At 36.6% G+C, this 288,358-nt stretch overlaps 2 protein-coding genes and 2 pseudogenes across 4 annotated transcripts; 1 reads left to right on the top strand and 3 right to left on the bottom strand.

Moving 5' to 3' along the window:
- Nucleotides 1–8,738: 8,738 nt before the first annotated feature.
- LOC311601246 (protein Wiz-like) lies at nucleotides 8,739–11,308 on the bottom strand (the record flags this gene model as incomplete). The annotated part of the gene is given in 6 exon segments (XM_084788639.1): nucleotides 8,739–9,126; nucleotides 9,128–9,461; nucleotides 9,464–9,865; nucleotides 9,868–10,707; nucleotides 10,710–10,840; nucleotides 10,842–11,308. Coding segments are annotated over 6 exon segments (2,562 nt in total), but the record flags the coding sequence as incomplete, so codon positions are not given.
- A 1,207-nt stretch (nucleotides 11,309–12,515) lies between these two features.
- Nucleotides 12,516–16,680, bottom strand: LOC311601245 (protein Wiz-like). The gene has a single exon (XM_084788638.1). It carries the CDS (start codon nucleotides 16,651–16,653, stop codon nucleotides 12,964–12,966), a length of 3,690 nt encoding a protein of 1,229 aa, XP_084644764.1. The 5' UTR covers nucleotides 16,654–16,680; the 3' UTR covers nucleotides 12,516–12,963.
- A 40,606-nt stretch (nucleotides 16,681–57,286) lies between these two features.
- LOC311602024 (lysosome-associated membrane glycoprotein 1-like) lies at nucleotides 57,287–58,318 on the bottom strand (annotated as a pseudogene). The gene has a single exon. The product of its transcript is annotated as a lysosome-associated membrane glycoprotein 1-like (transcript).
- A 207-nt stretch (nucleotides 58,319–58,525) lies between these two features.
- Nucleotides 58,526–221,884, top strand: LOC311602023 (ras-related protein Rab-43-like; annotated as a pseudogene). The gene is made up of 2 exons: nucleotides 58,526–58,709; nucleotides 221,323–221,884. The product of its transcript is annotated as a ras-related protein Rab-43-like (transcript).
- Nucleotides 221,885–288,358: the final 66,474 nt, after the last annotated feature.

Here is a 288,358-nt window from a genome sequence, read left to right as displayed (position 1 = left end):
CTAATACCAATAGTCCTCGAACTATTATACAAAATTGAAATGAAATAACACTGCCAAACTCATTATATGAAGGTACAGTCACCTCGTTATCTAAGCCACAAAAAGTTCAACCAAGGAAAAACAATTGTTTTGATCAAAGTTTTCACTGTCAAACTTCTATCAATATGCCAACCCATAATTACGTTCCAATAGAAACATTATTTTGGATGTTTCTTCCTTGAGGTTATCTATATGCAATTGCTATTATCTCTAATTTGAGATATTCTTGTGCTTTGAATATAGACCAGGCCCATCTTGTATTCAAACACAGCCTAAATATATATATACATATTCCTTTATAAATATCAAGGTTTGTTAAATACTTTGTCTTCAGCATATCATGCTTAGTAAATTCTTAGGGAACTCCTTCTAGAACATGAACTATCAAATTTTTCTTGTGCTAGCTTGCCAAAACGACAATACTAGGTGCTATTTGAGTCATTTATTTTTTAAGAACAGAATAAAAAAAAAATCAAGCCAATTTTGACATTACTTACTGACCAATACAATCTTACTATTCTCTTCAACCTATCACAATTTTAAGCAGATTTTGTTCTCTGGACCTCTTACCTTCTTTTAGAATGTATATTTTAGGGAACTTTTTCCTCCCAAAATGTACTAAGCTTTCTCCTAAACTCTTGTCGGTTTCACAGCCCAGTAAATTTCTTCCTCAATATCCTGGTAACCATGTATTTAATATAAACACCAAAATGTGGTAAAGTACCTCAATAACTGTCCTATGGAGGAAAAAGATGTCTAACATAGGTGAGCACCAATAGGCAAACACAACGTCTTAATCTTAATAAAAAATTAAAACAGAAATAAATATGGGAAACTCAAAAGTAACTGTTTCCTCCGCAATATCCACACTCATCAATTGCTTACCTGCCATATTCCTACATTTCTCCAGTATCTCACACCATGGTTAAAATCTTTCTCACTATTGTTTTATGGGACTTACTTTAGTTGAGTCTTTATTTTGTACTGAAGTAGTCCATGTAAAATCTTTGTATGTGTGTGATTTTGTCTATTATAGATTTGTCTAAACATTACACAATAATGAAGATACTGAGTTGGGTAAAAATTGCCAGTCCCTTTATATTTCTCAGTAGGAATTTACTGAGAGAAGATCTGTATAATTTAGCCTCACTGAATGACTGAAAATGTGCTGTTTATATCATTCAATATATTATTATAAATTAGAGTGGGGAATTTCTCTGCCGTAGTCTGGACTAAACGCTTTCTTAAGGTGTGGAGCATTCAAGTTAAATTCAGGGACTATCTCAGGCAAACTGGGATATATGTTCAGCTAACGCCAAATGTGATGTTTAATTATGACAACTTAATCTGGGAAGTTTAAAAACACTATATATCCTGATAATACAGTCAGGTTTCCTAGTTCAACTTTATTCTTTCAAACCCTAGTTCCAGCTTTGTAAATTAAAAATGTTTTAAACAACGACATAAGAACTCCAAAGAAATGATTAACCTATACTCTTCTCAAGTAATTTACACTCTGGAATGAGAAATATAATATGATATTACATCATGCAGGATTAAATTACTATACAACTTCCTTATGGAATAAAATTGAAACAAACAATAAGCGAAAGAAATAACTTTAAACAGAGCATTGAAATAAGGTCTTTTACATAAAGCATTGAAAATAAACCTTTTAACAGTAGTCCTTCAGAAAATTTCAAGGCATATCTTTCAGCAATACCAAGATGAGTATAGAAACAAGTGAAATTTGAGTAAGCAGAGGATATTTATTCAGTGACTGTTAAAGTGAGTGAATCAGCCACTATCACTTGACCTGAAAGAGAAGATTTAAAGCAATTGGAAAGTTTTGTAGCTTGCAGAAAGAAAAGTTCCATGCAGACTTGAGAGTTTTATAAGGGAAAGTCAGAGGTGGGTGACTTGGAAGAGAACATTTTTAAGCTAACTTGATCGGCCCAAGTTGTAAGAAAGTAGAAATATGTGAGGAATTAACCATGTTCTGACCACTCTGGACTGAGTACCACAGAAGCTGTGCTTTACGTTCTTAAAAAGGCTAAGATAACTTTTTTTTGGTCAGGTTTCTACTGCCATAAATGCCTGGCTCTTGACCGTATTTATTTATTTATTTATTTGTTGGCTTGTTTGTTTGTATATATTTAAAGACATGTCCTTTATTCTTAAGTTAATAATGACAGGAATGTATGCATATGAGCATATCATATTTTATAAATAGCACAATTACCCCGCAAAAACTAAATCCATAGATAGTAGAAAAGGAGTAGAGCTACTTCAGGTAATAATATAAAGCAACAGAAATTTGAAAAGTTTACAAAATCTTAATGATCTTATTTCAGAACAGTTTTTTGAATTTTAAACCCCTTAGGAACACAGAAAAATGGGCTGATTATAAGACATTTCCTGACATAGGCAATATTTTAACAATATTTTTGTAGCACTTGATTCTACTATTGTATCTTATGTATAATAAGTGCTTAATACATTTCTCTGATAATAGTTAACTGCAAAAATATATTAACCCTGTTCATTCTTATGTTGTGTACAGGAAATATGATAATATAAGTGAGCACATTCATATTCAGTGGCTTTCTTGCAGCAACTTGAATATATAGTAAAATACATTGTTGCATATTTTAAAGGCATAACTAAATGTTTCAATTCAGAATAAAATATCCATGGTGAATAAGCACAACAGTGTGGCAAGTACAAAACTCTCAATATATATATAATTTTATTTGTATTTCCAAAATCAAGAGAAGAAATTAACTAAAAAGACAATATAATCCAAAACACATATGCAGCAAAATCTCATGCATGTAATTTCATAGAAAGCTTACTAATGGATATAAAGAAATAGATACACATAAAATATTCATAGTGGCAAACCTCTACTTTCTACAATAGACAGCTTATCAGCTAGTGTAGATATGATGGAATATGAACACTTATTCCCTATATTGAGTAAAATGATATTTAGCCACTATAGAAATTAATGTGAACATAAATCTAGAAATTGAACAACCATATGACTCCACCATCCCACGTCTTGGCATACACCCAAAGGTCTACATCCTACTATAGAGATGTTTCCTCATCCATTTTCACTGTGGCTCTATTCACGAGATCAAGGAAATTGAAACAGCACTGACTGATGTCCATTAAATGGTGACTGGATAATGAAAATGTAGTACATATATGTGGGGAGCTGCCCTTAGTGGCGCTTGGCTTAAAACATTGGGAAATTCCACTTTGCTGGTAGACTCCATTTTCTACACCTCTGCCTGGCATGAGGCAGGCTGAGGTTAGCCCACACCACTCCACCCTGCCCTGGGAGACTGCTTGCTTATCCAGTTTCCGTAGCTGTGTTCCCTCAGAGCTTACTCCCTTATCTTGGAGTTTTTGCTACCAAGGATGGATAGCAGAACATCTGCCATTAGGTTTCCGTAGCAACCCTGCTTACCCCAAATGCTCTTGCCCCCGAGACTGCCTATATAAACTCTGTTTTAAAAATTTACAATGAACGGGGCTTAATGAGAAATCCTGTCTTGCCCTCATTTCTTCCTGTCTCCTGTACTTTTTCACTCCTGCACCCCCTCCTAGGGTCTCCATTTGAAAATCCTGAGGGCCGGGGCACATATACACAATCTACTTTTATTTAGCTGACATATATATATACCCACACACATACACATAATTTCATGGAAATGGATGGAGCTGGAAATATTAAGAGTGTAGTAACGATATCATTCACCATGACCAGGTAGGCTTCATTCCAGGCATGCAGGGATGGTTTAACATATGGAAATCTATCAATGTAATCCACCATATAAACAAACTGAAAATAACAAAACACATGATCATCTCCTTAGATGCAGAGAAAGCACTTGATAAAATCCAACACCCATTCATGTTTAAAGTTTTGGAGAGATCAGGGATACAAGACACATACCTGAACATAATTAAGGCTATATACAGCAAGCCAATGGCCAAAATCAAATTAAATGGTGAGATACTCAAGGAAATTCCTCTAAAATCTGGAACAAGGCAAGGCTGCCCACTCTCTCCATATCTCTTCAATAAAGTACTGGAAGTTCTGGCCAGAGCAATAAGACAACAAAAAGAGATTAAGGGGATCCAAGTGGGAAAGGAGGAAGTCAAATTATCCCTATTTGCAGATGATATGATAGTGTACATAAGTTGCTAGGAACTGTAAGGCTTGGGCCCCTGGGGCCATCCCCTGGCCGATATGAAATTGTTATTCTGTCCTGGCAGCTTCCTGTTGTGAACATTGTGCCTCACTAAGCTGACCACAAGTTCCTGTTTTGCACCATGGTTACCTTGGTTACAAGGTCCCTCTTGTCCTGGGGACTTCCCATCTACATCGGCTTGTATTTTTCCACCTGTCTCTGTACTGTATAAAAGACCTTGGCCCCTCTTCATTAAATGGCATTCTCATAGAACACAGGACCCGCTGTATCGAGTCTTCTTCAACTTGCTGCCCCTCGCTCAATATATCAGGGTAATTGCAGTGTGGGTACTGCAATAAGGGACCACCAAAATTCCACCAGAGAACTACTACAGCTGATAAACACCTTCAGCAAATTGGCTGGATACAAAATTAACTCAAAAAAGTCAGTAGCCTTCCTATACACAAATGACAAACATGCAGAGGAAGAAATTAGGAAAACTACACTCTTTACATTGGCCACAAGCAAAACAAAATAATTAGGAGTTACCCTAACCAAGTAAGTGAAGTACTTGTTTGAAAAAACTCAAAACGCTGAAAAAAGAGATTGAAGATGACATGAGAAGATGGAATGGTCCTCCTTGCTCATGGATTGGGAGAATTAACATAGTAAAAATGGCCATCTTACTAAAAGCAATATACAGATTCAATGCAACCCCTATCAAAATACCTACACAATTTTTAAAGATATTGAAAGTTCAATTCTGAACTTCATATAGAAAAACAAAAAACCCCGAATAGCTAAAATAATCTTATACAATAAAAGATCCTCCAGAGGAATCTCCATACCTGATCTCAAACTGTACTATGAAGAAGCAGTAATTAAAACAGCATGGTACTGGCCCAGCAATAGGCTGATTGATCAGTGGAATCAAATCAAAGACCCAGATATGAATTCACACACATATGGTCACTTGATTTTTGACAAAGAAGTCAAATCTATTCAATGCAAAAGGTATAGCATCTTCAAAAATGGTGCTGGTCTAACTGGATGTCTATGTGTAAAAAAATGCAACTGGACCCATATTTGTCACCATGCACAAAACTCAAATCCAAGTGGGTCAAAGACCTTAACATAAAACCAGAGACATTAAATCAGTTAGAAGAAAAAGTGGGGAACAGCCTGGAACACATTGGCACAGGAGACAACTTCCTGAACAGAACACCAACAGCCCATGCCTTAAGGTCAACAATTAATATAAATGGGACCTCATGAGGCTGAGAAGCTTCTGTAAGGCAGGAGACACGGTCAACGGAACAAAGCTACAGCCTACAGAATGGGAAGAAATCTTCACCAACCCTACATCTGACAAAGGTCTAATATTCAAAATATATAAAGAACTCAAAAAATTAAACACCACCAAACCAAATAACCCAATTGAGAAATGGGGCTCAGAACTAAATAGAGAATTCTCAGCAGAGGAATATCAAAAGGCTGAGAAACGCTTAAAGAAATGCTCAACCTCCTTAGTCATCAGGGAAATGCAAACCAAAACAACTCTGAGATTCCATCTTACACCTATCAGAATGGCTAAGATCAAAAATCCAAGTGACATCACATGCTGGTGAGGATGTGGAGAGAGAGTACCACTCCTTCATTGCTGATGGGAATGCAAACTAGTACAGCAACTTTGGAAATCTATCTGGCGCTATCTCAGAAAACTGGGAATAAGGCTTCCTCTAGACCCAGCTATTCCACTCCTCGGAATATACCCAAAAGATGCTCCAGCATACAACAAGAAAATTTGCTCATCCATGTTCATAGCAGCCTTATTCATAATAGCCAGAAGCTGGAAACAGCCTAAGTGTCCCTCAGTAGAAGAATGGATAAAGAAACTGTGGTACATTTACAGTATGGAATACTACTCAGCTATTAAAAACAAGGAATTCCCAAAATTTGTCGACAAATGGATTGAACTAGAAAGGATTATGAGTGAGTTAACTCAGAAGCAGAAAGTATCAAATGGTATATACTCACTTATATCTGGACACTAGCCCAAGAGTCCTGTCCCATAAAGTCTTCCCTTACCAGGAAAGTGGTTCAGAGGGGAGGACATCCTATTAGGACTCTAGGTGAGAGAAGCATGGGAGAATGCGGAAATAGAAGAATGCAGAGGGTCCTAGAAACTTACAAAAAGAACATTACAATGGGCAGATCTGGGCCCAGGGGTCCGGCCCAAACTATGGCACCAGCCAAGACAAATACATGCAGTAAACTTTGAAACCCTACCCAGATCTAGCCAATGGACAGGACATTCTCCACAGTTGAGTGGAGAGTGGGTACAGACTTTCACACGAATTCTGGTTGCCCATATATGACCACGTCCCCTGGAGGGGGATACCTGGCGGCACTCAGAGGAAGGATAGCAGGCTACCAAGAAGAGACTTGATACCCTTTGAGCATATAGAGGAGGAGGAGGTCCCCCTCAGTCACAGACATAGGGTAGGGGAGTAAGGGGAAAATAGGAAGGAGGTAGGGAAGAATGGGAGCATACAAGGGATGGGATAACAATTGAGATGTAATATGAATAAATTAAAAAAATATATTTTTATCCCATTGGGACTCTAGATGAGAGAAGCATGGGAGGATAGTAAAGTAAAAGGATCCAGAAGGTCCTAGAAACCTACAAGAAGAACATTACGATAGGCAGATTTAGGCCCAGGGGTCGCGCTCAAACTATGGCACCAGCCAAGGACAATACAGGCCGTAAACTTCAAACCCCTACCCAGATCTAGCCAATGGACAGGACATTCTCCACAGTTGAGTGGAGAGTGGGGTCTGACTTTCACACGTACTCTGGTGCCCCATATTTGACCATGTTCCCTGGAGGGGGAGACCTGGTGGCACTCATAGGAAGGATAGCAGGCTTGAAGAAGAAGAGACTTGATACCCTATGAGCATATAAAGGGGGAGGTAATCCCCCTCAGGAACAGTCATAGGGGAGGGGAATAAGGGGAAAAGAGGAGGGAGGGAAGAATGGGAGGATACAAGGGATGGGATAACCATTGAGATGAAACAAGAACAAATTAATAAAAATAAAATATATATTATATATACATATATTTTAAAATGGGTGTAGTAACCCAGGACAAGAGAAAAATGCTCTAGGCTTTATCTAATTATCTTATATATGGATGCTAGCTTTCTATATTTGGATATGTGTGTTTAAATTAGTATACTTGTAGAAGTAAAGAAATTAATAAGGACCATAACAGGGACTTGCATGTGAAAGATTAATTTTAGCTTCTGAGCACTCTACACACTACTCTAGAGTTGATAAACCAGTTTTCAATCAGCCAATGAAGGCCCCATTTTCCCTCCCTCATCTCCAGAATTTTTTTGGGTCTTCTGTTTACTAGTGCTACCATAACTGGAATAAGATGAAATCTCAAACGTATTTGCCTTCCATTTCCTTAAATGTTAGTGATGAAAATTTTTAGCCATACTTATTTCTTCTCTTGTAAAGTCTGTTCAGATCCATAGCCCACTAGTATATGTGTTGTTTTTTAATATCTTGTGGATATTTCTTTTTTGGAGGGAAGAGGCATTTCCAAAAGGTAGCCACTGAAAAAGGTTAAAAGGTCAGTTAGATCCAGGTATCTAGATGGACCAGAATTGCAAAAATAAAAAGATTCATGTTCCTTATCCTCTACAAAAAAACGCATTTTTTTTTTTTACAAAAAAGTGAAATATCTAGGGAGCTATACATAGATAGAAACAGTGAAGGGGGGAAGGGTGGCAGGGGTGGGAGAGGAGAGTCCTACAGCTCACTCTACCCTCCAGGTCCTGGAGCAGGAGGCAGCTGTCAGCTTGGAATTCTTCCAACTAGAAAGGGGAGGTGGGAAGCCAACAAGAATTTATCTGGCATTCTGAGCTCAGTGGGGGCTCCCAAGCCCTAGTGGCTTAGAAGAAGGAGCATGGATTAACCTGGGCAAGCACCATGGAGTGATGCAGTCATTTGACTTGGGAACTGAGGGGGCTAGGGCAGATCCCAGGTCTCACGAGGTGCATGTGTGTATGTTTGCCTGTGTTTGAGTGAGAATAGATATTCGTGGGGGCAAAAGGAACAGGGGTCTTTGGGATTTTTGCAAATGGTCACAGATAGCAGACATGTTGCTGCCTGGTTGGTAGACACCGGGAAATGCCTTTCTTCACTGCAACCAGATTGGCCACCACCAAGGGTCTGGCTACTGCCCCTGCTGGACCAACCAGGTGGCCTCCAGGAGGATACACCTGTGGCCCCAGAGTCCTCAGGCTGCAGGTAGGGTGGCTAGCTGGCTTCTGGTGCCCAGGTTGTCATGTGCGGGCTCCCACGGGGCTCCGGTTTGAGGTTTTGGCCTCCCCTTTGGAAACTGAAAAGAAAGGGGGGAGGGAATACAGAGGAGAAATGGGAAGAGACAGGTGGCACAAATGGGGATCAGAAATGCTTGTATGTTAGGGTGCCTCTACAGCTGCTGTCTGTGCCTCTAGGACCTGGGGCTCCTTAGGGAGAGGGTCTGCTTTGGAGAAGTTCTTCCACAGAATGTGCTGCTGTAAATGCAGCACCCACTCTTCATGGATGGAGAATGAGCCACGGAATATCATTTCACAGAACCTGCACTTGAGGATGCAGATCTTGCCCACAATCTTGACCAGTGGTGACTGGTAGGAGGGACGCACCCGATAGGGCCCTAGCCTGAACCGGCATCTGCGTCTGCATCGCGGTCTCCGAACCTCTTCTAGCTTCTGTTGGAGGTCATTGGCCTCCTCACCACCCAGAGCTGCTGAAGCATCCGGGGGGTGGGCTTGTTGGTGTTCAATTTTGTTGATATTCTGCATTTCATTTTACAGTCCCAGGTGGGCTGGTTGCCAGAGGCCGTTCACCACTGTCAGCTGCCCTGCCAGCTTCAAGCCCTGGTTCACTCTTAGAACTTCGGCCAACCACGGACAGGGCCCCGAACTGCCACAGGTGCGCCCTTGCATGGCTGGCTAGGGCTTTGCGGATTTCAAAGTGATGGCCACAGAGCTCATAGCAGGCCTCAGTGGAGGTCTTCTCATGGAGAGTCTTTGCCTTGAAGGGCAGTTCAGTCTGGATGTAGGTCTTGGCCTTGACTTCTGCTGGAAGGAAGCAGTCTTCCTGGAGGGGCCGCTTGGTCGCGACTCGGCCTAGGTAGCTAAAGACTTAGCCCCTGTGATGGGCGACAACAGGCTGAGCTCCAGGGGAACCTGGGTTGGTCCAGCTCCTGGTGTTTCTAGATGGCTAGCCAAGGGTGACAGAGGCAGTGAGGAAGGAGTGGCCCCAGCAGCTACTGTGGGGGAGCCATCTTCAGTGACAGAGAGAGCTAGGTCTCCAGCTGAAGGCTCCTTCTCAATGAGGCCCAGCTTGGACATCTTTAGGATCTTCCGAAGTGTGTCAATGGGCGAGCAATTGACAGACCACTGGGTCACACCCATCTGGCGCAGGTGGGAGCGCGCATGGTTAGACAGGCCTGTGTGGTTCTGGAAGAATTGACCACAGAACTCACATCGGATGTCAGGCACTGGCTCTGCCCGGGATGACAGGTTCAATGGGACCATATCTTATCGAGGTGCACCCAGGGACCCTCAGATGGGTGAGGCTCCCCATGAAGGGCACCTGGCAGCATCTCCCGCTTGACCTTCTCTCTCATTTGTTCAGGCTTCAGTTTTTTGGGCAGGGAGGGCATAGCAAGGCCTGAGAACATTTTCTGGGCCGTGAGAGGAGGAGACGCAATCGGTGAGTGGCCTAGCAGACTGCTTGGTGGTGGTGACAACTTCTTGGCCAAGGGTGCAATGTGAAGATCTGAAGGACTATGGGCTTCTAGTGAGCTGCCAGGACCTTCACTGCCCACTACCTTGGCCAGGGCTTTTATGTCAGGCCCTGGTGGGTGGAGGTGTCCACCAGGCCTGGATTGGGTCCCTCTCTTCAGGATCTCCTGCAGTGTGTCAATGGGTGAGCCGTTCACATACCACTCAGTCACATCCATCAGGTGCAGGTGGGAGCGAGCATGGCTGGCCAGGCCCTTTAGGTTCTCACAAAACTCACCACAGAATTCGCAGCGGATATCTCTTATTGATTCTGTGCCTGAAGAGAGATTGAGAGGAGCTGTCTCCCCCTCAGAGGCCCAGAAAGTGCCAGCTGCCCAGAGGTCCTGCTTCCCGCAGGGGCTGGCCATACCTGAGCCCTTCAGCTTGACCTTCTTGGCCGGTGGTGATGTAGGGAGCAAGGAGAGAGCTGTGGAGGCAGAAGGAGTCCACCCTAGCTGGCCCAGGGCTCCCTGCCCAGGTCGGAGACTGGTCTGGACTCGCCCCCCCACCCCGAAAAGGCCATGGTGCACGTCTATATGGGACCTTTTGGCATCCAGTTCGCTGATGCCCAGGTGGTGCAGGTGGGCACGTGAATGAACAGGCCCTTCCTGGTCTCAAACCAGGCACCACACAGCTGGCAGTACAGCTTTCTGCTCCCGTCACTATGGAAAGTGTGATACTGAGGCCCCTTGTCCTCAGACTGGGGCTTTTTTGCCTGTGGGGATGTAGGCAGGGGACTGGGGGCTCTTGTTCTCAGGATTCTTGTTTGTAGGGGATCCTGACCGAGTCAGTGGGGCCTTCTTGAGGAGGGGAGAGCTGTATGGATGGGCCAGATCCTTGGCTGAGGAGCCACAAGTTGACTTGAGTGCTTTTTTGACAGGAGGGACATCCATGGGTTTGGCCTGGGTGATTAGAGCAGGCCTGGCAGTCCCAGCAACCAACTCCTTTGGTGAGTTGGAGTTGTTGGTCAGGCTAGGGGGCAGCCCAAGCGGAGCATCAGGCAGACCCTTCTGCCTCACCAGCTCATGGAGGAGGTCGATGGGATCACCACTGCTTTCAGACTCTGCCACCCCCAGCTGTGGCAGATGTAAACATGTGTGATTGGACAGGCCCTTTTCTGTCTCAAAGCAGGCACTGCAAACCTCACAGGTGGTCAGGCTCTGGGCCTTGAGGTCTGGCAGTTCCTGTTTGCTGCCATGAGTAGTTTATCAGCTAGTGTAGATATGAAGGAATATGAACACTTATTCCTTATATTGAGTAAAATTATATGCAGCCACTATAGAAATTAATGTGAACATAAATCTAGAAATTGAACAACCATATGACTCCACCATCCCATGTCTTGGCATATACCCAAAGGTCTACGTCCTACTATAGAACATACATACGTACATACATACTTTCATGTAAATGAATGGAGCTAGAAATTTTAAGAGTGTAGTAACCAGGGACCAGAGAAAAATGCTTCAGGCTTTATCTTCTTATCTTATATGTGGATGCCAGCTTTCTATCCTTAGATATGTTTGCTTAAATTAGTGTACTTGTAGAAGTAAAAAAACTAATAAGAACCATCACAAGGATTTGCATATGGACGATTTATTTTTAGCTTCTGAGCAGCTCTACACACTGCTCTAGAGTTGCTAAGCCAGTTTGCAATCAATAGGCTCCATTTCCCCTCCCTCATCTCCAGAATTTTTGTTAGGTCTTCTGTGTCCTAGTGCTACTGTAACTGGAATAAGATGAAACCTTAAACTTATTTTCTTTCCATTTCCTTAAATGTTAGTGTTGAAAATGTTCATCCGTATTTATTTCTTCTCTTGAAAATTCTGTTCAGACCCAAAGGCCAGTAGTTTATTTCTTGTTTTTTAATACCTTGGAGATATTTCTTTTTTTGGAGGGGACTGGGCGTTTCCAGAGAGAAATTTAATCTAATTTACATATTTCTAGATACCTTGATAATCCAAAGGTGGAGACAGAAAAAGGTTGAAAGGTCTATTAGATCCAGGTATCTAGCTGGACCAGGATTGCAAAATAAAAGGATTTACGTTCTTTATTCTCTTCATAAAATGCATTTTTTTCTTTTTAAAAAAAGTGAAAGATCTAGGGAGCTATACATAGATAGAAACAGTGAAGGGGGGAAGGGTGGCAGGGGTGGGAGAGGAGAGTCCTACAGCTCACTCTACCCTCCAGGTCCTGGAGCAGGAGGCAGCTGTCAGCTTTGAGCTCTTCCAAGCTAGAAAGGCCCCTTTTGGGGAGGTGGGAAGCCAACAAGAATTTATCTGGCATTCTGAGCTCAGTGGAGGCTCCCAGGCCCTAGAGGCTTAGCAGAGGGAGCATGGATCCCCCTGAGCAAGCACCATGGCCTGATGCAGTCATTTGATTTGAGAACTGAGGGGGCCAGGGCAGATCCCAGGTCTCATGAGGTGCATGTGTGTGTGTTTGCCTGTGTTTGAGTGAGAATAGATATTCGTGGGGGCAAAAGGAACAGGGGTCTTTGGTATTTCTGCAAAGGGTAACAGATAGCAGACATAGCCCTGTCTGGTTGCTAGACACAGGGAAGTGTTGTTCTTTGCTGCGAGCAGATTGGCCACCAATAAGGCCCTGGCTAATGCCCCTGCTGGACCAACCAGGTGGCCTCCTAGAGTCCACCCTTATGGCCCCAGCGTCCTCAGGTTGTGGGTAAGGTGGCTAGCTGGCTTCCGGTGCCCAGGTTGTAGTGTGCCTAGCCCCCAAGGGGCACCGGTTTGAGGTTTTGGCTTCCTCCTTTGGAAACTGAAAAGAAAGGGGGGAGGGGATACAGAGGAAAAGTGGGAGGGGACAGGTGGCATAAAAGGGGATCAGAAATGTTTGTATGTTAGGGTGCCTCTACAGCTGCTGTCTGTGCCTCTGGGGCCTGGGGCTCCTTAGGCAGAGGGTCTGCTTTGGAGGAGTTCTCCAGAATGTGCTGCTGTAAATGCAGCACCCACTCTTCTTGGATGGAGAATGGGCCACGGAATATCATTTCACAGAACCTGCACTTGAGGATGCAGATCTTGCCCACAATCTTGACCAGTGGTGACTGGTAGGAGGGACGCACCCGGGTGGGCCCTAGCCTGAACCGGCGTCGGCGTCGGCGTCGCGGTCTCCGAACCTCTTCCAGCTTCTGTTGCAGGTCATTGGCCTCCTCACCACCCAGAGATGCTGAAGGATCAGGGAGGTGGGCTTGTTGGTGTTCAATTTTGTTGATATTCGTTGCTTCATGTTCTTCAGGTGTTACAGTCCCAGGTGGGCTGGTTGCCAGAGGCTGTTCACCACTCTCAGCTGCTCTGCCAGCTTCAAGCCCTGGTTCATCTCCAGAACTTCGACCAACCAGGGACAGGGCCCCAGGTGCCAGCCCCAAGGGAGGTCCCTTGTCACTGTCATGGCTACGGTTAGCGCTTCGGACCTTCTTGGTAAAGGGGCAGACGCCCTGGATGTAGCTTCGGTAGGTGTCCACTTTCTGGGGACACTGTTTGATCCACTCACTCAGCGTCTCGGTGGGAGAGCCTTTGACACTCCACTCTGTCACACCGAACTGCCGCAGGTGCGCCCTTGCGTGGCTTGCGAGGGCTTTCCGGTTTTCAAAATGACGGCCACAGAGCTCACAGCAGGCCTTGGTGGAGGTCTTCTCATGGAGAGTCTTTGCCTTGAAGGGCAGTTCAGTCTTGGCCTCGACCTCTACTGGGAGGAAGCAGTCTTCCTGGAAGGGCCGCTTGGTCGCCACTGGGCCCAGGTAGCTGGTAGCTGAAGGCTTAGCCCCTGTGATGGGCGACAACAGGCTGAGCTCCAGGGGAACCTGGGTTGGTCCAGCTCCTGGTGTTCCTGGATGGCTAGCCAGGGGTGACAGAGGCAGTGTGGAATGCGTGGCCCCAGCAACTGCTGTGGGGGAGCCATCTTCAGTGACAGAAGGAGCTAGGTCTCCAGCTAGAGGCTCCTTCTCGATGAGGCCCAGCTTGGACATCTTTAGGATCTCCCGAAGTGTGTCAATGGGCGAGCCATTGACAGACCACTGGGTCACACCCATCTGGCGCAGGTGGGAGCGCGCATGGTTAGACAGGCCTATGTGGTTCTTGAAGGACTGACCACAGAATTCACATCGGATGTCAGGCACTGGCTCTGCCCGAGATGACAGGTTCAACGGGTCCATATCTTCTTGAGGTGCACCCTCAGATGGGTGAGGCTCCCCATGAAGGGCCCCTGGTAGTGTTTCCTGCTTGATCTTCTCTCTCGTTTGTTCAGGCTTCAGTTTTTTGGGCAGGGAGGGCATAGCAAGGCCTGAGAACATTTTCTGGGCCATGAGAGGAGGAGACACGGTCGGTGACTGGCCCAGGGGACTGCCTGGTGGTGGTGACAACTTCTTGGCCAAGGGTGCAAAGTGAAGATCCGAGGGACTGTGGGCTTCTAGTGAGCTGCCAGGACCTTCACTGTCCACTACCTCGGCCAGGGCTTTTATGTCAGGCCCTGGTGTGTGGAGGTGTCCACCAGGCCTGGATTGGGTCCCTCTCTTCAGGATCTCCTGCAGTGTGTCAATGGGTGAGCCATTCACATACCACTCAGTCACACCCATCAGGTGCAGGTGGGAGCGAGCATGGCTGGCCAGGCCCTTTAGGTTCTCACAAAACTCACCACAGAATTCGCAGCGGATATCTTTGGTTAACTCTGTGCCTGAAGAGAGATTGAGAGGAGCTGTCTCCCCCTCAGAGGCCCAGTAAGTGCCAGCGGCCGAGAGGTCCTGCTTCTCGCAGGGGCTGGCCATACCTGAGTCCTTCAGCTTAGCCTTCTTGGCCGGTGGTGATGTAGGGAGCAAGGAGAGAGCTGTGGAGGCAGAAGGAGTCCACCCCAGCTGGCCCAGGACTCCCTGCCCAGGTTGGAGGCTGCTCTGAATGCCCTCCCTCCCCAAAGGCCCTTGGAGCATGTCTATTGGTGATTCCTTTGTATCTGGGTCGCTGACTCCCAGGTGGTGCAGGTGGGCATGGGTGTGACTCAACAGGCCCTTCCTGGTCTCAAACCAGGCACCACACAGCTGGCAGTACAGCTCTCTGCCCCCGTCACTATCGGAAGTGTGATACTGAGTCCCCTTGTCCTCAGTCTGGGGCCTTTTTGCCTGTGGGGATGTAGGCAGGGGACTCAGGGACAACTGGGGGCTCTTCTCCTCAGGATTCTTGGGTGTAGGTGATCCTGCCCGATTCAGTGGGGCCTTCTTGAGGAGGGGAGAGCTGTACGGCTGAGCCAGGTCTTTGGATGCGGATCCATAAGTTGGCTTGAATGATTTTTTGACAGGAGGGGCATCAATAGTTTTGGCCAGGATGAGTAGAGCAGGCCTGGCAGTCCCAGCAACCAACTCCTTTGGTGAGCTGCAGATCTTGGTCGGGATAGGGGGCAGCCCAAGGAGAGCATCAGGCAGACCTATCTGCCTCACAAGCTCGTAGAGGTGGTAGATGGGATCACCACTGCTTTCAGACTCACACACTCCCAGCTGCTCTGGATGTGAACATGAGTGGCTGGACAGACCCTTTCGGTTTTCAAAAAACTCACCACAGAATTCGCAGAGGATATCTCTTTCTCTCTCTGGGCCTGTAGAGAGGTCGACGGTAGATGGCTCGACATCAGAGGCCGGGAAAATTCCAGCGGCCAAGAGGTCCTGCTTTTCCCAGGGGCTGGCCATACCCAAGGACTTCAGCTTGACGCTCTTCATCGGCGGAGAGGTAGGGAGCCTCGACAGGTCTGTGGAGGGAGAAGGAGGACACCCCAGCTGGCCCAGTGCTCCCTGCCCAGGTCGGTGGCAGATCTGGAGGCCCTCCCTCCTTATAAGGCTATCGAGCATGTCTATGTGGGATCCCTTGGTGTCCATGTTGCTGACGCCCAGCAGGCGCAGGTGGGCACGGGCGTGAAAGGACAGGCCATTGCGGGTCTCAAAGCAGGACCCACACAGCTGGCAGTACAGCTCTCTGCCCCTGTCACTATCTAACGTGAGCTCCTGAGGCCCCTTGTCCTCAGACTGGGGCCATTGTGCCTGTGGTGTAGTCTGCAGGGGACTCAGGGACAGCTGGGGGCTCTTCTCCTCAGGATTCTCGGTTGGAGGGGATCCTGCCAGAGTCAGTGGGGTCTTCTTGAGGAGAGGAGAGGTGGAAGGGTGGGCCAGGCCCTCGGCTGAGGAGCTACAAGTTGACTTGAGCGCTCTTTTGACAGGAGGGCCATCCATAGGTTCGTCCAGGGTAAGTAGGCCAGGGCTGGCAGCCCCAGCAACCAACTCCTTTGGTGAGTTGGAGTTGTTGGTCGGGCTAGGGGGTAGCCCAAGCGGAGCATCCGGCGGGCCCTTGTGCCTCTCCAGCTCACAGAGCAGGTCGACGAGATCACCACCGCTTTTTGACTCTGCCACCCCCAGCTGCTGCTGCTGTGAACATTCGTGGCTGGCCAGGCCTTTTTCTTTCTCAAAGCTGGCACTGCAGACCTCACAAGTGGTCAGGCTCTGTGCCTTGAGGTCTGGCAGTTCCTGTTCGCTGCTTTGAGGAACTTGTGTGGCCATTTTGCTGCTGCTCAGCTGACTTGCCACCTGCTCCGGGGCCCCAGAGACAGGTAGTGTCTTCTTTGGGAGTAAGGGAGACGCCAAGTCCATGGCCACTGTTGTGTTTTCCTCAGAACACAGGCCGGTTCTGTGTTCCGGTTCTGTGTTCTGTGTTCTTTGTGCGGGCACAGTGGGCCGTGGAGGCGGCCATCTTTGCTCTGACGCCATCGGGGCTGCTGCCTCCTCTTTTTAAAGTTTTTTTTTTTTTTTTTTTTTTTAATAACCTAATACATCCAGTTGGCACTGCTGTTGTGTAGCAGTTCTCCCAAGATTAAATAAAACATTCCATCCAGCAGGAGAGCTCCTTAAACAGGAAAGAAAGTTTAACAAAACAAAACAAAACAAAAACAAACCACCTCAAATTAGCGCCAGGAAGTCCTTGAAACAGACCAGATTCAGTAAGTTCATTCCTCCAAAGAGTAAAGAATACACTTCTGAGTGTCACTCTCAGAAAAGCTTAGTGCAAAAAAGACTAGACCAGCTCCCTGCATGAAGCAGTAACCAGATGAGCTTCCCGGGAGAGGTTTAGACCAACTGAGTCACTGGGAAATGACGTGGAAATTACCTGTTGAGCTGCTTACTCCAGTTCTCATCTTCTGTGATTCCCACCTCAGGCTGGGACAAGCTTTGAATATGCAGCTCTGGTTGATCATTTCTGTATGAGAAACCTTCTGAAGGGTTATAATAGGCCAAAGCATGGCAAACATGGGTCCAAAAATGGCAAATGGGTTGCCCAACAGTTTTGTCCTTTACCCTTCTCCTTTATTTCCTCTACCCCGCTAAACCATTAGATTGCATGCCTAATGTTAGCCACCATGGTCCATTCCCTTATTTGGCCACTTCCTTCTCCTAAGACTAACTACCAAGGTCAAGCTATTGAAGTATTGACATCCAACAATCAACCTCCCCTTTTAGCTACCATAATCACATGTCCACTCAAACGTAACCAATTCATCCTAACATAGAGTTTCCCCCTTTTTGCTTTACAAACTGCCATTTGTGTACAGGCCACTACTGTCCCCTCTCTCTCCACAGGCAGTCCTCTGAATCTCTGCAGCAAATATCCCTTCTCCAACTCCCTTCTTTCTTTTTCCTTCTCCTTCATCCTTTGTCTCCAATCTCTGTCTCTTATTCCCTGCCCTTTTTCCTTCTGGGGCAAATAAATATTCTTTGTGCTGAGAGTTTGCCTTGGAGTGTCTTGGGATGACTTCAAGGTCCTTTCACTGACCAGTGGTTACATACAAAAAGAAAAGAAAAAAAAAAGGATAGGATTCTTCCTCCACTAACAAGTATCCAATGACAAAAGCTCCTCAGTAAGGATGAGGCCTGGAGAATTTTGGTTGGCTTGCATATCATTTAAATTTCATTTACTTTTTTCCAACCTTAACCTTAAAAGTGTCATAACTACAACCACCCTTATAATCTTAAAAATCTTATTAAGTCATAAAGCCAAAATGTCATTAATCATTTTAGACGATCTTTGTATTAAAATAAACAATGCAAGCTTGAAATATTTGTTCAATACATAGATGTTTAATTTAGTGTGGATCCTTACAAACTCAACTATACTTTCTATGGTGGCTAAATAATATAAATTTGATGAAAATATGTTATGACACAGTTTGTTGACAGTATATTCTTTTTTGAATCTTTGCTTTCATTTCTAGCAAATCATGGACAAATGTCTTTCAAACATCCCTATTGGTTGAGTGGAGTAAAATGTATTAGAATTATAAGATCTTCTTGATATTATCTGTATAATTCATCAAACTCCCTGAGTTTGTCTCTGATAAGTACTTTTGCCCAGCTACATTTCTTCTCCACTTCATGTCATGATGCTGGATTTGATGTGGTGTTGCTCTATTAGAAAGGAGTTATACTTGTCTTCATTGATCTTGCATGAAAATATTTAATTTACCTATGTGTTTCACTGTGCCAAGAAAGTATATGATTCATATATCAGAAGTTCAAGTTGTCTGAGTTAATCGATCACAACTTCCGTTTGCCTATAGAAAACAAAAACTTCTATAACAAACACTTTAAGGAAACCAGAAGAATTAATACTCTTGTTTGTTTTTAGTGTTGAAACAAGGGCTTGTCATACAGTCAGCTCTCAACTTATAATTCTAAGTCTTTACTCTCTTCTTTGCAGGTATTATAGGCCTTTACCACTATGGCAATATGTTAATGCATCTCGTTTGCTAATTCATTCTCTAATAATTTACTGCATATCTAAGTGATTTTCATAAATTATTCCATGTTTTGTGAAAGTTCAGTCAACGAGCAGATATAAGTAAAACTACTTGAAAGTAATTATACAGCACTCCCAGATAAAAACCACAGTTTGTTATAAATTTTATAATAGATTTAAAGTTCAAAAAATAGAATCTCTATTTTTCATTCCTTGTTGTTGTGTTGTTTGGGTCACCATCTATCAGCTTTTTTAGCTGGGAGAATAGATAATAATGTATACAATATACGGGTACATATATGTAGGCACATATGTACATAGCCATGGGTACAAAATGTTTCAATATTTAAGGACTCTGTTTGGTGAACTTACTTCTGTACCTTGGTGTTTATCTCTTTCCTTTAAGATTAGATCTCAGCTGGGCACAATGTTGTTTGCCTGTAATCCCAGCACTCGGGGAGGCAGAAGCAGGTGGATCTATGTAAGATTGGGGCCCATTCTACAAAGCAAATCCAGGAAAGATAAGGCTACAAAGAGGAACTCTGTCTTGAGAAAACAAAATTTAAAAATTTAACTTTTGGCTGCTTTTCTTCATGTAGCTATCAACCATAAAGTTCTAATGATTAGTGTACAAATTCTCATTTGAAGTCAATAGTCTTTTCTTCTAAACACCTCTGATAGTATGACTCAAGCATTGTTCTCTCTTGTATTTGGTATTCACTTTTTGGAGCTTTGGGTGAATTCACTATAGTGAAGAAGTCCCTACTGGATGTATGTTCTTAATCCATAACACTTACATACCCCCATTCGGATTCAGGGTGCAATCTCAGTTCTGCTAAGAAGTCACTCACTGATTTTGTGAAACCAACTTCAGACCAATTGCCTCTCATGCAGTGGCCTGATCATATGCATACTGAAATTAGCTTGCAGTTGAACTTCATAGCCAATCTCTTGCATGTTTGATACATAAAACATCTGTCCCTGGAGCTATCTGTGAAATTAATCTCCAGCTCTAAATTGGTAACCACATCACAAGACAAATATCAGAGAATCAAGGGAAAAATAGAAGACCAGGATGCAATTTTATTAACTTCATCTTCAATAAGAAAATATGAGAGAGAGAGAGAGAGAGAGAGAGAGAGAGAGAGAGAGAGAGAGAGAGAGAGAGAGACTCAAGTCTATCTTTCTATCCTTCTTTCATGCTTGGCCATTCTAGACTAGATCAAAATTATCCATTAACCAAAAATAATCTCAAGCAAAGGCAGTAATGAAGTAACTGAGGAACTGTAAAAGTAGGATAGAAAATCATAATACAAAATAACAAGTCTTTCATTGTCAATAATAACTATATACAAGTAAGAGAAACATTCCAGTCAAAAATATAACTATCTAAAGAACTGGTGGGATTTTTGAATCACCTATTAGAAGCTGCCTACTGGAAAAACATTTTAAATTTAATGTTATTAGTAGGTTGAATGTGACAAATATGTTCCATGAAATTAGTGGACAAAATCAATTAAGGTAACTATAAAAATTATGACTCAAACTAAGAATTAGATCCAATCCATCAAGAGAATTCAATAATCCTAAGCACATACATCACTTAAAACATAACTGCAAAATATATGAAGCAAAAGCTGACAGAAGTGAAGAAGAAATAGGAAACTTTCTTAGTCCTATGGAAATTCATATAGGGACAACTTTTTTCCAACAGAGAATTTTGAAAGAGGGCATCTGGCCAAGGGCTTGAGATAATGATAGAGTTTTTTGCTCTGACTGTGAGCACCCAAGCAGAAACTGTATGAAAGAAAGTTAAGACCTTGACATAACAGTAGCTGGCTAGATACTGTTACCTGTAGAAACATTTCCTTAGAATCCTCTTTGAGAGCAATAGAAGCTTGGAAAATCATGCTCTACAGATATTTTACAATAGAGGACCTCTTGGCAGTTAGCCTAGGCTTGGATAGCACACTTGTTGGTCTGGGACTTGATGTAGGTCAATTTTTTTTTCTTTGTTAGAGAACATTTAGCTTAAGCTATATTGCTATGACAGTCTTGTAAACACAATGGCTTTAGCCAGGGGAAATTTATGATTAAACTTTCCCGAGTATTGATTAAAAAAAATAATTAGGTTATGTGCTGGAGCACCTTCTGGGTATATTCCAAGGAGTGGAATAGCTGGGTCTTGAGGAAGCCTTATTCTCAGTTTTTTGAGATAGCACCAGATAGATTTCCAAAGTGGCTGTACTAGTTTGCATTCCCACCAGCAATGAAGGAGTGTTCCTCTCTCTCCACATCCTTGTCAGCATGTGTTGTTGCTTGAATTTTTGATCTTAGCCATTCTGATGGGTGTAAGATGGAATCTCAGAGTTGTTTTGGTTTGCATTTCCTGAATTCTAAGGAGGTTGAGCATTTCTTTAAGTGTTTCTCAGCCATTCAATATTCCTCTGTTGAGAATTCTCTGTTTTGTTCTGAGCCCCATTTCTCAAGCACACAAGGACATTTGCTCAACTATGTTCATAGCAGCCTTATTCATAATAGCCAGACCATGAAAACGGCCTAAGTGTCCCTAAGTAGAAGAATGGATAAAGAAACTGTGGTACATTTACACTATGGTATACTACTCAGCTATTAGAAACAAAGAATTCCAGAAATTTGTGGACAAATGGATGGAACTAGAAATGATCATAATGAGTGAGTTAACCCAGAAGTAGAAAGAGTCAAATGGTATATACTCACTTATATCTGGACACAAGCCCAAGGGGCATGTCCCATGAAAGACTTCAGTTACCAGGAAAGTGGGACAGAGGGGAGGACATCCTATTGGGACTCTAGGTGAGAGAAGCGATGGAGAATGGGGAAATAGAAAGATCCAGAGGGTCCTAGAAACCTACAAGAAGAACATTATGATGGTCGGATCTGGGCACAGGGGTCCTGCTCAAACTATGGCACCAGCCAAGGACAATACGTACAGTAAACTTTGCACCCCTACTCAGATCTAGCCAATGGACAGGACATTCTTCACAGTTGAGTGGAGAGTGGGGTCTGATTTTCACACGAACTCTGGTGTCCCATGTTTGACCATGTCCCCTGGATGGGGAGGCCTGGTGGCACTGAGAGGAAGGATAGCAGGCTACTAAGAAGAGACTTGATACCACATGAGCATATAGAGGGGGAGGAGGTCCCCCGCTGTCACAGTCATAGTGAAGGGGAGCAAAGGGAAAATGGGAGGGAGGGAGGAATGGGAAGATACAAGGGGTGGGATAATAACTGAGATGTAATATGAATAAATTAATAAAATATATTAAAAAATAATCAGTTTATATTGACCAATGCTTAGAAATTGATTTTTGCTGTTTGCTTTATTGTAGGTTATACAGAACTCTTTGTATTTCCTTGTTAGACTGTTCCCTAGCTTTGTTGATTTTGAATGCCTTTTTGATTGTAAGAGATGAGAAAAATATGATGTGATCTGTAATGAAAATATTGAACTTCACTTTAAATAAAATACTGGGTTTGGCCCAAGGAGAACAGCAGGCAAGTAACAAACATGAGAGAGTAAGCTAGAGTGAGACAGGGAACAGCAAGAATAGAGTGAGAAAGATGGGTGGGTACCAGCAAGCAAGAAGTCAGACAGCAAGCAAGACAGAGGCAGAGACAGATAGACAGAGAGACAGAAAATAAAGTTTTCCTGGGCTTTAGAACCTTTAGCTTGGCAAATATGTCTGTCAGATATATTGGGCCAGAAGGCCGAAGATTACGCTCCCACATTATAGAGATTTTGGGTGATTCATCAGGCAACAAATGTCTCTGTCATCTTCTCATTTGGAAAGCTACTAACCTGCACTCCCGGCATACTCGGGTAATCAAGTTTATTCCTTCTCAAGTCTCTGATAGAGTTGAAAACCAAATTGCTTAGTTTTGCAATGAAGGTTAATTGTTTAGAGGTTAAGATGTTTTTAGGTGTAGATAGGTGTTTTTGACAAGATGTGATGGAGATTAATTTACACTCAGAATTTTAGATGCACCAAGATAGGAAAGATGTTTTCTTCAAGGCTGTCAAATACAAATAGCCAAAACACTATGAATGTAACATTTATATAATTCCTGATTGTTTTGTGTTCCTTCTTCCCATAGGTAGTTTATTGTATATATGTGTAATAATATAAATGTATATGTAAATTTTTTAAAAAACTATTATCTGTCATCACATTGTTGCCCCAACCTTTAGGGTCCAGTGTTGTAGTGGGCATTGGAAAGAAAGATGTTTGAGGCATAGTAAAACTTTGGAGGCCATATTTGATATTTGGCATGAGATTTGCTCTTATTTTAAAATAAAACTTTTAAAAATTCTTCTCTTATATATTACATCCCTTCCTCAGTTTCCCCTTGCTCCTCTCCTTCCAGTTCTTCCCTGTCACCTCCCCTCTCCCTCGTATATATTCTTCCTCCATTTTCCTTCAGAAAATGGCAGGTCTCCCTGGGCTATTAAAAATGTTGGACCTCTATAAATGGTGTTTTGAAAAGGAAAGTAAAAGAAGGAATGAGAGGATACAAGTGATGGGATAACAATTGAGATGTAATCTGAATAAATTAATAAAATAAAATTTAAAAAAGAAAAGAAAAACGGAAAAGAAAAGGAAAGTAAAAAATTTCATTTTCTTTACCTTGGAAAACTACCAAACATTACATAATTTTTTAAAAAGGTTTTCCTTATTCTAACTGTACATATTCCTCATTACACAGTTAAATGAGTGATATAAGCCTTTGGGAGATTTCATTCAATTATCATAGGTATTTAATGATATTTTCTACATTTTTCTGTATTCATAAGAATGATGTATTACTGTGTAGGTATTGCCATTTTCTGGCTTTCCTTCATATTAGCTACCTCTGTCCAAAAAATCTTCAGTTACTTACAAATCATTGGTTTTCTCAAATAAATATTAAATGATGCTTTATGGTGCATTTCTCCTACATATTATATTACCTTCATATATACAATAGGCTTCATCTGATGAATAAGTGTTCTTTGTAATGTGTAGATTTATTCTATTGTTTGTATATTAGAACAGGTTTGTATATTAGAACAGAGAAGGTGTGTTATTCCAATCAGTTTTATTTTTAAGAAACATTTTTAATTGTGAGTAACAATTAGGGCCTTGAGATGAGGAGTAGATTCAATAATCTAACTTTTATTCTATCGTCCCTCTATATTTCTATATCCCCCTCTCCTTCTTTTCAGCTCCTATCTCCTTACCTAGAAAAGAAAGATAAAGGAAAATAGATATGTCCCTGAGTCAAACCTAGTTTCTTCTCTATTAAAAAAACAATAATACTTATAACCAACTCCCAGTGAAAATAAGAATCTGTAGACCAAGAGAATAAAGAGAAACCGATTCAACCCCTCTTAGAGGAAATGGGTCGTCATTCTCTTAAGGTTTCTTCAGGTTTATTTAGGGCAAATAATTCCTTTGAAGGCCCCCCTAAACTGGGGAAAATGGTTAAGTAGGCCAGGGATAGCATTTGTCGTCCATTTTTAATAAGTTGTGAAATTCCAGGGTTAATAGGAGTCCTGTGTGGGACAGTCTGAACTGCCAGGCCAATTGGGATCAGAAACTTTCTACAATGCTGTCCTGTAAGCTGTCTTGTTCTGATGGGTAACAGCAATTGAGGTGCCTGGGCCTGGAGCATTGTGGGTGCAGGATGTCAGCATCCAGCATGCTGAGAGGAATAAATCCTGTCAGGTCTAATCCAGCATAGGTGTCTAGTTCTTTTGTTCTGAAAAACGTAACTTCTCACAAGCATTATACAGCTCTAGCATTGTGATGGTATGAGATGTGCAGGATGTACAGAGCAATTAAGGCTATTTTATATGTTGATGCAAATCATGTTCATGTCAAAAATTAGTCTAATTTTATCACAAGAATATATACTCTAGGTCTAATAGATAGATATGATTCCATAGATATATGAGGTAAAATAGTTAAATAGGGTCATCAAAAATCTCAGAGACCTACAGAATATGGCATTTAAAGATGTTTTTGTTATTCTAAAGATTATTTGACAACAAGACAAGTTAACTCCTGGCAACACCCAGCCTGCCTCAAAGAAGAAGACTAGCATCAAAGAACCTCCTTACAGAGTTGGCTTCGAATTTGGCAAACCAGCCACAGGGCAGAACGTCTTCATTTCTTCCACAGACAGAATTTTGTCTAAAAATGGGCAAGTTTAGATGCAGACAGAGTCAATGGCCAATCTCTGCGAAGACTGGGAAAGCAAGCCCTCAATAGTTCCTGCCTCACAAATATGTCTGTCAGAAGGCTGAAGATGATGCTCCAATATTATAGAGAGTGTTGGGTGACTGTTCAAGCAGTAAACTGTCTCGGTCATTTTTTTTGTTTTGGAAGCTGCTAACCTGCACTCCGGGTTCACTCAAGTATTTAAGTTTTATCCTTTCTCAAGTCTGATGGGTTTGAAGAGCAGATAGTTTAGTCTTTCAATTAAGCTCAGTAGGTTAGGAGTTAAGATATTTTTAGATCGAGATAGATGTTTTAAGTTAATAGAGATGAGATATGATAGATATTAATCTCCATTCAGAAATTTAGACCCAACAAGATAGGAAAGATATTTACTTTAAGTTTGCCAAACACAAATGGCCAAATCACTATGAATTTCTATAATTCCTGATTGTCTCATGGTTCTTCCTGCTATGTAGTTTATTTTACTCATGTGTAATAATATAAATGTATATGTTTAAAAAGAAACATAATAAAAATTTTTCAAAAAGGAAACATTTTTAAACTATCTGATTTAGAGAAGAAAATACAGAGATATCCTCTATCCCTCAGGCAAGTCTCCTATTTAAAATACAATATATTTATCATAACTGTTAGATAATTATGGATAATTTTTAAGAATTAAAGTTTGTACTATATTTTATTACTTTTGTTTTAGTACCGTATTCTATTCTAGAATCAATATGAACTATTATATTACAGTTAGTTTGTATGTCTTCTTAGTCTCCTGAGTTCTGTAACATGTTTAAAATTTTTAAAAATTTAGTCTTTAGTTAGCCCTGAAATCATAACCTAAACAGTCTCAACAGGTTGTATTTATATATTTATATCAATAAATAGGAAATAGGGATGGCATGTGGAAGTTTGGAGAGTGGGGAAGGAAGGGGAAGTGATGTAATTATATTTTAATTACAATTTTAAGAAAAATAAATAATAAAATTTAAAAAGATATATTTGAAGATTTTATTTGTGTAGATAATGGAATATGAAAAATAGATAAAGAAATATTAAAATACATGCTAGACAACATTTCTCAGCAATTAATTTGAAACCAGTGGTTTTAATAAAAATGAAGTATCCAGAGAATAGGACTTTTCCACCCAATGAAACACTTGAAAATATTTAGTTAGTATTTTTGTATTAATTTAGACATGACAACAGCAAAGAATTCAGAAATATTTTTCATTTCCTCTGTAATTTGATAAATGTACTATTAGATTTTAGCCATCCCAGCACACACATGCACTCACATGCGTACACACACACACACACACACACACACACACACACACACACACACACACGCACATATAAACACACATCCTTTAATTAGAATTAGGATTTCATTAGGAGTGCTTTTCATCATTGTTATGTGTTTATTGGAACAAGATTAATTAGAATGTATAGACATCTGCCAAAAGAAAAGCTCAGAACATTTAGATCATAAGATTTGACTTTGAGAGTCAAATGGGTTCCAAGTGGCCTGGAAGAACTGTATTTTCAGAAGTGCTTAACTTTCACCTTTTACTTTCCAAAACACCATTCTCTTCATGAGTAGGATTTAAGGCACTATGGTTTCATTCTACTTGGTGAAAAATAATGTAAAAACTGTTCATTTACTTCTAGTTGTAAGATGATGAGAAGAAACACTTGTTAAAGCTTATTTAATTTAAGCTAAATTAAATCATATAGGTATTTTCTGCTAATTTTGACTTGCAAGTATTGAAAATCCATGTTCATTACTTAATTTTTCATGTGCTTTAGCCTTTTTCTCATTAATTTTATTTTGTCAACTTGACACAAGCTAAGGTCATCGAGAATGAGGGAATCTCAACTGAGAAAATACCACCATCAGATTTATTGACTAATGAGTGACAAGGGAGGGCCCAACCAACTATGGGCAGTGCAATGCTACTTCATATATATATATGAAGCTGAGCAAGCCATGGAGAGCTAGCCAGTAAGTTGAGTTCTTCCAGTCTCTGCTTCAGTTCCTGCCTTTAACACCTGACATTAATTCATTCAATGATAGAATATGACATTAATGTTTTAACATGAAATAAGCCCTTTCTTCTCCAAGTTATTTTTGGTCAGTGTGTTTTATCACAGAGGTAGAAAGCAAACTAGGACAGGCCCCAAATGTATTCTCAGTGCAGTGGCATGAAAGTATGCTACCTTTGTGAAGAGGTAATATAGAAAGCCTTTGTTATATGTAGACAAAAAGTATAAGTCTTAGATTTGAATCATGGGTGTCAGTCCCATTATTTTTTATTTTTATTTATATTTTTATTACATTTTTATTAATTTATTCATATTACATCTCGATTGTTAGCCCTTCCCCTATTTCCTCCCATTCTTCCCTCCCTCCCACTTCCCCCCTTCTCCCCTCCCCTATGTCTGTGACTGAGGGGAACCTCCTCCCCCTGTATATGCTCTTAGAATATCGAGTCTCTTCTTGGCAACTTGCTATCCTTCCTCTGAGTGCCGCCAGGCCTCCCCATCCAGGGGACGTTATTACAAAGCAAAAAAATAGAAAGTAATAAACTATTCAAGTTTCTTTTAAAAATAGGGCTATGCAATACAAACATTAAACTGCTTTTTACATATTATTGACTATATCACTTAATTGTTGACACAGCCAGTCATTTCCTCAGGTTAGCCTGAAAACTTAGTTTAAGTGTTAAAAATTAGTTAAAGGTTTATCAAATGTGTTTCTATATTCATTTATTTATTTTTATATTTATTTATTTGTGTATGTGTATGTTTGTAGAGTTTTATGTTCCCCAGCATAGTTCACCTCAGATGACAAATACTATCAACCAGTTTTCTTCTTCCATCAGTAGTCTCCTTCCTCCTAGTGTTCAAATTCATGTCATCAAATTTGGCAGCAGATGGCTTTACCCACTTAGTAATCTCACTTAGATGTATATTCAAGATCACTAACTGCAACATAAAGATTTCCTAAAAGGCTGTGAGTTAAAAAAAAAAACAGACGTGAACACATTAGAATTGATTGTTCAAGTGAGTGAGATCTTGTAGAGAGAAACGTGTAGTGAGAAATTTGTAGTCAAACTACAGGGCATACATATATAAGCGATAAAAGACTATTTTTAATATAGTTTTCAAAGAAAACATGGCACTGTAAATAGCATTTGATTCAACTTGAGTAATGTTATGATTTGAATTGATTATACTGGAAGTCAAGAAAAGAATATGCATTCCTAAAGGAAATGCTGTAGAAGAATAGTAGGGGAGCAAACAAGAATCCCCGCAGCATCTCACAATTCTGAAACCCCAGTTCCAGGAGATCCCGGCATGCTCCTCTGGCCTCCAAAGCCACTACACACATGTGGTGAAGATAGGATGCATATGCAGGATAAACATCTATACACTAAAAATTTTAATTTGAAAAGATAGCTATGACAAGAGCAATAATCCAGGAAGGTTAGACAGCAATCTTTAAGAAAGTATTTTTTTCCAAGAAAGACAAATTATAATAAATTTTAAAGTTGATATGCTGATAAGGTCATTTAAGGATGTGCATTACAACAGTTTGCAGTAATTCACAAAATTACAGAGAAGGACAAATTATAATAAAATTAAAAGGTAATGCACTGATAGATAATTTAAACATGTGTATTACACCATTTGAAGTAATTCACAAAAGTACAGTGGCTAATTACAGGGACTAAACAATCAAGACAAGCAGAGCCAGATTTAAAGTAGAGTCAGTATTTAAGAAGGAATCAATAAAAATTACTAAATTGATGGCTACTTGATTCATTTTTGAATACTAATGTAAAATAATTTTTAGTTTATTTTCTAGTATATAGAAAAAACCTGTTTTCTGCATTGCTATTTTTTTCTTAATAGTCACTTCACATAGTTTCAGTTTCAGTAGACCCTTTTCAGAAAAAAAATTACTTTTCCAAGAAAATTGTACTGAAACTATAGTATAATCAAGTAGCTCTTCCTTGTTTGACTATTGAGCTTCCCTACTATCAGCATTTCTGTGTCATTCATTTTTCAGTCACACAACAACATTGTTACATCAATATCAAACATTGTAACTTAAACTAGAGTTTTACTCTTTATGTACATCATTCAAGTCTGGTCTCCTGGCACTTGCCTTTACTTCTAACAGAAGCTGGTGAGTAGCTATGAGTTCAAGACCAACATGGTCTTCATAGTGAGAACTTGTCTCAAAAAGTGAAAAAAAAAAAGAAGTCTGTATCTTCCATTATAGTACTACATAGAGCAGTCTTCCTTTCACAAATGCTCACTGGAATACTCAGTTTTTTCATGTTGCCTTGCTTATCACCAATCCCTGGGAAAGTGCTATTTTTTTTTAAACTATAACTGTAGTTTTGGCTTTTCTAGAATGACATCTAACAGAAAGTATACTGGTATATTCAGAATTTCTTATTTACTCGGCAGGATACTGTTTTAATGCCTTATCATAGTTTGTGATCAGAATTTCTTTTGTTGATTAATAATGTTCCAGTATCTGAATTATCAGTTTATTTACATATTATTAATAATTTTATTATACAACAATATACTACATGTATAAAAAAGAGATATTAATAAGTGTTTATTGCTTCCAAGTACTGGAGGTGACAAATTATCTTTTCTAATGGAGGTTGTTTTGTAAGGAAGTAAACTTTCAATCCATTTGGGTAAATTGTAGTGAGTATTAAGGGAAAGTTTAGTTGTGTACAACCTTCCATCCCTATCAGCAATGAATCTCTGTTGTTCCACAGAATTGCCAACATTTGAAATTGTCAATTTTTTGTGTTGTAAACATTCCACCAGAGAGTGAAGAAGCCTAACAGTTGAAATTGTGTAGGTATGTTTGTTGTGGTAGTTTCACACTGCCTCATCACTCCCAGGTAAAGTGTGAAAAACTTCACCCTAGTGGAAGAAACATAAAGTCAAGGCTTGCCTGGAATGAAATTTCCAGTTCTTAGGAACACTCCCCACTTGATATATTAAACTGTCTGTATATTGTTTTCATGGTAGAAACAATTCTCTATTTTACTATTTATTTAAATATGCCATTTATCCTAGAATGTGAGACATTTTCATATAATGAGTGTGGAAACTGAGAATTCTTTGTGAAGTTAAAAATTAAAGTTGCTTTTTCATGCTAGAGAAAATTCATGGCTTGGTTTGTACCCATTCTGTTCTATTTGTCTTTAGCTGAGCACTGGACAGAAAAAATAAAAACACCTCTAAAGAGATAGCACAAAGTCTATTCAGCCCAGACTCTTTCTTTGTATTATTTCTTCTGCATAGATCAGTTACTCCAAACCAATAAATTAACATAAAAATCAGTCCAGGGACTGTGATTTCTCATAGAATTACTAGTAAAAGTCAAACACAAAGTAATAGGAAAGAGATAAGCTTGTAACCTAGGATATACAAAGTGGAATAGGGAAACCTCAAAAAAGCATAACACAAAAAAAGCTAGGAATTATGTTAGAAAGCATATCAAAAGAAAATTCTCGGAATAATTCACCCTGAGAAAACAAATGAAGGTTACGAAATGTATCCTACACTGTGAGTGAAACCATTCTGAATGATGTGGATGTCTCAACCATGTCCGGATTTGCTTCGAACACCAAATGGCAAACAGATAGACCTTATTGAACCTGTAGTTGTGAGACTTAATCATTAACACTGATCAAGAGCTCTTTGCAAGGCCTGGAAACAGCGTCAGATGATTTTGTAAGAGTAATTGTGTTGCATTTCTTAGAAATGTGGTTGAGGGTAAACACATTGGGTTTAATCCTCAGACTTTTTTGTCCCATGCAAAGTCTTGAGCACATTATTGTGGACGGAGGCCCTAAAAAGCATGAAGCTCAGGACCAGTATCCTACACAATTTTTTCTTAGAGGTGTCTCACATTCCATTTCTCTGTAAGCAAATTTGAGAACAAATAGGTTGTCTAAGAGATGCCACCTGGAGAGGATATGAGGGTTAAAATCAATTTATATAATACATCAATTTTCAGATTGGCACTGTGAACAGCTCAGTCTCACTGGAGACCACTGTAACTTGCATTTTTAAAGGAATGGAACATGGGAGAATATGTATAACATATACTATATTTCAGAACGTGAAAGGACATATAGAAAACATGTCCCTAAAAGATAATGATGGCAAGGTGTCAATGTGGCGAGTAAGATTTCCAACCTTCTAAGCATCAAGCAGCTTCTGCCTCTGATAATTCACCTCTGGGTTAATATGGATTCTGGTAGATAAATATTTTCACTGAGAAACAGCTTGCATATAATATATGATAATATGCCTATATTCTTGACATTAATCACTTAATTTTGATATTTAAAACTAGAAACAGTATGAATGCATATTCTTTGTTCACAAAGCCCTCTGCGTTGATAGATTTCTTTCTGGAATAGTAAGGGTCACAGGATATTACGGTGTTTCTTAGGATCATTGCTCATGAATATTTCAGGAGTTGGAAAATTTATGCTTCACCAAGTATCTGTGAATTTTACTTTTAGAGTCTGTCATCATCAGGAATTGAACATTTTTAAGAAAACATTTAATGGGCTGGAGAAATGGCTCAGTGGTTAAGGGCACAGCCTGTTCTTCTAGAAGTCCTAAGTTCAATTCCAAGCAACCACATGGTGGCTCACAACCATCTATATTGTTATCTGATGTCCTCTTCTGTGATAAAGCACAATATACAGTAAATAAATGTTTAAAAAATAAAATAAAGAAAACATTTAACAAGCCTTTTTATAGCAGGATTTTACTTGAACTCATGTGTGTACATGATTGTTTACAATTAAGTAGCTACTGACTCATTATCTTTAATGATACTAATAATTAGCATTGAATTGTTTAAATTTCTTATTCTAAACATTGGATTTCATTTTCCCATCCTAGTTTTTACTATAAAGGTTCTATTTTAATCTCTTCTCACAAGAGAACATTCACTTAAAAATATCTTTGGGCTGTTGTTAATAACAACATTTAAAAATATTTTATTAATTTATTCATATTACATCTAAATTGTTACCCCACTCCTTGTATCCTCCCATTCCTCCCTCCTTCTTATTTTCCCCTTACTCCTCTCCCCTATGACTGTGACAGAGGGGGACCTCCTCCCCCTGTATATGCTCATGGGGTATCAAGTCTCTTCTTGGTAGCCTGCTATCCTTCCTCTGAGTGCCACCAGGCCACCCCATCCAGGGGAGATGGTCAAATATGGGGCACCAGAGTACGTGTGAAAGTCAGACCCCACTCTCCAAAGTCAGACCCCACTCTCCACTCAACTGTGAAGAATGTCCTGTCCATTGGCTAGATCTGAGTAGGGGTGTGAAGTTTACTGTACGTATTGTCCTTGGCTGGTGCCATAGTTTGAGCAAGACCCCTGTGCCCAGATCCGACCATCATAATGTTCTTCTTGTAGGTTTCTAGGACCCTCTGGATCCTTCTACTTTGCTATTCTCCCATGCTCCTCTCATCTAGAGTCCCAATAGGATGTCCTCCCCTCTGTCCCACTTTCCTGGGTAAGTGAAGACTTTCGTGGGACATGCTCCTTGGGCTAGTGTCCAGAAATAAGTGAGTATATACCATTTGACTCTTTCTGCTTCTGCTTATGATCATTTCTAGTTCAATCCATTTGTCCACAAATTTCTGGAATTCCTTGTTTTTAATAGCTGAGTAGTATTCCATACTGTAAATGTTCCACAGTTTCTTTATCCATTCTTATACTGAGGGACACTTAGGCTGTTTCCAGCTTCTGGCTATTATGAATAAGGCTGCTATAAACATGGTTGAACAAATTTTCTTGTTGTGTGCTGGAGCATCTTCTGGGTATATTCCAAGGAGTGGAATAGCTGGGTCTTGAGGAAGCCTTATTCTCAGTTTTCTGAGATAGCACCAGATAGATTTTCAAAGTGGCTGTACTAGTTTGCATTCCCACCAGCAATGAAGGAGTGTTCCGCTCTCTCTACATCCTCGCCAGCATGTGGTGTTGCTTGAATTTTTGATCTTAGCCATTCTGATGGGTGTAAGGTGGAATCTCAGAGTTGTTATTTGCATTTCCCTGATGACTAAGGAGGTTGAGCATTTCTTTAAGTGTTTCTCAGCCTTTTGATATTCCTCTGTTGAGAATTCTCTGTTTAGTTCCGAGCCCCATTTCTCAATTGAGTTATTTGGTTTGGTGGTGTTTAATTTCTTGAGTTCATTATATATTTTGTCAGATGGAGGCCTGGTGAAGATCTTTTCTCAGTCTGTAGGCTGTCGCTTTGGTATGTTGACAGTGTCTCCTGCCTTACAGAAGCTTCTCAGCCTCATGAGGTCCTATTTATTAACTGTTGACCTTAAGGCCTGGGCTGTTGGTGTTCTGTTCAGGAAGTTGTCTCCTGTGCCAATGTGTTCCAGGCTCTTCCCCACTTTTTCTTCTAAATGACTTAGTGTCTCTGGTTTTATGTTGAGGTCTTTGATCCACTTGGATTTGAGTTTTGTGCATGGTGACAAATGTGGGTCCAGTGGCATTTTTCTACATGTAGACATCCACTTAGACCAGCACAATTTGTTGGACATGCTATCCTTTTTCCATTGAACAGATTTGGCTTCTTTGTCAAAAATCAAGTGACCATATATGTGTGGATTCATATCTGGGTCTTTGATTTTATTCCACTGATCAACCAGCCTATTGCTGGGCCGGTACCATGCTGTTTTAATTACTGCTGCTTTATAGTACAGTTTGAGATAGGCTATGGCGATTCCTCCAGAGGATCATTTATTGTATAAGATTGTTTTAGCTTCTCTGGGTTTTTTGTTTTTCCGTATGAAGTTTAGAATTGAACTTTCAACATTTTAAAAAAATTGTGTAGGTATTTTGATAGGGATTGCATTGAATCTGTAAATTGCTTTTGGTAAGACAGCCATTTTTACTATGTTAATTCTCCTGATCCACGAGCAAGGAAGACCATTCCATCTTCTCGTATCATCTTCAATTTCTTTCTTCAGAGTTTTGAAAATTTTTTCAAACAAGTCCTTCACGTACTTGGTTAGAGTAACTCCTAAATATTTTATATTGCTTATGGCAAACATGACGGGTGTGGTTTTCCTAATTTCATCCTCTGCAAGCTTGTCATTTGTGTATAGGAAGGCTACTGACTTTTTTGAGGTAATTTTGTATCCAGACAATTTGCTGAAGGTGTTTATCAGCTGTAGTAGTTCTCTGGTGGAATTTGGGGGGGTCACTCATGTACACTATCATATCATCTGCAAATAGGCATAATTTGATTTCTTCTGTTCCCATTTCAATCCCCTTAATCTCCTTTTGTTGTCTTATTGCTCTCGCTAGAACTTCAAGAATTATATAGAAGAGATATGGAGAAAGTGGGCAGTCTTGTCTCGTCCTCGATTTTAGAGGCATTTCCTTGAGTATCTCACCATTTAATTTGGTATTGGCTATTGGCTTGTTGTATATAGCCTGTTTAGGTATGTGCCTTGTATTACCAATCTCTCCAACACTTTAAACATGAATGAGTGTTGGATTTTATCAAATGCTTTCTCTGCATCTAAGGAGATGATCATATGTTTTTTTTTCCAGTTTGTTTATATGGTGGATTACATTGATAGATTTTCATATACTAAATCATCCCTGCATGCCTGGAATGAAGCTTATCTGGTCATGATGAATGATATCTTTGATGTGTTCTTGTATTCGTTTTGCAAGTATTTTATTTAGTATTTTTGCATCAATGTTCATAAGAGAAATTGGTCTGAAATTCTCTTTCTTTGTTGGGTCTTTGTGAAGTTTAGGTATCAATGTGACAATGGCCTCATAGACTGAATTTGGTAATGTTCCATCCATTTTTATCTTTTGGAGTAGCTTGAAGAGTATCGGTATTAGCACACCCTTGAAGGACTGGTTGAATTCTGCATTGAAACCATCTGGCCCTGTCCTTTTTTTTTGCTTGGGAAACTATCAATGATTGCTTCTATTTCTATAGAGGAAATGGGACTATTTAGCTTGTTTATCTGATCTTCACTCAATTTTGGCAAGTGGAATTGATCAAGAAAGTCACCATTTCCTTTAGATTTTCAAATTTTGTGGAATATATGCCTTCGAAGTAGGATCTTACGATTCTTTGTATTTCTTCAGTGTCTGTTGTTATGTCTCCCTTTTCATTTCTGATTTTGTTGACTTGGATAATGCCTCTTTGCCTTTTAGTTAGTTTGGCTAATGGATTGTCTATCTTGTTGATTTTCTCAAAGAACCAGCTCTTGGTTTTGTTGATTCTTTGGACTGTTTTCTTTGTTTTTAATTTATTAATTTCAGCCCTGAGTTTGATTATTTCCAGACATCTACTCCTTTTGGGTGTTTCTGCTTCTTTTTTTTTTTTTTTTTTTTTTAGGGCTTCCAGCTGTGTTGTTAAGTTGCTTATGTGCGATGTTTCCAATTTCTTTTTAAAGGCACTTAGTGCTATGAACTTTCCTCTTAGCACTGCTTTCAATGTGTCCCACAAATTTGGGTACGTTGTTCCTTCATATTCCTTGAATTTCAGCAAGTCCTCAATTTCTTTCTTTATTTCTTCCCTGACACAGGTGTCATTAAGTCGAGAGTTGTTTAGTTTCCATGTATGGGTAGGCTTTTTGTTATTTCTGTTGTTGTTGAAGTGCAGCCTAAGACCATGGTGATCTGATATGATACAAGGTATTAATAACAACACATTTTAATGAAGCAATTATTTATTATGATTTTCTCTAATGAGGTTCCCTCATCTGAACTACCTTACTCAGAAATCAGTCAGGGAAAATTATTAAGTATGCCTGGAGTTCTTTATGGAAGGAAACATTAGATTCTAAAATTTGATTTGTACTGCAATAAAATGAAATAAAAATAGCACCATTCTGAAACCTTTTCAGGGTAATCATTTCCTCCATTTTTCAATTAAGAATGCTCAATCTTTCTGGGCAGTTGTGGCATGCACCTTTAACCTCAGCATTCAGGAGACAAAAGCGGGTGGATTCCTGAGTTTGAGGCCAACCTAGTCTAAAGACTGCATTTGAGGACAACTAGGGCTATACAGAAAAACCCTTCTTGAAAAGAAACAAAAAGTAAACAAACAAAAACAAAAAAGAATATTGGATTTTTGGTTAGGCACATTATTATGGATTATGTTGATTTCATTAATATGTAATATAAAATTATAATATAGTTGCACATAAAAGTTTATAAAGTATCTTATCCTATATACTATATATGTCAACTACATAATAATATAGTTATTTATACTATGCAATATTATGCACACATATAACAAATACATAACCTCTCACTTTGTTGTAAAACAATTTAAAGTATTGAATACTCCTCCAAAATAACTTTTCTTCACATATAATATTCAGTGTTTTGAAATCAAGTTTTATCTTTAATATTTGCATGGTTAAATATTTCTTATGGTAGTGAAGTGAACTCATAGCAATTGTCATTGATGTGATGCTTTTCTGATTGATATGTCTACTTTGTTTTGATTATTTTGAGAACTTCCCATTGGGAATTAGGCCATAGAATACATTTATCATTTGTTGTTTATTGATTACTAACATATATTGGCAACAGTGAATTTTTCTATCATTATTTTTATTGTATTTTATCTTATGGGTGAGGAGATGTTTATAACATCCCTGATGTAATGAAAAAAATTTTAAATGATAATCTGCAGAGAATGAGTGATGTTTATCAAAAATAAAATGTCAGAATAAATACAAAGAACAAAGGAAAGATAGCCTGTCAGGCCTTGAAGCAATAGTAAAGCTTTGTGTGACAAACCAACAGGCTATCAAGAACATCTTCAGTTGAACAAGGTTGCTTTTTAAAGCATCTGTTTTCAAATAGCATCTCTCTACTATTTTTTGCAACATATTCTGTACACTGTGATAATTCCCAGAAGCGCACGGAACGTGCTATAGCAAGGAGCAAATATTTTATTATCTCTTTATAAACGATTAAACATATTTCAGTTTAGAACTTGCATAACCAGACCAAAAAATGCATGTTTCTGAATTCTTCATGGCAGTGAATAATATTTACTTAAATGGAGAAAGTTTATTGTTTCATACCATAAAATCTTTGACAGTAACTTTATTTACTGAGAATTATGTAAAAGAAAATATAGAAAACTGACATTGGGAACATAACATTACTTAATAGCTTCTCTTTCTATAATTTTGATGTTAATTATTCATTAGGTTAGATACATTTCCAGAAAGCACTACATGTGGTTTCCTCTGCAGAGAATGAATATCCCATAAGTGGTCTACAATTAGAATTGATGACAGTTTTTCCTTAATAAAATTAATTATACTTTTTAGTTGCAGAAAATCATTAAGCTGCTCTTATATCTAGTGTGCAGTTGTATTTAGCCAGTAGCTTAAATTATTTATATGCTATCATCAGAAATGTAATTTATATAGAAATATCAGTGATATTAAGACTCTTGATAGAGAAATGTAGTACCACAAGTTATTAAAGCTAAACTGAAATAAGACAATGCAGTGAGGAACTCAATACAGGAATCATTATAAATATTAGAAATATTTTATATTAAAAATTTCTAAATATCCTATGGAACTGTAATTTGTTTATTAGACTACATAACCAAGATCAGACCTGAGCCACAAAGCTCTGAATATAAAAAGTTATACATTTATTCATTTACTCATTCTGTTATTTTTTAGTCATTCCACTAATGTTTGTAAACATTTTATGTACCAGAATCTATCATTGATATGAGGCATTAAAAATGAGCAAAAACATTTAGTTGGAGGCAGCATAAAAGATGGATATGGAATAAAATCTTTTTAAAAAAATTCTGCATAGATAGGTAACAGATATATTTAGACATATTTTCCTTTGGGCATTTTAAAGAAAAGAAAAAATTAATATTGACAGCTAAAGCTAAGCAAAACAATGATAATGCATATTGAAGATAAATTATATATAATGTTCAGTGCTTCTATTATTTAATCTGTTCAGACAAGTGTGAATGCTGGAAACTATACTAAAAATACATTAAGGAATTTTATATAAAAGTATGTAAGATTAATTACATGTAAAAATAGCATACTTAACATCTCTGGTAAGTTTAACATTTTTTTTTTGACAAAAACAGTGATTTTCAAATTGGTAGGTTATTAATCGTCACCTTATGATAAATCTAAATAATTAAAATCTAAAGTTAGACCTAATCTGTAAACTTTAGAAAGTTGAACTATACATATTGCAGCTGTTCTCATTGGATGCTTATAGAAAGTGGGTAATATAGTAAGAACATAAACAAAGAAAATGTTAACTTCCTAAAAATAATAGGAGGAAGTTTCCCTTTGTTTGGCATAATTTCAAACCCGATAACTAACACCAATGAGTCAATTGAAACAAGACAAGTTATTTAACTAACATCTCTAGGACTAGGTCTCATCATTTGAGACAGTATTTTTAATATTTATTTATTTATTATGTTTTTTGAGCCAGGGATTCTTGATTTGACTTGCTTTGGCTTGCCTTGACTTGCTTTGTAGACCAGGCTGGCCTCGAACTTACATTGAACCAGATGCCTCTGCTCCCATGAGTGCTGGGATTAAAGGTGTATGCAACCACGTCCAGTGAGACAGGAATTTTTAATTAAAGATCATGCATATTGGTTGGGTTTTTCTCAGTTTGACACAACCAAGTAAATGCCTTCATTAGACTGGCCTGTAGAGAAGTTTATGGGACATTTATTGATTGATTTAAGTGGCAGAGCCTAGCTACAGTGCGTAGTGCCACTCTTGGGCTAGCAGTTCTAGATGCAATGAGAAAGCAAGCTGAACAAACCAGCGGAAGCAAGGCGGTAAAAAGCAGTCCTATGGCCTTTTCTTCTGTTCTTGCTTCCAGGTTCTTGTGCTGGTTGAGATCTTATCCTGACTTTCCTCAGTGATGGACTGTGACCTGAAGGTATATGTTGAAATAAACGATTTCCTCCCCAATTGCTTTTAGTCATAATGTTTATCAGAAAAAAAAATTAGTATGTCATGTGATAATATATTTAATGACTTGAAGACCATAAACATAGGGAGTAATACAAGGACCTGGAAAATGAAAAATGTCAGTTACTGCATTACTGCTAACTTGTTATAGTGTTGTAGCCATGATTGTAATTAATTTATCTGATTAAAAATAAACTCCTGGGCTGGGGAGATAGCTCAGAGGTTAAGAGCACTGTCCACTCTTCCAAAGGTCCTGAATTCAATTCCTGCAACCACATGTTGGCTCAGAACCATCTAGAATGTGATGTAATGCCCTTTTCCGTTATGTAGGTGTACATGCAGGCAGAGCAATGTATAAATAAATAAATCTTTAAAAAGTAAGCAACTATACATACAAGAAATAATGTTGTGCTCTCTTTTGTATACCACATAAATTGGTGATACTAACTCTGATGAGTTATTTTTATTCAATTTGTCCTGTGTCATAAAGTTCATATTGCCTTATTTTCAGTGATCAAAATATGGAAATTTAGAGATAAGAAAGAGTAAGCTTTCTAAACTATGACCAAATGGCAGTTTATAGGTGAGAGCATAAACACTGATGAAGTGTTAAGGTTTTAACACTGCAGCAACCATTGGACCTCCTAATGCACAAAAAATTGTGCTCAACTAGAAAAACCTTTGAAACAGTTTAGCTTTCTCTCATCCATATATCTTCTTAGAGGCAGTGCTGTGCAGCAGTTAGGAGGAAGGCACACAATTCCCAATCTTGTGGGATGAAATAAGAGTTCAATTTATTATTTATGACATTCTGGTTTATCTGAACCCTGTTCCAAGGAGTGTTTTTTGTTTCATATAATGTAGAACACTGAGTTAACCAGAAAGAAAACATATTTTAAGTGTAAGATTAGAAGTAGCTGATGACAGTGCTGAGCTTCAAGATTCCTTACTACTGTATGGGAATGCAGTCTGTAAGAACCGGAGGATAAAAAATTTCAGGCAGAGGAATATAATAGAAATCTATAATGGAGAGGAAAAGTTAGAGGTGTGTGCCATGACAACTTGAGTAAACCATCTGATAGACTCTATGAAAAGATTCGAGACCCTTCCCAGTAGAAGGATAAATGAATGGATTCATCCTACTAGAGCTGAATAAACATTGCCTATAAAGCCTGGGACAAGTGCATGCTTTTCAAACACCAAATTTTCAACAAATCATCCAAGGTGTATAAAAGAGGAGAGAAAAGTGGTGTATTTAAAAACACAATATAGATTACCAAAATTAAATTGTAGGCCAGTGACTTAATGGACAGAAATGAGAAAATACCTTTCTAATACGTGTACAGAGATGTAAATAAAATAGAAATGTTTTAAAATAGAAATTCAAGATTAAAAACGATAGTAGAAACTAAGTATGTGCTGGAAGGATTCCAAAGCAGATTCAAATAGAGAAAATCGACAATCAGCAAACTGAATGACAGATTATTTGAAATCACTTAATCTAGTTAGCATATATTAAATATGATTATGAAAACTGAATGCATCCTGAGGGATATGGGGCACCTTAGGAAAGATAAATTTGCATCTTTTGGGTTTCTGAGACAGAGAAAGCATAGGGCTTCTTTGAAAAAATATAGCTTAAAATGTAATAAACTAATATCTATACAAAAAGATAAAAAATTCTAACTAAGGTATTCTCAGACAGACATATTAAGATACACTACCAACTGTTGAATATCAAAAGCAAAATACTAGGAAAAACACACTTTTAGGAAATTCAGTGATAATGTCACTGAATTTCATAGCAGGGTTTCTGCCAGAAACCCTGATATAAAGTTCTGAGAGGAAGAAAAGTTAATCAAAGATAGTATCCATAAAAAAATTTTTCATAAAAAATGATTGCAACCAACAGCAGAAGTAAGACAGGAAATATGTGCATATGAGAAAAGTAGACAGCATCTTTTTAGACAAATAAAATCTAAGTGAAGAGACCCTTGTATTGCAGGTTGCTTTGCTTTGGACACTGAATTAGAAACAGACAACATCCAAATACCAACTCCCAAACACAAAGGAATCCTTTATTAAAGGAGGTTCTTTGTTAAATCTGAATCAGGCAGGAAGAGCAGCAAATAGCTTTGCAAGTGTTAATTTTAAGAGGGAAAAATGGAAGGTGCTAGCTTTAGGAATGTAAAGGTTTAGCAATGGAGAAAGAAAAGGAAAGGGCAAGGCCTGGTAGCACCAGGTCTGGTGCCTGCTAGAGCTGTAAAGTAAGGAAAATAGACAGAAATATGTAAGCTGTAGTAAAAGGAACACTAGACAAAAGGTATAGTTGTAAAGCCTCAAATTAAAATAGAAAAAAAATTAAGCAAATAACTTCACTTTAAAGAAATGCAAGCAAAATACAAAACAGCCTAAAGAAAGAAAGGCAATATTAAAGATTCAGACAGTTGTAGCAAAGTGAAGAATAGAAAGACAACAGAAAAAATTAATGTAGTTAAGTACTGATTCTTCAAATAGATCAACATTAAGACACACAACACCTTCCAAAATCAGAATCATTAGGAGATACAAATAGCTAAAAAGACATAACTATTATGCAGATTTAATTGATAACCCAAACTTTATTAGTTAAAAAAAAGATGGATGACATAGTTTCACCAGTGAATACTACCAAATGTTTAAAGAGTTTACAAAAATCCTCATTAAAAAAAACTTCAAAATATGAAAAGTATTGGAACAAATTAAAGCTCATTGTATTCAAATAACATTGCCCTTATACTAAACTTCAAACACTGTTAAAGTGCCAATTAGAAATTGATATCTCAGACAAATATAGATGGACCTATCCTCATAAAATAATAGCAAATTGAATTTCATAATATATATTTTAAAACATACACAAGCATGCACCTGTATGCACCTGCATGCATAAGTACACACACACACACACACACACACACACAGAGAGTGGGGTGGGGGAGAGGGAGAGGGAGAGACAGAGACAGAGACAGAGACAGAGACAGACAGAGACAGAGAGACAGAGATCAACAGAAATAGAGACAGACAGAGACTTGTCACTACAAAATGATTCAACACTAAAATGCAATGACAAAATGATGTTTCAACAAAAATCATGCATACTGATCTCGATGAATGCTGAGAAAGTGACAAATTCAGACCTCTTAATGATAGAAATTACTTAACAGATAGAAACACATTAAAGTCAGTGTGGGCTGGAGAGATGGCTCAGCGGTTCAGAGTACTGACTCCTCTTCCAAAAGACCCAGGTTCAATTCCCAGCACCCACATGGCATCTCACAAGTGTCTGTAATGCCAAAATTGGGCATCCTAATGCATACATACAAGCAAAACACCAATGTACATTTTAAAAAAGTCAGTATGTGAGTTGGCCACAGTTAGCATCAAATTCTAGGACAGACAACTGAACACTTTTCTTCTAGGATTAGAGGCAAATAAGGCTCTTTTTTTCCTGTTTCTATTTAACATAGAAAATATGAGAAATACATCCTCACTTTTTACAATTATCTGTTTTGGTCTATGGTACAAGATAGCCTTACACAGTGTCCAAATGATGGATTGTATCATCAAACTATCAGATAATAAAAACCCAATCTTATGTTGTTTTCATCAGGTATTTTGATGTAGGGTTTGATTTTTTCAAACCTACTTTATTTGGGGCTCCTTAACTCTTAAATCTCCCTTCCAACCTGTCTACCCTAAGATAAGGAGAGATAAGAGGTAATAGGATCAGGAGACGTAGCCCTTTTTAGACTCAGTTCCTTGGAGCAATTCCATTCTCCTTGGTCAGGATTTCAGCAGACCCATTAAACAGCAAACCATCAATTCAGCAAAGGTGACTGCAACAGTAGTAGCTGGAATCTGGAGCAGCAGCTGGGACCCAGAACCTCGAAGTGTTCATAGAAGCATTTCTTTCTAGGAGCGCCTTGAAGCAGAGCAATGAACAATCAAATGATAGGAAGCAATGGCAAAACCAAAAATCAAGCCTGTGGTTTGGTGTATATATATATATACACACACACACACAGACACATATATACATATATATATGTGTGTGTCTGTGTGTATGTGTGTATGTATGTATGTACTAGGATGTTTATCATTTGGCAAAGACCATGCCCCCTCAATAAGCAGTTCCTCTTCTAGTGGACAAATACTGCATGTCCTCTCACAAATCTGTTTCCAGCAGACAAACACCACACACCCTCACACAAGTCTGTTTCATATCCTACACTTGGGATCAAGACAAAAACCTGCGTATATACACTACATTTTGTCACAACAATGAGAAAGGTAATGTAGACCCCTGTTACAGATTGTTGTGGTTTTTGTATGGGTTATTGTTTGTATTTTATAAGTTATTTTATACTTTCCTTTACAATATGCACTATTTCTTTTTTGGCACCTCTGAAGACTCTTGTCCACTGTAATAGTGTTGCTCAATTTTCTGATAGTTTCTAGAAATGCTTTGAAACATGAAAGGAAAAAGAAAGAAAAATAATATTCTCTTAATCTTTGGAGATGGGCTTACTTCATGTTGAATGTGTCTTCAATAGTCTGCAGCTCTACCTTATCCTTTACTTCTATTTCAGAGGAGATTGAATTTCTCCTCTGGAATCGAAAGTTTAGGGTTTTCAGGTCTATTTTTAGCCCTGAGCCTGGATACAGTCTTTTTGATCTCTCAGTATAAGCAGAAATTTTTAATAGACTATTTCCCATATATTGTCTTTCTTCAGCTATTTTGTTCCAGAATATTTAGTATATCTATTATCTGACTTGAATCTTACTCCTTTTATAAAAGCTACTTAGATCATGGAATTGTCCACATCTGGTGATAAAAGAGGAAGCTCTTGTATCAGTCCCCTAGGAAGACCCCAGCTAAGTCAAAGCACACAATCTTTTTTTTTTTAATTTTTTTCTTTTTCTACATCTCGATTGTTAGCCCTTCCCCTGTTTCCTCCCATTCTTCCCTCCCTCCCACTTCCCCCCTTCTCCCCTCCCCTATGTCTGTGATTGAAGGAGACCTCCTCCCCCTATATATGCTCTAAGAATATCGAGTCTCTTCTTGGTAACTTGCTATCCCTCCTTGTGTGCCGCCAGGCCTCCCCATCCAGGAGACATGGTCAGAAAAGGGGCACCAGAGTTCGTGTGAGAGTCAGATCTCACTCTCCACTCAACGGTGGAGAATATCATGTTCGTCGGCTAGGTCTTGGTAGGGGTTCGAAGTTTACTGCCTATTTCTCCTTGGCTGGTGCCTTAGTTTGAGGAGGACCCCAGGACCCAGATCTGCCTGTCATAAAGTTCTTCTTGTAGGTTTCCAGGACCCTGTGGGTCCTACTATTTCACCATTGTTCCATAAAGCACACAATCTTAACTCTTGGACGATAAAATCCATGTCCTTCTGGCAGTAGCAACTTACATAAGGAATGTGAACTGCCAAGTTAATACTCTCATCTATTGGATACAGAGATAAGACATAGCTGATTTTTTTCCTAAACAAATGAAATCAGTATGTTAAAAGACATTAGACTCTCATCACAGCATTATCACAATAGATAAGAAATGAAATAAGTCTAATTGTTCAAAGTATGGCAATATTTTCATAATAAAATACTACTCACTGACAATAGAGAGAAAAATCATGTGAGTTCCAAAAAAAAATCTAGAATTCAGAAATCATGTGTGCTGAAAAAGTTGATCTCATACAAATTGAGAGTAGATTGATGTTTAGGGAAAGCTAGGGGGAAAACAGGGCAGAACACATAAGGGAAGTTTCCACAATGCATACAATTTATGATTAAGAAACCGATCAGTTTTGATTTGCTGTTTTATAGTAAGATGAATATAGGTAATGATAATATGTTGCATATTTCAAACGCTAAACAAAGGATATCAAGTGTTTTCCCTACAAAGAAATGATAAGCATTTGAGAAGATAATTGTATTTATCATGTTTTGAATGCTAAAACTTTCATACATGTGAAACATCACACAATATTCCATAGATGCAAATAAATTGTGCCAAGAAAAAATTAAAAGTAAACAAAATGCCTTAAGACATTCTCACTGTAGTGCATTATTTTTTCCTGATTCTTCTGAAAATATTATGTGATTTCAAACTTCTAAATGCGATGATAGAGATAGGTTTTTCAACTTTTTAAAATATATGGTTTTCAATGCTAACTTACTTAATTTTGTGATGAGAAGTTCATTATTCTTCCTTTTTCAGTGATTCTGCACTTCTTATTAAAAGTTATTTTACTAAATAGAGACTTATAGTTAAATAACATGTTTACTTACTAGAGGACCTTAAATATATAATTCCATAGAGACCTTAGGTCTCTATGACTTTTCTTTCAAATCAAAAACATTTATAGTTTTTTAGCTATGCATACTACTGTGATCTTTTTTCACAGCATGCTTCTGAGATTTTGTATTTATTTATAGATATCATTTGTATATAAAATTATATTTATCATGCTTGTAATCTTCTGTACATTTTGATTTTATCACCTTACTCCTTTTTATAAAATTTAAGGATATTTTTGTGAATCACTTTTGTATTTTCAGTTTGGCTATTATTAACACTTATGTTCATAATTATTTTTAAAACCCTTGACATAATTTTTTTTAAAAACCACACACATACCATTTTTCTTTTTCTTTCTTTCTTTTTTTTCTTTTTTTGGTTTTTCGAGACAGGGCCTCTCTGTGTAGCCTTGGCTGTCCTGGACTCACTTTGTAGACAAGGCTGGCCTCGAACTCACAGTAATCCACCTGCCTCTGCCTCCCAAGTGCTGGGACTAAAGGCATGCGCCACCACACCCGGCTTACACATACCATTTTTCCATCCAGAAATTTTACCTTTGTTCTTTTGGTATTTATTATTTGTCTTCTGAATGTTCCTAAAATTTTAAGAATTAAGATTATATTTTCTTTTATGTCTTTAGGCAATACATAGTACTTTTAAAAAGTGTGTATGTATACCAAAGGGATGATGGATTATTGTTTTTTAAGGATTTAGAAATTTTACTTCACTGATGTTAAAAACCATGTAAAAATGGGAACTGTGGTATAGATATTTGTAGTAATGTTCTATAGACGTTTGCAGTACTTATAGAGGGTGGGCCTCTAAGTATTTGCACTCTTGTTGTTAATATATAGTCTCATGATTCTTTCTCTGATCCATAATAGAATGTTATTGGTCCCTGTCTATGAATTCAAGGGTATATCAGCCATGTGTTTCATAGCACTCCTCTATTCTTTTTACACTATCCCTTAATAGCTTTTACATTATCCCTTAATGTTTTTTTAACTTTGGAGGGGGTGTATAAATATCTTTTGAAGCTGAACATTCAATAACTACTCAATCTCACTTTGATCAATGATGAATCTCAGCATTACACAACTCCCATTGCAAACAGAAGCTTCATGGTCATGACAACCAATTTCAAAAAGTCTTTACTAGATATGGGGAATAATGACAATTGCACATATAGCCTAATATTACAGATAAAATATTACTTATTGAATTGATTTTGTATTAGCATAGCTTCACAATCACAAAATCTTATCATATCTTAGAGAAAAAGCAAAAGATAGGTGTTGAGGCAAAAACTGAAGAAGAATAATTAGCAGGACTTACATGTCAGGCCAATGAATAAATTGGCCCATCTATGAAGACTTATTAAACAATTATTCAAACCATTCTACTTTGTTTTAATTTAATTTAAGCAGTTCAAAATGTACAATCTCTATTAAAAATTTATAAATAAGGAGATTGATAAGTAATTCAGCAAAATTTCTACAGTTTCTCAGAGGTCAACAGATACTGAACTCTATCAGGTCTAGTCTGAGAAAATGGTTATAAGAGACCATAGCTCTTTCTGACTCTGAAACCAACTGTTCCAGTCTAACTTTGTGTGTGAGCATGTGCTTTGTATTATTTTTTTAGAGTAAATATGACTACCACCAAACACAGAAAATGAAAGTATATGCTCAATTGAATGAGAGAAGATAAAGAATTTAGGAGAAGACATGAAGATCTCTCTTGAATCTTCCACATAAAGTCATCATGCTATTGATTTAAAATATTGCTGGGGGAGTGCAAACTGGTACAATCACTTTGGAAATAAATCTAGTGCTTTGTCAGAATACTGGGAATAGAGCTACCTCAAGACCCAGCTATTTCACTCCTTGTAATATACCCAGAAAATGCTCCTGTACACAAGGACATATGCTCAACCATGTTCATAGCAGCCTTATTCATAATAGCCAGAACCTAGAAAACAACCTAAATGTCCCTCAGTCAAAGAATGGATAAAGAAACTGTGGTACATTTACACTATGGAATACTACTCAGCTATTAAAAACAAGGAAATCTTGAAATTTGCAGGCATATGGATGGAACTAGAAATGATCATCCTGAGTGAGATAACCCAGACCCAGAAAGACACACATGGTATATATACTCACTTGTAAGTGGATATTAGCCCAACATGGATGTCCTCTGAGAGTCTCCACTCAGCAGGGTATCAGCACAGATGCTGGGACTCACTATGGGACTCCAGGTGACAGAGATATGGAAGGATGGGGAGACAGAAGGACCCAGAGGGTCCAGAAACCCTACAAGAAGACCATCAAGGCTGGTGGATATGGACCCAGCAGGGGCTGCACAAACTGCTGTACCAACCAAGGACAATGCATGCAGTAAACCTAGACATCCACTTCAGATCTAGCCAATGGACAGTGCATTTTCCACAGTTGTGTAGAGAGCAGGGACTGACTCTCACATGAACTCTGGTGCCCCTTCTTTGACCACTACCCCTTGGTGGGGAGTCCTCGTCTCACTCAGAGGAAGCAGAAGCAGGCTACCAGGATGAGACCTGATAGGCTATGATCATATGGTGGGGGAAGAGGTCCCCTTATGTCACAGGGGAGTAGGGTAAAAGAGGGAGGGATAGAGGAATGGGAAGATACAAGGGAGGGGATAACAATTGGCATGTAATCTGAATAAATTATTAAAAATATAAAACTCAACAGGGCATAAACTTGGAGGCTGGAGCTGATGCAGAAATCATAAATTGGTGCTGCTTCCTGGCTGGGTCTCTAGGTTGTGCTCAGTCTACTTTCTTATAGAATCCAGGACCAGCAACTCAGGGGTAGAACTACCCACAATGGTCTGAGTCTTCCCCATGAATCACTAATTAAGAAAATATAGCCGGTGGTGGTGGAGACTGTGGGAGTGCACGCCTTTAATTCTAGCACTTGCCAGGCAGATGCAAGCAGATCTCTTTGACTTCCAGGCCAGCCTGGTCTACAAAGAGAGTCCAGGACAGTCAGGGCTAAAACAGAGAAGCCCTGTCTCAAACAAACAAACAAACAAAAAAAAGAAAGAAAGAAAGAAAAAGGGAAGGAAATGTGCTACAGACTTAGCTACAGCCTAATCTTATGAGAACTTTTTCTCAGTTGAGGCTTCCTCCTCTCAAATGACTTTAGCTTGTGTCAGGTTGACATAACATTAGCTGGCACAAAAATCATTTACTCTTCAGTTTCTAGTGCTTGACCTTAAATGTCATGCTAACAGATTTTTTCAAGTCTTCTTATTGCTTTTGAAATGTTTGCTTTAAAAACTTGCTAGATTTTGAGCTATAGTAATTGTATTCTAAATATTCAGTGAATTATACCTTTTGCCATTTTCATGTATAATCTGGAAGATGCAAATTGATTTAAATGAGTTTTTAAATTTTTTATGATAATATATGTGCTAAAACAGTGCTGTACTAGCTCAAGGGGCATGTCCCATGAAAGTCTTCACTTACTGGGAAAGTAGGACAGAGGGGAGGACATCCTATTGGGACTCTAGGTGAGAGAAGCATGGGAGAATGGGGAAACAGAAGGATCCAGAGGGTCCTAGAAACCTACAAGAAGAACATTATGATAGGCAGATTTGGGCCCAGGGGTCCTGGTCAAACTATGACACCAGCCAAGGACAATACATGCAGTAAACTTCGAACTCCTACCCAAATCTAGCCAATGGACAGGACATTCTCCACAGTTGAGTGGAGAGTGGGGTCTGACTTTCATACGAACTCTGGTGCCCCATATTTGACCATGTCCCCTGGATGGGGAGGCTTGGTGGCACTCAGAGGAAGGATAGCAGTCTACCAAGAAGAGACTTGATACCCTATGAGAATATTCAGGGGGAGGAAGTCCCCCTCAGGCACAGTCATAGGGGAGGGGAGTAAAGGGAAAATGGGAGGGAGGGAGGAATGGGAAGATACAAGGGATGAGATAACCATTGAGATGTAATATGAATAAATTATTAAAAAATATTTAAAAACAGTGCTGCAAAATATCTATTCTTTTTGTAAAAGACATGGGTTTCTCAGAATTTTATGCTTACTTTTAGATAAAAAAAATGAATCTAAATGTACTATTATAAGTAAGACAGAAAATATTGTTTATAAAAATGATCATAGGAATCTTAAACTCTAGAGCATTGTTGAATTACCAATGTTTATGACAAATAAAAAGACTAAAACTTATTGAGATGAACAGAAGAATTTGGATATTAGGTTACACATATTTTCATTTCATAGCCGTTTTGTATTTTTCTCAACAAATGTAATCTCATATATTTCAAGGCATATTTATAGTAAGCACAAATAAACCTTTGTACAATATTTTAAATGGATACACTGCAAACTGTGAGTAGATTAGAATGTTATCAACTATATAAGATGCTGTCAAGTTTCATTATTTTGAAAAATATTTGCACAGCATGATCATGATAGCTTTGAACAGAATTGTCTCTAGGGTTGAATTAATGTTATCATTATGCTTTTGAAAAAAAATGAGCTTGTTAAGGAAAAGCAGTTCCATTTACACAAATGTTACTATTGAAAGACAATATTTTTAAATACTGTAAGTTTAGTAGAACTGCTAAGAAATCTAAAATAGGACAACTACAAAAATTTTGCCTTATAAGCCGGGCATGATGGCGCATGCCTTTAATCCCAGCAATCGGGAGGCAGAGGCAGGCGGATCACTGTGAGTTCGAGGCCAGCCTGGTCTACAAAGTGAGTCCAGGACAGCCAAGGCTAACACAGAGAGACCCTGTCTCGAAAAACCAAAAAAAAAAATTTGCCTTATAACATATTTCCTATCCATACTGATAAAAGGTGTATTATCAATATTTATACATGTGTGTATATGTTGTATGATTGTTTGAAAAAAATGTTCATTTTAAATTGTGTACTTGTATATGAAACACTTATTCATAAGCATAGTATTTATAAATAAGGCTAGCATGAAAGCAATTTTCTCAGTATCTTAGTAGCATCTGATGGGTTAAAATATCTTTTTATCAGGTGGTCTCAGGACCTAGATCCATTGTTCATTTTGATTAAGAGCTCTGATTTTTGTTCAATATGTTTAATATTTTCACTTGATACAAAGATAGATGTGAGACTGTTACTGTATTTATTTCTGTTTATGGAATTATGTGTTTAGAAATCATCTCAATAATAGACAAATACACTGATATGTTGAAAGTATAAACACCATGTTGATGTGCACAGGGCAGCATAATAAATTCCAAAAAGGTCTGAGAGGGCTTCCTAGGAAATACTGGAATTTATTAAAGTTTTGAAATATGACCTGAGGTTTATTAGTCAGTATGAGTAGGGGGATAGTTTGATAGAGAAAATAACCATTGAAGACAGAAAATCAGGCTGAAGCTTATTAGTATTCTAGAATCTGACTCCCATGTGTAATCTATCAACTTTTCTCTTCACCACAAAAATTAAAGAAGGGACAAGGAAGAAGAGAAGGGCAAGGAGGAAAAGGATGACAATGAGGAGGAAGAGAAAGAGCAGACAGAGGGTGGAGGAGAATGGGGAAGAGAAAGGAAGAAGGAAAGCAGAAAGGAAGGGGGGAGAGAGAGAAGAATTGAGGGGGAGAAAAGAAGGAAGAAAAAGGGAAGCAAGCTAGTTTTGTGTGATTGTGCATATCTGTAATCCATGCGTATAAGAGGCAGAAGTGGAAAGATAACTGACTGTGACTTTAAGGCTACCCTTAGCTACATAATGAGTTCAAGGTTATTGCAACACTTTCTTGATACAAACCATGAAAATATTTGTAATGAACATTGCAAGCGGGCAAATTGTATGGAAGAGTGATAGCTAATTAAAAAGAATTATAAACAGATTACTTTTAAAACTTGGAGACTGTCATTGTGGACATTCTAAGAAATTTTACCATATACCACATAATTACCACAATTTGAGGTGAGGAGCTTAAATATGGTTCATACTATCTCCTGCGCCTTATTAATTGGGGAAATACTTGTTATCTATTTTCTCCTGGGTATTACTGGTATAAGCAAGCTAAGTACCCACATAAGACATGGAATTCTTCTGGCAAGGATGCAGAAAGACAACAGTTTGTGCCTGCACAAACTTTGAATGGTATGAAGACTGGGAACAATATATGCTTAGTGCTGTCCTGGATTTTGAGTGGGTAGAGAAAATTAAGCATCAAGATGCGTTGAAATGTCAACTTTAAGAAATCTATAATAAAATCCATGTTTATATTTAAGAAATATGTTCATTTTTAAAGCTTACTAAGCATGGAATAAAAGAAAAGAATTGCTACTTAAAATGAAAGTTTATGGTAGGCGGAGCCAAGCAAGGGAGAAGTTGGAAGACAATTCCAAGAGCAATAACAACTAAAGTCAATCAAATACCCAAATGAATCAATTTTAAAGATGGAGTTTAACATGCAAGTTGTATAATTGGAACTGTTGTTGTTGTTATCTAAAAGCCTAGGCCAAGGGAGACAAGATGAAAGAAACACCTGGAGAGGACAATGCTTAACAGTAAAGCACTCACAATGAAGACCTCAGTGGATTATCCTGAATCACAGCATTGTTGAGTATTCAGTATGACTGTGAGGTGGGGCAAATATGTCTTGCCTTTACCACTGTGTTAATCACCCACTGCAACTTGATAAGCTTTAGAAATAGAGATGGTTTTAAGAGAGGCAATATTCTTTTTGGGGGGAGGGGGAGGGGAAGGAGGCAATATTCTTTAGTTGAGGAATTCCATTGAAAGGGCTGAGAGCCAAATGCTGCTATCTTTCAATAGCACCCTTGCAGCTTGGAGACTAATTACATCACAGGTATATTTGGTGATGAGGAAATGGGGAGGGAATGGTAGTAATACTGATAAACCCTAGGAAAAGAAATACTGTTAAGAGACCTTAACACTGTGGCAAAAATTGAGATAAATGTGAGCATTTTTTGCCAGTGTATTTCAGGAAGAATACTAAAGAAGTAAGTTTGGCAGGAATATATAGACTCTAACTTCACAAATATAGCATTCTATTAATGAGAAAAATGAAGGAAATAAAACAAGAAAGGATACTACTTATGAAATTTAATTTTTCTAGGGCCAAGGCCGAAATTGTGTGCTAATTTTGACATGCTTTAAGACATGATAAAGTAAATATTATTTCTTTAATAACAATAAAATGACCTCTCTTGCCTGGGAAAGATTTACAATTTGAGAAGACAAATTTACAGGATTGGCATGGTACAAACTGCAGAAATTAAATACCACTTGAAGTAGGGAATTATGTGAATTCATTTCCATATTTTCAGGAAGGCATTTGCTTTGCCAAAAGAAAATATTTTAGGTGAAAATGATTAGGACTGGAGATTAACTTGTACTTTAGTAATCTTTGCTGCTGTTTTGGTGGTAATGTGATTCATAGCACAATTTAAATAATTTAAATCTGGCTGCAAAGCCTACATGTTCCCAATATTGCAACAACCTAAATAAAGCAGAAAGAAGAAAATGTAGTTGAAAACATAAGAAGTACAAAGTGGCAGAGCCTGCAGATTATATTCCTATGTAGTTCTAGTTAGGCTTTCACAAACTCTATATATAACCAATATGTCTAAAGATTGAATCTCTAAAATGGTACTCCTAAGGTCCATATGAAGATGCCCCTGTAGTCACCCTGATACCCTCTATTTTGTAAGTATGAGGGCATAATATATCTTCAAAAGGAAACTTGAATAACAATAAACAGATAACACCTAAATTTGTGGAGTTTGCGTTTCTTTGTTCTCAGTTATTTCCATCAAGACCAGTTGGACATCATAATTTTAAAGCTATTTTCTGCTGCATGGATACTCACAGTATACAAATAATCATGCTATATATCTAAAATGTATGTGTTATACAAGGAAATATATAAGATGAAATTATCATAGTAAAAATGAAATGTATTTAAGATATAAAAATGCATGCATTCTTTAACAAGTTTATCAACACAATCTAGAGAAATGTGCCACAATTTCTATAATTTTGACGTAGTATATATAAATGACATCTCAACGTAGGTGACACTAGTACTTCATTAGTTAAAATTTACTGGTAACATAGTCATAATAGATACATATCACTCTCTTGAGTTTGACTATCTGCACACATAGTTGTAGGAAAACAAAACACGTGAGTGTGTGTGTGTGTATGTATGTATGTATGTATGTATGTATGTATGTATGTATGTATGTATGCATATATTCATTCTTACTGAATACCCATGCTTAGAAACCCAAAATGATGCTGTTCTACTGCCCCCTCCTGGAGCCACATCCGTATGGTGTTTAGTCATGTGAAGTGTATGTAGTGATACAGAACAACTGGCACTTTGATGAAATAGTTTCCTTGAGGTCAAAATGTGAAGGAATATAAATGCCAAAATAAGAAACTTGTTAATCCATAGATTATTTTCAGGCTTTGATGAAGCTCCTTTAGTAGCAATGCTATTATAATGCAGCGTTTTATTATTTTCAGTGGTGGATGAGAATCATTTAAGCAGCTATAGGAGAAGTACGAATTGAGTTGCAATATTACTGTTGTTATTCTGTATTGAGAATGAAGTACAATGTATTGACAGTAAATGAATTATCAGGACTTTATGAATGTGGACTTTGGATAACATAGTGTCAAAGTTCTCTATTGTTTTTAAACCAAAACAGTATCAGGGTTGTTGCAAAACAAACTGTTAGAGAGCAAAAACTGTACTTACAGAGGAAACATTATTTTATTTGAAATATTCTCTGCTTATTATACTTGTTCTAGTTTGCTTTCTATTTCTGTGAAAAAAACACTAATGAAAACAACTTGAGGAGGAAAGTGTTTATTTCTACTTCCATATTACAGTACACCATCCATTGAGTGAAGCCATGGCAGTAACTCAAGGCACGAACTTAGAGGCAGGAATAATGCTTCCTGGCTCGCTCCTCATGGCTTGCTCAACTTGCTTTTTTTGTGATAACCAGAACATTTGCCCATGAGTAGAACCATCCACAGTGGGTTGTAACCTTCAGTGCTATTCATTAATCATGAAAATGCCACTACAGTCTTATATACAGGGAAATATGATGGAGGCATATCTTCAATTGAGGTTTCTTTTTCCCAGATATGCCTAGCTTGTGTCAACATGGCAAAAAAAATAACCAGCATAGTCAGTTATAGACTTTTGTGTTGTCTTTGGTGAAATTATTCTATTAATTTTTTAGCTTTCTTTGCTTTTCAATTATAATTCTATTCTTTATTCTTAAATTCTGTTAATGACACTTAAATTATTTTTAATTTGCCTAATTTAAAATATTTACTAAATTTATTTGGCTCCATTCAATTCTGGTAATTTTTCATTCATTTATTGTTATTTAAATAACTTACTTTGCAGGATCTCTGTCCAGGCCCTTCTGGCATTTATGGTCTCTGCTGAGAAGTCGGGTGTAATCCTGATAGGTTTGCCATTAAATGTTATTTGGCCCTTTTCTCTTGCAGCTTTTAATATTTTTTCTTTGTTCTGTGTATTTTGTGTTTTGATTATTATGTGACGGGAAGTTTTTCCTCTTCTCCACAGTTGAATGGGGAGTGGGGTATGACTTTCACATGTACTCTGCTGCCCCATATTTGACCACGTCCCCTGGATGGGGAAGCCTGGTGGCACTCAGAGGAAGGATAGCAGGCTACCAAGAAGAGACTTGATACCCTATGAACATATACAGGGGGAGGAGGTCCCCCTCAGTCACAGTCATAGGGGAGGGGAATAAGGGGAAAATGGGAGGGAGGGAAGAATAGGAGGATACAAGGGATGGGATAACCATTGAGATGTAATATGAATAAATTATTAAATATTCATTATTTATGTGTGTGTGTGTGTGTGTGCAAGCGTGTGTGTGTGTGAGTGAGTGTGTACCCAAGCATGTGCTAATATCCATGGAGACCAAAAGAGGACATGGATCCTGAGTAGCTAGAGTTTTAGGCACTTATGAGCTACTGATATGGATGCTGAGAACTAAATTAAGGTCCTCTTAAAGAGCAGCAAGTACCTTTTAACCGCTAAGCCATCTTTTCAGTCCTTTTTGGTCACTTTTTGAAGCATTAATTTTATTAGTATATCTTCAACTTTTTTTCATATTTTATTTGCTGATTAACTAGATTTGCGTTCATTAGTCTTTGTCAACTTGAACCAAATTAGAGCCATCTGGGAAGCAGGAATCTCAACTAAGGAGTTGCTTACATTAAATTGGCCCATAGGCATACCTGTAGGGCAATTTTCTTGATTCTAAATTGAAGTAGAAGGCCCATCAGTATAGGCACTGCCATCCCTGGGCAAGTGGGCCTGGGCTGTATAAGAAAGGTGTCTAAACAAACCAGAGGGAACAATGTAGTAAACAGTGTTCCTCTATGGTCCGCTTCAGTTCTTGCCTCCAGTGATGAAATGTGATAAGGACATGTAACCTAAATAAACCATTTCCTCCCCAAATTGCTTTAGGCCATGGCATTTAGAACAAATTTGCTAGCCAACATTCTCACAGGTATTTTCTTCTTGGGAGCATTTGTATTTATATCTAGCAGATATATGAGTACTACTTTCAACTAAGCATACAAGGTAGACCTTTTGAGGTCTTAGATATAATGAGAAATTTGACCTCATATCCACTTAAGCATGGGTGTGTCTTCTTAATTTTGTCCTGACTAGGAAATGCCCAAAATTCCATCAAGGCCAGTACTAACTAGCAGACATATTAGAGTGTTTCATATTTAATAAAGCCTAATTCTTGTAGATCAACACTTTTATCATTTGCCACATTCAAAAAATGTTACGTTTTGGAGATAGGGATAGGTTGTGATTTAAACTTTAAGGTATATATTACTCAGAATATATTCTTTAAGCATCTTTTTTCTAAAATACTTCCAGAAGGAAATGACACTAACTACTTTTGACCAAAATTTATCTAATTGTAAATTTCTGCTATACACTTACTTAATTATATGACTTTATTTTTTTTTGAAGGAGACTTTTTATTAGCATCGTACAGGCAATGCATTACATGAGCTGATCTTCAGTGTGCAGCCCACCTATGCCACAGGACAGGTCAGCAGTGTGAATCTATTATTGTACACAGTGCAGAAACAGGGTCACCCTGAATGCCTACAAAATACTGGAAAACACTTTACAAAAAGTAAATAAAAATAATGCCATTTTCTATTTAGAAAAGTGCTAGCTCATTGATGGCAGAGCACAGAAACATGGGTGGCTGTGCCCTAGCGAGATTCCGGCCCCCTAGGCCAACAGCCCAAGCCACATGTGCGGAGGCTGACCCTGTGCAAGGCTGTGTGGCAGGACCCCTGCTCCCCTGCTCTAGTCTCTGAAGTGTGCAGACTAGGGATCAGCCACCCTTAACAGGCCCAAGTGTTCGGACCACAGATTCCTTTTGTAAGGCTTAACTCTGGGCAGAAGAATGAAGAAACCCAATACCAGGTCTTAAAAAGTCAAGTGAGGCGTCCCGTGCCAATTCTGAAAAGCCTCCTTGTGCTCCTTAGAGCTCTGCTTTGGTAACATTAACATTTAAGCAGTTAGTAAAACATTTAACCCAGTTAGCAAAATTAACATCGTCATTTCAATAGTGATTCTTTTGTGCATAGTGTATGTTGCACTACACATATTTTGATAAAGCAGATTTGAAAACAGTTTGCCAGAAAGTGTGCCACCCTTCCACACCTGTCTAAGCTGGGGGACATGTAAATAGAACTCTGTGCGCCTGTGGCACACCTGCCCACGAGGCTAGATGGTCTGGTAGACTGCTTAACTCCTCTTCCTGCCAATGAGGTAGGCAATGAGAGCGATGAGGACCAGCCCTGCCAAGGCACCGCCCACAGCAATAGGGATCAGCATGTTGTTACCATCATGCATTCACTCTTCCACAGATCCAGATCTGTCACTTTCAACCTTGAAAGCCTGGACCCAACTGAAGATGTTAAGGGAGAACGCCTTGGTGACATAGATGTGCTTCTCAGCGTTGCACTTATAGGAGTTTCCAAGAGCGGCCTAAAGAGCTCTCAGTGAATAGTTGAAGGCTCTCAATGTGGGGTCTTTGGCATCCTGAAGAGTTATCTTCAATTGGACTCCTTGGAGGAAAACCAGGCTAGAACTCTCATTCATCCCAAACTGCAACTCCAGGACACTGTCCTTGTTCTCCACATTCAGGGTCACCATATTGACACCGCATATCCCATTGAATGTGTCACTTGGGTTGATGTTGAACGCTCTGGTCACAGTCATGTTGTCCTTAAAGTTCAGTTGCAGTGCCATAGAGGCCAGAAGGCAGTTGCATTGTCATCAGTTGCATTGTACCTGGACACACTGGAGTTTGTGGGCACAAGTGGTGGCAAAGGCTTAGGTGGCACAGTGGTTGGGGAAGGTCCATCCTGTGTATAGTGTGTCTCTTCCTTGCTGAAGTTACCATTTGACATGTAGGCCTGGATAGTGGCATGATGGAGTGTGATGGTCACATTGCCCATGTAGACCTGGATGGCACTGAGACACTGGTATGTCTTCCTGGTGTCCGCTTTGATGTCAGTCATGAGGTCCACAGTATGGGTGCCGTTGGAACTGGTATTGGGAAAATGTGTGTCTGACAAGTTACAAGCAAAATACATGTGCTGCACATGGTAGTGTGTTGCATTTCTTGTGAAGTAGAGCATCAGTAACTATCCTCTTCCAAAAGCAATTGTGAGGCTGGCTTCAGTAGCATTTTTTCCACCACAAGAACTGCGATTTTCCAGTACTTTTACAGAGGATGGTAGGATAAAGTTTGAGTTCCAGCAGCAAGAGGAGTAGCTGCTCCCTGGGGGCCACCAGGGCCCGACACAGCAGAGGTCCAAGTTAGGCGGTTGCCCAGGCTGCAGGGGATGTTGGGGCCTGCGCTGCAGGCATCCAGTGGACTCTGCAGCCAGCAGTGCCTGTCACGTGAGCAGTGTCGAGCCCACTGGTCACATGAGACGAGGGGTCTTGTGAGAGGGTGCCAGGTTGCTGCTGTCTCCTCACTTCTCCTGGACTCTCCGCTAGGCACGACCGTTCTTAACTTTTATGAAAGTACTTATTTATTCTTCATAACATTGCTTTGTCAACTTTTTTTTTTTAGGACAATGTCTCAAATTGAGAAAACTTTGAAAAAGACTACCTCCTAATTGAATAAATTTCTGTTACTTGTCATGTTAATGGATGCACAGCAGAGAAATGTGTTTTAATATCATTTGTTAAGTAATTATATCTTTGGGTGGATGAGAAGAACTTAAGCTATAAGAATTTAATATACTTATCATATCCTGATAGGTTAAAATATCTCCAAATATCATACAACCGGAATATATTCATATATTTACAGTGAAAAGTCATCATATCTTAGAAACCTTCACAAGGACACAGCTTAACTCAGTTTATTTCACTTTAATGCTTTAAGTCTTGACACCAGAAAACAAAAAAATAGGGTGGAATATGCTCACCTTTATGAATTTAGTCTTTACCTTGAATATTCATTTTATAGCATTTGAAAATTCATTCATCTTCCTTAGTAGTAATGATAATCATTTAAGCTGAGAGTTCCAGAAAATAAGTAACTATGATGAATTTCTATGTAGTCAACACATACTTTGCATTTTCATTAGTATACCTTATGGGTTAAAAAATGACAATAGTCGATTGCTTATAACTGTGAATTATAGCAATTCATCATTTCCAAAAATTTGCAGTTCAGAAATCAGCACTGAAAATGATATTTATTATGACATTGGTAAAAGAAAGCATCATCTAAAACACTGGCAAACAAGAATTTATTCAGTTTTGATAAAGTCTCGACCTCAGAAAGCTTTTGTTTAATGCCTATATAAAATGTTTAATGTGAAAACAATAAAGTTCTTCTTTTTTGGGGCTTACATTAAAGCAAGATAGAAATAGTTTTTATAGCCATCATTCTGCAAGTCTCTGAAACAATACACTTTCAGAAAGATATTTATTGCCACTTGCCATCTTTAAAATGACTAATTCAGTTCAAAGTTTGAGTTCTAAAATCACAAGAAGCACTGCTGGTCCTATTCATTTAAAAAAAGCCAAACAAAAGTAGTATCATTTAACTTTGCCTTCTCATTTAACTTTGGGCAAGAAATTTATGCTATCTGCCACATTATAATGGCAATTGCACATTTCTTATTCCTCCATTTTCTATTTAACTGTTATTATTTCATGAAGGAACAAATTCAGAAATCAAACAATTAGGTTTCCAATTAGTTTTATTGTAGTAACCCCTGGAAAGACTTCAAGGTAAACCTAAGGTTATATATTTCAAGTGATTTTTAGCATTAGCTTTTTTTTCTTCATTTTAGCTGCATGGAGAACATTTTTATAAATACAATGCATTTGCAATAAGGTTCTATTTTTACTCATAAAATAAAAACTGTATATGATTTTATCAAGTATCATACCAAAAAAGTACCATACCAGCTTCATAAAGTTATAATTGATGTATAATTTGAACACAAATACTAACCTGTTATATCTATTTCTATATCTACATTTATATTTATATAGATACAGATATCTGTAAAATGATTGCCAGTGTCAGGCTAATTTACATAACCATTGTATCACCAGTTACTATTTTGAGTGTTTGAAATTTTTTCCTTGTGATATTAATGCTTTGAATTTTTTCTTTGTTCTTGAATAAAAACCAAGTTTCTTTTTATATCCTGGGCAAGCACTCCTTTTATTTTTGCCATTTGAGGTAATATGCAACTATTTCAGAATTTTCAAAAGAAATCATAGTACCTAAAAGTTATTCTTCATAAAATTTTATTTTGGCTTAATTTTTTTGTTATATGGATATGTAATATGCTTTAAATGTTTTTAAAGAACATAGGACATCAAGATACTATTGCTTTTAAAAATATCCATCATGGGTGAGAGAGATAGCTCTGGAGTTAAAAACATATTACTGTTCTTGTAGAAGACCTACATTGAATTCCCAGAACCCACATAATCGGGGACCTCACCATTGCTTGTAACTATAGGTACAGTGGTTCTAATGCTGTCTTCTGGCTTCTGTGAGCACTTGCACTCATGTGTATACACACACACACACACACACACACACACACACACACACACACACACACACACACACTTTTAAAATCTAAAAGAAAATTAAAAGAAAGAAAACTACAAACCATCCATCACATGCAAAAGTCTCCAAATCCACTCACAGTACACAGTATTGGGACCTTTACCATGCCTTTTTGATTATCAATTTCCTCTTTGATGGAATCACAATAGGAATAATTCCTACATCACCACATGTTATATCAAGGTGTGAGGCTGTTCTGAAGGTCTGAATGAAGGATATGCTAGAGATCCTTAGTACTTGTTACCAGTTATTAACTTTATTTTAATTACTTTTTGTATTGGAAAAAGCAATTTCAAACTCAATTATGTAATTTTCTTGTGTGTGACTTTTGGTAATTTATATTTTTACTATGCTTAACATAAATTTTAAATTCTAAATAGATTATTTTCTCATCCTGACCACAGTTTCCCCTTTCTCTACTTTTCCCAGCTTCCCTCCTTCCCCATACCCACTCCCTCTGAGTTTTCTTTCAGAAAAGGGTAAACCTCCAGAATACAACAACTAAATACAACAAAATAAAATACAATAGCTCTCATATTGAGGCTGGACAAGGCTGGAATTGGGGGCAACTTGGGGCTTTGTGTGGAAACCTTGTGCAGTAGAAACTTCCTGTAATTTATGAGGGTGACCTAAGTGAGGATTCCTAGTAATGCAGGATACAGAGTCTGAACTGGCCATCTTTTGTAGTCAGGCAACACCATGCTTGTTAATTCTAAACTGTAAGTAATGCTAACTCTTTCAGGCTGGATATGGATTTTAAAGGAGATGTCATGAAATGGACTCATCTACTTAGGTGGACAATTAATGTTTTCTATATGTTTCAATTTTAGGAATTCCTGTTTTTACTCTATTTATTTCTCTCAAATTTAGGAAAAATGAATCTTGTAGAGCATTAGAAAATGTAGGGGACGGGTTATATGGCCAATGTTTTTCCATCTTGTCAGAGCCTAGGTTCCTATTTCTCCAGCACTCTGCCATTTACCAGAAACCAGCTGACTCTGTCGTGGTTCAGCAGTTAGACACCTGTTGAGGTTTATTGTGGGGAATGGTCATTCTAAGACCCTCGAGCTACTCCTTTCTGGCAAAAACTAGCTTTTCCAGTAAGACTACTGGTAAGATCAGATTAAAGACCAGCTGCCTGCGAGCAGCAGTTCTGGGAACTTTTTCCTGACTAACCAGATTTTCTAACTTCCTTTTCTCTCTGGAATTTCTCTTTTCTGCAATTATAGCAGCTGTAAAGGTAGATACCTGCTGGAGCATTCCAGAATTAGGTATCCATAGCAACCCTGCTTATGCAAATACTCAGGCCTCTGTGACTATAAAAACTCTGTGAAAATTTTCAATAAACGGGGTTTGATCAGAATCCAGACTTGCCCCCTTCTTCGTGTCTTGTGTTCTGTCCCTATACAGGAAAATTCTCCTCCCAAGCGTTAGTAGAACCCCGGCAAGAACCGTTGCTGGGGCAAGAAAATCCATGTTGGGGACACCATTGAATTCATTGTGTTAATTAAAATTTATTTTTAATGTTTTAGTAAAAGTAGAAAATTAATCGTTTCTTCCTTTTCCAATTTTACATTTATGTGTATGCATATAGTGTACATGTGTGAATGCATGTTAGCATTCAATTGAGAATATATGTATGTGGCAGTGTGCCATCATATATATACTCAAGCATGTGGAGACCCAAGATTAATGTTGGAAATCATCCTTAATTTCTCTCCCAACTTGTCTCTCAGTCAAACCCAGAGATTACCAATACGGCTACTCTTGAGAGCCAGATTTCTGTCAGAATGCCCTTTCCCTGCCTTTAGTGGTTGGAGTTAAAGGCATGTCATTATGTCTACTCAATATTTAGAAGACATTTATGTAAGTTCTATGGATCCTAAGTTAGGTCTTCATATTTGCACAGCACAGTTCTTATCTGCTGAGAGAGCTCCCTAGTGCAGATCTAGTCATTTTTAATATTTATTATATATGAGGGTTGTGAGAAGTATAGTTATAATTATACATTTTATTACTTATAATAACAATCTATATATATATAGTATGTGACTGATTTTTATTAGTATCTATTAAACATATATTTATATTTTCTTTAATCTTAAAAATTGTGTTTACTTGACATAGTCCTACTATTACTCTCTATTTTTGACTTTGATGAGATGATCTTTGTCTGACAGATTTGTGTTGACTTCCAGACCAATATTTGGTAAAAGCAGAATGTATCCAATAAGCATTTAATTTAAAAATGCATTTTAAAAGTTATCTGTAAATTATTTGTAAGAAACATATTCAATAGTTCAATACCATGAGTTCAATAACAATATTAAATAAAGATTTAGAAACAAAGTGTAAATTTGTGAGGGGTAAATACTCTATCAGATGAGGAAGGGAAAGACATTGCCACAGTGCTGGTGTTTACCATGAGACCCACTTTAAATTCATATAGTTCTCATTTATAATTCTCTGTCATTAACTAGAAGCATAGTCTTCCTTGGGAATATAAGACAGGTGGAAGATGTTCTATTGGGTACAAGTTCAAGGTACTTAAAGGAAGAACAGTCTAGTAGCTGATAAATCCACCTATGCTACTCAGACTAAAGTCTTTATATTTGAATTTCAAACTATAAGATATGTATTTGTGTGCATATTTAAGTGAAGATGCATATGTATATGCATTGGTTTATGTTCTGCATAATCAATTAAATATAATGCATGTTGTGAGGGACTATTAGCAGTTGAATGTGAGTTCACATAATGAGACATTTACATCAGAATCTCAGATGTATGGTTTTACTATAGGCTACCTTATTCACACACACATACACACACACACACACATACACACACACACGTTTGATTAAGATAATCTGGTAGCATGTTTAAAATGACCACTTATTATATGGTCAATAAAATACAGTGTAGTGCTATGGGTTAAGTTAGAAGATCCTTCTTTGGTTTTGTAAGACGAAAATTTAAATGTTTATATAGTATAATAGTAACCTCCCCTTCACAGTGCAATATATTTAAACAGATGATCACTATTGCATACAATATCAGTGAAACATACTGGAATGAAGCTTGGTAATTCTAAGACAGGAAGCCAATGAAAGAAGGGAGGCATATATGTATACACACACACACACACACACACACACAGTATATATACACACTATATAAAGTACCTCTAAACATGAAAGCTTCACTAATAATTCTTCATTAACTGTCTTTCATACACTCTTGCTAGTGCTGGGAGAAATTTGTGATTGTGGATTCAACTCCCATTGTTGAGTGGTAGTTCTAATTACTGTCATAATCTTGTTCAGCAATGATTCCATAGAAATGGTAGGTATAATCTCTGAAGCATATAGAGATTTATATAATAATTTCTGAGATATGGTATACCTGTCATGAACTATATGCATTTGAAACATAAAATTTCAGAAAATTTGCCATATTCCTATCAAGCAACATACAGTAATTTAATTCAAAACAATTACGATGAATGATTTCCTTATTTCAATTTGTAAGCCTTGCCCTCTCCTTTATGCTAAATCTATTTTTCTATAGGCAACCAGTAGTATGTTTTGAATTACTACAGCAAAACCTTTATTTTTTTAAAAGTATATTTGATAACTGCAAACATGGAGTGTATAACATTTGCTTGTGTTTATTTGAGTAAATATATTTCGCATATCAATTTATATGAAATGTTCATTCTTTTTATTTTTGAGTCTGATTTATGATATAGAAATATGATAAATATGTTGAATTGTTCATGTTCACATTGTTATAAAGGTAAGCTATTGAAATTTTTATGTATTCAGAATATGTGTTTTGGTACATGACTGTAAACCCAACACTTGGGAGCTTCAGGTAGAAAGATAAGGATTCCAAGCCATGTTTGTGTATATAATATATTAGAGATGAGCTTGGACTATGTGAGATCTTGCCTCAAAACACATAAGCAAACACAACATACAAAGAAAGCATTATGAATTGTCACTACTTTGATATTTGCCTCTCCCTCTCCCACCCACAATAAATCATGATTTATACCACATCACTCTAAAACCTTTTGATTTTATTAATCCTCTTTTCTTATAATCTGGTACTCCTTAGGAAAGAGGCCCTGGAGGAACACAAAAGAACGGGGATGCTGGCTTGCTGGCTATCCAGCAGAGACTTGATAGGCTATGATCATATGGTAGTGGAAGATGTCCCCTTCTGTCAGAGGTCTAGGGGAAGGGAATAGGGTGGAAGAGGGAGGGAGGGTGGGAATGGGAAGATGAGAGCAAGGGGATAACAATTGGGATGTAATGTGAATAAGTCACAATAAAAGAAAAAAATCAGAATCATCTGCTATGTTCATATGAAGAATAATGTGTAAAAGGAAGAACCAGAAGAAAGTATAGTCAAAATGAAGAAAGCTCTACAGAGCTGAAATTACTGATACTGAACATGATCCTAAGGGAAAAAAATCATTAAGAAATCAACTATTATACAAATTTTGTTGCATGGTAGTAAGAATATGCCAAACACATAGTTTTGGAACAGTATTGTTTTCAGTGAAATAAAAGGTCTAAAATATTAATAGACATATGTGCTGTATAAAACAGAGCTGGTATAACCACACGTCTAGATTTCTTTCTCTTCTACATCAGTCAAGTTATTCCTGTCTCCCATTACTTTCAAATTCTCTAATGCATGGGGAAATAAAAATGACTTAAAATTGTAAATGAGGTTAAAGTATCGAGAAAAAGGAGTGAATGGAAAAAGGACAATGCTAGGAAAAAGACAATACTATACAAAGGGAGATTAGAAGAGAGTATGAGAACCCTTCTGGATTTCATGTTTAACACAGCTATTGAGATTTTTTGGTATCATGGCATTAAAAAAAGCTTTGTTAATATTGACTTGCAGCATGAAGTATATTTGCCAAAATATTACAAAAATCTAAAACCTTGTAGATACAATGAGCTATAGCTTTAATAAATTTAGAAATGGAAATCTTCACATAGATTTGATTTTCCTCCAGTGTACTACTCCTAAGCATTCAGGTTTGTTGAAATAGGAATGCAGTGCAGAGAGTGGGAAGGACATGAGGTGAGTAAGTGCCTTACCAGACAATACCTTGCCAAAAATACCTTACCAGGTTTTCTTAATGCCAACCAAACTGCCTTTCGGTGGCTTGAAGAGAAGACATAGACTTGTTGAAGTCTCTTGTTCTTTGTAATTAAATTTGATATGTTATTATAAAAGCATATATTTTTAAAAGATTGAGTGTTGGTAGTGAGAAATTGTCAAATTAAAAATTATAAAATGTAAGACGCTTGCTTGCCCTGCCTACCCAGAGGCTTCTACCAGTTCTCGTTACTACTAGTCTCAGAGTTCCACCCTAGTTCCCGGAATAGCTACATGTGAGCTCCCTATATCAGAGGTCCCATACGGTTTCTAGTAACTGCCCTAGGGACCCACACCCAAGTCCCCACAAGAGGTCTCCCATCGCCAATGTCCATATGATCTAAGCTTGATAAGCAACCCCACCTGCTTTGCGGTTTTAGCCTTTAAAAATAGTCTGTAACAGTCACTGAGGGTCCTTCACCTCCCGAGGGCTGAGGGACCCTGGCGCGTCAGCAATAAACCTTTGCTTTTGCATCAGTGCATTGTGCCTCTTGTGGTCTCTCACGGCGACCCCCTTCCGAGTTGGGCGTGAGGGTCCAACAGTAGAAGTTGGATATTATGTTGTTTCTACTAGTCCATGTCAGGAACGTGCATATAACTTTGCCATTTTCTAATTGAAACTTGGATAAATATTTTAATCAGGCTTGTCAGCTTTAAATTGAGTCAAAAGAACATTTATCTCATGTTTTTATTACAAAATATAATGATGACAATGAGTGACAATCATTTTGTGCTGATTTAACACAGAATTAGTTGTGAAAGTTAATATAATATTTTTATAGAAAAATTAATTTATCTTTAAGAATTATAACATCTAAAAATTGAGCATATAATATTGTACAATTTTTTTACTTTATTTTTTTTATCCTTTATTAATTTATTCTTGTTACATCTCAATGGTTATCCCATCCCTTGTATCCTCCCATTCTTCCCTCCCTCCCATTTTCCCCTTATTCCCCTCCCCTATGACTGTTCCTGAGGGGGATTACCTCCCCCTGTATATGTTCATAGGGTATCAAGTCTCTTCTTGGTAACCTGCTATCCTTCCTCTGAGTGCCACCAGGCCTCCCCCTCCAGGGGACATGGTCAAAGGTGAGGCACCAGAGTATGTAAGAAAGTCATATCCCACTCTCCACTCTACTGTGGAGAGTGTTCTGTCCATTGTCTAGATCTGGGTAGGGGTTTAAGGTTTACTGCCTGTATTGTCCTTGGCTGGTGCCTTAGTTTGAGCTGGACCCCTAAGCCCAAATCTGCCTATCATAATGTTCTACTTGTAGGTTTCTAGGACCCTCTGGATCCTTCTACTTTGCCATTCTCCCATGATTCTCTCATCTAGAGTCCCAATAGAATGTCCTCCCCTCTGTCTCAGTTTCCTGGTAAGTGAAGACTTTCGTGGGACATGCCCCTTGGGCTAATATGCAGATATAAGTGAGTATATACCATTTGAGTCTTTCTGCTTCTGGGTTAACTCACTCATTATGATCATTTCTAGCTCAATCCATTTATCCACAAATTTTGGGAATTCCTTGTTTTTAATAGCTGAATAGTATTCCATAGTGTATATGTACCACAGTTTCTTTATCCATTCTTCTACTGATGGACACTTAGGTTGTTTCCATGTTCTGGCTATTATGAATGGAATCTCAGAGTTGTTTTGATTTGCATTTCCCTGATGATTAAGGAGGTTGAGCATTTCTTTAAGTGTTTCTCAGCCATTTGATATTCCTCTGTTGAGAATTCTCTGTTTAGTTCTGAGCCCCATTTCTCAATTGGGTTATTTGGTTTGGTGGTGTTTAATTTCTTGAGTTCTTTATATATTTTGGATATTAGTCCTTTGTCAGATGTAGGGTTGGTGAAGATCTTTTCCCAGTTTGTAGGCTGTCGCTTTGTTCTCTTGACAGTATCTCCTGCCTTACAGAAGCTTCTCAGCCTCATGAGGTCCCATTTATTAATTGTTGACATTAATATCTGGGCTGTTGGTGTTCTGTTCAGGAAGTTTTCTCCTGTGTCAATATGTTCCAGGCTCTTCCCCAGATATTGTACAATATTTAGATAAGAATGTCTGAAAATATTTTAGCCCCTCAATATAGTAGTTCATAAAAATGTATTTTTCTTTTTTTTATTGACTATAGATTTTTTATACAGTACATTCTGATTAGTTTCCTTTACCCCTGGTCTTCCCAGTTTCTCCATCCCTTTCCTCCTATCCAAACTCGCACCCTTTCTGTCTCTCAGAAGACAAACAGGCATCAAAGGAGTAATAATAAAATAAAATAAGTGAAAACACAAAACACAACAAATAAAAATAGAACAAAACAAACAAAAAGGAAAAAGAGCCAAAGGAAAAAACACAAGAAATAAATATAGACACGAAAACACATATGTTTTCACACACAAGCATCTCTTAGAAACAACAACAAAACAATATGGGAAATAGGGACTACTTCTGATTTGGACTCTGGCCCTCCCATATTGGTCAATTCCCCCTATTAAGACTGCCTTGCCAAAGAGGTAGGCCTGGTGGTGCATGACTGTAATCTCAGCAGTCAGGGAGGTAGAGGCAAGAGGATCTCTGTGAATTTGAGGCTAGCTTGGTCTACAGTGTGAGTCTATGACAACTAAGGCTACACCAAGAGACCCTGTCTTGAAAAAAAGTGAAAATGGGAGAAAAGAGAAGAGAAGAGGAGAGAGAGAGAGAGTGAGAGAGATTGAGAGAGAGAGAGAGAGAGAGAGAGAGAGAGAGAGAGAGAGAGAGAGAGAGAGAGAGAGAGAGCGCTCCACACACAACCCTAGAAATCTGTGGGAAGCCCGTGCTAAATTCTAAATTCTGCCACTTCAGAAATCCTGTGCTTAGGTTGCATGCTGTGACCTTCCAGTTGCTGAGCTCTGCAGGAGGAGGTCTTTGTGTTCCAGGCCATCCTTGGACTATTTACCTTTGAAAGAAGTAGGGAAGTTCCTACTGAGAAACACCTGGAGGGTTAAGGAAATCCTTTCAGAGAGCTACTCAGTAATAGGAAGTTCTTACAGGGAGCTATTCAGGGTATTGTGTTCTTGCCTTGGGAGCTAGGGAGAGAGGGATCAGAATAGATCCTATTGACCTTACTATATAAAGTCTTACTTGCCCGCATTAAGAGAATCTTGATCAGAAATTTCCTGACTTGATTCGTTATTTCTCCTATCTTTGTATCCTACTTTCAATCTCCACTCCCTCTTTCAGGTGAACCCTGATTCGATTTTTCCCACAGGCCGGGACATGACAGAAGTCCTAATATATATGAAAAGGACCTAAGGTTTTAAACAAACAAGCAAAAAAGCAATAACCTGACAGTACTATGACAAACAACATTCAAAGATGACATTGAACTTGTTTTCTGGTGGCCACGTATTCCTGCTAATATGGCTATTAATTGGAGGTAGCTTTTGAATTAGAAATGAGTGTGTGTGTCCACTTTTCCTTTTAACTCTAGGGATTCAATTGACACAGACCCCTGCTGGCCCTATTCACTGTGCCTCAGCCCCTTTGAGTTCATGCTGCCTCAGTCAGTCTCTGTGAGTTCATTAGTGCATTGATCTTACTGTATTTTCTTGATGTCTTCCATCCCCTTTGGTTTTTACCTCTTTTTGCCTTCTCTTTTGCAGAGTTTCCTAAAAGCAGAGGGAGAGATTTGGTGGAGACACCTCACTTAGGGCTGAATGTTCCAAGGTCTTTCACTCTGCATATTGTCTGGCTATGGGTCTCTGTATTTGTTCTTATTTGCCGCAGGAAGAAGCTTCTCTGATGATGACTGAGCAACATACTGATCTACGAGTATCTATGAGGGCAGCAGATTGTCAGGAGTCTTTTTTATTTTTTTTACAATTAATGTTTTCTTTGGCATAGGAATCCATTTCTTTATTTCTTCTACCTCGTCTTAAATGACTGCTTCTATTCTCTCTTTCATCACTTGTATTCTGTTGGTGAGGCTGGCTTCCAAAGTTCCCTTGAGTTCCTAAATTTTTCATTTTTAGTTTTCCCTCACGTTGGCTTTTAGATATTGATTCTATTTTCACTTGCAAGTCTTGAACTCTTTCCTTCTTTTCATTCTGCTGTTTGTGTCTTCACATATTTCTTTGATGGATTTATTCATTTCTTTTTAAGGACCTCTAATATAATCATAAAGGCTATTCTGAGTTCTTTGTCTTGTGCTTCAGCTATGTTGTACTTCTCAGGGCCTCCTGTGGTAGGGTTGCTGAGCACTAGTGGAGACATTGTTCTGGCTGTTATTGTGTTTTTGTGCTGGGGTTTATTGTAATTCTATATGCTGCTATCTGGACTTGTCTTTGTTAGGCTGGCATTTTATTCTTTGCTTTCTATTGCCTTCTCTAGTTCTTAAGAGTGTGATAGGTCTGGGTTGCTTGGTAGAGAATTCTGTAATCCTGTCAAGTGTGGGCATTAGGGAAATTGGGAATTGACACAAAGAAATGAAGATGTTCTAAAAGTTGGGGCAGCTGGGAGGTTCCACAGGAGGAGGGAAGCTGGCTGTGCCACTAGGTCTTCTATGTCTCCTGGTAATGGGGGTAGAGAGGACTCAAAGGACTTCTGATACAGAGCTGGGGATGAAACTGAGAGACTGGATTTGGGGAGAGGAGGGACAGTGAAGATCTGAAGATTGCCTATCTGCTTCCACAAAAAGATACGTTATTTTCTTTTATAATTCCTTAGATAATCTTACCCTGTTATAGAAAACAGCTGATTATGACAAACATTCAAAGCTGCAATTTTCAATACAGTAATGAAAAAAGTAAAGCAAATGGGTCTATAGGCATGTTAGCAGTCAAAACTACTTTATATATTAGGGGGAATTAAAATTATGTCAAAGTACCATATTCCTAAATGGGATGTTCAGAATTCATTTATGTTACGTTTTATAGCCATTGTTCAAAATGGATTTTGCCTCCTAGTGGCAGTGCCTGTGAAGCCAGTGTGTCAATCAGTGACAATCAAATTAAATAGACACCTTCTCCACAGTCACACAGTACTGCCTGACTGGAAAACAGGCAATATTGCCATGTTAAAGCCAACATTCCAGGCCAGACAGTGAGGTCCAAGGGTCAATGGGTAATGTTTCTGGCTCTAGTTATAGAAAAGTTTGGTTTAAGAAGTGGTGGTAGACCTAAAATCATCTTATAACCCTAAACAACTAAGTTTCATTGTAAAACTAAGCTACCTGGTCTTCAATTCCATCAGTGGCTTGAGAAGGAACAAACTTGATTACCTGAGTATGCCGGGAGTGCAGGTTAGTAGCTTTCCAAATGAGAAGATGACAGAGACAGTTTGCTACCTGAATAGTCACCCAAACTATTATGTTGAAGCATCTTCTTCAGCCTTCTGGCCCAATATATCTGACAAACATATTTGTGAGGCAGGAACTATTGAGGACTTGCTTACCCTGTCTTGTCAGAGTTTGGCCTTTGACTCTGCTTACATCCAAGCTTGCCTTTTTTAGGCAGAATTCTGTCTGTGGTAGAAATGAGGACATTTTACCCACTGCCTTGTTTGCTACATTTGAAGCCATCTCCATAAGGAGGTTCTTTGATGCTCATCATCTTCTTTGAGGTAGGCTGGGTGTTGCCAGTAGTTAACCTGTCATGTTTTCAAAGAATCTTTAAAATTAAAAAAACATCTTTAAATGCCATATTCTGTATGTCTCTGAGATTTTTGAAGTACATACCTATTTTACCTTATTTATCTATTAGGATTCTATCTATTAAACCTAGTATATATATTCTTGACATAAAAACAGACTAGTAATTGGCATGGCTGTGGTTTGATGAACTAAGAATTAGATTGTATTTCTTAGTTATCCTAAACAGCCTGAAATACCACTTCCAAGGTATTGGAGGTAACCTTGCATATAACTAAGTTGTATGGGTACAATACCTCATATTAGAGTAGAAACATGTACAATGTATGTGAAGAATAATAGTAAATTTGAATTCTCTACCAATGTATCAAAGTTAAACTTTTTTGCATCAATACACAAAATTCTAGAGACGAGATATGATAGTATTGATTTTCATTTAGAATTTTAGACTTACCAAGATAGGAAAGATGTTTTCCTCAAGTTTGCCAAATAGCCAAATCACTATGAATGTACAATTTATATATTCCTGATTGTTTCATGGTTCTTTTTGATGTATGCAGTTTATTTTATTTATGTGTAATAATATAAATGTGTATGTAAAATAAACATAAAATAAAAAAGAAACTCTAAAAAAAAATAATTGTTGGTGGTGATCCCCTGGTGGGCTGCGATGCCAGGCCACAGGGGAAGGGAACTAGCTCAGTCCTGATACAATTGATGAGCTGTGGTGGAGAGGAATGGGGTCTCCCCGTTTTTGAGGAATAAGGGATGGAGCAGGGGGAATAGGAAGGGAAGGAGGGAAGGCAAGAAAGAAGGAGGGTGTTATGATCAAGATGTAAAGTGAATAAATAAATTAATTAATTAAAAAATAAGTGGTTATGGTAATGCCCCTGCCTTGCCACTGACACACAGACAGACAGACAGACAGACAGACTGACAGACAGACAGACAGACACACACACACACACACACACACACACACACACACACACACACACTTTTCTCTATATATAGCATACTTGACTCTCAAATCCATGCTGCTTCCACCCAGGAGATTTCGCACTTATCAGTGGATTCATCATACATTTCCTTTCCTCATTTGCTACAGGGACACTGGAGTCACCTGTGAGACACCATCAAACCACATGGAAGTCTCTATTCCTAGCTGGTCTGATAAACTAGCAGGACTAAATAGAATGATTATATTAGTAAGTGATAAAGAAGAAACTAACACACAACTTGGCTGTTAAATTTGAAAAGTTCGTGATAGGAGCTAAACTTCATAAAGTCAACTATAATCATTAAATTCAATTTTTATTAAATAGCCCAAAATCTTAAGTGAAATTTCCAAAAATCTTCATTGCCAAATATTTTCCACTTGTAAATGTTAGATATTTATGGAATTCTATACAGTTCCCCATTATGTAAATAAACACAAACAAAAAACCTGTAGAATTACAAATTTCCTTTAGAATAGCTTCTCCCTGCCCCCAAAGAAAATATTTGAAGAAGCCACAGGAGGTTCTCATAAAAACAAACAAACAAAAGTATATTTTGTGTATTTTTAAATTATTTTATATCATTCACTAAAATTTGTTCTTCTCATTAAATTTTCACATATACAGAAAAATCTCGTGCCTGTTCCACGTTTGTGTGTTTGGGGAGGTACTCTACATTGAGACACTATCTTCAAAAAAAATTTTTTTTGAATTTCCACATTGTTCCTATGACAAAGACCAACTGCACCTATTTCTTTCCTACTTCTATTTTGTTCCAAATAGTTTAACCTGAGCCTGAGAAACAGCAAATACAGAACAAATTAATAAAATTCATCTTAGTGTAAATAAAAATGAAGGATAATCATCTTTCATACATACCTTTTAATGATCATTCTTTACTTCATTTGATATGATTATTTATTATAGGCAGGTGCTTGATTTACTGTTATTCTTTGAAATAACTCTGATGTTTTCATAGTTCTAATATCAAAAGTAAAAGACCCTTTTAAAACAACAAAAATATTAGAAATAAAATCAAACCAAAAATCAAGAAAGGATTTTTCATTTCAGAAAAAAACCCTCACATATAAATTACTAGTATTGTTTTAAAATGCAACTTTAAAATGTCCTTGCAATTAAGTTGTAAACTGCTAAATATAGTTTTGTTATATTCATATGGGTTTTTGAATAAATGGTTGCACAATTTCTATTTACTAGGGATGTTTAAAATGCAATCTATATTATATGCTTGAAGTGGAAAAAGTGGACTAATTATTTGCTAAGTATATAATAGACAAGAATCAACAAAGAACAGAAAATCTGTGATCTTATTCTTGAGAGTATTTCATAATATTTCAATTACTGATTAGGCTTCCTTATTATTAAGTTCACACATATTGTGAGACATATGTAAAATTTTCAAATATTGATTTTTTTCAAATTGGTTTGTAGTGAGAATAATGAAAATATTTCATGAGACACATAAATTTAGCAGTGTTTTAATAGAGTTTGCCAAAACAGTGAATTCCTTATTAATTTTATATCTCAAGGTAGTAGCTCGAAGTCCCAGTTTACTTATTTTCTTCCCCGAGCTGCATAATCTATTATTAATTGCACCTCTCATTTGCTATGCTTTTCAAATTGTAATGCCTTGAAATCTTTGTGGAATTATATCCAAGTGCTTCTTAAGAAATCCATCATTGGTACAGTTACAGTTGTGGGTGACTAAATTACAATGTTCATTCTATTATTTACTTAGAGATTTTACTACCATTTGTAAATAAACAGCTTGAGAACATCCTTCTAGGTCCTGAATGACAATGAGAAGGAAGAGAATTTATTGCTCATGTCTCTCTCTTTTACCAACTCATTCAGAAATAGATCATTGTTTCATTTTGTTTGGTCTTTGTCCCCCCTGGCCCCCCAATTCTGGAAATCAAACCCAGAATGTACTTGGTTAGACAAGAGCTTGATCAAGTGAGCTCTATCTTCAGTTCACAAATAGGTATATTTTAAATGAAGTTTGTGCCTTAAAAATAATTTCTTCAATTTAGTATTTTATTTATTATTTGTATGTGATGGGGATATGCATTTAGGTATGTGCAGGATACAGCATGCATGGAGAGAGGTCAGAGAACCACTTTAAGACTTGGTTGTTTCCTTCCATTGAGGATCTTTGGAACGAAACTCAGGTAAACAGAGTTATGAGGCAAGTGTTTTAACCACGGATCTATTGGCTGGTCCAATTTCCTCCATATCTTGTTTTAAATGTAGTCTCGTAACTCTAGTTATCCAGTTGTCCATGAAATGTCTTCTTTTTGCCTCAGCAATTGTCTACAAAATACTGAAAAATACATGCACATTCAAGAGACATATATTTATTATGATTAATGTGGTAATGTCAGGTAGCTATACATGTGTTAGCCTGATGGGAAGTCATTGAGGATTGACTTCTCACTCATAATCAGCTTTCAGATCACTTCCCTGGCAAATACCAGTTTTAAGAAGGGATCCAGAGGGTCCTAGAAACCTACAAGAAGAGCATCATGGTGGGCAGATCTGGACCCAGGGGGTTCTGCTCAAAATATTGCACCAACCAAGGACAATGCATGCAGTAAATATTGAATCCTGGACTCAGATCTAGCTAAGAGACAGGATATTATCCGCAATTGTGTGGAGAGATGGGGCTAACTCTGACACAAACTCTGGTGCCCCATATTTGACCCCGTCCCCTTGGTGGGGAGGCCTGGTGGCACTCAGAGAAAGGATAAGCAGGCTACCAAGATGAGACTTGATAGCCTATGACCATATAGTTGTGAAGGAGGTCCCCTTCTGTCACAGACCTAGGGGAGGGGAATAGGGTGTAAGAGGGAGGGAGGGAGGAACAGGAGGAGAAAAGCAAGAGGATAACAATTGAGATGTAATCTGAATAAATTAATAAAAATTTTTAAAAAATCTTATGAAAGAGGAAAATGGCTGTATCAGGGACTTTGAGATGCTTTCGAAGGAAAACATTCTCTTTTCTTGTCAATAGAACAGAATTTGTGTTGTACTTTAGGCTCTGGGTAGAGATACAACAGTTTAAAACTGCCCCAAATATTATATAATTTTGTCTTCTTCCTTAGGAGTTAATCCTCTTGACCTTGATACCTTCCTGCCCAGGAGACCATCCTTCAAATAATCTGAGTAACCCTAAGAAATATGAAAGGAATAGAAAGAATAATTATCCCCTTAGGGAGATTATATGCTTCCACACCCAATGCCCTTCCTTTGTATAGTAGCTCACAGAGTCTCATTGCTAAGCAGACCCACTTTTGAGTTGTAGTTTAAAAAGTAAGATCCCTCCCCTTTTTTATTGTCCTTCCTCAGATAATAGTCAAAATTCTATGTTTGCTTGCTCTGACACTAAATATTTTTTTGCTATTCCTGAAAACACTGGGTTCCCTATACAGGTACGTGCTTATCTGTATTTCTGACTTCCTGTATTCTTGGACCCTTTTTAAGACCACTTTAATATTTCTTTAGTTCTGTAAAGAAAAAGTTTTATTACCATAAAAAAATACCTTGAGAAAAAACAACTTGGGGAGTAAAGGGCACATTTCAATATGAGTTTCATATCACAGTTCATCACTAAAGGAAGTCAGAGCAGGGACTCAAACAGAATAGGAATCTGGAAGCACAAGTTGATTCAGAAGCCATGGAGCAACCCTGCTAAGTGGCTTCCTCTTCATGGCTTACTCAGTTTACCTTCTTATTCCCAGGACCAGGCATGGCACCACCCACTGAGATCTGGGTCCCCCCCACATCAATATCAATCATTTAAAACAATTATTATATTATATATAATAAACATATTTGATATTATTTGTGCATGATTGTAGATATATCACACATGTACAGTCTTAGAGGTAGCCAAGCGAGATCATTGGATCTCCTGGAGCTAGAATGCAGATGGTTGGTAGTCCTTGTTAGCTGGATGTAGATGCTCAGACCTAAACTCCAGTTTTTTTCACAAACAATAAATGGTCTTAATATCTGAGTGAAAGAGGGATGGAGGGGTAACTGGAAGATACAAGTGAGGGGATAACAATCTAGATGTAATCTGAATAAATTATTTAAATAATTTAAAAAGTACTTAAAATATCTGAGCTGTCTATTAAGCCCCTAGATTTCCTATTTTTTAGATTCTTAGAGTTACATTTTTTTTAGTTTCTGCTTTTTATTTTGAGATAAGGTTTTTCTGTGTAGTCCTGGGTGTCTTTGAACTTGCTCTGTAGATCAGGCTAGTTTCTAATTCAGAGATCAATTTCAGCCTCTAGATTACTTCCCAACATTAAAAGTGCGAACCAACATGCACAGTTTTATTCCATTTTTTGGAGATATACTGTAGTGGGGGATTCCAGAGGGAGCAGTAGATGAGCTTTCTGTGATGAACCTAAGGGGAGAGACAACCATGAAGACCTTAGGAGGGGAAGACGGTGTTCTTGTGTTCTTGTTTACTCCGAGTCCTCAAGGAAATGTGATATATTGAAGATCTCTTTTGCATCATCTCAAACTAGGAATCTCTGCTGACTGTAACATTAAAGAAGTAGAAACATTGTCTTTACTACTCAACTGTTCTGTGCTTATTTTTCTTTTTAAAGCTTGAGTTTGTTGCTTATATTGTTTCTGTCCTAAAGATGAAGACACACAATGTTAGGAATGCAAACTCCAATTATGGGAATCGTTGAGATAATTTATCTTTGAGGGAGTAAAATTTCACTCTTATACCCAAGGGAAAAAAGCCAGAACTATTAAGTTACTAGGTTAAGAGAAGAGACTCAATTACATGAATGGTTCTTGCTATCCAGGTCAAAAGTGTAGATAAATGAGTCTTATTTTTCCTCTGGATCTTGTGCTCAAGGGGATATTTCATTACCTGGTGAAATAAATCCATCCCCTTTGGTGTAATACTGTGTGCTATAAATGAACAAGGAGAATTTAAGAGGAGTTGGAGTAAACTGAACCGAACAAAGCACATGGTAGAAAATAAGGGATCAAATCTAAGTAGCATTTCTGAGATGGGAAAGAAGCCACTGCCACAGACTTGTTTCTGTCTCCTTTTTCTTAGCAACAGGCTCAGGCATACAGTATATGAGAAGTGTTCCACTTCGTGTCCCATTTTGCTGAGATGTGCTGCTGATTGTATCCTATTCTTTGAACTTCTGGCTTACTGAGATGTGGTCCCAGACTTCAAATCTCTGTTCCCACCAGAAGTTGATGCTGTAGGTTTAATGTCAGCCTGGAGGTACCAGGTGGGACCAGAACACAAGATCCAATGGGCATTAGGATTCTGCAGGCAATGACTTCTGTAAGATCAGTGATAGGTCTGTGATGAACTAACTTTGCTGCCAGCAGGGAGAAGTTGTTTGTCATCACAGTTCCAGTGTCCAAGTACTGAATCTGTCATCCTGGGAGATCACTTGGAGGGGACTCAAATGAAGGAAGGAAGATAAGGAGAAAGATAATGGAGATGGGGGAGCAGATTCTAATAGTAGAGAGGTGAAGTTATGCTGAAGGTCTTCAGTGTTTTGATATATTAAGGATCTAGAGCAGCCATGCAGACATCCTTATCTTCACTAGCACTTTTGTAGCTACCTTCATATGTGTGCTTGCCCACCTGACCATTATTATCTTTGACAGATGCAGTTGCCTACTCCCTGGGATTGGTAGACAGCTCTGTGTGTACATGGGTCCAATTATTGTCATGGCATAAGTATTTGGAGGAGTCTTATGTCAGCTTTGGGCCCATTTTAGCTTTGGAACACTGTGGCCCTGTATGGACTTCCCAGTTTAAATGTGTGTCCTCCAAGGCAGCTACCTCTGTCTTAACTACAGGATTGGCATATATTGGCCAATGGACACACTCTTTTTTTTTTTTTTTGGACACACTCTTTTATCTTCTCCATTAGATGAAGGCAAAGGTACAGATATACCTTTGACCTCTGTTTGAGAGGTGCTGAAATTCACAAAAGAGAAAGGAAGAAGGCATTAGGTTCAATCTGGTTCCCCCAAGCTGTCACAAAGCTTCTAAAAGGAATCTGCCTTTCATTTTATAGTGCTCCAGGGAGAGGAAAATAGGGCAGAGAAAGAACTAAGACATGGTAATATGACGGTTCTTGTTAAAGAAGAGAAAGAAACTTGTAGCATTTCATGCTCCATTGAATTTAAATTCTTAACAGAATCCAAGCAGGAATATTCTTTGCATTCATTATTGATGTCATGGAAAAGGTTGACAGAAAAAAATGAATCTTTCAGTAAATGAGGAATAATTATAATTAATGTAGCTGATTTCATCAAGAAATAGTGGCAAGGAAAATAAGATTGGGATGTTGTAGTTTACCACTGAAAAACATTTCACTAACAAGATAACAGGTAAAATCAATGAAATACCACAGAAATACATAAATAGTATGGTACCTATTTTCTCTTAATTTTTTTATGTTACTGCCTAAAATGAGTATAAATATTTAATTTCTAATTTTCTTTCTCATTCTATGAATATTGAGAAAAACATGAATACAGCTGTATTCATCCAACATCCATTCATTCATCCAACATATTTGCATATCAGTTATGAAGAAAATTTTAACATATTTGTAAGTTTTATTCATAGAATTTTATGTCTTAAAAACTAAGTAAAAATACACACAGAAATGGCTGTTATATGATATGTTAATTATCTTGCTTGTCTTAGTCATTTTACAATGTATATGTACACAATCATCACTCTAAAATTTTTAAATGTACTCATTTTATTCATTAATTATACCCAAGTAAACCTCTGGAAAACAAATATAAATAACATGATACTTAAATATAGATTTATAACCATTTACAGTTATATAAAAATATAATATTCTATAGTGGGGCTGTGCTGCACTTCTTTGACTTGTTTGTGCACTGTTTGTTACAGTTTTTGAGTTTTGTACCGCACATCTACCTTCAAAACTCACCATGATGTGATGGTATTTTCCATTCTAATGAACTAGATTTCCCAAAGTACTATTGTACCTATACTTTTTAATTTTTTTCTCATACAATACATTCTAACCACAGACTACCCTCCCTCCACTCTTACCAGTTCTCTCCCTTGCTTTCCCTCTCCCCCAGATCTGTTTCTATTCAGAAATGATCAGGTTTCCCAAGGATATCAATTGAACATATCTGAACTGCAACCTCCCCTTCTTCCACTCTTCCTAGTCCTCTCCCCTGCTTCTCCTCGCCCCCAGATTCACTGCTCTCCATTTACATTCCAAAAAGAGCAGCCCTGTCAGTGATACCAAGCAAAGAGCATAACAAGCTGCAATAAGCCTAGGCATCTCCTTGCATATCAAGTCAGGGAAGGCAACCCAGCAGTACAGGGCTCCCAAGAGCAGAAAAAAAGATACAAAGATATCCCCACTTCTACAGTTAGGAATCTTATAAATCTCCAAACTAAACAAGTACAGTTTACATAAAGAAGACTAGAACAAACCCGTGCAGGGTCCATAATTGCCCCTTCAGTCTCTGTGAGCTTCTATGAGGCCTGCGTATTTGATTCTGTGGAATGAATTCTCTTGCTGTCCTGGCTTCCTCTGGCTCTCACAACCCTTCATCCTCCACTTCCATTGAGGCTCTCTGACTCTGCATAATGTTTGGTTACAGGCTTCTGCAGCTGTTCGATTAGCTTCCAGAGGAAGACTCCCTAATTGCGATTGGATTAGGTATCAATCTATGAGTATAGCAGGATATCATTAGGAGTCATTTCATTGACTTTCTTTTTGGTGACTAGTAATATTTGATTCTATCCTAGGTCTCTGGGTGCTGGATCCTGGCCATCCAGGCAGTGTGGCATGGACCTCAAGTTAGATCAGCCATTGGTTGGCCAGTCCTACAAGCTCTGATCCACCACTTTGCATCTTATCTTGAAGGCAGGACGAATCATAGGTTGATGGTTTTGTGGCTGGGTTGATATTCCAGTCCCAAGCCTGGAAACCTTGCATGGTTAAAGAAGATGGCTTGTTCAGATTCCATATCCTCCATTACTAGATATCCTTGCTGGGGACATCATCCAAGGTTCCATGAAGTTTTCATTACACTAGTTTTTCTTATTGCTCCCCAAATGCCTCCCCTGAATTTCAGCCAGTCTCGGCTCATACTCTCTCCTTCTGTCCCTCCTTCTCCTACCTGACCACTCCTGTTCCCATCCTAACTCACCTCCAGTTCACCTGCAAAATCTATTCTATTTCCCCTTCCCAGGGAGATGCATGCAACCATATTAGAGCCTTCCTTGTTACTTAGCTTCTCTCCTTTTGTGGATTGTAATATGATTATTCTTTACTTAACAGTTAATATCCACTTTTATGTGAGAACATTCCATGTTTGTCTTTCTGGGTTTTGGTATTACCTCTTTCAAGAGGATTTTTTTTTATAGTTTCATCCATTTGCCTTCAAATTTCATTTTGTCACCTTTTAAACATCAGAATAATAAGCAGTACCCCCATTGTGTAAATGTACCACATTTTCTTTTTCCATTTTTCTGTTGAGGGACATCTAAGGGTTTTCCCCCCAGTTTCTGACTAGTAAGGATAAAATTGCTATGAACATAGTTGAGCAACTATCCTTGTGTGGTACAACGGAGCATCTTTTGGGTATTAGACCCAAGGGTACATCTACGTCCTGAGGAAGATCAATTCACAATATTCTGAGGAAGTACCATATTGATTTCCATAGTGGCTGCACAAGTTTTCACTCCCACTAGCAACGGAGGAATGATCCCCTTGCTCCACATCCTTACCAGCATGAGCAGTCACCTATGCTTAGCCATTTAGACGTGTTATGATTTTCATTTCCATGATGGTTAAGGATGTTGAAAATTTCTTTAAATGTTTCTCAGCCATTAGAGATTTCTCTGTAGCAACCTCTATCCTACTTTAAAAATTGGATTATTTTGTTTGTTGATGTCTAGTTTCTTAAGTTCTTTGTATATGAGAACTGTTGTTAATGAAACTTCCTCCATTGTGTAGGCTCATGTTTTGTCCTATTGACAGTTTCACTTGCCTTACAGAAGCTTTTTGGTTTCATGAGGTCCCATTTGTTATTTCTTCATCATAATGACTGTGTCTTCTGTGTTCTGTTTACACGTTTGTCTACTGTGCCAATGTGCTCAAGGCTATCCATTACCTTCTTTTCCATCAGGTTCAGAGTGCATGGTTTTATGCTGAGGTCTTTGATCCACTTGGCATTGAATTTGGTTATGCACCATTTATTGAAGATGCTTGCTTTTTTCCAGTGTATAGTTCTGGCTTCTTTATCAAAATTAGGGTGTCCATAGGTTTGTGAATTTATGTCTGCATCTTTGCTTCAATGCCATCTATCAATGTGTCTGCTTTTTTTTTTTTTTTTTTACAAATATTATGCACAATACTGTGTAGGTTTTATTATTACAGTTCTGTAGTACAACTTGAATTCAGCATGGTGATACATCCACAAGTTCTTTTATTGCTCAGCATTTTTAAAGCTACCCTGAATTTTGATCTTTCCATATGAAATGGAGTATTGTCATTTCAAGTCTGTAAAGAACTGTCCTGGAATTTTGATGGTGATTGCATTGAATCTGTATAGCGCTTTTGGCATGCTGGCCATTTTGACTATGTTAATTCTACCAATGCAAGAACATGGGGGAATCTTTCCATCTTCTGATGTCTCCATTAATTTCTAATTTCGATGGCTTAAATCGTTTTGTCATACATGTTTTAAAGTTGCTTGGTTAGAATTATGCCAAAAATTTATATTGTTTGTGGCTATTGTGAAGTGTGTTGTTTCCTTGATTTCCTCCTCAGCCGCCACTATACTGAAGGTGATTATCAGCTGTAGGGGTACCCTAGTAGAATTTTTGGGGTCATTTATGTATACTATCATATCTTTGCAAATAATGATTCTTTGACGTCTTTCTTTCCAATTTGTAACCCGTTGATCTCCTTTAGTTGTCTTATTACATTAGTTAGGACTTCAACTACTATATTGAGTAGATAGGGAGAAAGCGTACAGCCTTGTCTTGTCTCTGAATTTAGTGGAATTGTTGTGAGTTTCTCTTGATTTAATTTGATGTTGGCTATAGACTTGTGAATTGTCTTTAGTTGCAAATTGTCTTTATTATGTTTAGGTATGTTCCCCTGTATTCCTAAACTTTCCAAAACATGTATCATTAAGGGATATTGAATTTTGTCAAAGGCATTTTTGACAACTAGTGAGATGATCGTGTGTGTGTGTCTTTCTCTGTATCTCTCTCTTGTTCTCTTTCTCTTCCTGTCTCTGTCTCTGTCACTCTGTCTCTCTCTCCTCTCTGTCTCTCTCTGTCTCTCTCTCCCTCACTCTCTCATGTTTGTCTGTAGATCTCTGCATCTGTTCTCATCTACTGCAGGAGGAAGTCTCTCTGATGATGACTGAATAAGGCACTGATGTATGAGTATAGCAGAGTATCATTAGGAGTCATTTTTTTAGACCAGTAGTATTTGGTTTAATCCTAGATCTCTGTACTATTTAGTCTCTGGTTCTTGGTCACCCAAGCAGTGTTAAATATGTTTTCCATCTCGTGGAGTGGGCCTTAAGTCAAACCAGACATTGTTTGGCTACTATCAGCAGTTTTGTGCCACCATTTTCCTAGCATATCTTCCAGACAGGACAGACTGTAGATCAAAGGTTTTTGTGGTTAGGTTGGTGTTTGTGTTCTCTTTTTATAGCCTGAAGAGTACCTTGCCACACCAGAGATACTATAATATAGTGGTGAAAGATGGATATAGGCTCCAGCTTGTTCATGTTCAATGAGTTGTGCTTATTTTGTCTCCTTAGAGTCACTGTCTCTTTGTGGGTCCCACAATATGGAGAGTAGGGACTACTTTGGGCATGGATTCTGGCCACTGAATTTTGATCACTTTCCCCTGGCAGAGTGGCCTTGGAGGAAGAGGTTACAGGTAGTACAGATGAGACTTGATAGGCTGAGGTCAGATGTTAGAGGAGGATACCAAGTGCTGGAAATGAGATGGGCAGCTGGTTCTAGAAGAAAGAAAAGGTGAGGTGTGGATTTGCTGACAGCCTACTTTTGGACTGGGGGAAGTGACCTTTGGGTTAGTAGGAATTTCCTGCTATAGTTGGCACTTAGGATAAAGCAACCGGTTAGAGGAGGATCTGCGGGAGCCGCAGGAGATGGGAACTGTGGAGTTGGGGATGAGACTGGGGAATGGGGTCTGGGGGAACAGAAGAAGAAAAGCTTGTTTTGAATTTTGGGGGGGGGTGTTAATTATGCTCATTGTTCTTTGAGCTTCCAATACTTAAGGTTTAATGAAAGTAATGGGACATGATTTCCAGTCATTACTACTTTAAATATCTCTTCTTTTCTTTTCTGTTACTCTCTTCTTATGATATTTCTGTTATTGATATTTTAAACTTTTATAATTATCCCAGAACATTTGAATGTCATGTTCCTTTTATTTTCCAGTTGTGTTTTGTTTGACTTTCTGGTTTGGAAACTCCAACATATGCTCTAATTCTAATGCATTTTTCTTAGCTTGCTCAACCTTTTTAAAAATTTGTTACAGTGTCCAGTGGTTTGAATGAGAAATGGCCCCCATAGACTCAGAGATTTGAACACTGGATCCCTAGTGCTGATGCACGTGGAGGTGTAGGAGGCAAAGCTTTGCTGAAGGACTACATCACTGGGGGCAGGCTTTGAGATTGCATAGCCTTGTCACACTTTGTTCTGAGTCCTACTTGAGGTTAAAGACGTCTTACTTGAGGTTAAAGACGTGATCTCTCAGCTTTCTGATATTGCCAACATACCTTCCATTTCCTCCTATCACCCCCATTTCATGATGAATACATCTTTCTGGAAATGTCAATATGAACCAAAATAAAATCTTCTTGCTTAAGTTGCTGTAGGTAATGGTATTTTATCATAGAACTATAGCAAATTCTAACATTTATTTTAGATTTTTCTTATCGTTTTCAGGTTCTTTTTTCATCTTGCACATCTATGTTATGGATAAAGCTATCTGTTATGGTCTTAATACTTAATGTGATTTTTAAAAATAAACTTTGCTTGATAATTCCAATATCTTTCACTTACTGTATGTGGTTCTGATACATGTTTTATCTTTCTAAGCTGGTTTTTCCTTTCTAATAATTACTTATAGTCAGATATAGTCACATAAACCAGTATTACAGAGGCTGAAACAGAACAGCCATGAATATATTAGATCAGTCTGCCTCAGAAATAATAATGGCTTATACTTTTCTCTTGATATTTAGCCATGGTGTACTAGGAAAAGGTAACTATTCTGTATAGATTTTGAACAATGTATTTGAAAAATATAGGCAGAAAGCAATATATTTTACACTCTTAGCAAGCTGTTTTCTGTGCTCAGAACTTTAGAGGTTCTCCCTATTCCTCTTCTTTGCTAGGATAGAAGAGGATGGCTTGAAAGACTTAAAATTGGATATTTTTTACTTAGGATCTGGTAAGACTCTAATAATGCAAACATTTGGTAACTTTTCTTGATCAATCCTTGTTTAGATTAATTAACTGTAGTGTGCTTATTAAAAGTAATTTCTCCCTTTGGTAAGCGTGATAAACACACACACACACACACACACACACACACACACACACACACACACACACACACACCCTATGTTTACTGTGAATATTTGGATAAGATCCTGGAGTTAAAACTCATAAAAATGTACTCCTTTCCCAACTACATCTCCTTGGATTTTTTTAAGTGTCTAATTGGTTCACACCTAGCCTCTCATAATTCATCACTTTTCGTTTCAGTTTTTATACTCTGACTCTTGGTTTCCCTAGAGGATTCTCCTCTTGTGTTTCTGAACCAAGAGGTCATGATTCTCTGAATTTACTTGTCTATTTTTGACAGTTTTCATGTCAGTGAATTGGCCTATGACCCCGGTTCCCTGATAGGTCCCAGAGGAGTTCTTGATTTTTCAGCCTTTCAGCTTGTTATTTTTTGTTAGGATAGAATATCAATTTTCAAGGTCCTCATGAAAGCCAGAAATTAAAGTTTTTACTAAATTATTCAGGCCCAGTTTTAGGTCAGTTTGTAACTTTTCATTGTTAATTACATTTCTTTCTGACCATTTCTTCCTTTACTCCTTACACTCGCACTGTTTGTCACTGTGATCATGTTTGGCATGAATTACAAATAATGAAATGAGTACTATATCGAGCCATTGCCTTTCAGAAGTAAATTGACAGCTAAATTTCAAGAAGCCAATATGGAATGCAGACATGTATTAATTATGATATGATATTCTTATAACATCATAACATGATTAGTGTTTTTTACACATTTCTGAAAAGAGTGTTGTAGAAAAAAGCAAAGAGAAACTGGGAGTTTGGGTAAAGAATTATTTAAGGATATAATGTTTGAATTTGGCCAAGTGAAAATCTTTCGCCATAAGTCTCATCACTACTTTAAAAAAATGGGAAAATATAAGCCAAGTTAGCCTAGACATAATATATATTTTTTGCTAGGGATGTTTCAGGAAAGAATCCTTATAATGCACATACATGCAAGAGACAAGAATCTCATTTCTTCAGGTTTACTTATGATGCCACATGATAAAATGATGCCTTATTTTGGTGCTTATTGCTCTACCATTACTGGTGCCTTTGTAGTAACAATGAAAGTCTTATCTGTGTTCCTGGAGACTTATCAACTTCCTTGCTCTTTTGGTTTACTAACAACTTAATTATGTTATAAATACACTTACTTTTCTTTACATTATCCTATATTCTTTCAACTTGAATGCATTTTGAAGCCATTTTCTTCATGTATAAAAATGACTAAAGAAAGGGTAATATTTCAAATTCTAATTTAAATAGAAATTATAATAGAATAGAAATTTTCTGTTTCTAACTGGATATCAATATTTTATATGTATGTCTTATTTTGGGATTATAAAAATATTATAGAGTATATAAACTAAATAACTAAAATTTATTTCTCATACTTCTGGAGGCTGGTAAGTTCAAAATAAAGGCCAGTTAGGATGAGAGCACACATTCTAGTTTTTTAGATAGTCATATTCTTAGTGTATCATTTTATAGCAAGGAGAGGGAAAGTGGGAGAAAGACATATGTTTTCTATATTCACATATAAGGGTATTCATCCTATGTGTAACAATTCTGACTTCATGACCTTATCACCTACAGAGGCCACACCCACATTCTGGTACAATCTGCCTGGTTGGTGGTTTAGACTTCAAATTATGACTTCTGATAGACACATTTAACCCATAGAAGACAGTCACCACGGGAGCTATTCCAGTTATACTACAAGTTTCAAACCGTAGGAATTTCTGCTATAAGGGATTAATGTAGAATGTTTATATATTTAACGGTTATTAGGTAAACATTATGTGGTATGACAGGCACAGAAGTACAGTTTATGTATAAATGAAAGCTAATTTAAAGTTCTGTCCTCTCAGCTCTCACAGTCTAGTGTGAAGTAAAACATTACATGTATATATTTTATTATTGCTGTTGTTCCATCATTGATGATTAGACATAAAAAAAATAAGAAAGAAATTATAGAAAAATAAAAGCTTTAAGGGTAATAAAATCACAGCAGCAAAATTATGTCAAATGGAGTTACCTTCAAAGCTCTATTTCAAATATATTTTTTATATAGAGAAAATCGAGGTTTTATGCTTCTGGGCATGTATCTGTCAGATTCCTGTAGTATTCTTGATGCTGCCCAAACTTTCATGTTTTACAACCTTTCTTAGCCCCTGAGAACACAAGGCTTCTCTGTTTCCTGGTGAACCTGCTGTCAGGAAAATTTTTGTTAAAATTTACCTTTTCTTTTACTTTGTGTTACAAACGCAGCACAGGTGTTGTAGAAATATCTTGACATTGACCACACTTACAAATAAATATACAAGAACTCACAGCTGAAAAAAAAAACCCTGAAAAGACTCTTATCTGTTAAGAATCAAGAAGTAAAGTTGTAAGCATTCTGTGGAGACTCTCTGTTACAAATTAAATATAGATTCTTAATATTTTGTCCTATTTTAAATCGCAGTTATATCATAGTTAACTAGAGGTAGGACCCTCAAGTCAGTTTATATTAGTATCTTGCTGTTCCTCATCAGTAACTCTGAGGTAATAATAATGTGAATAGAATATTATAACAAATAACTATCTAATTGGGCAGGAATTCATGCTTGCTATGTAAACCTAGTCAACTACCATAGACCTTAGAGAACCTGTTACTTTCATTTCCTAAATAAATATAATTTTAAATTTTATTATAAATACTTATCTATATAACCACAAATAAGTGCAGCTCTTATCTCTCATCAAAGAAGCTTATTTTTTTTAATAGATGAAAGCTGTTACAGAAATGTACAACTGGTCAAAATGCAGAGAACAGCTGACTGTGGGGTTCCTATTCCTAATGGGACATCTGAAAGTCCTACACATAAAGTTCAGGGAACATTGCAGAAGAGGAAACTGAAAGACAGAAAGATTCAAAGGTCCAGAATGCCTGCTGCTAGATAGTGTAGTCTCAACATTACTGGAATGCTGTACCCATCAAACTGCAACAATAGGTTGCCTGAGCAAGCCCTTCATAATGATATCAACATCAGCTGACATGCCAGTATAGATGGAAGAAATCTCTCTGTCTCTGTCTTTATCTGTCTCTGTTGCAAAACTGAGTAACCATGTACAAAATAATGTATTGGGGCCTTTGTCTTGCTCCATTCACAAAAATTAACCGTAAGATGGATCATAGGCTTAAGAAGAAAAACTGAAACTATAGAAATTCTAAGAGAAAACATAAAGAGAAAGCTGTTTGATGTTGACTTTGGCATTAATTTTGTGGATATGAAACCAGGCACAAAAACAAAAGTAGGCAAGTGGGACTACATCAAAGTGAAAACAGCAACAACAAAAATCTTTCTGTACAGTCAAAGAAAGAATTAGCAAAACAAAAGCCAATCTATGAAGTAGTGGAAATGTTTGCAAATAATATATTGGATAAAAGCTTAATGCAAAATAGGTAAGTAACTTATAAAATTCAATAGCAAAACAGAGAGGAATAAACCAAAACAATTTTCAAATGTCGCTATAGGAATTGGCAAAGGATCTGATAAACATTTTTTTCTGAATAAACATTTATCCAAAGAATATATAAAGCTAAAAAGTATATGTGAAGCTGCTCAACATTACTGATTCTTCTTCAGAGAAACGGAAATAAGATTTCTAATAAGACATCATTGCATACATTTTAGAATAGCTATTAGTGTAATTAAATAATGACTGTCTGAGAGGGTGTGGAGGATAGAAAATCCTTACACAGTATTGGTAGTAATGTCAGTTGTTAAGCAATTACAGAGAACAGGATGGTAGTAAATACTCAAAGGAAATTAAACCCTTATTTCAAAGACATTTGCAGACTCCCATGATTGTTGAAGCATTATTCACAATAGCCCAAAGAGGAAAGCATACTAAATGTCTCTCAAAGGATACATGGAAGTCTAACATGTCTCCTCCTAGCCATGGTGAATTGTTGCCAGAACTCTTCACTCAGATGTTGACATCTACAGATATTCAAGATCTTTTTTTTTTAACATAAAATGTCTTACTTTTTGCATATAACCTACACACATCCTCCTAAATGCTTAAAATGTCTCTGGATTGCTTATAATACCCAGTGTAAGCAGTTCTTGTATTTTACATGGAATAATAGCAAGAAAAAAAAACTGTACTGTTTAGGTCAGATATAATTTATTTTGTGATTATGAGTCTAGCAGACAACATTCTGGATGTAGCAAGGTGATCATGAGCCCTTATCCCTAATAGAGGAAATATTGACAGTGGATTGTTCCTAGATGAGAGACAAATCAGTTATTAAAAAAGGTTTACGTCTGGTAGGTTGCCCACACTCTAGAGGATAGTCTCCCATCCATAGACCTATGGGAAGCACAAATTAGACTGAGTGTATTAGTAAAAGAAATCAATGTAGGATACAGAGTTGGAGGAGGCTGAGGATGTGTGCAGGGGTTCAGAGAAGAGTTAGCAGAAATAGTATGAGGTGAATATATTCAAAATGCATTGTATGAAATTTTACAGGAATTAATACCAATTTTACTTAAAAAAGAATGTAGCCAACAGACTTTAGGAGTACAATGATGCCTTTGCACTGTGCTTAAACTCCTTTTACTGTAGTTAGCACAACAGGCTATCAGCCCTGAGAATCTTATTAGGAGTATCACTTTCTCAAAGATTGCTTTTGTTCATTTCATATACAGAGCGTGAATTATTTTTCTGAAGCTATAGTACACAAAACTGCTAATCAGATATATATATGTTAAATATTGTAAGCAAGTAAATGCTTATAAGTTCTGCATCATTTTTACTATATTATCATACTAGCCAAAATATACATAGTTTGAAGGGACCATGTTCATATACATTATATATAATTATTATATAACATAAATAATATATGTTGGATCAGAAATAATAGGCAACTTACTAAGATGAGGTTAAAAGAAAGAAACCAAACAACAACAAAAATCTATGCGTGTACCACATTCTGACTGAGCTTCTTGAAAACTTACTTAAAATTAATGTCAGGTGCCTTATTTGTGGGCTGTGACTCAGTGAATGCAAAGGCAGCCTTCTGCTTGCTTTAGAGTCACCAGAACCTGCTGAGAGGATCCTTTGTGTTAGGATAATCCTCTGTGTTGCTGCAGAGGCTACACCTGAACTACCTACTGCTGAGAAAAGACAAAAGAATTTGGGCAGAGAGTCTCTCCAGGCTCCGCTCTCTTCCCATCGACTCACCCCCCCCCCACCCCCCCAGAATTTGTAACAAGTTCCTGTGACTGGAGAGTTTAGCGGGAGAATGCTTCCTTTACAGCCTGCCCTGAGGGCAAAGTGGGATGGAGTGTGCAGGCCAGTGTCTGATCTCTATATAAACTTTGCATTGTGCTTTAATAAACAGAGGCCTCACATCTATCCCAATCTCCTGGTAAATGAAGACTTTCATGGGACATGCTTTTTGGGCTAGTGCCCAATTATAAGTGAGTATATACTATGTGAGTCTTTCTGCTTCTGGGTTAACTCACTCAGTATGATCATTTCTAGTCCCATTCGTTTGTCCACACATTTCAGGATTTCCTTGTTTTTAATAGCTGAGTAGTATTCCATGGTGTAAATGTACCACAGTTTCTTTATCCGTTCTTTGACTGAGGGACGTTTAGGCTGTTTCCAGGTTCTGGCTATTATGAATAAGGCTGCTGAGAAAGGATAAGCAGGCTACCAAGATGAGACTTGATAGCCTATGACCATATAGTGGGGGAAGGAGGTCTTAGACCTAGGGAAAGGGAATAGGGTGAAAGAGGGAGGGAGAGAGGAACGGGAGGATACACGTGATGGGATAACAATTGAGATGTGATCTGAACAAATTAATAAAAATTGATTATTCCAAAATAAATAAATAAATAAATAAATAAATAAATAAATAAATAAAATCGGAGATCCTAGACCTAGCCTTCTTGTCTCTGTGTTCTCTGTTCTCCCCCATCTGCACTCCTTATTTCAGGTGAACCTTGGCTTGAAATTGTCCTGTGGGACGGGACAAATTAAAAGACCCCAAATAGCTCGGAATAAGCCCAAAATCCCTTGAAGTTTGTCAGTCAGCACAGCAAATTTTTACCTTCTGACCATTGTCTTACTAACTTCACTCTAATAGCCCCAAGTAAGTTAATCAATTCATTTAATATATTTTTTTAGATTTGTCAAAGGTGGAAAGCTTTTTTGTTTCCATTAATTTGTCATATAACCTTTGTGCTGGCTAGTTTTATATTAATTTGACAGAAGCTAGCATCATTTGAGATGAGGAAAATTCAGTTGATAAAATGCCCTTACCAGTTGGTCTATGGGCAAGCCTGTGGAAGAGTTTCTTGAATGTGGGAGGGCCGAGCTTACTATGGGTACTTCTATTCCTGAAATTGTGATCCTTGGTCCTATAAGAAAGTAGGTGAAGAGAGCAATGAAGTATAAGCCAGTAAGCTTCTGAATCAGTTACTACCAGGTTTCTGCCTTCCTTGAGTACCTTCCCTGGCTTCACTCAGTTATGGACTGTTACCTAGAAATTTAATATGAAATACATCCTTTCCTCCCCAATTTGTTTTTGGTCATGGTATTTATCACAGCAATAGAATCCCTAACTCTGACAACCTTCAAGCTCCATTTAGAAACATTCTCTAGAACAAACTACAGGAATCCATATGAAATCTCCTCAAAGAGCTCCATCAAGGTCAACAGACTGTCCACACTATGAAATACGACTTCCCTATAACTTGAGATTTTATTTTAAACATTGCATATCCTAAAAATACATGTAGCTATTTAGATCATATGAATTTTTAAAAATCTTACCTTAACTCCCAGTCTATCTATTCATTGTACCAAGCAATGCATAGAATACATTAATAATTATAAATGAAATATTATTTGAAACTTACAGCTGAAGTTGGAAGCATATGTCCCTTTTTTGTGTGCTGTCTTTTCTAATAATGGTTTTGTATCTGTACACTTATGTGTTCATGTCTGTGCATCTGTGCTCATGCCAGTTATGAATGGGAATAGAAATGCTCTTACCTTTATGTATTTCCTATTTTCCAAGTCCTGAAGTGTTGAAGGTCTCAGCCCTGTTAAATACTTTGGGGCTTCAAGGAAAAAAATTGTAAATCAATAAATATAAGCCTTTAGAATTCTTGTTACAGAAAAATAAATTGAGTTCTTTAGACCGTAAGAATATAAATGTTTTTAGAAATGGCTTAACTAAGTTCTTTTATGTCAACAAATCTTAACTTGCCAATTCCAGTCTTCTACAAGCTATTAACGCCATTTCTCCAGACTTGGTCTTTCATTTCTCTTTATAGGCTGTTACTTCTAAAGGATTTAAGATGTATGTATGCTGATGAGGGGACATAATTATTCAGAATGTATTTTTTAACTTTATAATAATTTGTTTCTTTTAAATTTTCATACAAATTTTCATTGTTAAACAAATTACCTCCATAATCCTTACCTTCCCTCCCCTTGACTCCATATCAATAATTTCCTTTGGTCTCCTAGAAATATTTTCCTTCCATTTTCACATTATATGTAATATAATATGATATGATATGATATAATATAATATAATATAATGTGTATATTGTATTTATATAAAACCTAAGAACCACAAGTGAAAGGATATATATGACATTTGATTTCTTAAACTGGCTTAATTGGCTTAACATATTATTTGAAGTTTCAGCCACTTTCCTGCAAATTGCTTTATTTTATTCATTGCAGCTGAAAAATTTATGGTGTCTATCTATCTATCTATCTATCTATCTATCTATCTATCTATTTATCCATTACTTTGTTGATGGATGTGGTGTTGATTACGTAACATAGGTAATATTAATAGTGCTGCTATAAACACTGATATGAATGTATCTCTGTGATATGCTGACTTGAAGTCTTAGTAAATAAATATCTGTTGTAGGTAGATTATATGGTATATCTGTTGCTTTGGTAAATGCCCTTTTTAATTTGGAAAAAAGTTTCTATATACTATTGTTTTGATGTAGAATATATTTTAGTTCTACAATGAAACAACCAGTTACAAAATTAAGAGAAATGATTGCCTACTGTTCTGCTAACTTTAGGATTGCCAGTCTCTACAGTAAGAAGTTATTAAACATAAGTTGATTAAGAGTCATGTGGATAGACTGATAAAACTGATTGCAATGAAAGAACTCAGACATTTTGTTCTAGTAAGCTTTGAGTGGGACTTCAGAAGACACGTGACCAACAAGCTTCCAGATGTTGCTGCTATAACTGATTTTCATGCAAATCTTGGATGAATAAGGAAATAAACATTTGGATACTTTATTTCCAACATCCTGGGATTATTGTTGTTGTTGTTATTTTATGAGATGGAGTATCATTATGCAGCTCTGGCTGACCCGAAACGCACTATGTAGACCAGGCGGGGCTCAGACTCTCTCACCTATCCCCATGTGCCAATGCCTCCTGCTTGTTGGGATTAGGATTAAATGTGCATGCCACCATGCCCTGCTATTCTTGGGATTTATATTGAGGTAGTCTATTTGCAGTCGGACAACAGTCTTAAACCTTAAGTGACCTCAAAGTGTATTATTAACTCATAATACATTGCCACACATGATTACAAAACAAACTTTTTTGAAGTGACATATGGTTTTGAAATGTTATGGCATTGTTTTTTTTTCATCCTTAAACCCTGTCCTCTGGAGTATAGTAACATGTTTCTAAATGTAGCATAGAAACAAGGTGATAATATATTACTTGTGGCATTATAGTTAAAAAAGCATCCTAGTTTCTCTCTTGATTACAATTTGGTCTGAGTAATTTTTTTCTCATATAACTAAACTGCCATGCCATGAAGGCCAAGAGATGAGTAAAGTAAGCCGCTATGTTGTGAATCCTATAAAATATTATTCAGACTTAAGAAGAAAAAAATCAGACCAGAGATACGGCTCAGCTGTTCAGAGAGCACACTGCTCTTACAGAACTCTCATGTTGGGCAGACTATTGTTTGTAACTTGAGCTCCAAGGGATTGATACTGACTTCTGGCCTCCACAGACACTCCAATATGTGTTCAAATGTGCATGCATGCGTGTGCACACGCACGCGCACGCACACACACACACACACACACACACACACTAAAAGTAGAAATTAAAGAAATACTTTAAGTGGAGGATATTCCTATCATCAGTGATAATATCCATAAGCTTCAACATTATTTAAATTGAATAAGCCAGGCATAGACAGATAAATACTGCAGGATTGTATATACATGTGAAATATGAAAAATTTCAACACTGGGATTGGAGGAAGTAGGAAGATATTGTTTGAATGAGACAAAACTTCAATCAGATGGGGAAACTCATTCAAAAGGTTTATTGTAGAACATGGGCAATATAGGTAGCACTATACTGAGTATTTGAAAATAGTTGAGAATGGGTTTTACATTCTTATCCCTAAAAGTGGTGTGATATAACACATTCATTAGTTAGCTCAACTTACGCTTTTCATCATGTACACATATTTCAAGCATGCTGGACACACTACACTTTCATCTCTTAAGAAGGAGAGAGAGAGAGAGAGAGAGAGAGAGAGAGAGAGAGAGAGAGAGAGAGAGAGAGAGAGAGAGAGAGTCAGCTGAAGAACTAAAGCCTCTTTAGCCACAGCCAGAAAAATATGGCCTTGGAAACCAATCCTCCACAGCCAGCACAGGTACCTTAAACTGCAGCCATCCTTCTTCTTTCAATATCTACTCTCAAGCTATGAGCCAGAAATACTAAGGTAAGCAATTTTGAGATTGCTGATACATAGAAATTGTGAGATAATAAATACTGGTTGTTTTAGGTGGCTAAGTTTATTGGTAGATTTCTTTCTTTCTTTCTTTCTTTTTTTTTTTACACACAGCAATATATAATATAAACTGTCATGTTCCAGTAAGAAGCTAGATAGCTAATGGCTAGATTATATTGAGTAAATGATTTTCTGCAAGAGCAAAATTATAAATTTTACTGTGTTTTATGAGCATATAATGTGATAAGTCCTTAGGAAAGTCAGTGGTTCTATAGAATGCATATGGATCAGAACAGTATCTACTATACCACTAAATTACATTAGGAGAAGGACTTGAAAGATTTCCCCCAAAGAATAATTTTCTACTAAAATTCTTAATGATAAATTTTAGTCAGTAAAGACATTTATATATCAGTAGTAAGACTCAGACTGTTGCTCAGTAGAAGATCATAAGGCCTTGCATGAAGGAAATAAACAAAAAAAGATGAAACTCACTAGTTAAATCATAGCTATTTTGAAGCTCTTCAGTATTTTAATTATCTCCAGATATACTGAAAACTCCAAACATAAAAATGAATACAAATAAACTTTATTTCCTAAAAAGAAAAAAAGGTACATTTTTTATTTTAATGTGATTTCTTATGATGTGGTCACAATTTAATCAGAATGTTAGATTTAGCAAAATAATAAAGTTGATTAAATATTCATAATATTATTAAAATTAAATAACCATAAATCTGGATTGAGAAATAAAGCATTAAAAATAATTTTGGTGTTATAATACACATATTTAATCTCAGCACTCAGGAAGCAGAAACAGACAAATTTCTGTGAACTCAAAGATAACCTGAACCTGGTCTACATATTAAGTTCCAGACCAGCTAGGGCTAAATGGTGAGGCTGTCTCAAGAAGGAGGAGGAGGAGGAAAAAGAGGAAGCAGAAGGAGGAGGAGGATAATGAGAAGAAGGAGGAAGAGGAGGAGGAGGAAAAGAAGGAGAAGAAGGAGTAGGAGAAGAAGAAGAAAAACAAGAAGAAGAAGAAGAAGAAGAAGAAGAAGAAGAAGAAGAAGAAGAAGAAGAAGAAGAATTTCATTCTGATTATACATGTCCAAAAAATAAGCACCCAATGTTTTGTAATGATGAAGGACAAAATAATTGTCATTAATACTGCAAGTGCTAGTGGATGAGGAAGCCAAGCTCAAAAGGAGCTGTCAGAGATCCACATTCTGCCGAAGACTCCATTTCTCTTGCTATTTTAGGAGAGAGCTTAGTGGTGACTGAAGAGCCACATCTCACAAGTCAAATGTGAATTTCTTGGGTTTGAGCACTCATGTTTAATATTGTGTTGTTGTCATTCTGCTCTTCTAAGTACACGGGCTTCTTATATCTTTTTTTGGAGTTCCATTACCCAAGTCTTCCCCACTGGAGTTGAAATGCTGTCTAGTATCCTGCATGACAATTTCATATTCTCAAATGGCATACATTACCCCAAGAACCAGCTAGAACATTTTCATACCCTGGTTTCCTCACTGGGAAGAAATGAGTGAGACATGACAGCCGGTTTGCTCATTTTATTCAACTTGAACATGAATGGATGTCTACTGGGTAGAAATGGAAATTTTATTTGTGTGACTCTCGGGCTCCCACATGCACATCTAAGCTATTCTCTTTCTCCTTGAAGCACATTGGATGATATCCAAACACAGACCTTGATGCTGGAAAAGCTCATTATTATTATTATTATTATTATTATTATTATTATTATTATTATTATTTATTCACATCTCAATAAACTCTTCTCATCTCATAAAAAAAAGTGGAGAAGAGCCTTCCATGTTCTTCATTTCAATACAACGTTTTACTGTAATTTAGACCCTGTCCCAATAAATAAATAAAAAAGTCATAAATGAAATTATATAAAATTTATATATACTTCAATCCTTAATGCATGACATAAATGAAAGTACAATACATCAGAAACAGAGATGTAATTAAGGCAAATGTTGAGAGGAAATGTTGGCAAATATAAGTAGACAGAATTTTTTAAAGTACCATCTTAAAAATGTAGATTTCATCGACTTATTTCTCTCTTGAAAGGACATTATCAAGAACAGCAAGAGCTGCAAATGTGGCTCATTGGTAGAGTGTTTGCCTCACTATGCACAAAACTTTGGATGCTATCTCATCTTCAGTATCACTCACAAACACACTGACAGAGAGAAAAAAGAGTCAGACTGGTGATAGTTTGAAATAAAATGCTTATGAACACATATATGATTGAGAATTACAACCCAACAGTGATATTATATTTCACTATATTCTGTCTGGTTGCTGTGTCTTAGCGGTCTGACTTTTTCTGAAACAAAAGAGAGAGGGAGTGAATCTGAGAGAGAAAGGAGGTAAGGGGGGGCTGGAAGGAATTTAAGAGAGAGTAAACTGTGATCCAGATATATTATATAAGAAAAGAATCTATTTTCAATAAAAAGAAAAGGAAATAGTAACAAAACAATGTGTACAAGCTTAATTGAAATGACAAGAGGTGAGAACCTAGCTCTATACAAAGAAATGAAGAAAGAAGAACATAAAATTGGATGTAAATGCGAGAGCCTGTTTTCTTAATTTCTTTAAAATATAGAAACTGATGCAAAAATTATTACATTATACTGCAGGAAATGAAAGACAGCTATAATGAGGAAAATAATGGTTTGGCTATATATGAAAATTACAAAAGACTTTTTGGGTTCCTGAAATAATAAAAGTACAAGTGGCTAATAAATACATGAAAATATGACTTAAATGACTACCAAAGAAATGAAAATTTAAATCAGATATTGTTATATTACATTAAAATACCTTAAGTTTAAAAGATACATAATTCAGAGAATTAGTAATTATGCACAACTGAGTTCTTTATTGTCAAGAACCTCAAATGTCTAAGTATTATTTAAAAGGCTGTTTCTCAGTTTCTTTCTGTTTTGAATTTGTGTGTGTGTTTCCTTAGTTCATGTGCATACACGAGGGTGTTGTGTTCTTTGAGGCTACAAGAGGGTTACAGATACCCTGGAATTGTAATTAGAGTTTTGAGCTACCTTGTGGGTTCTGGGAACTCAAGCCCTGTCCTTTGGAAGAGCAGTCAGAGCTCTTAAGCACTGAGCTATTTCTCCTGCTCCACCTTCTTACAAATTGATTAGAGAGGTGGGATTAGAGAGGTGATTTAGTAGTTAAGAGTGCATAGTGCTGTTCCAAAGGACCCAAATTTGGCACCCACATCAGATGACTCAAAACTGCCTCTAATTCCAGGTCCAATGATCCAACATCCTCCTCAGTCCTCTGCAAGAACATATATACATGTAGCATTTACTCACAGCGTGAGTGCTACACATAATATGAATATATATGTAATATTAATAGCATCATGTATGTGAGTGAATAATAAAAAATAAAATAACTTAAAAAACAAAAAGTATTAATAATTAATACTTTTAGCTGTTTTAAAAATGTATACATATGCAAATCTTCTGTATGAAAACTAATAATGTTTCAGAAAAATAATATCCCCAAATAGAACAAGTTTAAATATCTTCCAACAAGTAATTAGTAGTTGTATATTCATATAATACTACTTAGCAAGAACATGAATTAATTACTCATGCACAAAAATGACTATCAAATAACTATATTGACAAAGAGAAACTACACACAGCACTAAATTGTGTGATGTCTTTTATTTGGAATTCTAAGATTAAGCAAACTAATAGAGAGAAATCAAATCAGTAGTTGTCTGTAGGAAGGCAGGAAAATTGTGAAACTATGTGGGAACTTTATAGGATGGTGAGATGTCACAGAAAGATGTCTTTATGTTACTTAACTTTTGTGAATCTGTTAACCACTTCTAAAATGTGTTAATTTAATATGTACTAAATTTACACCACTCAGTAATGTTGATTTAAAAATGACAGGAAATATTCTTTACAACCCTTGTTTCAATCTCTGCGAGTCCCAATGGGCCCATGTAAATTGACTCTGTAGATCTTCTTGTGGAGCCTGTGACCACTCCAAGTCCCTCAGTTATTTCCCCAGCGCAGGACTCCTTGAGCTCTATCTAATGTTTGGCTGTGGGTCTCTGTATCTGGTTCCATTAGCTGCTGGGGTAATCCTCTCAAAAGACAGTTATGCTAGCCTACTCTCTGCAAGCATAGCAGAGTATCATTAATAGTGTCAGGGATTGGTTCTCTCCCATTGGATGGGTCTCAAGTAGAGCCAGTCTTTGGATGGCTGTTCCGTCAATTTTTGCTCCAGCTTTGTCCCACCACATCTTGTAGGCAGGACAAATTTTGGGTAGAAGTTTTTGTAGGTGGTTTGGTCTCCTTATTTTGCTAATGGAAGTCCTGCCTGGTTGCAAGAGGTGGCCACTACAGGCACCATTATACCTCAAGACCCAGTTATGCCACTCCTGGACATATACCCAAAAGATTCTCCTCTATCCCACAAGGACACTTGTTCAGCTATGTTTGTGGTGGCTTTATTAACAGGCAGATACTGGAGCTAACCTCAGCGTCCCTCAACTGAAGAATGGATAAAGAAAATGTGCTGCATTTTCACAATGAAATGCTACTCAGCTATTAAAAACAAGGGCATCATGAAATTTGCAAGAAAATGAATGGAACTAGAAAATATCATCCTGAGTGAGGTAACCCAACCTTCAAAAAGATATGCATGATATGTACATACTTATAAGTGGAAATTAGCCATAAAGTACAGGAAAACAATCCTACATTCCAGAGAACCAAAGAAGCTAAGTGTCAAGGAAAGCCTAAGGGAGGATGCTTGGATCTTACGCAGAAGGGAAAATAAAATAGGCATTGGAGGTAGATGGAGGGAAGGAAATAGATAGGAGAGGGAATGGGGAAGGGAGAAGTTGGGCTTAGGATAGGGAGACTAGGGGAGAGAGGGCCAGAAGAGAGAGTGAAAATCAGATGTGGGGACATCTCTGGGGTGTGTCTGAGACCCAGGATAGGGGAGGCCCCAGAAAGTCTATGTGGGTCCTTCTAGTTGATACTCATAGCAGCACGGGATATGTAATCTGAAGATAAATTTTTTAAAAAGAGAAGAACATTGACATGACATTATGAGACAAGGAACCTCCACAGAGTCCACTGAGATCAGTTTCTGGTAGCCATCTGCTGATAAACATACAGTCTACCCCTAAAAGTAGTCTGTTTCCCCCATGAGAGGAAAGCAGGATTTTATGGACACAACATGGAATTGCACATACAACCTCATGGCAATTGTGACAGAATGCACAAGATCCATGCAAACTCAAGCCAGACAAAATCCCAGAGAGGAGGGATATAGGTAGACATGAAGTTCTACTCATTCCTGAGAGGCTACTCAATTTTGATAGCTTCTGAGAGAGGGAGAGTCAGTTTGTTTTAATAATGTGATATTTGATATATTGACCACAACCCAGGGCAGGCCTGCTATCTAAGAATAGTTGGCTAAAACAAAACGGACTTGGTAGGTTTAGGATGGAGAAAGGTAGCAGGGGGCAGAGAGAAAGAACTTAAGAGCTGAAGGTGGATCTGGGTGGAGTTGGAGTAGGAGGATGAATATGATAAAAATATTACACGAAATTCTCAAAGAATTAACAAAAACATTATAAAATATAAGTAAATAATATGCAGCTCTCCATCGCCTCCAAAAGAAGACAGTAGATTAATTATGACCCTAAAGTGTTTCATTCCTCTGTAAAGCATGAAACTTACAATGTGAATATTGAAATTAGAACAGACATTGATTATCTACAACTTTCTTTTAATTTTCTTCAGTCATCATCCAAGTACTTCTTGTCTTTAATAAGTACATAAATAGGTAACCCTACTTTTAGTTAAAAAGTACGTTAACACACTAAGCTAATTTTTGTATATTTTAGTAATGTTCATACTCTTAGTTATACCTATAGCCAACTCATGAGTTTTGAGACTTCAGACTGTTTACCATGCATTAGATAGATTTCTGTGGAGTGGAAATATTAAAGTAGGGAAATAGTCCCCATATTCCTTTTAAAATTCCACAGATGATTATTTATTCATTAGTGATGAGATTAGGTAGAATTTAATATCAATTCCATTAATTTTCAATGAATTGTGTTAAAGGAAATATGTACATAAATATGTAACAGATATCTTAAAATGAGTAAAATTGTTCAGGGACTCATGTATTTTATCAGTGAGTGATTTAGTAAAATTTGTTGGAAATTAAAACGCTATTTTTTATATATAGCAAAGGAGAAGAAAATGTAATATTTATACTGAAAATTAATTTCCATTATTGTTTAGCAGCTCACAGTCCAATATAAATAAAGCTGAAGTAAAAAGATGGAAATTCAAGAATCTTTTACAATAGAAATGCTTGCACAGTCATGGAAAGGATGTACGTGTACACACATACAAACACTGTGTGTATGTATTTACGTATATAAAACAGTTACTAATTTTTGTTTTTAAAAGTAGTTTGTAAAACTATAGGTTATGTTATTGTATTTCATTCACAGTTTCTTTGTTACTCTCCAGCCCCTTGTGTCCCACTCCTGCTCATCTATCATTTTCTAGCGTAGATCCCACTCTATTTTTATGATACATGTATTCCATTGCCCCCTTTTTGTTAACCATTCCCTACACTTAAAACATTTTTCTTCCTCTTATGATTCCCTATCAATTTCAAGACCTATACATTCATTCAGACATGAGAGAATATGATATACATATATATGGCTATATGGAAAGCAGTTATTTATATACATATATATTTATATATAAATATATAACGCATGTATCAGAGGAACAGATACAATATTGCTTAATATTTACAGTTCTATTTTCCTGCAAATCATAATCTCCATTTTTTTCTTTTTTAAAATAAATTTATTAAAATGTATTCACATTATATCCCAATTGCTATCCTCTTTCTTTTATCCTCCAGGTCCCACCATCCTTCCCTCTTCTGCCTCATTCTCCTATCATAGACCTCTGATGGTTGGGGGACTCCTCCCCCATTGTCTAATCACAGTCCATCAGGTCTCATCAGGAACCCAGGGATCTTCCTCTGTGTGTTCAAAAGGCTGCCCCGCCAAGGGTCAGTGATTAAATCGCAGACACAAGAGTTCATGACAGAGGTAGTCTCCTTTTTCCTCCCTCCCCACACACATGGAGAATGAGCTGTCCATCAACTATACCTGAACATGGGGTCTCGGTATTCTGCATACATTTTCCTTGGTTGGAGTATCAGTTTGGACAGGGCGCACCCAGAGTCCAGATCCACTGCCTTTGATGGTCTCCCTGTGGAGCTCCTGACCCCTCTAACTCCTTCCATTTCTCTCTCCCCTACTCTTCCATACAACTGTCTTCTCTCCCCCCAAGGTCCAGCTGCAAGTCCCATTATCTGTCCCAACCTCCCACTGGGTGGAGTCTCTCAGAGGACAGAGGACATCTATGTTGATCTAATCATTTATAAGTGAATATATACCATGCCTGTCTTTCAGGGTCTGGGTTACTACACTCAGGATGATCTTTTCTAGTTCCATCCATTTGCCTGCAAATGTCAAGATTTCCTTTTTTTTTTAAATAGCTGAGTAATATTCCATTGTGTAAATGTACCAGAGATCCTTTATCCATTTTTTGGTGGAGGGACATCTAGGTTGCTTCCAGATCCTGGCTATTATGAATAAAGCTGCTAAAACATAGTTGAGGAAATGTCCTTGTTGTATGGTGGAGCATCTTTCAGGTAATATACCCAGGAGTGGTATGGCTGGGTCTTGAGGTAGAGAACTATTCCCAGTTGTCTGAGAAAGCACCAGATTGTTTTCCATTCTTTTCCCATAGTTAATTTGTCAAATGAATTAACTAGTTCCACGAACTCATTTCATTTTCTGCTGCCAGAGTGACTCAAACCAAAATACATAATAAGTTCCATCAATAAAACTCTACTGTTAATAAAACTGTGTTATATTTACAATTGTCTTGTGAAGAAATTGGGCTCCTGTGGGGAAAGTTCTCTAGAATTGTCAACTTCATCTTCCCCAAACCACAGAGCTAATAAATTGCAAAGTTTTTGTTGACGTTCAAAACAGGACGTGGCAGCACACACATACAAAAGAATGACTTCCCTCTGAAATGAATCCTGTGTGTTTTAATTTCATGTTCAATCCAATTTAATGTGGCTGGTCTTGATAGCTTAAAACAGCTTAGATAACCTCATTAATTTATGCTTTGTGACAACTTGAAATCTGTGGGAATCAGATTTATTTTCCTTGTAAAAATATTATCTGGGTATATATTTTTAGTGCAACTAAATGTTTTTATCAGTCCCCAACTAGGGTTTTCTATGTACACCATCCTATAATTTTTTATGATATCAGATTAAAGAGAATGAATAATACAAAAATTGAGTGTTAAGATTTTTAAAAATTCTATCAAGTATCAGGGTCTTAAACTCAGCACCACTTCATGCTATACATAGAAAGGGAAATATTCATACACATTTTCCAGTCTTTTATTTTCATTTAGCGTAGAATTCTATGGCACTCAAATCACGTCAATCAGTATTTTAAATGTTTTACATATACTAATGTATTTAAATTTTAAAATGACTTTTTGAGGTAAATGCCACTGTTATCACTTTCTAGCTGAAAAACTGAGGTGTGGTGGATGAAACTGTTTGACTGCTGTCACGTGTCTAATCAAATAAAGGTGACGATCAAGCTCAGGAAACAGCACTACAGTCACAATTTGGTGATCTTATTTGCAAACAGCCCCTTTAAAAACTCAAACTCAATTTTATTTATTTACCACAATGACTCATATGCAGTAACAAATTGCAGTGAGAAAAGTTAAAAGGACAGATGTAAAGTGTATGTAGGCATTTGTGTATATTAAATTATTTGTAATATATGTATATATAATTTTTATGTATGTATTTCACTCATCATCACATTATTGTCTTTTGAATCTTTTGATTCTTTTTTGAGGGATTATTATGATGTAGCTGTGTTGAATAGTTTTAAGTCAACTTGACACAACCTAAAGTCATTTGGGAAAATAGAACCTCAGTTGAGAATATTATCCCACAAGTTGGCCTGTGGGCAAACCTGTGGTCCGTTTTCTAAATTTGTGATTGGTGTTTATTTATTATTTTTATAATTCCATTGTTTGTGATACTAGGGTGTATAAGAAAATAGGCTGAGCATGGCTTGGGGAGCAAGCCTGTAAATAGTGTTATTCCATGTTTTTTTTTTTTCATGTTCCTGCCTTGAGTTCCTGCCCTGATTACTCTGGATTATTGACTATGAGTTGTAAAATGAAATAAACCTTTTTCTTACAAGTTGTTCTTGGTTACAGACTTTCATTATAGCAATAGAAAAGTAACTAAGACAGCAGCTCTGGATAGAATGTAACTCAACATGCCCAGCCACAGCTTTACTTTAAATTTTTTGTACAACAGATCTATTTCTTTGTATTGTGTGCATGTTTATTTCAGTTTTTAAAAATGAAGTGTATAATGTATATTTAAGGTAAGCAACACATTCTTATCGTTATAAATAAATAATGTATCTATGTTGTCAAATGGTTATCCATTTTATCTTCTGATAACAAAACAGCTAAAAAGTGACTTTTTGTAATTTGAACACCATCCTTGTTTAGGGGTTATGAAAATATCTCCATGTGTTTTAAGTCTTAGGACATTTGCTGCTAAACTTCTTGATTTTGAATTGTTGATTAAGACAGGCTCCTCAAACAACAAAACATGAAAACAGTTAGAGAGCTCTGTACTAATGTTTCATCTTATGAAAGATGACTTGTAAACAAATGGAAAGCCAGCTAATTCCAAATTCACAGACAGTCCCACAAGCCAGGTTGTTGGATGGAATATCAGAACTGAAATTCTCTCTTGCTGGATAATTTCTTGTTTTATTAGGTAAACATAAATTAGGCATCACAATTGACCCCTTGCTATCCTGACACACAAGCACATCACTATTATACCATAATCTTTCCCTTCCCGTTTATCCCACAAATGTCACATTAAATTTATAATAAAACAAAAAACGTCAGAATAGTTAAAACAATCCTGTACAATAAAAGATCCTCCAGAGGAATCTCCATAACTGATCTCAAGCTGTACTATAGAGCAACAGTAATTACAACATCATGGTACTGGCATAGCAATAGGATGGTTGATCACTGGAATCATACAAAGACCCAGAAATAAACCCACACACCTATGGACACTTGATTTTTGACAAAGAAACCAAATCTGTACAATGGAAAAAAGATAGCATCTTCAACAAATTGTGCTGGTCTAACTGGATGTCTACATGTAAAAAGATGCAAGTAGACCCATATTTATCACCATGCACAAAATTGAAGTCCAAGTGGATTAAAGAACTCAACATAAAACCAGAGACACTAATCTGTTAGAGGAAAAATTGGGGAAGAGCCTGGAACTCATTGGCACAGGGACAACTTCCTGAAAAGAACACCAACAGCCCAGGCTCTAACAATTAATAATTGGGACCTCATGAGGCTGACAATCTTCTATAAGGCAGAAGACACTATCAACAGAACAAAGCAACAGCCTACAGACTGGGAAAAGATCTTCACCAACCCTACATCTAACAAAGGTCTAATATCTAAAATATAATAAAGAACTCAACAACCAAACCAAATAATCCATTAAAAATGGGGATACAGAGCTAAACAGAAAATTCTCAACAGAGGAATAGCGAATGACCAAGAAACACTTAAAGAAATTCTCACCGCCCTTAGTCATCAGAGAAATGCAAATCAAAACGACTTTGAAATTCCATCTTACACCCATCAGAATGGCTAAGGTCAAAAATTCAAGTGACAAAACATGCTGGAGAGGATGTAGAGAAAGAAGAACACTCCCTCATTGCTTGTTGGAATGCAAACTTGTACAATCATTTTGGAAATCTATCTGGCTCTATCTCAGAAAACTGGGAATAGGGCTTCCTCAAGACCCAGCTATTCCACTCCTTGGAATATACCCAGAAAATGCTCCTGTACAAAACATATGCTCAACCATGTTCATAGCAGCCTTATTCATAATAGCCCGAACCTAGAAACAATCTAAATGTCTTTCAGTCAAAGAATAGAAAAAGAAACTGTGATACATTTACACTTTGGAATACTATTCAGCTATTAAAGACAAGGAAATCTTGAAATTTGCAGGAAAATGGGTGGAACTAGAAAGGATCATCCTGAGTGAGTTAAACCAGACCCAGAAAAAGATACACAAGGTATACACTCACTTATAATTGGATACTAGCCCAACATGGATGCCCTCTGACAGTCTTCACTCAGTCCGGAGTTGGGCTAGGTGCTGGGACTTGCTGTTGGGACTCCAGGTGAGAGAAGTATGGGAGAGTGGGAAAACAGAGGGCCCGTAAAGGAGAGATAAACCTGTTTCCCAAGTGTTGGACGGTGAACGGTTTTGTGAGAGAACAGGTGAGGTTAATCCACTAGAAGACCATCCACCTCGTGCAGGACTTGATTGTTGCCAGCTGAAAAGATCCTGTGACTAGACTCTGGGAGGAGATATATAAATGAGCCCAGATCTGGAGGCGGGGCTTTTTGGGAGACTTTTGATAGTTTTGGCTGTTCATCGATCTACTTCAAGATGCTCCTAGAGAGAACCACTCAAGGGAAGGCTTCAGGGCTCTGGCTCCTGCTGAAGTTCCGGGTTCTGGTTACTCCAGGTTCCAGCAGTAGAAATCCTGCTGATCATGCCAGGAGAATCATTCCTCAGAACTGATATCCTTACGGTTTTCTTATTGTGTTCCTTAATCCTTTTTTCCTATTGTTTTGGTTAGTTGGATTATAAGTGGCTTACACTCGGTTAATAAGTTGTAATAAAATATATTGCTTAAGAAAATTGAGCCCTGAACCCCTACAAGAAGAACATTAAGGCTGGCAGATCTGGACCCAGAGGGGCCTGCACAAACTACTGTACCAACCAAGGACAATGCATGCAGTAAACCTAGATCCTCTGTTCAGATCCAGCCAATGGATAACACATTCTCCACAGTTGTGTGGAGTGTAGAGACTGACTCTGACATGAACTCTGGTGCCCCCTATTTGACCACTTCCCCATGGTAGGCCTGGTGGCACTCAGAGGAAGGGTAAGCAGGCTACCAGGATGAGACCTGATGGGCTGTGATCATATGGTGGGGGAGGAGATCCCCTTCTGTCACAGAGCTAGGGGAGGGGAATAAGGTAAAAGAGGGAGGGATGGGGCAATGGGAAGATATAAGAGAGGGGATAACAATAGGCATGTAATCTGAATACATTTTAAAAATAAAAACATAAAAAAATTAGTGTATAATAAAAGCATAATATCCCATAATCTTTAAAAGTTTCAACACTTTACAATTCCAAATTCTCTTAAAAAATTTAAATTTTTTATTATTAAATATTTTTATTTTTATATATACATTTATATTATTACAGATATATAATAAACTACCTACAGCAAGAAGAACCATAAAATAATCAGGAATTATATAGATGTTACATTCTTAGTGTTTTTGCTCTTTGTATTTGGCAGACTTGAAGAAAACATCTTTGCTATCTTGGTGTGTCTAAAATTCTGCTTGTAAATCAATATTTATTATATCTCATCATTATCAACTTAAAACAACTATCTAGTCCTAAAAACATCTTAACCCCTAAATGACTAAGCTTAATTATAAAACTAAATTTTCTTAACTGTGGGCTCCTATGAAATCAAAACAAAGCCAAAAAAAACTTCATTTTTTTCTGAAAGGAGATAACCAGAGTACAGTAGTAATCATATCAAAATAAAACTGAACTGCAGCAATATAAACAGCTCAGGGCCAATGCCTAGGAATCATTCATTTTCTGAGTTAAAAAGTACTTAAGCTGCCCAATCTCTCCATCTGTGCCATCTATAGCATATGAGATTTGGTAGGCTCAAGCTTGTTCCGCTCAACACCTGTATACTTTGGTTTGGTGGTGTATAATTTCTTAAATTCTTTGTATATTTTGGATATTAGCACTTTATCAGATGTATTTTTGGTGGAGATCTTTTTCCAGTCTGTGGGCTATCTCTTTGTTCTGTTGACAGTGTCCTTTGCCTTACAGAAGCTTTTCAGTTTCATGAGGCCCCATTAATTGATGTTCTGTAAGGAAGTTGCCTCCTGTACCAATGAGTTCTAGGCTCTTCCCCACTTTTTCTTCTAACAGATTTAGTGTGTTTAGTTTTATGTTGAGGCCTTTTATTCATTTGGAGTTTAGTTTTGTGTAGGATGATCAATATGGATATATTTGTGGTTTTCTACATGTAGACATACAGTTAGAGCAGCGCCACTTGTTGAAGATGCTATCTTTTTTTCCATTATGTTTTTTCTTTCTTTGTCAATATATTAAGTGTCCATAGGTGTGTGGGCTTATTTCTGGGTCTTCATTTAGATTGCATTGATCACCCAACATATTTCTATGCTATTACCATGCTGTTTTTATTACTGTTGTTCTATAGTACAGCTTGAGATGTGGGATGGAGATTCCTCCAATAGATCTTTTATTGTACAGGATAGTTGTTTTTTTTTTTTTTTTTTTTTTTTGTACAGGATAGTTTTTATCTATTCTTGATTTTTTTATTTTTCCATGTGAAGCTGAGAATTGATCTTTCAAGATCGGTAAAGAATTTTGTAGGTATTTTATGGAGATTACAATGAATCTGTACATTGCTTTTGGTAAGATGGCCATTTTCACTATTTTGATCCTCCAGATCCACGAGCATGGGAGATCTTTCCATTCTTCAGTTTGTTTGTTCAGAGACTTGAAGGTTTTTTTTTCTTTCATACAAGTCTTTCACTTACTTGGCTATTTACACCAAGATATTTTATATTATTTGTAGCTATTGTGAAGGGTGTAGTTTCCTTAATTTCTTTCTCAGCTCATTTGTCATTTCTATACAAGAGGGCTACTGATATATTTTTTAAAACTAATCTCGTATCCAGCCTCTTTGCTCAAGTTTATCAGTTGTAGGAGTTCTCTGGTGGAATTTTTAGGGTCACTTATTTATACTATCATATCATCTGTGAATATCAGTACTTTCACTTCTTTCTTTCTGATGTGGATCCCCTTGATCTCCTGTTCTTATATTATTGTTCTAGCTAGAGCTTCAAGTGATATATTGAAGAGATATGGAGAGAGTGGGCCATCTTGTCTAGTTTATGATTTTAGTGGAATTTATTTGACTTTCTCTCCATTTCTTTTTTTTTTTTTTACCATTTTTTAAATTAATTTATTCATATTACATCTTGATTGTTAGCCCTTCCCCTGTTTCCTCCCATTCTTCCCTCCCTCCCACTTCCCCCCTTCTCCCCTCCCCTATGTCTGTGATTGAGGGAGACTTCTACCCCCTATATATGCTCTAAGATTATCGAGTCTCTTCTTGCTATCCTTCCTCTGAGTGCCACCAAGCCTCCCCATCCAGGAGACATGGTCAGAAAAGGGGCACCAGAGTTCATGTGAGAATCAGATCTCACTCTCCACTCAACGGTGGAGAATATCGTGTTCGTCGGCTAGGTCTTGGTAGGGGTTCGAAGTTTACTGCCTATTTCTCCTTGGCTGGTGCCTTAGTTTGAGGAGGACCCCAGGACCCAGATCTGCCTGTCATAAAGTTCTTCTTGTAGGTTTCCAGGACACTGTGGGTCCTATTATTTCCCCATTCTTCCATGCTACTCTCGCCTAAAGTCTCAATAGGATGTCCTCTCCTCTGACCCACTTTCTTGGTAAGTAAAGTTTTTCATGGTACGTATCCCTTGGACTAGTGTTTTGATATAAGTGAGTATATACCGTTTGTCTCTTTTTGCTTCTGGGTGAACTCACTCATTATGATAATTTCTACGTCAATCCATTTGTCCACAAATTTCGGGAATTCCTTGTTTTTAATAGCTGAGTAATACTCCATAGTGTAAATGTACCACAGTTTCTTAGTCCATTCTTCTACTGAGGGACACTTAGGCTGTTCCCATGTTCTGACTATTGTGTATAAAGCATCTATGAACATGGTTGAGCATATGTCCCTGTTGTGTGTTAGGGCATTTTCTGGGTATATTCCAAGGAGTGGGATAGCTGGGTCTTGAGGAAGCCCTATTCCCATTTTTCTGAGAAAACGCCAGATAGCTTTCCTAGTTAGCATTCCCACCAGCAATGCAGGAGTGTTCCTCTCTCTCTACATCCTCGCCAACATGTGGTGTCATTTGAGTTTTTGATCTTAGCCATTCTGATGGGTGTAAGGTGGAATCTCAGTGTCGTTTTGATTTGCATTTCTCTGATGCCTAACGCTTTCTCTCCATTTCTTAATGGATGTTCTGTCTTCTCAAGTAACTCTAATTGTGTCAAGATGACAAACTCTGTCGAAACCCCTCCACACACACCAGTGTTAAAATGTGATCCTCTTTTAAAAGAAAAACAATAAAATCTGTTTTGTCTAATTTATTTATCTTTATTGTAGCTGTGTCAGCATACCAAAAAGAACTAACTATAGAAGGAATTATTTATTTTGATTTATGAATTCAAAGGGTTCAATCCATAGCTCTTTAGTCCAATGAGCTTGAATACAACTTGTGATTGTTACATGTATGGTTAATGCTCTTCTCCTAATCTCTGATTAGGAAATACAAGGAAAATAAGGAAAGACCAAAACCAGAATATTCCCAAGGGTATGTCCTCAATGACATATTTTTTATCTTTTTAGGAGTCACATCTTAAGATTTCCAGACTTCTCAAATAGTAAGATCAGGTGAAACCATGTTCTGATGTTATGAAATAATTTCTGGAATGCTTTATATACATCTAAATTGCAACACCATTTAATAAATATCATTTATAGGGGACTATTGCAACATCAGGAAGTTTGTCTCTAATATGGAAATAAATTTTAAATTATACATTCTTTTGTAAAATAAATTGCCAGTCATGGTGAGCCACACCTTTAATCTCAGCACTCAGGAAGCTGAGGCAGGTGGATCTCTGAGTTCAAGGTCAGCCTGGTCTATAGAGCAGGCTCCAGGACAGCCAGGACTACCCAGAGAAAGCCTGATTAGAAAAAAAAAATGATGATAGATATGTAGATAGATAGATAGATAGATAGATAGTATGTTGATAATATGGATATGTATTATAATTATTTATTATTTTGTTCATCTAACAATTTTGTAATCACCATGTAATAAGAGTTGGACACTGGTATGGATGATAAGCATAGAATAGCAAAGCAAAGAGAAGGTACATTATACTAGGTAAGCTATACTTTAGTGCAGGTACAATTATTAAGGACGTAAAAAAAACGCACATGATTACAAAATGAGGCATTTTCAAACATATAGAGGTATAATTACCTTATTTTATACATCCTACATTCACTAAAAGTAATAACACCAATTTGTTCTCTATGAATCCACATAATTATAGTATGTTGACATATAGCTTTTTAATTTAAAGACATTAGGAGCAACTGGCTAAAAATAACACAGAATGAAAATTAGGAGCTTGGGAAGGTTATTTTGAGAAAGTGAAAAGTAAACTGATATCTGAAAAGGGAAAAGTAGTAAAAGTAATGGAATATTACAGACAGAAAATGTAGTAATTTGATAATAAAAGTGACTCAAAAGCATTCTTAATGAAATTCCATTATTGTGCATTAAATCCTCTTTTAAGCAATGGAAGGCAGTTACTTTGCAAATAATTTACAAGGTTTGTTTTGTCAAACATTAACACTAATTTCCTAAAAAATAATTGTAAAATTTTCAATAATGTAATATTTGTTCTGTCTTTTTAAGTCATTATTTGATCAGAAGAAAATTTCTTGAGCATTAAATCTAAAATATTTACAGACTTTTGTAGTGTTAAGTAATAAAAGTGATTAAGAGTACAGACCCATTTGGAGAATCATTTCAATTTTACCTAGTAAATTGGTGAAAAAAATAGTTGTCCTAAAATGTACCATAGTTAACTGTTTCTCGAATAGCATCTTTTATTTTTTTCAAAAAGTTTCCCTTAGATGAAATTTTCTTTAAATTATTATTTTTTATATCAGGGTATAGACATCTACAGTTTGATATAGGGTGGAAGAGGTAACACTTCGGCCTTGCAGAGCACTTTGTTAACCACTTTTCTTCAAATGGCAATTTCTTTTGTTGCTCAATGGCAGATTTGTAGGAGAGTGGCATCCAGAAATCATTACAATTGCAGCAGTATTTCAAGCAATTGTTGAAGAGTTTTCTCTGTTCAAGGATTTCAAAACACTTTTCAATGGTAAATTGCTTTTATAATATTATCTTTTTGAAAACTGTAGAATCCAAAGAATAAGGAGTTAAAGTTTACCAAGGTCAGCTGTTAATTTTTTCATCAATACATTTGTTGTCCATCTAGTAAATGCTGAACATTTTTCTGTGTGCAATGAACTCTTAAAAAAATAATAGGCAAGGTTCCTTGAGTCTGTTGTTTGATTTAATGGGAGGGAAGAACAGAAGGAAATTAGGCATATGAAGAAAACATTTATAGAGCAATTATAGTCATTCCCATTAAGTGCTTTAGTCTTCAGAATAGTTAAAACAAAACAAAAAAGGGCAGTGAATGAAGTTACAATGTATAATTAGGATCATTGACCCTGGAAAAAGTTTTTAATGAATGACTCAGATGATTTGGTACTGCAAAGTGGAGATGACATTCTGGTCAGATTAAATGGCATATTTAGTGAGATAGAGGTCAAAGAGAGCACAATTTATGTGTGGGTTGACCTCCACTTTTGTCAAACACAAGAAAAGGCAGCATAGTCAAATATAATAAGATGCCTTTCAGTAAAAACACGAGTCTCTGTTGAGAAAAACCATATGAACAAAAATGTGGGAAAGAAAAGCAAAATGACAACAAGGTAAAGTTCTTATTATAATATGGCTGAAAAAATCATACAAGAGAAATATAAAGAAATACTAGGATGTAGTCTTTGGTGATTTATGCAGTCCACATTGAACATAGGGAACCAAGTCTTCAGAGAAGACTCTTACAATGACAAGAAACCCTGAAGGTCTTCAGTATAGTGCTATTCTGTATGGAATTATATAGGTGGATGCGACATATCAATTTATCTACTGTTTCATTAATTAGTGACTATTTTTTTATAACTCAAAGACAAAAATAAAATCAAAGTATTAACATATAGGATGCTCTACCATACAATAAGGGAATTTGCTCAACTATGTTCATAGAAGCTTTATTCATAATGGCCAAAATCTGGAAACAACCTAGATGTTCCTCATCCAAAGAATGGATAAAGAAACTGTGGTACATTTGCACAATGGAATACTACTTAGTTATTAAAATCAAAGAAATCATGAAATTTGCAGGCAAATGAATGAGACTAGAAAAGATCATATGGAGCAAGGTAACCCAGACCCAGAAAGACACACATGGTATGTACTCACTTATCAGTGGATTTTATTCATATAGTACAGCCTTATCATACTATAACACACATACTCAAAAAAGATAAATAACAAAGAGGTCCAAAGGAGAATGCTTAATCCTCACTCAGAAGGGGAAATAGAATAGACAGAGGTAGTGGTTGAAGAAAGATAACAAGGTAGGAAAGGAAACACAGAGAGCTATAAGGGTGGAGATCAGACATGGGGAGAGTGGGTACAGGAGGACAAAAGGCCTGTAGAGAAAAGAGATACTGTGGGCAGAGGCATATCTGTGACAAGCTGGAGACCTAAGTCAGGGTAGGCTCCCAGGGGGATATGAAAGGGACTCTAGCAGAGACTTCTAGAGACTAAAGAAGATACTCTCTAACTAGGCAAGTCTCCTAGTAGAGGGAGGGTAACAACAGTCTACCCACAAAAACATCTATTTAAAAGTCAACCTACCTACAAGATGTGCAGGAATAAAGATAGAGCTGATAGAGCAGAGATAGAGGGAATGTCAAACCAATGCCTGGCCCAACCCGAGACACACTCCATGGGAGAGAACCAACGTCTGAAACTATTAATGACACTCTTCTATACGTGCAGACAAAAGCTTAGTAGAGTTGTCCTCTGAGAGGATCCACTGAACAAACCATGCCTCTAAACATGCTGAGACTCACAGCCAAACATTGGGTAATACATAGGGAGCCTTGTGAAGTTGGAGGGAAGGAGAAAAGGACCCTGAAGATAACAGGAGCTTCACAAAAAGACCAACAGAGGCAACTAACCAGGGCCCAGTGGTGCCTGCTGAGACTTAAGTACAAACCAATGATCTTGCATGAACTGGACCTAGGCCTCCTACAAAGATGGGTAATTCAGAATTCATGTGAATCCCCCAATAATGGGATCAGGTGTTCTATCTGACATGGGCTATCTTGCCAGCTTTTCAGTTACTTCCCCCCTGGCAGGACTGCCTTGCTAGGCCATACAGGAATACGACACAGTCAGTTTTGATAAGATTTGATGAAAGTGTATGGGAATGGGAGCTCCCCTCTTCTGAGGAATAAGGGAGACAGATGTGGGAGACGGAAAGAGCATGGGACTGGGAGATGAGGAGAGATGGGATTATGGCTAGGATATAAAGTGAATAAGTAAATAAATTTTAAAAAGAAGATGGTAAAATATTTGAGACTAGTGAAACTATTTTAATTCATATGCATATTCAATTATCTAAATTAATAAAAGACATTTGTATTTGGGATTAATTCAGAGAAATAATTTGATTTACTACGTTGTTTGCTTTGTTTTCTATTTTTAAAGAATAGAAAGCATTAACTTTAGGAATTGCCTTTTTAGCATTCCTATCATATTGTACATTCCTAATTAAACATGCTTTCCTTCCCTCACAATTAAGCCACTATGCTTTTCATCTCAGTCCATTGTTCTATTATCTTTCATTTGTTTTGAATAATAAGGTTATAAATAGCATTAAGAGTATTATTCCTCATAGTATAATTTTTATTTCTTTTAATTATGGAATTATAGTTTTTTCTCTACCTTTAATTAAATCATCTTAATTTTCTGTATTATTATTATATATATTATTAATTATTGTTGTTATTCAGGCTACATAAAGCCATTTGCATGGAACTATAAAATGTATTTTGAGTGTATTCTTCTATGCCAGATTAACTTTCTTCCTCATATAAGATTAAGAAATTTTGTGTTCCCATTGACACAGGAGACATCTTCCTGAACAGAATACCACAAGCACAGGCCTTAAGGTCAACAATTAATAAATGGGACTTCATGAAGCTGAGAAGCTTCTGTAAGGCAGGAGACACTGTCAACAGAACAAAGCGACAGCCTACAGACTGGGAAAAGATCTTCACCAACCTTACATCTGACAAAGGTCTAATATCCAAAATATATAAAGAACTCAAGAAATTAAACACCACCAAACCAAATAACCCAATTGAGAAATGAAGCTCAGAATTAAGCAGAGAATTCTCAACAGATGAATATAAAATGGCTGAGAAACACTTAAAGGTATCCTCAACGTCTTTAGTTATCAAAGAAATGCAAATTAAAACAACTCTGAGATTCCATCTTATACCCATCAGAATGGCTAAGATCAAAAAATTCAAGCGACACCACATGCTGGTGAGGATGTGGGGAGAGAGGAACACTCCTTCATTGCTGGTGGGAATGCAAACTAGTACAGCCACTTTGGAAATCTATCTGGAGCTATCTCAGAAAACTGGGAATAGGGCTTCCTCAAGACCCAGCTATTCCACTCCTTGGAATATATCCAGAAGATGCTCCAGCACACAACAAGAAAATTTGCTCAACCATGTTCATAGCAGCCTTATTCATAATAGCTAGAACATGGAAACAGCCTAAGTGTCCCTCAGTAGAAGAATGGATAAAGAAACTGTGGTACATTTACACTACGGAATACTATTCACCTATTAAAAACAAGGAATTCCTGAAATTTATGGACCAATAAATGGAACTAGAAATGATCATACTGAGTTAAACCAGAAGCAGAAAGAATCACATGGTATATACTCACTTATAACTGGGCACTAGCCCAAAAGTCATGTCCCATGAAAGTCTTCACTTACCAGGAGATTGGGAAAGATGTGAGGACATCCTACTGGGACTCTAGGTAAGACAAATATAGGAGATGGGGAAATAGAAGGATCCAGAGGGTCCTAGAAACCTACTAGAAGAACATCGTGACAGGTGGCTCGGGGCCCAGGGGCGTCTGCTCAAACTGTTACACTAAGCAAGGACAATACAAGTAGTAAACATTGAACCCCTATTCTGTTCTATCCAATGGACAGGACATTGTCCACAGTTACGTGAATAGCAGGGACTGACTCTGACACGAACTCTGGTGCCCCATATTTGACCCCGTCCCCTTGGTGGGGAGGCCTGGTGGCACTCAAAGAAAAAATAAGCAGTCTACAAAGATGAGACTTGATAGCCTATGACCATATAGTGGGGGAGGAGGTCCCCCTCGGTCATAGACCTAGGGGAGGGGAATAGGGTGAAAGAGGGAGGAAGGGAGGAATGGGAGGACACAAGTGATGGAATAACAATTGAATTGTAATCTGAATAAATTTATTTAAAAAAAGAAATTTTATGTTCCATCAAGAACACTAAAGAAACCCAAAAATATTTCTAAATATTAGATGGTATTAATATTTGACAACATTTGCCTGAAATTCTTTATTATATAGTTATTCTCAGCCCTTTTAATTTTCTGTAATATATGTGACACTGTGTAACACATATATTGTCTTCTCTGGACAATTTGTATGCAGTGCATGTGCCTTTATCCTTTTCTTCTTAGTTGATTGCTTCAGTGGTGTGTATGTGGCAAATTTTGAGCCATTGAACATTCCTTCTTGGTAATTTTAGCACTGATTGCTAAGTAAGCAAATATGCTCTTCTTTGACCATGGGTATGAGAATAGACTCAAGGAAATATCTACATTGCTAAGGAAGGTGAGATATTTTTACGAGGAACAAAATTGAGATAAGATTAGAGAAGGATAAAACAGCAAGGGAAAGAAAGGAAAAGGACACCAGTGAATAATGTGTAAGACATGGTCCTGTTAGTCTTTGATTGTTTACTTTCAGCTGTTCTTGAAATATCATCTTGTAACCCCCAGCATAGTTATCCATCTCTTTCTTCTGATTCAGGAGAAATCAAGTTTCCTCTTGTGGTTCATAATTTCATTAATTAAAGAAATGAAAAATACACTCAAATGGAAACTCCAGGACTCTTTTAATAGAGTTTAAAAGAAAAACACCCCAGGGCAGTCAAACTTTAAACCTCTACAGTTGTCCAAAGGGGGACAATGAAGAAGAGAATAAAAATAGGCATTCCATTCAAGCTGGCATGGAGGTCAGCACATGTACAAAAAACAAATAGCTGGAAGGAAGGCTTTAGAAAAAGAATGCAAAGAAAACCCAAACACAGTTTTAAAGACATCATGTTTTAAAAAGAGATAGATGAAAAATAGAAGTTACACTTTCTGAATTAAATTTTAAAAGTGGACAGACTTATAAAGCTGCATGGCTGTAACCTGGTAAGCTAATGGGCTTAAGGGTAGGATTCTAGAGAGGAAAGTATAGTATTTCACTAAAGGACTAGTTATTTGGTCTAGTACTCTGGCAGGGCTTAAGTGGAGCACAGCTTTCTAGAGACAGTCCTTTAGGTAGGTGATTGATTCAGCCCAAATGGACTATTTGATCTTCACCCAGACAGGAGATTTTTGTTCTATTGACCAAAGAATTTTTCCTTTAATAAGACTTTACTGTTATCACTTCTATTAGAATAAATCAAGGTCTCTGCTCTTTGAATTTTCTATGTTCCAGTACATGTAGAGATGTTACATAAATGTCATTAGAATTGCTGAGGTATATCTTGAATTCAAGAGGGAAGTTAAGTGTCAGCAGACAGATGTGTTTGTTTACATTATCATAGCAACTGAAGTACACTTATCAGTTCATCTTTATTATGTGTAATGACTGGCCAGGCAAGTATCTTGCTTTCTTCCTAACTTGTGGTTTATCACAGAATATTAGAATCAATAAATGCACAATAAGTATATAAGTAGAAACATGTTGGCAAAAATGATGAAATTTCTTTCCTTTTCATTCAGGCCATAGCAAATTTCCCAATGTGCACTGCACTGCAAAGCTTTGGCTTCATGTTGACATTTGTGCTGGTGCTTCTTTTTCCTGATGAACCAGCCTGCCTCCATCTTAGCCTTGAAAACCATCTTGCAGCAAAGACAAACTGAATTTATTGATATTCATGTTTAAATCTCAGTTTCTCAAGGATTGGGCTATGCCCCACCTGTGACCTTAACGACAAATGGTTCTACAGGACCTGTTCCAGGAAATGGCAACCATGTCTTTATTTCAAAAAGTTGTTATTGCCATCTTACAACCCCTCTTTTCTTTTAAAAAAAGTTACATAAACACCTGTTGTTATGACTACCTTGTTAGGACCACCTTATTAGGACCACTATGACCATTTTCCTATGTTCTGCTTCTACAACCCTGACTATTTGTTTGCCAAATATGCCATTTTGAAAACCCCTATTCCTGAGCTATGAAAGTCTTTATATTTCCCATGCCCAAGGGAATCATCTCTTGAACCCTGCTTTTAGCAAAAAATAGCCCATGCACAGGGGTAAAAAAGAAGCTTGCTTTAATTAATTGCTTGTATCAATTAAATTTGCCATATGAATTGAGTTGGTGGTCTTACTCCTTGCATCTTTAGGATTAACACTCTTTCTCATTATTTTTTTGCCTTTTTAAATGGGATATTCATATTTAAAATAATGAAAAAAGCCTTTTTAAAACTCACACCTAAATTTATAAATTTTGATAGAAGCAATTATAGCTATTTCAAAATATATAAATATCCATGAATAAAAACAGTTCAGTGATAGAGGAATGTGTTAGAAAAATCAGAGCTTTTCTTTTTAAATCTTTTCTTATATAGGTCTGACATTTAGTTGAAATCAATATCTCTACCACCTGAAGCATCATTATTCTATTACAAGTTCATCATAATGCAAAGTTTTCATTAGAACCATCTCTACATTCCAAGGAAAATTATTTATTTGAACAAAAACAGAAATTGAAGAAATGTTGAGGCAAAAATGACAAAGCAATTCATTGTCAAAAATAGCAGAAGATATAAAAAAATTTCTAACAAATTTGATATTTAAACTATGCTATGCTATTGGTTACGAAATGTGAATAAATTTATAATAACATGCTAATTTGTATTTTTCAGTTTCAAAACATACATATACATATCACAACACACACATACATATCATAAGAACATTAAATCTACAAACATAAATGTTGAGGTCAATAATCAACCAAATGAACATCAAGTCTAAAATTAACTTTACCTCATGTGCATGCTACTGTTTTTCTATTAATTATTTTATAGCACACATTTCCATCAAACTGTTTAGTTTAGACAGGAGACAGCCATTAGAAGTCATTGAGAGGTGACCTTTCCTTTAAAATTGAGATCGTCTAGGGGTCTAATTGGGTTCATTTTCTCTGCCAATTAAAGATTTAAAAGGAAAGAAATATTTGTTTTTGTTGTGGAATATCTTGTTTTCTCCCTCTTTGGTGATAAAAAGTTTTGCTTGATACAGTAATCAGGGCTGATATCTATGGTCTCTCAGTGTCTGTAAGATATCTGCCTAGGCCTTTCTGGCTTTTAAAGTCTCTGGTGAGATGTCAGGTGTAATTCTGATAGGTTTGCCTTTATCTGTGACATGGCCTTTTCCCTTGAAGCTTTTAATATTCTTTCTTTATTCTGTACATTTAATGTTTTGATCATTATGTCAGGAGGATATTCTTTTCTGGTCCAATCTATTTGGTGTTCTGTGAACTTCACTGATGTTTATAAGCATCTATTTCTTTAGGTTGGGGATATTTTCTTAGGGAAAGAGGACATGCTCAGTCCTGATGCAACTTGATGAGCTGGGCTAGATGGGAAAGGGGGGACTTTTTTTGGGGGGAATAGGGAAGGGACCTTAGGGAAAGGGAGGGAGGGAGTGGAACTGGTAGGAAGGGACCAGGATGTAAAGTGAATAAATAAAAAATAAAGTTCTGGTATATCTTAGAATGTAAGAGATAGTATGAAAACCAAGTACACTTAAAGAAAAAGGGGGGAAAATCTTAGCCCTACAGGGCACAGTGGGCAAACCTTGAACATGTCAGACAATAGTAGACAGAGGCATCATGTGAAGAAAGGCATTTATTGGGGTTAAGAAAACATACCTGAGCAGCAGAGACACAAAGAAAAGACCCCTTGCAAAGGTACAGGACCGGAGAAACCGAGAAATCTAGTCCCTTTTCAATTTGTAAAGTCTCCAAAGGGTTTTGTTCTTCTCCCCTAATTTAGGGTTTGTCAGTTTGAAAAAATATAGGATGCCTGATTGCCCCACATTTATTATGTAATGTGTCCTAATCTAGACTTCAACTTGTTGAGACAGTCTACAGGGGCCTGTTGGTGGGAAACAAAAGCCTACAAGACCTTGATTGGGGGGCTTTTGTTTCAGGTCAGGAGGATGAGGAAGAAGTCAGCTAATTTTAAAGTTTGCCACCTTTATTGCTTAACCATGACACCTCTATCTGTCTACCTGGGAGTCTGTCTAAGTCCTAGTCTTTCCTAAATACCTTTGGACCCCAGCTCCCATTTTTTTCTGAGTAATACAGAGTAATAGAGAAGTATCTGAAGCTTGAGTCTTTTGCTATTGTTGTTTATATTTTTTCTGTCTTTTTCAGTCAATCTTCATCCCTTTAGAACTTCTAGACCTGTTTATCGGTACAGAAAGCCTTGGTGACCTTGGTGAAAGAGAATTTCTGCAAAGAATCTATGTCTTCAGCATGGATGACTGATTAGAACTTCAGCATTATGTAGAGTGTAGAATATTGCTGGTCCATGAATTAGTTATCATATCTTGGCCTAGCTTTAACCCCCTGAATAGCCATTCTTTACCTTCTGTGTCTGAACTAATATCTTGAAACTAATGAAAACCTTTTGGAATCTATTAATGTATCAGACTACTACCTTTCACAAACACAACAGTTAAGGATGCTATCCACAGCATCTGTGATCTACAGAAAAGCTTTTTCCTTCAGTTTGCTGTATCTGGATTTCAGTCATACTCATCAATATCTTTAAATTTTGCCCTAAATTTGTAGCTTTATTTACTTTGTAAAGCTATAAACTTCATAAAACTACTACACTGAAACATGGAATTTGAGCCAACAGAAACCTGTATTCCTGGGCCATTTGTGGTCACCTCTAACATGGCTCCAGAATAAAATCTTATTTTCTTTCAGAAGAGAGCTGTAGTTTTTGCATCAACACCTTCAGCACACTGAAATACACTGTTTTGTTCATGGGCCTGTGCTCAAAAATGTTGATAATGTCACCTATCTGCTAGCATGCCTGAAAGAGGGAGGAGGGTGTACCTATATATTCATGTGGCAGTTCTCTAAGCTATTGTACTTTAAAATGTAGTGGAGCTAGTTCAAGTTGATGGCAGTGGTCCTCTGCATCTTCATAGTTACTGAAGAGGTGCACCTTCAATGGATGCATTACCAGTGAAAGGGCATTTGTTCTTTGTGTAGATACCCCTGATGACCTCTTTGGTCGCCTTGAAACCTAGAGTACTATTGTACCACAAAGAGAGCTTCTCCTCGCTGTTTTTTTCCCCAGCAGAATTCTCTTCTTCTTCTTTTTGTTAAGAGTGCTTAGTCTGAATAAACTCACCTGAAAGAAGTGAAGATATTCTAAAGAGACACTTCTATCTCTCAGTCTGACTATCAGGCTATCAAAACAATGGACCCCAAAGAAATAGGAATTTCTACAGGACTCTTATTCTGTGAGATTGAAAATAAACTAGCTCGGGGGTGGGGGCGAGAATCTGTGTCACTGAAATCATCTTTACACAGTTATAACCACTTGTCAGACCACCTTACAGGATAAGACTGAAATCCAATGTTGGGTCAATGATGGGTGGGGTTACACCTTACTAGGACTGATGAGATGCATATATCCTTGGTTATCTATTCAAACTTTGATCAATCACCAGGACTCTAAGACTTTGCAGGGCCCCAAGACTTTGCAGGGAGATAGATCTCCTAGTGTTGCCACATTGAGTAAATCACATTTTTCTGCTTTCCAGGTTTAGTTTGGCTCTTTTAATTGGTTTATTGAGGACAAATGGCTATACCTGACTTGGAACACAGTTTTATGACTCCCAAGTTTGCTTATGTGAAGAGCCACTATCTTCTAGGCAATCTGAGGGTGTAATTTGAATTTCTTCTAGTTCTAGGTGGAGACACGACCATTCTATTTGTTGTAAAGATTCTAACCTTTTAAAATATTGCTTCTTCCTTCCATTTAGTTGTTTATCATATCTTCACTATTGAGCTTGCCTGTCTTTTATAATTCTAGCTTTAAAAATATAACTTGAGAAAGAATTGTTATTGGAAATTGTATACTGACCAAAATCCCAATGCCTGTCCTGACACTTGCCATTTTTATTTTTATTTTTATAGCAGAGCAAGCTAAAATTATAGAAAACAAACAAGCATCAACATCAAAACCAAGTTTAAAAGGAGATGTGACTTATGGAAGCCAGTAGCTTTCCTCATCTAAGTAAAGTAAACAAAACTCTGCCAGGCTTGCTTACTTATTAACTCACCTATCACCATAATTCACTTGCAGAGGAATCTTTCCTCACTCTCAGTATGTTAACTTCCTGGCAACATCTTTTTTACTTATTAGTATGTTAATAGGATGCAGTCATTTGCAAGACCTGAAAAACTCCAGATGAGTCTAGCAAGTCTTTACTCTTCAAGGAATTTCTTCCAGAGATCAATGAATTTATCTAAACATGAGAAATTTTAATCTGCCTCACAAAGCCCTTGAGATCACCTTCTCATTCAAAAATGAGGACTGCCTTTCTCTGAGGCTTGTCTCTATCCAATTTTGCAAAACTAGATTTGAATAAAACTGTCTCTTCTACTGGTTACTGTCTCTAGAGCTGCTTTAGGAGAGGCAGTCGTTAGTAGGGCCTCCCGGCCGTGAAATATGACTGCTTTGTCTTTTTTACAAAGCTAACTATACTATAAGCTGCCATCTGAGTCCAACTTCCAAATTCCCACATCAACAAAATTAAGAACGAGTGAAAGGGACCTAAAACAACATGCTTAGATAATAAAATACAGAATGTTTTGTCTTAGCAACTAGTCCAGACAAAAGTTAGCTCACCTCAACATTGTCAATATATGCACTATTTAAAGGGATCAAGGCAAAAGTATTGTGAAAGCCAAAGTTATATTTTAAGTTTTAATTACTGTGACCAAGAGATCATAAAGCAACAATGCCTCCAACCTGTAAGTCCCTTGCCCAAGGATGGATACATCCTGAGATACTGGCAGCTGTTTTTCAAAAACTTAACAAGCTGTGTGTTTCTACTTCCCTAAACAAGTTTGACACAGCTGTGACAAATGTTCTTGTTCACATGCAGGCAGGAAGCACATAGTCAGGAAGTATATTAGGATAAATGCTTGCCTCTGATCGCACCTTGTTGGAAATGCATAGCCTTATAGGTTTGCCTTTGTAAGCCTCTGCTAAATGAGACTTGTTACCATTTTTGAGGGTCTCTTGAAAGGGAAAGACCAGAGTTCCCCATCCTGGCCAGTATTTTATTAAAGTTTGCTTCAGATTTGTATCAAAAATATAGTGGTGGTCTTACTCTCAATTAGCCATGGGATTAACCCTATCTCCATACCGAGATCCATCATGAAATTAATCTTTTAATTTTACATTTTCAGTTTCCTTAGTAAATGCAGTTCATATAGTTCTGATCACTTAATAAAGATATTTTTGCTATCTTTATGCTATCTCTCCTATCAGATTTCCCAACATATTCCAAAACAGTTTTTCAATATGAACATAGATTTGTACATATAAAACAAAATACCTGACAAGTGAAGGAAAGAATAAATAATGTGAAAGAGAAGTGTAAAGAAGCTGTTGGCAAAGATATTTTTTAATTGCATCAATATGGAGAGGTTGTCATATTGCAGGTCCTGATGCTAATTACCTTATTTCAGGCTAACTTTAGCTCCTGAAAAGACATTCCCTGCCTACTTGTTTGTCAGCACTAATGTCTGGTAACTAATAAATAAAAAATATTTGAAATCTACTAGCAGACAATGTTAGCTTCCACCAACCCCAAAGTCCTCAGATAACATCTGAGGCCCACAGAAAAGTTTCTCTTTATTGCTGCAATTTTGTCAGGGAGCTTGAGACCACCAGAAAGACCAAATTGTATTAAACCAACAGATGACCACAGCCCCTTGGCTGAATTCCGGATTGTGGTCCTGACTGAAACTGGAAGGCTTTTTAGGATTTTAGAGGCAAAAGCTACAATTATTTCATTCCTGCAGACATGTACTTCTGTAGGCCAGAGATTTGCAAGGAGTTGTTAAGCAAGTCCACAGAAGTCAGTTAAGTAGTTAGTTACTCATTTCACACAGTTACACATCTCTGGGACAGGGCATAAAATGGCCCTAGTGGTCAACATTCCTAGAATACTTTAATGGGCTTAAATTCCTGTGACTGTTTTAACAGACTGAGGTTTCTGACAGGGCTGGCCTCAGCTTTCTAAAAATGGTTACTTTGGTCAAAATGTAGTCCTCAGCTGCTACAACCACCTCTAATGTCCTCACCAATGTACTTTAAATCTATCTTGATTTATGACTTTCTTTGTTCTGTAAAATTTTATAATTCTATGAAACTCTTTCAACATTGGCATATGGAATTTGGAATAACCTATATTTGCATTCCTGGCCTATGGTCACTCAAAGTGGTTCCCAAAGAAGTTCTCCTATTCCCTTTACGATATGAGCTGTATTGGCAATACCCACTCACTATCACTCACTGCATTTCGTTCTTTAAGGTATGGCTGCTATGTCAGTGCCTCTGTCTTTATACTTACTAAACACATCTATTAGGTATCTTATATATTAAATATACATGGTTTACATAAGTTATTACCAACATTTGCAGTAAGATATGTGTAGGCACATATGCATGTAAACAAAAGATAGACAAAAAAAAATCTTAGTAAAGCAAAAGAAACTTTTTAGAAATCTAACCCTTCCAGTACATTTTTGTCATTGCTTTTCCTATTTTATCCCTATAGTCTCAAAGTTATGGAACATGCTGCAATATAACAAAATTCACATATAGACTTTTCTGATAGTTTCTGGCTATTTCAGGACTCCTAGGAACCTAGTAATGCTTGGCAATCTCACAGTCCCTCCCATTAGCAATATTTATTTATTTAATTATTTACTTTACATTGTGGTCATAGTCCCATCCCTCCTCTCCTCCTAGTCCTACTCTCCCTCCCTCTACCCCATGCCCCTCCCCTACTCCTCAGAAAAGGTAAATCCACCTTCCCATCCACCCCAGCTCACCAAGTTGCATCAGGACTCATCATGCCCTCCTCCTCTGTAGCCTGGCAAGGTGGTCCCACCATGGGGAAGTGGTCAAAAATCTGTCAACCTATCTTAAATTCACCTACTCTTCATGTCCTATGTGTCAAGTTGGACAGTGTATGACTAGGTGTAATTTCCTCCAAACTATACTACCCTTCTCAAAATACCTTTGTGTATTAACTTATTGGTATTTTCAATTTTAATAAAATTAAAATTCAAGATTTCTATAATTAAATATTTTACTTAAATCAACATTGCTACATACTTTGTACCTTGGAACTAATCCTTTCATAACAAACTAGAGTGTATTATGTGAAAGATTGTATCCTGAAAAATGTTTTTTATAAGGACATATAGAATTGTTTATTGAGTTGATTAAGCTCTTCGTCATCTAGCTAGAACATTTAGTGAATTGCATTTTTTCTGTTATTTGAACCTTTAACCAAGTAATAAAGATAATTGTCTCTCCTGGGTTAAGATTCTTTCTTACCAGAGGAAGGAGAAGCAGGCTATCTGGATGAGACCTGATAGGCTGTGTTCATATGGCTGAGGAGGAGGTCCTATTCTGTTAGAGGTCTACGGGAGGGGAATAGCGTGAAAGAGGGAGGGAGGGTGGGAACAGGAAGATACAAGTGAGGGGATAACAATCAGGATGTAATCTGAATACATTATAATAAATTAAAATGAAATAAAAGATTCTTTTTTTACCAACAACTTTTATTTAAGTTTAAGCACTAAGCTCTGCAATACTCATTAATGATACTTCAGTTGATAAATCCAATATGGGCCATTATATTTCTAAACTATGCATTTCTACTTTCAACAAAATACAAGCCTTCTGATAGGTCCTGAATATCATATTCTTTTTTTCCTCATTTAATCTTTTTATCTATTTTTATTAATTTGTTCATATTACATCTCAATGGTTATCCCATCCCTTGTATCCTCCCATTCCTCCCTCCCTCCCATTTTCCCCTTATTCCCCTCCCCTATGACTGTGACTGAGGGGAACTTCCTTCCCCTGTACATGCTCATAGGGTATCAATTCTCTTCTTGGTAACCTGCTATTCTTCCTCTGAGTGCCACTAGGTCTCCCCCTCCAAGGGACATGGTCAAATATGAGGCACAAGAGTACGTGTGAAAGTCATACTCCACTCTCCACTCAACTGTGGAGAATGTCCTATCCATTGGCTAGATCTGGGTAGGGGTTTGAAGTTTACAGCCTGTATTGTCCTTGGCTGGTGCCATAGTTTGAGCAGGACCCCTGGGCCCAAATCTGCCTATCATAATGTTCTTCTTGTAGGTTTCTAAGATCCTCTGGAACCTTCAACTTTACTATTCTTCCATGTTTCTCTCATCTAGAGTCCCAATAGGATGTCCTCCCCTCTGTCCCAGTTTCCTGGTACTTGAAGGCTTTCATGGGACATGCCCCTTGGGCTAGTATGCAGATATAAGTGAGTATATACCATTTGAGTCTTTCTGCTTCTGGGTTAACTCACTCATTATGATCATTTCTAACTCAATCCATTTGTCCACAAATTTCAGGAATTCCTTGTTTTTAATAGCTGAGTAGTATTCCATAGTGTAAATGTACCACAGTTTCTTTATCCATTCTTCTACTGAGGGACACTTAGGCTGTTTCCATGTTCTGGCTATTATGAATAAGGCTACTATAAATAGGGTTGAGCAAATTTTCATGTGTGCTAGAGCATCTTCTGGGTATATTCCAAGGAGTGAAATAGCTGGGTCTTGAGGAATCCCTATTCACATTTTTCTGAGATAGCTCCAGATAGATTTCCAAAGTGGCTGTACTAGTTTGCATTCCCACCAGCAATGAAGGAGTGTTCCTCTCTCCCCACATCCTCGCCAGCATGTGGTGTCGCTTGAATTTTTGATTTTAGCCATTCTGATGGGTGTAAGATGGAATCTCAGAGTTGTTTTGATTTGCATTTCCCTGATGACTAAGGAAGTGTTTCTCAGCCGTTGGATATCACATTTTTTGTTATCACATTTATCCAATCTCATAAACAATTTGCTCCTGCAAAAAAAAGTATTATTTCCCTAATCAGAATTTGTGAGCAAACCATTTGGAGTATAAATATGACTGTGTGGTTTTTGTTTGTTGAGGATTCATGGGTTACTAGCACTGGCTTTTCTCTATCAATGCCTTGATGTGAAAAAAATAAAGACTAAATGATTTTGCTCTTTTTCCCAACTTGAATTTGTAATTATCTTTCCTGAGGAGCAGCCAATTTGATGGAAAATAATTTAGTGTAATAAGAAGCAGTCTTTAAGTTTATTATTAATGTCAGTGACTTAAGTAGGTAAAATTCCTTTCAGTCACCTTTGTGGATAAGACAAAATTAATATATCATAAAAATTAATATAGTTGACTATCCCTGAAAGGTAAAATCAGGATACTGTCTTCATAGGAACACATATATGGTTCTGGATTTCCAGCTTTGAGTTCCATATTACTTTGTGCTTGATTTTTTAGGTAGGAGAGTCATAGAATAAATATATATTTAATTCATTCAGTATTTATGAAATACAAATACTTATCTGTACACACCTTCTTTTTAAAATACATGTTAGAATTTTAAAAAGAAAAATGTAGAAGAAGGAAAATCATTAATACAAATATGATGTTATTGTTTTTATGTTTATGTCACAGTGTACTGATAAATTTCTTAAGCTTTCCTTTGAATCCCATTATACATTTTTTTGTTTGTTTTTGAGCAGGGTTTTTTTTGTGTAGCCTTCGCTGTCTTTGAACTCACTCCGTAGTCCAGGCTGGCATCCAATTTAGAGATTTGCCTCCCAAATGCTGAGATTAGAGGGCTATGCTACCACTGCCTAGCTCTGACTATACATTTATTTTTATTTTTATTTTTATTTTCTTGACTATACATTTTTAATCCTGTCTTTTTAACTAAAATATTTTTATCTTTTTTTGAAACCACTGTTAAGGGAGCAGTAGAATGTCATGTAGTTTTTATTAATATAACTATATCAATACATTGGTACAAAAGTAACTAGCTTTTTGAAAGAAAAAATTTCTGTTTAATAAATTGAAGTGGATGTTAAGCAAAGAACAGTTTTTAAAAAGATTCTCATTTAAGAAAATAAGAGTTATATAAATATAATTTATTTAGCCTAGCTCCTTTAATGGAATTTTCATAGCAAAATTAATATGAATTAATGAAATTAATAAAGCATTAATATGTTTTACTTGTTCTAAAATGTGTCGTTATTATATAAGCTTTTGCCCAAATTTCTCTCACTATTTCTTATCTCCATGAGAGGTTTAATTACTTTCTTATCTGAAACAGCCAAGTGTTATATTCAGATGTTTATATGTCCATGCAGATACTATAACTATTGTTTATCAGTGCTATCTATGCTGATTGGTAGTGTCAGTATACTGGTAGTTTTCATGGACCAATATTTAAAGGTTGTAAATATTCTGTAGAAATATTCTGTACCCTCTTAAAAGTGGTCTTATTTTTCTTTCCTCAATTTTCATGCAACATTCCTTACATTTACCCGATATTCTGAAAACAACAAAACAACTCTAATGCTGACCATCTCCTCCTTTGTTATAAAAAATACCATAAACACAGTGTTCTGTATAGCCTAGAAGTTTCTTTCCATCTGACTAACATAAAAATCTTGTGATTTCAATCTTGATTCTCAGAACTTCTTAGGAAAAAAAAGGCCCTTTATTTAGAGTTTCTTTTTCTAGTAACACATTTTTTTCTTACTCCTGCTTTATTTTTTATGTACAGTTTCCTTTTTTTTACTATTCATCATTTAGAAGTCAGTTTTCTCAAAGAACCCTGCTAGTTTCCCCCATATTCTCTCCTGAATGCTTTAATGCAAATCTGTACTTCTCCATAATTTTTATCTGCTCTTATTAAGTAATTACAGTATGTCTCCCCTGCTACTAATAACATTTCACTAATATCACGAAATTACTGACCCAGCTGATTTACTGAATTCTGAATATCTATCACAGCACCTTGTATGGGGAAGATGTTCCAAAAGCTTGTCCTGAAGAAACTAAGATGTGAAATCTGAACTATTTAAATGATACTTAATTGTAATTTAGTACAGGACTGTGCCACAGGTACATGACATTTTTATTGCCTATCAGAGTTTAACTGCACATAACTAATGAAGTAGTGAACTGGCAGAAAATAAATGCAAAACACCAAATAGAAGTTAGTTCACAGAAATTTCCAAGTTGCTCTTTTAAAAATGTAGAATTATTTATAAAAAATTAAAGGGGGGTAAATTAGCAGAAAACTGGACTTTTGAACAATGGAAATGGGTTTTGATTTGTCCACACTACTATTTTGTGATTCATAGGTCACACTGTCTGGGAACATAGATCAACTGAAAATTGAAGGGACTATGGGAGACTACAGGGAATGCAAATGTGTTCTTCAGGCAATAGTGAGGGTATCTAATCTAGGGGCCTTCGTCTCCAGAAAAGATGCCTGGTGGAATCCTTGAGATTTATTCCTTGAGGGGAAAAAAGTCCGGGAAATATAAAAATATCTAATTGGCTGCCACTTTGTGATCTGCTTAAGAAATACTTTAGTCACGAAAAGTATTTGTTTTGTTTTTAAGAACTGATGCATCCTCCATAGCTTATAATATGCTAAGATGGCTTTTATGAATATGGGTGACAGTACTTGAGAAAGTTTATCATATTATTTGAAGACAATGCCATGCTTACAAGTCCCATTATTTGGTAAAGTTTCTGTAACTCATCTTAAGACTATCTGGATGCGTTTGACCTTTTTCTTCTGGGATGAAATAGTGGAAGAAGAGAAACCGATAGCTCTTCAGTCCTAGGTTCTATTCCCAAGGCTAATATGGTATCATCTGTTGGTGCAGTGTGGACATGACACTTGCACATTCTGGGTCATGTGTTCTAAGCTGAAAATTGAGAAGACGCAACCAGGTAAAGCTGCATCTGCACACTTTCCTATCCAGATACTAGGTTTAATTGTTTTGTTTCAGTTCATTAAATATCAATCATCTGTAATGCACTAAAACAAGCCACCCATGTCTTTCTCATAAGTGCTCAAAATAAATTGAAAATAGAAATGCAAACCATTAACACTAAACCAAAGAAGAAAGTATCACTGTACCACCATAGTGCAGTGAGAGTATTGAACAGACTGTTTTCTCTTGTTTCCCTCTAAGTATACATCAGCATAAAAAGAAAAAATATAAATGTATTATTTAGTCACATTTCCATGAAACAGAACATAGCCTACATTTGTATTTTCCCGTGCATAGAAACCTATGACTTTGTAGTTTATTTTGTCTACCACATACTTTCAAATAATTATGGCACCAACGTACATACGACTAAAGAATATAGCTTAGCTTTTCATAGCTTTAGTTGATGTAATTTGAAACTCTCCCTCCATGTTATGTTGACAAGATTCATAGACATTAAGTATAGTTGTAGTTTTGATTTTTAGCACATACTAGCAATGAAATTTAAGAATATGAATTGTAGCTTGGTGTGGTAGTGCACTCTTTTAATTCCAGCACTCAGGGAGGCAGAGGCAGGTGGATTGCTGTTGAGTTTGAGGCCTGCATGGTCTACATAGTGAGTCCAGGACTGCCAAGGCTACACAGAGAAACAATGTCTGGAAAACATTGCCCCCCCAAAAAAATATGGAATAAGGATTGAGCTGAGCATGGTGGTACATGCCTTTAATACCAATACTTGCAAGGCAGAGGCAGGTTAGTCTTTGTCAGTTTGAGGCTACAATGGTCTCCATAGCGAATTCCAAGACAACCAAGGATATAGAAAGAGCTCATCTCAACCACCAATACACCTGCTCCCCACATAGCAAATAACAGCTACAAAAAATACAGAATAATTTAATCCCTCATTTTACGACAAGTACCTATTTTTTGTCACTTCTTGTTTGTGCCTATTTTAAGTAATATTATTATGAAGTTTTTTGGTATATGTAGTGTGCCAGATATATGAATGTTTTTCTCCATTTTATTATTCTATTCTTTGTCTCATTTCTTTCCTCTTCTTATCCCCCCACCTCTGTATCTGTCTCTCTGTCTCTCTCTCTGTCTCTGTGTCTTTGTGTCTCTGTCTCTGTCTCTCTCTCTGTCTCTCTTTCTCCCCAGCCCTGGAACTCAGTAAGGCCTTATACATATACATGCTGGGCAAGAACCCTATTACTTAGCCATATTTCCGGCCATGAATGAGGTTGTTTTTTAAACAGTGTATACATAGCAGTTTAAGTAACTAAATTCATCTTGAGTTTAATAAAGAAAATCTTCCATTGTAAATGGCCCCCTACCCACTCACCACAGCTCATCAAGTTGCATCAGGACTGAGTTCATCCACATCCCCTGTGGCCTGGAAAAGCAGTCATGTCAGGGAGAAGTGATTAAAAATCAGGCAACAGAGTCCATGTCAGAGACAGCCCGCTCCCCTTCCTAGTCGATTCACGTGAAATCTGAGCTGCCCATCGGCTACATCAAACAAATATACTAATTTTTCTTTAGATTATAACTTTCATGTAGATATAAAAATTAACTAAGGCCTGGGAGAATGGCTCAGTAGATAAAATGTGTTTGCCACACATGTGTGAAAACTTAAATTCAAACCCCAAGGACTAATATATAATATATAATTGCATTTGTAATCCCAGTATTCCAATAATAAAACGGAAGGTTGAGAAATATAATTACTGAAAGCTTTTAGGCTAGATAACCTGCCATATGCAGCCTTACACAAGAGAAGGGGTGAACCAGACATCTAATTGCTTCTGTACTCACAGCACACCATACCACCGTATACGTAAACATGCATGAATACACACACAAACAAGAGAAAGAGAATGAGATTGAATGAATAAATTTTAAAATAAAATACACATAAAACAAAGATACCATGACATTAGAAGTAATAGTATATATTCAAGACAAGATCTTAATATGTAGCCCTGATTGTTATAAGCATAAGGTTATTGTGTAATTCAAATGCTCATTTTTGTACCCCCAATATCTGGTTGCAGTCCTTGCTCAGAGAATCTTTTGTCTCAATGTTGTTTAAAGACTGCTCCCTATTTGTTCCCTGATATGCCAATGAAGCAGTTTACATTCAATTAGTGAGCAGGGGATAAAAATGGGCTGGACTCCCTGGCCTCCAGGGAAGGAGGATTTAGAGGATAAAGTAAGAGATTCAGCCTGGCAGAGGTCCAGGAGACATCAGGAGAGACTGAGAGAGAGAGAGAGAGCTGAGCACAGAGAACCACTAGCAAGTATCTCTGGGAATTCTGCTGGAAGAAAGTCAAAGTAGTGTAGAGAGTTAAAAATAGAGTAATAACTGCTCAGTTCTTGTACCATGCAGCTTGTCAAACAGATATAATAGTCCATTCTCAATTATTTTAATACTAGCTTGGGTAAGAAATAAACTGAGAAAAAAACACATTTTAAAAATCAGAATATTTTGTTATAGATCTTTTTTAAACATATACATCCATATTATTACACATAAATAAAATAAACTACATACAGCAGAATTAACTATGAAACATTCAGGAATTACATAAATGTTACATTCATAGTGATATATGGCTATTTGTATTTGACAAACTTGAAGAAAACATCTTTCCTACCTTGGTGAGTCTAAAATTCTTAATGAAAATCATATCTATCATATCTCTTCTCTATTAACTTAAAACATTTATCTAGACCTAAAAACATCTTAACCCGTAAAGAACTAAGCTTAATTGTAAGACTAAACTATCTGGTCTTTAACTCCATCAGAGACTTGAGAAGAAATAAAACTTAATTTCCTGAGGGAACCAAAAATGCAGGTTAGCAGCTTCCAAAATGAAACAATGATGGAGACAGTTTGCTGCCTGAACAATCATCCAAAACTCTCTATATGGTTGGAACACCATCTTTAACCTTCTGGTCCAATATATCTGAAAGACATATTTGCAAGGCAGGAACTATTGAGGAGTTGCTTACCTTGTCTTGGCAGTGTTTGCCCACTGACTCTGCCTGCATCCAAGCTTGCCAATTTTTAGGCAGAATTCTGTCTGTGGCAGAAATGAGGATATTTTGCCCAGAGGCTGCTTTGCATTTTTGAAGCCATCTCCATAAGGAGGTTTTTTTTGATGTTCATCATCTTCTTCTACGTAGGCTGGATGTTGCCAGGAGTTAACTTGTCTTGTTGTCAGAGAATCTTTAGAACAATAAAAACATCCTTTTATGCCATATTCTTTAGGTCTCTGAGGCTTTTAAGACCTTAGCTAACTGTTTTACCACACACACACATACACACACACACACATATATATAATCATATCTGTTATACCTAGGATATATATATTCTTGTGATAAAAAAATAGACTAGTAATTGACATGACCATGATTTCATCAACTAAGGATTAGCCTGTATTACTTAAGTGTCCTAAACAACCTGCAATACCACTTTCAAGGTATTGGAAGTAAATCTTGTATTATAGTTGAGTTGGATGGGTACAATAACTCATATTAGAGTAGAAATATATATAATGTGTGTGAAGAATAATATTAAATTTGAATTTTATACCACTGCATCAAAATTGAACGTATTTTGCATCAATATACAAAAGTCTATACCAATGAATTAAAAAGTAACCTAATTTGTGAATAACAATTAAAGCCTTAAGTTGAGGAGTAGATTCAATCATCTACTTTTTGTCCTATCATCCATATATATTTCTATATCTCCCTTTCTTTCTTTTCAACTCCTATTTCCCTACCTATGAAAGGAAGATAAAGGAAAAGACAGACATCCCTGAGTCCAACCTAGTTTTCTCTCTGTATAAAACCAATTATAATTTATAATGAATTTCCAATGATGATAAGCATCTGTAGGCCAAGAAAGCAAAGAGAAACCTACCCAACACCTTTTATGGGAAATGGGGCTTCATTCTCTTAAGGTTTCTTCAGGCTGATTTGGTACAAATAATACCTTTGTATGCATACAAATAAAATTGGGGAAATTGGTTAAGCAAGCCTGAGATAGCATTTGTGGTCCAGTTACTAAATGTTGAGAAATTCTAGGCTTAATTAGAGTCCTGTGTGGGACAGTCTGAAATGCTGGACCAATTGGCATTGGAAGCTTTCTTTATAGCTGTCCTTGAAGTTGTCCTGTTCTGATGGGTAACAACAACTGAAGCTCCTGGGGAAGGAACATGAAGGATGCAGGATGTCAGCATCCAGCATGCTGAGAGGAATGAATCCTATCAGGTCTGATCCAGCATCAGTGTCTAGTTTTTTTGTTCTGAAAACATAATCTCTCAAGTATTATACAGTTCTAAAATTATAAATGTATGAGGTGTGTGAGATGCACAGAACAATTAAGGCGGGTTCTCTGCTCTTTGTATAAGCATAAGTTACACATCTGCAAATCTTCATTCATGCAATACGAAGAATGGCATCTAATAATAAGTCACAAGGATTCTGTGACCAACATGTAGCATTGTCTATGCATAGACATTCGTATCTCAGCCAGTCTCAGAGCTATTCGCATATAGTAGGATTAGCAATGTAAGTTACCTGCTTGTTCTGCAGTTTGAATTCTTTACATCCCAATTGTAGCCCCCTCTGTCATACAAACACAATATTATAAAAGTAATAGGCTGTTCTTAAAGTCGACATGTGTACCAGATTGGCCAAGAATTGGCACCTGCCTTTGCTTCCTTATTCTTAGATATCTGGTCCTCCCCTTCTCTTGTTTAAGGCAGCTTATGCCAGGTTGGCTAGCTGAGGAGCTTCCAGTTATTATCCTTCTCAACCTCCCACTTTATTATTGGAATACTGAGAGTAAAAGCGTGTATCACCACATACAACAGTAACACTATTGGTTTAGTGACCAATGTGATATCAGAGACAACAGGAATATTGAGCAATTTCTTAAGGAGGATACTATGGGTTTTCCTTTTGTTATTTTTCTGTAGAATGTCACAGATTATGATAAACCTTGTTTGCCTGCTGAGACACTCTACAACATTAAGTGATATTGAAAAATCTACAAAAGCATAAATATTATATACATGTGTCACCATCTGATGAAAATAAAACTGTAGGCCAAGTAAGTGAATGGTAAAGTGTCAAAGGAGCGTATCTAGTAATGATTTTTTTTTCTTCAGAGAGTTCAGATCATCACACAATGAGAGAGACAGAGTACAATAGATCTATACAAAATGGCTTGTATAGACATCTCATTCTTAAGGTAGCCAATAGTACATCAGACTCTTAACCCATTAACTATATTATTGAAGTAATAGTTTCATGAGAGCAGAACCTTCATCTGCACCTAAAATTTCAGCCCGTCCTTACCTGAGTTTCAGGGATGACAAGCTATACTCAAACCATAGTAATATTTAAATCTTTTTCTCTTAGAAACTTCCTTCTCATTGCAAAAGTATTTCTAGGAATTTTCCTTCAAGTCCAAAAATATGTGAATACTCTTGGCCTGCTAAACTGAAGATAATTTTTACCTGCACTATTTTAATTATTTCTTCATAAGCAAGTGATAAAACTAATGGACGAGAACTTCTGTGTCTCCTAACTCTCTTTTGTAATTAAACAACTCTCGTGTTTGTAATTACAGGGCCGGATATAAAGGTCCAGAGGTCATTATTTAGCAGATGTCCCAGACTTTAACCCCATAGAGGACTCATCTGTGAATCTACCTGCCAGTGCTTACATAAGAAGTGTTTGCCCATTATGTTTTGAGTTAAAGTAATCATTCAGAGCCTTCCTGTGACAGTACTATTTCAATGAAAAATTTCTCGACTGTATATACATTACACAAATAGTCCAATGAACTTCTGAAATATATCCTCATATAATAACAGAATACATATCAAACTCAAGACATCATGATTATAATGAAGTCTATTTTTAAATGTTTTTGATTTTTGCAATAATGTTATTAATGTATTTTTTGCTTCAGCATCTAATCTAGGATTATAGATTGAATTGAATTCGGGTTTAATCTCATTTAACTAGGATTTTTTTTTCTGAGTTTTATGGTGCTGACATTTTACCTAAACATTCTCTCATAGGTAAATGAACTTTTTGCATTTTTTTGTTTGTGATACTCTCTCTTCATTCATTGTGTGTATGAAATGACAGTGACATTGCTTACCATAATATTTATACATGGTTAAGGTAGTATAAACTGTTTCTGCAAGAGATAGTTCCACTTTGTATATAATATGGATTTTATGAGGTATTATTAGGGACTATGTAAATATCTAAAGGTCTGGCTACTCAGAGTTTCACCTATCACCCTCAGCTTCCTTTACATATTCATGTACAAAGCAATTACTATGGAGTAGTTTCCAAATGTAGTTTTTATAAATTCCTTCATGTTTCTGCAATTGTTAGTTCATTTTTTACTTTTAGAACAGATTTCTATTCTCTCTCTCTCTCTCTCTCTCTCTCTCTCTCTCTCTCTCTCTCTCTCTCTCTCTCTCTGTGTGTGTGTGTGTGTGTGTGTGTGTATGTGTGTGTATTTTTATTTACCTATTTGTTGATTATTATTTTGTTAAATGGCTTAAAATATGTTTATTATACTTCTTTGACAAAGCAGAAAAAGGAAATGTGTTCAATATGGGCACTTAGAGATGAGGGATAAAAAGACCTAGTATCCTACTTCAACTCCATATTTGGGATCTGGGCATGATGATCAGCTTTAAATAGAAGGCAAGAAATATGCCGAGGTTTTAAGTTGAGGTCTTTCATCCACTTGGACTTGAGTTTTGTGCATGGTGACAAACAAGGGTCTAACTGCATTTTTCTACATGTCGACATCCAATTAGACCAGCACCATTTGTTGAAGATGCTATCATTTTTCCATTGAATTGATTTGGCTTCTTTGTCAAAAATCAAGTGAGCAAATATGTGTGGATTCAAGAGTAGCAGGGAAGAATGGGGAAATAGTAGGATCCACAGGGTCCTGGAAACCTACAAGAAGAACTTTATGACAGGCAGATCTGGGTCCTGGGGTCCTCCTCAAACTTATTCACCAGCCAAGGAGAAATAGGCAGTAAACTTTGAACCCCTACCAAGACCTAGCCGACGAACAGGATATTCTCCACCGTTGAGTGGAGAGTGAGATCTGACTCTCACACGAACTCTGGTGCCCCTTTTCTGACCACGTCCCCTGGATGGGGAGGCCTGATGGCACTCAGAGGAAGGATAGCAAGTTACCAAGAAGACACTCGATACTCTAAGAGCATATATAGGGGGAGGAGGTCTCCCTCAATCACAGACATAGGGGAGGGGAGAAGGGGGGAAGTGGGAGGGAGGGAGGAATGGGAGGAAACAGGGGAAGGGCTAACAATCGAGATGTAAAAAAAGAAAAAATTAAAAAAAAAAAGAAATATGCCAAGGTGATGCCACCCCCTCTTCATCTCTCCTTTTTTCTCCTCCTCTTCCTTTGCCACTCCGTCTCTCTCTCCCTCTGTCATTCCCTCCCTCCCTCCCTCCCTCCCTCCCTCCTTCCTTCTTTCCTTCCTTCCTCACATATCATAATTTATTGAAACAGGCCCTTGCAGATCTAAGATATTCTAGTCCAATTTTGCACATGTGTATATCCAACTCTAAGAATTACTCCACTGTGCCGTGGCTCTTTTGATAGAAAATAAACTAGGGACTAGAAATAATAAATCATTGCCTCTAAGTCATCCATGTTTTGTAGATTTTTTTTGTGTGTGTGAGCCTGTTCCTTTCTGTGGATAATGTTGGGCCAAATTACATTTAGGACTTCTATTATCTCTTTCTTCTTTGTCTTGTGCTGGCTTAAAATATTTTTAAACATAGTGGCTTCAGGCTAAGCATTTAACAAGTGCTACTGTTTGATGCTACTTTTCAAATGCAATGTAAAATTATAAAAATAACTAAACCATTCTCTTCACTGTAACTAAATCCATTCTACCTACACTATTGCACAGAGTAACATTTCACATCTTTTTGTTAGGTGTGGGCATATTTGTTTTTCTGAAAATGGTGAGATTTTAACATCTGTTCCTAGAGAAATCTCACGTAGTCTCTTTGTATTTATGTATAGTTCATATGATATCTAACCTGCACATATTAGGTGGCAAGTCAAACAAGAACGGGATGGTATATTGTATTCTCAGTTACAGATATTGGTCATATAGTCTGGCATATAGTCACCAATTAAAAACTTCCAAAATATTAATTATATTAATTACAGCTACATTTTGATTATTAATGAAAAAAGCTATGAGAACCGTCTTATTTTTCTTAAATAGCCACAGATATTTGTTCCAAATTATTAATTATACTTGAATAATCTTTCCTTACAGTGGGCATAGTCCTGTATGCCTTTAATCCCAGCACTTGTGAGGCAGAGGCAGGCGGATCACTGTGAGTTTGAGGCCAGCCTGGTTTACAAAGCAAGTCCAGGACAGGCAAGATGACACAGAGAAACCCTGTCTCGAAAAACAAAAAACAAAAACAAAACCAACCAACCAACAAAAAACAAAATATAAAGAAATAAAGGAGAAAAAGCCTTCTTTCCAAGCAATAATAAAACAAAAATTCAAAAAATGTACGGATAGCATTTCCTTGTATTCCTTTTGAAAGATATATAGTTTTTGATAATTTTAATGTTTATTCACATTTAGCTTTTGCCCTCTTTGATGTACAAAGTGATGTTTTCATTGTTAAATGTAAAAGTGACTTTTATTCTCCTGTTTCAATTGTTATCTGGGAGGCTTAACTGCCTCCATCTGCTAACCTAGATAGCCTAGAATGTTTCCAATTTCTGAGACTTACAGAGTAATAAATTCACCCTTACTTGTTCTTTCTGAGCTCTAGGCTGGCTGGTTCAACTCAGCTGTTCTTGCTCAAATTCTTCTCCCAGAATTGCTTTGATTGGCCTCAAGCTAACTCAGCACTCTAATCTCCTGGCTTCTTGTTTCCTGAGTTCTCTCTCTGCAGCCCATCTCTCTATTACTGTTCTGGAAAAGCTGCCTCCTCTCTCTGAAAAACTGCCTAAGCAGCTTCTTTTTTAAACTTTCTTCTTGTGAGAGTTGGGCATATCCAATTCTGTCAAATCTTCTCTATTTCTTCACCTTTTTTGCCACTCAATTAGACATCACTTTCAAGCATGGGTGCTTTTTTCTACAAATTAACTTTACCTGTCTTTGGGATTAAAGGCATGTACCACCATGCCTGGATCCAAGCTTTTCTTTACTGTGATACTTGCTCTATACTAGGCCTTGAATTCAGATCTGTTTGCCTCTGTCTTCTGGATTAAAGGCATATTCATATTCCAGCCAGATCACACAAGCCTTGAAAATCTTTGGATGTGATTTCTTGGCAGAACAGCCATGTTCTGAATTAACAATCTTCTACAGTTAACTTAAATTTAATGTGTCATGGAACACTAGAAATCATTGTTTCAAACTGCATGTAATACTTGCCTGCTGATTATATTCTCTCTACTACAAACTTCCCTCCTAACATGTCATGTTTCCTGTCTCTGACAAAAATCATTCTACTTTCAATTTGTATGAAATTGGATTTTAGAGTCTACATATTACTGATAACATGCAGTATTTGTCTTTCTGTATCAGACATTTTCACTTAGCTTAATACCACCCAGGCACATTCAGATCCATCCATGTGACAAAATATAGGACTTCATACAATTTTTCGGGGAGGAAGGTAGTATCCCAATATATATTTCATATTTTCTTTACTATTTATCTTTGATACATAAACATTTAGTTTGATTCCATGCCCTACTTACTGAGCACAGTGTAGTAATAAAGGTAACCCTGCAGGTATCTTTTCAGTATGCTGATTTCCTTTCCTTAGTAGAGGAGTGTTGGATCATACAGTGGAAGGATTTTAAGTGACTAGAATAACAGAAGTATTAATTTACACTCCCACCAATAGCATATTATAATTTCTTTTTCAAGAAAGCTTCATTTGTATTTGTTACTAATTTTTCATCTTTCTGATAGTAGCCATCCTGAGATAATTGTTATTGTACTGAATTTTATAAGTATTTTTATTATTAACAATATTGAACATGTGTGTGTGTACTATTTTGTGTCTACTTTTAAAACTACTCAATTCCTTATGTCATTCTAATTATGTATTTATTTTATTAGTACTCTTATTTGAGTTTCTTATAAACCTGGTTATCATTTTTTATCAGGTCTATAATTTTAGATATTTCTCCCACTGTCTTTTATCTCTACCAATTTTTTGCTTTGCTGTATATAAGATTTTTGTTTTGGTGATTCCATTTTGGCATTTTTTGCCCATATTTTTGTGATTCATTCCAATATGTTTAAGGTTTTCTTTTATGCTTTTGGTAGCAGTGTAATATCTAACATTTACTGCTTCAAAACATTTTCTGTTGAGACACCATAGTATCATATATCTTATAACTGTGTTATTTAATTTGAAAGCTGTTTAAGATAGTTTGGATACATGAGGCGTACTGTTTTTTTGTGTGATTTTTGTGAAGTACTGCCTTAGCAATTATAGTTCATGCATCTATTTACATGTTAATTGGACATCTGTTACTTTGTTTTCTAAATGTATTTTATTTGTTTCATTGAAAAAAGCACTCAAATAAAAACTGGAAATGTAAAAGATATGAACCAAAGTTACAAAAAATAGAAATACTTATAGCAAAAATAGACATTTAATTATTCAATTTAATGCTTCCATACTTACAAATTAAAAAAGAAAAATACCATGAATCGTGTCTCAAAGTTTGCTAAGAGAGAAAACCATCATGCTTCAAAGCAAATATATTCTTTTAAAAATGATCTTGAACTTTTTTTTCAAGACAGGGTTTCTCTGTGTAGCCTTGGCTGTCCTGGACTCACTTTATAGACCAGGTTTGCTTCAAACTCACAGAGATCTGCCTGCCTCTGCCTCCTGACTACTGGGATTACAGGTGCATGCCACCATGCCTGGTGATCTCAAACTGTTTTGACAACAAAATTATATGTGGTTATGGGAGGCAATGTGATTTTGATACATGTATGTTTTGTTAATGTTAAATAAGCCGAACATGTTAAACTTAACATACATGTATTACATCTTTATGATGACATACTCAAATCAAATTTCTTGAGAATTTTAGAAATATAATTATTTATGGTTATTTTCATGGCAATGTATTTTTGATACATTTCACTAAAGATTATAGTTTAATAATTATGAGTAATTTTTCTACACAGTAGTCAAATATCTGATATGATTTTAAAATCAAAGATTATAATATTCCCATGGCTTAACTGTAACTGAACCCAATTATTATATATAGAGGCCAGAGGTCAAATATCATGAGTGACTCTCATATTCTACAAAGAACAATGGTTCAATTAAGTATTTTTTCTGTTCAGAAGCAAAGACAAAAATTGTGGTCTTTGTGAACCATATTTTTTGTCACAATGCCTTAACTCTAGAAAACAAATTATAAGTGAACGAACATGGATGTATAATCTAATTTTGTTTACAGAAGCATGTAGACCAAGTTGACTCATGGAATACCTTGCTTTTAAATACTTCTCTCAATTTTTTAAAAGTTCAAGTTAGCAACATATCTCACTGGTAGAATGCTTGCATGTATCAAGTACTTAGACTGAGAATTTGCACTATACAGACTAGTCTCGGTGGCATATGCCTTTAATCCCGGAACTTTAAAGGGAGAAATGGGAAGGTCGGAAGCTCATACTCATCATCAGCTGCATAGTGAGAGCAAGGCTGGCATTGGCTAAATGATATATTGTCTCTATATGAATAAATAGATTTTAAAAAGTTAGAAAATAATACATATTCATCCTGGTACCTTTTCTGATATACTAATTGTTTTATTTCCCCCTTAACCACATGGTCAGTGAGAAGAATTATCCTGGAGGGATGCAACATATATGTCTACTCACTAGATAAGGAGATGACAACAAACCAAAATTCAAATATCACAAAAGTCCAACCTGATGAACCATTGATTTTATCAGCATTATTTGTAAGCATATGAGTGACAGGTTACTTACAGTAACAGAAATCGCACACACACCCACACACACCCACACACCCACACACAGAACACCAAGTCACATGTGTGTCAGCCAACTATTCCTCAACATGAGGCTTGATCTAGAGAGTGTTGATACACCTAGTATCATGTCATTGAAGAAAACTGATTTTGCTACTTTCCTTTTTAAAGGCTGAGATTTTGTGTGGGTTTACCTTGTGCTGGTCTTGTGCATGCTGTCACAGTCTTTATGAGTTCAGATGTGTATCAGCTACAACATTCTGTAAAAACTGGTTTATTGGAGCTGTCCATCAACTCTGGCTCTTACAATATTTCTGCCTTTTCATCAATATAGCCTCTTAAGCCTTGAGTTGGGGGAGTGTTGCAGACACCCATTTAGACCTTCATGTTCCACTCCCTCCCCTAAACATTTTACCTGCTTAATAATGATCAAGACTTTTTATACAAGAGCAAATATGAAGAACAATGAACAAACATACTTTGATATGTTTATATAATTCAGTGATAGCTTCCAACAAAAAAGCAACAGATTAGTGATGTATAGATCTATATAGATAGATTTAAAATGTTTTCCATTGAATAAAATATGTACATAAAGTAAATACTGTATGATTCTAATTATATAAAGTTCTAGAAAATGTAAATTTAACCTAAAGTATTAGATCTCAAAATGCCAGGGCCTCATGGATAGAAAAGAAAAAAATAAGGAAATCTTTAAAAAAAAAATAGTACTGGACATTTTTATAAACAGATTATACCAATATAGTCTGTCCCTGATTTGCTTCATTTTTTGGTTCATACAAAAGCAGATGGTGTAATGTAATGAAGTTCTCATTAACAAGGGACCTGATTTTTATCAAGGTTAGATCAGGAAATAATAGTATGCTACTTGTTCATTGTTGTCACTGCAGGCTATCCTAGGTGAAATTCTAGTCTTGATAATCTCTACTGTTTTGCTTAGACTTTAAACCTTACACCAATTGACCTTTATTTTACAACATGTACCTAATCTAAACATGAATTGTTATCTTCATGAAGTGCAACAATAAGCCTTTTCTTCTATAGAGGTGTAGAACTATCTACTATCTTTCTAATTTTTGAAAGTAGCTAACCAAAATCCTTGTTTGATGTTCTAAGCTGTTCTTCAACAATAATATCAAATAATATTAAATGTCGATATAAATATGGAAGTCATGTTTTAATACACATGGAAGTACAGTGTCTTCATTAATTATGTTTTTGCCCATTGTTAACAAACTAGCATACATGCTAGAGTTATATTCAAACATAAGTATTTTGAAAATCCAAAATCATATGGCAAAGAAAACTTGATCAGGAGCGAAATTTGAGTTGCTTAAGGAAAATCATCAGCTAGTCAGTTAAATACACAGTAGATAAAGATCAGGAAAATTTACATAGCTTGCTTTAACTAGAGTGATATGAAAGATGAAAACCTAGTTTGAAAAATAGAGAAGGTCATATAAAGATGAGTAAACATATTGAAATTAATGTAAGTTCTATAAACAAAGTGAAGTCAAAATCGAACATCATGGGGACAATTGGTGAATCTGCTCATATCAATAAATAACTGGTATTATGTGGCCATTCAGTAAGTGGATATCACCTATATTAAGATCACAGATTTTGTAGAACTACTCTGATTTTGAGATTCATAAACACATGCGCCCAAATTTTAACCTAAACATATTGAAAATATAACATTACATCATAAATAAAGAGTTGAGAAAAAATTACAGCAGTGATGCAATCATTCCGAATGCACACAAGAGCTGAATTCTTTCCATGGATGGTCCACATAGCTATATTCTTGTATCATTACTAAAGCTTTCTTATTGCTTGCTTTCTCTCAAGCAGATTAAAAGAGCAGCGTACCAGGACAGCAGGAAAAGGCAATCAAGCTGCATTTCATTGTTTAAGTGTTTAGGTAACAGTAGTAACACACCTTGCTTTAGTGGAGGCTGTGCAATGAGCAGAATTTAGAATTCAAATCCATAGGAGTACGGAGACGACTTAGGCTCCCAGCCGCAGACAGTTGCACATCATATGCCTCTGTTGTATAAAGGATATAGCACTACATTACAAACACAGAGTGAAATTCCTGAAATATTTTTTGTATGCCATCAAGTAATAATATCAAAAGTCAGTCATGAAATTTGTATAAAGATCAAATTGATTCTCATTAACAGAACTCATGGGTATGGGAAATGGAAATCTAGTTTAAAGGACAAATTCCTACACTACACAAGGCCAAGAGATCCCAAGAAAGAAGGGAGGATTAGATAAAAACACTACAGTCTTATGTGTCTATGTAAGATTGCCATCTTCTGTAATAGAGTATAATGCTTTTATTCTCTTTTCTACTGAACATGGAGAATTACCATGAAACAAAAGTTAAATGCAATGATTGTCAAAAAATAAATGTAGATACAAGTGGATACTCAAAATTGTTTCCTTTTTAGAGGAAAGAGTACTCCACCTATAGAAATATTTTATCTATCATTTCTTGGGAATCATTTAATTATTTGGAAAGCAAAATTCATTTAATAGATTGTTCTGTACATAGTATAATGACTCATAAGTACATGGATGTGATTGGCTCTGACAATCTCAAAATGTGTATTTGAAAGTCCCCCCCCTCTCTCATTTTTCTATTTGTGCACATGGAAATGCTTGTGATACATTATAAAGAAAATACATTATTTTTAGAAATCAAAGAAAACACAGACTCATTTTATAGATACAGAAAAAATTACTTACCCTTCTTTTTTTATCTTGATGTCTCGTTGTGTAACTACCAGCTGTGGAAATGCTCTGTACATACTTGTCTTTGACTTGGAACCACAAGTTTTTGAGGGACACAGATATTGTAGAAATTTGTATTTCAGGGTATCATAATGCAAGGACAACAACAAAGTATAATGAGCAAGGAAAGTTTAATTCAGCCATAGACTAAGTTTTTCTGTGCTTCCATGAGGCAGAAATAACAGTCCTCATAGAATTCCAGAAGGGACTGTCAAAGATCCCAATGCATTGAGAGATTGGACCCAGATTGTGAATTCAGAGTCCTGATCAACGGCAGTTCCAGTATGGATTTAGATAGAATAGAGTGCCCCCACTTCTCCCAAGCCTGGAAGAGAAGGTTGTTGCTATCTGAAGAAAATACATTAAAAGATTGAATGCCTGTTCGGTCTTGTTAATAGTCTGAACAGTGACTAATGCAGGCATTTACATGCCAAAGCAGTCCCAATCATAATAGGAATTTTAGAAATCTGAGATTGGTGTCAAACTCATAACTTGATTCATTAATATAATGGTTCTCTATGATATACTTTAGAAATAGTTTTTACATTTACTTATAATTTGACTTGTTTAGCTTTTCTTTACTAAAATACTGACTGAAATAGGAAAATGATAACATATTAAAATAATTCAATGTGTGAAGTACAAAGCGTACTGCGATATACTTATATATTTTGCATAATTTTAAAGAAAATCCATCATATGTATAATACCAGTGAACTGAGACTTAAAGGAAACATGTAAACTATCCATAGGTGTATACTGTACCTGGAATATCCTTATATAATCTAACTTTATGTGACCTCAAATTATACTTCCTCTTATATTTAACTATAGTTTGCAGTTTGCCCACAAGAGACTAAAGAATCTACATTTACAAATTTTCCTATGTAAGGAATACCTGGAGATTCAGGCTATCCAGATGAGACCTGATAGCCTATAAGAGAGGAGAGCCCCTTCTGTCAAAGGTCTAGGGGAGGAGAACATGGTAGAAGAAGGAGGGAGTCTGGGAATGGGAAGATACAAGTGAGGGGATAACAATTTAGATGTAATATGGATAAACTATAATAAAATTTTAAAATGTTATTAAAAATCAATAAATACTTTATAAATTGTGATGGGAGAATATTCTGCAAGACTGAAATATCTGTCTAGTCTGAGGTATTCACTTGAAATATTTCCTATTTTTTTCTAAATAAAATGTTTAATTGGTAAAAGAAATTAATATATTCAAAGTGATCTCACATATGCACATAATGTATAATGATGTTAGTAACAAAATGATCATATTTGTCATCACCCATGTTACACATTATTTTTTCAGAACTAATTAGTTTTATAACTGCAAATTCATGGCTTTTGATCAATATCATTTTCTTCTTTTACCCTTTAGACACCAGTTGAGAGATTATCTTGTGTATTGTATGGATACAATACCTGTCTACAAAAGAAACAAACAAACAAACAAAACCAACCAAACAAAAAACAATAGCCTATAGTTTAGGCAGGAAATAGGAGGTGGGGCATCCAGCAGGGAGAAAACATTTGGGGATAGAGCCAGGCATTTGAGATTTGGCCAGCAATATGTGAGAAGAACAGACACATGGTACCTGAGGAGAGGAAACCAGCGACATGGCAGAATGTAGATTGGAATAAATGGGATATTTTAAGTTATGAGCTAGTCAGAAAAGAACCTAGCTATATAGCCTAGGCATTTGTAAAAATATTTCAAGTCTTATGAGTCATTATTCCAGGAGTTTGGGGATGGGAGGAAAAAGTGTAACAAGTCAGCTTTGTAGTCACCCTTTGTACGACATCTACTTTCATTCAAACCACATGTGCTACCTTGGTAACATCTCTTTTTGGTGGTGAAATTGTCTTCAGTTTGCATATGAACACATACACAAAAGCGCATTGTAACTTAACCCTCATACCCATACAGCGTGGGCATCACAGATTCTTCTCCATAGCTGAGGATCAGTGTATCAGTGGTATATATGTGAAACCCCTCCACATTAATGACAGTCCACTAACATAAAAAGTCTTTCTTAGGCAGTGTTATGAGGCTTTGCAGGTATTTACAATAACATATTTTCTATGTGACAATAGTTAAACTTAATATTTTACAGCCAGCTATTTTCAGAATACTCCCCTTGAGTATTATCTCATGTGTCTTAGTAATCCAGTAAGGGCTAAAGTAACACATGGAATATTTTCTAAAATATAATGACTTCAAAGGGATGTTCAAAAACTGCATATTAATTGCTTAGAAGAATGCTTCTGCTTACTTAAAAAAGAGCATTCTATTGTATTTCATATTAAACACCTTCCATACTAGTGCTAGAAAACACAACAGAAGATGAAAATTTGGGAGAACAATATTAATTTCCCCAGCTTTCATTGTTTTATACCAGAGAGTAAAATAAGTGGCCTGCCTGTTGCAGTGGTATCCCAGCATGCTCCCTGTATTCACTAGAGAAATCAATGTAATGGCCGTGTATGGATGCATTCTGTACACTTAGTCAGAAATAAACAACAATGAGATGTATAATCATCTATTAGAACAGAAACATTTACTTTGATGGAAAACCTTCCCGCTGACAATTTGACTGTGTTTTGTTATTGTCATTAACTCAGAACTGCCATTTAAACACAGACAATGCAAGGTCTTAGATTTTGATTTCAAAGTTAAATTGATTTTTCCAGCAATAGAGAAATATAATGTTATGTTTAATCCAAACAGGTTTTATTCACCTTGACACAAGAGCAAATGACTGTTGAAAACTATGCTAAAAGATTGTATTCTCAATTATGTCCATGGCTGAAACTCTTTGCCACTTTAATTATTTTATGTATTCCAGTCTTACCGGTACTATTTAAACATGGATGTCTTTATCTTCATATTTGAGCTGGAAAAATAACTTTACATGAGTCTTCCTTATTTACAAACCATATTGTATATTTTATTAAAAAGATATATCCCTAGGATTTTTGTTAGAATCATTTTACCTTTTTTATAAAAATATTTTAGCTTCCCTGTGGGTTACTAAGAGTGGATCTTGATTATACCTGTCCTTCATGTCTTAGACCAGTCATTATCCAGAATTTCTCCCTCCTCTGTACCAAGCAGATTGTCTGCTTTAGTGGCATATCAGATTTCCTTTGTTTTTTGAGTATGTCTTCTGTACCCATCATGTTTGCTGCCTTCCTTTTCTTATTTTATTTTATTTTTATTTTTATTTTTTTGGCTCCTAAAATTTTCTCTATATTTTTTGCTCTATCTAAATTCTGCTTTCAGGATTCATACATTATTTTCTTTACAACACACTCTTTCTGACCAGTGCAAAACAGAAATTTCTCTCCTATCTTAATCATTCATGGTGCTTATATAACAAAAGGTTATTTTTAACATACTAAGAGAAAAAATAACTTCTAAAAAGTGCAGCTGTGCATTCACTTCTTATTTGGAGAAGAATTTTGAGTTTTAATACAATTATACGATACAATTATAGATTTATATAACTAACAGCAAAGATACAGGATATGTAATCATGTATAGGAAATATAAGAGCCACTGATTCATCCTCAAAGTCCATAGTTTTAGCTAACATAAAGATACAGTATTTTAAAGATGTTCTCATTCATTTATAGTATGCATTTGAGATTTCATTACCATTTTGTATGAATTAGCATTTCTCTTTCTTTTGTTTGAATATTATTCCATGACATAGCTTCCTATTTATCTTTTAAAACACCTTTTTTTTTTTTGGTGGGGGGGGGGAGTTGAGTCAACATCTCTTGCATCCAAGGATCCTCCTGCCTTCATCACACAAATGTTAGCATTATGGGTTTGCATAATGGGTAAGCACCAGCACATGAAGTTTAGTTAAAGAACTTTTTAATCATTTTTAGGTTTCTACAAATATTTCTGTATAGGATTTTATGTAAACATGCTTTCATTTCCCTGAAACAAAATGGTCAATTAAGGCTGCTACTCCAAGATATACTAAAAGGCATATGGAAAATCCAGCAGCACTAATTCTGACATTGATTACAATTTATATATTTTGTTCTTGGTGGATACATTCTAATTTTAAAATGTTACTTAAAGCCAGTGTTTGTTTTACTTGCTGAATTTTCTGTTGACAGGACCTTAGCTTTGGTTCCAAAAGTGAGTGCCATAAGTTATGTAGCAGTTTTCTCCAAGATTAAAACATTCCATCCCATAGCAGAGTTCTCAAAGACAAAATGTAAACAACTCAAAATAGCTGCATAAAGCCCTGAAACTGACCAGCTTCCCCAGGCCCCTCCTATACCAATACAACATAAACACTAAAGTATCCTTAGTGTCACTCTCAGACAAGTGAAGCCACAAAAACAAGACCCAGTTCTGGAAAAGTCAGGGACTAACCTAGGGGCCCAGAAAGGTTCAGACCAACTGAGTCAATTGGAAAGCCCAACTTGTTGCGCTTCTGAAGATTGCTTTAGGTCTTCTGCTTTCATGAGTTGTCAGGGTAGGCTTTTGGTGATGCAGCTGACTTTGAGTCATTTCTGCTCCTGTAAGTAATCCCTTACTCTTAATCATGTAAGTAACCTCCAGTGAAATTTATTGGTTCACCAAAGTAGACTTTGGTAGTATCTGTACTTTGGTAGGTCTTGGAATCTTTGTTATGTGAGTTAGACATATGATCTCCAAGCTGAAATAAAAATTGTAAAAATATGCATACATGCATTATTGAATATATGGTAGCTGAGCAATTATGGATGCAATAATTATTAGAAGCCATTTTGTCACCATGAAATTGGTAACAGATAAGGTGGAATAGTTTTTAATGATAAGAACCTAACAAGAAAAGTATATGAACCCCCGTGGTTTATCACTTACCTTACTTTTTTGGCTTAAAAAGATGCATATCATTTTTAGTATTCCTTTACTCATTTAGTCAAAACCGATTTCTTACAACAAATAGCTCTTAGTTCCAGTCATTATCTTGCTGTAGTTATCACAAATGTGATTTCTTTTCATAGTTATTTCTTCCACTGTTGTTAGTACGTTCTCTAAATTTAAGAGCTCACAACTGCTAGAGAAAATTATGCATGATAACATTTCGACGAGATAAAATGTAAGAGAAATTATAAATTTGCATGGCTAACTTAATCTGTAATTTTAAAAGATTCCCAAAGGAAGAACATATCATATCACACACACACATACACACACACACACACACACACACACACACACACACACACACGCACACACACACACACACATATATATATATATATATCCATTTTTCTGCTTTAGAGATTTGCTGTCTGGGTACATGATGATTCTTATAATTTAGAACATTTTGCATAATTATAATTTTGAGACAGTCATTTGCAATAGAGAGATGCCTATACATGGATAATAGTTTTCTGCATCTTGAAAATCTTAGCAAAATATACATGTGACTACCTTTCAAAACACACACTTTCAGAATAACAGCCAATATTAAGTATTTCTATGGACATGATATAAATTTCTGAGAGCTTTTTTTTATAGCTATAAAATACTCTACTATTGTCCTAAAAGACACATTCAAGTTGTGTAATTCTGGACAAGCTAAACTAAAAACAAGGTTGTTAAAGTGACCCTAATATTTACTGCATTTTTAAAAAAATCACAAACTTATTTCAGAAGGTTTTCATTATTAGTGTGTAAAATTTTATTTTTAACTAAAATTATATTGTAAATTATTTGCAAATAAATAGTGAGATTTGTAAGACCCAAAGTATGTCAATTCAATGTATACACGTTTATTGAATATGTATAATTTAATAACACAGGATGAACTATTACCTTAAAGTATAGTAACATTTATATTAGTCTTATATATTCCAAACATATTTTAGATCAATTAATGCCGCATATGACCACAAGGAACTCAAGCCACAAGACTCTTCAACAATAATGGATAAAACAAAATGCACTATACATAAACAAATTCTAGTAATGTATTTTATTTTATGGACTCAATTAGTATGGTATAAATTAACTGTCTTACTGATTCACTTATGCTCAAGATAAATTCTTTTCTCTTTCTTTCTTTCTTTCTTTCTTTCTTTCTTTCTTTCTTTCTTTCTTTCTTTCTTTCTTTCTTTTCAATACAGGGTTTCTCTGTGTGACTTAGGTCGTCTTGCACTTGCTTGTAAACCAGACTGACCTCAAACTCTGAGTGCTTGGATTAAAGGTGTGTACCACCATATCTGGCTGTTAAATTTCTAACTTCAGTAGTTAGCATTATTCTACAAGGAAAAAATGTGTAATAATCTTGAGTATTTGGGAAATGTAGAAACAACAATAAAGACAATTTAGGTACTCTGAACCATGAATCCCAACATGGTTGTATAAGTTGTCCCATTCTCAATTTTGTCACCTTTTCGATTATAAAATGTGTACAATCATGTAAATAACAAAATTAGGAGGTTGAAAATGTGTCACAAAGATTATGCAGGTAAGAACTTTGCAATAGACAAATACCTCTAAGATGTTATTTTCATATTTGCGTCCAACTCCGGGTAAGATTCCATTTAGTCATTAATTCTTTGATTTTATGCTTGTCTCTTCAGATAGAGTACTAAGTATGCATATTTGAAAGATGTGAAACCCTATGTTTAGGATGATAAGACATATATGATGCTCTTAATGTATATCATGAGGCAGGATGGTTTAGGCATGAAGTTGAGACAGTCCTTTGCTAAAAAGCTACTTGAAGACTCACAGGGGTGGGAAAAGCAAATGGAATGGAGAGTTCATTGCAGGCAGAAGGAAAACACAGAGCAAATGATGATGAGACAACAGGCATAGACAAGAGACCAAGAAAGCCATGATGGATGACACATTGAGAATAATGAAATGTAGAACACACACAATAAAAAGGAGCTGGAGAGGTTAGCTAGTACAAGATGGTACAGAAAATATTGCAGAGAAGCCAGTGAACTTTAAAGAAGGCAAACTAAATTCATGGTTTGGCTGAAGAAGAAACTGAACAGTGATTCACAATAAACAAGGGCTTCAGCTAAAATCTTAAAATAGATTGGCCCTTTAAGGTGATCTCTATTTGCAGAAAAAAGGTTGGATTTTCTTATTTCTGCTTTGCTTACTTCACAGAATGCAGGCTAAGGAAAGAAGGTGAAGCTTTAAAGAAAGTGGATCACTTTTGCTGAAGGCAGTTCGCTGAGAGAGCTGATATTTTAGCATTGTTATCCTGTTGTGTTCTTATCAACTTAGCCAAATAGCACAATGGCAGACAATCTATCCACTTCTAATCATTTTGTCAGGTCTCAGCTTAAGTGCTATTCCTTTCTGGAAGAATTTCGTAACAAGAACACACAATTTTTTTGTTTAATATTCCATGTTCTTGTACTCACTATCTATCAACAACATTGGTTAACTTGAGTACAATGAGAGCAAGACTTGTTGAGTCATAGATTCTGTATTAACCAGCAAATTGGAAAGTACTCTTTGAGAGAATATAAAACCCCAAAGCACTTTGGTTTCCACAATAAGTAATAAAATTATCATGCTCTCAATAATTATTGAATATAAATTTCTATTCAATTCTTCCTAATGGGAAAAGGCTGCCTTGGTGTCTTAGATTTCTAGGGGAATACTGACATATATAACTAGTTACTATTTCCACAGTGTTCTCTGGCTGGCCTGGCATTTACTATGTAGACCAGGCTGGACTTGAAGTCAGAGAGCTCACTGCTTCTGCTTCTTGAGCACTGAGATGAAAATGAATGTGACACCAAAGCTAGTTCTGCAATGTTTTTTTTTAAAGACAGAAAAAAAAAATGCTCATGTCTTGTTTTTTATTTAAAAAATATAACTATTTTATCCATTTTTGGAAGTTTTTCAAAGTAAAAATTTTATTGTACTCAATCGGACTTATGGGTAAACCAGCTTAAGGTTCTAGATATGAGTGAAAACTCTGCTCTTCTAATAATTGAATAAATACTCTACAAATTTCTATTAATAGCTTTACAACTTTTCTGCTTTGAAATATTCTCTTTGTAATCAGGAACACAAAAATGAATTTCCACATATTTGAGAGACAACTGATTGCACTATCTCACTGGTTTAATGATGCTTGCCTCTTGATTTGTCTTCCTAAGTTGTATGTGATTATCTTTAAAAATAAAAGATTTATTTACTATTATGTATGCAGTGCTCTGCCTGCATGTACACCTACATGTCAGAAGAGGGCATCAGATCTCATCATACATAGTTGTGAGCCACTGTGTGGTAGCTGGGAATTAAACTCTGGACTTCTGGATGAGCAGTCAGTGCTCTTAACCTCTGAGCCATCTCTCCAGTGCCTGTACATAATTATCTTACATAAAACTTGGACTTTTCTCAGAATATTTTCTACTAGGAATCTACTGTACGTATTCTTTATTTCCAGTTTCTGGTATAGGTGAGAGTAAGTAAACAAATACCAAGTATATATCTTTTATAGTCATGGAGTAAAAATATTTTTTGTTCTTCATTTTAAAAACAAATTCAGAATAATATAATGATTATATGTGTCTTTATTAATTAGTCTTTCTGTAGTGTTATTATGTGTGTAATTTGTTGAAAACCAAGGAAGGAAAAATTCCTATTTAAAATGCGTGCACACACACACACACACACACACACACACACACACACACACACAAATACATAAGTTTTGTCTTCTGTTGTCTCAATTGTGATTGCTTTTGATGGATACAACTATGTGAATCCTTAGTTACAAAAGTTCACAGTAAAAAAGCCTCAAAACTCTGAATGACATAAATCTCCAAAAATATCCTCTCAAATGAAACAAATGAATCTTCTTCAAGAAAGCTGTCACATCAAGGCTGGGCAAGGCATCTCAACAAAAGGAAAGAATCAACAACTCACTCACATACTCAAGAGTCCCATAAAAATACTAATCTGAAAGTTATGTCCTTGCCTTATCTTATTATATTTTTATTTTGTCATGCTTTGTTGTTATCTCTTAGAGATCAGTGCTAATGAGAGACAAGGAGGGAGACGATCCAGAGGGGAGGGGAGGTTGGGAGGAACTGGGAGGAATAGAAGAAGAGGAAACTGTAATCAAGATACATTGTATGAGTAAAGAATCTATTTTCTATAAAAGGAAAAAACAGGGAGAAAGTCATCACAAATATCTAATTATAAAAAATAATTGGTATAGTTTGGTATAGTTTGTCTTTAACTCTGTCTGAAATTTGTCTGTAAAATAAATACCACAGAGCCATCTTTAGGATAAGAATAAGGATCCTTTCTCATCCTCCTGTATGTATACTTTAATTTAAATATTAATATCACCCTTCCTGCTAGCATTGAAAACAATTTAATAATTATGATAAATTCTACTAGAGTAATTATATTTTTTATTTGACAGTTAATTTATCATTCTAAGCATCTTATTTTCCTGTGATAAAACTGAAAGTATTAAATGACAATACCAAAGGTATGTTTCAATTTCCTCTGAGCCTTAAATTAGAAAATCAATTCTAAGTATTTATTCTCACATATTCATTTACATTTTCTTAATCTAATTTCAAGAAGATATCTAGACTATATTTTTATATTCTCTAATTTTAGAGAATAGAAAACCCCAAAGCACTTTGGTTTCCACAATAAGTAATACATTTATTTCTTCAAACTAAGACACAGTTAATTTTTGTATTTTCACTGACTATGATCATGTTTTTGATGTATTTGTGGCAATTTTGTTAATACTGGAAAATAGATTATTTATGATTCAGAATAAAATGTAATAAGGTTTATTATATGATATAATATCAATTAAGATAATATCAGTGGTTATCATATTTAAGTTTGAGATACTAGAAAAATGTCCTCGTGAGAGAGATTGCCACCTACTCTAAATTTATAATGTGTTTGCAGTTGCAATTTGGATAGCTATATTGTGTTTAGGTGTTATTATGACCTGGTGATTGTTTTTGTTTGGAAATTATTTATGACATAAAGAGATACAATTATGTGTCAAGTTGACAAGGCATGCATCTGTGATGGCTATTACTTCTTGCTAATTTTAATATATCTGAAATGAACTACAATCCAGAATTTCTTAGAGGACATACACCTAAAAATTTTTTGACTCTGTTTACAGCCAGCCATTGTGGGATTAACTAGACTACAGCTGGTAAGTCATTCCAATATATTAATTTCTAAACTATATTTTTATGTTGATTACATTTACAGGCTAAGATAACTATAAGTTAATTTCTTCAGACTAAGACTCAGTTAATTTTGTGTTTATTAAATATGTTCATGTCATAAATATATAGACATAGATATCATTCATATATTCACATATATATATTTATTCTGTAATTTCTATTACTCTACAGGTCCCTGACTAATACAATATAAATTTGATTTGTTTGTTCTTATAAAAAATTGTGTAAGGCCTTTACAATTCTACAGCTTCAATATTAAATCTGTCATTATTTTATAGAATCAATGACGAATGTATCCAGCTTACATTCCATTTCTGGAAAGGCCATGTCTCCGAGGTATTAGAAATCTCAAATGACTTTAAAGCTCAAGAAGACAAGAGAAGGTTGTATGAGAATGGAGGATGGTGTAGAAAAACTATTCTCAGACTCTTACTAGTTTTTTCATGACTCCATTCAATTTTCCATTTTCTTTGAAGATTAATACTAAACCATTTTTTAAAAATGAGGAATGCATTTCATAGTGCGAGGAGTACATTTTTTTTTCTGGTGATAAAAGAGGAAATAGGGGAAATGTTTGTTAAGCTTATCATAGAACCTATTGTCTCTTAAATACCTAATCTCTAAGGCATCTGAGTCCCTGGGAATGGAGGAAATGCCAAGGACTGAAGAAGGCTAATTAAAGAATACATTTCACTTCTATAAGTTTTCATTGTGAGAAAGGGTCAAAGTTGTCAAGGGATAATTTTAGACATGATGATTTTGAACAAAAGGTGTTATGAAGACTTAAAATAAACACATAATAGAGTTCAAAGTACCAAAGCAGCTCATTTTTTATTCTTAATGATATTGCTGTCAAGAAAAAGACTGCATATAATTTCATTTGCAGCAAATTTAAATTGTCTTAAATTTAGGATACAATCCCATCTACATTATATTCATAATGACCAACATTTCCCATATTTCCTTGTTTGTCTTTCCTGAGAATAACATTATAATAGACAAATGTTATTTAGCATATGTAAATTAATTTTATTTTATTTTTGTACCTGTACTGGAAATACTACTTCCTCTAATTTAGCTGAATACAAATCCCCACCTGATAACACACATTTACATAATCACAATGAAAATGAAGTTTTCCAGAGATGGTTGTGACAGAGTTGTAGTGACTGTGGCTGATAAAATATCTGATTAGATAAGATAGATGTATGAGCTACTTTCTTTCCTTTGCTAAAGAAAAAAGTACACAACAAAGCATTCCAGATAGCTTTTATTCAGAAATTACTACAATGGGAGAACTGACTCCAATAGCTAGTTTATTACAATCACAAACCAAAATATCAATTATGAATATAAAATTGATAAAAGGGAATTCATGGCAAAAAAGTAGGGTTAGGAGATTAATAGATTAAAATTACTGGAAGAAAATATTACAAGTAGGAGAATTTTATGTCAATTTACTCTCTGTGGCTAGATTTGGCAATGATATACACAGAAGCAAAGGTCAAGGCCTGGCAGAGAGACAGCTTGGAGGACAGTTTCTAATTTTTGGCTAAAGAGAGAAAGTTTAGTACTTCTTTCCAGTGCTAGTTTAGCAGAGACTCCTGTTTATAATCCTATTTCATGTTCAGGTTTTTTGATTTCTGACTTGTCATTCTGAACTATAGTGGGCTAAGGCACACAGATCTAGTCAAGCATATTTTCAATAAAGATATATCAGAGAGGACTGTACAATACCCTTTTTAGTTTTTCCATTTTATTATATTTATTTAACATATATATTTATATTATTACACATGAATAAAATAAACTACATACATCAGGAAGAACCACGAGACAATCAGAAGTTATATAAATGTTACATTCATAGTGATTTAGCTATTTGTATTTGGTAAACTTAAAGTAAACATCTTTCCTATCTTGGTGAGTCTAAATTTCTGAATGAAAATCAATATCTATCATATTTCTATTAACTTAAAACATCTATCTTGATCTAAAAACATCTTAACCCCTAACCAAGTAAGCTTAAATGTAAAACTTAACTATCTGGTCTTCAACCCCCTCAGAGGCTTGAGAAGGAATAAAACTTAAATACCTGAGTGAACCACAAGTACAGGCTACCATCTTCCAAAATGAAAAAATGACAGAGACAGTTTGCTGCCTGAACACTCACTCAGCACTCTCTATAACACTAGAAGCATCATCTTTAGCCTTCTAGTCCAATATATCTGACAGACATATTTGCAAGACAGGAACTATTGAGCACTTGCTCACCCTGTCTTGGCAGAGTTCGGCTTTCGACTCTGCCTGCATCTAATCTTGCCCATTTTAAGGCAGAATTCTGTCTGTGGCAGAAACTAGGACATTTTGCCCAGTGTCTGGTTTGCAACATTTGAAGCCAACTCCATAAGGAGGTTCTTTGATTTTCATCATCTTCTTTGAGGTAGGCTGGGTGTTGCCAGGAGTTAACTTGTCTTGTTGTTGAAAATATTTAGAATAATAAAAACATCTTTAAATGCCATATTCTCTAGTTCTCAAGCTTTTGAAGACCTTATTTAACTATTTTACCTCATGTATCTATAGAATCATATCTTTTAGACCTAGGATATATATTCTTGTGATAAAATTAGACTAGTATTTGACCTGACCTGACCTGATCAATATACAAAATTCTGTACCAATGAATTTAAAACAACCTTATTTCTGAGTAACAATTAAAGCTTTGAGTTGCAGAGTAGATCCAATGATCTACCTTTTGTCCTATCATCTCCATATATTTCTATATCCCCATTTCTTTCTTTTCAGCTCCTATCTACTTACCTATGAAAGAAAGATAAAGGAAAAGAGAGATGACCTTGCGTCCAACCTAGTTTTCTCTCTGTATAAGACCAATAATACTTATAACCAACTCCTGATGAAAATAAGCTTCTGTAGACCAAGAGAGTAAACAGAAACCTACCCAATGGCCCTTAGAGGAAATGAGACATTGTTCCTTTAAGGTTTCTTCAGGCTGCTTTAGGGTGAATAATACTTTTAAGGGGCCCCCAAAAATTGAGGAAATGGTTAAGCAGGCCCAGGATAGCATTTGTGGTCCAGTTTCTAAATGTTGAGAAATTCCTGGATTAATAGGAGTTCTGTGTAAGACAGTCTGAAGTGCTGGACCCATCTCTAACAACAGTCAGAAAAACTTGAATGTTTCCACAAAAATCACCATCTATTTTACTTATTTTCTTTATACTTATGTAAGTGAACATAATGGGTTTACAATGGCAAAGCCCAAAACAACCAGAGCCAGTACACAAAAAAGTGAAGGCTTTTAAAAAATTAACTGCAGATCGCACAATACAGCTCTCAAAAAGTCCTGTTTCCCATGAGTAAAGAGAAGTTGAAGCATTTATTAAGATGGCTTGTGCCTACTCTATTCATATGGAAGTGATATGTTAGGCAGGAAACATCCGTACATGTGCCATACTTCTGAGAGGGTTCAGTTAGGGCTATAATTCAACAGCAAAAGCCAGCAGAAAGGAATGTCACCATGCATATTGGAGCAATGGAGGCAGGTAGACGCTCAACAGGAATAAGAGTTTGCTGGTCTTTTCTCACTTCTGCTTCCATCATCAGTTACCAACAACTACAGAGGGCTGAGAGAAAGAAAGCAAAGCTGGAGCCAGCCAGACTTTTGAAAAGATTAACACCTTTCTCTGCCCTAAGGAAAAACACCCTGAAAGAGAGTTAAATCAGCCCCTTCCCAAGTATCTTGTACATTTATAGCTAATACCACTTTTGCCACTTGTTTGAGCCAAGATGTCCCTAGGTAAAATTATTACCTGAAAGCTGGAGAGCTGGATCAGTAGGTAAGTGTGTTTACTTCAGAAGCACAAGGAACTGAGTTCATCCTGGCACCCTCACAGAAATTTGAGTGTTGCCAATTACATCTGTAATAGCAGCAGTGTGGGAAGAAGAGGCAATAAAATCCCTGAGACTTGTTAGCTGTCAGCCTAGCTTTACCTTAAGCAAGAGACACTGTCTTAAGGGAATAAGAGACAGTGGGATAGAGCAGGACACCTAATGTCCTGTTCTGACTTCTATATGCATGCACACAGATGCTTCAGCTGCATACACCATAAACCCTACACTCATGCGTGTACACATATACATTCACACACATGTGTATATTGAAAACCTCTTTGTAACAGAGAGCTCCCCAGGAAGGAAACAAACTCTCGTTATTATGGGAATTATCGAGTAGAACTAAGAATACTCTCTTTTATTGTTTTATTTTATTTATTTATTCTTCTCTTATATAATACATCCTGACCACAGCCTTCTCTCTTCCCATTTCTCCCTCCCTACTCTCTTTTCCAGATCCATCACTCCTGTTTCCCTTCAGAAAAGGGCAGTCTTCTCAGCGACATCAACTGAACTTAACTCTTTTTTTTTTGTAGGATTTTTATTTTTAAATTGTTCACTTTACATTCTGATTGTAACCCCCTTCCTTGTCGCATCCCTATCCCACTCTCCCTCCCTCATACTTCTTCCTCCCCCCCCTAGTCCTCAGAAAGATAGAGCCCTCGTCCCCTAACATTTGACCTCATCCTATCAAGTTTCATCTGGATTGCCTGTATCTTTTTCCTTTGCTGCTTGGCAAGGCCGCACTGCCAGGAGAAAGTGATCACCAGTGAGGGCCAGACTTCATATCAGAAGTAGTCCCTACTCCCCATATTATGGGACCCACAAGAAGACTGCTGCAAAGGACAATATCAACAGAACAAAACGATAGCCTAAAGACTGGGAAAAGATCTTCACTAACCCTACATCTGACAAAGGCCTAATATCCAAAATATATAAAGAATTCAAGAAATTAAACACCACCAAACCAAATAATCCAATTAAATTGGGGTACAAAACTAAACAGATAACCCTCAACAGAGGAATATTGAATGGTCAAGAAACACTTAGAGAAATGTTCAACATCCCTAGCTATCAGGAAAATGCAACGAACATAGTTGAACAAATGTCCTTGTTGTATGTTCATAGCAGTCTTATTCATAATAGCTAAAATCTGGAAACAAATGAGATTCTTCCAACTGATAAAGAAGCTGTGCTACATTTACATAATGGAATACTACTCAGCTATTAAAAACAAGGAAGTCTTGAAAATTACAGTCAAATGGATGGAACTGTAGATGATCATCCTGAATGTGGTAACCCAGACCCAGAAAGACAGGCATGGACTATACTCACTTATAAGTGAATATTAGCTACTTAATTCAGGATAACCACACTACAATGCACAGGCCTAAAGAAACTAAGTAACAAGGAGGACTCAAGGGAGAATACTTAATTCTCATTCAGAAGGACAAATAGAATAGCCACCAGAAGCAGTTGAAGAGAAGGAACAGGAAGGGAGCCTACCATAGAGGTCCTATGAAAGACTCCACACAGCGGGGGATCCATGCAGATGCTGTTGACTCACAGCCAAACTTAGGGGTGAAGCAAGTGGAGGGAGTCTTATGGAAGAGTTGGGGAACAGAAGGACCAGAAGGGTCAGGAACTCCACAAGGAGACCAATGGAGCCAACAAATCTGGGTGAAGGTGGGGGTGTGTGCTACAGAGACTAATGTGCCAACCAAGAACCATGCATAGTGAGGACCTAGACTCAGATGTAGTATAGTATGAGTCTTAATGTAGATGTGTACGGGGTCACATAGATAAAGTAGTGAGAAAAAGACTAGAAAATGAGTTTTACAAGTAAGAAATTAAATGATTGAATGTCAGGGTAATAACACTTCTTGGGTGACATTTAAAATGTGTAGGAGGAGTAATTTCTTTTGGATGCTATGAATATTTAAACTCCCAAGGAAAAGATACTAAATCTCTTGCCATGTAAGCATTCCACAGACCAATAAGCCTAGTGCTAAAGCAGACAACTCCTTAGAAATTGCTTCTCCATAGCATTCACGTTCCTCCCCTGAAAATCCCAGCATTGAGGCTTGTGCCTTCTGAATGCCCATCTTCAACACTTTATCTAATGTTTCCCTATCCTCGGTCACTCTTGGTAATGACTGTGTTTACAACAAGTAGATGCTGTTTTATGTCATATCCGTTCAAACATGATAAGAGACCTGGAACTAAATCTCAGCTCACCAATACCTTGCTCTCAAGTGAAAATAGTAGTCTTGCAGCTTCTTTCTTTAGACAATTTTGAGGTTTAAGGATATTTTCTGCCCTGTCTCACCAGAAAATTTTCTACGTCTTCTCAACTTGTGATTAACGTGTGTTCTCCAGATAATGTATTTACTTAAGATAATTGATTAAAATATGACATAATGAAACTTAATAAATAATGAGTGTCATTTTTATTATTCATACCCAGAAACATTCACTGGTGATGTGTATATTTTTTGCTCCACAGTAAGTGTTAACATTACACATGAACTTTGTTCAAAGTAGAATATATTGCAATCATACTATGGAACTCATTCTGGCCATATAATTTCTCTTAAAAGATTTCAGACTACTCCATGTAAAATTTTATAAAGGCAGATGAGCGGATAATAGTTTCTTATAAGCCCCTACTCTGTAGAATTATACCGTGTTTTATGCTTCTGCAGAAAGTTTCCTTATTAACATGTTAATCTTATACCTTCTTAAAAAGAAGTCATATTGATTAGAAATATGCTTCTGGCAACACTAATTCACCACTAACAGCATGAGTATTTGGATAGAGTTCTTATACCTCTAGTAATTATGTCTGTATTTTTTTAATTATAGGAGGGGTATTGGAAGTCTTAACTTCCTGTAAGCATGATTTAGTATGTTTTTACTGTGCTTGTCTGTATATGTTGCACATGAGCTGTTAGACTGAGGAATGTAGAAACTCAAACATAATGAAGTTGACTCAGAGACAGTGACCTCCTACACTATGATTTATGAAATCATCCTAGATAAATATTAGAGAGTTATAAGTACTCCAATACTGCAGATTCAATTAGTGATAATATTAATAATAACTGGGTTAATAATAACTAGATAAATTAGAAATAAAAAACATAAAGAATAAAATCTTACAGTATGTCTAAATTGCTCCCAATTATTTCAGTGATAGCAATTAATTTGCATCTCTTACATCATATAGTTATCCATAATATTATGAAAATGTATGCAAGAAATTTCTGTACTTCTTTCAAATAACACTCTGTCTTATTCATCTTTAATTGGTTTGTTCATGTACTAGTAAAAATGTTAAAGCAGTAGTACTGTTAGGATGATATCAATCATAGTATTATTGCTTAATACTTACAGAAGAGTTTCTATTTGGTATAAACCCTAACCTTATGGATTTATGGAGAGGTCCTAACTTACTTTAACTCATAAAGAAATTGAAGTACATCTGGACAAAGAATTCTGTAAAATACTATCATCTCGTTTAGAAGTCTAAAGATAAATTAAATATGCAAATATGATGAATAGACATATAAATAGGAAGCCTTATGCTATCATGTGTTCAGTCATGTTACATGTAAATGTACATAAAGTCCCAAATTTTATTTGAAATGTTCCATCTTCCAAGCTCTATAAGGATAGAATGTTTTTCTTCTTACAATATATATAAAAGATTGACTTGAAAAATGATCAAATTTTATTTTGTCCCTTTGTGAAGAAATCATTTTTGGTCATTTAAAATATATCTCCTGGTTATTATTTTGTAAATAATATGTAAAGTAGCAAGTACCATGCACATGGGTGCATGCTATAATTAATGCTTAATTATGGCCAGTTTCAGCAAGAAAGAAATAAAAAAAGGAATGGAGTAATAATGAATATTAATAGTCCAATATATATTTTAAAGTTTTTCTCTTTTTATTGATTTGTAATTTTGTAATGCATATACTGAACTTTCTAGCCCTTTCCTGTCCCTACTGTCTACGTTGAATCTTTTCCTGCCTTTTTCTAAATATTTATCCAAAGACTTGAAATTCTCTTTACTATCAAACATTATTTTCCTTTTGGCAGGGATAACATTAGCATGAAAACAGAATTTATTTCAAATATATAGTAGAAAATAGGCACATTATATACAGTAATGTGTTCCATAGAGGCAATAAACCAGGATGTCTAATGTCACAAGGTCATTTATTTACTCAGAAAGATGATGTTTCAACTAATGATCACAGATAAAATATAGGAACATTAGCGTGAAAAAGTCAAACTATTTGCAAATGAGTGTGTATATGACTCTTGCCCTTCTCTTGGGCTATTCTTTTGTTGGTCTGTCTTGTCTGACTTCAATGCAATAGTTTTTGTTTTATCTTGCCTTTTATTTTATTATAATTGAAAGGATTGATTGATTGGATGAATGAATGAATGTAAACACAGCCATTAGTATCAATGTTAACAATGGAAATGCTATTTATACCTGCTAGGATTGGGAAAATAAGTTTTTTCCCAATTGAATGACACTGAACATACCAACCATACCAGGGTAGATTTCCTGTTCAGGAGTAGCTCCACTCCCTTAGCCAAAACCGACATGGGCATCAGATTAGCTATGTGTTGTGAGCAGCCAGTTGCAGCACATTTTTAGTTTTTTTTTCTGTCTTTTTCCAGACTATGCAGTCTATCATTCCCTTGAAAGTATTCTTGAGTGCACTTTAAATCCCATCTGAAATAGGAGACATAAATAAAGGAAATATCATTTAATGAATAGTTGAAGTGCTCTATGGGTATACTAGTTTCTATTCTTATTGAATCCACCAAAAATAGTGTGATTTACTACAGAAGCTAAAGCTAATTGAAAGAAAATTCACAGCTTCGAGTGGAAGAGCAAGGCTTGGGGCCTATGCTATGTGGTGAAAAAATCTCAATAGCAAAGAATGTAGAGTACACACAGCTTGTGCTAATGATTCACAAATCCCATTCATGTGCAGGAAATGTGAATAATTTAAAAATCATTGTGTAGTGCTTTCATAGTCTTGATTATGCCTTGACTATTTTGTTGAAAGACTGACTGATTCAAGTAGAGTAAAAACAGGCACGATTTTTTGAAGAATTTTGTTTTAAGATTAGTTCCAAGTAATAAACTCTGGTCTGAAACTCATTGTATATTTGGTGAGGGCCTTTACCTTTAAAAACTCTTGCATTTCAAGTTTCATCATACATTCATAAAAAAATAAAACATAAACTGTAAAACTTGTATTATGTCTAGTGTGTTTAGCAGGCTGTTTAATTAAGAGGATACATAAAAGACAAATCCTATAGCTGTTGTGCTAACAATAAACAGTGACATACTTAAGTAATTGCATGCAACTTTTCCATTTTTCAAGATTAGGTTGAAAAATTCAAGAAGGTGATTTACATTCTACTATATATTTCTTGACTTATGTAAAATGTGTAAAGACTTTTAGTTTTTCTCTTAATATTTATAATTTTTGTCTGATGGTTAATGTTCACACTTATCTAAGGATACTTGAAATACATTCATTCAAATATTTATCATTCATAATGCAAGGAATGATTGAAAGAAAAGCATCAAAAGAGAAAATATATTTTATATCAAATGTATTACTGAGATATATTGATTTGAATGAAATGCAGTTCTTTTTTCCATGTTATTTATATTTCTCTTATACAATACATCCAAACCATCATTTCCTTTTCCCCTACTCTTCCCAGACCTCACTCACTCACCCAGATCCACTGCTCCTTTTCTCTTCCAAAAAGGGCACACTTACCAGGGATATTAACTGAAAAGGATATAACAAGATACAATAAAGCTAGGTACAAATCCTCACATCAAGGATGGAAAAGGTATCCCAGTAGGGAGAAAATGGTCCTACACACAGGCAAGAGTCAGAGACACCCCTTGCTCCCAATGTTAGGAATCCTACAAAAAACCCAACCTAAACAACCATAACATATATGCAGAGGACCTAGCATGCAAGCTCCATGATTGTCAGTTAGGTCTCTGTAAGCCCCTATGAACCCTGGTTAGTTGATTCTGTGAGTCATGTTCTCCTGGTTTCCTCTACACATCTGGCTTCTAAAATTCTTCTTCACCCTGTTCCACGGAGTTCTACCAAAGATATGGCTGTGGGCTTCTGCATCAGGTCCCCTCAACTGTCCAAGGAAGCCTCTCTGATGATAACTGGGCTAGACTCTAAACTATGAGTAAAGCGGAATATCATTAAGAATCATTTTGTTCACATTTGTTTGTCCAGTCTTGTTTGATTCTACCCTATGTTTCTGGGTGATTGCCATCTAGGCAGTGTTATGTAGGGACTCCCTCTCATGGAGTGGGCCTCAAGTTAGACTAGCCATTGGTTGGCAGCTCCACAAATTCTGAGCCACCATTGCCGCAGCACATCTTACAGACATGACAGGTTTTAGGTAAAAGGTTTTGTCGTTGAGTTGCTGTCCCAGTCTCACCACTGGAAACCTTGCTCAGTTACAGAAGACAGCTAGTTGAGAATCATATCCTTCATTACTAGAAGTCATTGCTAGGGTCACCCTCATAGGGTCCTGGAAGTTTCCAGTGCATCAGGTTTTCTCATAGCCTTCCAAATGTCCCTCAATTCCAGTCATACTCTCTCTCTCCACCCCTCCTTCCCCCACCTGAGCACTCCTTTACTAATCTCCACCAGACTCCATTTACCTATAAAACCTATTCTACTTCCTCTTCCCCGGGTTATGCATATATCCAGCTAGATCCTCCTTGTTAATCAACCTTTCTAGATCTGTGGATTGTAGAGTGATTATCCTTCACAACTAAGGTCCAGTTATAAAGGAGCACATACAATGTCTTTCTGGACTTTGGTTGGCTCAGCATAATTTTTTTCTAATCCATTCATTGGCTTATAAATTTCATGATGTCAATCTTAAAAATTGAATAATATTATATTGTATAAATGTACCACATTTTCTTTACCCATTCTTTGGTTGAGGAACATCTAGATTTTTTCCAGTTTCTGACTATTATGAATAAAGTTGCCATGAACATAGTTGAGCAAGTGTTCTTAATTCAGCAGTTAAGTGGCAGTCACGTCAATGTTTAGTTTATTTAGAGTTGAACGCTATCTCAATTTGTTCTACTCTTTTTAAAAATTTATGATTATTCAAATTTAAAATCATGAGAACATGGTAGAACAAGGATACTATATGAGTCAAAAAGTACTCATATAGTAAGGGTAGTGTTCTGGATTTGGTCAACAGAACTGAAAAAAGTTAAGACTAAAATAGCACAATCTAGTCATTTACTTGTGATGAATCTAGTCATTTACTTGTGATGTATTAGATCATTAAGAATCCTTGATGAAAATAAAAGATGTGCTGGGCGGTGGTGGTGCATATCTTTAATCCCAGCACTTGGGAGGCAGAGGCAAGTGGATCTCCGTGAGTTCGAGGCCAGCCTGGTCTACAAAGTGAGTACAGGACAGCCAACGCTACACAGGGAAACCCTGTCTCACAAAACAAAACAAAACAAAACAAAACAAGAAAATAAAAGAAGCTTGAGAGGTTTTCAGTAATGTTATAACAAAGAAAATGTTAGAATAATTCATAGTCTTTTTTTTTGGTATTTCTAGACAGGGTTTCTCTGTGTATCCTTGGCTGTCCTGGACTCACTTTGTAGACCAGTCTGGCCTCAAACTCACAGAAATCCGCCTACCTCTGTCTCCCGAGTGCTGGGATTAAAGGTGTGTGCCACCACTGCCTGGCTCATAGTCCTAATATATTTAAAGCTTGAAATATTTGACATAGATTTATTTAGAGCCTCTTCATCCTGTTTGTGTCAAAGGGTATAACCAATTTTATTGTTGATACCACATGAAACTATGAAAGTTATGTAGTGAGAAAGGGAAAGATTATTCTCATATTTGATTCATGCATTTTGCTACTCTTTGACTCTCATTCACTTTGAATAAAAAAAAAAACCCTGATACACTGGTAAACAGCTTTTATATTTACCAGGTTGGCAGGGAAAATTAGCATAGTGCAATATATATTTAAACCTCCTTACATTTATATATTAATTTAAATGTAAACCCTGTAAAAGTCTGCATAGATTCTAGTGGCCAGTATCATTAAAAATAATTTTTTAAATGTGTTTTTGCATGAAATGGGAACAATCTGAACTTCAACAATAGTAATTTTCAAAGCAGCCCATTACTGAAGCAGAGAGAATGTCAAGAGGCCATTTTCTAATTTCACTTAGATTTTTCCTCTGAGAGAAAAGGTTATATATTTCACTAAAAGTATATTAAAATATGGAAAACTGCCCATGAGTTGTCTTGACTTCTCATTTTATGTGTACTGATCTTATTAAATTTTCCCATACCTTAATCTTACAGGAACTTTAAATAAAAATTCGCAATATGAATTACATTTCAACAGCTCACTATTTCAGAAATAAGAGAATTAAATAAGATGTACAAACTGTAAATCAAATTTAAAATGTCATTTAACTTAAACCTTTTTTTGCATTTGGTGTTCATTTCTCTTTTTTCTCATTTATTTGTTTATATCACTTTATATCCTGATCGCAGCCCTCTCACTCCTCTCCTCCTGGTCCCATCTCCCACCTTCTTCCCCCTCTCCCCTTCTCCTCAGAAAAGGGGAGTGCCCTCCCCCACCAACCTACCTTAGCATATCAAGTCTCATCAGGACAAAGAGCATCCTCTTCCACTGAGGCCAGACAAGGCAGCCCAGCTAGGGGAAAGTGATCCAAAAACAGGCAATAGAGTCCATATCAGAGATAACCCTGCTCTAATTGCTAGGAAACCCTCATGAAGACCAAGTATAACATAGTATCATTAATAGTATGAGGTGTTGGCTTTTCCTATGGGGTGGGTTTCAGGTTGGGGCAGTCATTCCCTCCATTTTATCCCTGCACATCTTGTAGGCAGGGTAAACTTTGGGTCGAACATTTTATGCATGAGTTGTTGTACCCCCTCCACTGGAAGTCCTGCCTGGCTATAGGATGTGGCACCTTCAGTATCCATACCCCCTGATGCTAGCAGTCTCAGCTAGAGTCATCAGCATATCCTTCCAGGAGCCTACATCACCATCACTGGTCTCCAGCTTGTCCCAAAGATTTCTCTTCTCTCTCCCAGCCCTCTCATCTCCACCCTAGCTCTCCCCAAACCTGATCTCAACATTTGCTCCTCTCCCCACCCCTCTCCACTCAGTTCTTTCTTCATCCACTTCTGATGTCTCTTTTATTTCTCCTTCTGATGTATGGCTGGTGAAGATAATTTTCCAATCTATAGGCTGCTGTTTTGTTCTATTGACAGTGTCCTTTGCCTTACATACTCTTTTCAGTTTCATAAGGCTCCATTTATTAATTGTTGATCTTAGAGCCTGAGCTGTTGGTGTTCTGTTCAGGAAGTTGTCTCCTGAACCAATGAACTCAAGGCTATTCCTCACTTTTTCTTTTATTAGAGTAAGAGTCTCAGGTTTTAGGTGGAGGTCTTTGTTATATTGTACTTAAGTTTTGTGCAAGGTGATAAATATGAGTTTGCATTCTTCTACATGCAGACATCTACTGAGACCAGTACCATTTGTTGAAGATTATTTTTTCCATTGTATGGTTTTGGCTTCTCTGTCAAAAATCAAGTGTCCATAGGTGTGTGGGTTTATTTCTGGGTCTTAAATTTGATCCCATTGACCAACCTGTCCACTTTTATGCCAATAGCATGAGGTTCTTATTACTATTGTTTTGTAGTACTACTTAAAGTCAGGCATGGTTATACCTCCAGAAGTTCTGTTAACATACAGGATTATTTTCGCTATGCTGAGGTTTTTTTTTTTTCTCATATAAAGTTGAAAATTGTTCTTTCAAGTTCCATAAAGAATTCATTGGAATTTTGATGGGATTTGCATTGAATCTGTATATTGCTTTTCTTAAGATGTTTTTGGTTTTACTATGTCAATCCTACTGATCCCATGAACATGGGAGATCTTTCCATCTTCTGATAACTTCTTTAATTCCTTTCTTCAGAGACTTGAAGTTTTTGTCATACAAGTCATTCACTTGCCTGGTTACAGTTACAGAAAGATATATTATTTGTGCCTATACTGAAGGGTGCCATTTCCCCAATTCCTTTCTCAGCTTGTTTATTGTTGCTGTACAGGAGGGATACTGATTTTTAAAGTTTATTTTGCATCCAACAATGGTGCTGAAGTTGTTTTCAGGCATAGGAGTTCCCTGGTAGAATTTTTGGGGTCATTTATGCAATACTATCATATCCTATACAGTAGTGATACTTTGACTTCTTCCTTTCTAATTTGTACCCCTTGATCTCCTTTAGTTGTGTTATTGCTCTTTCTAGAACTTCAAGTACTATGTTGAATATATATGGAAAGAATGGGCAGCCTTGTCTTGTTCCTGATTTTAGTGGAATTGATTTGAGTTTCCTATAAAATTAATTTGAAGTTGACTATTGGCCTGCTGTACACAGCCTTTATTATATTTAAGTGTGGTCCTTGTATCCCTGAAGTCTCCAGTACTTTTATTATGAAGACGTGTTGTATTTTGTCATGTTTTTTTTTCATTGTGCTTATATGGTGGATTACATTGATGGATTTTTATGTTGTATCAACTCTGCATCAGTAGGACGAAGCCTATTTGATCATGGTGGTTAATGTTTTTGATGTGTTCTTGGATTTGGTTTGCTAGTATTGGATTTTTTTGTGTCGATGTTCATGAGGGATACTGATATGAAATTCTTTGTTGAGTCTTTGTGTGCATTAGGTATCAGGGTGACTATAGCTTCATAGAATGAGTTTGAAATCTTTCTTCTATTTCTATTTTGTGGAATAGTTTGAGGGGTATGAGTACTATCTCTTCTTTGAAATTCTGGTTGAATTTTGTGCTAAAACCATTTGGTCCTGGGCTTTTGTTGGTTGGGAGACTTTTAATGGTGCTTCTATTTCCTTAGGGGTTACAGGACAATTTAAAGTGTTTATCCAATCTTGATTTAACTTTGGTGAGGGGAACCTACTAAGAAAATTAACTATTTCATTTAGATTTTCCAGATTTATGGAGTATAGCCTTTTGAAGTAGGACCTAATGATAATTCGGTTTTCCTCAGTGTCTGTTGTTATGTCTCCCTTTCCATTTCTGATTTTGTTAATTTGGATATTATCTCTCTGCCTTTTAGTTAGTTTAGCTAAGGGTTTGTCTATCTTGTTGATTTTCCCAAAGAACCAGCTTCTGTTTTGGTTACTTCTTTGTATTGTTCTTTTTGTTTCTAAGATTTTTATTTCTGCCCTGAGTTTGACCATTCTCTGCCTTCTACTCCTTTTTGGTGAGTTTGTTTCTTTTTGCTCTTGAGCTTTTAGATGTGCTGTTAAGTTGCTAGTATGAGATCTCTCCAATTTCTTTATGAAGGCATTTAGTGCTATAAACATTCCCTTTAGCACTGCTTTCATTGTGTCTCATATGTTTAGGTATGTTGTGCCTTCATTTTCATTGAATTCTAGAAAATCTTTAGTTTCTTTTTTTTTTCTTACCTGACAAAGTGGTCATTTAGTAGAGAGTTGTTTAGTTTCCATGACATTATAGGCTTTTTGTTGTTTCTGTTGTAGTTGAGGTCCAGCTAAGATATAAGATATAAGATATAAGAGATTATTTCAGTGTTCTTGTATCTGTTGAGGCTTTCATTATGACTGAGTATATGGTCAATTTTAGAGACAGTTTCACATGGTGCTGAGAACAAGGTGTGTGTGTGTGTGTGTGTGTGTGTGTGTGTGTGTGTGTGTGTGTTTGTGTGTGTGTGTGTTTGTGTGTGTGTGTGTGTGTTTGTGTGTGTGTATGTTTGGGTAAAATGTTCTGCAGATACTTGTTAGGTCCGCTTGATTTATAACTTTGGTTAGCTTCATTATTTCTTTGCTAGTTTCTGTCTTGTTGACCTGTCTATTGGTAAGAGTAGGATGTTGAAGTCACCCATTATTAATGTGTGGGGTTTAATGTGTTATTTAAGTTTTGGTAATGTATATGCTCAACCATGTTCATAGCAGCCTTATTCATAATAGCCAGAACATGGAAACAGCCTAAGTGTCCCTCAGTAGAAGAATGGATAAAGAAACTGTGGTACATTTACACTATGGAATACTACTTGCTATTAAATACAAGGAATTCTCGAAATTTATGGACAAATGGATTGAACTAGAAATGATCATAATGAGTGAGTTCACCAAGAAGCAGAAAGACTCAAATAGTATATACTCACTTATAACTGGACACTAGACCAAGGAGCATGTCACTTACCAGGAAAGTGGGATAGTGGTGAGGACATCCTAAGGTGAGAGAAATATAGGAGATAGGGAAATAGATGGATCCAGAGGGTCCTAGAAACCTACAAGAAGAACACTATGATGAGCAGATCTGGGCCCAGGGGTTCTGCTCAATCTATGGTGCCAACCTAGGACAATACGTGCAGTCATCATCAATCCCCTACCCAGACCTAGCCAAGGGACAGGATAGTCTCCACAGTTAAGTGGAGACTGGGGACTGACTTTCATAAGAACTTTGGTGCCCCATCTTTGGCCATGTCCGCTTGATGGGGAGGCCTGATGGCACTTGGAGGAAGGATAGCAGACTACGAAGAAGAAACTTGATACCCTAGCATCATATTCAAGGGGAGGAGGTCCCCTTCAGTCACAGTTATAGGGAATGGGAGTGGGGTGAAAGCGGGAGGGAGGGAGGAATGGGAAGATGCACAGGATGGGATAGCAATTGAGATGTAATATGAATGATTTTATTTTTCAATAAAAGAAAAGAAAAGAAAAAATGTTTTAGTAATGTTTCTTTTATGAATGTGGGTTACCTTGTGTTTGGGACATAGATGTCATCTTGGTAGATTTTTCCTTTGATGAGTATTAAGTTCCTTTCCCCATCTCTTTTGATTACTATTGTTTGAAAGTCTATATTTTCAGATATTAGAAGAGCTACTCATGCTTTTTTCCTGGGTCCATTTACTCGGAAAACGTTTTTCCCTTTCTTTACTCTGAGGTGATATAAGTCTTGGTGGCTGAGGTATATTTCTTGTATGCAGCAGATTGATAGCTTCTGTTTTCACACCTATTTTGTTAGACTGTATTTTTTATTAGGGAATTGAGTCCTTTTATGTTGAGAGATATTAATTGATTCCTGTAGTTTTAATATTGGTGGTAGTGAGTGTGTTCCTCTTCCTTTGTCTTTGCTGATGTGAATTATTTGTTTCTTGTGTTTTCTTGGGTGTAGTTACCCTCTTTGTGTTGGACTTTTCCTTTTAGTATCCTCTGTAGTGGAAATATAGTATTTAAATATAGTTTTATCATGAAATTTCTTGTTTTCTCCACCTATAGTGATTGAAAGTTTTGCTAGATATAGTAGTCTGGGCTAGAATCTGTGGTCTCTTAGGATCTGAAAAAATATACACAAAATACATTATAAAATTGCAAAAAGGGATGAAGTTCCTCAATAATAGTACATTTAAAAATGATTCTCATATGGCAAAGTAGAAGGATCCAGAGGGTCCTAGAAATCTACAAGTAGAACATTATGATAGGCAGATTTGGGCCCAGGGGTCCCGCTCAAGCTAAGGTACCAGCCAAGGACAATACAGGCTGTAAACCTTAAACCCCTACCCAGATCTAGCCAATGGTCAGAACATTCTCCACAGTAGAGTGGAGAGTGGGATATGACTTTCTCACGTACTCTGGTGCCTCATATTTGACCATGTCCCCTGGAGGGGGAGACCTGGTGGCACCCAGAGGAAGGACAGCAGGTTACCAAGAAGAGACTTGATACCCTATGAACATATACAAGGGGAGGTAATCCCCCTCAGGAACAGTCATATTGGAGGGGAATAAAGGGAAAATGGGAGTGAGGGAAGAATGGGAGGGTACAAGGGATGGGATAACCATTGAAATGTAACAAGGATAAGTTAATTAAAAAAATGATTCTCAAGATATTAAATGCAGATGTAAACTTATAATTCATTTGAATAAGCTTTTCTGAATACGGTAATGTCCTCCCTAAATGTAATTCATCCAAAAATTATATTGCTTTAAGAACTATATCCAGCAGTTTATTCTTATATATGGACAATGATTTTTGGCATAAGCTTATTCATCAAATTATCAAAATAGTAGCACTATTAGAACTGATCATTACCTTCAGATTGAAATTACCATGTTAGAAACAATGATTCACTGTTTTTAGAGTCATCCTTTTAAAACTGTCTATATCTGATATCTAAATGAAAAGATTGTCATAATAGGATTGAATGCCTTAATTCTCTTTTTAGGATCCAGGAAAAAACTTCATGTGAATTAATTTGAAGAGTATAGTTATACATGTCTTTTGGTATATATATATGTTTTAAATGTTTGTAATTATCTTTCTTCATATTGCAATGTTTAATGGCTGCTTCTATTCTATATCAGTCAAAATAATGTAGTAAGATTGGATTAATTTTTGATGATATTGATAATACAACAAAATCTAAATATATAATTGGTAATCTATTAGAATGCAGAAATTATTCTTTTGAATTAATTTTATATTATTTTTACACAATAAAGAGCATGATTTCGAATTCTATCTGGTAGTTTTCCAAACTACTTTTGTTTAATGTCCATTAAAATATATTACATGTGACGTTATTGTTGATAGTACTTTTGATGGTATTCAAATTATATAAACACTGGAATTTTCTATAATTCACATTTCAAACATAGAAAGTACAGCATAATATTATTATATCCAATAATATTTATTGGCATGTAATAGTAATTTTGAATTGCCTATTCCCAATTTTCATTTAACTATGAAACAGTATCAAACCATTAAAGAATCACACTCGTTAATTCTAGAGGAACTAAAATATTTACTTTAATTTATCTAACTTCTTTCATCACTCTATGACAGGAACTGTCAATACAGTTTTGGCATCTCAATCCTTTCCTGTGGTTTGTTTGTTGACAATCTTAGTAATGTTATTGAAGTGACAAAATATTTTTGATTATCTTCAATACCCACTGTACCCTGTTCCCCTACAGTGCATTGTATCCAAATTCCATCTGTTCTCTACCCAAATTGTGAAGAAGAATTATCATCTTACTTAAAACAAAACAAAACAAAACAAAACAAAAAACAGAAATGCAATTGACCAAAGTGAAAGTGTCCACAACTTTTTAAAAAATGTCTTTCCTCTGCTACAGGGAGTTCATATCAATGTCTGTTTTTATGGTTTTTCTTCCAAGTTCTAATATGTGCTTAACAGAGTATCTATACTTGATGCTTACCAATAATACAGAGAAGAAGTACAGTTTCACATTCTGTAACATTTCTTTTCTAAACAATCTCTGCCTTCAAAAAAATCTTATTAATACATTCTATGATTTACTTCGTACTCATCCCCACATTAGAAATAAAAAAGAAACATTTTTTTCCTCTATTATGGATGCTTCCAATAGAGATCTCTTTATGAAATCACAATATACTAATTATAATACCAGACATTTTAATCTCTTGCCTAAAACATGCAGAAAATAAACATAGTGATGAAAAAAAAAACATTCCATCTATGTCAAATGATATGTTTTATCAGCTGTGCATTTTTCTTCAATTCTTAACCAGTCTAAATGTAATTTTTCTGTAGAATATAAAGTGTCACAAAATTTACTTTGTAAAATAAAGCTAATTAAAAATTAAATCATTTTAGCAGCAGTTCAAATACCTCATAGTATTCAATTATAATTACTTACACTTGTAATTCCAATGCTTTTGAATTTTATGCCTTTGAATGAGCAAACTTGTCTTAAAAGGGCAAACTGAACCTACAAGTGTTATGAGCTTAATGTGTGAGAGAAGATCTTGCTAAATAATTTACCAATAATGGTCAACCAGTGCTTAGCAATATACCAATATCCTTGCCTTTTAATGAGTAGATTGAAATATTTTTTCTGTGTTCTGCTAAGATGCTCAGAAGCTATAATTTCCTATAATAGTAACCTTATCAACAACATATGCTGAGTTAGCTTTCTTCTTGTCCTTATCCCATAATGTTGTCTATTGCAATCATGGGCCAAGTAAGTCACCTAATTTAATACTTTTTTTCAGTGTGTTACTTATAAAATACCAACTGCAACAGATCAAACATGCATGGCCCTCAATACTTGTCAGTGTCTGAAATCTCAACCTGGTAGCAATGGACGGTGTACTCTTTGGGTGGCAATTAGAGTGTGTACTCTTCATGAATTAGATTTGTTTCTATCACTTACTTTTTCACAAATAAATGCAAATTATGAAAGATTTTAAAGACCAAAATCTATGAGAGTGGAGAGGCCATGATGGCAGGAGGAAGAACTTAAGGGATCACACCTTTTGCCACAAACACAAAATGAGAGAGAGAGAGAGAGAGAGAGAGAGAGAGAGAGAGAGAGAGAGAGAGAGAGAGAGAGAGAGAGAGAGAGAGAGAACTGGAAACATGGTGAGGCTATATAATCTCAAATCCACCATGAATGTCATATTTCCTCTAGCAAAGCCACAACTCTTAAACCTCTGCAAACAGTGCTACCAACCGGAGACTAGGTTTCAAAAATCTGAGCCTATGGGGGCATTTCTACTCACAACATCACAGTTTCCTTATACAAGATAACCCCAGGAGCTCTGTTGCTTCCTTTTATATCATATAAAGATATAAGAAGTTTGCAGTTTGCAATCAAGATGAAGCTCTTCACCTCAATCTATTCATGATGGTACCTGATATAAGCTTTAAACTTCTATAACTGAATGATGAATTTATGTTATTTATAAGCCATCTAATTATAGTGCTTTGTTATGCCGATATGAATAGACATTTCAAGCTTAGAAACCTCTGAACTTTAGCATTTTAAAATATTGTAGAAAACCATGTTTACTACAAAACCAAAGTTAGGTAGACTCTGGTTCTAAGATCTTACTTGAATTGGAGTGGCCTTCATCGTTCTTTCATGGCCTGGAATTGAAAAGGATTTTGTATTAGATATAAAGACTGAATAGTGACTGAATCATAGAATAGCAGTATTTATTGGAAATATTTTATTCCTTCTCAAGTCTCTGAGGGGCATTGAAGGCTAGATAGTATAGTTTTACAATCAAGTTTAGTTGGTTAGGGGATAAGATCATTTTAGATCAAGATAAAGAAGTCGTTATTAGAGTTAACATAGGATAGATACTGAATTTCATTCATAAATTTAGATCCAACAAGACAGGAAAGATGTTTACTTGAAGCTGGACAAATACAAATAGCCAAACCACTATGAATGTAACATTTATAGAACTCATGATTGTCACATCGTTCTCCCTGCTGTATGTAGTTTGTTTTATACATGCATAATAAAATAAATGTGTTTAAAAAATAAAAAAGAAAGTATTAGTATTAATAAATTAATAATTATAAATACAAACCTAATAGTCATTTAAGTAGTAAAGTTATATGCCAAATGCAAAAAATGACAATAGACTTTAACATTTAACTTATAATCTGTTACTAATTTCTCTGTGCTCTCTATTAGGGGAGGGATAGCCTATAAAGAGTTAGGTAAAATTTAATAAGCCCATCAAGCAGTTAAGGATATTGGGACCGACTCTTCAATACTTACCAGTGAGAAAAGCCTTGGTCTCTACATCTCTGAATTAGTTAAGTAAATGTTATGCTTTTAAAAAGGATTCTCACTCAAATATCACATTTTGGATTTTTATATCAGTTCATACTTTAATATATTCCTAATTAAATTTTGGTCTTGAAGCTCACACAGGTTCTAATGGCACACAAAAGGTGTGAACACATACAGGAGGTAGTGCAGAGGTCATTTCTCTCTCTCACTGAAATCACTCCAGTTTGGCAGAACAATGAAATCTTAATAGAGGCTCTAAGTAGACATTTAGACCTTCCCTATGGCAGAGTCTCTTTGTATGAATGCTTGGTTTCTGGCAGATTCTTAGTCTCACCGAGTAGGGTATGAATACAAAAGCCTGAATCACTATTCCACTTTTTTCTGGCACAATTTCAATAGGCAATTAAGGAACTTCATTCTAGTCCAGTAAGTGTGAGGTTAAAAGTTCATTTCCTAATTTGATGTTATTGGAAATGTCAATGCCACAGTTGTTCCTCCAGTATTTTCTTGCAGTAAACCATTACTACTACAATTCTCCTAGGTTGATATTTCTTTATTCTCTAAACTGAAAAGGGAAATTTTCTTGTTTTTATTTAAATGTCAACTATTCCTATTTATGCTACATTTGCAAGAAGAAAGCCTAAGGGATTTTGTATCATGTAGTCCTTTGTTTCCCAAGGTCCATAGTCTGTCACCTTTTATCCACCTTTTAAATCTCCATTTAGCCAGGCTTGGTGGTGCATGCCTGTAATTCCAACACTCAGGGAGGCAGAGGCAGGTGGATCTCTGTGAGTTCTAGGCTTGTCTGGTCTACAGAGTGAGTTCCAGGGTGGCCAAGGCTACACAGGGAAATATAATCTCAAAAAACCAAAAACCAAAAATACCAAACAACAAAAAGCAAATCTCCACACATTAATTTGTTTCATAGGATTTTAGCATGGCACAGTGAAAGAAATCTGATAAAGCCTATCTAACCCTATCCACTGAGAACAATAAACATATTTATATATTTGTTATGTAATATATAATTTATAAAACAAGATAGATGACTCCAATTCCTTTACCATCTTTTTCATACATTTATATCAAAACTAAAAAGGAGCTCAGAGCTATTTAATTATGCACTCTATAGAATAGGAAGCTGACTTTCATCATGGTTCATAGACACTTTTATCCTTGAACACCTAGAAAATATTCTAAACTTTGATGTTTTAGAGTTTGAAATTAAGAATGTTAGAAAGTGTTGAAGCATCCTACAGTGAGTACTATTTGGTTGCTGGCTTCTCAAATTTTCTTGAGCCTTAGGCAAGGCTGCTAGTCATATCCTGACTTATATGTTTGAGAAATCCCAGATGTATCTAGTTATGACAATAGCTCCATGAAATTATATTTAAAATATTGCTGTACTTTTGTGTATGGGATGGGAATATTCAGAAATGTCTAAAATCCTGTATTGAAGAAGCTTGTACTGAGTTTGAAGCCTATTCGGCAACGTGATGAGTTTCAGGCCAGCTAGAGCTATGTAAACATGACCCTGTCTCAACAACAACAACCACCCCCACAAGAATATAGCTTTTCCACAAGAGAATACTTATAATTAAATGAATCTCATTTCTGACATTAATCACTCAATAACACAATACAAATTCTATATTCTTCCTTGTTTCAGTCATTTTCATGCACAGGGTGGAACATAGGTTGTAGCAATATATTTTTTTAAGGAGTAACATATTTATAAAATGTCAAATCTTCTATATGAGGGATAGCCACTCCTCCAAAGAAAAATAATATTCAGCAATATATTATAGTGTAAAAATAATGCCCTCCTTATAGAACAAGAGAACTGTATCCTATCTAGATACCTCATGCTAACAAATGAAAACACAAGTACCAGGAATGGATTATTTGAGTTGTTTACCAGTGATGTTACATAGACTCCCAAGCACTGTAAGAGATTACTAATATTATTGGCTACCTGCCAGAACTTGGTGATAATGCCCTACTGCTGAAGCTATCACATATTTGGGTGACAGAACATAGTGAAATCAAGTTGAAGGGAAAACCATCTTCCCACTTTGAAAGCCAAAAATCATTATTGAGAAAGTACTCTAATTGACAGCCCTTATCTCAGGTAGAATAAATTTAAACAGTTTTGAAAACTATTCATGAGAAATGTACAATATGATGTTTTTCATAATTAGAGGATTACATTATTATACAAACTGGCTCAGTTATGTCTTAGAACAAAACTTTTAGAAAAATGTGTTAAGGATTCAAGTCAAGATGTCATAAGGTATTGAGTATCATTTGTCTAACACAAATAAATGCTTATTTTAATATTTTTGAGAATGATATCATACTATGTTAAGAACACATAAATTATAAATATCTTATACTCAATAGTGAAAATTTCAAATTTGTTTCTTATACATAAGTTGTTTCTTGGTAGTTCAGTAGGCTATATAATTTGTGGCTGATTCTTAAATGATAAAGACTCTCTAAATTTATGAAAGTGAAAGACAGAAATTCTGGATGAGTTAAGCCATAAGTAAATGAAGACGTTCTCATACTCTGGCATGGGGATTAAGATGTGTAGAGTTGTCTAAATCCTGACAGTAATTAATTACTATGGCTATAGGATCAGTCACTAATATTTTCCAGTTCATTTTCTTAGCTTTATTTTGCTTTATACTACTTAGGTAAAGAAAACTGGTCCTAGAGGAATTTTTCTCCAGAGCTTAGTAAATTATAGATGTAATTGACTCAATTAAGCTAATTTTGTCTTTTACCAGTAGGTTATTTGTGGCAGTTAAAATGAGTCTGGGTTAAAACATTTGAAAATATTATCAAAATAATGAGGAAAATGAACTATATTGAACTTGACAAGATAGAAAAAATCGAATACATTCAGAACAGAAAAAATACAGTAGAGTTTGGGGGTACAGTATAGTTTGGGTCAGTTTGGTGCAGTTGAGGATAGGTGAGTTCATATAATTCAGGTTTCGGAGTTCAGAGACAGTTCTTGAAGCAGAGAAATTCAGTGAGAAGTGGAGAGAAGCCAGTTTGAATCAGTCAGCTTGGACAGGAGTTTTTAGTTAGGACAGCTGTGCAGAACCAGAAAGAATTCAGAAAGAACTAAAAAGGGTGAGCTTATGCAGCAGTAAGTCTCAGTAGCTGAAAACATTCTAGGCCTAGGCTAGCAGATGGAGGCTAGAAGCTGAAGCCTTCAAGTTCGTGGCTTGTAAGGTTCCAAGATGGCAATGCCTATCATATACTGTATCTGATCTACTGAAAGGAGACCAGGGACTGGACTGGGAACCACAGACTTCAAGAACTGGAGAGCAGTAGGTGAGTGGGGTCCCGCACAGTGCAGACCACTGGCAGGTCTGACTCTGAGTCAACCAACAGCCCACAGAGGTCCTGAACCCACTCTCCAGACTTTGGAATGAAACCCACCTGCAGACTGAAGCCAGTCTCTATAGTTGGCATGGCGTCCAGGCACAGTGTGTGTGGTTTGAACGTGTCCACACCAGAGCCAGGCAGCTGGCCTCAATGGACCAAGCCTGGAAAATTGGGCTGATAGAACCCGGCCTGCATAGTCTCCACGGCCTGGGAGGGACTCCCACTCTCGTGAGAGAAGCTGGTCTGCCCTGAGGGTTCTGGAAGGTAGGCTGAATTGTGGCCACAACTCAGTGGGACTGAACCACCAAAGGTGCACAGTCTAGACTGGTCTGGGCAGGAATCTGACTGGGTTCAGGCAAGGAAAATTGGGCAGATAATGTTAGGCCTGGACAGTCCCCATGACCTGACAGGGCTCCCATGCTCATGAAAGAAGATGAACAACCCTGAGAGGCCTGGATAGGGTCTGAACTGTGGCCACACCTCAGTGGAACAGAACCACCACAGTCCTGCTATCTGAACAAGTTCAGGCGGGAACCTATCTATCTGAGTCAGTGCTTGCACAGTTGGGAAGTTAAAACCTGGCCTGGCCAGTCCTTATGCCTCAGCGGGGTCCCCGACACACTTGGGAGATACTGGACTGCCCAGAGGGTCAGAACAGAAAATCAAACAGTGGCCCCCAACACACCTGGCCTGAATCCCCTCAGTAGTGTGAACAGGATCAGGCAGAAGCCTACTTCTGCTGACCAAGTCAGCATCTTAAGGTGTAGAACAAAGTCTCCTGGATCAGAAACCAGGTCACCTGCTGGTTCCAGGAAAGAACTCCTTGATCCCCACAGGCCAGAGCACGTGGCATATAATCACTCACAAAGTATCCACTCTCAACGACCAGTGAAAGACACCAGAAGCTACAACCCAACATCAGAGACAGCAAGATGACTAAAGAACAGTAAGAATGCAAACAACGAAACCCAAAATAACTCAGCATCTCCAGATCTCAGCTATCCCAAAGAAAGCAACCCTGAGAACTCAAACACAATTGAAATGCAAATTAATGACCTCAAATCCTTAGTAAAAAAGATGATAATAGAGGAAACAAATAAAATCCGTAATCAAATGCAGGAAGACACAGCCAAACAGGTGGAAGATACAAAAGAGGCCTGGAAATTTTTCAGGAAAATACAAACACCAGATGAAGGAAATCAATAAAATAGTTCAAGATCTGAAGATGAATTTGGAAACAGTGATAAAAGCACAGAAAGAAGAAAAACAGGAGTGAGAGACTTTAGAGAAGAAAATAGGCAACACAGAGGTGAGCTTCTCTAACAGAATCCAAGAAATGGAGGAACAAATCTCAGAACTAAAAGATACAATCTTAGAATTTGAAGCAACCATCAAAAATGCTAAATCTGAAAAATTCCTGACACAAAATATCCAAGAAGTCTAGGACACCATGAAAAGATGAAACCTGAGAATAATAGACATCGAGGAAAGAGAAGACACCTGACTCCAAGGCCCATAAAATATCTTTAATAAAATCAAAGAAGAAAATTTTCCCAATTTAAAGAAGGAGATGCATATAAACATACAAGAGGCTTACAGAACACCAAGTAGAATAGACCAGAAAATAAAATCTTCCTGCCACATAATAATAAAAACACAAAATATACAGAACAAAGAAAAAATATTAAAAGTGGCAAGAGAAAAAGGCCAAGTAACATACAATGGCAAACCTATCAGAATCATACTTGACTTCTCAGCAGAGACCATAAAAGCCAGAAGGTCCTGAACAGAGGTTCTGCAAACCCTAAGAGACCAAAGATGACAGGCAAGACTACTATCCCCAGCAAAACTATCAATAACCATTGATGGAGAAAACAAAATATTCTATGACAAAAACAAATTCAAACAGTTCCTTTCCACAAAACTGGCTTTACAGAAGTTACTAGAAGGAAAGCTCCACCCCAAAGGGACAAGCCACAACTAACACTACACAGGAAACAGATAACTACACCATCACAAAAATACAACCACACAAACTCTCTACTATAACCAACATCAAAAATTAAGGGACTTAACAGTCACTTGACATTAATATCTCTCAATATCAATAGGCTCAATCTCCAATAAAAATACACAGACTAACTGAATGGATGCATAAACAAGATCCAACATTCTTCTGGATTCAAGAAACACAACTCACCCACAAGGACAGGCATTAACTCAGGGTAAAGGGCTGGAAAAAAATTCCAAGCAAATTGTCACAAGAAACAAGCTGGTGTACCCATTTTAATAACTAATAAAATAGACTTTCAACCAGCTGAGGAAGGACACTTTATACTCATCAAAGGTAAAATCAACCAAGATGACAACACAATTCTGAACATCTATGCTCCAAATACAAGAGCAAACAAATTTGTAAAAGAACTATTAACAAAGCTTAAACCACACATCAATCCCCACTAATTAATAGTGGGAGACTTCAATACCCCACTTTCACTGAAGGATAGGTCATTGAAACAGAAATAAGGCCAAGAAATGACATCATTAAACTACATCATGAATCAAATGGCTCTAACAGATATCTACGGAACGTTTCACCCAAACACAAAGGATTATACCTCCTTCTCAGCACCCCATGGAACCTTCTCCAAAATTGATCACCTAGTAGGTCACAGAGTAAGCCTCAAGAGATACAAGAAGTTTGAAATAATACCTTGTATCCTATCAGATCACCATGGTCTAAGGCTGGACTTCAACAACAACAGAAATATTTAAAAAGCCTACACACATGGAAACTAAACAACTTTCTACTTAATGACACCTGGGTCAGGGAAGAAATCAAGGAGTTCTTGAAATTCAATGAAAATGAAGGAACAACATACCCAAATTTGTGGGACACATTGAAAGCAGTGCTAAGAGGAAAATTCAAAGCACTAAGTGCCTTAAAAAGATATTAGAAACATCCTACATAAGCAACTTAATGGCACATCTAGAAGCCCTAGAAAAAAAGTAGAAACATCCAAGAGGAGTAGATGTCTGGAAATAATCACACTCAGGGCTGAAATCAATAAATTAGAAACAAAGAGAACAACTGAAAGAACCAACAAAACTGGGAGCTGGTTCTATGAGAAAATCAATAAGACAGACAAACCATTAGCCAAACTATTGGGAGAGAGACACTATCCAAATCAACAAAATCAGAAATGAAAAGAGAGATATAACAGACACTTAAGAAATACAAAGAATCATAAGATCCTTCTTCAAAGGCATATATGCCACAAAATTTGAAACCTAAAGGAAATGAACAATTTTCTTGATAGATTCTACTTGCCAAAATTGAATCAAGATCAGGTAAACAAATAGTTCTATTTCTCCTATAGAAATAGAAGCAATCATTGATAGCCTCCCAACCAAAAAAAGCCCAAGGCCAGATCATTTCTACGCAGAATTCTACCAGACCTTCAATGAAGAGCTAATACTGTTATTCTTCAAGCTACTCCAAAAGATAGAAATGGATGGAACATTACCAAATTCATTCTCTGAGGCCACAGTCATGTTGATACCTAAACTCCAGAAAGACCCGACAAATAAGAGAATTTCAAACCAATTTCTCTTATGAACATTGACACAAAAATACTCAATAAAATAATTGTAAAATGAATGCAAGAACATATCGAAGTTATCATTCACCATGACCAGGTAGGCTTCATTCCAGGCATGCAAAATGGTTTAATGTACAGAAATCCATCAATGTAATCCACCATATAAACAAACAGAAAGAAAAATCAATATGATCATTTCCTTAGATGCAAAAAAAAAAAAAAAAAACCAAAAAAAGAAAAAAACCTTTGACAAAATCTAACACCCATTCATGTTTAAAATTTTGGAGAGATTGGTAATACAAGGCACATACCTAAACATAATAAAGGCTATATACAGCAAGCCAATAGCCAATATCAAATTAAATGGAGAGATACTCAAGGAAATTCCTCTAAAATCAGGGACCAGACTAGGATGCCCACTTTCTCCATATCTCCTCAGTATAGTTCTTGAAGTTCTAGCCAGAGCAATAAGACAACAAAAGGAGATCAAGGGGATTGAAATGGTAACAGAGGAAGTCAAATTTTCCTTATTTGCAGATGATATGATAGTGTATATGAGTGACCCCCAATATTCCACCAGAGAACTCCTACAGCTGATAAACACCTTTAGCAAATTGGCTGGATACAAAATTAACTCAAAAAAGTCAGTAGCCTTCCTATATACAAATGACAATCATGCAGAGGAAGAAATTGGGAAAACTACACCCTTCATGATAGCTACAGGCAATATAAAATATCTAGGAGTAACTCTAACAAAGCAAGTGAAGGACTTGTTTGAAAAAAAAAACTTTAAATCTCTGAAGAAAGAGATTGAAGATAACATCAGAAGATGGAAGCTCTTGTTCATGGATTGGAAGAATTAACAGTAAAATAGCCATCTTACCAAAAGTAATTTACAGATTCAATGCAATCTCTAACAAAATACCTACATAATTTTTTAAAGACATTGAAAGATCAATTCTCAACCTCATTTAGAAAAACAAAAAACCCAGAATAGTTAAAATAATCCTATACAATAAAATATCTTCCAGAGGAATCTCCATACCTGATCTCAAGCTGTACTATAGAGCAACAGTAATTAAAACAGCATGATACTGATACAGCAATAGGCTGGTTGATCAATGGAATCGAACTGGAGACCCAGAAATGAATCCACACACATATGGTCACTTGATTTTTGACAAAGAAGCCAAATCTATTCAGTGGAAAAAGGATAGCATCTTCAACAAATGGTGCTGGTCTAACTGGATGTGTACATGTAGAAAAATGCAAGTAGACCCATATTTGTCATCATGCACAAAACTCAAGTCCAAGTGGATTAAAGACCTCAACATAAAAACAGAGACACTAAATCGGTTAGATGAAAAATTGGGGAAGAGTCTGGAACACATTGGCACAGGAGACAACTTCCTGAGCAGAGCTCCAACAGCCTAGGCCTTAAGGTCAATAATTAATAAATGGGACCTCATGAGGCTGAGAAGCTTCTGTAAGGCAGGAGACACTGTAAACAGAACAAAGCGACAGCCTACAGGCTGGGAAAAGATCTTCACCAACCCTACATCTGACAAAGGTCTAATATCCAAAATATATAAAGAATTCAAGAAATTAAAAACCACCAAACCAAATAACCCAATTGAGAAATGGCGCTCATAACTAAACAGAGAATTCTCAACAGAGAAATATCAAAAGGCTGAGAGACACTGAAAGAAATGCTCAACATCTTTAGTCATCAGAGAAATGCAAATCAAAACTACTCTGAGATTCCACCTTACACCCATTAGAATGGCTAAGATAAAAAATCCAAGTGATACCACATGCTGGTGAGGATCTGGAGAAAGAGAAACAGTTCTTCATTGCTGGTGGGAATGCAAACTTGTACAACCACTTTAGAAATCTATCTCATGCTTTCTCAGAAAACTGGGATTAGGGCTTCCTCAAAACTCAGCTATTCTACTCCTTGGAATATAACCAGAAAATGCTCCACCACACACATGCTCAACCATGTTCATAGCAGCCTTATTCTTGATAGCCAGAACATGGAAACAGCCTAAGTGTCCCTCAGTTGAAGAATGGATAAAGAAACTGTGGTACATTTACACTATGGAATACCACTCAGCTATAAAAAACAAGGAAGTCCTGAAATTTGTGGACAAACGGATGGGACTAGAAATGATCATAATGAATGAGTTAACCCAGAAGCAGAAAGACTCACATGGTATATACTCACTTATAATTGGGCACTAGCCCAAAAGGCATGTCCCATGAAAGTCTTCACTTACCAGGAGATTGGAGTAGATATGAGGACATCCTACTGGGACTCTATGTAAGAGAAATATAGGAGATGGGGAAATAGAAGGACCCAGAGGATCCTAGAAACCTACAAGAAGAACATCATGACTGGTGGATTGGGACTCACGGGGCTCTGCTCAAACTATTGCACTAACCATGGACAATACAAGTAGTAAACATTGAACCCTTACTCTGATCTAGCCAATTGACAGGACATTCTCCATAGTTATGTAGAGAGTGGGGACTGACTCTGACATTAACTCTTGTGCCCCATATTTGTCTACCTCTCCTTGGTGGGGAGGCCTTGTGGCACTCAGAGAAAGAATAAGCAGGCTACCAAGATGAGACTTGATAGCTTATGACCATATAGTGGGGGAGGAGGTCCCCCTAGGTCATAGACCATGGGGAGGGGAATAGGGTGAAAGGGAGAGGGAGGGAAGAATGGAAAGGGAGGATACAAGTTATGGGATAACAATTGAGTTGTAATTTGAATAAATTAATTTTAAAAAGATCTTGGCTTGCAGAAGATTATATTGTATGGATGCTAGATGCTTCCAGGCCTAGGCTTAGGGATATTTAGATAATAACACTATGGGATCAGCTCAGGCCATGTATTTAGAAACCTTGGGTACAGCTCTCAACACATCCACTCATCTGAGGAAATGCAAACAACATCTACAGGCTTCAGTTGTTGGTTTTTTAAAAAAGAGAGATGATATATAACTTTAAAAAATTATAATTTTAATCATCAAATAAATAGAAAGCAATATGCTTATAAAATATATGAAGGATTAATGTAGCATTAGAAAGATACAGGTATGAATTAATGTAGGCAAGATATGTAATAATAGAGCAGGTATTGATTATTTTGAAATGTGCTGCATACTATTGTATGGAATAAGTTTAACATGATAAAAATGGAGTTTAGATAGGGTTTACCCTTTATTTTGTGATAATTTATTTTTACTCTCTAGAAATGCAAATAGAGTAACTAAAAGTTTCTTCATCCTGATACATTGATAAGATAATCCTACTTAACCTGATTAATATAAATTTGAAAAATGTTGTATAATGTTTCTAATGCAGTTTTCTAGTCTGCAGTTACACTTACATATTTTTTGTTAGTTGTTTGCACTCAAGTCAGATAAGGTAATGCCCACTTTCAGTCAGATTAGAGAAGCACCCCATTTCTCTCAGCTATATTCTCTTACAATGTATATTAGTTACTTTTCTGATGCTATGATAAAATACCATGACAAAATGTGACCCATGGAAGGAATATTTTATTTTGTCTTATGATTCTAGAATGAAAAAAGTAAATCATGTTAAGAAGGCATGACAATATGTAGCAGGCTTTACAACAGGAGCAAGTAGTTGAAAAAAATTACATCCTAACAAAAGCATTAAGCAGAGTAAAGTGGAAGTAAGGTGAGGTTATGAACTCTCAAAACATGCCTTCAGTTGCATAATTTCTCCTCCAAGGTTGCACTTCTCATAACATCTCCAAATAGTACTATGAACTAGGGACCAAATGTTCAGGTGCCTGGTTTTATGGAAAGCATTATAAAGCACTACACAACTAATACATTGGTTATTAGTTGTAAGCATAAGGAAACTCTGAAAGGTAGGAAGAAAGCAGTTGCTCCAAGGATAATAGAACACAAGGAATAACATAAGAATGAGTTTCCTCACATTTTTATTGCATCCATATGTCTTAAACATGGTACCACAGAAACCTCCAATTCAACACCATTAATAAGCAGAAAAATATGTTTTCCCTAGACAAATCAGGAAAATGGGTGAACAACATAAACCTATTTAACGATATTATACAATATTATACAATATTGTATACAATATTATAATATTATATAATTTTATTATATATTTTCTCATAATATTATACAAAATATAATACTCTTGTGATATCCAGAATAAAGCAGAAAAAATAAATGTATCATCAAACAAAAAAAAATGAGTACTTCTGTGAGAAAATAACATAAGCCAATGTCAAATCTGGTATTGGATTTACTATTATGTAGGAAATTTAAGGTAGACAGCATACACCAGCCACTCTATAAATAATTGTAGTGTCTCATAAAACAAATGAAGCAAAAAGAAATCTAGACAAATGAATACAACTCATTAGAAAAGCACTAAATGGAAATAATAACTAAAAATATACATGACAAAACCCAAAAAGCTTTCTGGATAAATATAAGAAAACCAGACAATTTTCTAGATAAGTACAGTAATAAAATGGAGACAACAGGTTAAAAGAAAAAACTGATATAATTTGTCCAATATTAACAGCAAAGATAAATTGTCATTAAATTATGTAAAGATAATCTTATAGATAAAGGAGCCTCTTAGAAAAACTAGAATTCTGAAAATGGAGAACTGTAGCTCCGTATTTAGTAGACTTCTCAAATTTTGTCAAAGCAAGAACATGAATGATTTGAGACATCAGGGAAGCCAAAACCCGAAGTATCCCACTGAAATCCAAATTGAGATAAATCAAGTATTTCTTAAAAATGAGGGTGGTGGTGGCTGAAGAATACTGAATTCACTTATGAAACTGCAAAAGAATAAAAACAAACAAATAAAAATTAAGAATGCAGAGAAAGACAACTCAAGAATAGCAGAAAATCTAATCTGATACCATACAAACTAGAAAAAAGTAAAAATATTGAAAAATAAATATAACACACAAAATACATCCAACAAGCATACTCTCACAAAAATGTATGAAACACAATATCAAACACAGCAACACCAAGAAAATATGTTCCTACCAGACCTTTTAAATGGTGACTAAACAGAAATGAAACAATAGAAGACTTGTATAAAAGTCAAAATAATACCTTTCAAGCCTATCCATGTCCTAACTGAGGAATTCACCAATAGTTTATATATCAAAATTTACTTCACAGAATGTTGCCTGTGCATTTTATGTCATATCCAATAAATCGTTTCTGGGCTACAATGAAGAGACATTCCCCTATTTTTAAAGTAATTTAATGGATTTAAGCCTTTGTTCTTTAGATAGGTCAATTTTTTAATATGTTGTAAGAACACAATTTCATTCATCACTTAATTAATAAACATGGTCAGTAGTGACAATGGTGACAGTCACTTCAGAGAGCTAATATGAAAAATATGTCTCATGTCAAAGCCCTGAAAAAAATGATAGGTGTGTGTCAAGAATCTGACAGGAATTATGGTACAAATGAAAAAAAAAGATGGTAGCTATTACCAAAAAGCAAAATCTACTTCAAAGTAAAATAAATATAATAATGCATATCTATAAACAGAAAGTTAATTATCCAATAGAAAGACTCAAATGATGATAGAAGAGAAGAAAGTTGCTGAAATAATTTTTTAAGTGTAGAGAAGGGGATTTTGTGTTATAGTAGGAAGTACAGGGAATTATGAGAACAAAGGTGCAGAGAAAGATGAAATATACTTGTATAGTATATGTCCATATAGAGTTACTCTCTGAATAGAAAGTGAGGTCAACCTTGAAAATGAGGGTGGAGATGTGTCTAAATACATTAGTAGCTAGGAGAAGATGTAAAATAATTTATAAATTTGGAATTATTTTGTTTTTTTAAAGTCTTGACCCCATTACTAAACTGTTCGGCCTGTTTCTTCATTAGTCCACAGGTAATTTGCTATGGTATTCAGGTGTGAAGTAATGGTAGGTAATGATTATTATTAAGGTAAGAAATTAATTTTCCACTTGCTGTTACTTCAGTACTGCTTTTCCTGAATCTGCCACAGTCATGCACGAATACAATCATGAATTCCAGGGACTCCTTAAGTAATCTAGTTCAATGATACACCAGATTATACAACAAGTAATATGTTATTTAGCCAAAGACTAGATACCTCTAGTCCCAGATACTTGAGCACATAAGGGATACAGACAATTTAAACTCATACTTTGACCAAATCCTGCACTATATAATGGGACATTTACTCAAAAATAAAAATAAAGAAAAAAATGAAAGAAAAAAGAAACACAGTAAGAAAGAAAATGAAAAGTAAAGATAATTAAGGCCTTACAATATATCCTCTGGTTGCTCATCAAGGTGATTTAAAGAGGCTTTCCTTTATCTTTCCTCCTTTCTAGAAAAAAAAATTGTTCTCCCACATAGCCTTGCATAGTTACAGGGCTCAAATAATTGCACTATACATTTAATATAAAAATTTCCTAAATTTTGAGTGAAAACCAAATTTTTCACATTTAATTGTTAATATTTCTAAATATTTTACATAAAAATGAAAATAGTGCTATATCCTACTGGAACTCACTGCTGGACTCTGGGTGGAGAAGTGAGAGTGGTACGGAAGAATGTGTGTGTGTGTGTGTGTGTGTGTGTGTGTGTGTGTGTGTGTGTGTGTGTGTTTAAGAGCCATAGGGTTCAGGAGCCCCAGAAAGAGACCATCAAGGCCAGTGGATCTGGAGCCAGAGGGGCCTGCATAAACTGTTGCACCAACTAAGGACAATACATGCAGTAAAGCTAGACCCCCTTTTCAGATCTAGCCAAAGCACAGCTCATTCTCCACAGTTGTAGGGAGAGCAGGGACTGCCTCTGACATGAACTCTAGTGTCCCCAATTTGATCACTTCCCCTTGGTAGGGAGGCCTGGAAGCCACATAAAGAAAGGGAAAGCAGGCTATCTGGATGAGACTTGATAGTCTGTGATCTTATGGTGAGGGAGAAGGTCCCCTTCTGTCAGAGGTCTAGGGGAAGGGAATAAGTTGGAAGACAGAGGGTGGGAACAGGAAGATACAAGCAAGAGGGGTAACAATTGGGATGTAATCTGAATAAAGATAAACGAAAAGAAAAAATTTCCAAAACTATGATTGAAAACCAAAATTTTCATATTTAATTGTTAACAACTTTTTATGCTTTACATAACAATGAAAATAGTGGTATATCATTCTAGTTATGAATTCATGTGATTTAAGCATATGTACTATTCTGCTTGGTTTAGCAAATACAACTGTTTTCTGCAGTATGTTTTCAAATATTTCTGATTCAAGTTAGAAAATACCTTACATTTCCATTGCAATCAATTATATTTACTTTTTTCTCTGTGGATCATGAAATTCTCCTCAGGGATCTGAAGGAAACTGGATTCTTAAGAGAAATATGATGTAATATGAGAATCTTGTGGCATTACCTTTGTTTTGTACATCAATAGCTATTCATTACTTCATGAGAATTTTTTTTTGATACCATCTTTCAGTATATATAGTATTACTCAGGGGGAAAAACTGGAACAAAACAATTAGTATTTCAACAACATGGCTCCATCCAAAAAGAATTATGCTTAAAGGAAGGAACAAGAAAAAATGTGACAACATACTTCACACTTCCATTTACATGAAATCCTAGTATTCAATGCATGATGTCTCAAAACAAAACAATGTTTACAGGTAGATGAGGAATTCTAAATGAAGAAGAAAAGATTACAAAAGTGCATGAAGAAACTTTGGTGTCGGGTGATGCACATATGTTAATTACCTTAAATGTGGTAACCATATTGAATGTGAATGCATATGCCATAACTTCTGAAAAACTTTAAGTGGTGCAATCTTAAATGTAAAAATTCAATATATCCCACCTGTATACTAATGAAAGTACCAAGATAAATTAGTTTAACATGAGAATATTAATTTGTGTTTTGTCTTAGAAAACCATATCATCCAAGTGTCTCCAACTTCAGAGATAATGAAGTGTATGTGCTTAAATGGAAAAGGCAAAGGGAAACAAGAAAAGCCAACAACTATTTTTCACTGTGAAGTACCTCCTAGGAAAAGGAGATAAAAAATTTGCTATTCTCTCCTGTCCTGAAAGTGGACAAGGAGATATCTTGGTGGTGGTGGTGGTATTCTTATATCAGTCAAGGAAAGAGCAGATAGCATTTCTTTGTTCATCCTAGCTTGATGCCTGGCTTGGTGGCCAAGCTGTTTAATGCTCAGTACTCATGAAAATCAAATCAAATCAAATTAAATCCAGACCATGCAGCATGGGAAGAGGAAGACAGAGACGTGCAGACTGTCATACACCCCACAGATCTGCCCTCCAGTTCATGGCACAGGTGGTCCATACACACCTACTTGCCACCATGCTATGGAGCACTGACAGAGCAGGTCATCCAGGATTCTGCCAGCTGGGTGGCTAGCCTGCAGTGGAAACCATCACAATGAGTGAGTACGTGGTAGTCAGATGGGAGAGAAAGAGAAGTGGAGCAGCTTTAGCATTATGATGAGAAACAGAACAAAAGACTCGAGAGTAGAGAGGAGTAGCTTGCTGGGGGTGACTAGCTCCACTATCTTGGGCAATGATGAGGTCCTAGCCCAAGCAGCCATTGAGTGCCATGTCAGTGTTCATGTCTATGCAGTGGCAGGGATCTGTGTTGATGTCTGTGGCTTATGTTATCACTAGAGAATGTGGGAATGTCCTTGGTTGGGACAGCTGTAGGGGAATACAGGGATATTGAGGGGCTGTGCATAACTTGCTCCACCCCTCACTGGATAAGACATTCTGGAGAGGTGGTCCCATCTCTCACCAGTGGCAGCACTTAGCAGAGCAGAGCCTGTGCTTCACTCAGGCAGCACAGTGGAGCCGACACTGGTGGCAGGGGTATGGTGAGTTGGCCTTGAAGTCGTGAGTCTGGGAGATCTGGCATGGACATTCATATGTCTTGGGGTATTGGGGTGGCATGGGGGAGCAGTAATCCCCCACCTCACCACCTCCAGTAGACAGGAAATCCGTCCAGAGAGTCATGAGCTTGGGAGAGCTAGCCATGTTTCTCACCAGCTGAAGCACTCAGGAGAGCAGGACTTATAACTCACCTGGAGAGTACAGCAGAGCTGTCCCTGGTGGTCAGGGTGCAGATGAGCCAGCACCAGGGATGATAGCACAAGAGACCATGGCCTGCCACCCTTCTGCCAAGAGGTGGCCTGGGTGGGTGGGTGGGGTTATGACCTCTGCTCTTGTGCCCCTCACCATCTGAGGCAGTCAGAAGAGCTGCTCTGGAGTCAAGAGAATGGATGAGCTTGCCCTGCCCCCTATAGCTGGAGCATTTGGAATAACAGAGGCTGCACGTCACCTGGGCAGGACAGTAGTGCTGGCCCTGGTCAAGGAGGATCTGTTCAGCCAGCTCTGAGGATAAAGCAAGGGAGAAATGGCCCCACTACTTGCCTGGTGTGAGATGGCCTGAGTAAAAGGGTGATGCCCTCCTTCTCTCCCCTTACCATCTGCAGTATCTAGGGACCTTGGGGTCATGAGAGCTGGATAGCTAGCTCTCCCTCCTCACAGGCTATAGCTCTTTGGAAAGCAGGCCCTGTACCTCATCAAGGCAAGAGAGTAAAGCAAAGGGACAGGTGAGCCATCCCCGAGGGTATGGGAGAAGGAGAGCTTTTAGCTCCTCACATGCTGTAGCACTTGGGAGAGGGGGTCTTATACCTTGAATGGGCAAGCATAGTGGAGATGGCTTGGGAGGTGTGGATGTGGATGAGCTGGCACCAAGGACATGAGAGCCGGAGAGCTGATCCCGCTTATGGCAGCATTGGGTGGGGGTAGCTGGAACACTGTTGGAGTGCTTGTCTTGGTGGTGCAGATAAGGAAAAACCAGCAGATTGACTAGATCAGCTACCACCCAGGCCCAGATCCAGGACCCTGAATTGGCCCAACTCAACATCTACATCATCTGTGAATGGTTGGGATGTGTGAAAGGGCCAGACCTAGTGTTCCAAAGCTGCAGTATCTCCATGACACAGGGCCGCAACAGGGTAACAGGGAGGAGTCCCTATGAGGATCTAATATTGATGATGTCACAGAAGCCAAATGAAAATTTTCAAGTGAAGGAGTGCTTCATAAAGAAAATTGGTCTGAAATTTTCTTTCTTTGTTGGGTCTTTGTGTGCTTTAGGTATCAGGGTGACTGTGTCCTCATAGAATGAGTTTGGCAATGTTTCTTCTGTATTTATATTGTGGAATATTTTCAGGAACATTGGTATTAGCTCTTCTTTAAAAGTCTGGTAGAATTATGCACCGAAATCATCTGGTCCTGGATTTTGTTTTGTTTTGTTTTTGCTTGGGAGTTCTTGAATGACTGGTTCTATTTCCTTAGGGGTTATAGAACTATATAAATTATTTATCTGGAGGTGACTATAGCTGAGACTCCTAGCAGCTGGGGACATGGAGTCTGAAGTGGCCATCTCCTTAACCAGGCATGACTTCCAGCGGAGGGAAGGGGACACCAACCCACCCAACAACCTTTGACTCAAAACTTACTCTGCCTACAAGAAGTTCAGGAATAAAGATGTAGAAGGGGTTGATGGAATGTCCAACCAATAACTGGCCCAACTTGAGACACACCCCATGGAAGAAAGCCAACCCTGACACTCTTAATGATATTCTGCTATGCTTGAAGAGAAGAGCCTAGCATAACTGTCCTCTGAGAGGCTCCACTCAGCAGTGGATCAAAACAGATGCTGAGAACCACAGCCAAACATTAGGGGGAGCTTCGGGAATCTTGCAAAAGAGTCAGGAGAAGGATAGAAGAACCTGGAGAGGAAAAGAACTCCACAAGACAGAGTCAACTAACCTAGGCCCATGGAGACTTACAGAGACTGAAGCACCAACCAAAGAGCATGTGTGACCTCGCCCCATACACATATGTGGCAGCTAAGTATTCATGTTGGTGGAGAGGCAAGTTGAACAAGGATGTCTCTGACATTGACTCTATTGCCTGTTTTTGGATCACTTTCCACTAGTTGGGCTGCCTTGTCTGGCCTTGCTAGAGAAGGATATACTTAGTCCTTCTGTAGCCTGATGTGCCAGGGTGGGGTGTTGGGTGCCTCCCCTTTTCTGAGGAGAATGGGGAGATGAGAGAAGCGGGTGGGAGGGTGGCTTTTCTTATACAATATATCCCTTCAATTCCTCTCAGTTCCTCCCAACCTCTCCTCCCTTATGGATCCCCTCTCTTTCTGTTCCTCATTAGAAAAGAACAGATATTTAATATGTAAAAACCAAACACGACAAAAGTAAAATATGATAAACACAGCAGCCCGATAGGAGAAAAAGAGTTCCAATAGCAAGGAAAAGTCAGAGACCCACTTGTTCTCAGAAGTCCCATAAAAATACTAAGCTAATAGCTATTTTGATAAATGTGTTTAAGCAATAGTACCCATAGAAAGTACTACCAGGAGAGGAAAGTCATTATTAATTTTACCAAGCTAGGAACTCTCTCAGCTGTAATAACAACTGGTCTGGTGATATTTATGCCACTAGTGCAATAGTGGCACACATGTTATAAGAATAGCCAATCACTTTCTGATTGGACTTAAAGCCTTCTCAAGATGGAACCCTGGTCCCATTAAATGGGCCAAAAACCTATAGCTGTCCAGGTCATAAGAATGAGGGGAGAACACAATAGAATTATTCATCTGAAGGGACATAGCAATAAACTACTAGCTAAATTATTATTGTTATACCCAAAGATTTTTTAAATCTTTCAATCCTCACCATAGAAGTTTCTTTTTGCAGCAGATGACAAGCAACAAAGTCTCACAACTGATCAACATGCAAGGAATAAGAATTTGAAGTACTCAACTCGAAATGGGACATTTATATTATACCTCCTTCCTCCAACACTCAGAATTCGTGATGCAAAGAGGAGGCAGAAATATTGTAAGAGCCAGAGATAGTGGGCATCCTGCAACAAAACAGTATTTTCTAGGCATGGCAGGGCCAGTACACATGAACTGACAGTGGCTGTGACTATCTATGCAATATGTGTACAATATAAAGGCAGCAAAATTTCCAGCATGGACAGGAAGGAGCTTGTGAAGTACATTGCTGAGGAGTTATTGGCAATTGATAACTGCTGAAGGAAGGGAAGTCGGTTTATTTTTAAAGATGTGGTTTCTGAGAGGTTACCCAAGCTCTGGTAGATGACCTTAATATAGACACACAAATCAGCAACATGAAACGGATTCAATCCGTTTAAAAACAAAACAGTTAGGGGAAATAGGGAAGTAAATAGAGGAAAGGTAAAGAGGAGTGGATGTAATCAAAACATATTGTATACATTTATGAAAATCTCAATCAATGAAATGTAACAAATATGCAAACAAGTGAGGTGAATGATTTATATGTTACATAAATGTCATAGAAAAATAAGCAACAAATAATCATAGACATTGGAAGAATCTCAGAAGAAATATGCTTAGTGAATGCCCCCTCCTCAGTATATTCTTCTAGTTAATAGTTTGAGTTAGGCGTGCAGTACAAATTACTGTCCAGGTAAGAGTTGCTTGGACAGAACATCAGGTTAAGATTATTTAGCTTTCATTCTAAATGAAGTAAGCAGATATTTCTACCTGAGTTTTGATTTGTTGTTTTTGTTTCTTTTTTTCCTGTTGTTGAATCACTTGGTGGGGAACTCTTCAAAAGGTTCACAGACAAACCCTCTCAGTTGGAAGATGAGACAAAAACTTATTTCTTAAAGGCAAAGTTTACGGTATAGCTAATACATTTCCCCTTTAGTGTCTTCTCTTACAACTTCAGTTACTCCTGTGTCCCATATCACATTGATTCTAACACTTGATGGTTACTAACTGAACAATTTTTGACTCTTTAGTTAAGGTTAAGTACCAAGTCTGGCACTCCTCTCTCCAGGAACCCCCAAGTTATAGTAAGCATCAAATGGTTAACCTATGTAGCTGGTCTGCTACAAGGCAAAAAAAGTGTCATATAGCCAGATCTGGTTGTACATGACTCTAATCTCACATACTTGAAAGGATAAAATGGAAGGATCACCAGTTTGAAAGTAGCCTGGAGTATGTTATGAGTTTGTTGCCAGCCAGGGAAATATAGCAGATGCCTACGTAAAATTTTAAAATAAAGTACTTAATAATCATCAGCATAAAAGGATCATATCACAATATGATAAAGCATATACACAACTAATATATGGCTGACATCATATGAAGAAAAACCTAAAAGTATTTTGTCACAGGTCAGTAACAACAGAACAACTCTCATCACTCTTATTCATAATAGTGTTAGAAATTTCAGATAGTGTAATTCGTGTAACAGAAAAGGATACAGATTATATCACTTCTTCATGATGAGATGCTATCCTTAGAAAATCATTCACTAAGAGTCTAATTAAATTGATAAAGAAATTTAGCAAAGATGCAGTCAATACAGAAAATACACTTGTTTTATAAAATAGCAGTGAACTTACTGGAAAAAAAAAAAAAAAGATCAGGGAATCATCACATTATAATAGCTTCAAATGCCCAGGAATCACACTAACCAAGGAGAAAGATCTTTCAATGAAAATTACATACCACTAAATTAATTAATTAGTTGAAGAAGACACTAGAAGCTGGAAAGGTTCTGCCTACAAGTTCAATTCCTGTATAAGATCAAGTTGGCCAAAGACACAGCAAAGAAGCGGGAGGGGTTCATACAGTCCCATTCACAGGCGAGGCAATATTGGCAGCTAATTTCTGCTGGTAGAATACGTCTGCTTTTTACAGGAATGTAATCCCAAGAGGCTACATGTATTCCAGTAGGTAAACACAAACATTCGCAAACAGGTACCACTGAGGATACTTAGTGTAAAAAGAAAACCCATGAGTTTGGGAGGGGAAAGGGGTAGAGAAATAAGGCAGAAATGGTGGGGGAATAATTATGGAGTAGATTTGATTAAAACACAATATATTAATATACAAAATTACTTTTAAAGAGACGATAAACAAGACAAAACTTTGTAACCTATAATTTTATATATTTGTCTGCCTGTTTAGGAGATATAGTTTTCTAAATATATTTTAAAATTTCATATATATATATATATATACACACAACACAATCTGATTATATTTATAGCAACTTTCCTAACATTCTCTCACTCCTGTAAACTCCTCTTCTCCACTTAAAATCCCCTTGCCAATTTTATATTTTTTTATTTTTGCTTTACGGCCCACTGAGTATAACCAGAATTGTCCATAGGAACACTTTTATGGAAACTCATCATTTTGAGCTGTATAAAACAATTTTAAAATATATAAAAAAATAGGAACTTTTCCAATTATGTTTTGAGTGCTTCAAAGACTGTATCTCCAATAATAGAAGGCCACAAAATAGTATTTTTAGATCTCCCTTCTCACATAGAAACAAACAATACAAGTAAAATATTACTAAGTCAGAATCAACACTTCATAACAAAAGTAATATCAGGTTGCAACAGCTGTTTGTGTAGTTGCAAGGAAAGCATGAGCAGAATGTAAATGAACTAAAATGATATATTTGAATTGTTAAAATTATAGTCAATTGACTGGATTTCTTTATATATTTGAATACTATGCAGAAAATGCTTCCAAGAAAAATTCTTCTCCAATTTAATCCTCTTAAGTATAAATCTCCAATACTTATAGCAAATGTATGTAAAAAATTATCAAAATTGATAGTAATTAACATTAAAATTGGTAATGTAAAAGTATATACTGTATTTGTATTTTAAAACATCAGAGTCTTTTAAATTTTTTATTTAAGTAATTTATTCAGATTACATCTAAATTGTTATTGCCTCACTTGTATCTTCTCCTTCTCCCCTCCATCTCTCTTTTATCCTATTCCCTTCTGCTAGGTCTGTGACAGAAGGAGACCTCCTCCCCCACCAAGTATTAATCAAAAAATAATAAAAATACATAAATAAAATAAACAATCAACTTATGAATAATATTAATAATAAAAATTGATCTAAATGTTTTAACAAATGAAAAATAAATTATTCTGTATTAGAACTGCAAAATATTGAAAAAACTGACTTGGAGGATATAGTATCCCATCTAAATTCCATGAAATGTTAACTCATGATTAAAACTAAGGGGGAACCCAGTCACAATTAGCTATGCACTATAAAGCCATTGTTTTAAAAATCGCTTACAACATAAAAGTTCACAACATCAACACTTGATATCAAGAACAGGAAAGATTGAAAGCACATTTCTGAAGTTGACAGTGGAGACAATGGAATGGATTTGAGTGATCTGGAAAATCATGGGTTTTTCCTTTCTTTTAATTTATGTATGTATTCATCTTTATATCTTGATAGCAGGCCCTTCCTTCCTTTCCTCCCAGGCCCAATAATCCCACATATGAGAGAGAACATGTAACATCCATCTGTGTCTGGATGATGTTACTCAGTGATAATTTTAAGCTCTATGAATTTCACTGAAAATTCAATAACTTCATTGCAATCGAATAGAACTCTATTGTATAAATTTACAACATTTTTTATTATTTGTTCCTCGGTTGATAGATATCTAGCTTTTATTCCATTTTCTAGGTATTTTAAATGGAATGGCTAAAAGAATCTCTGTCTGGGAGTGTGCTCAGGAGTTCAATACCTGGGTATTATGGTAGATCAATTTCTAGCTTTATGTGAAACCTGCATATTGAGTTCCATCAAGGGTATGACAGTATGTACCCCTGAAACAGTAAGTGTTTCCATTTTTTATAGTTATAAATAAAGCTGCTACAAATTTACCTCTTTTATGGGGGGGGTTGTTGTTGTTGTTTTGGGTTTTTTTTGAGACAGTGTTTCACTTAATAATGGTGACTGATCCTAAACATTTTACACATTTCTTATTTCAGCCTCCCTATTATTCACATTGAATATATGAATTACCATGCCTGGATCATGTTTGTATTTGCACCATAGTTTGCTTTTGTATAAGATAAATTTCCACGAGTATGAAAGCTTGTTATATGAGAATTTTACGTTTACTGTTTTATGAAAATAACACACTACTCTGCAAAGTACCAAAGTAGACATTATAGTTCTTATTTATTTATTTATTTATTTATTTATTTATTCTCTCATATATTACACCCTGACCACAGTTTCCCCTCCCTCCATTTCTCCCAGTACCTCACTCCCCACCTCCTCTTTCCCCCAGATCCACTCCTCGTTCATTTCCCTTCAGAAATGAACAGGTCTCTCAGAGATATCAACCAAATATGGCATAACAGGTTACAATACTACTCGTCACATAAGCTCATAGAAAGCTTGGGTAAGCCAACCAAACAGGAGAAAAAGGATTTCAAGAGCAGTCAAAAGAGTCAGACATAGCCCCAACTCCCACTGTTAGGAGTCCCACAATCACACCAAGCAACACAACCATATCATATATGCAGAGGACCTAGTGCAGACCCATACAGGTTCCCTGACTATCAATTAAGTATCTGTGAGCCCCTATGAGCCCTGCTTAGTAGATTCTGTGGGTCATATACTTGTGATGTTATTGGCTCCTCTGGCCCCTACAATCTTTCTTTCTATTCTCTACAGAGCTCCCTGAGCTCCACCTAATATTTGCCTATGGGTCTGTGCATTATTCCCATCAGTTCCTGAACGAAGCATCTCTTATGACTATTTGGCTGGGATCTGGCCTATGAATATAGCAGAATATCATTAGGAATCTTTTAATTCACTCTTTCTTTCTTCTCCTCTTTCTTCTCTCTCTTTCTTCTCTCTCTCTCTCTCTCTCTCTCTCTCTCTCTCTCTCTCTCTCTCTCTCTCTCTCTCTCTCTCTCTGCCTCTCTCTCTCTCTGACCATTTGAGTTTGGTTCTGTTCTCAATCTCTGGGCTATCCATCTTCTGGATCCTGGCCATCCAGACAGGGTCAGGCATGAGCTACTTCTCACTATGTGTGGCTCAAGTTGGACCAATTACTGCTTGGCTACTCCCACAAGTACTGCACCTCTGTTATCACAGCATATCTTGCAGACAAAACCAGTTGTAGGTTGAAGGTTTTGTGACTGGGTTAGTGTTACCGTTCCACCTCTGGAAGCCTTATCTGGTTACAGAAGTTGGGTGGTTCAGGCTCCTTATCCCCTCTTACTAGGACTCTTTGCTTCGGTCACTCTCACAGTTTCCAGGGAGTTTCCATTGTCCTGGTTTCCACATTGCATCTCCAAAATGTCTTCCAATTTCAGTTGTCTCAGTACTCCCTCCAGCCATTCATTGCCTGAACCCTCCTGTTCTTATCTCCTCCTGGCCCCAGTCCACTGCAAAATCTATTGTATTTTCCCTTCCCAGGGAGATCCATGCATGCTTCTTTGAACACTCCTTGTTATTTGGCCACTTTAGGTCTGTGAATTTCAGCATGATTATCTTTTACTTAACAACTAATATGACTTGTAAGTGAGTACATGTCATGTCTCTCTTTTTAGGGCTCGGTTACTGCACTCAAGATAATCTTTATAGTTCCACCCATTTGCCTGGAAAGTTCATGATGCCATTAAAAAAATAGCTGAGTAATATTCCATTGTGTAAATGTACCATTTTCTTTATTCATTCTTTGATGGACAGACTTCTAGGTTATTTCCAGTTTCTGACATTTATGAATAAGACTGCTATGAGTATAATTGGTTAAGTGTACTTATGGTAGGATGGAGGATCTTTCGGTATATGCACAGGAGTGATATGACTGGATTATAAGGTAGATTGAGTCCCAATTTTCTTAGCAATCACCATATTGATTCCAAAAGTGCTGTTATTTTAGTCTTAACCAGCAGTATATAAGGGTTACAGTATCTCATATATTTCCAGTAATTACTATTATTTCATTCTTATTTTAGCCATTCTTGTCATTTGTGAAGTTACCCATGTGGAAGTCGGAGCATATCTTTTTGAAGTCAGTTTCTCCTTCAACTACATGGGCTCAGTATCAAACTCATGTGTAGGCTTGTGGACAAACGTCTTTACCCAATTAGACATTTTGTCAGTCACCCAGTCTAACTATATACCCTATAAGTTCTCTCTCATATAAAGTAATTTTAATTTAAAAATGTAATTATACATGGTTATATAATATTATTTTGTAGAATATATAATGTACTTAGAGCATATTGAACACATTCCCTGTGTCCCACTTCCATCTTCTTAACCTCTGTCTACCCATTTTCCCATTATTCCGCTTTGTCCCTCAGATTTGTTTCTATTTTTAAATCATCTGTATGTATGAGTTTATGGATCTATGAAGTCAACTTGTATGTAAATCAATCATTAAAGGATTGATGATTTTAATGTAACTCTTGGAAGTCTAATATTAAGAAAGCAAACAGTAGAAATATACTTCAAGATGTGAACACAATTACTCAGTTTATCAAAAAAAAAAAAAAAAAAGAATCCAGTTGTCCAGGAAATTGTGCCAACCCTTTGAAAATTGGAGTTCATGAAACTAAAAATCTTCTGTATGCCAAGAAAACAATTGAATATGAAGCTAGCCTACAGAATTGGAATTATTTCAATTTTAATTAAAATTGATGTATCATTTTTTTTCTCTATCAATTGTGGTTTTGTGTCAAATCTAAAGGCTTGCCATATCTCTAGACTCTGAGGATTTTTTTCCTATAAGTTTTTGACTCTAGATTTTATATTTAAGTCTTATATATATTTACCGAATTTAAAAATAAAACGTGATATTTACAATGGAGTAGAGTAGACATTCCAGAAACAAATGCACTAATCTATAACCTATTAATTGTAATAGAGATGCCAACAACATATATTGGAAAAGGGACAACTTAATCAACAAATATTCTGGGAAAAAACTGGAGATACATATGAAAAATAATGAAATATGACACTTACCTTGCAAAATAAAAATTAGACCAATTCTTCCAATGTAAGACTATTAAAAAAAACTCTATAAAAACCTCTATACATTTGTATAAACAGTGATCATGTCTTTCTTTCTTTCTTTCTAAAATTCCAAATATATGAGCAGCAAAAAAAAAAGTGACTGAATGTTATTATATGAAACAAATAAGCTTTGCACAACAAGATCAACATAGTTAAAAAGCAGATTAGATAATGGTAAAAATATCTGGAAGCCATAGGCTTGTTGATGAGATTAGTATCCAGTAAATATAATAAAGTAAAAATATCAAGCAAATATAACAGAAAATCTAGTCTTTGAAACAGCCATGGACACTGGCTATTTGAGAACTATATATTTCTCAAAAAAGAAAATACAAACCCATAAGTGTCTAAAAATTGGTCAGTATTATTAGAGGTGATGAAACTATGAATCAAACATTTTTATTTTCTCACTCTAGTAGTAATTGTTATTATAAATTACAAAGTAAAAATAATGAATTTTATAAAATTAAGAGACAAATGAAATTCAGTTATTATTTTTATTCATGTAGATGTGTCTCTGTGTATATGACATATGGATGGATGTTCCTGCAGATGCCAAAAGAGGGCAGTATATTCTCTGGAGCTGAAGTTACAGGCAATTGTGAGCTACAAAACATTGGTGCTACTATATACCTATTGTCACTCCTCTGGAACAGCAGCAAGTGCTCTTAACCACTGAGCCAACCAGTTCTTGTTTGATTTCTGTTGTTGTGATAGACAAAAACCAACATGTGCAGGAAAGCATTTATTTTCAGATATACACTTCTAAGTAACAGACCACTGTGGATGGGGTAGGAACTCAAGGCAGAAACTTAGAAGTAGGTACTGAAGCAGAGACCATGGAGAAGTATTGCTTACTGGTTTGCTCTTGTTCTTTCCTAGCTATGTTATAATTCCCAGGCACACCTACCCAGTGATGATAGCATTTACAGTTCACTTGACTTTGTAACATCAATCTGAAAATGTCTCACAGACATAGCTATAGGGAAATCTTATGTGTACTATCCTCCAATTGAGATATCCTTAGATAACTCCAAGCTGTGTAAAGTTAACAATGTATTTAAGTGTAGAAAATAGAATCCAGTCATTTCTGGCCAGATGCATGGAAATGATAGATATTAGATGACAATGGACAGCTACATAAAGAGATCTCAGAACATCTCTTTTACATATAAACATTAGAAATGTTCCCTTGGGGCTGGAGAGATGTCTCAGGGTAAAGATCACTTATTGTTCCCATAGAGGACCCTGATTCAGATCCCAGCACTTACTAATGCCTTTTTTTGGCCACTATGGGCACTGCATACACATGGCATATAGGCACAAATGGAGCCAAAACACACAATATAATCAAAATAAATAAATCTAAAAATTATTTAAAATGAAATATTGTGCTTAATGTTTAACATGAAATGGGCATTATAAGATGTTAGCAGAAATAGGGGAAGGTAGGATAAAAAATGTTGGACAACAAGCAGAAAAGCAAATTTAGACTGGATAATTGAGTTCTAATGTTATACAGCCCAGTAATAGTGACTATAATGTAAAATAATCTAAACTTAGATTATTTTAGGAGCTAGAAAAGAGGAGCTGTTAACAAGAATAAAGAAATAAGATGTTAGACATGCTAGCTACACAAAAATAAGTGATTACATATTTTATACCCATACTGAAATAGCACACAGCATCCCACAAAACATAAAATCTATTTTTACTTATCTTTGAAAATAATGTTTGTTGAAATTATATGAATATACTTCAAGTGTTAATGGCAAGAATACAAGATAAAATTGCATTTGATAGCATTGTATTATTCATGTAACATAACTTGTGGTTTATTTACTATAACAGTTTTTAGTCTAATTTACTGGAGATAATTTATTATCTCCCAATTGTTCAATAATGTTACTTTAATAAGTTGAGTGTTCTTTTTACCCATATATTTTTTTACAATGATGAAAACCTGATTTATCACTTCTCATCATTCTGATAGATTATAGGCACTGAGAATTCTGTGGAATTCTATTTACTTACTTTTTATTTATTTTTCTTAAATTTATGCTAGTACAAACTATTCAGGAAGGTCTCAACAAGTGACTTTTGAAAATAACTTGACTAGATGTATAGCATGCAGTTTATTATGTCCAGAATGTTAGATTTCATACTAATTATAAAGGGAAAATAACACTATATTATTTCCTTCCCCAGCTCCATTACCTCCATATCAGCATAAGCACCAATTTAAGACCAAGAATTGGTTGTATTAAGTAACCAAAGTTATGAATCCAATTCAATTTTGTAGTGTCTGTGCACATAGACTTCTCATTCAAGTCTGTAAGTAAGGTTTTTTTTCTTTAGTGTTAGTGGAGTGTCAATGCCTGATATAGAAAATACAATTTTCTTGTGGTCTGGGAGATACATTTTGCTTCTTCTCTTCTCTTGTCAAGAACATTAGCAGATATAAATAGGTAGTTGATGTAGAAATGTATAGCATTTCTTTGAAATGAACTGTATTCCTTAGCTTTTACAACAATCTTGTAGCTACTGCAATATTTTCTGTGATCTTTCCTTGTAATTTGTGGTGAGAATTTAAAAGCATATTTGGAATAACACATGATTTCCCCTAAAGAAATAAAGACAGTATAAATCTTATATTTTGGGAACTAGGTGAAATAAAATAACATAAACTTTCTGTGATGCCTTCTCACTTGCTTTTCTCTGTGTACCTGAAGTCCAGAGACACTGAAGAAGTACTTGGGACTGATCAAGGGCTTTTTCTTGGTGCTTTGGGCATTGTAATTTCACAGAAGTTGAACCTAATTACATATCCTTTTAAGAGACTCCAGGAAGTTCCCAGAATACCCTTCCTCAAGCCACCCACACTGTTTTCTCCTATTTTTGAAGTTTTAGTTCTTTGAAATTGTCCCATGGGACCAACACGCTGCAGAAATCAGAGTTCTCAGACACTGACTCTTGCTGTGATCTTATCCTCACATAGTCTGTTGTGATTTTTTTTCTTTAGTGGCAAAAAAGGCTTCTCATATGGTACAGACATCATTCTGGATATGTTGGCCACCCAAAGCTCAAAGGTGGAAGAACAGACCCAGAAGAGGTATTTTTAGAAAATTATCTGATTTGTAAGAATCAAGAGTCATCAAGATTTTACTCTTAAATGTCACAGTAGCTCATTCCCTTAATATTTATTATCTGGTGCCTCTTTGTTCTTTTTGTACTGAATGGCATGAACCATATTTTCAATTTAAAGTAGAAACCTGTTTCATGTTAATATACTTTAATGTTGTCTGAAATATATTTTCTATACACTGGGGTATAAAGTTAGAAGAAACTATGAATTTATCTGTTTGCTGCATCAAAAGAATATGAAAATGGATCTTATCTACATTATCTCATATTACTTTGTAGCAAATAATATAAAGCTTGCTTTAAAATAGCTTCCTGATCTCTAAAAATATTCTTTAGTTGTGGAAGTGGTTGGAAATAGCATATTTTCAAAAGAAATTCATGCTTTTATTTTCAATGGAAAGAAAGTTATGCAGTATGCTAAATAGAATTTTTCACAAAGTCTAGGATTTAACTTTTAAAATGCTGCACTGTGATATGTTTATCTTGAGGCTTCATGGTTTCATCTTTTCTCCCTTTCTGCTCTCCTTCTTCCTTCCCTCCCCTCCTATTCCTTGTCTGACCCTTCCTGTCATAGGGGTTTATCCAAGCTTCATATATGTTAGCAAACTTCATTCCTTCCAAGTTTTAGCAAGGGCTCAAGACTCGACCTTTCCAAATGTGATGTGCCTATAAAATTCTGTAACATTCAGAAACTAATGAAACAGCCCTCAGATGGAGATTCAGGTGATTCTAGATACCCTGATCAAACAAATTTATTCTGGTGAAAACTCACCTACCAAAAACTCCACTCCAGCTTTCTACAGTTTCCATTTTGTGTTTGTTTCACTTAACAGGCATGAGCCTTGTTGGAGTGACATTATTGAGTTCAGTGCTGTATTCAAGTGTTCTGAGAAATAAATGAATACATTGTGTTTTGGAATCTTCTGTTTTAGAGTTTGAGATACTTTTCGTTGTATAAAAATTGCAATACTTAGTGTTCTGTGTTTTGCTTTGAGACAGTTCAAACTACAACCATTGTCAACCTCTTCCTTTTATTGTTTGACAACATTTTTAAGAGTCAAACATCTGCATATAACATGCTTGGTCACATAATCTTTTGAAAATCCAAAGGCACACAAATATGAAATATGTTTCAGTCCTGTTATCAGTCCTTCTTATAGCAGTTTACACAGAAGAGACGAGTATGTTTTGATTGTTACACATCAAAATGTTTCTCTGTTTTATTCTGACCAGGATCCTTGTATAGCATATTTTTGTTTCCAATATTGTACTGATGAACATGATAATACTATAAAGATTTATAGAAAAACTTGGTGAAATTATTCTTGATATGACTTGCTCTTGCACAACCAGTTCAGGAGTTCAAGCCAGTTCATAAAAGCTTATTTGATTGACCTTATAACGCTCCTGTTGGAAGATAAATTGGGACCCAGTGAAACTTTCTTCTTTCAATAGTGTGTATGACCAAGAGGGACCAGTAAAACATGTGATTTTCGATAGAAATGGGAAAGAGGAAGACATTTAAAGTGCTCTTACTAGAGAAGTCTTGATTCATTAAATAATATCACCTGACTGGCCTCCTTAGGGGGCTTCTATAAGTAGTGTCATTGGAAAGAGTACTTAAAGGTGAAATAATCAAGAAGAGTTACATTGCCTGCAGCCATAAATTCCCAGGATTAAGTGGTATTCTTAATAAATTCAAAACTAAAAGAGAGTTAAAAAATTTTAGTTCCTGGGAAATACTAGTACCTATTATTATGAGTAGTAATAAATCCATTAATCATACATTAGACTGAGGTAAATTATCTAGTAGAGCATTGTAATAATTTGTAACTAAGGCCTTCCAAGTACCCCTGAGTGGTCTTTTTTTTTGGTAGCTTGTTTGCAGCTCTTTCAGGTACCTTCAGGGGTTCAGGATTCCTTGACTCCTAGTTTGAAGAAGTCTGCATCAGTAGACATTTTCACAAATGAAACCTCATCATTTGAAAAAATCATGTCTTCTTCAGTTATTTAGAGTTAATGCTAGCTTCAGACTTGACAGAATTATCCTGATGGTCACCACAAGGGGATGATGGAGACTAATTGTGAGCATTGTATCCTCCTTTCAAATCTTGCAAGAGGCAGAGGGGCCCTTCTTTGTTAGCTATTCAGAAATCCCGATAGTCATATTTCATTTCAGAAAACAACTCGAACATCTTGCTATATTTAGACATCTTGACGTAGAAGCAAGTTCTTTATTTTTTATTGAAAACTATTTTTCTTATATATTCTGATTATGAAAATATATGATATTCTAATCCAAATATATAATGTCTGAAATCAATGTTGTAGTTTCCCAGACAGGAAAGGACATCCCTGGAGCTGGGGACACACAGATCCAGGTGCCCTGCTGCTTTCTCCCAGGTCCAGGAGTAGCACAAGTCCAGGGCTTGCAGCCCCCTCAGCTGTCTGCCTACTGAAATGTGGACTCCTCCTCCTGCTTTCTCGAAGGCAGCATCTGGATCCAGGTGGGAGGCAGCATCCCAATCTCTGAACCATGACTCTGCTGGCTCCACAGTAGAGGTAGGGTGAAAAAATAAGATAATACAGGACCAGGTGCCAAAATGACAGAACCTCCAGTATGGATCCAAAACACCAGCAGCCTTCAGTGTTCCTCTGGACTTCTCCCACTACCTTGAGATAGCTCTGGACTCCAGAGACTTGCAGATCCAGCCTTTGTCTCAGCTCTTTCCTGGACTGAAGGGGACATTCTGGAAGCTAGAGACATACAGTTACTGCCCTCCTGCTCCTTTCCCTACAGCTGTCTCCCAGGTCCAGGGATCCCAAAGGATAGCATGCTTGCAGCCCCCTATGATTTCCACCTACTCATGCTCCAGTTTCCAGTTCCAAGGGCATACCACTCCTGTAATCAGACCTCGGATTTCTCCAGAAAAGTAATTCCTCCTGCCACATAATAATCAAAACACTAGATCCACAGAACAAAGAAAAAATATTAAAAGCAGCAAGGGAAAAGGGCCAACATATAAAGGCAGACCTATCAGAATCACACACACCTGACTTCTCAACAGAGACTATGAAAGCCAGAAGTGCCTGGGAAGATGCCATGCAGATACTTAGAGAGGAAAGATGTCAGCCCAGACTACTATACTAAGCAAAGTTTTCAATCACCACAGAGAAAGAGAGAAAATAAGATATTCCATGACCAAACCAAATTTAAACAATATCTATGCACCATCCCTGCCTTATATAAGACAGTAGAAGGAAAACTTCAACCCAATGAGGTCAATTACACCCAAGAAAACACAAGATATAGATAACTTCACAACAGCAACAGCAAAAGAAGGCAAGCACACACATTATCACCACCAACATCACTATAAAATGAACTCATAATAATTGTTAACTAATATCTATGACCATCAATGGTCTCAATTATCCAGTAAAATGACATGGGCTATCAGAATGGTTGCATGAACAGGATACAACATACTGCTGAATACAATAAACAGACCTCAGGGACAAAAATAGACATTACATCAGAATAAAGGTCTGGATAAAAGGTTTTCCAAGCAAATGGACCGAAGAAGCAAGTTAGAGTAATGGTTCCACCCACAATGGGCTAAATCTTCACAAATCAATCAGTCATTAAGAAATTTTCTTAACAGGCTTGCCTACAGCCTGATTTTATACAGACATATTCTCAACTGAGGTTCTGCCTCTGAGACGAATGTAGCTTGTGCCAAGTTGACTAAAATCTAGTGAATGCGACAACTATCCAATATAATGCACCAAAATACTCATCACATTTACAAATTTAAATAGAAAGCTATAAATGTAGAAATTTAATGCCCAATCCATTATGAAAGCTAGGGAATGGCACAGTTTCACAGTTTTGGTTGAATTTAAAGGAAAAACTTCCTGTTAAATGCAATGATTACAATTGATGTGCAGCTTTTAGGCCCCTCAATTTCAGAGGTCATTTAAGCCTTTTTAGTTAATACCTTTGATCAATAAATGAAATAGTCGGGTTACTATTCCTGATTTCAAACCTATTTCAAAGCCTTTTTCGAACCAGAGAAGAGCTGTCCTCACAAGAAATCATATTTCTATCTTCCTTCTGTTTTCTGAAAAATTGCCAGATCTGCATTATGGACTGAGGCAGTCTACCAAGTTCTGCTTCTCCTCCATTTTAGGTTCTCTTGAATTATCCAAGAGTAAAGGTCCAATACTCATTACTAAGTCCCCATATTTCCTTTCCAGAAGATCTCACTAATTCTAGTACAGCAGAAATTTATTTAAAGTAAAATATATATGATTTAAATTAAGGCCAAAGATTGTAAAGTACCTGTAAAGTTTTATATTTATATTATAGCATCAATCAACCAATATATAAAGTTTTATGGAAGTCCTATGTAACAGTCCTGTAACCAGAGGCAGCTTTTTAGGGCCTGCTTCAAGAACATGTCATTAGGGTGTCTTGTTTAGAGGTTTTATTACTGTGATAAAATACTTTGACTAAAAGCAACTTGGATAGAAAAAGGTTTATTATACCTTAAGTCTTCCAGGGAGTTAGAGAAGAAACTCAAGGCAAACATCTTGAAACCGGAACTAACGGAGGAGCCATGGAGGAATGCTGATTACTGGCTACATTTCCATGGCTTACCTAGCCCGTTTTACTGCATTATGTGGGCCAACCTGATGAGAAGCAGAACTGCCCAGAGTAAGCTAGGCCCTCCTATATCTGTCATCAATCAAGAGGCTGTACCATAAGCTTGCTGGCAGGCACATGTATGGAGGTATTTTCTTAGTTGACTCTAGCTTGTGTTCAGTTGACATAAAACTCTCCAGGACACAGGATGTCCATTACTTCTGGAGAAATTGAAAACAACAATTAAATAACGAATTTTCTATACTTTAGTAACTATTGCTCTATGCCCAATACTTTAAAATTATTATTGTTATATGTATGTATGTATATATATATATATATATATATATATATATATATATATATGTGTGTGTGTGTGTGTGTGTGTATGCATACATACAAATCTATAAGTACAACCCATAGAGTACATTTAGTCTTGTTTATATGTATATGCGTTTAGGAATGACTCCTTGGTATTTGATATCAGGGCTCTCATCCCTGGAGAAGATCGTTACTCCATCCCTTACCAGCCATTAACTGTAGCTTTTAAGTGCAAGGCCTTCTGAGATTTCTCTCATTCACCTATGGCATTCCCTAAGCCTTGAGAACAGAGGTTACATTATACATGTATCAGTTAGTGCTGGACAGTTCATAGTCATTCGTTGTCTTCATTTTGACCAATTTTGAATTTCCAAAATGGTCTCTATCTGCTGCAAAGAGAAGCCTTTTTGATGAGTAATGAGCTATACATTTCTCTGTGGCCACGAGTATTTTAAATGTCTTACGAACGTATACAGCTTTATGAAAGTAGCAGTGGTCAGTTCTCCTCTATGATCCATAACTATACAAGCTACTGTTAGTTGGCTAAGTTTTTAGTACCAGACACAAATTCCCTCCTATTGAAATAACCTGAAGTCCAGTTAGACAACTGTTGCTTCTTGTCATTGTATAAGTGCCACTATTGTGCACAGTAATCTTAAGCAATGTTGATAATAAAATACATATACCCCTGATATTGTGTAGTCTACACATGTCCTCAAACCCTTCTCTTATTGTCCTAGTGTAAATTGCTTTGGTGATAAATGTAAAATTGTTTTTCTTTTGCCTATTTGTAACTTTGAAATCACAAATTACCATTTTTTGTCCTTTAATATGGTAGTATGCAAATTATTAAATTTTGTAATACCTTTGTCTAGCTCTGTTTAAAACACTTTCAGGTATGTATTGTTTTAAAAATATTGCATTTAATACTGGATTCTGCATGAAATGGTGTAGACTGATAGTTTGTGAACTGTTACTGTTCTTATTAAGCTCATTCTCTCTCTTCCTCCCTCCCTCTCCCTTTCTCTCTCTCTCTCTCTCTCTCTCTCTCTCTCTCTCTCTCTCTCTCCCCCTCCCTCTCTCTCTGAAGTGAAGTAGGGTATATTTATAGTGACAAAATCTGGGACATGGCCTCTGACTACCTCATACATATAATCCATCCAGAAGTAAGTACAGGGATATATAGATGCTCCTATAATTGTTGCATCCACTCCCTCTACACTCCTTCTAATTCTGTATATTGCTTCTGTGTGATAAAACTCAAGTGTCTTAGACCAGCAACAGTGTTCAAGCATAAAGGACTCCTGCAGTGTATCAGTTTAAGATTTACTTTTTGGCTTCACAGTCCAAACTCATGTTGGGATAGTATTTCAATACTTGGCCACTCAGTGGCTTGTGCAAATCTGGAACTGTTCTTGGAGTCATTAGTTGCTGATCCTGTCTCTTCTTCCAAAACTACTGGAAGTGTTAACTGTGATAATGTCACCTTCATATTTTTCTCCTAGTCCAATTATAGTGTGGATGCATGGACTAGTGATGACTCAATTCTTTCCACTGAGATGTCCTCAACCACATTTTATCTCTATTTCAGAAACTGACATTTGCCTTCCTATTAACTATGCTAATCAAACTCCAGAGAATGATAGTTAAGCCAACTCAGAGTTTTTTTAATATCTGTCTCTGTTCTGTAACACAAGGTCACACAGAATAAGAAGAGAAGGAAAATTCAGGATGCTCTTGTGTGCTCAACTAAATGTCTGACTTATCATCATTGCTGCTGCTTGGGAAAGTTGAAAGGGAAGCCAGAAGCCATGGTAGCCTGCATACTCTAGATGCTGTTCTCTTTCTCCTGTTTTTAAAATTTCAGTCAATTCTGGAGCATGAGGATTTGTGGGTATTCTAAAGTTGATTCAGTTGCTTGTAATATTTTTCAAAAGCATGGTGCTCATAGTTATGTGTTGTTGAAATTATTTTAGCAGTTACTTTACTACAGCCAATCCTGAACTAATGTAAGGAAAATTGTGTCACCACTGTAAAGGCAGAGGTACCTGGGAGAATGGAGCTGATAAATGAGACAGACTAAATTCTTATGCAATAGCCAAGTTTATTAAGAGAATTAGATAATATATTCTCTGGAGATAAAGAGGAGTCAGATGAGTAAAGTATATAGTCACAAAGGCAAGCTATGTGTGACAAACAAACCACACTTGACATGCAAGCCACATGCAGAAAAAATGTTTTTTTCATAGAGGCATATAACTAAATTACAATAGCCAGTTATAAAAAATAATCTAAAGTAAATTTACTTCTATATGCTATACCCAATTTTAAATGCCAATTAAAGAAAACTATTGTTTTCACTTTCACTGTACTAAAGTTGGTGTTAAAGCAGAGCTTTTTAGCTCTAACTAGTTATCTAAAAACAAATAATACAGGTTATCATTATCACATCATGTGTGAAACAATAATGGCTTTTTTTTATTTGAGATAATTCTATAAATATGTTTTCAATTACATAATGTCCTTTAAGCTTTGCTCTTAACAAATCCTGTATTTTCATACCATTAATTATACAACATCAATGGCAATTACAAAATAAATGCCATGTGCATTCAGAAAACAATTGACGGTAATGCAGGCATGTAGTATGCAGTGCAAAGTTAAATATATGAAAGGAAGTGTGTAGAAAAAGCAAAATAAAACAACAAACATAAAAATATAAATTCAGGCTGTCATTGAGAAGGTTAGGGCTTTTTTAAAATTTCAAATCCAGCCTCAGAACCATGATTTTCCCTTTATGAGTTAAGAGAAACCAACACTTGAACAGAAGAAGATAAAGTATTGGATTGGAGTAAGGTTATAGGTATGAAAGGAAATAAGAATGAGCTACCTTAGAACCTCTACTATGGGAGGGTCCAATTAAGGTTTGGCTGTCATGCTGTTTCAGTGTAAAGCCACTACTCAGCTGTGCAATATGGAGAAAAATTGGGTCATCAAATTTTTCCCTTTTCCTGGAAGTTTTCCAGTGGAATGTTTATTTTCAAAGTATAACCCTAACTCTAGATTTTTTTCTAAAGAAAATCTACTGAACATTCACTGCCGCATTCCAGTATCCTACCTTGGAAACAAGCATCCAACTTGGTGTTCACATATATGTAAGGACATACATATACATGCATATTATTGTCACTTCAGATGGAAAACACAATTTCCCTTGGAAACCACTTAACTGCAAAGGTCATAAGTCCTACCACACACATTATTTTTATAACTACCCTCTAATAACTAGATAAAATAATCCCATATACGGCATAATTCTATTGCACATTTAGAATACAAGCAGTACATTTTACTAAAGCATTTTAATTGAGCAAGGGGTAGAAACTATTTTACTCCTAAATATACACCTTGTATATAGGCACAACCTAGTTCTCTTTTCTCCTTTCCTTGTTGTATACTAGTTCAGATATATAGAATTTCTTTCTTCTACTCCTTTAGATTACATGTATATCCCAAATTTCTGAATTTGTCAGTCAAAAATATGCCACATTTTATACATTGGTGAAGGAATATGGAAGATTTCCTTGTGGAAAAAATAAGGTTGCTTATTTTTTATCACTTTCCTCCATATTAGGAATGAGCAAAAGAAACGTTATAAATAATAGAAAGTACTGGGAAAATGAGCAGGGATTTTATGATAGGTAAGAGAAGAAGAAGACATCTGTAATGGCAAATGACAGTGTTGAAATATACATGGAACAAGACAAAGTAAAATACAGAGAGAGGTGGAGAGTGTCATAGTTCAGATGAAGAATGGCCCCCATAGCCTCATGTATTTGAATACTTAGTCACCAGTTACTGGAGCAGTTTGGAAAGGATTAGGAATGTGGCCTTGTTAGGGTATTACCGAGATGTTGCCTTTGAGGTCTCAAAAGATCATACCAGGCCCTAGTCTCTCTCCCTCCCTCCCTCCCTCCCTCTCCCTCTCTCTCCCTCTCTCTCTCTCTCTCTCTCTCTCTCTCTCTCTCTCTCTCTCTCTCTCTCTCTCTCTCTCTCTCCTTGCTGTCTCTGTATCAGGGTGCAAATTTTACCTAGTGCTCAACCACCATGCCTGCGTGACTACTACCATTCTCTCTGACATAACGATCATGGACTCATCCTCTAACATTGTAAACAAGTGCCCAGTTCAATTCAAGGCTTTCTTCTCTAAGGTGCTTTGGCTACAGATTCTCTTCACAACAATAGAACAGTAACTATTACAGAAAGCAAGAATGTGAGAGCAAAGAGACAACTTGTATAGCCTAAGAAAGGGAAAAAACAATGAATTTAAGCATGCTATTTTCATTGATATTTCTTTCAGGGTAACAATTTCAGAAAAAGAAATGAATAATTTTGTTGTTCACAGAACATGAGCAAATAAATCCAACGAGAAAGATTGTATTAAGAACATTATTGTCACTACTGCTATTATCATTTAGCCAACGAAACATCATAGTCTATGATTTGGAGGTTATGTCTATGAAAAGTGAACAAGAAGTTAAGACCATAATATTAGTATAAAAATATTAAAAGAATCATGTAATGATATCATGGCTCTGATTTCTTTGAGGAATTCAGTATGTTTGATCTTGAATTAAGGACAACAATGAAAAGATAAATTTGCAAAATTTTGTATCTGCACCAATCAGAGAAAATTATTTTTAATAAGAATGCAAGTAACCTGTCAATATTCTTAGATTATCATAACTACTCCAAAACTCGTATATACCCCCAAACCACCAGGAAGTCATTTCATGACACATCTTCTTAATTTCTGATTTCATAAGTTAAGGTCAGTGCTGCAAGGTTTGCATTTGTAGCAAGATCTTAGATAATAGTGATGCTGCTAATACTGGAATCTGGTACAGCGATATCTAATGGGACTAGTAAAAGTCATAAAGCCAGTACAGCTGCTTGACAGAGATCCAGCAAATCTGAGCAGAGTGAAATAATTGCTGTGCTGCAGTCTTCCACTCTTTTGGCCTTGATCACTATGTGTCACATGTTTGGGGAGCTTTTATTATTTTTACAACTTGGGAAATATGGAACCAATGAAAATGTTCTTACGAATCATTTATGCCTTCTCCCAGGAGTACTGCTTCTAAACTTTCCAAGGGATGTCCTGACCTTACTACTCCTCCCATTTTTAGGCATATATCCTTATCTTGTCCTACTTGAAGGCCTTCCTTATGCTCTGGAGGTCGTGACTCATAATTTACAGACCTCCTTTGACTAAAGGATACTTCTGGCACATATGTCTCTGCACTTACTCAGGAACAAGATAATCAAGACAAAGTAAACTTTAAAAGGTAAACAATATTCAGTACATAAGAGAAGTTAATAGCAGATCAAATTAAAAGCCTCTGCCTTATAATGATAGATGATAAATGGTATGGATAAATGGTAAAAGAATAAAATAGTAAGGCATACTTTTCTCATACAGGACCAGTGTGGTAACGTATGACTGAGAAACAAAAGAATATCAAGATTATACATATAAATAAATTCTACAAATATATAAAAATAAATGTATTATTGCAGAAATTGAATAATAACTGCAGCATCTATGGCCTGAAATGTTTCTTTCACCTAATGACAATTAGCAGTCTGAGGGGATAAAAGTTGATACTACATTACTAGGGACATGTCAATCTGCCCAGGCTGGCTTGGAGATTTTCTTTCTGTCTAGTGCCCTTGAAACCACAAAAGTTACCAGCTTGAGAACAGATTGCCACACGTTGGCAAAATATGCCCTTGAAACTTCAATATTGTTAAAAGTTGGGTTGTGGGGTGGTTGATGAGGAAAAATGATTATAAAAGATACGTTTGTTCTATCACAGTTTATCAGTGATGATTAAACCCATGAACAAGCAGAAGTTAAAACATGTGTCCTGGCACAAAAATGATCTGATCTATGTTTTGGAACAAGCATCTATCCCTGCCTACTGAGTTCTGTACAAATAAAGAAGCACTCTGATGGCCAATCAATCAGGCTGTAAAACTCCTCCCAAGCCCCGTGCCTGAATCAGTCCTCCCTTGCTGACTCTTTATCTCTTCTGCTGGACCTGGCCATCACTGGGGCTGGCTCCAGCAGGGATAAACTTTGAGAATCACTGTTCTGTGTTATTTGCAGGAGTGGTACTTCAGGGTAATGGTAGTTTTAGGAACTGTGATGGTCATGGAGAAGTTAGCTATTCTAGCTACTCTATTACTAAATTTTCATGAAAAACTGTAAGAAGAACTCATTTACTTATTTTTCTACAACAGTACACATCTGTACAAAACTTCAATCCCCACTTAGCTTATTTAAATATTTTTTAAAAATTTAAAAGATGTTTCAAAAACAGCTAGCAGTGGTGATGTACTTCTGTCTGTGTAAGGTTCCTATAAAATATTTCTCTTGAATAAGCATAATAATATAATAACCATCTGAGGTCTCCTTGACATTCTATTTTAATATTGAAAAGTAAATTCTGACACATATATGTAACTAATACATTCTCCCTAAAGATAGATCTGATGCTTAAAATATCAATCCACCTGACAGAAATCAAAATGGCATTGAAAACTTAACATTTGGTATAATTACCATGATAAAAGTTATACCATAATATTGATTTTACTTAGCAGTCAACCTGCATAGGAGATGATATGAGAAAATCAGTAAGTGTCCCTTATTCAAGAGGGAGCATATATAAAGTCTATGTCAGTGTTTTCAACCTTGTGTGTATACTATAATAAATGAAATAATCTGAAATGTGAGTTTTATGCATATCAATTCAATTTGGAATGGACATTCATATAATTCCAGTATGTGATAATTACTACAAGCTTAAAGTATAAAATGTACATGTTGTCATGATTTTCATGTTATAACCATGGGTTAGATGCTTTCTATGTTCAGGGTCTTGACAGGCTCAAAGCAATATACTAGGCAGAGACTTTACCATAGCTGAGGCCCAGAGTCCTCAGTGACACTTAGTGGCTTACTGGTTGTTGACATTATTCAATCACAAGTGGTTGCTGGACATAGTTCCACATATCCTATAAATCACACAGTATTCTCCATAGTCCCCCCTTTATAACATGTCAGCTTCATGTCCAATAGGACTATATGCGCGTGTCCTACTTACTTGATCTGCTTCTGGTCCTTAGATGCTTTCAAAGATTTCAGTAGACTATACCTGGCCCTCTAAGGATAATCATACAGTTTGTTGACTTAAATTCAACTAACTAGCAGCTACAATTCACCTAGAGGTTTTCTTTACTCTTGCCAAACAGTGCAACCTGAAAATCGAAATCATTACTCACAATATTTACAGGCATAACTTACATTCAGAGGAATTAACTAAGGTTTCTGAGTACCAGAGATTGGAGTGAATGGATCTAATACTTTTAAAGTCATGAACATAACAGGCAGACAAAATTATGAATCACAGATTACATCTAAAAAGTAGGGAGAAAAGAGATATCCCTGTAGCAAGGAATGTACAAGGCAGAATATTATGTGTTTATACCAGTACTGGAACACTGCAAGGAACTAACTAAAGTGATGTTTGACTTCCTTAAAATTAAATCTGAATTAATTAAAGGATGTAGTATGATCGGAATATAATTTTGTTTAATTTTTTCAGGTCATGAAAAATATCTTAAAATGACACATTTTAGTCTTTCATTCTACATTGAAAGAATAATGAAGTCCTGAAAGATTTGTGGACATCTTAAAAAGTAGAAATACCCTTGTAGTAAAGGCAAGATGGTTTTAAAGTTTGGAAAAGATAAAACTCTATATTTCAGATTTAAAAATTCTTTCAACTTGGCAAATATGTAAAGTAATGAAGGACAGTTTTGAGTTACATGATATTAGTATATAAAAAAAATTGTCCCAGCAGAAGTAAAAAAAAACACTAGAAATTATCATAATGAGTGAGTTCACCCAGAAGCAAAAAGAGACAAACGGTATATACTCACTTATATCAAAACACTAGTCCAAGGGATATGTCCCATGAAAAACTTTACTTACCAGGAAAGTGGGTCAGAGGAGAGGACATCCTATTGAGACTTTAGGTGAGAGTAGCATGGAAGAATGGGGAAATAGTAGGATCCACAGGGTCCTGGAAACCTACAAGAAGAACTTTATGACAGGCAGATCTGGGTCCTGGGGTCCTCCTCAAACTAAGGCACCAGCCAAGGAGAATATAGGCAGTAAACTTTGAACCCCTACCAAGACCTAGCCGACGAACAGGATATTCTCCACCGTTGAGTGGAGAGTGAGATCTGACTCTCACACGAACTCTGGTGCCCCTTTTCTGACCACGTCCCCTGGATGGGGAGGCCTGATGGCACTCAGAGGAAGGATAGCAAGTTACCAAGAAGAGACTCGATACTCTAAGAGCATATATAGGGGGAGGAAGTCTCCCTCAATCACAGACATAGGGGAGGGGAGAAGGGGAGAAGTGGGAGTGAAGGAGGAATAGGAGGATACAAGGGAAGGGCTAACAATTGAGATGTAATATGAATAAATTAATAATAAAAAAACTCACCTAATTATTATGAAAGGGATAAAAGTGCTTGCATCTGAGGTGAGGAAAGCTTTCTTGATTCAAATTCTGATGAAAGTACCATCAATGAAAACTCTTACAGCTTGACTGAGGAAGAGAGAATTGGTAGATAGTTGCTTAACTAAGGGTGTGGTTATGGGAGAAGAAACAGGTTCTTTTAGGATGAGAGGGCTATCTTGATGATCTCTCCCAAATTTGTAAAACCAAGGCAGACCCTTCTTTAATGAATATTATGACATCTGTAGATGTTAAAGGAAGATTCCAGGTTGATGTTTGGCATGAAGAGCTAGGATAAAGTTTCTGAAGGAAAAATGTACAAATTTAATAAATACAACAGAGTTGAGCATTGTACTAAGCACCAATTATCCCAACATTTGAGAGGTAAGATCAGTAGAATCAGAAATTTAGAGCCATCTTCAAATACATTTTCAAGTCCAGTTTGTACTGCATGAGATATTCTCTCAAAACAAACAAACACACCACAAGAAACAGAAATTTAAATTAACCCACTATCAGCAAATTGATCTGAACATAGAAGTATCTAAAGTTGTTCTATGCCTGGTAAGGCTGTGAAGTGAAAATATCATGACTACAGCATCGCATACATGGCTGGACATTGAGAAAAAGTGTTGTGTGATCAACAGAAATAATGATGGGCATTTATGGATTTTGGTCATAGTGGTCTGCTCACATACACTTATATCTAGTCATATAAAATGTCTATGCATGCTATGTAGTAATGTCTTTGAGCGTTACCAACACTAATCCTACATATGAGATCAAGAACCACACAACATTTGACACTTTTTGGTTCTATATTCCTGATTGACAGAAAAGTGTGAGGTAAGGAGAACAATTTTGCTAAGTGGTTTACTGGCAATTTCAGTTTAGTATCTTCTGTATCTGAAGAATACATTCATTCTCATAGTAATCCTAAACCATATAATGAAACTCAAGTTCACACAAAAGTGATTTAACTTATGAAAAAGTAGGACCGCTCCACGTAGCCAGGCTTCTGGCCGCCTGGGGCGCATGGACCTAGGCCCATGGCTGTCATAACCCCAAGTCGGGTGCCCGCTCCTAAGTCCAAGACTCTGGCAGAGCCGTGGCAGGCCCGGGCCTGGGGGATCAGGATGAGCACTACGATTTCAGGATGAGCACCAGTTCAAGCTGGTGTTGGTGGGCGACTCGAGCATGGGCAAGATGTGTGTGGTGCAGATTTGGGACACGGCTGGCCAGGAGCGGTTCCGAACCATCACCCAGAGCTAATACCACAGTGCCAATGGGGCCATCCTTACATACGACATCACCAAGAGGAGCACCTTCTTATCAGTGCCTCACTGGATCGAGGATGTGAGGAAGTAGGCAGGCTCCAACATCGTGCAGCTGTTGATTGGGAACAAGTCAGGCCTTGCTGATCTCCAGGAAGTCCCGCGGTCGGAAGTACAGAGTCCGGCCGAACACTACGATATCCTGTGTGCCACCGAGACCTCTGCCAAGGACTCCAGCAATGTGGAGGAGACCTTCACCAGAGTGGCCACAGAACTCATCATGAGGCACGGAGGCCCCATGTTCAGTGAGAAGAGCACCAACCACATCCAGCTGGACAGCAAGGACGTTGCAGAGACCTGGGGCTGTGGGTGCTGACTCGGGGGGGAGGGGGCACAACAGGCAGGCAGAGACCTCTCCATCTTCACTGGCTATGGCCTGTCAAGCCCTACCCTTCAGAGCCAACCCTCCAGGGCACTGGCTTCTCTAGGGGGAATTCCACACCCCTGGGCTGGACATTGGGTAGGAAGGGAGAAGCAGGGTATCCTGTGCTGAGGCTATTGGCCCAGGGCAGGATGCAGACCATCCCACCAACCAGCATCTGCTCCCTCCATGTTCTTCACATTCCAGGGCAAGCCTGAGCCTTCCAGCATATAGACTATGATGGGAAATGGGCTGGCTGTGTTGCCTAGCCCCCTCGTGCTGGTTTTGACCTTTTCCTGCCTTGACTGTTCTCCAGGGATGTGGCTGGTATCACATGTTCTTCCGGGTCATTCTCTGGCCTCTAACCAGAGTGTAAAAAACACATCAGTTAGACCCACAGACTGGTGCCGAGCCTTGTCCTTGGGAGGCCTGAGCTCACCGGGTGGAAGCAGCACCCTCCCTCACTGCCAGCTTGGAGCTCCTCGCTCCCTGGGCCTGGCTTGCTGCCTTACCAAGACCTCTCAAGTTTTTCTGCTTTTCCATGTAGCATCTCAGTTTCCCTGACACAAGTGTAGGGCCAGCGGGGGACTGTCTGCAGGCTAACGGCCCAAAATGTTGCCAGTCAGGTTGCAAAAGCGGCCAATCTGCCCGTGTAGTTGAGGAGGGAGATAAGAAAGTGAAGGAGTAAGAAGCAGTTTGCACGGACAGCTCACTTAGAGCACACGCCAGGCCCTGGTAGCTTCTGTTGTGTCCCAGGGGCTAGGGTCGTGGGCCCTGTGGATGACAGCTTCTCCCCATATGGAGAAATTAAGTCCAGAGCTTCTAGGTCCCCATGGTCCTGGTCTGGTTTACAGTTTCAAAGCAAAAAGGTTGATGATCAGAGACATGGTCCTTAAACACCTCACTGGCCCTGTGCCTGCCTTAACCGGTGCTTTCTCTGGGGTCAGAAGGAAAAGGTGTGGTTCTTAGGGTGCAGGGCTGTCCTCTGTGGGGTTCTGGGATAAAGCAACTAGGTGCAGGAATTGAGCCAGGGGATGTTTCTAAGATGGTCCTAAGCCCTTCCACCACCTCACTATAACCCCTCCCCCCTTACCCTAAGAAAGAGCCTGCTTTTAGACCCACAGGAAGGTCACATCAGCCTCCAGGGCTCAGTCTAATTTAATATGGATCAGGGATGTTGCCTGCATCTCCTCCTGCTGGCATCCTGGCCTTGTCACCTATCTCAAGCATTCTGGTCTGTCAGCCCCCTTCCTAGCAGGGATAGAAGCAGGGCTTTGTGGCAACTACATAGCAGCCTAGAGAGACAGAACTGTGATGAACTAGATTACCAGGACTAGACTCACTGCTCCATTTCGGATAGGATTAGCCGAGCCTCGTTCTGACTGTATCTAAGGTGGCCCCAGTGAACCAGGGCTTGTTCGGAGTACTTCTCAGGTGAGGACCATTGTGTCTGCACTGGGTAGGAGCTGCAAGTAGCTGACTGACTGCCTTTCCTGGGCTTGATTCAGTTGAGAAGGTCCTGTTTGTTTGTTTCAGTTGCCTCAAACTCCTGGCAGAGAGAGCTGGTTCCTTCCTTAACCCCTCCATGGGTGGATAGTACCACATCACTGAGATTGTCCTTTACACATGGTCATTAGAGGTCCTCTGGCATCGGTGGTTCCATAAGCAGATCCTGTTGGGCCAATGTTTCCAGGGCCAGGCAGGAAGGCAGCCTTGACCTTGCAGAGTCCTGCTCTTCTGCTGGTGAGGAGCTTGCCAGGTCTTGGGTGTGTGTCTAGTGTTCAAATGGAAGTCCTATTTGAGGATGTGTCTGTCCATTTGAGCCACTGACCCTTACATAGCTACCCATGACTGCCCAGCAAGCCTTGCTCTTTAGCAATACTAGTGTCAAGCCCAGCCAGGACACTGGGGCCCTTCCATACTTAGAGCCTAGAACAGGAAGGTCAGAGGCCTTTTCCTCTAGGCAGATCTCTACCCTATCTTCCACAAGATGGCTCCTGACTGGTGATTGGGCTTACTTGCCACCCTGAGCCATGAGCTCCCTTCCCAGACTCCAAGGCAGTGTTTCTCAACCTGTGTGTCATATAATAACCCCTTTGGGGAGAGGACCCTTACACAGGGGTTACCTAAGACCATCAGAAAGCACAGATACTTTACATTATGATTCATAACAGTAGCAAAATTACAGCTATGAAGTAACAATGAAATAATTTTATGCTTGGGGTCACCACTACATGATGAACTAACTGTATTAAAAGGTTGTAATGTTGGGAATGTTGGGGAGCACTGCCATAAATGCCTAAGCTGCCACAGATAGAACTAAATAAGCTCTGCTTGGCCTTCTTCACTGGTGGTTTCTTGGCTCACCAAGCCAGCAACCAGGAAGACTGTTTCCTTCTCCATTCACAGGAAGATCACCTCACTCCCCTTTCACAATCCTGGGGTGCTAAGGTGTGTCTGAGGCCCTGCCCTGTGCCCTTGAGCAGGAACAGTCCTCTAAGGATTTAGCCCAAACACCAGCTTCCTTGAGCCCTGCACTCCACCCCCACTCCCTTCCAGTTCCACTGCTGGACACAGGTTGAAAGGCCAGGCCTGGGTCCCTCACCCAGTGTGAATGACCTACACACACACACACACACACACACACACACAGCCTGCCCACCTCTCTACTCACTGTCATGTCCGGGGCCAATGTGCTGTCCCTCTCCCAAATCTCTCTGTCAACCTGCCTTCTTACAACACAGAATTGCACAAGTGACCCAAAGCACACATCTCTGAGGGGAGACAGCCCCTCCTCAGCCACAGACCTTATCCCCGGTATCCTGGCAAGGACGAGTCCTTGCCTTGTTCGCCGGATTACGGCCTGGTAGGGCCCCTTGAGTCCTGGACTGAAGTTGGCTCCTATGGTGAAGCTACAGCCACCATTCCAGACAGTAGTGCCAAGGCTCTGGCCCTCCTCTGAGGCACCTGCCTTCTGAGCCTTTGCCAGAAGGAGCCCCCGGCCTGAGGACTAGAAAATAGCCAAGCGGGAGAGTCAGGAAACAAAACCAGCTGCTTTCCTTCCCTTGGACTGGGCTTAGCCACCAGCAGCTCAACACCTCTGGGGCAACAGAAGTTTAATCCCTTTCTCTTCTTTAAAAGTTCCAAACAGCAGGCACAGGTGGAAGTTGAATGCTGCTTGGGAGGGTGAGGGAGTACCCACAGAAAGGCTGGTAGGGCCAGGGTGACTGCCGCAGGACTAGAGTGAAGGATTATGGTCTTTCTAAAGGTACCAGAGAAGGGGCTCTTATATCTCTTCCGGTGTCTGACACCAAGGACACAGGCTCCAACTGGGGGAGTCTACAGGAAGCCCCTGGTGCATACTGAATTGGTTGCCCTGTCCCAGGATGCTGCCAGTGGTGGGCCTCTAGCCAAGCTCATCTCTGCAGGGCCCGAACAAGGGCAGATTCGCCAGCCCAAAGATGCCATGCACGCTGGGGAAATTTTCACATTACCTATTTATGGATATGTAAATCTTCTATCAAATATATTTTTGATACATGAAAAGTTGCCTTTCTGGATAAGTCAGAGCCAGTGTACAATTCAATGATTAAACATTCCTGTACTGAGAAAAAAAAAAAAAAGAAAATATTATTGGTGACACTTTATACAGAAATAATGCTTTGTTTCCCCTCTGTCATGGAGATGATATCAATTATATTGTTAAATTTATTGTTTTACATCAGGTTGATGCAAAGAACACTTATATGTCCAAATTTGTAAGTTTGAAAGATAATAGAAGGGGTCACTAAAACAATGAAATAATGGTTTAGGAAGATTTCCAGGTTAATTAACATTTTTAATGAATTAATTCTTAAGTAATACAATGTTAAATAAAAATATTCATTCTGAACCATTTTCTTTAAGATGGCTAAAGATGAAATGATTTGGTGTTAAGATAACAGATTACAAAAAAAGAAGAAATTAATTAACTCATGCATCACATTTTAATTTTATATTTAATAGTTGATTTTCACATGGGAGAGTGGAGAATAACAATTTGCTACTACTCATTTTAGACCTACTTTTTGGTGATGTTTCTATGATGACAATCCTTTTTTCAGAAACAATATGTCCATATACTTGATAATTACCTCAAAAATTATTCTTTCCAGGACATATTTGACATGTGTGTCTAGAATGTTTCATCATTTTTAATGTTCTATCTCATGGTACATAGACTCTTAAAAGTAAATATTATGGAAGGCAAATTTTCAAAGATATCCTAACCTAAATTTCCATCCTCTGATTGAATAATCCATAAATGCCAATTCATTTGCTTTGCTTATGTAAATATATATAAAATATTTTACAGAAGTAATTATGCTTAACAATTTGATTAGCTTAAAGAAGTTGGCCAGTGGCTAACACCTTGGTTTTTTTTTTGTTTTGTTTTGTTTTTGTTTTGGTATATTTCTGAGGAAACAAATCAGAAAATCATACTAAAATTTATTGTGATGGTCAATCTTGACTGTCTATTTGATATGATTTGAAATCACCTAGAAGACATATCTGGGAATATCTGTGAGGCATAGTTTGGATATTTAACTGAGACTAGAAAACATATCATGAATATTGATGGTATCATCTTGTGAGCTGGAGTCTGGGATGAAGTAAAAGGGAAGAGACAAGTAAGTTAAGCATCATTTTTCCCTTTCCACTTCCTAGCTGGATGTGTGGGTTATGTGCCTACAGCCATTTTTCTATCTTGTTCAATTTGATTTCTACAAATGGTGAACCAAATAAAACCTTTCTTTCCTTAAGTTGTTTTTGTCACACATTTTGTCATAATAATGAATATATTAACTACTAGATAATTGAAATTGAACATTTGGGTTGGGGTAGTAACATGGAAACCTAATGCAGTGGAAACTTTCAGGACTATGAGAGTGACCCTAGCAATTTGTGGATAAATGGATTGAGCTAGAAATGATCATAATGAGTGAGTTAACCCAGAAGCAGAAAGACTCAAATGGTATATACTCACTTATATCTGCATATTAGCCCAATAGGCATGTCCCACGAAAGCCTTCCCTTACCAGGAAACTGCGACAGAGGAGAGGACATTCTAGTGGGACTCTAGATGAGAGAATCATGGGAGAAAGGCAAAGTAGAAGGACCCAGAGGGTCCTAGAAGCCTAAAAGTAGAACATTATGATAGGCAGATTTGGGCTCAGGGGTCCCGCTCAAACTAAGGCACCAGCCAAGGACAATACAGGCGGTAAACCTTAAGCCCCTACCCAGATCTAGCCAATGGACAGAACACTCTCCACAGTAGAGTGGAGAGTGGGATATGACTTTCTCACATACTCTGGTGCCTCACCTTTGACCATGTCCCCTGGAGGGGGAGACCTGGTGGCACTCAGAGGAAGGACAGCAGGTTACCAAGAAGAGACTTGATACCCTATGACCATATACAGGGGGAGGTAATCCCCCTCAGGAACAGTCATAGGGGAGGGGAATAAGGGGAAATTGGGAGGGAGGGAAGAATGGGAGGATACAAGGGATGGGATAACCATTGAGATGTAACAAGAATAAATTAATAAAGGAGGAAAAAAAAAGAAACAAAAGTAAAAAAAAAAAAAAAGAGAGAGAGAGAGTGACCCTAGCTAAGACTCCTAGTAATGGGGAATAAGATGGCTGAATAGGCTAGTTGTGTAACTTGGCAAGGCTTCTGGTGGTGAGACACCAACTAAGCCACAAAATCTTTGACCTACATTTTTTCCTGCCTGCAAGAAATGCTGGAGTAATAGTGGCACAGAATTTGTGAGAGTTGACAACCAATGGGTTTGAAGTATCTTCTAGCTTCATGTTCCTACCACCATACCGCTCGACCATGATGGACTCTTACTCATGTGAAACCATAGGTAAAATTTTTGGGCCGGAAGGCTGAAGATGATGCTCCAACTTTATAGAGAGTTTTGGGTGACTACTCAGGTAGAAAACTGTCTCTGCCAGGTTCTCATTTAAGAAGCTGATAACCGGCATCCCCTCTATACTCAGGTAATCAATTTTATTCCTTCTCAAGTTTTTGTTGGGGTTGAAGACCAGATAGTTTAGTTTTACTATTAAGCTTAGTTATTTAGGTCTAGATAGATGTTTTAAGAGTTAATGATGAGAAATGATAGATATTGATTTATATTCAGAATTTTAGACTTACCAAGATAGGAAAGATGTTTTCTTCAAGGCTGCCAAATACAAATAGCCAAAACACTAAGAATGTTACATTTATATAATTCCTGAGTGTTTCATGATTCTTTTTGCTGTACGTACGTAGTTTATTGTATATGTATATAATGATATAAATGTATATGTAAAAAATAAAAAAATATTTAAAAAATTAACTTTCTTCCATATGTTGCTTTTGATTATGGTGTTTTGTCACAGCAAGTAAAAAGTAGTCAACATAATAGGTTTTCAGGATAGATACATTTTTAGCTACTAATTTTAGGAGAAATAATCTTCAACTGGATACCTGCTTGGCTCCTAGCTCCATGCCTTCTGACTATGGCAGTGACAAAGGCAAGAAGCAGTATGTTTTACTCTACCAATTTATTGATCAAATTTAGCAAGGTTTTCTCTTGTTTTGATATCTTTGTGAAAATTCTGAACATGAAATACTGCTCATATGTAAATACATTTATAATTTTGTAAGTTTTCTTATCCATAAGCAATTTTGAAGTTTTTTATTTGAGACATATGTGTTAAATCCACTGTCATTTGTTACCTGGAGACTGTCTTTAAACTACAGTCTACATTATTATCTATTGGTATCAATAGATACCTATCAAGAACCTAGAGACACTTCATTTTGTTGTTGTTGTTTTGTTTATTTTTGAGATTATAATTTAATTCCACAATTTTCATTTCACTTTTCACCCTAAACCCAGCAAGGTACCCTTCCTTCCTTTCTTTCAAGCTCATGGCTTCTATTTTTATTGTCATTGTATACATATCATGTGTGTTTATATATACATATAATTTCCTAAATATAATCTGTTGAATACAAATAGTGGCATGTGAATGTGTATTTTCAGGGATGAGCTGACTATTTGGCACTGGACAACTAATTGGTATGCTCTTCCCTGGGAGGAGCTCCTCTCCTGCTCCTGCCTTTACTTGGTTGCATCTAGTGACTTATGTAGGGTTTAGGACACATGTGATCTTCCCCATCTAGTTTGACACATTCATTGAGATCGTCCTTGTTTAGATATTTTGGCAGGGTCTTGTTGGCAAAACTTATGAGTGCAGCTTATTCCCAAACAAAAATCTATAAATAGTTGTCTTCATCCTCACAGATAAATGTAGTCTAATGAAGCAAATTACTCTTTGCAACAGGAGACCACTACAGAATACCACAACCAATCAAAATGTATACGTATTGATTCTAATACCAATGCATACATCTATAAATCATGGCCTGCACCTTAAAGTTTACAGAACATTTAGAAGAGATGACCAGAAGCATTTTTAGAGCCAGAGGAACATGGAGTTTGCAATGAGATTATGTCTCTCAGTAACACCAGATATACTTCTTAGGCTTTCAAACAGTCCTTCATGATATTTATATATGTAAACATTCCATCTATCTTTGGTTTAATACTCCTATGGAATTATGCAGACAGAAAATTAATAGAGGTTAATTGACAAGAAAATGTTTTTGAAGGACTGAATAAATCTTAGTCTCAGGTGGGCATCTATCATGAACTAAAAATAATACAAATTTACAATATTTATATTTCATAAAAGAATAGGTGCTTCTTGAGCATCAATTAAAATAAACTCCTATTAGTTTTGTTTATCTAGGGTGTTTTTATCCAGGTAAACATAGAGCTTATGGAAAGAGCTAAAAGTGTTAGAGAGGCAGATGACTTATAAGAAATAAGAAAACTGAAAAGCTAAAGTCATGAGAGATTAGCTTTTGTGTACACACATTATTGTGCTCAGTATGACACATTTTTTACAGTGGTAACATAGAGAAGGAACATCATTAAGGAAAGGAAAAACAAAAGAAAAGTCATGTCTTTCAAGCTCACAAATGCTAGCTAGACTGTATATTTTCCTTCATTTAATACTCAAAAGTAAAAGATGAAATGAAAGTTGAGAGGAAAAGCACAAATGAAAACATGAATCAATAATCACTAGCATAGTTTATTGTTGAGATTAATTTTGATCTGTAAAGTTTCCTCAGTTTCAGAAGCTTAGATTTAAAAAAATATTAGAATAACAGGTTTGTGTGCGATAGATGATCATGATTTTTTAAATTTTACTTTCCTGAGTTTTTATGAATTATAATGGTAATTAAAATTTCAAGTGAAGAAAGGATCACATGTATATCTAAATAGGACCAGTAGTACTGGAAAAAATTACACCTTAACAAGCTAGTATACTTGTTCTTAGCTAAAACTAGAAAGAAAGGATCATCACTCCACAGGATATGACTTTGTGAAAGCCTGATCTCTGTTTCCATGGCAACCTAGAGGTCCTGACTTCCCTGAGATGCAGCATCAAGTAAAATCTATCAAATCCCTGCTGGAAAAATGCTTTTAATTCTTCAAATGTCCCTGTAACACTAGTATAGTCAATATATCAAGCTTTTCCTGGGAGACATGAAACTCATATCTTTATTTAAAACAAGGACAATTGTAAGACAAGATATACATTTGAGTTAGAGGGATTGGTAATGGAAAAGCTGCAGATCCTTTATCTCAGCCCAATACCATGCAGCTATGGGGCCTCAAACAATTTATCTGATCTCTGTAAATTATGCATTCATCACTTGTAATTCAAGAAAAGTTCCAGTAACATAGATTTTTTATAACAATTAATCATGCTTGAGAATCATTCTTTATTATGTAAAAATTATATTTATTATTTAAAAATAATTAATGAGACATATATCCACATATATTTAATCAATCAAAGCATCTGTAAGTATGTTGATCATTTAGGATGTTCTAATACAATAAAGACATATGAAATATCATTGTCATGAAAAATCAGTTTAATTATAGAAAATAAATAATAGATGCAGGTATGATTTATTTTTAAATTAATTCTTTTTACATATATATTTATATTACTACACTTATGTATAATAAACTACATACAGCAAGAAGGACCACACAACAGTCAGGAATTATATAAATGTTACATTCATATTGTTTTGACTATTTGTATTTGGCAATCTTGAAGAAATCATCTTTCCTATCTTGGTGCATCTAAAATTCTGAAAGTAAATCAATATCTATCATATTTCATCATTATCAACTTAAAACATCTATCTAGACCTAAAAGCATCTTGACTCCTAAACAAATAAGCTTAATTGTTAAAGTACTATCTGGTCTTCAACCCCATGAAAAACTTGAGAAGGAATAAAATTATTTATCTGAATAAACTGGAAGTGCAGGTTAGCAGCGTCCAAAATGAAAAAATGACAGAGACAGTTTACTGCCTGAATGGTGACCCAAAATACTCTAAAATGCTGGAGTATCATCGTCAGTCTTTTTGCCCAGTATACTGGCCCAAATATATCTGACAGACATATGTGCGAGGCAGGAGCTATTGAGTACTTGCTTAACCTGTCTTGGCAGAGTTTGACCATCAACTCTGCCTGCATCCAAGCTTGTCCATTTTTAGGAAGAATTCTGTCTGTTGCCGAAACAAGGACATTTTGCCCAGTGGCTTGTTTGCCATATGTTAGCCATCTCCATAAGGAGGTTCTTTGATCCTCATCATCTTCTTTGAGGTAGGCTGGGTGTTGCCAGGAGTTAACTTGTCTTGTTGTCAATGAATTTTTATAATAGTAAAACCATATTTAAATGCTATATTCTGTAGGTCTCTGAGGTTTTTGAAGGCCTTATCTAACTCTTTTACCTTATATATCTATAGAATATATCTATCTTTTAAGCCTAGGATGTATATTCTTGTGATAAAAATAGACTAGTAATTGACATGACCCTGATTTGATCAACTAACAATTAAGTTGTATAATTTACTACCCTAAATAGCCTGAAAAAAGCACTTTGAAAGTATTGGAAGTAAACCTTGTATTCTATATGAATGGGTTTTGAACAGAGTTTTAGAGTATTGAAAACCTATTATACTTTTATTTATTTATTTATTTACTTACTTACTTATTTATCTTGATTTTTTTTGAGACAGGGTTTCTTTGTGTAGACTTGACTGTCATGAAACTAGCTCTGTAGACCAGGATGGCCTCAAACTCACAGAGATCTGTCCTCCTCTGCCTTCCTCTGCCTCCCTAGTGTTGGGATTAAAGAAATGTGCCCAGCACACAACTTATCTAGATTGCATTCTACATTTTTTTTTGGTCAGGAAATATAGAAACATGTTATTCACAAGTAATGTATCTTTCACTTTCCATGACACATGCTAAGGACATGAAAACACTTAGATAAAAAACAACTTCTGAATACTTTTTTTCATTTTTGAATACCTTTTTCATGTGGTCTCTCTCTCTCTCTCTCTCTCTCTCTCTCTCTCTCTCTCTCTCTCACACACACACACACACACACACACACACACACACAGACACACACACACACTATCTTAGGAAATAAAAATAATTAAAAATAAAATAAAAGCAAACAAATATCATGGTGAGATGAAAATACTAAATATAATAAAACAAAAAAAATACATAAAAAACTATGGAGCCCATTTTGTGTTGGCCTATTATTCCTAGGCATGAGGCATACCCTGGAGTGTGATTGATAGATACAATGACATTCTATTGGAGAAAATTGCTTTTCTCTTTGGTAGTGTGTATCAATTTCAGAAAGGTTCTAGATTAGGGGTGGGACCCCAGGGTCACTCTCCCTTTTCAGTTCTGGGACCCAGTCTGGCATGAATAGGTGATGATCTTGTGTTTGTTTCAAGTCTCTGTGCATCCATATATCCATTAGTATTGTAGTCTTTGGAAGACATTACTTTCTTGGAGTCATCCACAACTTCTGGCATTTATAATCTTTCTCTTCCTTGTCCACATAGATTTGTAAGTGGTTAAAGAAGGGTTTGGTAAAGACATAGCATTTATGACTGAGTGTATTTTAATTAGAATAATCACAGAGATTAGATAGCTAATAAAGGACCATGAAAGAGTAGGGGATCTTCCAAGGAAGGAGAAGAAGAATATAGTGTTGTAAAGGCATACAATTTCTAAGTCATATATTGCAGTTAACAACTAAATCAATACTTAGATAAAATTTGAAGTGTCTATGGACCACAGCTCACTGGATGAGCTTACTACTCTGAAAAAAACAACTGGATGAGCTTTATAGTCTGAAAAAATAAATGTAAAAAATAAGAAAAGCATTGGCTGAGTGATGGCTCAATGGATAAAGCACTTGCAGTGCAATCAAGAGGGCCTGAGCTTGAGTCCTCAGAACCTGGATGTTGTGTTGTGAATCTATATAATCCTAGTGTTTTTAAGGCAAAATTGGAGACAGAGACAGCAGAATTTCTGAAAGATTCCGTCCAGCTAGTCTGGCATTTTCAGTGGTGAACATAAGAGAAACTTTCTCAAACAAAGTGGAAAGTGGGGCCTGACAACTAAGCTTATCTGATGGCTTACAGACACACAGACACACAGATACACAGACATACACACACACACACACACACACACACACACACACACACACCATAGCACACACTTGCCTGCACTTACACAGATGACTATGCGTGCACATATGGTACATAAACATGTATATACACAAGATAAAAAAAGAGAAGTGAAGGTTGGAGTGGCTTACACCTACCATCCCTCCCAGCTCTCAGAAGACTGCAGCAGAGGTAGGAGAACAGCCAAAAGTTTGAGTCCAGCTTGTCTTTTATAGTGAGTTCCAGACAAACCTTGGGCACAGAGTGGTTACTATGTTACAAAAAAGACACTCAAAAGAGAATAACGAATAAGAAAGAACTATGTCTAACCATATGGACATAGAGTTTTAGGAATAAGATTACAAATACCACTTCAATAGTTTAATAATTTCTAAGGTAAATCTCATGTCACTATTCCATTTGAATCCACTTTAACATATAAGTAATGATATTAAAAACTTAAAAACATGGTATTTTTGCATATGAAAACTTCTTTATTTTCTACTATTATTTTTAATATACTTAGATTATGCATTAAGTTTCAAGACATTAAAATGAGAAAAGAGTTTCACAACTGCTCAAATCTTTTCATAACATTTTGTTAGAGAGTGGGGAAATTATGTCTGCTAGGGGAGATCTGATTACAGTCAGTCCTTCCAGGGACTGATCTTTTCCTTTTTAAGTAAACTCTTTCTTAACTTTATTTTTATTATGATTTGTATGTGCATATGTGTGCTCACAGTGTTTATGTAGCGGTTAAAAGACAGCTTTGTGGAGTTGGTTTTCTCTATCTTTACATGGTCCCTTTTTAAGGAAATGAATTCTTTAATTCTTAGGCCTCTTAAAATTTTCCCAGTTGTCTTTGTGTGTGACACCATTAGTAAAAAAACCCATCCAACTAAAATTACTTCTATTCTATTATTGAGGGAAAGATAATTGACTCATTTCCATTAAATACTAAGATCTAGTTGATATTGTTGTTGAATGTCCAACCATCCAGTATCACTATAATAGGATGCCTAGGAGAGTTCCATACTAAAGAAACAATGCTACATGGTATTCCTTATAGCTACTATATATGATTAGGAATTTCATATGTGGGAAAGGGCCATCTTTGTAAAGAAGAAAGAATAAGATCAAATCAGAAGGAAAATCAAGTCACTGATAACATGTGATGAGAGATTCCAGAAGATTAAGACATTTGTGTTAAGATATGCATGGTGGCTAGAGGAAGCTGAAGCATAAAGATCATCATACTTTTGAGGCAAAGTAGGCTTGCACAGGGAATCTATACTCCTCTGGACTTCAGAGTGAGATTCAGTCTCAAGAGCAAATAGAATGCACTGCTACACAGATGTGCACATATTTATTATTTATGAAAAGACTTGTGTTTCAGTAGTTTCTGGGGAAGTGGAGTTGTATAATAGTAGTTTACTTTGAGGTGTAACATATAAAACTAGAAATGTGTTCAGACATAAGATATGTACTTGCATCTTAGGTGATTTTCTATAAATAAACATACTGTAACCCTATATATTATGTGTGGCTGCTTACTTAAGAAAGGCACATAACGTTGCAAAGAATCTGAAGCCTGGGAAGGAAGTGACAGTAAAGCAATGTCTGTTACCATGTGACACTTTATCACCTAGTGTTAGCATTCCACTTAATTTCCATACTCCATTCTGAACACAATTACACTAATATGCAAGTCCTGTTTAATTTTGCAAGTCTATAAGACTAAATCTTCACATGGAAGGAACATGATCACTCTCATGATTCATCTTCTTACATAACTGCAGCCTCCAGACACACTTGAATTTCTGATGAGCTGGCCTAGGTGAAAGGTGATGAAGAAAAAGACAAAAACAATGATGCCTTTCACAGACAGATTTAAAAATAAAGCATCATCGATTTTCCTTGACTCCTTTAGTTGCAAGACACAAATCCATTCCAATTAACTAGAGAAGGAATTTGATTCTGTGTCTTCTAAAAGACGTTGTGCCATTATGAAGAGATGGTTATTAGAACACAATAGGGAATATTCTTGCAGTTATATTTGGAAATTACAATATAGCAGAGAAGCAAAAAATTAAGGAAGTTGAAAAACTTGCTGAAACTGAAAGGTAACTCACAAGATCACTGGATTTTTGGCTAGGTAGAAACATTTAGTATCTATAAAGCAATAAATCAAGTGAACTTATATAGCACAGGCACACAAAGAAGAAGTGTAAACATGTACAGTGACAACACTTTTAACCTTTAAATTTCAAACTTTAATACGGATCCCTTTTTATAACCTGAGAATTTTTCATGCTTTCTTTGCATGAAATCCCTATACATGGATTATTTTGACATATATTAGACACTTAGCAACCACCTTAACCTAATGCAGTGTTAAAGAAAATTTCATATTCCAACCCCAAAATATTAGCACTGTAAAATGTGCTCATATGTGGTAGTAACAACTAAAAAACAGAAGTAAAAATTTCCCTGGATTTGTTTTTTTAATCAGTTTTGAGTCAATGTTGTCTGCTATTCTGCTATTTTCTCAATCTGCTGGATGTTGGATATGTTCATCTGTAGCAACTGCCTGTCATTACTGAGGACATATGCCTTCAGAGTCCTAAAAATAACTTACTCCCTTGATTTTTTAAGCTCCTCCGGAAAAGTTGAATGTCTGGTTAAGAGACTACAAGGAGGGTAGCACAGATCTTAGAGCTCAGTAGTAGCTGAAGCAAAAAAGCATGTTGTTCCGAGAGCAATGTCTGTCATTACTTTGTCTAGAATGAAATACAATTTAGAGAGTACACGTATTATGTGCATAGGTATGTCTTAGTATCTGAGAAAGTGGGGAAAGTGTGCATACCATAGCCCTCTGGCATATAGAGTAAATTTTCTATGAACAATATGTAAAATTGGATCCTATTACATTTTATGTTAGCAAAATGAGGAAAAGTTTACTTGATCCTTCACAATTAGATAACGGTAAACTTCCTATGAAGTGGAGATTTCTAACTAATAAGGTATCAACATGAATAATAAACCTCCCAAATAATAGCTTATGTTCTTTTTAGGAATTCTTCCAATGGACTTTTTTTTGTGTTCCTTGAGTTTTCACAGCCATGCTACAACTTTTCAACCTTGACAAATCAATGATAATTTCCAAAGGATAAAACCTAACAGACTACAAAATTTAGATGCACTGAAACATAGAGAATAAATCCCACATTGGGAAATTGATCTGAAGTAGGTAGCCATTTGACATTAATAATTTTCTTAGCCATAATGAAATTTAGTTGTTTCACTTTGTGTGTTTAAAAATGGATATCTATTGAATTACCATAAAGTTCAAACTGTGAAAATATAAAATGTATATAATGTGGTCTTAAAATTGCATATATAGTATTTACTCAGTAAGTTTTTAAATTGCACATCCTTACTTGAGTTCTATTATGTCTCTAGCAGGGCTCAAAAATACACATTTAACAAACTCTCTGCATCTCTAATCTTGGGTTAGCACCATTTCTATCATCTATGACTCAATGAAAATGAATCATTATCATATCTTTATAATATAAAGGAACAAAACATGAGCATATTATTTCAGGAACATGGAAAGTTAAATATGGTCACATAGCTATGCATGAGCATGGTCACTATTTCATGTCTTTTATTTTGATGAAATTATTTAGGAAATGTGCTTTTCTACAACTACATCTTAAATTCACATAAAGACAAATTCCCCTGGACAAAAAGAGCCCCACTGTACTTAGGTGTGTCTCTCAAAGTGTGCTTTCTTTGAAAACATAACATTTCAAATTCTCATTCTTTAATGCCAGTTGTGGGTGAAAGGTCAGACTCTTCTAGTAATTGCATTGAAGGAATTGATGTGTCTTTCTCTTCTACATTTACACAGTAGTGCCACATCTGCCATTCAGTACCAGGGCTGTGTCTGTAAGTACCAGCTAGTCTCTGACAGTTCAAACATCTCTCTCTCTCTCTCTCTCTCTCTCTCTCTCTCTCTCTCTCTCTCTCTTTCTCTCCCTCCCTCCCTCTCTCTCTCTCTCTCTCTCTCTCTCTCTCTCTCTCTCTCTCTCTCTCTCTCCTCTTTCTCCCTCTACTCCTCTCTCTCCCTCTCCTTTCCTTCACTCTTTCCCTTTCTCCCTCACTCTCTCTCCTCTGTCCCTTTCTCTTTTCATGAGTAAACGCATGAAGAATCTGTCTTTGAATGCTAAGTAACAGACATGAAAATGCATTTGAAATGATTACTGTAGCAATCATTTAAACTGATTTAATGACCTTAGTGGAATACATGTATATGCAATCTTATAAAACTATACATCTTACACACATATACTTATTTTATGTCAATGGGAACTCATTAAAATATTTACAATGCTAATCAAATTCTACATAAGTCATGAAAGCTAGTACTAACAGAATGCTGTATATCTGTATGCCACATTTCTTCCCTTTAAGCCATATATCAAAACAAGTGTGGAAGGAAAGATGTAAATGTAATTTATCTAATTTAGGGTTTGTCTCACTTCATATTTCTATGGAAATAAAGACAAAATAATGTCCAAACTTACTTTTACTTCATATTATCCAAATTGGTGTACTCCGTAATATATTTCTAGGTACAGAGGTGTTGGCATTGTTAAAAATTTCATACCCCATGAGACCTCACATCTTTATTTAGAGGCATCTGTTGGCCCTAAGAGATCATAAGAAGCATTAAAGAGTAAAGAAAAGCAGTCCAAAAGCCAAAGTTGTAAGCCATATTCTCTCCTAATACTCAGTTTATGTCTTCACACAATTCAACCTAGCTCCTACACAAAGCCTATGTAGTATACAATAGTTTTCAAAAATGTATCCTTGGGTTAAATGAGTGGATAAATCATCAATTATAAAAATATAAATCTAAATGTCTTCTCTACCATTACACTTATATTTAAAATTAGTATGCTTTAGATGCAGTATAATATTTTCTTGGTAAAAGCAGGGATGAACATTTAAATTAGGCATGGAAATAGTAAAAATATTTCAATCATTAATTTTCCTTTGACCTAAGATAACATAATTTGTGTTATAAATACCTGTATTCAGCAATTGCATACTTGCAGTAAACTCCGGCATTAGGAAGCAAAATAATATCACAGTAGCTCAAGTTTTCTCTGCTCATTTTCTGACAAAGCTCAGTGGACACAGGTCCTCAGAAATTGCTCTTTTCTATTTGGAGAGACTGACAAATAGTTGTATTTTCATACTTATTGTACAATAATGGAAGATTCGTATACTATCTACATTATACATTGTGCAACATGAGTCAATCAAACTATGATGCATACCAAGAAAACTGCTAAGAAAAATTTGTTTTGGACTGCCCCACTTAAAACTGTAAGTTTAAATTAAAAGCAATTAATTTCTTCCTTAATGATAAAGACTTAGGGAAATAGAAGCACTACTTTTTTTTTTCAGTAATTTTCCCAATTTTATTCCTCCCAATTGTTCAAGTAATACCATGTTTGTTTGAATTCATAAATAACAAGAAATCACCAAGGTTGATGTTGTAAGGCTATTAACTTCAAAGGCTCTCCCTTAGCAGACAAGTTTAATCAGCACAAAGCACACAATGAGACACGGACCTGGTTTTTTGCACTGTGCAGCAATTTAAGTCAGTATTTGAAATAAAATAAATAAATAAATAAATAAATAAATAAATAAACAAATGCACTTCTGAACATGCAGCATGATCCAGAAAATTTTGAGTTTATATTGGAGGAATGTGACTGTATAGAAGTCTTGAGTATAAAAGTTATTTAGAAAATTTGGAGTATATTAGACAGAAAATAACAAAAATGGAACAGAAAAGAATTTCATGTAACATAATGAAAGTCTGAACTTTCCTATTTGACCCAGGGAGATTTTTCTCATCCCAAGAGTTCTTCTGTTTTAAATACATGAAATGTAGTTTTTACTTTTAATTTACCATTTTTAAGGGCAAAGTGATTAGATCATGAAAATCCATACAATTAATCCTTCAAGTTTTTGAGGAAAGGTTAAAAACATGTTTTCTTAAATATATTTATCTTTTCTGCCAAATATCTTGCAGTAAATTTTTTTTAACTTAGTGATCTCTTATCTGTAACCAGTAGTATATAACAAGGTCTTGTTTTTCTCTTCTGTTTCTCTCTTTCTTTTTTTCTAGGAAAATATTTTCTCTTTATTTACTTTCTTTTTTTTTTTTCCTGACTGAACACAACAAGTCTTTATTGGCCATGGCGATTTGAGGGGGATGAAGCAGGAGAAGTGAGTGGCACAGATATCAAGTTGGCCATGCTTCACAGGCTTGTAGGTGATGGAGCACTTGCCCAGGTAGTGACTAATCATCTTCACTTGTTTGATCTTCACTTGTTTGATGGTCTTGCAGGTTTACATGCTGACCATGCTGCCCACCATCTTAGGCAGGATGATCATGTCCCTCAGGTGGGTCTTCAGCACCTCCGCCTTCTCCATACGTGCAGCCTCCTTCTTGGCCTTTCTCAGATACTTGAGAAGTGAGTGCTGCTTCCACTGCAAGCCACAGTTCAGGCACCGTCTCTGATGGGCGCTCTACAACTGCATCAGCTGCTCATAGGACATGTCTGGCAGTTGGTCCAGGTCCATGCAGCGGTAGGTGAACTTTTGAAATGTCTGCTTCTTCTCCTGCTCCACTTCAGCCATCTCGGTGGCTGCTCAGAAAAGGAAGTGTTGGCTGCGTTTGTACAGTTATCTTTTTTTTATTTTTAATGGTAAAAAGTCAGGAAGACATATATCTTGTCGAACAGAGACCATAGAGACAATACACAACTAAATGAAGAGAAAGGGAAGTAATGATGACAGGAAGTACTCATTTTAGAAAGAAGCAACAACAATCTTTGGTGCCCCAACAGTGTTTAATACAGTACTCTGAACAAAGAGTAGCCAAAAGGCCAATGGAAGATGTTCAAAAGGACTTAGAAGTTAAAGAGTATATGTGATGGACATTAGCAAATAAGCTAGGAAAGAGGACATTACAACTGAGAATGACAAGTGGACAAGTTCAATTGAGAATATGAAAAGAAAAACAACAGGCCAAATTGTCCTCCACATATAACATGTTGAAGGGACCTTGTAGGATTTCCCTGGCTCATGCCTTGTGAGACCTATCTCAAAGCATAATCCTAGATAAAAGCAAGTTATACCAATTCTCCCTTTTCTTCTAGAACTGTTTAGATTCCATTAGATATAATAATACTTGGTATTCAGCTGAGATGAAGTCATCACTGAAATTGGTTGCTGGAAATCTAGTTTTATTTATCCAACATTTTTATTTGAGTTGGTAGGGCAAACAAACAGCTGAATTAGAGAGACCTGTCATAGAAATTCATAGGAAAGCCTTCTGGGGTTTGTCCTTCACCTTTTAAAATCAAAGCAAGTTGTGCTTGTCTAGGTTGAGGGGTCTCTTCTCCGCCCCCTCACACACACAAGTTGTGTTAAAAACTCTGTCTTTTTCCAAGTGAAAGAATCATGAGAAACTCTAAGCTTTTCTGGAAGTAAGCTATGTTTACGGGAATCAAGGAAGGAAAAAGGGAGAGAGACATGCCTTGCGGGAGAAAACCTTGTCACAGTGGCGTCATTTTATATTCTAGTATTCATATTTTACCTTACTTTTCAAGAGAGTGAGGTGTGCCTGTATACCTGAGATTTCTCTGCAAACCTTGATTTTGCTTGTTCCAGTACTTTTTTGGAATAATGAATATATTTTAAAGTATGGGATCGATTAACATACAGTTTAATATTTTATGAAATTAATTGTGTTTAAAATGTAACATAGGGGCTGGCGGGTGGTGGCACACTCCTTTAATCCCAGCACTTGGGAGGTAGAGGCAGGTGGATCTCTGTGAGTTCAAGGCCATCCTGGTCTACAGAGCAAGTTCCAGAACAACTAGAGCTTTTACACAGAGAAAGCTATCTAAAAAAAAACAAACATAAAAAAAAGAAGGAAAGAAAAAAATGTAACAGGATTTTCTCTTATAGTTCCTAAAATCATAATCTTTATAAATTGAAACTACATGTTTGAAAATATTCACATCACATCCCTATTGTCACTCACTCACTAGCATCCTTCTCTTCTTACCCTCCCTCCTTCTTCCCCCATATTTCCTTCTCCTAGTCCTTTGTCAAAGGGGCACCTTCCTACCATCTAATCTCAGCCTATTAGGTTTCATTAAGATAACCTGGGTTCTCTTCCTTTGTCACCCAGGAGGCCACTCTGCCAAGGGAAAGCGATCAAGTCACGGTCACCAGTACATGTCAGAGTTAGTCCCTGCTCCCCTTGTTAGGGAATCCATGTGGAGAATTTCTTTTTCAATGTCTTAAATAAATTCCAAGCACAAAATGATCATGTAAAAATGACAGAATCAATAAAAGTCAAGTTCTTTTTCTCTACTTGATTAATAACTATGCTACCATCTCTCAATTTGATGCTACTATGTCAGTGTTCATACTATTTCAAACATTCAGAATTCTCTTCCAGAAAACAGGCTTTTGTATGTAGTATATGTTAGAACTTCCCACATATTAGATGTTTTCAAAATGAACTTACAATGTATAAATAAACTTACAAAGGATAAAAATTTGTGGTAATTTCAAGGCTCAAGAGTATTAACATTCAATACTGACCATAGGAACTGTTTAGAATCCAAGTCAAAAAAATGCAAGATTTCTTAGGATAGGAAAATTTCATTCTAAATGATCTTTTAAAATGTCCACTATATATTATCTCTGTGTGTATGTACATGTGCAATACAGAGACAAATTAATTGAGTTTTATATGATTTTGATATTGTCTGTAAGGTCCTCGCAGAAGATGCAGTTCTTGGTACTGACACCCAGTATAAATGAGTTTAATGCATAGTTAATTTTGGTATGCTAATATGAAGGGACAATTAATTTTTTAATTGTCTATCCAATGTACATTACTATGAGTTGTATTTCGACTATTTCTGAGTTGTACTTCTACTATTTCTACATTCAAGACTAAAAGTATATTGCAATTAGATTTCTTGGAAGAAATATATGTGAAACATACAAATATATGCATATACAGAATTCATAACTGATTTTTTTATCATTTAGTAAAAAATATGTAATCAAAATGACTTACCCATTCCCTGAACTGAAATTCTTTATGTAGAAAAAGAATAAATAGTCTGCTTTTTCCTGCATTTAACTTTTGTTTCTCCTTTTGGACCATCTATTAAGGGTGTACTACTGTTAAGCTCATTTATAATAGATGTTCTCTATCAAACATGTTGCTAGATTTCTTTTCCCAACAGAGAATAACCTGATACTCTTGTTGAAAAGTAGCTCCCCCACATATTCAATATGTCTCTTTGACTAGTCTCCTGTCATGTTACTTATTCTCTCAGACAAAATTGATGTAGTTGACTAGGTATTAACTAGACATTAAATGGTATTTCAGTTTCATAAGCAACTTGGATAAACCTGTTGTAAGTTTCTAAGTTGCAACCTTAGACTTTGGATGCTTGCCCAATAAAGTGCTTGAAGAATATTATTTATTTATAAAGTACTTGAAGAATATTGTTTATTTATTGATGACTTTGTCCTTGAACCTTTTTTTTTCATTTTGAGAATGGCATGCTCTGGTATCATATTTATGCCACCTCTAACTCACCCTGTCCTATTTTAAAATCCACATGTGTCACCTCATGGCTATTCAGATTCATGGCCTCTTCATTTTAAAATTTCTACTGCTACGTAAATCCCAATGCATATGTATATATATATATATATATATATATATATATATATATATATATATATATATACACAAATGCAATCTGCTACACTCCTTTAGAGTTATGGTATGTATATATGGATTTGGGCTGTATATGGACCACTTGGGATTGGATAACTTATCAAGATTCCTGTCCTTGGAGAAGACTGATTTTAATCTAATCTCTTTTATAGCCATTAATTTCTTGTTTATTGTTCTTTATCTAGGGGTTTGTGTTGAGAGAGAGAGAGAGAGAGAGAGAGAGAGAGAGAGAGAGAGAGAGAGAGAGAGAGAGAGAGAGAGAGATTTCACACATAATCATTTGGGTGTCAACTGTTATTGTCATTATTTAGGCATTATTTAAATACAATATTGTTACCATTTCACAAGCACAGCTCTCTCTCCCTGTCATTTGTTGAAGACACTATCTCTGACAGGATGTCCTTGTTCTTTGACTCTTACCATTCTTTCCCCTCCATTTTCGCAAAGCTCTCTTATCCTTAGGTACAGGGTTTCTACTGTAAATGTGTAAGCTGAGGATGGACATCCACTTAATCAGTTGTTATGTGCATTTTGACAAGTTGTGGACTCCTGTAATGATTTAATCTGCTACAAAAAAAGCAACTTCTTTTGTTGGGGTTGAGAGATGATATCGTTATCTGTGAATATAAGAATTGGTGCTAAAATTCAGTTGAAACTTATTCTGGTTGAGAAAAGTTGCAGTAGTAGATTGACTTTTAAGGTCCATGAGTTTATTAGTCATGGACAATTGGCCAGGTTTATAGTAGCAGGCATGACTTTCACCCTATTGTGTAGGTATTAAGTCCAATCATGTGGTTGTTCAATATCTCTAAGGTATAATTGTCATTATAATATCCTTGGGTATATATTGCCCTGGTGATTGTGGCTTGTGGGTTTTACAGTTGGTTATGACTATGAAGTGCTTTGCTTCCCTGGGAAGTTACACAACACCTATGAAAGATAGTTCTTAGGTAGGAGACTTCCAGATCAATTCCAGCTAGATTAATTCAAATTTTGTGTCTGAAGTATGTGGTGTCTACAGAATGAGGGTCTCACCTTCAAGTTCTGGGAGTCTAACAAAGGTAATGAAAACAGCCTATATTGTCTGTGAATTCTTTTGGATGCCTCTGACCACCATCCAAGTCAAAGCAAAGCTTCTCATGCCTGGTATTATTAAGGTTTTTGTTAGACATTCTATGATGTTTATCGGGAATATTATCATCCAAAGTGGTTTATCTGTTGGGTTCATAGTGGAAGCTGAGAAAACGCACTTGAAACACAGAAACTTAAATAGAAAATTTTATTTTCTGAACTCAGGAAGGTGGCCAGTTCAGGATCTAAACCACATCCTTGAGGGGAAATTGTATTGCATATTTAAAGGTGAAAATCGAAATTAGCTTATAAAAGAGGGCAGATGGTAGAATAGGGTGGTCAGTTCTGACTCAAGTTATTTTGCCAACAAGCAGTTCTAGCTAACCTTGACAGTGTGCCTGGCAGTTGGGGGCAGCTGAGATTATGTTGGGAAATTTTAGTTGATTAATAAGGACATAGGTTAAACGGGTCATAAACAGTTCATGGTCAACCTGACCTTGCATATAGGCTCTTTTACATGAGTAATGGGAGCTGATATGATGAGGCTGATGGGCCTGAAATAAATAGTTATGCTACCCAAAAGGAGCAGGCCCCAACAGCAACTTCATTTAAATGATTTAAATATGTATACACAGATAATTATATACATTCTATATTTTAACGTAAATGTAAAAATGTCTCCCTATAACTCTTTACAATCATTCTTAGTGATTTTCATCTCATTTCCATTCCTTTTCTGCTGCATTGCCCCTTCCCAACCCTGTTAAAATCCTTTCCCTGATTAATCATTTCCTGTTTCATAGCAAGTGTGCTTGAGTAATTTTATGATCTCCCACTACTTGGTGAGATTGATGAGTTATTGAGCTTCACATCACAGATTGTTAAAAGGTAAGATTTGTAAATTTTGTTTTTATTTCTTAGATGAATGAAGGCGAGGAGAGTCATTACCAAGACTTTCTAGCTCTTTGTGAACTCTCACTGGCTGATTTAACCCAGTTGTTCTGGCCTAAACTCCTCTCCAAGCTGAGTGATTCAAACTGCTTCTGACTGAATTTTTCTGCCTGGCTTTAAACTAATTCTGGAAAAATGCTTTAATCTTATGGCTCCATTTTCTTCTCTGAGCCATTCAGTCTTCACATGTATCCCGTTTGTTTCTCTTCAACCTGTCTCTGGAATACTGTCCTGACAATCAACTCTCCTTGCTTCCGGTGCTGCTCCTATGCAGCCTCTCCTTTCTGTCCTGTTCTCATGAGAGTTGGGTATATCTTATTTCTGACTCATTCTGTTAAAATATTCCTCTGATTTGTCACCTTGTAAGTTCCTTGATTAGATATCACATTCAAATATGGCTATTTCCTTCTATAAACTAGCCTTACTTTCATTGTTTGTATTAAAAGCATTTCTGTGTTCTAGCCAGATCATATTGTAATCCAGGATGTGTCTGCATTCCAGCTGGATCCACAGACTTAGAAGGCCTTTGGAGGTGATACCTTTCCGGAGCAGCCATGTTGCTGCATTAAAATTCTTCTACAAAAAGTATATATACATAAGCTCTCATGAATATGGGCAGGTGTTGAAGTTATTTTTACAAAACTGTGTTTGTTTCTCTTAGCTTATTTCTTAACCAGGCTATCACACAAATAATTGAGACTCTTATAATACAAGGCTTCATAACACAATCTGAGCAGTTTAAGTTTGTTTTTAACCCTTTATGTTATCCTGACTCCATCTTTGCCACAGTCCCCCAAGTTAATTGCTTTTTAGCTTTTCTTCCTTCTAGCTCCTCCTTCCTAATCTTCATTGGACTTTTACCCATGGTTGAATCCCTGGCAGAATCCTTTATTTCCTCTTTTAATTCCTCCTCCCCTGGCTGGCAGGAAATCTAGCCCTATTCTCTCCCCTGCTCATTGATTGGATGTAAGCGGCTTTATTTGCACATCAGGAGGACAATTTGGGAGCAGAATTTATACATTTAGATAGGAAATCAGAATTTAAACTACACAATAACCTTATGCTTATAGGCAAGTTTTTTGCTTATCATAATTTACTAAATAGTACAATAAAAATAATATTTACTAAAAAGTAACACTATAAATATTAAGTATTATAAATGAAATAGAAATTGTTCTAATAATATGAGAAAAAGCACAAATATATGTGTATATATATTTAATATAAAGGACTTTAGCATCCATGGATTTTGATATCTATAGACATATCCTAGTACTAGTTTCCAACAGACATTTATATATATTATATGTGTGTGTGTGTATGGATTGTCAAATTCAATTAAGTGTTATATAATTGAACATGAAGGAAGAGAAAATGGACAAAGTAAATTAAAGTAAAGCACATCAAGAGAAGAACAAACACAATATAGTGGTGATATATATATTGTGCAGTGATGAAGTTGTTAATGGAGAAATAAATAACTGGATAAATGAAATTTTGTTAACATTTTCCTCCTTTTATAAAAAGCATACTTTTTGGTTCATTTTCCCCACTAAATATAGTTTGAACACAGAAAAATATATGAATAAACTATTTGTAAGCTCAATGTTATATTTTAGTCAGCTTTCTTGGCATGTATTTTCTCAAGAAAACTTAATAAGAAAATGATCAGTTTTTTAAAGTTTACTTTTCAACATTGTAATAACATACTGTGATGGTTTGAATAGGAATGTTCCCCATAGGATCAGGGAGTGGAAGTACTTTGGATTAGGAGGTGTCGTCTTGTTGGAGTTGGTGTTGTCTTGTTGGGGAAAGGTTTTCACTGGGGGTGAACTTTGAGGTTTCAAAATCCCAATCCAGGACTAGTGGTTCGCTCTTTTTCTTGCTGCCTATGTATCCAGATATAGAGCTGTCAGTTCCTTCAGCACCACGTCTGCCTATGTGCTTCCATGCTTCCATCATGCTGATAGATGACTAAACCTCTAAAACTATAGGTAAACCCTAATGAAATACTTTCCTTTATTAGAGTTGCTGTGGTCATGGTGCCTCTTCACAATAGGACATTGACTGATATATACTATCAAATATCAAAAACTAAACTACTCTAACAGGACAAGACTGGATATCTACCTTGGGAGAGAATACCATTCTGAAATTTAAGTAGCTGATTTTTACGTTAATGCTCCTAAGTTACAGGTGATAAAACTTTTAGTAACAAACTTCTTAAATATTGCATTTGATACATAATCAATAAAAGGTATTTTCATTCTTCAACAATTTCTTCATGTTGCCCCTAGACTACCTTTTCTGAAAAACAAGTATGTTTTTCTACTTTAAAGAAATAACTTCCATTTACGAACTCTAATTTGATTGTCTTCAATACTCCTGTGTATGAATTTTATTCTCATTTAATCCAGGACTATAAACTGAAACTCATCTTCTGACATTGTACTTAAGAATGTGTTTTTTCACTAGCACCTTCTAGGCTTTTGCCCCCTCCCATTAATTAGGTACTTATTTACTTTACATCCTTGTAGAAAGTTCCTTTCTCTCCTCTCCTCCCAGTTCCAGACTTACACCTCCTTCCCCTCCTTCTGTGCCCCCTCCTTTTTTCTCAGAGAAGGGGATACTGCCCATTGGTATCAGCCCACTTGACATATCAGGTAGGATTGGGCACATCTTTCTATTAAAGCTAGAGAAGGTAGTCCAGTTAGGGGAAAGGAATCCAAAGCAACAGAGTCAGAGGAAACCACTGCTCCTGCTGTTAGGGGTCCCACATTAGGACCAAGCTGTACATCTGTTACATATATATGGAGGCAGGCTAGATCTGTCCCTGTGTATGATCTCTGGTTTGTGTATTATTCTCTGTGAGCCCCTTTAGGTCCAGGTTAGTTGATTTTGTAGATTTCCTGTGGTATCCTCGATGTCTCTGGCTCTTTCAACCCTTCCTCTTACTCTTTCATAAGATTCCCCATGCTCCGCCTAATGTTTGGCTGTAAATCTTTGCATCTGTTTTAATCTGTTGCTTAGTGAAACCACTCAGATGACTATGATACTAGCCTCCTGTCTGCATGTATAGCAGAATATTATTAATATTGTCAGTGGTGGGCTCTCTCTCTTGGCATGCAACTCACAATGGGTCAGTAATTGGTCAGTAATTGGATTGAAGGTTTCATGTGTAGGTTGGTATCCCTCTCCCCACACTGGAAGTCCCACATGGCTACAGAAGGTGGCCACTTCAGGCTCCATATTTTCCTCAGGATGATGTTTCTGAGTCCCATCCATTTTCCTGCAAATTTAATGATTTCTCCATTTTTAATAGCTGACTAGTATTTCATTGTGTAAATGTAGCACAATTTCTTTATCCATTCTTTAGTTGAGGGACATCTAAGTTGTTTCAAGTTTCTGGTTATTATGAATAAAGCTGCTATGAACATAATTGAGCAAGTATCCTCTTGGCATAGTGAAGCATTGATTGGATATATGTATAGGAGTAGTATGACTTGGTTTTGAGGTAGAATTATTCCCAGTTTTCTGAGAGGCCACTAGATTTATATCTAAAGTATTTTACAGCTTTGCAATCTCACCAGCTAATAGGAGTGTTTCTCCTTGCTCCATTGTAACTTCAGTTTTGATCTTAGCCATTCTGACTGATATATGATGGAACCTCAGAGTTGCTTTTATTTCCTGGGTGACTAAATACATTGAAAATTCCCTTATGTGCTTATTGGCATTTCTTTAAGTGTTTTTTAACCATTAGATATTTCTTTGTTGAGAATTCTCTTTTTAGTTCTGTACCCCATTTTTAATTAGATTATTTGGCTTGGTGATGTTTAATTTCTTGCATTACCTATATATTTTGGATATTAGGCCTCTGTCAGATGTAGGGTTGGTGAAGACTCTTTCCCAATCTGTAGGATGTCTTCTCGTTCTATTGACAGTGTCCTCTGACTTACAGAATGTTTTCAGTTTCATGAGGTCCCATTTATTAACTATTGATCATAGTGCCCAAGCTGTTTGGTGTTCTTTCTGTTCAAGCAGCTGTCTATTGTACCAATGGGTTCAATGCTATTCCCCACTTTATTTTCTTTATGTTTAGTGTATCAGGTCTCATGTTAAGATCTTTGATCCACATGGACTTGAGTTTTGTTCAAAGTGATAAAGATAGATCTATTTGCATTTTTCTACATGCAAGCATCCTGTTTTACCTGCACCATATATGGAAGGTGCTTTTTTTTTATTCCATTGATGGAAAGTTTTGGTGCTTTGTCAAAAATCAAGTTTCCTTAGATTTGTGTGATTATTTCTTGGTATTTAATTTTATTTCGTTGATCAACATGTCTATTTTTATGCCAATACCATGTCTTTTTTATTACTGTTGCTCTATAATACAGCTTGAGATCAGGGATGGAGATACCTCCAGAAGTTCTTTTATTGTACAGGACGGTTTCAACTTCCCTTGGTTTTTTATTTTATTTTTTATGAAGTAGCAAATTTTTCCTTCAAGGTCTATAAAGAATTGTTTTGGAATTGTCATGAGAATTGCCTTGAATCTGCAGATTGCTTTTGGTAAGATGGCCTTTTAAACTATGTTAATTTTACTCATCTATAAGCATGGGAAATCTTTCCATCTTCCGATATCTTCTTCAATTTCTTTCTTCAGAGGTTTGAGTTCTTGTTATACAGGTTATTTACTTACTTGGTTAGAGGCACAGCAAGGTATTTTATATTATTTGTTGCTATTATGAAGGGTGTTGTTTCCCTAATTTCTTTCTCAGCCTGTTTATCATTAATATAAAAAATTATGGATTTTTTAAATTAATTTTGTATCTAGCCAGCCATCTTGCTCAAGGTGTTTATCAACTGTAGGTATTCTCTTGTAGAATTTTGAAGGTCACATATGTATACTATTATATCATCTATGAATATTGATACTTTGGCTTTGTCCTTTCCAGTTTGTATCTCCTTGATCTCATTTTGTTGTCTTATTGATCTGGCTATAACTCCAAGTACTATGTGTGTGTGTATATATATATATATATATATATATATATATATATATATATATATATATATACATACATATATATAATAGATACAGGGAGAGTGGGTAACTTTATCTTGTCTCCGATTTTAGTGGACTTGCTTTAAGTTTCTATTTAATTTAATGTTAGCTATTGGTTTGCTGTTTATTGCATTTATTGTGCTTAAGTATGCACCTTTCCCCCTGATCTCTCCAAGACTTTTAACAAGAAGGAGTGTTGGATTTTGTCAAAGGATTTTTGAGTATCTAATGAGGTGACCATGAGATTTTTTGCCTTCAGTTTGTTCATGTGGTAGATGATATGGAGAATGTCATATACTGAAACATCCCTGCATCCCTGGGATGAAGCCTACTTGATCATGATGGATGATGTTTTTGATGTGTTCTGGATTCAGTTTGTGAGTATTTTATTGGGTATTTTTGCATCAATGTCCACGAGGGAGATTGGTTTGAAGTTCTCTTTCTTTTTTGAGTCTTTGTGTGATTTATGTATCAGGTTGTCTGTGGCTTCATTGAATGAGTTCGGCAATATCCTTTCTTTTGTGGAATGGTTTGAGGAGTATTTATATTATCTCTTCTTTGTTTTCCTGACTCTCATTAGATGTTGATAGATGGTATCTATCAAGAAAATAATTCATTTCATTTAGATTTTCTTGTATATATTGAGCATTGCTTTGTGGACTAGTACATGGTGAGTTTTGGAGAAGGTTACTTAGATATCAGTCTTTAATGGGAAATTAAAGCTCTTAAAATAAACAGAAATTTTGTGTTACATATAATAGATTTTAACTCAAATTATGTTATAAATGTAAATGAGCTTAAGATAAGAACTCAATATAATGCCAGAGTAAATTTGCAATAAATTAGCTGGGTTCTGGTGGTGCCATATATCCCTGGCTTTTGTTAATTGTGTTCTTAAACTGCACTTTATCCATCTGGTTGTCTCTGGTACTAGCAGGCCTCTGGCAATGCAGGCTGAGTTGCAGGCTAGAAAATGGAGCACAGAGGAGCAGGTGTAGTTTACCTCTTTGGCGAAATGTTACAGAGGGCCAGGGGATGAGGGGGGAAAGTTCTCATTTGGTGGTCCCTGATAGCAGCAGGTCCCTGGGGATGCTGTCAGAATTGTGGGCCAAGAATGCAGCACACAGGGAATAGGACATAGGTCACTGATATTGGCCTTTCCCAGAGGGTCCCAACAGCAGGAGGCTGGGGAGGAGGGAGAATCACCCGTTTGTCCCTGGTGGCAACAGTCCTCAGAGAATTGCAGGCTGAGAGGTGGGCCAGGAATTGAGGGCACAGTTGGCAGGATGGGGCTCACTGATGCTGGGTTTGCTTGAGAACAAGGTAGCCAGGGAATTGTAGAGGGAGAACATCTCATCTGGTGGTCCTTGATGGAATCAGGCCTCTGGGAATTCAGGTAGAGCTGTGGTCCAAGAGATGGAGTGCACAGCTCATTGCTGCTGGGCTTGCCCAGGTAAGAACCTACAGACAAGGATAGGCTGTAGGAGTCTCATTTGTCTGTCCAGGGTGGTAACAGGCCTCTTGGGATTGAGGCTGAGTTTTAGGTTTAGAATACAGTGCACAGATTACGCCTTATCTTTTCCCTCCTATTTTGTCATTTTCCCCATTCCTGGCATGGAAGATATATTACTTTAAATCTATCTTAATCTACTTGATAAGGACATTCTTAGTTTTTTAAAATATATTTTATTCAAAACATATCAGTTTCTTAAAAATGATTTATTTTTAAGAGCTTCATATATTGACCTCAGACTGCTTCTTCTTTTCCTATATTGCTATCACCCTTTAGTCATAATAATGCACCATTGAACACATTAACATATTCCGTTGAGAACAACATGCTTTGCCAATGGATTTGATAGGTTTTGACAGATCCAGTAGATTCTACATCATTGTATTCTAGATCACAGATAATTCTTGCTACATAGTAATCACTACAAAAATTAGTGAAATAAAATAAAGATTTGGAAATATAAACAGTCTGAAATGCAGAGACGCAACATAATTTGGAGCACTTTTAGAAACATATCTATTGTAAATGTTCATTAATTAGTAATGCACTGCAAATTCATATCTTCATCGTGTAATGTAGTTTAGTAACATGCATCAGAAGTTTAAAAGACTCTCATTGTTGGAGCAAGAAAATAGTCTTAGATATCAGTCCTTAAAGGGAAATTAAACCTCTTAAAATGAATGGAAGTTTTGTGTTAGATATAATGGATTTTTAACTCAAATTATGTTATAAATGTAAATGATCTTAAGAGAAGAACTCAATACAATATCAGAAAGAATAATAAAATGGAAAAATGTGTTGCACTACTCAGTACTCAAGGTCAGCAAATGGAACCAGTACATGTTAAGGGCTCTTGTTGACTTCATCTGCTTTCTTTTTGCTAGCTTTGTTTCATTTCACTTTTCAGATAATTTTGTTCTTTTTGTAATTTAAATTTATTTTAAAACATTTATTCACATTAAATCCCAATCATAGCTCTCCCCATCATCTCCTTCCAGTCTTCTTTCCCTCCCTCTTTGCCACAATTCTCACCCCAAGTCCTCAGAAAAGGGGACGCTTTTTCCCTACCAATTGACCCCAGCCTATCAAGTCTAATCAGGACTGCCTGCCAACTCTTTCTCTGTGGCCTGGTAAGGCACCCCATAGGGGGAAGTGATTAAAGTTCAAAGAACAGAGTCCAAGTTACAGAAAGCCCCTGCTCCCCTTAACAGAGGATCAATATAGAGACTGAGATGCCTATTGCTTACATCTGAGTGGGGGCCCTAGGTCTTCTCCATACATAGTCCTTGTTTGGTACATTAGTCTCTGCCAGCTGCCCTGGGCCCAGGTTTGTTGGCTCTGGTGATCTTCTTGTGGAGTTCCCATCCCCTCCAGGTCCTTCTATTTCTCCACTCTTCCATAGGATTCACTGCATTTTGCCCAAAGTTTGGGTTTGAGACTCAGGTTTGGCTTTCTCCTGCTATGTGGAGTCTTTCATTCATCATCTATGGTAGACTCCTGTCCTGTTTTCTCTCCTCAACTGCTTCCAGTGTCAATTCTATTTGCCCTTCTCAAGGAGAATTAAGAATCCTTCGTAGGGTCCTAATCGTTGACTTCTTTAGGCTTGTGCATTGTAATATGTATTATGTGACTAATATCTACTTGTAAGTGAGTATATACCATGTGTATCTTTCTGGATCTGCATTACCTCACTCAGGATGATCTTTTCCAGCTCCATTCAGTTGCTTGCAAATTTCATGATGTCCTTGTTTTTGATAGCTGAATAGTATTCCATTGTGTACATGTACCATAGTTTCTTTAGAAATATCTGGGTTGTTTCCAGTTTCTGGCTATTATGAATAAAACTGCTGTATATTCATATTTGAACAACTGTCCTTATGGTATGGTGGATCATCTTTTGGGTGTATGCCTAGGAGTCGGGTAGCTGGGTCTTGAGGTAGAGCTGTACCCAGTTTTCTGAGACAGCAACAGATTGCTTTCCAAAGTGGTTATACATGTTTGCCTCCCACCAGCAATGGAGGAATGTTCTCCTTTCTCTACATCATTGTCAGCATGTGCTGTCACTTGAGTTTTTGATCTTAGCCATTCTGATAGGTGTAATATGGAATCTCAGAGTCATTATGATTTGCACTTCCCTGATGGCTAAGGACATTGAGCATTTCTTTAAGTGCTTCTCGGCCATTCAATATTCTTATGTTGAGAATTCTCTGTTTAGCTCTGTACCTCATTATTAATTGGATTATTTGGTTTGTTGGTGTTTATATATCTCAGATATTATCTCATTTTCAGATGATTCTTCCAGACCTTGAAAGAACAATTCTCAACTTCATACGGAAAAGCAAAAATTCCAAATAGCTAAGGCAATCCTCTACCATAAAAGATCTTTTGGGGCAATGGTAATAAAAACTGCATTATACTGTCATAGAACACACTGGTAGATCAATGGAATAAAATTGAAGACCCAGAGATAAACCCATGCATCAATGGACACTTGATTTTCACAAAGAAGTGAAAACCATACAATGGGGAAAAGATAGCATTTTTAACAAATGGTACTAGTCCAACTGGATGTCTACCTGTAGAAAAATGTGCGTAGGTTTGTTCTTAAGATAGAATATGTAGTCCTCAGCAGCTTCAGAGTCTTGAAGCATTTTTTTCTTCTCCTAGAACGTTTTTATCATTCCAGAAAAGGAACAGAATATATTATAATATCAAAAATAACAAGAAGGAGCAGAACCCATTGATACTGAGAATAGTGAAGCTGTAAAATGAAATTATTTGCTAGTATATTTATTGAAATATGTGCTTGCTTTAGAAGTGGAGTGAGAGCTGGAGACTTTTCTTGGGCTTTTGTCTGATCACTGGTCTGCGCTTTTCTGAAAACAGAAGTTTAGAGGTCAGATGGAAATATTTTAAATATACATAATTTGTAGTCAAAGATCAATAATTTTTAGTAAGAAAATAAATTTACAGGAAGTAAATTTTTGTAAGATGTACTTTAAAAGTGTCTGAGTTTCATAAGTGAGCTCAAACTGAAGTGATTCAAACTTAAAATAAATTAATTTTAGCTATAAGATTCTTCAGTTACCATTCCTTCTATTTTACTCAATATCCTTGTAAGTAAAACTATAGGAAAAGAATATCAATGATATTGATATACTAAATAATGAATCCTGAATTTCAGTATCTACTCAACTTGATAAATGCTGAAACTTAAAAGCAGCTGTGAAAAAAATAGTTCTCATTTGTGCAGATAGTATTTCTTAGCTGTATCTGAGCAAAAACAAATTTCACAATTGAATAATATTATTCAAATCTTATAAAATGAAGTTTTAAAGTAATTTAGTTTCAGCATAAACAAGTGGTAATCTCTCCACACAAAATACTTCATTGCTTCTTAAAAATATTTTTTGAGAATTTCATACTTGTATAAAGGGAAACATATTTTGTAAGAGACCTGAGGAGAGTAGTAGTGCAAAAACTGAAGATGAATATAAGCATGTTCCACTTTATGTCATTTTGTTGTTTGATCGAATAATATACTAAGTCCTATTCATAATGTACATTGGTATGAGGCTACCCACTGGAGCATGGAATAAGTGCCAATGGTCACATCCTCAAAGAAGGATGATTTCTCTTTTCCAGAAGCTATTACCTACCAGAATATCCTCAGAAAGGGGAATGGCTTTTGTTTATGTATAACTGCATGTAGGCCAAACTTCTAATGAAATAAGATGTTTATGAATATGACTGAAAGTCATAGCTTCAAAACATGTTAGTCATATTCGTGAGAGCTTTGACTTATGAAACTCAATACCTGAGAAATATGCTTTCATGGATATTAGATGAATATTTTCTTTCTAATTATTTAATGAGTTCAGTGTTATTATAGAGGGAAAGACCGATCTCATTTTTGAAAGAATAAATAGTGCATTGTACAAACACTACCACTGCGCCCTGCTATATCTACACTCTCTGACCTTTATTTTCATGACGGATTCCAAATGGCATTCATTCTATAAAATTGAAAGGCCACATAACAAAGAACAAATAATGATATTTTAAATGGGTAATACTGTGCTTTAAATAATAAAAGTGCCTAAGTTTCAAGATACAGGCTTCCTTAATAAATGATATATAGATGACTTCTTAGAACATCTAAAAACAAAGAGTCAATAAGTTTAAAACAAAACAGACAAATTAGTTCCCCTTGAGATTATTTGTAAACTATTATATTAGACTGTAAATTATTATACTACTATTATTTGAGAAGACAAGGCTGTTTTTTTTTTTTTACGCATATGTCTGTGAAATAAGAGGATGTGATTTCTGGTTATATTGCTGACAAGTGTCAAATTAATCTTACATTTGTGTGATTAATTGAAAATAGATAGTACACATGTTTTGTTTAAGTGGAAGAGACACAAATATCAATTAGGGCAACATCAAGGGAGCATAATAAAAGTTCAAAGGACAGAGCTCTCACTTTGGAAATTTTCTAATTAGGTAACTAGCAAATTAAACTAATAGAGTTGAGACCTATTTGTGCCTAAGAAGTAGATTCTGATACCAAACAGACACTGCAAATCACATGTGACTAAGTAATGCATGTCCAAATACCAGCCAGATGACTCATCCTTTGCACGAATACTCTACCCATTGTACGTCCTTACAATTGGACACCCAGATACACACAGACATTGCTGTTATTTTAGTGTTCTAAGACTGTACAAACTTAAAAGTCTTTACCCATGTGGATCAATCTATCAGAGTGTTTTTGTCTTTGCATTCTTTGGCCTTTATGATTATTTTCTGGTAAATCATACTCATCCATCAAGACCAGCTCCCACAGTACTTCCTCTTCCTGGTAAACAAAAACAGACTCCTTAGACTGAATTAAGAAAGTCTTTGTGTTAGTTAAACACACAGCACTGTGTTTGTATTTTGTGTGGTAAGCATCAGGAAATGAAGGACAGCTCACTGTCTGATCATTTATATGTATTAAATGAGTATGGGATGATGAATAATAGGAAGATATGACTGAAAGTTGAGAAAAAGTCTCAAAATGCTTTTCTAATAAAGAAACCAAAGTTTACAGATTTTTTTAAATCAGCAGAGAATGGATAAATTCGCTAGAGGCAACTTAGTTTTCTTTTCAGAAAACAAACAAACAAACAAACAAATGAACAAGCCTTGATTGCACAAGTAAAGGCTTAAGTACCTAGAATGGATTGCCTAGATCTAATCTTGTTATTCAGGGATGAAATAATAAATTATCTTGCACAAGAGGAAATGACATTCTTATCTGCTCCTCCTAGTTCTAGGGAGGTAATTCCTGGAATGTGTTTATAACTCACTACTCATTATTCGAAAGAGCACTGTAAGATTTGAGTACTAGCTTTGGAAACTAAGTAACTGTCTAACTAACTACATAATGAAATAATCTAAGAAGTAATATCAGTGCCTATTTGTGGTGAGCTAGCATACTAAATGGTCCTATATACCCTAAGGAAATAGAGGCAGTCATCAACAGTCTCCCAACAACAACAAAAGCAGCAACAACAAAAACAGCAGCAATAGCAGCAGCAGCAGCAGCAGCAGCAGCAGCAGCAGCAGCAGCAGCAACAACAACAAAAGCCCAGGGCCAGATGGATTTGGCACAGAATTCTACCAGAGCTAATACCAATTCTCTTCAAATTTTTCCACAAAATGGAAAAAGAAGGAACATTACCAAACTCATTCTATGAGACCACACTCAAATTTGATAACTAAACCACAGAAAGACTCAACAAAGAAAGAGAATTTCACACCAATTTCTCTTTTGAACACCGATGCAAAAATATTCAATAAAATACTAGCAAACTGAATACAAGAAGACATCAAAAATATCATTCACCATGACTGAGTAAGATTCATCCAAGGCATAGAAGGCTGGTTCAATATATGGAAATCCATCAATCTAATCCACCATATAAGCAAACTGAAAGAAAAAAACTACATGATCATCTTCTTAGATGCTGAGAAAGTTTTGATAAAACCCAACACCCATTCCTGTTAAAAGTCTGGAGAAAGCAGGGATACAATGCACATGCCTAAACAAAATAAAGGCAATATACAGCAAGCCTATAACTAACATCAATATAAATAGAGAGAAATTTAAATCAATTTCACTGAAATCAGGGACAAGACAAGGCCATCCACTCTCTGTATCTCTTGAACATAGTACTTGAAGTCCTAGCTAGAGCAATAAAACAACTAAAGGAGATGAAGGGGATACAAATTGGAATAGAAGAAGTCCCATGGTTTGCAAATTTGCCATTGACTTTAGGCTTCTCTGAGTCTAGAGAAATGAACAAAGCAACATAGTAGATAGGATAGCCTTGACTAAAATATACAACCTCTAATTTCATAGTTTCATTTCCTATCTCTTCCACTTTATTGGTATGGTTATTATTCTCTCTCCAAAGCCATTGTTTACAGCCACAGGACTTTAATTCACTAGTAAAGAGGCAGCCCTAATAATTTTACAAACTGAAACGTTTCTCTTAGTGGTTCTCACCTGTCTTGCCTAGCATTACAGGCAGCAGAATTCAACACAGAGATCTTTGGCCTGCTTCATCAGTATTCACAGGGTTTTCATACAAAGAGCCAAGAAATTATAGTCTGGGCAGATACTAGGGTTCACTTTATTTCTGGACCTAGTGTTACACATCTGTCCCTGTTTTATCTGCAAAGTAATTAAACTCTATACAAACCCCTGGGATTCCAGAGTTTTGAGGCTCCAACTTTCTTTCCATCTGTCTTCTCTGAGAATTATTGAGACAGATTATGGTTGGCAGGCCTTCTTTGCTCTCCATTCAGGCATTTATCAATCAGAAAATTCAGTGCTTTCAAACACTCTCCACTGAGCAAACATCACAGTCCACAGTGCAGGCTTGAAAGACAGTTCTTATTTCTAAGAACAAATTCAGATATACTTAGGGAAATATTTTGCAAATCATCCCGCCACATCCCTCTACTGAGAAGTATGTTTACTTCCCATTCAATGTCAAGGTATATTCTGAAGCCAGGAACACAATTTGCACTTTCCAAAAGAAGGAAGGTTCATCTACAGAGAAAAAGATATCAAGAAAGGAGCAAAAGGACCTAGACAACTTTAGTCAAGCACATCTATGAAGCTCTTTCTCATAGACATTGTAGAAGTGGCAAAAACTTTAGTGAGAATAAAGGTCAAAGAGGGCCCATAATCCCACTTCCAGGTTATAATAAAAGTAAACTTCAGACAAAATTCCTTTAACCTATCATTAAGTGCCTATGAAAAATTTCATGCCCCTTGGAAGTGACCTCATCTCTGAATTTTAGAAAGTATCCTCGATGATCAAAAAGAACACAAAATGTTAAGTTTATGATACTTAATCAGAATGAATGTTTTCCTTATGTGTTATAATTCTTATGAGATTACTTTCAAAATGTCTGTATTATACTTTCAATAACGATAAATGGGGTTTTCTATATGCCGAATTGTCAAAAGCATTTAAGTGAAAATCAAGTACCTCTTACAAAACTTTTACATGCAATATTGGTGAAATATTTGCTTCTGATTTCATTTTAATCAAACTGAGTCACAATATTTGATACCTAAATAGTTGCAATTTCACAGTTTTATTTTGCTTACTCTGCAATTTTTGAGGTTGATATTTATATTTCACAAATTAAGATGTCAAAGAGTAGGGGCATCTTTTCAGCTATCAGTTGCCAGTGTAACTAGGTTTTGTGTCTCTCAAGGCCTCTTTTACTGTTGTAGTAAATGAAGCCTAAGAAAAAATGTGTGATTATGGAAATTAAAATAAAGTTTGTTAATGTGCATTCATTATACAGTGCTGTGGCAAGGACTATCTATATAAACACTTAAATAATACAGCAATGCCACTTTTATATACTCAATTTCAACTATAGTAGAAGATTTTAGTGCTGTCTGGTAAATTATTATATAGGTAAACTTGTGATGATGATGCTGTACTTAGTTTTTTACTGCTGTGATAAAATACCATGACCACAGGAACTTACAGACAGAAAGGTTTATTTGAGTTTATTGTTCCAGAGGATAACTGTCCTTCATTATTTCACTTGGGAAACAGAGCAGCAGGCAAACTTTGGCACCCTATATCTTCAGTGGCAATAAGGAAACAATGGTGGTGAACTGAGGATGGTGTGTGACTTTGAAACCTAGAAACTTCTGTCAGTGATATACTTCCTTCACCACTATAAAATCAAACCCAGCTACACACACACACACACACACACACACACACACACACACACACACACAGAGAGAGAGAGAGAGAGAGAGAGAGAGAGAGAGAGAGAGAGAGAGAGAGAGAGAGAAGAAAACAAAGCCCACAAATAATAAAACTACTACATGTCAATATCTGGTGAACAAAGTCAAAAGTTCTCAGCAAAATTACTGCAAACAGAATACAGTCATATATTAGAAAGATCATGCATAATAAAGAAATTGGATTTATCCTATAAAGAGAGGGATGTTTAATATATATGGCAGCACATTCTTCTTTATTCAGGAAGGCATTTTGGTAGTCTATTTTTTAACAGAAAAAAATCTACTAATGTACCACTAGTATGATTTTTTTTCAAAACAGGGTTTCTTCGTTGTAGCCTTGGCTGTCCTGGACTCACTTTGTAGACCAGGCTGGCCTTGAACTCACAGAGATCTGCTTGCCACTGCTTCCATGAGTGCTGGGATTAAATTCATGTATCACCACACCTGGAATGGAATATTTCATTATAAATAAGTTCTTGACAGTTAAGACAATGTTATTGTTTGGGTCTTAAATATATCCTCAAGACTCACGTTTTGAAAATTTGTTCATCAGCAAATATATCATGTTATGAGGCTGTGGATCCTTTAAGGGTTAGAACCATTCTTGCAGAAGTAGGTTACCTAAGTTTATCTTTGAAATTTGTCCTTGCTCCAAGGTGCTGTCTTACTCTTTCCTTCAATGGTTGACTGTGATATGAACAGCCTAGGCTGCATGATCTCACCACAATAGGCTAAATTGCTCTGTTATGCTTTCCTGGCCATAATGTATGAAAACCCTCTAAAACTGTAAACAAAAGTAATTATTTTCTTTATTAAATTGTTGTGTTGTGGTCACAATGAAGAAAAATAACAATTACATTATTTTTTAAAAACACATTTTCGTGAAATAATTTCCTTATTTTATAATGAATATATTCTTAATAAACTTATTTGTATTACTTCATATATTCCATTATTAGGATTTTTAACATAAATTTCTTTCAAAATATAGTAATACTCAACTTAAAATGTCTCTAATTTATCTAAGGAGAAAGATGATAATTTGGGATAACAAATAATATTCTAATTTGTAATATGGCAGTGAATTTCAGAGTTAATAACATGTGTGCAAAAGATTAGGGGTCTATCTACTGTAATATCAGGGCTACTAATTGATACTCAATACTAGGAGTCCCTTTCTAAACCTAGAATTTTAAGAATGCATTGAAATAAAAGTGAGAAACTAAAATAGAGTAGAGGAAGAAACATGATTGAAAGTTGCAAAAACGACCTTCTATTCTCTAGATTTTAACTATAGCTGAGGATTATGTAGACAGTTGTAACCTGAAGTTGGACCTCAAATTTCAATACTCATGTAAATCATTTGAAGCAAGCCATTTTCAAATGCTACTTGTTTAGTAAATTCTGCAAAATTTAAAGTATTTGTGCCTTATTTCATACTGGTGTTTTCAGTCACCATTCTTTTGTCTTAAAATGCTCGCTTACCATTACAATAATGTCAAAGCAATATAGCATTAAGTATTATTTTTCCATAATATTTGATTAAGCATATTTGTTCTACACACATGCATGTACATTCATGAGCACCCGCGCGTGTGTGTGCGCACATCCACACCAAAACCCACGCACCATTTTTGTCAATTAGACACAAACTAGTGTCTTTTGAGGGAACAGAACCTCAATTAAGTAGATGCCTCTATAAGATCAAGCTGTGAGCAAGCCTGTTGTGCATTTTTAAAAACTATTCATTGATGTAGAAGTGTATAGACTATTATGGGTGGTACCACTCATGGGAAAATTGTCCAAGGGTGTGTAAGAAAAGCAGGATGGTTTCTTTACCCATTCGTCTACTGAGGGACACTTAGGCTGTTTCCAGGTTCTGGCTATTATGAATAATGCTGCTATGAACATGGTTGAGCAAATGTTCTTGTTGTATGCTAGAGCATCTTCTGGGTATATTCCGAGGAGTGGAATACCTGGGTCTTGAGGAAGCCCTATTCCCAGTTTTCTGAGATAGCACCAGATAGATTTCCAAAGTTGCTGTAGTAGTTTGCATTCCCACCAGCAATGAGGGAATGTTCCTCTCTCCCTACATCCTCGCCAGCATGTGGTGTCACTGGAATTTTTTATCTTAGCCATTCTGATGGGTGTAAGTACATTTACACTATGGAATACTACTCAGCTATTAAAAACAAGGAATATCTAAAAAATGTGGACAAATGGATTGAACTACAAATGATCATAATGAGTGAGTTCACCCAGAAGCAGAAAGAGTCAAATGGTATATACTCATCTGGTCACTAACACAAGGGATATGTCCCATGAAAGTCTTCACTTACCAGGAAAGTGGGACAGAGGGGAGGACATCCTATTGGGACTCTAAGTGAGAGAAACATGGGAGAATGGAGAAATAGAAGGATGCAAAGTAGAAGGATCCAGAGGGTCCTAGAAACCTACAAGTAGAACATTATGATAGGCAGATTTGGGCACAGGGGTCCCGCTCAAACTAAGGTACCAGCCAAGGACAATACAGGCCATAAAACTTTAAACCCCTACCCAGATCTAGCCAATGGACAGGACATTCTCCACAGTTGAGTGGAGAGTGGGATATGACTTTCTTACATACTCTGGTGCCTCACCTTTGACCATGTCCCCTGGAGGGGGAGACCTGGTGGCACTCAGAGGAAGGATAGCAGGTTACCAAGAAGAGACTTGATACCCTATGAGCATATACAGGGGGAAGTAATCCCCCTTGGGAACAGTCATAGGGGAGGGGAATAAGGGGAAAATGGGAGGGAGGGAAGAATGAGAGGATACAAGGGATGGGATAACCATTGAGATGTAACAAGAATAAATTAATAAAAAAAGGAAAAAAATTGCATCATTAAATAAGAATCAAGTCATTTGTAATATCACAATAAAAAGATAATAAAGAATTAGCAAAACCACACACATCTAGTACAGACTAAAAGAATTAAAAGGTTTTTTGTTTTTGTTTTTGTTTTTAGAAAACAACCGACTTTTGGGCCCATTCCTCACACAACATACTTAGAGAGTTTTTTCTCTGGCATTCATTTCAGTATGTTTATCTACACAAATGCTAATCTACTGCTGATATAGTTTAAGGTGAGCCTGGCAACTATTGAAGCAGGAAATAGACCTTGACTTTGTCTGTATGATGCTGGTTTTGCTGGCCGGTAGCCTGAAAAAGTTATAGGACAATGAAGGCCTTGGAAGCCAGACAAAGTATTGTAGCATCAGGATCCTTGTGAACAGCTCCTAAAAGAAAAATAAATGAAGGCTTATCTGTGAAGCCTAAGTTGCATTGGAGACCTAAGAAAATGTGATATGACAATAGTCAGTAACATCTGCTGAAGACAGTCATAGGCAATGAATAAAGGCAATCTAAGAGAGGTTCATCTCAGTTACAAATTGCAAGACTTTTTAGGCATATGTATTTCAGACCAGTGTTACTCACTGAACAATCCCATTTATTCTTCTTTTTGGTTGTGAGCCTAGACTTTAACAGCTGAGCCATCTTTTCAGCCCCCTTTTACTCTAAATGTCAGACAAGGAAGTATAGAATTTAGAGATTTTCCTAATGGGTTTTAATCTTTATTTTGTCACTCTTTCCTTGTAATTTTTCCTTTTTTGAAGTGAAATTAGTTTTTGTATACCACTGTAGTTTTGAAGAATGCCACATTTTAAAATCGTTTTTATAGTGGCTTACAAGGAAAAATTCACTCACCTCTCAGAGGAGACTTTGAAGTTATACTTTTCAACAGTAAGAACTCTTGAGATTATGGTGCTAATGGATATTGACTGATTTTTTTCCTATTTGTTAATGAGCATGGGGCTTTTGATGAACAGGATGAATCTTGAAGATAAAAGAGGTATGTTTGGGTGTCATAATAACATAGGTAGGCTTTAGATGGCTAATTTTGATTGGGACTTGGGTGGGGAGGGGCTTATCTGGTGTCCCAGGGTTTGGCAGTCCTCCAGGAAAGCAGGCAGAATTGTAAGATGAGAAGTGACCACTGAGTATGGGGTATTGTTTACTGCTGTTGATGTGCTTTCACATGAGTTGACAGACAGAGATGAGGGAAGAGGGGCTTACCTGGTTTTCCTGGTTTCTGCAAGCCTCTAGGAAAGCAGGCAGATTTGTGTGTAGAGGAATTTTAATTCAGCAACTTGATTGCTCTGATCACATCCAAAGACCTTCTAGGTCTTGTGATCTAGCTGAAATGGTGACAAGCCACACACCTTTAATCCCTCTGGATGGAATACAGACGTGCCATTAGTACACAACTTTATTCCCAAACAATAGTGTCTACAGACAAAATGACAAATCAGAAAAAGATTTGATAGGAAATTCCCAACTCTCAAGAGAACAGCACATGAAAGAGAGGCGATTTAAGAGAACACGGGAAGAGGAAATTCAGGGCGTTGAAGTCAGTCAATTAGTAGTCATTTGAGAGGCAGTGCAATGGCAGTTCAGATAAGTTTAGTCTGTTCATCTGAGTGGAGTTGAGTTCAGTGCAGATCTGAGGTCAAGCAGAGCAATTCAGTCAGAAGCTGAGAGAAGCTAGTTTGAATCAGTAAACTTGGAGAGGAGTTTGAGCTAACTAGTCAGAATTCAGAAAGAGCTAGAAAGGGTGAGCAGTAAGCTTCAGAGGCAAAAATTACATCAGGTAAACAAGAGTGCCCAATGTGGTTAGAAGTAAAACCCAATGTGATTGGAGGCAGAGAAAGCCCACCAATGTTACAGAAAGCAGAGGAAATATGACAGAAATATCAAAGAGGACAGAAGACATTTGGCAGAAACCCTCAGAGAAGAAATTCTCTTGGGATTGACTCTAGAGGAAGCCTCAGTTCTTTAGGTTTACCTGGACACCAGAAAGACTCAGGGGACTCAAAAGTGACCAGAGCCTCAAGCTCAGAGCAAGGAATTATGCAGGAGCCTCTGAGACAATGAATCACAGTAGGCCATACCCAATGACAATTTTAAATATATAGACAGACTTCTCCTGCATTAAAAAAATGGGAAACTCCATGTCAGATCTCTTAAGACCAAGAGTAGGAGTTGAAGGGATAGAAACATTACTTTATAAAGCTATTATAGTATGTATTTCAACTGTGACCACTAGAGTAAACCCCTCCATACTTTCAGTTGCAATCTTTATGTATTTCCTCTCTAAAAATATTGAAAAAATTAGCTATGATAAAACAAAGGCTTGAGAGACAAAAGACAGAAGTAAGAGAAAAGGAATTGCTTAATTGTGAACCTAAAATAGCTAATGAAATAAAGGATCAAGACCCACTGAATCTATAGACCACTTTTTAATGAAATCGAAGAAAGGTGACCACCCCAACTGGTTTGTCTAGTTATCTAGGAAAAAATGTTTGGAAATGGTAAAAATTTAAAAAATGAATAAATAGCCTGGAATCCTCTTAAAATACAAGGTCTTAAACATTTTAAAGAATCAGTAATAACTTATGGAATGCACCCACCATATGTGAGTCAGATGTTAAATATCTGGGTAACCCAAAACAAGATTATCCCCTAAGACTGGAAAGATTTAGGAACATTTATACTGGAAGCTGGTTCTCAATTACAATGGCTGACATGATGGAGAGGTCTAAAGGTGTTAACATTGTGAAAGATCAATTGTTAGGTGAAGTCCAATTTGCTGATTTAAGACAGCAAGTGCAATTTGATGACTCATTTGTTATACAATGTACATTAGTAGCCCATATCAATTTGCCTATAAATTTTGGGCTATAGGTAGCATAACTTTTGAGGTGATTCAGAAGAAAACTATTTTTCACTGTGAAATATCTCCTAGGAAAAGGAGACAAAAACCATGCTATCTACATGTATATCACAAAGATGTTCACATAAAAGCTAATTTTTTCACAAGAAAGCATACACAGAGTTGGCAATTATGGCAATCCATATTTCAAACTGTTCTCTGAGCACTAACACAAAGTTTGGAGATTCCTCCATGCCAAGGATCCCAGATTTTCAGGCTGAGAAAGCAGAATTTTTCCAATCACCCATCTCCACATTGTGAAAAAATTGTAAAAAAAAATTAAACAATAAACAAAGAATAACAATACCATTTTGCAAATCAGGCCAGTATAGAAAAAGAAATTCACAGGCATCATAGTTTGGAGGCCGGAGAAATCCATCTTGGCTATTAAATAAATAGAGTCAAGAGTCCAAGAAACATGTGTAAACTGTGATGAGCAGTGCCTGTGGGCTGTAAGGTGCTTGACGAAAGAGGGAGGGAGGGTAGGAATAGGAAGATATAAGTGAGGGGATAACAATCAAGATGTAATCTGAATAAATTATAATAAAAAATAAATAAAATTTAAAAAAATGAGTGCCCAAATGAGATTTGCCTTTGAACATGCTGGGCTCATTTATACAAGCATTCCTTAGATTACTATACCAATGTAAATATTAGGGCAGTATCGTATAAACCGATTTCTCATCAAGCAGGGAATGGTTGCTTAGAAAATGCTGCAGGATTCCTCTTAGCCATTCTCTCATCCTAGGGTGCCTTGTGGTGCAAGCTCCACCAGGTGTCCTTAGAGAAGTCCTTCAACTATGGTAGTCTGAGAAGATGACACTGTTATAATTTCCAAAAAGTTCTTGAGAGCATTGTTCAGCAGCTAGCAGTAACAGGTGAGCATGTGTGAACTCAGCAAAGGTGCTGGAAACCACTGGAGCCAGAATCACACAGTGGTCAGTATCAAAATGTCCCTTTGCAATAGAAGATGAGCAAAGAAAAACTTGGAGTCCTGTGTCTGGGAGCTCAATACTGGGGCTGCCTCCAAAGTTCCAATTTTTGTATTGTTGCTGTAAATGTTAGCTTTGTTCTATCTGGGCTCACAGCTTGGCATGCTTTGTAGACATAACATAACATATCAGAGTCTTCCTTAGGTTTGGCTCATATTGGAGCTGTCTGACCACATCTTGCAAGCAATACATTTTTCCAACCCACAAAATCCTTTTCAAGTTACACAAAATGGTTGCACTTACTTTCCTAATACAACATGTGCACAATATTCAAATGGATACTGCAGTCTAATGTAATTAATTACATTATTATCATTTCAGGGATATTATTTCAGTATATTAACCTTCTAATGATGATTTATTCATTTATTTATTATTCTTGTCTTGCTACAAGGTGTATTTTGTTTTCATCAGTCATAAAAATACGTTCCTATAATATTGCAAGGCAACCAGTGAAATTTGGTGGTCTGGTTAGTGGGACCCACCCCTTCAGAGACCCTAAGGCCAGTGGCTTCAGTGTGGAGTTCTGAGGTTCACAGTGCAGCTGTGGCTTGCATCCATTATGCAGGTGGCTCTTTTTAAAAATTAATTAATTTATTCACTTTACATCCAAATCATAGCCTTCTCAATTCTCTCCTTCTGGTCTCACCCTCCCTCCCTCTTCCCCCTATCCCCCTCTCCTCCCCTTCAGAAAATGGGAGCCCTGCCTCCACCAACCCACCTGAGGGCATCATTTTCAATGGCGGCCTGGCAAGGCAGCCTCACCAGGGAGAAATGATCAAAAAGCTGGCAACAGAGTCCTTGTCAAAGACTCTTACCCCCCATCATGAAGGAATGTTGGAGATTACGCTGTGGGTGTGGTGAAATCTTCCAGTTGTTCACACTTGTGACTTTTTCTTACTTTGTTTTAAATTTATTTTCTCCTTTTAAAAATATTTTGTATTATTTTGCTGTCATTCTGCATTCAATCTTACTATAATTATTATTTCATGTACAAATTTATTATTTTCACTATCAATATATGGTAAAATTAATTTGTATATAGATTAATAATGATATGTGTTTATATGTATATATCATATATCTTTATATATGGTGTTTCAGTCACATCTGAATTCCTTTCTAGACTCCCTGCTCTTTTCCCTCTTCTTTTACTTTTTTGACAAATCTGTTAATTCCTATTTATATTAGAAGTTTTTCCCATTTAATTTAAAAATCCATTTAATTTTGCTATTTGAGGAAAAATCTATATTTTTTATTTAATTTTTTCAATTTTCTTGAAAGTGGCATTTCTTCTGTTTGGATTTAAGCTGGAAATCTAAACTAGGTCCTTCAGAATATGAGGCAGGGACTCTGCCACTTGTATAAATCTGTAGCTTTATTTTTTTATGTTGGAATAATATTCCAGTCTGTAAGCATTCCATCTGTTGACTGGCATCTAGGCTGATTCTTTATCTTGGCTACTTTGAGTAGTGCTGCAGTAAATATGAGCAGACATGTATCTCTTTTGTGTGATGAAATCCTTTTTTCTTTTTTTAAAACATGTCTACACCTTGAAATGAGTAGATTGATAATGTGACCTATATTTATGATTTTAGGAGCTTCTGCTCTATTTCTATATTGACTACATTAAGTTACATTCTCATTATCTATTTGTAAGGATTTATTTTTCTTTTAAATCCTTAACACTATTTGATTTTATTTTAATAATGGAAAGCAGGAAAGACATTTACACAACATGGCCATTTGGGGAAGAGGGACAAAGAAATCTATGAAACTCAAGCCTGAAAATCTGTCTCCAGAATCCTGAAGTTAAAAATAAAGTTTAAATAGAGGGCCAATAATATGCACATCTAAGGTATTTAGGTCAAGGTGGGTGTGGTAACACTTCTTATTGACTTCAATCTTATCCTTTAAGGTGGTCAGAGAAGTTCTGAGAGTTATATGAATATTTTCAAGAAGACGAGTTGTCCCTCTGTTTGGGCCCAAGCAATGACTTAACAGAATTTTAGTAGCACAGAACAACTATAGCAAAAATTGCTAATATGATCACATCAAATTAAACAGTTTCAACAGCAAAAACCCAAACAATAGAATGGAAAATGGAAAAACAACATATAGGATTTGAAAATATTATTACTATTCATCAGACCCAAGATTAAACCCCAATATGCACAAAAAATTAAAAAACTTAACAAAAGAATAATACATCCAATGAATAAATGTGCAATTGATATAAATGGATACTTCTCAATAGATGAATTATAAATAACCAATAAACCTGTGGAAAATACAAAATATCTTTAACTATAAAAGTGGTAAAAATAAAGTTTCATTGATATTTCAAATCTTTTCTCACTTACAATGGCTGTTGGAAAAACAAATTATGGTAAGGTTGTCGATAATCCCAGCATTTGGGAAGCTAAAATGGAAGGATCAAGACCCTGTTTTGACAACTACTTTGCCCAAAATTTATTCTGGTAATTTCATTGATTCCAGTTTCACTTTAAACCCTTTGATTTGTATTAAGTTAATTTTTGTATTAGGGTGAAAACCAGCTTTTGTTGGCTTTTTATTTTGTATGTTTTTGACATCTTCTTTTGAGAATAAGGTATATATTGATAGATGATTTCTTGGTTCAGTTTCGTCTATCATGCTCCATTGTGCAGACATGCATGGTCAGCTGAAGATGCTAACAGAAAAAGATGGGAAGAGTCTTATGTAAGTGAATGCTTACTGAATAGCTTCTTGCAAGGGATGATGTTGAGAGAATGTCTTGTGTATTGAATGATTGCATGGCCTGTCAACTAAAAAAACAAACAAACAAAAAACAAAAAACAAAACAAAACAAAACAAAAAAACTATGGCCTCGAGTTGGGCCAAGAATTGGATGGACATTCCCTCAACCTCTTCTCTATCTACTTTATCTTTATCCCTGTAGGATAATTTTGGGGTCAAAGATTTTGTGGGTAGGCTGGTGTTCCTCTCCCTCTAAGAGTCTTGCCTAGTTACAGGGAATCCTCTTTAGTTTTCAAGGCCCCTGCTACTAGGAGTCTCACCTAGTTATATCCTCCCAGATGCCTACCCTAAAATAGGTCTATAGCTTGTCACAGAGATGCCCCAGCCCTCAGACTCTCTTTTCTCTGCAGGCCTTCTGTCTTCCAGTTCTTGCTCTGCCCAAGTCTGATCTCTACTCTCATTTCTCTCTGTGCTCCCTCTTCTACCTCATTCCCTTCTGGTTTCTCTTTGATGGGAAAGCCAGATGAGAATCAAATGGAGGATGGATGTGGACTCCCGTGCTCACACCTACCCCTCTCCCACCGCTATTGCACCCCTAGCTTGAGAAAGTGCAGGCTAGCTGCACACTTAGCCAATTTGAGACTCTGGGAGACAAAAAAACTAGGCTTTAATTCACTAAACAAAAGTTCAAACTGAGCTTAAAGTTAAAAGGAACCAGGACAAGGTGCTAGGACAAATGAAGAGGCAGGAGAGCGCATACCCCCACTCAGGGACCCTTTGGGTTTTAAAGGCCATGAATGTAGGAGGAATAACCAGGATACTTCCCTGAGCCTGCCTCCCGGATTGATTTAAGTGTCTTTTTGCAAAGGGCCAGGCCAATTACACCTTTGGCCAAAGATTTTTTGGGGGTCTGCTTTTAAATGCTCCTCTGAAAGAAGCCAGCCTTTTGATGCCTTTTGGACTGAGGTCTTTGTGAACTGCTGCTAGCAGGAAAGGAGACAGTCTCCTATCCTGAGCTCAGAAAGGCAGCTTATTGGAAGGATACTTATCTCTGGATCTCTGCTGGCTGGTGACTGCCCTCATTCCCTTACTTTATCCACCACTGCTGCCTATTCTATTTTTTCCTCCATCTAAGTGAGATTTTAACATCCTCCCTTGGGTCCTCCTTATTATTTATCTTCTTGGGGTCTGAACATTGTAGTATGTTTATCCTGTACTACATGGCTAAAATCCTCTTATAACTAAGTACATGCCATGTGGGTCTTTCTGGGTCTGTGCAACCTCACTCAGGATGATCTGTTCCATCCATTTGACTGCAAACTTCATGATTTTTTTGGATTTAAGAACCCACAGATGTAGCTGATGGGCAGCCCAGGCTTCATGTGGGTCCTCTAGTATGGGGAGCAGGGACTGCCCCTGACATGGACTCTGAAGAATGAGCTGTCTATCCAACAGCCTTGATAGTCTCCTTGTGGAACTCCTGATACTCCCCTTATCTTTCCATGGCACAACTCTTCCATACAACTTGCAGTGCTTTGCCCAGAGTCCTGGGAGTACAAAACTGTACAACCACTTTGGAAATCAATCTCGTGCTGTCTCAAAAACATTTATCTTATTTATTATTCATTATTTACATACAAATATAGAATTAATTTTACTTGTTTTGCTAACTTTTCATTTACTTTTAACCTAATTGTACCTTTTGGTTTAAAGTGCATTTTTGGAAGGAAGTCTATAGGTGTTGGGTTTTAGTGAGATTGACAAGGTTTTCCTTTTAAAGCATTTATAATATGCATAGAATGCTGTAAAAGTAATTGTAAATGGCAAATTTTGAGTTTACATATTTCTTGATGATTAAGATAACTTAATCCACCAGTAAGCACCATTCTATTTCCTCTCTATATAATTTCACAACTAATATTATGTAAATGAAATAGGACCTTTGAAGAAATAGTAAATTCCAGAGAAATGGAACTGTACTCATCTTTCTGACAAATTTTTCCCAGCTTTAAAAATTTTGTTTTCATACAATTCATCATAGCTACAGTCTCCTCTCCTTCTTATCCTTACCATCTCCCACCTCTCTTCTCCTCTTAGTGCCCTTCCCCCACCTCTCCTGTCCCCCAGATCCACTCCTACTTCATTTCCCTTCAGGAAAGAGCAGACATCCCAGGGATATCAATCAAACACAACGTAAAATGTTGCAGGAAGACTGGGCACAAACCCTTATATCAAGGCTGTACAAGGCAAGCTAAAGGGGTCCCACAAACAGGCGAAAGTGTCAGATGCAGTTCTTCCTGCCCCCAGTGTTAGGAGTCCCACAAGAACAACAAACTACACACCATAACAAATGTGCTGAGGACCTAGGTCAAACCTCTAAAAGCTCCCTGATTTTTGTTTCATTTTTTCTGAGCCCCCAAAAGCCTAGTTAGTAGATTCTGTGGGCTGTGTTCTTTTGATGTCTTTGACCTTTCTGGCTCCTCCAATTCTTCTCTCATGATTTTTCAGGATTCCCTGAGCTCTGCTCTTTGTATCTTCTTCTATCAGTTGCTGAATGAGGTCTCTCTGATGAAGATTGAGTCTGTAAGTATAGCAAAATATCATTAGGCATAATTCCATTGACTCTTAGTTTCTTTGCTCCTTCCTTCCTTCCTTCCTTCCTCCCTCCCTTCCTCCCTCCCTTCCTTCCTTTATCTTTCTTTCTTTTGCCAGTCCTCTTTGATTCTTTCTTAGATCTCTGAGCTATCCAGCCTCTGCTTGTTTGCTCTTCACTTTTTTATTAATCGTTTTATTCCCTTTACATCCCAATTGTAGCCCCCTCCTCTCCTCCCAGTCCCACAGCCCCACCCTCACTCCCACTTCCTCCTATCCCCCCTCCTCTACCCTTCAGAAAAGGGGAGCCCCACCACTTACCCCTCCCAGCACATCAAGTCCCATCAAGACTGAGCTCATCCTCTTTCTCAGTGACCCGGTAAGGCATCCAGGCTAGGGGGAACTGATTGAAAACCATGCAACAGAATCTTTGTTAGAGATAGCCTATGCTCCTCTTACTAGGGTACTCATTCAAAGAATGAGATGCCCATCTGGTACATATGTGTGGAGGTCATAGGTTCAGTCCATGCATGCTCCTTGGTTGATGTTTCTGTCTCCATAAGCACCCCTGGGCCTAGGTTAGTTGGCTCAGTTGATCTTGTTGTGGAGCTACTATTCCCTGTGGGTCCTTCTATCTTTCTCACCACTCTTCCACAAGGATCCCTACATTCTACCCAGTGTTTGGCTGTGAGTCTCAGCATTTGTTTCAATATATTTCTAGGTAGAGCTTCTCAGAGGACAGGTATACTAGGCTACCTTCTGCAAATATAGCAGAGTGCCATTAATAGTGTCAGGGATTAGCTCTCTCTCATGGTGTGGCCAGGGATTAGTTGGACCTTTCCTCCATCTCTGCTTCATCTTTACCCCTGCACATCTTGTAAGCAGGGTAAATTTTGGGTTGAAGTTTCTATGGCTGAGTTGGTGTTCCCCTCCTTTCACTAGTAGTCCTGTCTGGTTAGAGGGTGGCGTCTTCAGTCTCCATGTCCCCCACTATTAGGGATCTCAGATAAAGTCATTCCCATAACTTCTTAGGAGTCGCCTTTGTTGTAGGTCTCCAGTTTGTGACCTTCCCCATCTCTTTTTATTAATTTTGGTTGAAAGTCTATTTTATTAACTATTATAATAGCTACTCCAGCTTGCTCCTTATGTCCCTTTGCTTGGAAAACTTTTCCAACCCATTACTCTGAGGTAATGTATATCTTTGTTGCTGATTTGTTTTTCTTGTATGTAGCAGCATGATGGATCCTGTTTACTCAAACTTTGTGTCAACCTATGTCTTTCTATGAGAGATATGAATGACCAAAGACTGATAATTCTTGTTATTTTGGTGTGTGTGTGTGTGTGTGTGTGTGTGTGTGTGTGTGTGTGTGTGTGTGCTTCCCTTCTTTTGTTTTGCTGATATGGAATTATATACTTCCTGTGGGTGTAGTTACCCTGATTGGGATGGAGTTCTCTTCTAGTATTTTCTATAGGGATAGATTTGTGTATAGATATTGCTTAAAGTTTTTTAAAGCTAGCTATTTTATTTGTTTGAGATAGTTTTGGTTATTGCTGTGACAAGATACCTGAAAACAATTTAAGGAAGGAAGGGTTTATTCTGACTCAGTTTGAAGATATAGTCCATCTTGTTAGAGAAATCATGGGAGCAGAAATATGAGGCAGCTAGCCACATTACATTCCAATTGTAATCCCCTCACTCTTATCTTCATGTTGCCACCCTCCCTCCATCTTCTGATCTATTCCCCTCCCCTAGACTCTCCCATAGTCCTCCTTCCCGACAGTCTGACCACAGCCTATCAGATGTCATCTGGATAGTCTGAATCTGCTACCTCTGTTCCCACAGGGCCTCTCCACTAAGGGGGCAGGAATCAAACTGAGGGCCCTAGAGATCTTGTCAAAGGCAGTCTCCTGTCCCCCTTCCCCGGTGGAGAATGAACTGTCAATTTGCTACATCTGAACAGGGGATTTAGGTCCTCTGCTTGCAATGTACTTGGTTGGTGCATCAGTTCGTGTAGGTCCCACTGGGTCCAGATCTGCCAGCCTTGATAGTCTTCTTTGGAGCTCCTGACAAGCCTGTACTTCAATTCCTCAACTTTTCCATACAACTTATAGCTTTTCACCCACAGTCAGGCTGCAAGTCCCAGTATCTGTCCTGATCCTGTGCTGAGTGGAGTGACTCAGAGGACATCTATGTTGGTCTAATATCCACTTATAAGTGAGTATATACCATGTGTGTCATTCTGGGTAAGGGTTACCTCATTCAGGATGATAATTTCTTGTTCCATCCATTTGCCTGCAAAATTTAAGATTTCCTTGTTTTTAATAGCTGAATAATATTCCACTGTGTCCATAGTTTCTTTTTAATTCTTCAGTTGAGGGACATTTAGGTCACTTCCAGATTCTGGGTATTACAAATAAGGGTGCTATAAACATAGTTGAGGAAATGTCCTTGTTGTATGGTAGAACATCTATAGGGTATATTCCAAGGAGAGGAATAGCTGGGTGTTGAGATAACACTATTCCCAGTTTCCTGAGAAAGCACCAGATTGATTTCCAAAGTGGTTGCACAAGTTTGTATTCCAACCAACAATGGAGAAGTTCCCCTTGTTCCACATCCTTGCCAGCATGTGCTGTCACTTGTATATTTGATCTTAGCCATTCTGATAGGTATAAGGTAGAATCTCAGAGTTGTTTTGATTTCTGTTTCCCTGATGCTTAAGGATGTTGAGCATTTAAGTATTTCTCAGCAATTCAATATTTTTCTGTTAAGAATTCTCTACTTAGCTCTGTGCCCCATTTTTAATTGGGTTATTTGGTCTGGTTGTGCTTAATTTCTTGAGTTCTTTATATATATTGGATACTAGCTTTTTGTCAGATGTTTGTCTTGGAAAAATCTTGTCTCCATCTATGCTGATTGAATTTTTTGCTTGGTGTAGTATTCTGGGCTCATACCTGTGGTTTCTTAGGGTTTTCAAGACATCTGTACAAGTTCTTCTGACTTTTAGAAATTCTGATGAGAAGTCAGGAAGGTCTACCTTCCTATGTTACTTGGCCATTTTGTCCATGAAGCTTTTAATATTCTTCCTTCTGTAGGTTTTGGATTTTGATTATTATATGGAGGGAGTATTTTATTTTCTGGTCCTGTCTAATTGCAGTTCTATATGATTCTTGTATGTTTATAGGCATCTATGTCTTTAGGTTGGAGAGTTTCATACAAATTCTATAAGTTTGTTGAAAATATTTTCTGGTACTTGAAGCTGGTTTCTTTACCTTCTTCTATTACTAGTATTTGTAGGTTAAATCTTTTCACTGTATTCCATATTTCCTGTCCCTGGGTTTTCCATCTCCAGAATTCCTTAAGATTGTGCTTTCTTTATTGTTTCTACTTCCATTTTCAGGTCTTAGACAGTTTCATTCATTTTTTTCTCACCTGCTTGTGTTTTCCTGTAATTCTTTGAGGGGTTTGTTTATTAATCTCTTCTTTAAAGGCCTCTATCTATTTAATTGCATTTTTACTGTATTTCTTTAAAGGGTTTATCGATTTCTTCTTTAAAGGCCTTTATCATCTTTATGAGACAGGATTTAAGATAATTTTCTTGTGTTTCTGCTGTGTGAAGATATCCTGGGCTTGTTGAGTATGATACTTGGATTCTGATGTTGCCCTACTGCCCGGGCTCTTGTTGTTTGCTTTCTTTTTTATTTTTTGTTTTGTTTTTTCATTTTTAAATATTTTATTAATTTATACATATTATATCTCAATTGTTATCCCATCCCTTGTATCCTCCCATTCCTCATCCTTCCCGCTTTCCCCTTACTCCCCTCCCCTATGACTGTGACTGAGGGGGACCTCCTCCCCCTGTATATGCTCATAGAGTATCAAGTCTCTTCTTGGTAGCCTGCTATCCTTCCTCTGAGTGCCACCAGGTCTCCCCCTCCAGGGGACGTGGTCAAATATGGGACAGCAGAGTTCATGTGAAAGTCAGTACCCACTCTCCACTCAACTGTAGAGAATGTCCTGTTCATTGGCTACATCTGGGTAGGTGTTCAAAGTTTACTGCATGCATTGTCCTTGGCTGGTGCCATAGTTTGAGCAGGACCCCTGGGCCCAGATCTGCCCATCATAATGTTCTTCTTGTAGGTTTCTAGGACCCTCTGGATCCTTCTATTTCCCCATTCTCCCATGCTTCTCTCACCTAAAGTCCCAATAGGATGTCCTCCCCTGTTTCTCACTTTTCTGGTAAGTGAAGACTTTCATGGGATATGCCCCTTGGGCTAGTGTCCAGTTATAAGTGAGTATATACCATTTGACTCTTTCTGCTTCTGAGTGAACTCACTCATGATAATTTCTAGTTCAATTCATTTGTCCACAAATTTAGGGAATTCTTTGTATTTAATAGCTGACTAGTATATCACAGTGTAAATGTACCACTGTGCTATTTGTGTTCTTGCACTAGACTTTAGCCATCTGGTTGTCACTGGTATTGGCTGGTGGTCCATCGGGGTTGCTGGCTTCTGAAAATGAACTTAGGTGTGAGGTCCAGTAGATGAAGTGCTCAGAATACCTGGGTCATCTCTTTGATGCTGTGTTTGCCCAGTGGCCTGATGCCAGTAAGAGGCTGGCACAGAGTGATCTTATTTATCTTCTCCAGGTGGCTGCCAATTGCCTTCATAGATGGGGTACTGGATCAGGAATGGGATGTTCAGGAGACAGGGAGGGCCTCTCTGCTGCTAGGTTTAAAAGGAGGAAAGGACAGGCTGGGGATTGTGGCTCCCAGGATCTCACCTGGTTGTCCTGGAGGGCCTTTGTTCCCCTGGAATACAGGTAGGAGTGAGGTTCAGTAGATGTACGGTGTAGGGATCTGGTCATAGTGCTATTGTTTGCCCAGTTTCCTGGTGTTAACAGGGGGCTGGCACTTAGAGATCTCACGTGTCTTCCCTCCAGTGATCAGGGTGCTAGACCAAGAATGACTTTTTTAAAAATAGTAGTTTCATTAAATATTTTCAAATTATATATATATATATATATATATATATATATATATATATATATATATCTTCCTAACTCCTCACAGATCTTCGCCCATCCCCGTACCTGCCTCCTCTTGTTTTGTTTTTAAAATCCATTGAGTCCAATTTGTGTTGATAAAATTGTTTTGGTTGTGAGACCATAGCCTAGAGTGTGCTTTACTGCCATGAGTCACACACATTCTTAAAGAAAACGGAGTCTTCCACTTGCAGCAGTCATCAAATACAAACTAGGGTGTGCCTTCTTGTTCACCTTGTCTCCTTCATGACCTTAATAGTTCCATGATATTCCCAAAAAACTTAAGTATTTAAATATATGAGCATAAGGACATATTTTTCATTCAAAGCATCACCAATACAAAATAATAAATAAATACATTATATATATATATATATATATATATATATATATATATACACACACAAAGAACCTTTGAAACAAATGGTACATTGAATAAAAAGAGGACATGCAGGAATTTCTCAATATTGTTATCTATATTGGATTTCCAAATCTAGAGAAACCCTGACTCAAGAAAACAAGAACAAAAAAAAAAAAAAGATTCAGAACACTATACATTGTCACCTCTCAAAGTACTCCAAGTATATTGCTGTTGACTATTACCTTCTTTATTCACTTCTGTATGATTTTAACTAATAGAAATAGAATTTCATTTTTGAGAAAACCTCAAATATGCCCTAATTATTTCTATTGGTCAATGTAAATACTATTGTTTCATATAATTTTAGATTTGTTGTCAAATAATTTAATTTTCCTGTTCATGTGAATAGATATAAATTCTCAAGATTTAAATAACTTCATGTAAGTGTCAAAGATAGTAGAAAATTTTCTTATTGTCTGAGACTTTAGTTTATATGCCATATAGTGTACACACACACACACACACACACACACACACACACACACACACACACACACACATCCACTAAGTCAAGAAAAAAGGAACTAGGAAAACAAATGCATATTTGTGATTATAAGTATCTCTCTAAATTGAGGCAACTACAGTAGTTCTCTCTGTGTGCGTTTTCAAGACTACATCAATTTGGTGTATATTTATAAATGAAAATAGTGCTGAGATGATGTGGAATTATCATATATAATCATACTAAGTACTATCAGATCAGGAAAATATACAGATGCACTGAAATTTAAATTAATCAGAAATTCACATGACATGTCTCTGGATAAAATGTTCGAGAGTATGGAAAATTTGCCAATAGGACGAAAAATGTAAAGTCAACATCATATCAAAGCTCAAAATTATTTAAACCACCTGAATATGGAGCATGAAGAAAGGTCACGCAAGTATGTTCACTTGTGCCATGTAGCCTTAAAACAGTTTCTAAAAATTATTCCAGTTTTCAGATTAATTGCAATTACACAGGAAAGATATTTTGGGGCCCTGTATGACAAACCTGTGAAGAATGATTTTGAGATTGCATTCTGGTTGCAAGTTAGCACATTACTTTGCCACTACCACAGTGTCACGGATGGTGGCAGAAGATAAATAGCCTTTGGGTTAGAAACAAAAGTACTTAATCACCTACAGCCCAGCAGGCAGCATGAGCTTCATGTTTGTGCTGACTGCTGCTTGTTTTCTAAGTCCTGTTAGATTGATACTGAATGAGTCCAGTGGCTACTCTGGCACACACAATGGGTCTGTTGGCCTTTGTCACATCTGAAGAGCATAAAACTTAGAGAACTTTAATACTTAGCAGATATTGCTGATAAACTGTCCAATATTTGTTTTAAAAAGAGATCATATCTTTATAATCCTAGAGAGATTAACAAATCTGTCTTCAGACTAAGGACTTAAGAACCTACCTATCTCTATCACTTTGTGTATTTGCTTACACAAACATCTCAGCAAAGAGATTTTAGATTCAAAGTCCTAAATGACTTTACTGAAAAGAAATGTGAAAACCGTTTCCCATCAGGTGAGTTTTCTCTAGACATGTATCACACTTACCTGTGTTAAAGAAGAATGGAAAGTGCGACTTCTAACATCAACCACATAAAAATCGCAGACATTATTTATGTTACCTCATATGGCTTCACAAAAATCTTTCTTAACCAAAAAATATTTCACTTTGTTTCTACAAATTCTTTATCTTGCTAAAAAGAAAGAAAGAAAGAAAGAAAGAAAGAAAGAAAGGTGGGTTGCTTGATTTACTATTTTACAGTTTAGTGTTTTATGGGAATATCTAGAAGATTTTTCTGACTTCAAAATTGCAAGCTTTCAAAGGAGGGAAGAAATCAACAGTCCTACATAGCTATGATTCCTAAGTATCACAACAACTACCAACCTGGTATAATAATCCTAAAAGTTCAATAGTGTCATCATGTGCACCTTCATGACAGCCAAAAACAGCTCTCTAATTGAACTTAAATTCAGGGACTCAACAAGAGGGATACTATGCCTGGTACTGGAAACCTAGCCAACTACTCAATGCTCCTGAAGTCATGGATCTTGGAGGAGAACATAATCCACCCCTCTACTAAACCAAAATAATCCTTAACTGTACTCTAAATATTTATCCTTATACCAACAGATAAGGTCAGTCGCCATTCCTCATTAGGGAAAATTTTCTTTGCAACAGGTATCAATCATTACAGAAAGACACAACCAGACAAAAATGAAGTCATGAAGCTCAGTCCTAGTGACTATATCTATAACAGAATCTCTATTCCTAGGCCTCAGAAATCATTGTGGGAAAGATGGTGCAGAGATTGTAAGAGCCAGAGAAACAGGGAGTTGGCAGTGAGATTGCGTCTCCCAGGAATGTCAGAAGTTACACCCATAATGTCTTATCAACAATACTTCCTAAACATAAGCTGAACAGGGAAAATAATAGATAGGCTGATGTAGAATGAGGAAAACCCAAGAAGCCTCAGTACTACACACACACACACACACACACACACACACACACACACACACACTACAGGCAACTAAGGAATGCTGAGAGAGAGAGAGAAAGATTTTTTCCAGGGGTGAACACATCAATTGGCTTTCCAATACAAATGGTTAGTCCTGAAAACATACTTACAATTAACTTTATAGAAACTGAGCAACTTTTATGCAACACACACACACACACACACACACACACACACACACACACACACACATTAATATAAAAAGAGGACAGGGATTTTCAAGAAATCTAGGAGGAGGGGTATATGGTAAGGTTTGGAGGGTGTGAATAGAAAGGTGGAATAATGTTATTATAATCTCAAAAATAAAAGACATAATATTATATAATGAGATTAAGGTGTGCCACATGAAATCATATAATAGCTTTCTGAAAAAGGGAGGGAAATCTGTTCAATTCTGTGTGCAAAACCTGTTGTCATGAAGTTCAGTCAGCATCATCTTTTACTTTTTCCTATATGGAACTTTGGTTTTCCCTACTACAATATTTTATTTGGTTCATTATTTTTGGAAGGAATTTCTAGAGACAACCATTTACTACTAAGCAGTATGTTGCCTTCAAATTGGAAGAAAATTCGATGTTCCCACTATAAACACTCATAATATATCCAACAAATAAAGAGCTAGAAGATATTTGAGAATTAGAAACATGTAATTTCTTAAGACAGTATATTTTCAAGGATCTACTCTGATTTTCAGTGCCTTTGAAGGGTTAAAGGGTATTTGCTTTCTCCATCACTGGCAATTTGCATATTTTCTCACATAATTATTAAGAATGTTGTTAATGTTGTCGAGAACATGGAGAAAGAGGAACACCCCTTCATTGCTGGTGGGAAAGCAAACTTGTACAACCACTTTGGAAATCCATCTGGTGCTTTCTCAGAAAACTGGGAATAGGGCTTCCTTAAGACTCAACTATTCCACTTCTTGGAATATACTCAGAAAATTCTTCACCACACAACAAGGGCATATGCTCATAGCAGTCTTATTCATAATAGCCAGAACCTGGAAACAGCCTAAATGTTCCTCAGTTGATAAGGAAACTGTGGTACATTTATACTATGCAATACTACTCAGCTATTAAAAACAAGGAAATCCTGAAATTTGTGGACAAATGGATGGAACTTGAGATGATCATAATGAGCGAGTTAACTCAGAAGCAGAGAGACTTACATGGTATATATTCACTCATAATTGGACACTAGCCCAAAAGTCATGTCCCACAAAAGTCTTCACTTTCCAGGAGATTGGGATAGATGTGAGGACATCCTACTGAGACTCTAGGTAAGAGAAATATAGGAGATGGGGAAATAGAAGGACACAGAGGGTCCTAGAAACCTACAAGAAGAACATCGTGATGGGTGGATCGGGGCCCAGGGGGTCTGCTCAAACTATTGCACTAACCAAGGACAATACAAGTAGTAAACATCGAACCCCTACTCCGATCTACCCAATGGACAGGACATTCTCCACAGTTATGTGGAGAGGGGGAACTGATTCTGACATGAACTCTGGTGCCCCATATTTGTCCACCTCCCCTTGGTGGGGAGGCCTGATGGCATTCAAAGAAAGAATAAGCAAGCTACCAAGGTGAGACTTGATAGCCTATGACCATATAATGGGAGAGGAGGTCCCCTTCAGTCTTAGACCTAGGGGAGGAGAATGGAGTGAAGGAGGGAGGGAGGGAGGGAGGAATGGGAGGATACAAGTGATGGGATAACAATTGAGTTGTAATCTGAATAAATTAATAAAATTAAAATTAAAAAACAATTGTTGTTAAAAATTATCTCACGATTTTAGATTATTTTTAGCTACTACAGTTTATTTATTTTTACCTTCAGCATTACAATAAGCATTAGCTTATTTCTCTGGCCTCTGGCATTCACTGTAGGACAGTGCTAATATTTTAATTCTAAAATAAAGGATAGGTAGAAACACTACTTCATTGACATGTAGAAAATGAGCTGTTCAAAGTAATTCTTTTGTACTTCTTTATGTCAAATTTTACTTAAATTAATTAATTTTTTTTGTTTTTGAATGACAACAGAAAATTTATTTGACTTTTAACCAAAGATAAATATAACACTGTAAAATGAGAATAGTAAGATTAAAATTAAGTATAACTTTATTATGCACACGAGTTCTTCTTTTACTTAACATTTTCATACTAAACATATTAGTATACATGCAAAATTAAAATTTATCTCAGTTTGAATATCAAAACTTTATTCAATTTTTAACACACGATATATTTTTTGTACTTGAAATTTTTCACTTATAACGTTATAACATACCACACAACCCAGTCTTGCATTTTACTAGTATGTAGGTATGTAGGTAAAATATATAGTGTCTGTAGAAATTATTGTGGCTCTTTGCTTGGCTAATCATAAATTATTTAGATAACATCTTTTAAAGTAGTGGTTTTTACATAACCAAATCAGGATGCTTTACAATTTTACTTCTATAAGCAGTGTGCCAAATTATTTCAGATTTACCAGCAACTTCAATGCATAGTACTTAAGAAGTAGAACTACTGAAATGAGTATCAATATTATAGTTAATTTGAACTGTTTGTTATTATAAAGAATTCAACTAGATGTTGAGTAAACCCTTCTAGAATCTTCCCCATGTTATAAGCTGATCATATCAAGATACCACCTGTTATAGAAATTATGTCCTTTTGTCCATTTGTATGGATGCTGTTTAATGTTCATACTGCTATTTTGTCTGTCAGTGGAACAAGAGTAAGTGACGATGCTCTGTCAGGGTCCAGTCACCAAATATGTGTAGCTCCTGTGCAATTTTGTCTCAGTTACAGGTATTTTGCCTTGCTTATATATGACCAAAGCATCCACAAATGAAAAGAAATAGAAATGATTGCAAATGTGTTCTCATTCAGCCACAGTTCGCTGGCTGTGATGCAGGCTGGGCAGAAAATTAAATTAATTTATATTTTAAATATAATTTATTTATTTTATTTTTACATATACATTTATATTATTACACATATATACAATAAACTACCTATAGCAAGAAGAACCGTGACACAATCAGGGATTATAAAAATGTTACAGTCTTAGTGTTTTGGCTATTTGTACTTGCCAGCCTTGAAGAAAACAATTTCTTATCTTGGATGTTAGCAGCATACTACAGGATAACTATACTACAACACAGAGACTGACACATCAATAAAGGACCAGGTATGATGTGAATCTAGAACTTCTGCTCAGATGTAGCAGCACAGTCTCCTTGTGGGTCCCATGTGTGGAGAATAGGGACTACTTCAGACATGCACTCTGGCCACTGAACTTAGATCACTTCCCCCTGGCAGGACGGCCTTGCCAGGCTACAGAGGAAGAGGTTACAGGTAGTCTAGACATAATTTCTGTAATTTATGTTTAACCAGTGTTAAGGAAATTTTACTTTTTAAGTAACAAATGGGGAATTTTCATTGTTCTTCAAACTAATACATCTCTTGACTTCATAGTTGCATGCTTCTTGCATCATGACAAGGCTTTTCAGAAGAAAAAGAGTCTTTATAATAAATCAAGTACTTGTGTTTAAAATTTGTGGTCCTCATGAATTTAGTTATATAATCAATGTTATCAAAGATAAACTAAAAATAAGTATTTATTGGATTTCAAAATTTAAGTATATTGAATCGATGTGAATTTGTTGAAGCCTGTTTCCATCTCATTTTAAATACTTCTTGAAAATAAAAATGTCAATATTTTATGTTATCAGCATAGTAAGGAGGAAAAATATGAATGCTAGGTGGGAATTTAGCCTTTGCTATTGTTTGTACTTAGTAATAAAATCAAGACTAATTTGTTGGACTAAAATATGGTTTCTGTGATTCTGTGAGCAATTCTCTGACTTTTTTTTTTGTCTCTAAGCACTTGCATAAACAAACCTATCAAATTGGACATGAGACATGACTTTAATAATACTGTTTTGCCAACTCAAGCTCTAAATGTGCCATGCAGTTTTGGAATATTAGTGATCTCTTATATGAAATAGTTGTGAATGTCTGTACACAAAGGCACATAGAAGTGATTAATAGACTATTTGGCATCTGTGTGAGAAATATTGCTTTGAGACTACTAAGAATTTTACTGAAATATGGAACTAATATAAATGATATAATAGAGAAATAAAATAAATGTAATTTACAGTTAAAAATGAAAAGGAAGAGAATGTACTTTAAAATCATTTATCTTATTCACATAGTTCTTGCTTGTTTATTGATTTTGCTGTTTATTTGCATGTTTAATATAATACTTTAATAGTTTAATCTAGGATGGGGATTTGGTTACTTTTACATAGTAGAAATCAATGCTAATGGTTCACATTAGCTGTATATTAGGTGCCAGTTAACAATGAGAGTGAATAATAGGCAAGAAGAAAAGGAACTAACAAAGGCCTCTGCAGCCATCTGCTTCCTGGACACCACTTGGGATATGTAAATGAATGTGCCAGAACCACTCATAACCTGGCTTTTGCTGATAGCATTGTTTGCCACAAATGGAAGGGTCCAGGGTCACTGGAAACACTGAGCCCCTTCTCTCTCAACAGGTCAGGAACTTCCTTTCATGTAAACAATAACATTCCAGTCTTGAAGAGAATTCCTGATTTACAATGTAAACAAGATTAGCAAAAGGTAGGTAGAAAAATTGTAGGCCTGAGAACAAAAGGACATGAGAGTGTTCAGTGTCTTTATAATGAGCTATGTGCTAAAAAGCCCACATGTCATAGACATTCAGTGGCAAGTCTACCAGCCTTTTGTGTTCTTTTCCTGCAGCACAGGTTTCTACCTTCTTACACTTTTAAATTCATTCCCCCAGGCAGCTGCCATGAAAACAAAGTCCACCTGCATGCTCCTAGGGGCATGCTTTTCTCTCTGTGTCTCTAATGAACTGTCTCAGATTTCCCAATGGTATCTTCTTTTAAATTCTTTTAGAGGCTTGCCTAAGGACTGCAGTGGGATTCAATGCCCCTTCATGCCAAACTCTCAGCAACAAGCTTACAGTTCATGTTTCTCCTCCACATTATTATTTTTTGTAAATTTAGTTCTATCTTCACTTAAGCTGGAACAAACCATGGGTGTTAAGAGATCATATATTTATCACAAAGCACCACTGGAAAAATAAAGATTAGGAGTATTTTTCTGTGTTTGTAGTGTTAGTGACATGCTTAGCATTACATGTCCAGTCTTTGCAAGAATCCATATTCTTTCCTAGGTCTAGCTACCACTAAAATCTGATTTCTATATATCTCTCTCTTACCTTCTGAACTTTTAAAAATTAATCTTACATTTTAAGTATTTTGACACTTTATGTTTTTCCTTTATTATTATTATATGTTGTAGAAAATAATAGATTTTGTTATGATATTTTCATGCATGTATACTATATACTTGGATCATACCACTCATTAACCATTCTTGTCCCACTAGCTTCTTCCTCAGATCCCCCTTATCTTCCCAAATAGTTTTCCTTCTACTTTCTTCTTTTTAATGTTTGTGATTTGGATTATGCATATATGAGAAAAGTAATACTTGACTTTCTGAGTCTAGTTTATTTTAGTTTATTTTTTGACTTTTCAGATACATACAAATGTATATATATCACATCATGTTTTATACTTTAAGTATGCGTTCTTTTATAATTTTAAAAGGATATCTTCCAATCACATTTCTTTTGGCTTTCCTTTTTTTAAATTTTAAAACACAGTTTTTGAGTGTTATTTTACTCACATAAGTATGCATTAGCCCTAACTTTGGCTTTACTATTTGGTTAAGAGTAGTTGCATTTGATTTTTTTCAAAGAAAATATTTATTCATATTACCATTATTTAACAACTTAGGTAAATTATAGCCATTTAAAGGTATTGTTTCCTTTTTACAATTAGTAACCATTTATTTATTCCTTTTTTACATATACATTTTTATTATTACACATATATACAATAAACTACCTACAGCAAGAAGAACAATGAAACAATCAGAAATTATATGAATGTTACATGCATAGTGTTTTGGTTATTTGTATTTGGCAACCTGGAAGAGAACATCTTTCCTATCTTGGTGCATCTAAAATTCTGAATATAAACCAGTATCTATTATATCTTATCATTATCAACTTAAAACATCTATCTAGATCTAAAAGTATCCTAACCCTTAAAGAACTAAGCTTAATTGTATAACTAAACTATCTGATAATCAACACCATCAGAGACTTGAGAAGGAATAAAATTAATTATCTGAGTAGACAGGAAGTGCAGGTAAGCAGCTTCCACAATGAGAAAATGGCAGGGACAATTTGCTGCCTGAACAGTCACTCAAATCTCTCTATAATGTTAGAGCATCATCTTCAGCCTTTTGGCCCAATATACTAGTCTTAAATTCTATACTTTCTTTTTACAAATTTATCCCAGAAATATAATTTCAAACTTTAGTGTGCCACACTAATGAAAATGAAAATGAGTGTTTATTAGATTTTACTCAAATATCAAAAATTAAAACTCTCATCATTGCATTAAATTGGGAAACTTTATTAAATTCTCAAATAATATAGCAAAGTGGATTGATCAGCTTATTATAGGTCCCCTTAAATATTAGTGGTATGATAATTCTCAAATGTGGTTCTCACTCTCATTCATTAAACCATATATTCTGTGATTGTTCTTAGAGTTGAGGAAGCAAAAGAGAAATTAGGAAGATTTAGTGCATATTACAACTTAGTATTTTATTCATTAAAGAGAAAAAAGATAGAGACAAGACTAAGTGGTCCAATTTATATAGTGGTCTATATTTGTTCCAAATACCTTCTACCTTCTAACCCATTACAATAGTCTAAACCAGGCTACTAATGGGGAAGTATCCATTGAGCTATTACCAGAAAAACCTGGTAAGCTGGTAGTGGGTTTACAGAATTAATCTAGAAGAAGAAATGATTTAGTAAGACAATAGTCAGCATGAAAAGTATAAACAGGAATGAATGTGGTGGGAGGAGAGAGAAAGTGCTATTAAAGAGGGGTCAAGACAAAGAGTCTTTGTGTATCCTCCAACTCTGCTGACTTTACAGTATCTAATAAGATATTACAATTGTGAGCAGCCACATGGGAAATCCAGAGATTGACATGAGAGTCTGAATGAGAATATAAAGGAAACAAGAGTACAGTTTACTCCTTTCTCACACCATTATCTTAACTCCTAAGCATATGTGAATGTATAATCTCAGTTTTCTGCTGACAGAGAGAGAACCATAGCATCAAATTTTGTCACATTAAGTCTTTTCATCTCTGTATGGGATGCTATGCCCATAAAATAGTACAACTGCTCCTTTGCACTTATGTTTTGGAAAAAGACCTTCTGTGCAACTTCAGTAGCTGGAAGAAAAGATCTGCTTTCTCTATGGGTTTCTGTCATCCACAAATGCTTTCAAGGCCAGAGAATTATTTCCTGAAGAGGCACAATCTGTTCTGCCCTTCTATCCAGAGAGTGAGAATTGTTGAGGCCACCACAATGGCCCCTTTTCAACTCTTCCTGGATCGCTACCTGTATCTTATGGGAACTTCTTTCTTTCAGAATCCAAAGTTATAAAATGGTTTGGCTGATCATTCAAGGTAGGAAATACAATTTTCCATATTCATTAAGTCATATGTAAGGAATATTGGTGTGTAATGATTCATTACATTCATTTCCAATAAGTCATATTCATGTAACTATTTTAAATATACTAACACTAAGTTTAGCAGGTGTTAGTCCATATAGATTTCTCACTAGAAAAATATTAGCTGAAATTAGAATATATAACATGTCAGAGAAAATTACTTCTGTCAT

The sequence above is a fragment of the Acomys minous genome, assembly GCF_964271855.1.
Source record: "Acomys minous genome assembly, chromosome: 7".
NCBI lineage: Eukaryota > Metazoa > Chordata > Mammalia > Rodentia > Muridae > Acomys > Acomys minous.
Note: the sequence above shows the minus strand (reverse complement) of the source record. Positions and strands in the feature narration are given on the sequence as shown.

Bases quoted from the DNA above. Each gene is read 5' to 3' on its own strand.
- LOC311601245 (XM_084788638.1), bottom strand. From the start codon at position 16,653: ATGGCCACACAAGTTCCTCAAAGCAGCGAACAGGAACTGCCAGACCTC.